A 288358-nucleotide genomic window follows, 5' to 3' on the forward strand; every position below is an offset into this window, starting at 1 on the left:
AACAAGGAGATATGTGTATGAATTTGGAGAGATTGTGTATTTCTTTACTCATCTGCATTTTCTAATTTTTTATTATCTATGGAAAAAATACTATAGAAGTTTAAAAATGGAAAATGCATGATTGGCAAAGAAGCTCTTTTTCTCTCTGTGGGAAGGGGAGGCTGAGCATGATCCTGAAAGATCCTAAATTAATGCAGAATCAGGCAGTAACTGCACCTGCCATGTCACACAGGGACTGTGATTGTCCCCAGTGCCACGTGCTTGATTTCAACTTTGATTAACAGAAAACAGGCTTGGTTGGAGGCAGAGAGAGGAGCCAGGAGGCTACTGCAGTGGGAAAAAGTACTAGCGCTATTAGACCCTGTTGCCATAGAAACAGCACAGCAAAGCTATTTTGTTGTTAACTCCTGAGAGAAAAAGCAGGACCAAAATTAATGTAGTTATAGTACAATTTGGACTGTGGGTATTTAACCTCTCCCTCCCCACCCCCCAACTCCTATGGGTACAGTCAGTGTGTTCCCAGCAGCTGTCACTATGCCCTCTCTCTTCTAATCCAGAAATCATACATTAACAAGTAAGGATGCAGGATTTGGGGATGATCCCTAGAACAGCGCTTTCAAACCATATTAAGCATCCCCTGGGGACTGTGTTAAAATGCTGAGTCTGACTCAAAGGCAGGTCTAGGATGTGCTCCAAGATGCTGCATTTCTAACAAGCTCCCAGATAATGCCAATGCTCTTGGTCCACGGACCACACTTTGAGTAGCAAAACCCTGGTCAAGACGGTTAACCCTTTACAAAGGAGGAAACCAGAACAACCATGCCTTGTCCCTTGTTGTCTCCTCCCTCTGGATCTAGCTTGGGACCTGGGACCCAAGTCAGGAGGGAAAGGAGCAGAAGGCTCAGTACACACTCTATGAATGAACAGACGGATGAAGAGATGAACATTCGATTCATTCACATTTTGACACTGACCATCTTAATTGAAAAGTAAGGGACTTCCCTGGCGGTCCAGTGGTTAAAACTCCACCTTCCAAGGCAGGGAGTGCAGGTTCAATCCCTGGTTGGGGAGCTAAGATCCCATATACCTCTAGGCCAAAAAACCCCAAAACATAAAACAGAAGCAATATTGTAACAAGTTCAATAAAGCCTTTAAAAATGGTCCACATAAAAAAAAACTTTAAAAAATTAGTAAAAAATAAAATAAAATAACCCATACACATGGCAAAACAGTAAACCTTATGAAAAAGCAAATCTTCCTTCATGTCCAAGCTTCTGGTCACCTATTCAACAGATTTTATTTATTTTATTTTATCCTCCCAGAAATTACTGTTAATATATATATTATTTTTTCTTGACGCAAGTGGGAGGATACTACAGGCCAGCACCGCTCATTATCTCATGGATTTTTTTATCTTAAAATATGTATTAGAGATCATTCCATATCTGTACATATGCATGTCGCTTCAGTCATGTCCGAGTTTTTGTGATCCCATGGACTGCAAACTGCCAGGCTACTATTTCCACAGGATTCTCCAGACAAGAATACTGGAGTGGGTTGCCATGCCCTCCTCCAGGGGATCTTCCTGACCCATGGATCAAACCTGAGTCTCCTGCAGCCCCTGCATTGCAGGCAGATTCTTTACTGCTGAGCCACTAGGGAAGCCCATCCATACATATAAGTTTACTTTATTCTTTTAAACAGCCATATAGTGTTCTATTCCAAATATATTTAAACACTGCCCTGTTGCTGGAAATGTCTGACCTTACAAATCTTTTGGCATCCCAACCCATGCTACAATAGACACCCTTGAATATATGTATTTGTGCAAATGTGTATATGAATGTTACCTGCTGGATAAATTCCTAGATGTGGAATAGCTGGGTCAAAGGGTGCATATATTTTTTAGTATGCTAGGTAATGTTTAATTGCCTACCAAATAAGCTGTACCAATTTTACACTCTCACCAACATTTTATAAGAATGTCTAATTCCCTATACTTTTAAATACTATCCTTTTTTATTAACAACCTTATGAATCTGATAAGTGAAAAAAGTTCTTGTTTTCATTTGATTTCAACACATGGAACTGTGCTCAGTATTATGTGGCAGCCTGGATGTGAGGGAAGTTTGGGGGAGAATGGATACGTGTATATGTATGGCTGAGTCCCTTCACTGTTCACCTAAAAGTATCACAATGCTATTGATCAGTTATATCCAATACAACATAAAAAGTTAAAAAAATAGGAATGAGATTGTACATATTTTCACAGTTTCCATGCCATTATATTAACTAGTAAAGTGTTGTTTTATTTGGGAAAGTTAATGATTTTTGTATATCGATTTGGGAATCAGCAACCTCACTGAATCCGCTTACTGCTTCTAGTTGTTTTTTGTTGTTTTTTTTTTTTTTTCAGTTGATTTCTTGGCTTTTCTAGTTACATGACCATAGCATTTGAGAATGATAACAATTTTGTCTCTTCCCTTACAATTTTTATACGCTTCTTTCTTTTCTTACTGGTTCATAAGCTGGAGAAACTACCAGAAAACAGTACTGAGAGTGGGCAGCCTGACTTTAATCATTTTAATGTGTTTCCATCAGGGAATTCCCTGGTAGTCCAGTGGTTAGGACTCTGCTTTCACTACCAGGGCCAGGTTCGATCCCTGGCTGGGGAATTAAGATCCTACATGCTGTGCAATGTAGCCAAACTAAAAAAAAAAAAAAAGGGTTTCCATTATTAAGAATACTGCTAACTTTGGCATGAGATATATTTTCATTTTATTAAGGAAATATCTGTATTGTTAAGAGTTTCCCCAATTCCTATTTCATTAAGTATTTTTTAAAAATCAGAATGAAGCACAAGAAAACACTGAAATATTGAATTATCTTTAACTCATGGAGTAAGCCCCACTTAGTTGTGGTACTGTCTTTCTTTTAACATGCTATTAAAGGAAATGTCTTTCTTTTCATTGTTTCCATTTGGTATTATTTGATTAGGATTTTCTATTGTTCTTCATAAGTTAAGTTCATCTCTATTATTCTTTTTTATGCTTCTTGGGATTTGAAATCTGTATCATTCTGGTTTAAATAAAAATCTGGAGTGTTTCTTTTGTAGTCCTCAAACTTTGCTTGAAAAAGACTTTTTACAAATCATAAATGTCCAGAGATGGAGAATGATTAAATGTCTTTGTCTATAATGCTATGAGGCTATTTGTCTCAGCTGGGAAGACTGGGGAGGAGACGGCCCATTTTGGCAAGTTTCTTACTTTGTTCCCCGACAATCCATTGGCTGGCTTCAGTTCCATTTATAATACTGAGTTGACCAAAAAGTTGGACAATTTCCAAAATTGATTTTATTGGGTTGACCATAAACTATTATGGAAAAACCTGAATGAACTTCTTGGCCAACCCAATATAATCAATTTTAGAAATTTTCACTTTCCTAGAAAATAATCCAGTTTTTTTCACATTTGCTTACATAAATATAAGCAAAGCGTTTTCTTAAAATTTATTTAATTTTTTCCATATCTATGATTACTTTTCCATTCTTATTTCTAAATTTATATGTTGGTGCTTTCTCCTTTTTTGTCTTGTGTACATTAGCTAGTAATCTACTTATTTCAATATATGTATATTTTTTATATTTCAATTTTTCAAGCTCTTGGATTTATGTTCTAGTGTACTATTTTCTGAGACAATAATTAGTCTTCATTATTATAAGTCTTTCATTTCTTCCCCATACATTTGTTTTTTCATTATTTTTCCAACTTCTTAAGTTGTAATAACTAAGTCTCACCCTTTTATGTTTAGGAATGGAGTACCCTGAGAACCGGCTCCCCAGATAGAGGCAATGAATCCACCTGCCAATGCAGAAGACATAACAGACTCAGATTCGATCCCTGGGTTGGGAAGATCCCCTGGAGTAGGAAATGGCAACCCACTCCAATATTCTTGCCTAGAGAATCCTATGGAAGGAGGAGCCTGGCAGGCTACAGTCCATAGGGTTGCACAAGGTTGGACACGACTGAAGTGACTTAGCACACATGCACACACAACCCTTAGAACAACTGTAGCTGTAGCCTCCAGATCAATGCTGTTCAATGCAGTACTTAATAGCTATTTAAATTGTAATTCGTTAAGATGAAATAAAAGGAAAACTTCAGTTCCCAGTGCATGAGGCACATTTTAACTGTTCAGTAGCCACAAGCGGCTAGTGACTCATGTATCAGATGCCCCAGATGTAAAACAATTCCTTCTACTGGACACCAAGGCTGTAGAATGTAATATATACTTGTACAGGTTCAAACACCTCCAGTTGCAAGTGACAAAAACCCAACTCACACTCATGGAAAACCCTAAAGAGAAAACATGAGCTCGGTACCTGCACAGCCTTGAAGTATCGCTGGCTTCAACACAGCTGGACTTACTGCTTCATTTCTCTCCATCTTTTCGTTCTCTTTGTCCTGGCTTCCTCAAATTATATCATCAGGGTTCTTCTGCCTTCTCCCTCTCCCAGTTCTCTTTCTCTCTGTTCAGCGTTTCTCTGCTCATCTTAGCCATGATATATAGCATAACAATGTATTAACAGTGTAGCAGCTAAAGGCTCAAGCTACAAAGTAAGACTTCTTGTACATGAACCCTTGTTCCACCATGAATGTAAGTGACACATTAATGAACCTCTTGGGACTTTCCTGGTGGTCCAGTGGTTAAGACTTTCCCTCTAATGCAGGAGATGTGGGTTTGATTTCTGCCTGGGGAGCTAAGATCATACATGCCTCAGGGCCTAAATATATATATATAAAATAGACACACTACTATAACAAATTCATGCACTACTGTTCAGTTCAGTTCAGTTCAGTCGCTCAGTCATGTCTGACTCTTTGCAACCCCATGAACCACAGCACACCAGGCCTCCCTGTCCATCACCAACTCCCGGAGTTCACCCAAACTCATGTCCATTGAGTCGGTGATGCCATCCAACCATCTCATCCTCTGTCGACCCCTTCTCCTCCTGCCTTCAATCTTTCCCAGTATCAGGGTCTTTTCAAATGAGTCAGCTCTTACCATCAGGTGGCCAAAGTACTGGAGTTTCAGCTTCAACATCAGTCCTTCCAATGAACACCCAGGACTGATCTCCTTTAGGATGGACTGGTTGGATCTCCTTGCAGTCCAAAGGACTCTCAAGAGTCTTCTCCAACACCACAGTTCAAAAGCATCAATTCTTCAGCGCTCAGCTTTCTTTATAGTCCAATTCTCACATCCATACATGACTACTGGAAAAACCATAGCCTTGACTAGATGGACCTTTGTTGACAAAGTAATGTCTCTGCTTTTTAATATGCTGTCTAGGTTGGTCATAACTTTCCTCCCAAGGAGTAAATGTCTTTTAATTTCATGGCTGCAATCACCATCTGCAGTGGTTTTGGAGCCCAAACAAATAAAGTTTCTCACTGTTTCCACTGTTTCCCCATCTATTTGCCATGAAGTGATGGGACCAGATGCTATGACCTTAGTTTTCTGAATGTTGAGCTTTAAGCCAACTTTTTCACTCTCCTCTTTCACTTTCATCAAGATGCTCTTCAGTTCTTCACTTTCTGCCATAAAGGTGGTGTCATCTGCATATCTGAGGTTATTCATATTTCTCCTGGCAATCTTGATTCCAGCTTGTGCTTCTTCCAGCCCAGCGTTTCTCATGATGTACTCTGCATATAAGTTAAATAAGCAGGGTGACAATATACAGCCTTGATGTACTCCTTTTCCTATTTGGAACCAGTCTGTTGTTCATGTCCAGTTCTAACTGTTGCTTCCTGACCCGAACACAGGTTTCTCAAGAGGCAGGTCAGGTGGTCTGGTATTCCCAACTCTTTCAGAATTTTCCACAGTTTATTGTGATCCACACAGTCAAAGGCTTTGGCATAGTCAATAAAGCAGAAATAGATGTTTTTCTGGAACTCTCGTGCTTTTTTGATGATCCAGCGGATGTTGGCAATTTGGTCTCTGATTCCTCTGCCTTTTCTAAAACCAGCTTGAACATCTGGAAGTTCAAGGTTCACGTATTGCTGAAGCCTGGCTTGGAGAATGCACTACTGTCACAAATTCAATAAAGATTTAAAAAAGAAAAGCAATTAGAAATTTAAAAATAAAGTGATACATTGCTTAATCTCTTTATGTCTCCATCCCAATGTGCTCATTTCTCAAATGAGGTCTTAATAAAACCTAGTTCATAGAGTCGTTGCGTGGATTAAATGAGATAAGGCACATCTTACACTTAGCACAGCACCATAGTACACACTCACCAAATACCAGCTGTTGTACGAGTGAATCATCTCTCCGTGTGCTGGGCTGTTTGACCAGTGGCAGCTGCAGGTTCCTATCATCCAAGCCTGGTAGAAAAGAGGGAGGCTTCTCTGTTAGCTGTAAAATCTTAGCTGGGACTCTGCTGGCCCAATCTGGGTCAAATGTCCATCTTTAAAACAATCACTGTGGTCTAAAGAATGGTTGCTCTAGATTGTACAGGCCTGGGTCATGTGCCCCAATTCTGCAGTCAAAATAACATTAGTCACCATGATTAACAATCCCAGTAGGGATTTTTCTGGTGGTCCAGTGGTTAGGACTCCACAGTCTCACTGCCATGGCCCAGGTTCAATACCTGGGCAGGGAACTAGGATCCCACAAGCCATGCAGCTCAGCCAAAAACAAACAAACTAACAAAAACAAATCCTATAAAAAGAACAGAGTTTGAGGCAGAGATAGCTTCCAAAAAAATACCAGATTACTTTTAGCAGAAAAGAAAGTGAAAGTCACTCAGTTGTGTCCGACTCTTTGTGACCCCATGGACTACATAGCCCACAGAATTCTCCAGGCCAGGATACTGAAGTGGGTAGCCATTCCCTTCTCCAGGGGATCTTCCCAACCCAGGCATTGAACCCAGGTCTCCCACACTGCAGGCGGATTCTTTACCAGCTGGGCCACCAGGGAAGCCCAAGAATACTGGAGTCGGAGGCCTATCCCTTCTCCAGTGGATCTTCCTGACCCAGGAATTGAACCGGGGTCTCCTGCATTGCAGGCGGATTCTTTATCATCTGAGCTACCAGGGAAGCCCACCAGGCTCCTCTGTCCATGGAATTCTCCAGGCAAGCATACTGGAGTGGGTTGCCTTTCCCTTCTCCAGGTGATCTTCACGATCCAAGGATTGAACCTGGCTCTCTTGCATTGCAGACTGATTCTTTACCTCTAAGCCACCAGGGAAGCCCTTTAGCAGAAAAAGAATGTGGAAAACTATGCTCAGTCATCAGAAACTCAAGCAGACAGTCTATTACATTCCACCTCAGAATACCCAGCATGTGTACACATATATGTGCACATATACACACATGCCTTCCCAGGCATGTAATCTTTAAATGCCTCCCTAATACAATGCAACTATCTTATGTACATCAAATATATATAAACACCTGTGCATTTCTCTCAGTCACACATGGATGTGGCTCCTAATGGTCACACAACCTACAGACAGGGAACCATCCTAAACAGAGTATACAGTGGTGGAGGAATAGTGGTACATACACGCACACACACACACACACACACACACCTGTTGAGAAAAGGAAAAAGAAAAAAACAAGAAGCACAGTCCTTGGTGGCTCAGTAGTAAAGAATTCACCTACCAATGCAGGGGACACAGGTTCGATCCTTGGTCCAGGAAGATCCAACCTGCCCCAGGGTAGCTAAGCATGTGCCACAGCTACTAAAGCCCATACTCTAGCGCCTGGGAGCCACACTCACTGAGCCCACATGCTGTAGCTACTAAAGCCTGTGCTCCGTAGTAAGAGAAGCCACCACAATGAGAAGCCCGAACACTGCAACTAGTGAGTAGCCCCTGCTTGCTGCAACTAAAGAAAGCCTGTGCGCAGCAACGAAGACCCAGTACAGCCAAAAAAAATTAATTAATTAAAAAAGAAGAAGCTCAGTCTCTAACCAACAGGCCCAGCCACAACCTCTATAGAGGATTACAAGGGCTCCGATGTCTGGCCATGGAGTGAGTTTCTTGGTCTCTCACTATGGGTGCCCCAATTTTGCACACTGAGAAAATCTCTCCTGTCTATTATTCTTATGACATCAGGGGCTGGGGAGAGATTTCCCTTCTGAAGAACACATAGCCCTAGAAGCCTATTTCCTGCTGCACTCCTAGGACTAAGGGGTACTAGGAGTTTCCTTTGGGTTTAAGCCATGATAGATCCACTCCACCAGTGTGAGGGTATTAAATCACACAAACCTCTTTAAAATTCTGATTTGCTGCCAGAAAAAAATTGCTTCCTGGGGTCTCCTTTGAGCTGGAATTCCCACAATAGAAATCCTGCCAAGCTGTGGTCTTTGAATCTGAATCCTTCTCTTTTCACATCTGCCACTTAAAAATAATCTTTCCAGAAAATCTGGACCGATACAATTTTTGGTCAGTAGACTTTAGCTGCATTCTCATGTTGAATCTGAATTTATCCTGAAATTTTTAAAGAACAACTTGATTTAAGTATACTTGGAAATAACACAATGAAAACATTTTCTAAGATATCCAACCTTAACTCTGTCATAATCACATGGAAGCAGAAAAACCCACCCACTCTCCAGAAGTTCAATGGAGAATAAAGATCTACTTTTTGTACAATATGACTGAGAAGCACAACCATAATTATACTGTCAGCCATTCCTGCCACAATAATTCAGTTAGCTGGCACTCCATTTGAAAACCAAATAAAATGTCCTTATATTAAACTTTGGGGTACTCTGTAAAAATGGAGTTCAAACTTCACTCATGAGTATAAGAGACCAATTTTGGGGCTTCACTGGTGGCTCAGTGGTAAAGATTGCCATTGCAGGAGACTCGAGTTCCATCCCTGATCTAGGAAGATCCCACATGCCCTAGAGCAACTGCGCCTGTGCGCTACAACTACCGAGCCTGTGTTCTAGACCACGTGCTACAACTACTGAAGCCTGTGCACTCTAGAGCCCGCGCTCTGCAACGAGAAGGCACTGCAATGAGAAGTTCATGCATCGCTGCTATAGAGTGCAACTAGAAAACAGCCTGAGCAGCAACAAAGACCCAGCATAGCCAAAAAAATAAATAAAATTTTAAAGAGAGAGACCAATTTCCCCACCCACCCTTAATCACATTTGCGTGTCTGTCCAAAACGAAACATGTTCATGAGTACCTAAATTAACCATCTTTCTGTTGGGTGGATCTACTCTCATTTGACAGAGTGGTCTGGCAGTTATCTGGTTCTTTTGATCAGCACAGATAGCCATATTGATCAGGGTTCCTGGCTGCAAGCACAGAGACTGTGCGTAGCTGATGAAACAGCAAAGGAGTTCATTAAAGGGCAGCGCATTGCTCTCTGCCCTGTGGGGAAAGCTGAGCCCAGAGTCAAAGAATCCTAGACCAGGGATGAAAACCACACCACACTACTGTCCTGTTGATGAAGTCTCCCTCATGGCTGCCACCTCCACTGTCCCAGGGGGGCACTCCACTTTGCAGTCACCCCACCTCCAAAAGTCAGACATCTCAGCAGCACCTGCACCGGCAAAACGGCTTCCACCCAGAGCCTCCTCCTCACCTTCCTCTCTTTCGAATTAAAGGCTCAAGTAGATGAGCCCGATAGGGCTTCCCAGGTGGCACTAGTGGTAAAGAATCCGTCTGCCAATGCAGAAGACACAGGAGACATGGTTTCAATCCCTGGATCAGAAAGATCCCCTGCAGAAGGGCATGGCAATCCACTGTGGTATTCTTGCCTGGAGAATCCCATGGACAGAGGAGCCTGGAGGGCTATGGTGAAGCAATTTAGCACACACACATGCAGATGAGCCTGATTAATATATATGAGGTCATGTGCATGTGTCAGACAGCAAGCAAGCCGGGGAAATAAGTTTTCAATGTTCTCCTTTAGGGAAGAAGATGGGACCTGTAAGCCTGGAAATTCTCTGAATGTAGCAACATGGCTCAGAAGATTGGAAGCATCCATAGCATCAGAGAATATGGTCAATGCCCACTACAAACATCCAAATGCCTTTTTAGCCAAGATATACACATATGGAAATTTAATCAGATAACTGCCAAAATTCTGTATCTATTGGAAGGACTGATGCTGAAGCTGAAGCTCCAATACTTTGGCCACCTGATGCAAACAGTCAAGGAAAAGGCCCTGAAGGCAAAAGGAGAAGAGGGAGACAGAGGATGAGATGGTTGGGTGGCATCACTGATTCAATGGACATGAACTTAGGCAAACTCTGGGAGATAGTGAGGAACAAGAAGCCTGGTATGCTGCCGTCCATGGGGTCACAAAGAGTTGGATACAACTTAGCAACTGAACAACAATAAGAGCTATAGAGATCAACTCTAAGAAACCTATAGGGTATCTCATGGATAAAAAAAAATTGAGACCAAGAAATCGCTCTTCCTTCTTCCCCCAATTCTTATTAAGTTGGCTGTAAATAAACCACTACTGAATGGACTCCACGATGAACAGGTTTTTGTTTAGAAGGAGTCTCTGCTCTTTACAAGACAATGAGACATTTCTTCCAGGCAGAGAATTTGCAGAGAATTTGAGACATACTTGGCATTCAGGCCTCCATTTACATTTGGTACGCCAGGTTGGTTATTTTTTTAAATTAATTAATTTGGCTGCATCAGGTCTTGTGGCACACAGAACCTTCACTGTGGTGCATGGGCTCAATAGTTAAGGCACAAGGGCCTAATTGCACTGCAGCATATGGGATCTTGGTTCCACTGCTAGGGACAGAACCCACATCCCCTGCATTGCAAGGCATATTCTTAAGCACTGGACAACCAGGGAAGTCCAGGTTGGTTATTCTTAATGTGGTTGGTCACCTGACTTTGGATCGACCTCTTCTGGTTATAGGGGGGTCCCTTAAAGGCTGCTTTCTTTGTGCCTTCCCCCCACCCCTTATGAATACCAGGAGCTGCAGCTAAATCTCAATTTTTATTCCAGCACTTCATTTGATGAACTGGCTTTTCTTCAGCATATGGACAGGTCTTCCAATGCATTCACCAGGATGATAGCAGGTGACAGATCAAGACTTCTCTCCTTGGGAGTCATAGCCACAACAGAAGCCACGGTAAAAGGGAACACTGTCTTTTGCCCCGTCCCACCCATGACTACTGGCACCTCCCCAGCCCTCCCCTGAAAGTAGATTGTTAGGTTGATAACAGGGAACACTTGTCAATCCTCCTACAGAGACATTATTCAATATGAAAGAACGATGCAATTTGGAAAAGAGTGGGGCTTCATTTGCATACCATGAGCCCTGAAGGTTCTTCTGGAGCATTCTGATCCAAATTTGATAAGTAGGTTGAGCAAGAACAGACCAGATTCTAATTTCTACCTCGCCCTACCTCAATATTGCAAACACAAGATGAGGAGGAACGAAGTCATAGATTTGATCATGTAGATCGGTGGCCTGGGCCACACAAATCTACTTATTTAGTTTTATTTTGCCCTTAAATTACTTTTATTTTTTAAATTAATTTTTCATGGAGTACAGTTGCTTTATTTACAGTGTTAGTTCCTGCTGTGTAGCAAAGTGAATGAGTTATACATATACATATGCAGTGGTGGTTTAGTTGCTAAGTTGTGTCCAATTCTTACAACCCCATGGACTGTAGCCTGCCAGGCTCTCTGTCCATGGGATTTCCCAGGCAAGAATACTGGAGTGGGTTGCCACTTTTCTTCTCCAGGGGATCTTCTCAACCCAGGGATCAAACCTGGGTCTCCTGCATTGCAGGGAGATTCTTTACAACTTGAGCCACACCCTAACTTGAAAACACAGTTAACAAAGGCAGCAATCTCCTGTCTTTCCTCTTTTCATCTCCATATTTTTACCTGATCTGGCGTTTACCTCCATATTATGATATAATAGGTTTTCACCACTATTTCTTAACTGATCAGTTTATTGCATGGCTCAATCTTTGCTATATTAGATGAGGATGTGGCTGTCTGAAACCTCTCCCTTCCCTTCACCTTCCCCCAACATCTTGAGATAATCATAGCACTAGTTGTGTGCAGTTGCACTCAGGTGTGTCCAACTCTCTGTGACCCCATAAACTGCAATCTGCCAGGCTCCTCTGTCTATGAGATTATCCCAGCAAGTATACCGGAGTGGGTTGCCATTTCCTACTTCAACAGCTCCTCTTTTGGTTACTTTTGTAAATGTGAGCAACAAAATAATGCTGTATTTCTTATTTCATCAAGTCCTTTTCCCTTTCCAAGACGAGAGGCACAGTAACCCTTGCTTGTCTTCAGCTATTTCCCCCTCCCTCTATATTTCTATTTTCATTTTAACACTCTTTTCTGGAGCATCCTGTTTGGAAACAAAAATTAAGTTGTCTTTGCTTGTCTGTAGGATGCAACTAAATGCTGACATTCAATAAGCAGTGTCTGTATGCTTGTGGTTCTGGGACAATCATTCACTGCTGAGTGAGAATTACTGCTCATTTTTCACATCTATTTGCTTCTCCTGAAGTTTATAAGTTTATATTATGCTCTATTCTCTATTACCAGTATTTCCATTCCGCCCCCCTCCCCGCTGACAGGCTCCATAATATCACCTATCAAGCCACCCTTTTCCCCAGGAACCTCTTTCACAGAGGAATCTGCACAACCACCTTCTGGCTTTTTCTTCACTGCTTTTCTGGGTCGATTTCCTGTTTCCTGAACCCCAGATTTTTGCTTTCTTTGGTTTACTCCACATTCTCAAATAGCTTTCCTCCCAAAAAACTGGTGGAGAAGGTAATGGTTCAGGGTCCCTGATTGTCTGAAAATATCTTGATCCTATATTCTAATTTCAGTTTGGCTGGCTATACAATTTTAGGTTGAATTTTTTTTCTCAGCCCAAACAAGAAATTACAGGCTGAATGCAGAAGCTCATATGAGACTCCAGCTATTTTCTACCAAATTAGTCATTAAAAAGATTTCCCAAAATGTTATTTTTTATGAAAATGTTATTCCTGTTATTCCATATAATGGGTTTATTATTTTAAATGGATTAATACATTTTTATTGGTGTGTAATTGCTTTACACTGTTGTTTCTGCTATACAACTCAAAGCGAATCAGCTATATGTATATCTGCATCCCCTCCCTCTTGAGCCCCCCTCCCACCTCAGCCCCCACCCCACCCTCTAGATCAAGGCAGAGCGCCGAGTTGAGCTTCCTGTGTTATTCAACACTTTCCCACTAGCTATCTATTTTATTCATGATCGTGTATATATGTCAATGCTACTCTCTCAATTCATCCCACCCTCTCCTTCCTCCTGTGTCCACATGTCCATTCTTTATATCTGTGTCTCTATTCCTGCCCTGAAAATACATTCATCAGTACCATCTTTCCAGATTCCACACAAATGAATAAATATATGATATTTGTTTCTCTTTCTGACTTCCTTCACTCTGTGTGACGAACTCTAGGTCCATCCACATCTCTACAAATGTCCTAGTTTCATTCCTTTTTATGGCTGAGTAATATTCCATTGTATATATGTACAACATCTTCTTTATCCTTAAATGGATTAATACATTTAAAAATTTTAATAATAATTTCCCCTCAAAACTTGGAAGGCAGTGTTCCATTTGTCCAGAATCTAGTGCTGCAAATGAGAAAGCCACTGTGAAAGCCATTGTTTTTCTTAAGATAACATGCATTACTTCTGGAGTTTTCAAGCTCTTCTTAGTGGCTTAATGTTTCAAAACAGCATGGCTAGCTAGTGCCCTTCTTTCCTTGTTTTTACCACTCACTGTTCTCTCCTAATCAAAATATCTGTGCCCTCAGCTCAGGGAAATAATTCTGCATTACTTTTTATTATTTCTGCCTATTTTCTCTGTTCTAGCTTTTCAGAATTTTAATATTTCAGATATTGACCCTCTTCAATTGATTCTCTCATCTTTTTTCTATTTGTCTTTTTATTCAACTTCCTAAAGTATTTCTTCATATTTATCTTCCATCTCTTCTTAGAGATGGAAAAAAGTTCTTTTTGAATTTTATTTTGGCAATGTCATTCTTAATTTCTAAGTGCTTTCTTTTTCCCTAACCATTACTTTTTCATGAGATCCTGTTCTTGGTTAATGAATATATCTTCTAGAGTCTCTACAGATACTAATTCAAGGTGTGTGGGTTTTTTTTTAAGTTCTCTTTGCCCCCTCCCTCCAAATTAATCTATTTTTTTCCAGCATAATTTTTTCTGTTTCTTTGGTCTGTCTCTTTCATGCTGGATGATTTCTTCAAATGCATGATGGTCTCTGTTTTTCCTTCATGTGCAAAGATGAAATAGTAAGAAAGCTGAGAGAGAGTTCTCTGTGCATTCTGGTGGCCTTGTTAGCTTAGGGTAACAAGCAGGGAACCAGCTGGTGATCTACAAGTGTGACTCCTACATGCCAGATGGGATGTTCTTGGCTCAGGGCCAGTTTCTTTAGAGAGAGTCCTCCAGTGTGTTTTCTTTTTTTATGGTAAAAAGTGAGATTTATTGAGTACACTGCAAGGGAGCAGTGGGAGAGACTAAGAGGGGATCTGCTCTCAGGGGAGCTCTCAGAGGAGATAAACTGGGCTTCTTTAATGGCCCATTCTGGTCATGCTTGGGTTAATGTTCCATCCATATGGTGGTTAGGGCTGGGCATGTTGCTGTTCAATCTTCCTGGAATGCTGACTACTTCTGACTGCTGGTAATTTTCCATTAGAGAAGGGTGTGATTGTCTTGTCTTGAAAGGACCTCCCTAGCCTAAGATGGCTGTTCTATTGTTACATTCCACATTTCTCCCCTGAGAGATTGGCAAAGTCAGATCATTGACATCTCATGAGGACATCACTTTGGGCTCCCTTCTGTTGAGAAGGGGTGGTGTGGGATTCCAGTTTGTTAATCAACAATAGAACTATGGGAGTGTGTGAATAGAAATTTTAGGAGGCCTGGACAAGAGTATATTGGTTCCAGAGGTTGGAATCCTTGTTTTGTCATCATTCATAGCTTGATAAAATAAAGTCAGTTTTGTAGCAATTCATTTAAAGTAGCTGGAGATGTTGGTAGACCTGGGTGGACTGTCCTCAAGGGAGAATGGAAAGGGGAAAGGGTTCTCACTGCATGCCTGGAATCAGCCAGGAATCGTTGCCGCTGCTGACTGCACCAGGCGTGGAAGCGAGCAGTCCCAAGGTTAGGGCCAAAGGACACAGCCACCTGAACAGTCAGGGATGGTCGATCGGGGTTCAACCAGGTTTCAGGTCTGCCAAAAGTCGCCTCTGCTAGGGTGTACAATCCCCATCTCCAGGGACCTCAGACCATCAGCAGTGTTGAAGATGAGGAAAGATCATTTCCACAATGTACGTTAGGGTGACAGTGAGTTGAGTCCCATACCAGAGGCCTTCGGGTCCCTCTGAGGAGTAGCCTCGATCAGAGACCTTTAATTGCCCTGAGTCTGTAGGCCAATTGATACCAAAACTCAGCTTCTCTGTGCATCGGTACAGAATCGAATCTCAGAGATAGAAAGAGAAAAAGAATAGCTTTGGGTGAAGTGAAAAAGAATAGCTTTATTACTCTGCCAGACAAAGGGGGACACAGTGGGCTCCTGCCTCAAAAAACTATGTGTCCCAACTTGGAGAAGATAGTGAGAAGTTTTATAGTAATTGTCCAAAGAGGGCAAAATTGGCTTGTGGACATTCTTCTGATGGGTTGGTGGTGAGGTAAGAAGGAGTCAGAATCATCAACCTTCAGGTCTGGGGTCTACATGCTTGTGGGCACCATACCATCACTAATTGTTAACTTCTCCCACCTGGAGGGGTTTCAGTATCTGCAAAACAGCTCAAAGGTATTGTTGTGTGTATCCTTTGATGGGAAACCAGGACCTTGCCCCAAGGCTGCATTACTGTTTCTCTTGACTGCTTCTCCCTGGTCTCGCATTCCCCTCCCTTCCCTGATTAACAACTGCTTGAATCTGCCCCATGGAACTCAGGGAAGGTCATGGAGGCTGAATGAGGGCTGTTCCCTGTAATCCAAGAAATGGCGGGGGGAAGCACAGAGGGGCTTTGTGCTCTGTGTTGGAAGACGGATCAGAAAAGGAAGAGAGAGGAGAGAGATGCCTCCCATGTGCCACCAAAATGCCCTGGAGTGTGGCAATGGGGCTGGCAACGTAAGTGGTAAAAGCATTTGCTGAGTCAGAAGGAAGGGTAGAAAGCGAAATTGATCAGATACACTGCAAAAGAGAAGTGGGTGAGACAAAAGCAGGGGTCTGCCCCTCTGGTGTATTTCTTCTCCCCTGAAGGACAGACTCCTGGGTGTGTGTATACAGTCTGGGGGTGGGAAAAGGAGGATCAGTTCCTGTAAACAAAGATGTTCACCCACTGAAGCTTCACCCTCCCCTCCGCACCCCTGCTCCTCCTCTGCTCCCCGTGAGCTCAGCGTTGACACCTCAGCTCTGAAAAGAGATGATGCCAGGAGGTGGCACTCTTAACAGCTGACCATCCTCATGCAGATTGTCTCCGCTCCATGAAAAATCAAGTCTCTACTTAAAGTAGCTTCTGTTGACGGTATAATGACTTTTATCAAAAGAAAAAAATAGATTCTATTCTGCCCCCTCTCCATCTCATTTTCTTCTCTTTATCCTGTTCCTCCTCCTCCTCGTCCTCCTCCTCATTCCCTCTTTCTTCTCTGAGCCATAAGCTGGCCAAGAGCAACCGTTGGCACTTGCTTCATTCCCTCTCGGGCCTTCAGAGATTGTTAAAAATAATAAACTCCCAGCTATGCTGAGTGTGGCACTTGTGTGCTCACAATCCATCAGGTGGCATCATTTAACACGGCAACAGCTTCATCATAATTACCAAAACCAAGGATTTTATTATACATCGAGTGTGCTCCTGCCATATGGTTCTGAAAGACAAGACATTTCTCAGAAGAAAGACTAGCTCAGGAAATGTGACTGTTTAAAATTCCCCCACAGTATTATAGCTCTTTGAAGTTCCTTTGCTTCTTAACATGAGCTTCTGGCAACTTACTTCTCCTACTTGAGGATACATTTGGAATGCAATCCTTTATGTTCAGAACATTTCAACCTGCTCTCTCCAGTCTCTGGGCAGGCCTGTGACTTGGGGTCTGGGCCACGCTCTGACATTAGTTCATTGCACAACCCAGCTTCTGAAATCTCCTTGCCATTCCTTCTCTGCTTTTTGTCTAAATGTCAACATCTCAGGGAAGCTCCTGGCAGCTCTCAGACAATAAAGAATCTGCCTGCTATGCAGGAGACCCAGGTTCAATCCTTGAGTCAGGAAGATCCCCTGGAGAAGGGAATAGCTACCCACTCCAGTGTTCTTACATGGAGAATCCCATGGACAGAGGAGCCTGGCAGGCTACAGCTGGGTCGCAGAGTTAGACACCACTAAGCAACTAACACTTTCCCTTTCAGGGCAACTCAGTGCTCAATACCTCCCTTAGAAAAAGCCTCATTGGCTTAAGTTCCTGGTCCCATAATGTCACAGCACACCAAGTTTCCCAAAGCTTCAGAAAAGATGCTCCCACCAGGAGACCTCTGGAAAGCTGGCAACTTGAGAAACCTGAAACCCTGAAACCTGAGATTATGTTAGATTAGATTTTGTTCAAAGATTTAATGTAATTCTATTCAGTATGTATAAAAGTCAGAATGGACCAACAGCTCAACATGCAAAGACTCTAGCTGAAATATCTGAGGGGCTTGGAGCCTAGGCAGAAAGCTTGAGCTCAGGAATACAGAAGTCTCTTTGAAAACTTTGGGCTTCCCAAGTGGTTCAGTGGTAAAGAATCCACCTACCAGTACAGGAGACATGGCTTCAATCCCTGGGTCTGGAAGATCACCTGGAAGAGGAAATGGCAACCCACTCCAGCATTCTTGCCTGTCCATGGAGAATCCCATGGACAGAGGAGCTTGGCGGGCTACAGTCCATGGGGGTGCAGAGAGTTGGACATGACTGAGCCACTGAGCATACATGCACACTTTGAAAATATTGAGAAGGCAGTGCTAAATGGTGACCAAAGAAACAAGCAAACACATGCACTGGTCTCCCTTGTGAAGAGTCTACCATGTCCCAAGCACTGCTGGGGGTCCAGGAGCAAACAGGAAGATGAAGCTGCTGCTCTTAAAGACCTTGTATTCCAATAGAGAGAGGTTAGGAACAGAAAGGAAGGAAAGAAGGGAAGGGAAATATCAGCTGGTGATAAAAGAAGCAGAATGGATTCTTGGAATGGCCGAGAGCTTTCTGTTTGGACTTATCCCTGGATCTGTGTCAAGCAGTAGGCTGCTGTAGGTGAACTGAACACAGGTTTTCTGAAGTAACCTCTTTAAGGGACTCAGCCACAATAAACAGAGATGCAGGCTGGTGCTGCAGAACACCAGGGGGTGTCACAGGCAACAATGTGAACAGCACCCCCTGGAGTTGTGACAGGTACCAAATGCTCCCTAACTCAAGTGATGCGTTGTAGGAATAGCATCTCAGGTCTAGGTGGAGCCAGAAATACTAGTGGATTCTTTGTTTCTCTAAAAAGGTAAAAGAGGGACTTCCATGATGGCCCAGTGGTGAAAAGTCCACCTTTCAATACAGGGGACGTGGGTTCGATCCCTGGTCAGGGAACTAAGATTTCCACATGACTCAGGGTAGCTAAGTCTGTGCTGCGTGGCAAGCATTGAGCCTGTGTGCTCTACAGCTCATGCTCACACAACTAGAGAAGCCTGTGCACAGCAACGAAGACCCAGTGCAACCAAAATAAAAGTGTGCACCATTTTTCTACAAAGGCACAAGGAAAGACCCTTCATTATCATCTGGCCCAGAATGCCAGCTCCTCCTGAGGCTGTCGTCGGAGGACCACTTCCAGGGTTGGCTCTAAGCAGATGCCTTGTACTCCCTGGGCAGAGTAAATGAAGGGAAAAAGCTGGATACGGTTTCCTCCTCCTTCTATAATTCCCCAGCACCATCCTCCAGAGCTTTCATCAAAACTTCATAATGATATCCTCCATGAGTGCAGTTTTAAAATGTTTGGTTCTGGTGGGCGTTGGGGAAATACAATTAAAAACAAATCTCCTCCCAACCCAGAAAACCTCTCCACCAAGGTAGCAAAGAAAGGAAACAATTTTATTATTGAATAAGCATGAAACTAGAATGTGATACGCCTCTCAGGCAATCCACTAGGAGATGGCAAAGGCAGAAAGGCATCTCCTGCTTTTATACAGCAGAGAAGATACAACCAATTACAGAGATGGTCTCAAGGTAAACCATGACTAACCCGCAAGTAAGAAGTCTTGGAAGAACCGTTGGTCACACATAATTCATCTTAATTTAAGACGCATTCACTTGGTAGTTGGGATAACCACTCGTGTTAGTTAACTGGCTTCATCCAAAGGAAAAATCAACTTCTTGTACCTTTAGGACTGGAGGCAGTTTTGCAGCTTAGAGGCTCCAGTCCTCCCAGAGAAACAGGCAGATAAAGGCTCCATCTTTCTCAAGGCTGATGATTCAAAGAGATGGTTCCGGGTCCTTGAGAAAGACACTCCTGGTCAAAAAGCTGGCAAGAGGCTTATTTAGCTTTTAAAAAGATTTGCATGCATTTCAAAGAGACAGAGGAATAACTGACAATTACACGTTGATGAAGTCAGTGCCCTAAGAAAAGAGAAGGGGGAAGTCTCCTCCTGTTTTCAACAGAAAGGAGTAAGCCTCTTATTTTTCATTTGTATTTGCCTTTACAAGCACAGAAGGAAGCAGTTGGCAAAACTTTGGTTTAAAATGGTTCTTTTATGTCTCTATATGTGGAATCTTAAAAAAAAAAAAATGTACAAAGCAATTTATCCACAAAACAGAAACAGAATTATAGATGTAACAAATAAACATATGGTTAAGGAGGGGGCATTAAGGGAGGGAGGATAAACTGGAAGATTGGGATTGACATATACACAGTACTATATATAAAATAGATAACTAATAGAGACTTACTGTATAGCACAGGGAACTCTACTCATCACTCTCCAATGGGGCTTCCCTGGCAGAACAATAGCTAAAACTTTGCCTTCCAATGCAGGGGGTGTGGGTTAGATCCCTGGTCAGGGAGCTGAGATCCCACATGCCTCATAGCCCCCAAAAAAATCAAAAAATATAAAACAGAAGCAATGTTGTATTACATTCAAAAAAAGACTCTTAAAACATGCTTTTAAAAAAAAGAGGCAGACGCCGCCACCCCGGAGCCTTCCTTGCCGTCTAGCCATGGTCAACCCCACAGTCTTCGCTATCGACAGCGAGCCCTTGGGCCACGTCTCTTTTGAGCTGTTCGCAGACAAAATTCCAAAGACAGCAGAAAACTTTCATGCTCTGAGCACTGGGGAGAAAGGATTTGGTTATAAAGGTTCCTGCTTTCACAGAATAATTCCGGGATTTATGTGCCAGGGTGGTGACTTCACACGCCATAATGGTACTGGTGGCAAGTCCATCTATGGCGAGAAATTTGATGATGAGAATTTCATCCTGAAGCATACAGGTCCTGGGATCTTGTCCATGGCAAATGCTGGCCCCAGCACAAATGGTTCCCAGTTTTTCATCTGCCCTGCCAAGACTGAGTGGTTGGATGGCAAGTATGTGGTCTTTGGCAAGGTGAAAGAGGGCATGAATATTGTGGAAGCCATGGAGCGCTTTGGGTCCAGGAATGGCAAGACCAGCAAGAAGATCACCATTGCTGACTGTGGACAAATCTAATAAATTTGACTTGTGTTTTACTTAACCACCAGACCATTCCTTCTGTAGCCCAGGAGAGCACCCCTTCACCCCCATCTGCTCGAAATATCCCATAATCTTTGTGCTCTTGCTACAGTTCTTTGGGTTCCATATTTTCCTTATCCCCCTCCAAGTTTAGCTGGATTGCAAAGTTAAATTTATGATTATGAAATAAAAACTAAACAATTATCTGTCAAAAAAAAAAGAAAAAGAAAAAATATTCTGTACTGGCCTATACGGAAAAAGAAGCTAAGAGTGGATATATCTATGTGTATAACTGATTCACTTTGTTGAAAACCTGAAACTAACATAACATTATAAATCATTATACCCTGACAACATTTTTCAAATGATTCTTTTAAGACTAAATTATGAAATGCTTCTAAGGGGGGGAAATCTTAATTTCTTAAAGAAGAATCTCAAGGGGAAAGGAAAGCCACACTCTTGGTGGTGTTAAGTCACTTTATGCAGAACGGTTTGCGCATTTTTAAGCAACTTCGAAAGTCGGTGATGGCACAACAGCAGTTGCCATGGCAGCAAAAGTTGGTGTTATTCTCATCTACTTGATGATGAATCGTCTGGAGCTGCTTCTCAGTACAGGAAGCCATGTTCTGTGTGTGGAGTTGTTAGTTTTTGCACCATCTGATGGGCAGGAATAGGCTGAGCGGACAGTATGGAAGTCAGGGTGGAAACTGGAGCAGACATAGCATAAGATCTGAGCAGCCCTGAGTCAGAAATGAGAGAAGCCTTGGAAAGCAGAAGGCCTTGGTTTCCGTCTCTCCAACCAGCCCTTGCTAAGGACTGGACTTGGGTTGGGATGGGGAGAGTGGTGGCTACACAGAAATGTGGTAATTGTGTTAGGGGTACCACTGACTGAAACTGCCCGCCCCAGCCAGGTGCCATAGTAACCGCTTGCACCAGTTATCTTACAACAGGAGGTCCTGGTAACGAATGAGGAATTGACAAGCTACCACCAACCAGAAGACTTTGGGAAAGAACAAAAGGAGAAAGGAGATACCAGTCCAAATGTCCTCCTAGAATCCTCGCTGAGGAGGAGCCATTACGGCTGAGCGATGCATGTGCCACCAGGAAGGACCCTGAGTTGGCAAGACTGGCCAGAGACAACCCAGAAACTCACCCCATCACCATAAAACCCGAGACTTCGAGCCACATGGCAGAGCAGTCCTCCTGAGTTCCCGCACCTGCTGCTCTCCACCCGGGCGCCCCTTCCCAGTAAAGTCTCTTACTTTGTCAGCAAGTGTCAACAATTCCAAGTCCTTGGACAATTCATTTCTGAATGAAAGGCAAGAGCTCACTCTAGGACCCTGGAAGGGGTCTCCCTTTCTGCAACAATCATTCCAATCCCTCCAATGACTCAGTATTGTGCCCATTTCCCCTGAGGACATGAGGGTTTATGAAGGCGAAAGAGACAGGTCCAAGGTCACAGAATTGGTGGCTGAGTGAGGAACAGAATCCAGGCTCTTGCTCTCATAATGGAAGGAGCTGGCATACTGATGTGAGAGGAAATTCAGAGAAGAAACTTGTTTCCCTGGAGGAGGGAGTGGCTGATCTCAAAGTTAGGAGAAAGAATAGAATCAATATTGTTGGTGATTTTAGGTTCACACTACCTAGAGAGAGAAAGAGATGGATGAAAAACAGGGAGAAAGCCAATGGCATATGTGGGTGCTTCACAAGGATGGGGACTTTGTTGCTTTCATTTATTACTGGCCTTAGAGGAGGGCTGGGCACACAGAAGATCTTCAATAAAAAATGGCTGAATGAACACTAAAGGAATTCTTGCAACAACTGAAGGCTGAAGGAAGAACACGATAGGAGTTTAACCATGTGGATTTAGGGTCTCAGTAAAGACTAAAACATCACATAATAAGAGCTGTGAAGGACTGCCCAAGATTTATCCAAATAGATCATCTTCATGCAAGCTTTGGGAGGAATCCAAGCTAAGATACTTAAGGTCTGATGCATTTATGAAATTAAGCTTGCATTATAAGTCACTTCTATGTTCTTTCCTTTTATTCATAAGAATCTGACTGATGAATGGTTACAACACCAAAACTCAGTATCTTGGGACTTGCCACGTGCTCCAGTGGCTAAGACTCTGAGCTCCCAATGCAGAGGGCTTGGGTTTGATCCCTGGTCAGAGAACTAGATCCCATGTGCTGCAACTAAGAATTCGCATGCCGCAACTGAAAGATCTCATGTGCCACAACTAAGACCTGGCACAGCCAAATAAATAATTAATATTTAAAACCTCAATATCTTCCCAAACTCCTCCCCAGCCCTCGGGCAAGGTGCTGCCATCCACTTTGCGGCTCTATCATTGTTTACCCCGACTTGCCTCTGCAGAGGGACGTTCTCAGTATCATTACATAGAGTGATGATCCTGAAGCCAGGGAAATTAGTGCTAGTTTATTGTTGGCAGATAGTTTTCTGTGGGACTTTGACATTTCTGGCTGTCTTACAAGCTAAGACCTCTCTGCTTGTTCCAGACGATTGTTTTTCAATGATGTCTACAAAGTGAACAGCTTTAGAAGATAGAGATTGTGCTTCTGTCTGGAGCAAAGGGCAGGCATGTTTACTGACCATTAAAAGATGCTCAGGTTCCCTAAGTTCAGGGTTCCTGTCCATAAATGCAGGTGTTCCTTGCTGTTACCTTGAACTTTTTACATCATCCTGTGGAAGCAAAAAAAAAACCCAAAACCAAACAAACAAAAGCCCCCGCTATCTGTTAATACCATGAGTCCCCAAGTCCTTTCTCTGACCCAGGAGATTTGTGTCTTCTGCCACCATCTGTAGAACTCTGACAGGATATCGTAGTAGCTTGCAAGATTTTACTATGAATTTGTGCTTGCTTTAAATGAATACAACAGATTTGATTTATATATATATATATATACTTTTTTTTTTATTCACAGGATATTGCTGATTAGGAAATAATTTGTTTTTAAAGTGATTCTTTGTGGAAATTCCCTGGTGGTCCAGGGGTTAGGACTCAGCATTTTTCATTGCCTGGGTGAGGGATCAGTCCCTGGTCATGACACTAAGATCCCACAAGCTGTATGGCATGAGCAAAAAACTTTTTAAGTAAATAGATTCTTGGTGCTTTCAAAGTCACAATGTTAATGGCTTTTTGAACATTCCCATTATAAAATAAAGATTTTAAGAAATCTAAATTTAGCTTTATAGATGTCTGTGTTTACTGGATTCTTTTTGTACCTAAATTAAAGGCATGTGAACACATACTTCAGTTAGTGAATAAAATGCATGGACATTTGTTTTATCAAGTCTTTAGGGGACATGAACAAAGATGTTTAGTATGTCTGTGCATGCTCTTTGCTCAGTCATGTCTGACTCTTTTTGACTACCAAGGACTGTAGCCTGCCAGGCTCCTCTGTCCATGGAGTTTATCAGACAAGAATGCTGGAGTGTGTTGCCATTTCCCTCTTCACGGAATCTTCCTTACCCAGGGATCCAACCAGCATCTCCTGCATTAACAGGCAGATTCTTTACCTTCTGAGCCACCAAGGAAGCCCCAGTGTTTAATACAGTGTTGTTTCAAGTGACCAAGGATTGGAGGGCAGCAAGGTGTCCATCCCTGGCAGAATTAAAAGGTGGTAGGGGCAGATGAACATCACGGAATGTTCTATATCAGTTACAATCAAAAGATCAGTGGTTCATATAACTACATAAATAGATCTTAGAAACATAGTGCTGAGTGAAAATAAGCAAGAAACAATGGGATTTATAACATAACACCAATAACAACACTTAAAAATACATATCTACTGGGACTTCCTTGGTGGTCCAGTAGTTAAGAATCTGCCTTCCAATGCAGGGGACGCAGGTTCAATCCCTGGTTGGGGAACTAAGACTCCATATTCCATGCAGCAGCTAGAGAAGCCCTCAAGAGATCTCTCAAGTTGCAACTAAGACCCAAAACAGCCAAATACATAAATATTTTAAAAATTGTTCTGTATCTGGTTTAAAAAAGCATATCTACCAAACAGCACACATTTACAGGAACACATACATATAAACCAATACACATTAAATATATTAGAATGGTCTCCTGTGGGGAAGAAGGTAATGAGAGAGGAGAATGGGGATAAAAAGGGAGTAAAAGGAAAAAAAGACTATTTTATAATAATTTTCCCATTTCTTTTTCCTTTATGTGTACTTCGTATTTAAATTGTGCTTTTCCCCCTTCTAAATCAGGAAAAAAGCTTCCCACCCACACTATTCTAGGGAGAGAGATGAATATTCACCATCTAACTTTTGAAATTGACATTTATTTTGTGATTCAAGAAGAAAAGGTGGTGGGAATAAATAACCGGGGAATTTAATCCATAAAACTGGGAAAACAGGTTTTATTAATAAAATCTGAACTGGGTACATTCATCAGTTGGGGGGATTTATTTAGTTGATGATCTTAATTTGGATGGGGGGAGATTATCATTAGTAACTTTGCTCACTTTTATGGGAATTAAGTTTTTTTTTCGTGTACTGTGGGTATACCTTCACCACTGGATGCAAAACCTGTTGCTCAGACATGATACTTGTGTTTGGTGGTGACTTTTGCATGCCAGTAGCAAAGGAACCCGAGTTTCCCTGGTGGCTCAGACCATAAAGAATCCACCTGCAATGCAGGAGACCTGGGTTTGAGCCCCAGATCGGGAAGATCTCCTGGAGAAGGGAATGGCAACCCACTCCAGCATTCTTGCCTGGAGAATCCCGTGGACAGAGGAGCCTGGTGAGCTACAGTCCATAGGGTCACTAAGAGTTGGACATGACTGAGAGACTAACACTTTCACAGTGATGGAACCCATGGAGCAATCCTACAGAACGATGAGCTCCAATACTGTTTTCTGCTTCTCCTGGGATTGACCCTACGATTTCAGCAGCCTCTGTGGCTTTTCTGAGCTGGTTCTAAGACAAGATTGTGAGCAGCACCTGGGTTCAGCTGAGCCTCCTGAAGAGGTGAGGCCTCTAGCTCAGATGGGTTTGGGGAGAGATCTCGAGCTGGCCTATGACTCAGGGCTCCCTGTGGTCTCTTTCTGTCAGGCCCTCAGAATTGGGCATCCCATTCTCGCTCTCTGGTGAGAGGTCAGTAGTCCAGAGTGAGGCAGGGAATTCACCATGCGACAGCTGGAACCCGGGACCATTTGCTGCAATGCTTGTAAACACAAAGAAACTATATTGGACTAAAAATAACTGTGTGCATGAGCAATTGGGGCAGACTCTGGACCTAAAGATACAAAGAGACCAAAAGACCCAACTGCCACTTTTGAAGCATGTATAAAGTCACTTCAGCTGTGTCTGACTCTTTGTGACACCATGGACTGTAGCCCACCAGACTCCTCTGTCTATAGGATTCTCCAGGCAAGAATACTAGAGTGGATTGCCATGCCCACCTCCAGGGGATCTTTAAGACCCAGGGATTGAAGAGCCTGGAGAAAAAGCAGGGTGAGCAAAGCACCTAAGCCACCCCTTTGGCCCAACCTCTGGACCCACCCTTACCCTCACCCCGTAAAAGGAACATCCTTACCAGCCCCTCAGGGAGCAAGCAAAGGAACCTACTATTTGTTCTCACTCCCTTCTGCTGCAGCAGGGACCCCAGCAAAGTCTCCTCTCCTGAATGTTTTGTCTGACCTCTATCAATCTCTACTGATTGGGGAAGGCCAAGAACCCTGGTGGGCAATGACCACAGGGCTTGCTGAGACCTCCTGTGGCATCTCTGGACAGCGCTGCAAGGCCGCACCATCAGACCTGCTGCTAGAAGGCTCAGGGGGCCTTTCAGCAAGAGGATGCCCTTCCAGACGAGATGCACTTACTTCTCAGACTTGCAGTGGTGGTTGCCCTAATGCACCACTTCCTCCAACTAGCAGCTGAGTGTCTCTGGGTAAGCACTCCCTCGACTTACAGAGTCAGTACATTTCAGGAGCTGCAAAGATGCATACGGCAAGTGAGTGTGCAAGGTCTGAAGTGCTAGTTCAGTTACCTATTGAGGTGTAACTCCCCAAAACTTAGTGGCTTCAAACAACAACCATTTTTATTTGCTTGAGGTTCTGAGGATCAAGAATTCAGACAGAGCACAAGTCCTTCTGCTCAAGGACCATCCTGGCATGGGTGACTGGGCTGAACAGGAAGGTCCTAAAAGGCCTCACTCACCTGTCCAGGTGGTTTGTCTCTCTCTCCATGTGTTGGTTTCTTCATCTGATCTCTCTCCAGAGGATGGCTTGGACTTCCATATGGCACTGCAACTGGGTAAGAAAAAGCAGGAGACAAAAGCATTTACTTATTAAGCCTCTGTTTGCATCACGCTTGCTGGTGTCCCATTGGCTAAAGCAAGTCATGGAACCAAGCTCAGAATCAATGTGGGAAGAGACCACACCAGGATATGAGTGCAGTAAGTCCCGTACATAGGAACCTTCAAGTTGCAGGCTTTCAAGGATGCAAACGCACCCGGAGAAAGGACAAAGAGAGACAAGAGGAAGAAGAAGTAGCTGAAGAACTGAAGAGATTCACGACACAGGAAATGGCAAGGGGATTTTCTTTATTTGAGGAGGCACTATTAGCTTTTGAGACACAAGACCCAAATGTGGAATGGTATATGAAGGTTGCAGTAGCTGTTCAGAATGCAATTCAGCACTACCATGTCATCTATGATGAGAAAAAAAAAAGAGCTACGACCTAGACATCACTGAATCATTTTTTCAAGAGGGTAGACAGAATTGTCTCCAATAAGGAACCAGAACCTGTGCCATCAACATCAGTCATGAGTGACACCTCAACTTGTCCTCTGTCGCCTATTGCTGATGACCCTTCAGCTCTACCAACTCCTACCTCCATCAGTAACTCTTCTTGTCTGTTCACTCGATGCCATCCCATGTGCCAGCTGTTATACTATGCTACTTTACTTTTCAAGGATGTACTGTAAGATTAAAAATGTTTTCTTTATTTTCTGTGCTTGATTTTTATGTATTATTTATGTGAAAAATGCAAGGAAATCAAACCAGTCAACCCTAAAGAAAATAATCCCTGAATATTCATTGGAAGGACTGATGCTAAAGCTGAAACACCAATACTTTGACTATCTGGTATGAAAAGCCAACTCATTGGAGAAGACCTTGATGCTAGGAAAGATTGAAGGCAAAAGGAGACGGGAGTAAGAGAGGGTGAGATGGTTGGATGGCATCACTGACTCAACGGACCTGAGTTTGCACAAACTCCAAGAGATACTGGAGGACAGAGGAGCCTGGCATGCTGGAGTCCATGGGGTTGCAGTCAGACATGACTTAGTGACTGAACAATATGTGAAAGATATTATAAACCTATTATAATACAGTACTACATAGCCAAATGTGTTAGTTGGGCACCCAGATTAACTTTGTTGGACTTAGGAACTAATTGGACTTATGAACACGCTCTAGGGCTGGAAACTCTTTGATATTTAGGGGACTTACTATACTAGGAGGCATAGATCTTTGGCAGTCACCAAAGCACCAGTCTACCACAAGGTCTAATCACAGCTCTTACAGCCAGGCAGGACAGCCTACGGGTACAAGCAGAGGGAACTGTTTGTCATTTTAGAAAAGTCTAGAGTTCTATCAGCTGCTAAAGAGCTCAGCCAGGTTGTGGCATGTGGCTCCAGAGTAACCAGCAGTAAGCCCTCTCTAGCCAATAAGAAACCTCTAGAACTGTGAGTGAATGAAGTTGTCCTGAACAAGCCCCAAAAGGAACTCAATCACCAGTTCCATGAGTCTGGGATGGGATCTAGGCAGGAGAGTAGGAAATGGGAGGATGAATATACCAGCTTCCTGGCCCCTTCAGGAGAGCTCCATGTCACCTCCCAGAAGTCCCTGGCAAGACTGAGCTCTGGTTGCCACAATGTCATCTGTTCATTTAATAGTTCCCATCCCTTCCTTGTTTTGCTTCTCCACTTATCTATCAGGGTTTCCACCCAAATAAGCCACTGATGCTCAAACTGGGCCTCAGGATCTGCTTCTGGGGAATTTCAGGTTAAGACATTGAGGGTTGTGGACCACTGTGTGATCTCAAGTCATTTCCAACTGGAAAAGTCTATGATGTGATCAGTGATGTGGAGGTATGGACTTGGTATCAGACAGGCATGGGCATGAGCCCCCGCACCCCTGCTCACCAATTCTGTATAGAGAGCTTCCCTTCTCCAAGATGGCCACCAACAAGGCTTCTCATCCCTGTGTCCACATGCCATTCCTCTCATCAAGAGATGAAGTCTGTTTCTCCTCTCCTTGATTCTAGGCTGGCCCCATGCCTTGCTTTGACCTGGAGGGAGAAAAAAGTGATATTCCAGGACCTCTGAGCCCAGACCTTAAAAAGCCTGTAGCTTCTACTCTTTTGCCCTTTTGGAAGCTACCTGTCATGTAAAAAGCCCTGCCACCCCGCTCGAAAAACTGGCATGGAGAAAGAGGGGCCCAGCCAGTTCCCAGTTATTTCCAGGGGGTGGGTACTGGGAGCTTCTGAGATGTCCAGTTGAAAATGTCAAAAGGACAGTTAAGATATAATTAACACTTCTGTATTTCTCTGAAGAAGAACCAGGGCCATGCCTGGCACTTTGGCTTGGGCAAAAAGCTGCGTTGTGCCATCGGAAGAGCTCACAATTGTAAACGGGCAAGGCTGTACGTGTGTACGGGTACGCGCGCGTGTGTGGTGTGTGGGCTGAGTGTTTGAAACAGGCTGTGCATTTTCCCGTGCCCTCACAGGCTCCCTCCTACAGACCAGGCCTCAGCCACACCTGCCCCCGCGATGCCCAGACTGCGAAGCCATCAAGCCTCCAGCATCGCCAGGACCTCCCTCTGCCAGCAGCTAATGTAACACTTGAGCCCGGCGCGGGAAGCCTTTGGAACCATCCCAGGGTGCTAGCTTCTCCTCTAATGCGATCGTGGCTCTCCTGGAGGATGCCCTTCCCCGAGTCCCATGGAGGGGTCACTGCTCAACCTTGCACATATACCCCCTACCTCAAGGTCTGGAGCTTAGGTCACTATGCTCCGTGGCTTAGCATCCTCTGCTTCATCACACCACCGGGCCCAGGACAGATAACCCGAAGCGGTGAGCCTAAGCCAATCACAGAGTTTCTGGTCTCTTGCTAGTGATTGGTATAGGAGTGAGCATGTGACTCAATTCTGGCCAATGAGATATGAGGGCAGGTCTGCTCAGGAGGGTCTGGGAAAGGATTCTTTGCTCCTTCTGCAAAGGAGACCCTGAAAGCTTTGGCTTATCTTTACTAATAACGGCTGGTGGGCCTGGCTGATTTGTGGAGCTTCTTGCTGCCAGCATCTTGGAATTATGAGGGACAACAATGACTAGAGGAAGCTGAGGCAGAGAGCCAGGAGGAAGCTTGATAATATGATTATATTACTGAGTCCTATTAACCTGGAAGTGAAAGACCTTACCTGCCTCCTGAGAAACCTGTACTCGGGTCAAGAAGCAACACTTAAAACCAGACATGGAACAATGCTAAGTCACTTCAGTGTCCGACTCTTTGTAGCCCTATGGACTCAGAGCCCACCAGGCTCCTCTGTCCATGGGATTCTCCAGGTAAGGATACTGGAGTGGGTTGCCATGCCATTCTCCCAACCCAGGGATGGAACTGGTCTCTTATGTCTCCTGCATTGGCAGGCAAGTTTTTTACCACTGGCATCACCAATCAGTTCCGTTCAATTCTGTCACAAGTCGTGTCCGACTCTTTGCGACCCCATGGACTGCAGCACACCAGGCTTCACTGTCCATCACCAACTCCCAAAACTTGCTCAAATTCATGTCCATCGAGTCGGTGATGTCATACAACCATCTCATCCTCTGTTGTCACCTTCGCCCACCTTCAATGTTTCCCAGCATCGGGGTCTTTTCCAATGAGTCAGTTCTTCTCATCAGGTGACCAAAGTATTGTAGTTTCAGCTCCAGCATCAGTCCTTCCAATGAATATTTAGGACTGATTTCCTTTAGGATTTACTGTATGGATCTCCTTGCAGTCCAAGGGACTCTCAAGGGTCTTCTCCAACACAACAGTTCAAAAGCATCAATTCTTCTGTGCTCAGCTTTCTTTATAGTCCAACTCTCACATCCATATATGACCTACTAGAAAAAATATAGCTTTGACTAGATGGACTTTTGTTGGCAAAGTAATGTCTCCACTTTTTAATATGCTGTCTAGGTTGATCATAGCTTTTCTTCCAAATAGTAATTTCACGGCTGCAGTCACCATCTGCAGTGATTTTGGAGCCCAAAAAATATTCTCTCACTGTTTCCATTATTTCCCCATCTATTTGCCACAATGGACTGGTTCAAATTGGGAAAGAAGTACATCAAGGGTGTATATTGTTACCCTGCTTATTTAACTTTTGCCAGCACAAATATCAACAACTTCAGATATGCAGATAATACCACTCTAAGGGCAGAGAGCAAAGAGGAACTAAAGAGCCTTTGATGAGGGTGAAAGAGGAGAGTGAAAAGGCTGGCTTATAACTCAACATTCAAAAAACTAAGACCATGGCATCCAGTCCCATCACTTCATGGCAAATAGATGGGGAACTAGTGGAAGTGGTGACAGATTTTCCTTGTTAGGCTCTTGAATCACCGCAGATGGTGACTTCAACCATGAAATTAGAAAACACTTGCTCCTTGGAAGGAAAGCTATGACAAACCTAGGCAACATATTAAATAGCAAAGCTATCACTTTGTTGACAAAGGTGTGTACAGCAAAGCTATGGTTTTCCAGCAGTCATGTATGGATGTGACAGTTGTACCATAAAGGAAGGCTGAGCGTTGAAGAATTGACGCTTTTGAACTGGAGAACTGGAGAAGACTCTTGAGAGTCCCTTGAACTGCACGGAGATCCAACCAGTCAATCCTGAAGGAAATCAACCCTGAGTATTCATTGGAAGGACTAATGCTGAAGCTGAAACTCCAATACTTTGGCCACCTGATGCAAGGAGCCAACTCACTGCTAAAGACCCTGATACTGGGAAAGACTGAGGGCAGGAGGAGAAGGAGCAACAGAGAATGAGATGGTTGTATGGCATCAGTGGCTCAATGGACATGAGTTTGAGCAAACTCCGGGAGATGGTGAAGGACGAGGAAGCCTGGCATGCTGCAGTCCATAGGGCTGAAAAGAGTAAGACAAGACTTAGCAAGTGAACAATGAAAAACAACATTAACCTGAAAGCTCTTTTACTTCTGGATGTATAACACGAGGGTGTGCTGTTTGTTTGTTACCTCTAGTCACCCTAGTGAGGCAGCCCTGGGCTTCTTTCCCACCTCCAGGGGCTGCTTCCCTGGAGGCCTCCCCTGTGCACTCAGCCACCTGTGTCAATCCAGAGGCTCAGAGTCCCCCTGGGTGTGCTACTGCCAAAATCTGCTTGCCAGGTTGAATACACACGGCAGAACAGGTGTGGGTTCAGGTTTTGGCATCACCCCTTCCTCACTGTACTGCCCTGACTTGTCTATCATCATCCTCTCTGAGCTTCAGTTTGTCTGTCTATAGAATGGGGGCAACACCTCTCCCACAGGGTTGGTAGGAGAATCAGATGCGAGAGGCTTTATACACTGTCCAGGGTAGGAGACTATGCTCCGCTCCTTCCACCATGATAGCCACAGGTTCTCTGTCATCATTACAGTCCCTATCTTCCTGGAAGTCCCAGAGCCTGACTGTTCCATTGCCCCATGGACATACTGGGGGGCACCGGTGTTTAGAATGGGCACCTCACAGTGCTATGAGATTCCTGCCTAAGCTCGGCTCTCTTGTCCTCTCTGTCCAATTCCGACCTCACAGACCAGTGAGAGTTATCTGTTTGACTCTGTCAACAAGCAAAACAGAAACCCCAATCCAGCGACCCTGGATACAGCTTATCTTTAGAAGACACACATAGTGATGGGCTTGCTTCAAATTCTCTCTAGTAAAGGAAGGCATCTCGGAAGCGAGATGTTGAGTCCCTCCATCCAGGTGTGTGGTGGCAGAAGGAGGCATGATAATAAACTGGGGGGTGGGTGGAATGCCCCCTTTGCCAAGCATAACGCTGTTTGCTAGTCGTACCTCTGCTGCACTCCGGCACATTTTGCTCAGATTAGTAGGAGCCATCATTTAAGAAAAATCTGCTCGGGGACTTCCCTGTTGGTCCAGTGCTTGGGAGTCCCCCTTCCAGTGCAAGACACAGGGGTTCAGTCCCTGGTCAGGGAACTAAGGGCCCACAAAGGGCAGGGCAACTAGGCCCACTCACTGCAACTAGTGAGCCCATACGTTCTAGAAGCACCACAACAAAGACCCTTCGTGCTGCAACTAGGACCTGATGCAGCCAAGGAAATAAACATTTTTTTAAAAGTGCTAGGACGGCACATCCAACACTGCCAGTGCTCAAAGCCACTCTGCGAAGCCGAGATTGTCGTGTTCCTTTTATGGATGAGGAAACAGAAGCTTCAGAGAGGGTTAATAGTTTGTCCAAAGTCACTCAGCTGCAGAGGGCCCGCCCCAAGCTCTGCTCACAACACCGTCCTGTCTCCACCTCAGTCATGGACAGTTCCCATCCCTGCCTCCTGTCCCTGGCCTCCCTGGGTTCTGGCAGGCACAGCTGGTTAAAGTGAAAGTCACTCAGTCATGTCCAACTTTTTGTGACCCCATGGACTGTAGCCTGCCAGGCTCCTCTGTCTATGGAATTCTCCAGGCAAGAATACTGGAGTGTTCTTTCCACTGCCATTCCCTTTTCCAGGGGATCTTCCCAACCTAGAGATCAAACTGGCATCTTCTGCATTGCAGGCAGATTGTTTACTGTCTGAACCACCAGGAAAGCCCAAGAATACTGGAGTGGGTGGCCTATCCCTTCTCCAGGAGATCTTCCCGACCCAGGAATCAAATCAGGGGCTCCTGCAGTATAGGCAGATTCTTTACCAGCTGAGCTACCAAGGGAAGCCCTGACCCCTTTGAGACTCATCGTTGTTAAACAGACTCAGGGAACAATGCGCCAAGTGTTCCCAGGGGACCCTATGTCTGTGTTGACTGAGTCCCCACCTTGATGCCTACTTCTTAGTCTGACCTTTGCCCTGCTAAAAAAAAATCAGAAAGCGTCTGGGACACACAAGCGGAGTCTGCCCCAGGCCAACTGTTGATCTCCATCAGCCAGTCACCGTCCCTCAAGCCTTCTAACTGGCCTGTGCTTCCAATCACACTGCCACAAGGATGGCGTCCAGCACTGGGCCATGGACTGCTCCACTGTTTGGACCCTGGAGCTCAGGCAGCCCTTCTGTCTTGTTTAAAGTCCCAGAATTTTGTTACCAGAAGTCCTCTTGAGAGTATCCTGCCTTTACTGATGTCTCTCTGTTGATATCCAGCCTCCAAGTATAAAGGCAGGAACCATCGCTCTGCAAGAAACGATACTCACCTAGATTGCTGATGGAAGAATGGTTTTTACCCATCTTGCCCACTCCTACACTGCAGAGAGGAGACCTAGGCCCAGAAAGGGGAAGAAGCACAAGGTCTCCTTGACCCAGAGTAAAATCTAGAACCCAAATCAGGTGGCAGCTAATTGATTATCAGGACATCTATTTGTGATTAGCAACTGGAATGGTTTACAGAAATTAATGCTATAAAAATGTGGGGCTAGAGCACTATGGCCAGAATGGGACTATATAGGTTTTTCACTGCCCAAAAAAAGTACCCCTTCTTCAGGCAGACCTAGCTCCTCACAAGGCAAAGGCCCAGCAAGCAGACCAAGGACCAGATTTCAGGTCCTGCTTGCCCTTTCAGCTGAGCATATTTGTGCAGTGAAGCACCTGAACAACTGTACACGGCAGTCCTGCATATAGAACACTGAAGTTATTTGCTTAAGAGTCTGTTTCTTTTACCAGAATGAGGGCTTGAAAGGGGAATTCTGTTTCATTAATCTCTGTATTGGTCCCCCTCTTGGCAAAAAGTCTGGCACACAGGGGCTCATGGAAGCTTGCTGAATTGATGAATGCATGAAAAACAAAAACAAAAATGAGTGGATAAATGATTCACTCTCCCAACTTCACTACTTCCCTTTTTAAATATTCACTTAAGCAACTCGCATCTACTTCTTAGTTAACTTTCTATAAGTTTTAATAGCATTCTCTGTATCAGGTACCCATACAACAGGGAAGCACCAACTTCTACTTGCTGTCCTTCTGACAGGAGTGCTGAGAAGATGGTTGGAAGTAACAACAGTTTTCTTATCTCCTTGGAGAAGGATCCAAGCTATTACTGGATTATTATAGATGAGATCCCCACTGTTCTCCATAAACTCATGTTTTGGAGCTTCTGTCTCCCTGGTTCTGCATTGCTGACTGGCTGAGGTTATTCTGGGCATTTCTTCAAGTGTCACCAGTAACTTAGAACTCACCAGTGACAAGCTGGCAGATTCACTTACAGAATGCAGCTCTTGAAAACGACTAATGATGCTGCGAAGAGACAGGAGGCAGGAACCAGCAGTATTTGGTCTTCGGTTTAAGGCATAAATATCTGAAAATGAGAAATTCCTTGGAGCCAGCCTCCCAGACGGAACATTTAGTACTTGGGTTACATAAAGAGCCACAGAAGTCGAGAGGTCAGGGCACAGATGCAGTAAGGTGGGGATGGGGGTGATGGGCCCCGAGAGGAATGAGCATCGCAGGGGCAGGTGGAGGGGGTTGAGGGCATGACCCAGTTTACTGTGAGTGGTGAGTGCTGAAATTCCTTCCATGCACTATCCTGTAACCCTGCTGAGGTCAGAGCACAGAGCCAGGCACTGCAGGGAGGGGGTGGGGAGGGTGGAGGGGACCTTGAATGTGGCAGAATTTTAAAAATGAGCAAATCAGTGGTACTTTATGACACTGAAGGGTTTCCCTGGTGACTCAGAAGGTAAAGAATCCACCTACAATGCAGGTTCGACACCTGGGTTGGGAAGATTCCCTGGAGAAGGGAATGGCAATCCACCCTAGTATTCTTGCCTGGAGAAACCCATTGACGGAGGATCCTGGCTGACCACAGTCCAAAGGGTCACAGAGTCAGATATGACTGAAGTGACTGAGCACCATGATACTGCAGATTCATTTGAAAGAGAAAGCCTCATAAAGCAGTATGAGAGGAATCTCCTTTCTCCTCTCCTAAGAGCCAGCAGGGCTCTCTTTGAGGTCTGCCCTAGGGCAATAGGGAGAGGCTTTTAATTTTTCAGAGCCAGACTAAGCTCTGGGCATGTACAGATGTGAGAGTTGGAGCATAAAGGAGGCTGAGCACCAAAGAACTGATGCTTTCAAACTGTGATGCTAGAGAAGATTCTTGAGAGTCCCCTGGACAGCAGGGAGATCAAACCAGTCAATCCTAAAGGAAATCAACCCTTAATATTCATTGGAAAGACTGATGGCTGACGCTGAAGTTCCAATACTTTGGCCACCTTATGTCAAGAGCTGACTCATTGGAAAAGACCCTGATGCTGGGAAAGATTGAGGGTAGGAGGGGAAGGGATCAACAAAAGATAAGATGGTTGGATGGTATCACCGACTCAATGGATATGAGTTTCAGCAAATTCTGGGAGATAGTGAAGGACAGGGAAGCCTGCTGTGCTGTTGTCCGTGGGGTTGCAAAGAGTCGGACATGACTGAGTGACTGAACAACAACAACATATTTTGTTAGACTTAAACCTGAGTGTATGGGCTTCCCTGATGGCTCAGTGGGTACAGAATCCGTCAGCAAAGCCGGAGATGCAGGTTTGACCCCTGGGCTGGGAAGATTCCCCTGGAGCAGGAAATGGCAACCCAATCCAGGATTCTTGCCTGGAAAATCCCATGACAGAGGAGCTTGGCAGGCTACAGTCCAAAGTGTCGCAAAGAGTCGGGCACAACTGAGCACAGAGGTGTATATATACATATATATATATATATATATATATATATATATATTTATGTATATATACACCTAAGTGTGACCTGTCTACTCAGCTGGGCTAAGGGATCCTCAGATGGCCTGGATGTGTCTGTGATGGTGTTTCTGGAAGAGATCAGCATTTGAATCAGTAGAGGAAGCAAAGAGCATAGAGTGCCCTCAGAAATGCTGATGGGTATCATCCATCTGTAGAGGTCATGAATACAACGGAAAGGTAGAGGAAAGGTGAATTTGCCCTCTGCCTGAGCTTGGACATCTATCTTCTCTGCCCTTGGACATTGGTTCTTAGGCCTTCAGAATCAGACAGGGTCTTACACTGTTGGCTCCGTTGGTCCTCAGGGTTTGAATTCAGACTAAATTCTACCAGCAGCTTTCTTTGTTCTCCAGACTAATACACTAAGCCTTTCTCTCTCTCTCTCTCTCTCTCTCTCTCTTTTTGGCAATAGTAAATGACACTATTTTTAATCTTGTTTTTCATGTATTATTGCAATTTTATAGAAATGCAATTAATTTTTGCATATTGATCTTGTAACCTGTGACCTTGATGTACTCATTTATTAGTTCTAAGATTTTTTTTTCTCTTTGTAGATTCCATGGGATAGTCCATGAGACCATCAAGTCATCTGCAAATAGGTATAGTTTTATTTTTACCTTTCTGACCTATATCCATTTTATTTCCTTTTCTTGCCTTTGAGCTATGTAGGACTTACAGTACTATATTGTATTGTTCAAGTAAGAATTACTGCCAGTTCTACCACTTCCCTGGTGGTTCAGTGGTTAAGACTTCATCTTCCAATGCAGGGGGTGCAGGTCTGATCCCTGGTTGGGGAGCTAAGATCCCACATACCTCTTGGCAAAAAAAAAAAAAAAAAAAAAGTAGAACAGAAGGAATATTGTAACTAGTTCAATAAAGACTTTTAAAAAATTAATGCCAGTTCTACACAATCTCTTCCAGAAAAGAGAACACTAACTCATTTTCTAAGACCAAAATTACCCTTATACCAAAATCAGACAAATACAGTTAAAAGAATGAAAACTACATGTCTCCTTCATGAATAGGTGCAAAAATTCTTAAATATTAACAACTAATATTCAGCAATATATAAAAATAATAAAGGGTTTCTTCTAGTGATGCAAGGTAGGTTCAGTATTTGAAAGTCAATCAACCATATTAACAACCTATCATATGAATAATCCATCATATTAACATGCTAAGGAGAAAAATCATTAAAAATTCACATTTTAATATCAACCAATACCCCCAAAGCACTCATTTTAATGTATATTTTCCTTTATGACTCGCCCACCTATTGGAGAATGGTCAATAAAGAAACCCAGAGACTTTGATTTTGAGATGTCAGAATCCTTTGACCCACTTAGGTGACCTTGGGGAAGGGTAAACGCTCTGCTAAAGACAAGATGGGTGGTGGGAAGATCCTTACATTCTGGACATAAGAACTCAGTGCCATTTTGGACTTGAGTCCCAGTGTCCATAAAGCTTGGAGGAAATTGTTGGTTCCGAGAAAGAGCACAAAGCTCCCCTTTGCTGCTCAGTGCTCAGAATTGCTGTAATTCAGTCCCCTGCAAGAGAAAGTCCATGCTTTTATTTAGGAAGCCATGTACCAAAATTCACACCAGGAAACATCAATAGAATTGGAAGGGTTTGGACAGTCTGAAGCAAAAGTCTCTTATTTCCCACATGGACCTGCGACCAGTGAACTAGCTGGTTAAAAACTGAGAGGTCCCAAGTCATAGGCAAACATCAACCCACCATGGCTAAGAAAAAACCCCCAGCAGATTCAACCTTCTCTGAAAGATGGCAGATAGCAACCAGTGACCCAGAAAAAAATATGAATGGCCCCAAAGCTCAGACTTTGTTTTGATATGACTCTGGGTTCTGCCCTCAGGTTCATGCACAAAATGGCCTTTTGTGTACCTCTGTCATATCTGTCATCCAGGGCAGACAGAGAATCCCTCTGTGAGCCTCAGAAATCCCATCCCAGGGACCAAGAGTGTTTTGTTTTGTTTTGTTTTTTTTCACAATATGTCACACCCACTGGATGTGAGGGAGGGACACAGCAGGGCAGCAATCAGCACCTGATGCAGAAACTCTGTAGCAACTCTGAAGTTGCTGTGTTTGGATGTGACCTGCCACACACTGGCATGTAAGTCATTCCAGGTAGTCAGTTCCCCTTTCTGAGCCCTCATTTCTTTACCTGTTGAGTAAGGTTGGCAGGAAGAGGGATTCCCCAAGAAAGCCTGCCTCTTCAACAAGGGATGGTTCCAGCTTTTTTAATACTTATTTCTAATTTTTAAAATGTATCTACTTGGCTGTGCCATATCTTAGTCGAGGCATGCAGGATCTAGTTCCCTAACCAGGAATTGAACCTAGGCCCCCTGCATTGGGTGTTCGGAGTCTTAGCTGCTGGACCACTAGGGAAGTCCCCAGGGATGGCTCCAGTTTGAGCCACACAAGGCACATACAGAAGGCAAAGCCATTCCATTCACATCCCTGGTACTGAAACGACTCTGGAAACAGAAGACAAATGTCTACTGTGTTCTAGCCATAACCTTTTAGATTCATTTGTGATAAAGCTCAGTCTATACCAACTTAGACTCTGAAGCTGACCTGGGGATTCATTTTCAGTGCCTCTGGGTCATGAAAAAAAGGCTCCTCCTTCTTGCCCATGTATCCCAGTAATTGTACAAAGTGTAAGGTTTGATATATACACTACTATGTATAAAACAGATAACTTGGGATTCCGTGGTGGTCCAGTGGCTAAGACTCTGTGTTGCTAATGCAACACATTGGTTCAATCCCTGGGTTCAGTCCCTGGTCAAGGAACTAGATCCCACATGCCACAACTAAAAGATCCTGCATGCTGCAACTAAGCTTCAGTGCAGTCAAAATAAATAAAGTATGTTTTAAAAAACAGATGACTAATAAGAACCTACTGTAGAGCACAGGGAATGCTCAATGCTCTATTCAGTGCACTGGGGTGACCTAAATGGGAAGGAAGCCCAAAAAAGAGGGGATATATGTATACGGACAGCTGATTCACTTTGCTGTGCGGCAGAGACTAACGCAACATTGTGAAGCAATAAAAATTAATTTAAAAAATATTTTTTAAAAGTGCAAGATTTGGAAGGGTGGAGACATCCTAAAAACTTATCAGATGATTATCCAATTTGGTCGCCTCAGCTATAATGAGAAATTCCCTCCTTGGTTTTTCTTTCTTTATTTAAAATACAGAAGAGTCTGATGATACTAGATTGATTTTTAGATCCATCTGAATTCCATGTCTTAAAATCCTCTCTTATTTTGGACTCTGCACAAAAAGACCCCCAAAAATCTATATGGAACCTTGGGACAACAATTCTTCATCTAATAACTCAGTATAATCTCTCCTCCAGAACATTCTAGAACAGTGCCACGCAAATAAATAAACTCTCTAAATAGCTGAAGATTTGTCTCTTCTTTTAAACACCACATGGTTTTGACTGAAGCCATCTCTCAAACTTCTTTGCATGTCCCTGTCTTATTTCTTTAGTAGAGTAACTTTTTTATTACAAAAAGTAGAAAATTCAGATTTAAAAAAAAGAATACTGAAGGAAAGTGGAATCAAAATGAGAAGCAGAGCACATATGCCTCTTCCCCTCCCACTCCCCTAAAATGATTCAAAAGATCAGATTAGCTGGGCTTGATTCCAATGAAGGGGGTGGGAAATCTTTGACTTACTGTTCCTATTCCTCCACTGTCCATGGAATTCTCCAGCAAGAATGCTGAAGTGAGTCCACCATTCCCTTCTCCAGGGTATCTTCCTGACCGGGTGGCTCAGACAGTAAAGAAACTGCATGCAATGCAGGAGACTTGATTTCGATTCTTGGGCTGGGAATATCCCCTGTGGAATATTAGAAGGGAATGGCTACCCACTGCAGTATTCTTGCCTAGAGAATTTCATGGATAGAGACAGTTGGCAGGATACAGTCCATGGGGTCTCAAAGAGTGGGACATGGCTGAGCGGCCAGCACTTTCCCATGACTTTTTCACACTTTCCTATTCCTCTGTGGTCATGAGTAAATCCTAGCCCTCTGTATGTCACAAAATTTGTCAAGTTGCTAGATATTTGTCAAACTCCATACACTGTGAACAGAGCATGTATCTTCTTTCCCAGAAGCCTCAGAACAATCACTAAATCAACCACATGCAGGGTATGATGATGAGGGCCAGATTTCAAAATAGTTGGTAAAGCAGTAAGAAACAGAAGTCACTGGGGTAAGAACAGACCAGGGAGGGTGGGAGTAACTGAGAGAGTACCAGTGACGCACACACACTGCCCTGTGTAAACAGATGGTTAGGACAGCACAAGGAGCCCAGCCCTGTGCTCCGTGATGACCTGGGGGGTGGGATGGGAGGCCAGGAAAGGATGTCCAAGAAGGAGGGGGCATACATACATACAACGGATTCACTTTGCTGCACAGCAGAAACTAATACGATATTGTAAGGCAACTATATCACAATTAAAAAAAGATAAGAACAGACAGAACAATAGGACAAAAAGCAGCATCTTGAAATAATCCTAAATGTTGACAAGAATTTGATCCCGATAAAGATGCTACTCCTCATCAGTGGTAGAATTTGGGTTATTCAATCAAGGGTATTGGGACAACTTGCCAGCTCTTTGGGAAAAATTAACAATAAGCAAGACCCCAATCTCACTCTTAATGAATTAAAAGCATAAGTGAAAAAAATAAAATTGAAAAAATGAAGGAGAAAATATGGGCACATATGTTTCAATCTTGAAGGAACTGGCACAAGAGGGCAGGAGATCTAAAATAAGAAACCATAACCAAAAAGATATATTTATCTGCACCCAAATTTTAAAATTTCTTACAACCCAAATAAAGACATATAAAATATATAGTTGTGAATGCATGCTCAGTCACTTCAGTTGTGTCTGACTCTTTGTGACCCCATGGACTATAACCCCCAGTTTCCTCTGTCCATAGGATTCTCCAGGCAAGAATACTGGAGTGTGTTGCCATGCTCTCCTCCAGGGGATCTTCCAGACCCAGGGATCAAACCCACATCTCCTGCATTGCAGGCAGATTCTTACCACTGAGCTACTGGGGAAATCACTACAATATATAGATACATAGCATTAAAGATAGGCAACAAACTGTGGAGATTATTTGCAACACAGATTAAAACTGATGGTTAGTATCAATATCCAGGACTGACAAATAGATGGAGAAATGAATGCTCTCATCTCTGTGGACAGCCATGCCTAGAATAAAAGCTCTCTTTGGAAATCTATTAATAGGTATTAATGCTTCAAATGGATGTTTCATTAACCTAGAAATTTCAGTTTTTCACTTAAGGGAGGGAAATGTATATACAAATATACTAATTGCATCATTATTCCAAAAGCTTAGAGAAGGGCATGGCAATCCACTCCAGTATTCTTGCCTGGAGAATCTCATGGACCGAGGAGCCTGGAGGGTTATAGTCCATGGGGTCACAAAAGAGTCAGACAAGAATGACGTGACTTGGCACAGCACAGCACAGCACAGCATTCCAAAAGCTGTGACTTGAAGATAACCCAAATGCCAAATCATAAAGAATCTGTTGATTAAAATTTGTAGTAATATGTGATTAAAATTTGCAGTAATGTTGAGACAAACCTGGAACCCTTTGCTGCAGTTCTTGCACCTGGACACACCTCTCCTCCAGCAACAAAATACAAAGAAACCGTATGGAACTAAAAATAACTGCATGCATGTGTAGTTGGGGCAAATTCTGGACCAAAAGAGACCAAAAACCCCAACTGCCACTTTTGAGGAGCCTGGAGCAAAAGCAGGATACTGCACATGCCCCCTGTACACAGCACCACCTAAAGGTGGGCAAACCACCTAAGCCACCCCTCCAGCCCAACTCCTGGACACAGCCCTACCCTCACCCCATATAAGGAAACAGCTTGTCCCCCAACCCATGCCAGGGAGCAAGCAAGGGAACCTATTGTTTGTTCTCACTCCCCGCTCTCTCCCACTGCAGCAGGGACCTCGATAAAGCCTGGCCTGAATCACTTGTCTGGCCTCTGATCAATTTCTATTGATTAAGAAGGCCAAGAACCCTAGTCCATAATGATATGAAAATATGTCCTCACATACTGTTAAGTAAAGAGAGATGATAAAACAGCATGTGTTTCAGAATCTCATTTTGGTAAATATGTTAGCAACGAGGAAAGTCAAGGACATTAAATAGAAAAGAAGAAAATCAATGGAGGAGTAATCTCTTTATTTTCTACATTGCCTTAATACTTTACAAAACGCCTGCATTACATTTACAGTCCAACGGTATAATAAGGCTATTTTCACTGGTCAGAAAGTAAAGGTATAAACCCCTCACATCTACATGTGGATCCTGGAGCAAAGCTAACAACCAAGCCCAAAGTTGGAGGAATGATTCCCCATTGGCAAAGCCTCTGTTTCCATAACTTCTCTGACTCAACATATTAAATTCTTCACTTTTTTAGGTGATGTGAAAAGTACATTTTTCTTTCGGAGTATGGTGCCAAAAGACCAAAGTTTCTCTAAATGTTACACCTACACCACACATGCACCTCTCATGTGTACATCACACTACACTTACAACACACACACACACACACCAAAGACTCCCTCTTCCCAGGGCCCAAAGGCAGGTCAGACTCACACAACTCCCAGGTCAACAAATGCCCAAGCTGAGCAGTCTTCTGAAGCCCCACAGAAATCTCCCCATAAAGACTTATTAGGATTTTGCACTAAGCAATGTCCATGTCACTAGCTAGTCATTTCTAAATGCAGATATCAAACCCACCAAAATACTCCTTAATTCTCCTTATTGTTTCCTTATCTGCAGAGACCTCAGCCCAGAGAGCTGGAAGTTGGGAGACCCAGAGAGCAAGTCCTCTGTGATGGGCTGTAGTTGAGCAGTCAGGATCCCCATCACAGCGCCACCCTACGAGATTCTTTGCAAATGTTGCTTCCACTCTCCAGCCTCAGTTTCTCCATCTGTGAAATGGGGTTATTAACCATTGTTCAAAAGCCTTATGGAGAGGATGGAATGAAACAAGGCAAAGCCCAGATGCACTTGTGAGGTCTGGTGGGCATCTTTTCCACCTTCGGGGAAGAGTTGGTCTCTGGCCTGGTAGACAGCATACATCATAGCTAGACATGCCCATCTCTGCCTGCTATGGCAGGAGATGCCTACCTGCTCCCTGGCACCCTCACCCCAACCCAAACTGCAGCTGATGTCTCCTTAAGCAACTCCTCTGAGTGCCTTCCAGTGGTCCTGAACTCTGGCTGGAGACCAGGGGGATGACCAGAGGGCCCCTTCATAGGCTCTGCTCAGGTTTCTGCCAATGGAGATTAGAGAGAAAGCAGTGTGTGTGCAGCTCAGATGGACATAATTAAAATCTTAGGGCTGCTGTCACCTCCTCTCTCCCACATGAATACTTTCAGCCACATCCAACCTTTCAGTGTGGCCTGACCCACAAGGAATTCCTGCAGTTCCCAGCAGGAACTCCAAAACTAGCCACAGGGGGCCATGTGGCCTCCCCAGTGCCAGTTGTGGAGAGCCAGGAGGTTGGGAGGGGATTTTCTTCATCCAAGCTTCAGATTGATGTTTCTCAGCCTTGGCTGTGCATCTGAATCAACTGGGGAGCTTTCCAAGTACTGATGCCCAAGTCCCACACTCAGAGGCTCCAATTTAACCAGCCTGGGGTGCAGTCTGAGCACAGAGATTTAAACAATATCTCCGGAAGCTCTAAGCCCACCAGAGTTGAGGCCCACTGCAGTGCATTCAGCCCTTGTCTTGATTTTCACCTCTTCCCCAGAACCAGAAGATGGTTTTCCTCCTGCCTTCCTAGACAGAAGGAACTCCTGGGCTGGTCTAAGCTCCAGGAAGCAGGAGCTGTGTTTTGTTTATCACCATGTCCCCAGTGGCCCAGCCTCAGCCCTGACACAGACTAGGGGCTCAGTGAACACTGGTGGGATGAGGTGCATGTGACTGAATGAATGAAATGATGAACAAATCCCATCCCTTTCACCTTTTGGGTACCCGAAATTCTCGAAAGTGTGGTCTGCAGACCAGCACCGTCATATCAGCTGGGAGCTTGTTAAAAATGCAGATTCTCAGTCCAAGGCCCAGCCCGATCCCAGGTGGTTCATGGGCAACAACTATATTACTGGTTCTACCATTGATTAGTGGTTCTCCCACTTTGCTGCACATTAAAATCATCAGTGAAAGTATATATCTGCCTGTGGCCTTTTGGGTCCCCAGGTGATGGCTAACTGTCCCCAAGTGATTCCAGTGTGCTGTCCAGGTTTGGAACTCTGGTACCATAGATCTCTCTGGCCACAGCAGCCTCTAAGCAGACCCGATCTTTTTTTTTTTTTTCAATCAGAGTATAGTTGCTTTTGAATGTTGTGTTAGTTCAAAGTTTCAACGTTAGTTTCACTTTGTGGCTGTATCACAAAGTGAATCAGCCATAGGTATATGTATACATATATCCCCTCCTCCCTGAACCTCCTTTCTATCCCCTTCCCATCCCACCCTTCTTGACCATCACAGAGCACCGAGCTGAGCTCCCTGTGCTATGCAGCAGCTTACCTCTAGCTATCTGTTTTACACACGGTATTGTATATATGTCAATTCCAATCTCCCAGTTAATCCCCCCTCCCCTTCCCCCACTGTTTCCACACGTCAAGCAAACCCAATCTTGGCTCTGGCCCACATGAGAGAGGCCCCCTTTTAGGATAAAGGCCAAACCCTCTGCAACACAGCAACCAGTCATTCAACTCTACACAGCCAGTGGGGAGAGACCACCAAGTTCAAATCCTGCCCCTGCCACTTTCTAGCTGAGTGACTCTGAACAAGTCACTCAACCACCCCAGGCCTCCATTTCCCCCTTCTGTACCATGGAGCTGATGAGGGGAGAGGGGAAGGGATGGACACTACTCCTAGAGCTGGGTGACAATTAGATGGCTTAGTCAATCTGAAGCACTTAGAACTGAGGCTGAAGTTTCCTTGGCGTCTGTATCAGGCTTCCTAAGAGAAGAATTTAGAGGAAGAGAGACTGGATTAAGAAACTCACTTCTGGAAACTTTGCTTTCACAAAGAGGGCAGAAGAGAAGTAAAGGTGGTCACAGTGCAGGGACCCTCTTGGGAAAATCGAGACTAAATGAAGAGTTTTAGCCATCACCCTTCTTTGCTTTCATTATTCGTGAAGAAAAATCCTTAGAGAGAGTTCCCAAGCCCAAGCGTGGGAATTGAGAGGCAAGAGTAAGGGTAACTCGGTCAGTTCCTCCCTCAGAATGGTCCCCATCTTAAAAAGGCAGGCTTTCGCCATTGTGCCCAGGACCGGGGCTGTTTCAACTTAGGCACGGTCGAGTATTTCTCCGTGGATTTCCCGGGGCCTTCCCAGAGCTTATTCCCAGGCCCTTCCCTCGCTCCAGACCAGGGTGAGTGGGTGTGGGGGGTGTGTGTGTGTGGTATGTGGATGTGTCTGTGTGTTGCGCGTGCGAAGGAGGGAGGTGGGGTGCCAGCAGATTCTGTACTGAAAAATGGTGCCCTTCCTTCCTTCCTTCCTCCCGAAGGCTGCGCTCTCGCCTGTCCCCGCTGCAAACAGGCCAGGCCGGGCTGGGGGGCGCCGCTCCCGGCCTGAGAGGGGCAGCTGCCCTCTGCGGCAGACGACGGTGCGCGATTCCAGCTCCAGCGCCCCGGCTGCCCGGCGGCCAGCGCGCCCTCCTGGTGCAGCAGGCGGGCGCTGTGACGTTCCCGGATAAATGCCGTGTAACTGTGTAGGCGAATGAGAGCTAAAAATAAGAACGGAAAATCTATCATTAAGGTATCATTGCGCCAGCGCAGCTATTTGAAGGCTCCCATGGTCCCTGGCGCCTGCGTTTGAAGCCCGCCTTCAGGCTTTGGAGGGTATTTGCAGAAAACTGCCAGCAGCGGCTCGCTAGCCAGACCTCGGGGCGCAGGGGTGGCGCCCATAATTATGGCAACACTCAAAATAAATTAAAAATAAATGCTCACTTCCCCCCTCCACATCTCCGCCTGTATTGTCCTCAGGTCGCTGGGGAAGCCACCAGAAGTAGGGTTGGATGCTGAAATGATGTGACCTGGCCGGTTAGGCAAATATTAGAACTGAAAGCTCTTTCAGGTCCATTTCGCCATCCACCTTCCTCCATCCACCTCGGAAAAGAAAAATAAAGTACCAGGAAGGAGCCTTTGGAGGAGAAAATAACAAATGGGACTTAACCCCAGGTCTACAGTGCGCTGCGGCGGGGCGCAAAGACGCCAGCTCCCAGGATGGCGAGCCTCTGGTGTTCCTTGGGTTAAACGAAAATTGATCTGGTTTGTTAACACCCAAAGAGGAGAAGAGGAGATCGGGGGAGGGAGGACAGGATTTGTGTTTGTGCGTGTGCGCGTGTGTCCGGGGAGAAGGAGGAGGCGCCAAGGTGCAGCCTGCGCGCGGCTCTGCGCCTCGGCGGGCTGCGTGCGTGTGTCCCTGTCCGCGCTGCTGAAACGGGCTCTTCGAGGGATCAGCGTCACATGACTCCGCCTGCCCCTCGCCAGCGCGCAGCTCGCCAGTCCCTCCGTTTGCCTGGCGCCGGGGGAGGGTCGGGAGACATCTCCAGGGCCCCGGGGCTCTGCGGAGCTGAGAAGAGGTTCTGGAGGGGAATGGTACATCTGGATTCCAGCAGCCGCGGCTCGGCGCCAGATCCCAGACTGTAGAGATTTTGGCGGGGGAGGGGAGAGCGCGAAGGAGCGAGCGACAGAGAGAGCGCGCAGCGCGCACGGACCGGGGCTGCCGGGTTCCGCGCGGAGAAGATGTAAGCGCGTGGAGTCGAGCTGGTCTCCGAGCACCATGCAGAAGGGGATCCGGCTGAACGATGGCCACGTCGCGTCCCTGGGGCTGCTGGCGCGCAAGGACGGAACGCGCAAAGGCTACCTGAGCAAGCGGAGTTCGGACAACACAAAATGGCAAACCAAGTGGTTCGCGCTGCTGCAAAACCTGCTCTTCTACTTCGAGAGCGACTCGAGCTCGCGGCCCTCAGGGCTCTACCTGCTGGAGGGCTGCGTCTGCGACCGCGCGCCCTCCCCCAAACCTACGCTCTCGGCCAAGGAGCCGCTGGAGAAACAGGTGAGGCCAGCCCCGGGGCTCCGGGCCTTTTGCCGGCCGAAGGCGCCCGAACTTTATTCCCTCTACTTTCAGCGCCCTCGGAGAGATGGGAGGGTTGGCCTGAGCGGGCTGTAACCCGCGGTGGCCAGAGGGGGCCGGGACTGCAGGCAGGGAGCGGGTGTGGGCTGCGGCTGTCCTGCACCCGGCGAGCTCGGCAGGAGGCGGGCACAGAGCGGGCGAGACGCGGAGGTGCGGAGGGAGACGCGGTTTAGAGAGAGCTGGGGTTTCTCGGGACAGACAGAAACAATGAATAGAAGCACATCCAGCCAAAAATGGTGCTCCCACCCCGGAGAGCCCCGGACAAGGTAGCTGAATTTCCCCGCGCTTAGGCCCGGAAAGGGTGAGACCGAGGCGTCCGAGCGCCGCGGCCCCTACCTCACCACGGCGGGAGCGAAGACGAGCCAAGTTAGGGACTGCGCGCAGGGGTCGGTTCGGTGCCATCGACCGGTGGTGAATTCCCAGCCGTCTCCAAGCCCAAGCAACAAACCGAAGGGTTCCGGGGACTCTTCTGACGCGCTGGGGCCGGGTCTGGGGCTGGGGCCGCTGCGGAGGCCGCGGGACAAGTAGGCACATCTCTCACCCCCGCCCCCTGCGCCGCCGCCGCAGTCGCGCCTCTAGCGCTGCCCTGGGGTTTCCGGAGTTGCGAGAATGAAAGTCGAGGCCTGGATGGACCGGGGACCGGGGTGCCTTGGAGGTGAGCCTTTGGCGTGGGGGGATGGAGTAGGACCTGCGGCCGCCGAGCGAGAACCGCAGACAGCCGGAGAGCGATTTTTATGCTTGCTGCGCTCTCCAAGGGCATCCATCCCGATGCCTCGGGAAAGGTAAAGTCAAAGATAGCTGATGCTAAAATGTCACCGCTGCGAGGGACCTGCGATCCGACGGGAACTAACCAGCTGGTTACTGCGTGGTTGAAGAACAGAGGCCAAAAGAGAGAAATTTGCTTGCCCAGTGTCATCCCAGGAGTTAAGGCCACCTTAAGGTTCTGAGAAGAGAACTGAGGGCTTGAAAGCCATTACTGCAGGCAGACTGGCAGCGATTGAATTGAATTAAATAAAAGCATCCTTGAAGTCGCCCTCCTGATGGTCCAAGACAGAGCTCTGAGCTCAGACCCTGCAGCGTGTCTCTCCCTGCCCTGCCCACAGCCCATAGGTGTTGGGAGATGAATTGGGAGGCTGGGAAAGGTGGACAGGAGTATTTGAGGATGGATCTCTGAGAATGATGTGCCTCCTGGCAGATAGGGGCCCTCAGATGGCAAAGTGATGCAAAAAACAGGCAGCTCCTTAAACTCAAGGCAAAAATGGGGCCTGGAAGACTCCCCTAGGAGAGGCAAACCCAGCCTGGGCCAGAGATGCTCTCACAGCCTTGACAACCTGCTCTTTACTGGTCTTCCAGAACAGTACCAACACTTGCCGGCCAAAGTTCACCCATGGCCTAGAGCCCCCACTAGCGCCCATCCTCAACTTCTTATACCAGAGCAGAGCTGAGCTCCCAGGCAGGCAGGGAGAAAGGGCTGATGGAAACTGAGCTGCTATTGGGCTCACAGTGTCTGCTCTCAGCCCCTTGGACCAGGAACAGGCCTGAGATGATTCGCAGCTCTGCAACTTCCTGTCTGTGTGACCTCAGTTAACACACTAAACTTCTCTGAGCCTCTGTTTTGTAATCTACAAAGTGGAGGTAATAACACCTATCTTTTGGGGGTTTTGAGAACACATATAATGTGTATGCAAGGATGCTCACGGTCCATTTTATTTTGATGTTTTAGTTTGAATCTGAATGATACCCACCTGGCCAGGGAGTAGAGGCCTAACATAAAATGTTGAAGCTGAAAGGAACCTCAGAGAGATTGTAGGACGCACTCCTCCCGTTTTACAGACAGGGAACCCTGGAGAGCAGATTGGGAAGAGCATTATCTACCTTATTCAGATTGAGTGGCAGAATTAAGACCTAGAATTCATCCAGTGTCTTAAGAATTCCTAAAAATCCCCTCTTACATTGATTCTAAATCATTCACCTTTGGGTTCAGGTGTTGAATCATGCTAGCAGTGGATTATGGGAGGGATGAGCGCAAAGCCAATTGGCGGTGTCCTCACGTGATCCAAGCCATTTTCCCAGAAGAGCAATGGTCAAGAGATCCTCCAGTATGGTCGTGAGAGTAGCCTTCCTGGCATAGGAGAACAGAAGAGGGTTGAGAATAGTAGGTGGCCATCTGGTACTGCCCAGCTCAGGTGCAGATTTCTGTTAAAGACGTGTGCTTTGTCTTATACACGTCTGTAGATGGTCCATTTGACTCCAGGCCAAATTTGGCTGCTCCTTTGCACTGCATGTATCTATAAAAATTTATAGCTTTTTGTTTTTTAAATCTTTGAGTAAAATTGATGGTGCCAGCAGCAGATCGGTGTTTCTCCTTGAATTGGAGTCCCTGTGGCACCTACAGTGCACCAGCATGAGAGGCCCAGCTCCAAGCCATTCTGTGACTAGATTTGCCTTGCAAACCACAGGAAACCTAGATTCAAAACCAGCTGGGCATGTGGCAGAGAACCCACATGTGAGGGGCCACGAAAGGCTATCAGTTTGACTGGACTGGCAAGTATCTAATGAAGACTCGATTTTAGAAGAATGTCATTTTTATCCAGTGGAGAAGGACATGGCAACCCACTCCAGTACTCTTGCCTGGAAAATCCCATGGACGGAGGGGCCTGATAGGCTACAGTCCATGGGGTCTCGAAGAGTTGGACACGACTGAGCGACTTCACTTTCACATTTCATTTTCATGCATTGGAGCAGGAATTGGCAACCCACTCCAGTATTCTTGCCTGGAGAATCCCAGGGACAGAGGAGCCTGGTGGGCTGCCGTCTATGGGGTTGCACAGAGTCAGACACGACTGATGCGACCTAGCAGCGGCAGCAGCAAGTAGGCAGCATGTCCACCTGGGAGGATCAGGGTTAGTTTCTCTAGAAATAAAAACCAAGTCTTGGCTGGAAACTACCCCAGTGACAGGGATGCATGAGGAATGAAGCACACAGTAGGTGCTCAGGAGGTACTTATGGAGCTGAACTTATTGGTGTGTCCTTGTTAATTCCACACTCCATGTCCTCAATACTGACTGTACAGCAGTCCAGGCCCTGAGCTGTGCCATAGGCCCAGGAAGCTTGGGTGTCATAGTCCCCAGGAAGATGAACACAGATAAAGATGTGCTAGAGCTGTACAGGCTGTGAAGATGCTCAAGTAGGATATGCAGGGGCTCTGGGAGCCCAGGCCACCCTAACATGATGTACTGTCCTCTGGCTGCTTCTGCGCTGGTCTGACTGCCTCTGGTGCAGCCCTAACGTCTTGGAGCCCTGACTTGGGATCCCAAAGCCTCATAAAGTCACAGAGGCTCAGCCATGCTCCCCTGCCAAGCGGCAGTTGCAAGCACTCCCTACACACTGGCCTGAGCCCTGCTTGTTCAGTCCTGACCTCCTCGCCTCTGACCCTATGGCCCACACACTGACGACCAAGAGACTCTGAAAGGAAAATTTGGGTTCAGAAATTGATCCTGAATGTTCTTTTTTTAAGATTTTTTTTTAACGTGGACCATTTTTAAAGTCTTCATTGAATTTGTTCCAATACTGCTTCTGTTTTATGTTTTGGTCCTGTGGCCGCAAGGCACGTGGAAATCTTAGTTCCCCGACCAGGGATCGAATCCATACTCTTTGCATTGGAAGGTGAAGGCTTAACCACTGGACCTCCAGGGAAGTCCCAACCATGGGTGTTGTTGCTCTACTTCGGCATGGAGTCACCCCACACTGGCTTTTTCTACCGTCATTCCCAGCTCTCTGAAACAGAGCTGCCAGCCCCAACTTCTCAGGCATGGACTTGACCAAACCGACCCCAGGACTCCCTTATCACCCCACCAGGGAGGGTCAAAATGTAGACCCCAGGCTCTTCCTGATCCCTTCATCCAGAACCTCATCACTGATATGGGCAGAGGGTCCAGAAGCTGGGGGACCACAGTACCTGTTGTCCACCTGTGGGTGCCTTTCCCTGGAGACCAGATGAAGGCCCTCTCCTGGTCCTCTTTTCTGGGTGGCCTGCTGTCTCCATGTTAAAGACAGCCATAAGTCCATGAGCATTCCTGCTTTGCAGATGAGGAAACAATCTCATCCACACCACCGAGCAAGGTAGTGGCCGAAATGCTCTCTGGCTTTCTCTGCAGCGGCACTGTCTTCACCACAAAGCCTGCCCTCCAATTGCTATAGCTCATCCTGCCTCTTGGCCAATCAGAAAAGCACAAACCTGAATGCAGGGAAATAAGCTTACTCTAAAAGCAACGCCCCTCAGACACAAGGATGTTACACACACACACACACACACACACACACACACACACACACACGTGGGGCCAGCAGCTCAGCCTGCCATACTTGCACCTCTGGAAGGACCAGCAGGGCTGTCCCCTTTTCCGGTTTCAGACCAGGGCTGGGCCAGGAGTTGTGGGACCCCAGGGTTCACTGTGGAGGGGACTCATGTCGCCATCCCAGCCCCCAACTATTTCTAGCACTGACACAAGGTTGAAGAGCCTCAATAATTACACCTTGTGTGTGTGTGTGCACACGTGTATTCAGTTGTGTCCAACTCTTTGCGACCCCATGGATTACAGCCCACCAGGCTTCTCTGTCCATGAGATTTACCAGGCAAGAATCTGGAGTGGGTTGCCATTTCCTCCTCCAGGGAACCTTCCTGACCCAGGATCGAAGCTGAGTCTCCTGCACCTCCAGCACTGGCAGGCGGGTTCTTTACCAGCTCAGCCAGTGGGGAAGGGCTAGTGACACCGTAGTTGGGATGTTTATTTGTGCAGTACACAGTTTGGCTCTCTGTGTCAGGCCGATACCCAGTCCTGTGGATACAGAAAAAAATGAAATTGATTCCGTCTTTAAAGAGCTCACCATGGAGTAAAGCACACCGTAAATGCCAAGTGCCAGAATTCTCCATACTCAGGAGTCCAGACTCTCTTCCCACCCCTGCTTGGGTCAGGAGCTCAGTGTCAGGCTTGATATGTTGGACTCGCTCACATGGTCCCTCCTTGCCCCACACCAGTCCCTGGCCACATGGCAATCCTTGGGACTGAGCTTCTAGAGGATAAACCTGACTATGCTCTAGGTCCTGAGCATGTCACTGTCTTCCATTGCCTTTGGGAAAAAAAATGCAGGTTCTCCAGCATCACCCAGAGCACCCAGCAGGCTCCAGCCTCCGCCTGCCCTGCCAACCCTGCCCCACCCCACCCCCACCTCCTTCCTCACCTGACCCCGCCTCCTCTTCCCCACCTCAAGGCCTCTGCAGAAGCCGCTCCCTATGCCTGGAATGATCACCCCATCCCCAGGTTTAGTGACCAACTTCTCCTCCTTCAAAGACCTCCTTTTAGGTCTTAGCCTAAAAGTCATCTCCTGAGCCCCCCCACCCCCACCCGTGGGAGCTAGAGGAGCCCCAGATCCCCCATCGCAGGCTTGCACAGCCCTCTCTCCTTAATCCACAGGGCTTATCAGGCTAGGCTTATTTGATGTATTTAGCTGGTGGTTTGTGAAGGGTTTTCCTTCTCCCTATAGAATGTAAAGGCTGGAGGGCACGTCTTACATCCAGTCCCTTCCCCTCTTTGTCTTGACAGCCCCGTGAGGTTATCCCTGATAACCATTTTTGAGGTGAAAAAAACTGAGGCTCAGAGATGGTCAGTAACTTGTCCAAGATTACGGAGCGCATACTTGGCAAAGCTAGCCTGTGAACCCAAGTCCGTGCATGTGTGCAGCTGTGTCCAACTCTTTGTGACCCCATGCACTATAGCCCGCCAGGCTCCTCTGTCCATTGGATTTCTCAGGCAAGAATACTGTAGTGGGTTGCTATGCCCTCCTCCAGGGGATCTCGCTGATCAGGAGTTGAACCCAAGTCTCCTGCATTGCAGGTGGATTCTTTACAGCTGAGCCACCGGGGAAGCCCGAATGCAGGTCCGTGTGACTCTAAAACCTGCACTTTCCAACCACAAGCACAGCACAGACACTGGGGCTGAGGGACTGCTTGAGTTTAGCATCCTCTGCCAAGAGAAATGAAGAATGAGAGAGAGAATTAACAGCAAGCAAAAGGATGGTGCTGTCTCTCTGGTGACACCTGGGAAGCAGCTTTTGTTTCTGCTTGGGTGGGAGACTTGCAACCCGAGTCCCTGGAGTTGGGGATAAGCCCCCCAAGGCAGGCATCCATACCCCATGGGCTCTCTGGCATCTGTGGGAGCCTGGAGCCAGTGCCTGCATGCACGGAGCCAAGAACAGGACTCAGCCCCCTGGTGTTTATGCAGGAGAGTCGGTGACGCGTGCATTTAAGGGGGGCCCAGAACACTGCCAACGCCTAGACGCCTCCGGGAGGGCCCCTGTCGTGCTGGGAGCAGCTGTGAGCCTCGGACACCCCCGCTGCCCATCCCCTCCCCAGGTCGGAGAGGAAGGCGCAGCCCCCAAGCACATGGCTTCAACTCCCGGCTCATTCACTGAGGGGTTTGTCCACCCCCAGCAGTGACGTGGAATTGGGTAAAAGCCACATGGACTGACTTTGGATTCTGGCTCTGCCAGCTCCCAGCTTGGGAAGGTCTGCAAGCTCTCTGAGCCTCAGCGTCCCCATCTGTGAGATGGAGTCTGTAACTCAGCCTGCCCCGCCACTTGTTCTGTCTTACTGGGTGCTGTTTGTAAAGCCCTCGCATAGTACAGTTGCTGTTGTTTAGTTGCTCAGTCATGTCTGACTCTTTGTGGCCCCATGGACTTAGCCCACCAGCCTCCTCTGTCTATGGGATTTTTCAGACAAGAGTGCTGGAGTGGGTTGCCATTTCCTTCTGCAGGGTATCTTCCTTATCCAGGGATTGAACCCAGGTCTCCTGCATTGCAGATGGATTCCTTACCACTGTCACCGAGAAGCCCCCCATAGCACAGTAGGTCCAATCAATACGTTATAACTACTGTGGCTTCCCTGGTGGCTCAGACCGTAAAGAATCCGCCTGCAACACAGGAGACCCAGGTTCGATCCCTGGGTTGGGAAGATCGCCTTGCAGAAGGAAATGGCAACCCACTCCAGTATTCCTGCCTGGAGAATCCCATGGACAGAGGAGCCTGGCAGGCTACAGTCCATGGGGTCACAGAGAGTCAGTCACAACGGAGCAACTAACACTTTTGCTTTCATTGTGGCTTCACCTTTCATGGTTATGACAAGGCTCTTCCTCCACAAAGCAAAGACCCAGATCCCCTGTGTCTCTGGAAGGTTTGAAGTGAGCCAACACAGACCCCTGACCCTGGATATAAAGATAGGATGGGAAATCTTAACTGAAAGAACCTATGGGTTTCTGAGAAGGTATGAGTGAGCATGCCCCTGAAAGAGGGAAAGTGGCTGCAGGAGCTTCCTTCATCCATGGTGACCATGCCATCACCCAGCCCTGTGGATTTCACCTCCTAAATCTCTCCCAGACCATCCTCTCTGGTCCCTCTCTTCCTCCAGTGCTCCAGTCCAGGCCACCATCATCCCGTCTGGACTTAGGTGCAGGCCTCCTAACGAGTCTACTAGTCAGCATGGGTGACGTCATGCTGCAATAACAAGCAAGCCCCCAATCTCCAGGAACATAACAGAGGCTTATTTCCTGCTCAGGCTTTAGGTCCCATATGGTTGGCAGGACGGCACTGCTCACTGTGACTGCTCAGGGACACAGCCTGATATAGATTCATCCTGACGCCTGCCTCCACAGTCACCTCCACCGAGGGCAGATATGTGGCCAATCTCTCCCTGGTTCTTAAAGCTTCCCCCCACACCCAGAAGTGGACCACTCTGGCCACAGTTCAGGGTGACAAGGCAGGTCACATGGCTTCAGTTCAAAGGTGGTAGGGACATGCAGACCAACCATGAAAGCCGGGCTCTAGAGGTGTTGGGAGAACCGTCTCCATACATTCACCGCATCCTGCCACGTATGTGCCTCTCTGCAGCCAGAGCACTTTCCAAAACACAGATCTAGTCGTCACACACACACATACACATGAGTAGCTGAGAGAAAAGCAGAAGTGCCATCGTGACGGGTGTAATGACAGGAAGCAGAGATTGTGCCCAGCAATGTGTGCTCACACCTACAGGGCATCTCTTCCCAGCCTGGGGGCATCAGGGAGACTCCACCCAGAAAGGGGCAAGTAGGATGGTGAATGAGGCTTGCAGGGAAGGCAGAGCTGGCCCCTAAAGCCCATGTGCAGGTTACAGAGCACAGTGAGGAGGTGGCACAGGTCTCAATGCTAGAGTGGACTGCTGTCAGCTCCAGGCTGGAGAGATCGAGAAAGGGGAAGGAGAGAGAGAGGAGTAAAACCCATCGGGAGGCAGGAGGTCAGGTCGGAGAAGGCTGTCGAACAGAGCTGTCACAAAGGCCTGAATTTGGGGAGTGTGAGAGCACTGAAGATTCCACCCTCTCTATTATGCGTCACCCTGCACTGTGCCCCTGAAACCATCCCTGGCTCCCACATGCCCTGGGCTGCACAACATCTGGATCTTCCTACCTCCCGGGCTCGGTAGTGAGCCCGTGAAAGCTCCAGGTGGTCTCCATACCTTCTTCTCCAGCCACCACTCAGATAGAGCACCTTTGCAGCTGACGGCTTACAAAGTTCCTTCCATGCCTAGCGTTTCGTGCAACACCAAGGTAACCCTGCTGCTCCTGCAGTTGTACATGGGAAGAGCTCACCCTTGCTCGGAAGAAGCTCAGATAGATGGAGCTCATCTCTCCACAGACACCTGTGTCTATGTCATGCCAGACCCCGAGCCCTCGCTGCTAGTAAACGTCAGGTCTCCTGGTTCTGGTTGTTAAGATCAGAGGGCATCCAGGCCTCTGTTGTTAAATTCAGCAATTTATACTTAAAGACCATGTCTTACTAAACGAGCAAGGCTAATGCAGTTTCTTTCCCCTGAAAAAGAGAGAATTATTTTCAAGAAGATAATTCCCAGTTGAATTTTGATTTATTTTTCAAATTGGAAAATCTAACTAAGACCTTAAAATGAAATTAATTTTAGAAGTGTGAATGAATGAATTTTTAGCCGCTGTAGCTGGCATTCCAAAAACGCGTCTGGAAATTCAGACAGACTTGATTGACTTTTCCTCTGTCAGACTATATGAGTGAAATATAACCAGCTTTGTGGAATTGCCTCTTAGACTCTTACCCAAACTCAAGGAGTTAGTGAAATAGCTTGGAAGCACTAGTCAGACATGCAGCATTCTCTGTGTGCCCATTAACCTTACCCCTAGCCTGCTGCTGCCCGTCTACCCTTTCCCCGGCAGTGGGTCTTCCCTGCCCTCTAGCTACACTGGTTGTCGCCTGGACTCCCGTCACCTCTCTGTCAGATCCTCAGGCTTTGGGGAGCTTGGGGGAAGGACTGGTGTTCTGGATGGAGAGCCCATACAGTGTGGGCACAGGTGAGGAGAGGCAGGCGTGTAATTACATCTGAGAGCTTCCTGGTAGCCTGGGCACAAAGGGAAACCAACCAATTATGGAACACCCATTGCCTCCCAGAAAGTCACAGTGCAGTTCATCCAGTAGAAGCACTTGTATACCCCCAGGGGCTTACATATGGGAGACTGCTGGGGAGTGATGAGGACTTCAGGGGCGGAATCACTGCAGAAACAGAGGTTCACCCCCCATCAGTGGCTCCCACTGGCTCTCAGGGCAGGCTGAGCGTGCTCACTGAAGATCACATTCCTTGAGGCTACAATGCTGAGGTCCAAAAGATAGTGTCCTGATGACTGAACAGTGAAGGGGGCAGCTTGGAGAACCTGGGAAGTGGATGGTCAGTTAGGCACTCTCAAACAGCCACTGCCTTTTATTTTAAAATTTTAGAATTGGTAATATAGACCCATGGTTTGACATTCAGAAGTTACAAAGACGTATACAGTGACACTGCTGCTTCCCACTGCTAACCCTGGCAATCTAGTTCTCCACAGAGGATTTTAATGTTACCAGTTGCTTATGCATTCTTCCAGAGAGATTATACATGCAAATATATGCAAAGGTATATAGATGTATGGCCATATATATGCATGTCTGTATAATTATATAAATGGCAACATACTGCAAGCACTGTTCTACACATTTTCTCAGTATATTGTGGAGACAGTTCTCTATATTGATTGTCTTCATCCTTTTTTACAGCTGCATAGAAGGAATTTTTGCTTTGCTGAAAGAAGGAAAAAATTCCAGTCTGGATAGGTCTGTCTTTCACCTTCTGTCAAAAACTCAGTTAGAAATGACCTATGTACAAAGGTGTTTACTAATTTCAGGTCTGTTTATAAGAAAAAAGACTATAAATTACCCAAATGTCCCTCAAGAGGAGATTAGCTAAACAAACTGCAGCACATCCACACAGTGGAATGCTATGCAGCTATTAAAAAGGTGAGGGCAGCAAATATACTTATAGAGAACTATCTTCACAGTGTAGTCAGAAAAACACATGTAGAATAGTGTTTGCAGTTTGTTACCCTCTGTATAATTATACAGACATGCACATATATGGCCATGTATCTATATATCTTTGTATATATAATCTTTCTAGTGTGGTAACCAGGCCCTAGGAGGACCATGACTTGAGAACTCAGAGGCAGAGGTCAGTGAAATGAGGCCACTCAGAGCAGGGTAGGTGGGAGGGCAGGTAGGGAGAAAGTCATGAAGTGGCTTCCAGACTCCAAGTGGAGTCATGTCAAGTGAAGTGGAGGTTGTGAGTAGGCAGGGTCCTTTCTGGGTTGGTGTGAGAGTACCAGTGGGGCTGGTCAAGGCCAGTACTTCTGTTGAGTCGGACCATTTGGAACACACTGTACCCAGGGACACCCCTCTGTATGCCCCAGACACAAGGGTGGTACAGCCAGGGCAGGGAGGAAGCAGCCTGAAGAGCCATTCACTGTGCTACAGACACTGTGGGGGCAATGTGCAAGCGTCTGAGGGGGCCTGGCCTGAGTCAGCAGGACCTCTTCTGCGAAATCCAGAGAGCAGACGGGCTTCCCCTGGGATCTCAACGGTGAGAGGTGGAAAGGGACCTCAGCTGATGGGGAGCCTGAGTGGGTGGCCCCTTATGGAGGGAGAGGTGGACTTCAGGCAGAGCACTGCACACACACACACACACACACACGCCGATGAGGCCCCTTCAGGTCCACTCTAGCACAGTCGTGTTTGCACTGGGACCTTCGCAGCATCAGGCAGAGAGGGCTGACTGAGGCACAGGGCCAGCTGGGACCATGGCCCAAAGATGGGCCAGGAGGGAGGAGCCAGGGCCCGTGGGGGAGAAGCTGACCGTATCTAACCAGGCCACTGGATGGACCTACCAAGAGGCAGGGTGGGGCTGACCAAGAGTGATGGCCTCCATCCTGCCGCTGACTCCAGCCCACCTCCCTCTTGGAGGAGACAGCGAGCAGAGGCCCAGACAGGACAATGGGTCTGGTTTCTGGCCAAGGAGCATGAATCAGAGGGGATAAGACCAGGGGCAGGGAGACCAGAGGGAATGGTTTACCCAGTTGGGAGATGAGGAACCTTGGAAGCAGGCACAGCGGTGAGGATGGGAGAACGCACAGTGCCAGAGATATCCAAAGCGGAGAACTTGGTGACCCATTGAATATCAGAAATGAGGAAGAAACAGGAGCTGAAGGTGTTGGAAACAACACCCCAAATGGCTGATTCAGAGTAATCCTTTGATCTTAGTACAGCTCTGACGCTTCAGTTTCTAAGCCTCTCCCATGCCTCTTGTGTGTGTACCTGTGCATATGCATTGTTGATTTGAAGAGGGTTAGTTTACAACAACAGAAGTGTATTCCCTCATAGCTCCAGAGGCTAGAGATCTGAGACCAAGATGCCTGCGGGGCCATGGTCCCTTTGCAGTCTTTCCTTTCTTCTGCTGGCTCCTGATGGCTGCCAGCAATCCTTGGTGGTCCTTGATGTGTAGATTCGTCTCTCCAGTCTCTGCCTCCCTCTTCGCGCGACTTCCTTCCCTGTGTGTCTGTCCAGATTTCTCTCTTTTTATTAAAGCCTCTTCTTGTTAATCCAGTATGACTTCATCTTCCCTTGCTTACATCTGTAAAGATCCTATTTTCAAATAAGATCTTTTTTAAAAAAATTTTATTGGAGTAGAGTTGATTTACAATGTTATGTTAGTTTCAGGTGTGCAGCAAAGTGAATCAGCTGTACATATACATATATCCCCTTTTTTAGATTCTTTTCTCATATAGGCCATTACAGAGTATTGAATAGAGTTCTCATTAGTCATCTCTTTTACATAGAGTGGTTAGTATATATCAATCCCAAACTCCCAATTTATCCCTCCCTCACCTTTCCCTGTTGTAACCATAAGTTTGTTTTCTACATCTGTGACTCTATTTCTGTTTTGTCAGTCAGTTCCTTTGTACCATTTTTTTTTACATAACACATATTTGCAAATAAGTTCTTAGTCACAGATTCTGATGGACATGAATGTTAGGAGGGCACAATTTGTACCCAGCATGTATATGCACAAGTGTGTGGTTTTTCTAGTAATTGGTCAATGACTAGTTGTTTTGATGGGGCTTCCCAGGTGGCTCAGTGGTAAAAATTCCTCCTGCCAATGCAGGAAACTCTTCCATGGATCAAGAAGATCCCCTGGAGGAGAAAATGGCAACCCCCTCCAGTATTCCTGCCTGCAAAATCCCATGGACAGAGGAGCCTGGTGGGCTACTGCCCATGGGGTCACAAAGAGTCAGACATGACTGAGTGACTGAGCACACAGCTTGTTTAGACCCATCACTTGGACCTGGCAAATGATTCCAGTGGTTTAAAAACCATTATTGAGCACTTTTATGAACCAGGAGCTTTCACAGCATCATATGTTTTGCACAACCCTGTGAGATTTGTAATATCCTCCCCTTTTTGTGAAAGAGAAAACAGGTCCACAGAAATGAAGAAATATATTGAAGACACCAAGGCTAATCATATATAATAAATTTAAACCCAAGTGACTCCAAAGCCTAGCATGTGCCACAGCTCCAGGGTCCCAGAACACTGGTTTTATGGAATGCTGACAGATCTTCCAAAAAATGAAAAGTGTTCCATGGTGAGATAAGTTCTGGAAGAAGTTCCTTCAGGGACTTCCCTGGTGCTCCAGTGGCTAAGACACTGCACTTCCAATGCAGGGGCCTGGATTTCAATTCCTGGTCAGGGAACCCTATCCCACATGCCACAACTAAGACCTAATGCAGCCAAATAAATAAATATTTTTAAACAACATGCATCATTAAACATATTTAAGAAAAGAAGTCCCTTCATTGCACGACTGCTCAGGGCCTTTGTGAAGTGAGCGGGCCTCCTCTCCCTAAAGAGACATAAGCCTCGTTAATGGAAAGCCGTGGCCCACACCCTTCCAGACAACTCACCCACCTGAGAAGTAAATGCAATGCCACCTGCTTTGTGGTGTTTGCTGTGCATCAATTAATTAATGATCTGGGCTCCCGTGCCGTGGTGACACATGCATTTAGTCACTCATTCAGTAAACAAAGGCCATTCCAAACCCAGGTCAAGGCACAGTGCCAGGCTCTGGGGACATTCTTGGTCAGGAATCATTTGTTTGAAAGGAGCAGGAGCCCATTCAAAGCAGCTTAAGCAAAAAGAACTGCTCTTGGAATGGTTACTGTGGTAATTAATGGAACCCACGGAGCAAACCTGTGTCCGGGTCTCCAAGGCCTGGACCAGAACCATCTCTCTCTGCCCTGTCCTCCCCACCCCCACTCTAGTTCCATGCTCTCCCATCTCCACTTCTCTCTGAGACATTTCTGCCTCCTCCTTTGTTGTTGGTACTTCGAGTTCAACACACACTGCTCATTAATTTGGTCTCTCCCTGTCACTGTTCCAAATAACTGAAAATTCCTGAATGGATGGCGTGTGTCTATGGCTGCTCCAGGACAAGGGGCTCCAGGAGAACATGGGGGGATGAGTAGGGGAAAGAGGTGCTTCTTCTGCAGACACTGCTCCCTGTTAGGGGTTCACAGCACTGGGCGAACACCGGGACCAACAGGAGGGCTTTGAAAAACACCAGTGCCTGAAACCTATCCCCTCCCTGTTCCCTCCTCCCACGTTCTGGTTTAATGTGCCTAAAAACGGCTCGAGCATCCATGTCGGCTTAGGTTCTCAGGTATCTCTGTTGGGAGGCCCAGATCGAGACTCTCTGCTCTACAGCAAGTCCCCTACATACCAACCTTCAAGTTGTAAACTTTCAAAGATGTAAACGTGTGTTCGCATGTCCAGTCACGTGAGTTAGTTCACGTGTCTGGCGTACCTTGTCACATGCGTGCATCCTCTCCAAATGGTTGTGCTTCTGTGCACTTTACTGTCCAGTACTATGTAGAATACAATAGTGCAGTGTCTTTTTTGCAAGCCCAGGATGTCTGAAAGCAAGCGTAAAAGCAGCAGTGATGTGGCTGGTACTACTGTGCTTTTCAAGGTACTGCATTGTTAAGACTAAAACTGTTTAATTTTTGTGTTTGTTTTTTATGTATTGCTAGTAGGAAAAGTATTCTACACCTATTACAGTACAGTACTATGTAGCCAATCATGTCAGTTGGGTATTTAGACTTATTTTGTTGGACTCTGAAGAAATTGAACTTGCGATTGTGCTCTTGGAACAGGACTTGTTGTATATAGGGGACTTACTGTGATAGGAAAGACAGTAAAAAGTCATCACAAGAGGATAATGGCTTTGATGGAGAAGCATAGGGGCTGGCACACCGGACAGCCCAGAGGGAGCAGGAAAGAGATCCGTTAAGGCCTGAGGGTGAGAAGTGCCCGCACCTTGCAGAAAGCACTAGGCTTCGCAGGCTTCCACACTTGTCACTGATTACTACCGTGAGATGGACAGTGTCTCTGGGTTTACAGTGGAGACAAAGAACATAGGCTGAATTCACAAAGGAGAAGTTACTCAGGTAGAGAGTGAAAGGTGGAGAGACCTTGACTTTGCGTGACTGAGACCACGCATGCGTGGTTGACCAGGCGGGTGTCAGTGTCATGCCCACTTGCCAGGAAGCTTCCCAACTGGCTCAGATGGTAAAGAATCTGCCTGCATGCAGGAGACCCAGGTTCAATCCCTGGGTCAGGAAGATCCCCTGGAGAAGGGAATGGCAACCCACTCCAGTATTCTTGCCTGGAGAATCCCATGGGTAAAGGAACCTGGCGGGCCTACAGTCCATGGGGTCGCAGAGTTGGACACAACTGAGTGACTAACACTTTCACTTCCCACTTGCCAGGGGGAGAGGCAGAGGCTGCCCAGAGTCCCTGGTTCTGAGTCGCACAGCCAAGCGTGGACCCCACTGTTGGGACTTCCACCTGCTCCACCTTTTGTAGGGTGACCAGGGGTCCTGGTGTGCTCAGGACTATCTTGGTTTTAGCTCCAGAAGTCTGGTGCTCACAGAAGCGCCTCAGTTCAGTTCAGTTCAGTCACTCAGTCATGTCCAAGTCTTTGTGACCCCATGGACTGCAGCACACCAGACATCCCTGTCCATCACCAACTCCCAGAGCTTACTCAAATTCATGTCCATTGAGTGGGTGATGCCATCCAACCATCTCATCCTCTGTTGCTCTGTTGTCCCCTTCTCCTCCTGCCTTTGATCTTTCCCAGCATCAGAGTCTTTTCCAATGAGTCAGTTCTTTGCATCAGGTGGCCAAAATATTGGAGTTTCAGCTTCAGCATCAGTCCTTCCAATGAATACTCAGGACTGATTTCCTTTAGGATGGACTGGTTGAATCTCCTTATAGTCCAAGGGACTCTCAAGAGTTTTCTCCAACATCACAGTTCAAAAGCATCGATTCTTCAACACTCAACTTTCTTTATAGTCCAACGCTCACATCTATACATGACTACTGGAAAAGCCATAGCTTTGACTAAATGGACCTTTGTTGGCAAAGTAATATCTCTGCTTTTTAGTATGCTGTCTAGGTTGGTCAAAGCTTTTCTTTCAAGGAGCAAGCATCTTTTAATTTCATGGCTGCAGTCACCATCTGCAGTGATTTTGGAGCCCAAGAAAGTAAAGTCTGTCACTGTTTCCATTGTTTCCCCCTGTATTTGCCGTGAAGTGATGGGACTGGGTGCCATGATCTTAGTATTTTTCATGTTGAGTTTTAAGCCAGTTTTTTCACTCTCCTCTTTCACTTTCATCAAGAGGCTGTTTAGTTCCTCTTTACTTTCAGCCATAAGGGTGATGTCATCTGTGTAACTGAAGTTACTGATATTTCTCCCAGCTTGTGCTTTGTCCAGCCCGGCATTTCACATGATGTACTCAGCATATAAGTTAAATAAGCAGGGTGACAATATACAGCCTTGACATACTGCCTTCCCAGTTTGGAACCAGTCTGTTGTTCCATGTCTGGTTCTAACTGTTACTTCTTGACCTGCATACAGATTTCTCAGGAGCCTGGTAAGGTGGTCTGGTATTCCCATCTCTTGAAGAATTTTCCAGTTTGTTGTGACGTATAGTCCCAGGCCAACTGGGATGTTTGGTCACCGCATCTGTCAGTGGTTTCCCCATGTTCTGCACCCTGTGGAGGTGCGGAAGCCCCTCAGCCAGTTGGGATAGACAGGAGTCGAGGGGGAGGCTAAGCAGAACCAGGGTCGCTGGTTCATCCCTAGAAAAGATGGATATTGATAGCGTTTACCCAGAACACCCAGAGACACCCCATCTGCCTTTTGGACTACAAGCCTGTGAGATCCTCAGGCGGTCGCTGGTGATGGAGCACTCTCTGGTTCTCTATGGTAGTTACAGAGCTCCAGGGAGCTGGGTTGGCCAAAACGAGGCCTTGACCCCAGGATCTGGAACCAAAGCAGGCCAGTGGGTCCCCCATTCCTGCCTAAGCCCAGGCCCCTGCTGCAGGTCATAATTCTCTGGCATCTAGAAAGTCTGTCCCCAAACACCCAAACCAACCAGAAAGGAATTTAGGAAGGGGAGAGTGTGTGGGGACCCAAGGACGTGTGTCTGGGCTTCCTGGACAGGGTAGAGAAAGAAAGAGGAGCCCCTAACCCTGGAAGCAGCCAGTCACCAGCCTGAGCAAAAGGAGCCTGAGCAACTCAAGGAAGACAGCCCATATTTGGGCTGGTTCTGCAGCTGGTGATACAGCTGTGGCCAGATGATCTCACTTGCCATGGGGACAGAGGCTGGGAAAAGGGGCAGAGGGACTTAGAGGGGTAGAGAGGAGAGAGGCAGCGAGAGAGATACAGGGGGAAAGGGACAGAGAGGTGCAGAGGTTCGAAAGGAGACAAGAGACAGAGAACAATGGAAATAACAAGATTAGGTGACTTTCCTGGTGGTCCAGTGGTTAAGACTCTGCCCTCCAATGTAGAGGGCGCGGGTTCCATCCCTGGTTAGGAAATTAAGATCCTACATGCCTCATGATGGTTTAGTTGCTAAGTCATGTCTGACTCTTGTGACCCCATGGACTGTAGCCCCCCAGGCTCCTCTGTCCACAGGATTTCCCAGACAAGAATACTGGAGTGGCTTGCCATTTCCTCCTCCAGGGGATTTTCCCAACCCAGGGATTGAACCAGAGTCTCCTGCATCTCTGGCATTGGCAGGCAGGTTCTTTATCACTGAGCCATAGTGCAGCTGAAGAAAAAGAACAAAATCAAAGAACCAGAGAGAAGGGGAGATGGTATTTTTCCTGTTCCAAGAACCAAGAGGTAGGCTCCTTGGAGCAGCCAAGCCAAAGGCAGCCCCACTCCCCACTGAGGATGCAGTGATGGGAAACAGCCTCACCCTGGGTCCTGAGGGTCATCATCAGGGCAGAGCTTCAGGCTCAGGCATACCAGGCCAGCTGCTCAACCTGGCATCCTGTCTCTCGTGCACACACGTGGGCAGCCAAGCCCAAGGGTTGGCATCCAGGGATGGGGGTGGGGTGGGGTGATTGCAACCAGCAGAGGATGGGAGGTCAGTCTTGAACATCCTTTGGGGAGGGACCAGCCTGTTTCTTGCTATGCGGCAGTGCATCTATCCACAAGATGGGCAGTTGTTCTTTTGATGTTGCCCTGAGCTGCTGAAGTGGCTCAGGGCTGGACAGTCATCACATTTTTGCTCCCAAGTCCACGGCAACCCATACAGGCCAAGAAGTCACCTATTTTGGGAACTCCCTTGGTGGTCCAGTGGTTAAGACTCCACACTCCCAATGCAAGGGGCCTAAGTTCCATCCGTCATTCAGGGAACTAGATCCCACATGCCACAGCTAAAAAAAGAAAAAGATACTATGTGCCACAAGGAAGATTTGGCACAGTCAAATAAATAAATTGTTTAGTATCTGGCCTTCTCTGGTTGCTCAGATGGTAAAGAATTTGCCTACAATGCAGGAGACCTAGGTTCGATCACTGGATCGGGAAGAACCCCCTGGAGAAGGGAATGGCAACCCACTTCAGTATTCTTGCCTGGAGAATCCCATGAACAGAGGAGCCTGGTGGGCTACAGTAAACTATAGTCCATGGGCTTACAGAGAGTTGGACACAACTGAACAACTAACACAACAAAGCATCTAAAACATCCTTCTTTCTTAGCATCCTCCTGGAGCCTCTGGCTCACCCGTTCTCTCCGTAGGTGTGGCTTTCGTTCTTTCACGGTGAGCTGCACTTCCTCTCTCAGTCTCTGTGCCCCTGTGTGCTTCTCCTTCTGTCCCTCTGTGCCTCCCTGCAGCTCTCCCTCGTCCTTTGTCCCCATTTCCCTCATCCCCCAAGTCCCGCGTCCAGAAAAGTCTCATTTATTTGGCTGCCTAAAGTCGGGTGGGGTGATGACTCAGAATTGCCAGGTGGAAGTTTTACTTTCCCTCAGTGAACACTTTCTGCTAGTCAGTCAGGCAACGTGGTTGTACAGGCCAGCTCTCAGTGGGGAGGTTTACAAGCACAGAGGGAACACTCCAGTCATCTGAAGCGCTTACATTCCAGCCCGGGGCAGCCCTCAGTCCTGGCTCAGCTGGGCCGTTTCCTGGCTGGTGACCTTGGGCAAACCATGGTGCTTGCCTCTGCTTCCCCAGTTAAGTGGAGGTGATCCATTTCACACCTGGGGTTGAGGTGATAATATGTGCTGAGAACCTGGCCTGATGCCCAAGGCCTCCAATTTCCCCTTTATCTACGGCCAAGCACCACCACCACTCCCAGCTGCCAGCACTGCAGGCCCTTTGGTTTCTGCCCTGAAGATGCTCCGCAAGTTCTCCAGAGCTCACCGTGGCATCCGTAGCCAGCTTCCTAGGAGATGCAGTGGCTCTTGCCTGCTGTTACGGCCGTATGCACATCCCTCCAGCCAGTGGGCCACTTCACCTGCACTTCTAGCCAGTCAGTTATTCAGGGTCTAGGTGCTATCTCTAAGGATGAGAGATGCAGGATGCTTGTGGGAGAAAGGTCCCAGGACCTGAACTGGAACAGTGGCAATGGGGACAGATGCCAGGCCACACAGTAGTGGGATGGACAGAGGGGTAAACTGGCAGCTCACGGTGTAGGGGGTGTGAGGGGCTGGGGAAGGGGCCTCTGGGAGCCCTGTCTCTGGTCTGAGGGACAGAGAACTGAATATTAGCACCTGTCGAAAGCCAGAGGACTCTCCTAGAGACTCCTACGGAGTGAAGTAAGTCAGGAAGAGAAAAACAAATATCGTATCTTAACGCATATATGTGGAATCTAGAAAAATGGTACTAATGAAGCTATTTGCAGGGCAGAAATAGAGAGGTAGATGCAGAGAATGGGCTTATGGACACAGGAGGGGACGGACAGGTTGGGACGAATTGAAAGAGTAGCACTGACATATATACACTGCATGTGTAAGACAGATAGCTAGTGGGAGGCTGCTGCACAGAACAGGGAGCTCAGCCCTGTGCTCTGATGACCTCGAGGGTGGGCTGGGGTGGGGTGGGAGGGCGGCCCAAGAGGGAGGGGACATATGTATACATAAAGCCGATTCATTTTGTTGTACAACAAAAATTAACACAACATTGTAAAGCAACTATATTCTAATATTAAATAAAGTTTTAGATGTTAAAAAAAGAAAATACAAAGCCAGATGTTTCTGAAGGCCAGATTCAAGCTGGGACTGGGGAGGAGAAGGGAGGCGGCTTTCCTGGCTTCCCCTCACAGTCAGCCATCCAGCCGAGGTGAGGTGGCAGGGGGTTACAGTACACAGGGTGTCAGGTAGCCATCTGCTTATCTGTGAAGCAAGACTGCTTAGAAAGAAGATTCTTTTTAAAATTATTTATTATTATTTGGAGGATAAATGCTTTACAATATTGCGTTGGTTTCTGCCATACATCAACATGAATCAGCCATAGGTAAACACATGTCCCCTCCCTCTTGAACCTTTCTCCCACCTCCCACCCCATCCCACCCCTCTAGCTTGTCACAGAGCACCGGTTTCGAGCTTCCTGCGTCATACAGCAAATTCCCACCAACTATCTGTTCTCCATACGGTAATGCATATGTCTCAGTGCTGCTCTCTTCAATTTTTCCCACCCTCTCCTTTCCCTTCTCGTGTCCACAAGTCTGTTCTCTAAGTGTGCGTCTCCACTGCTGACCTGCAGAGAGATTCATTAGTACCATTTTTCTAGATTCCATATATATGTATTAACATACAATATTTGTTTTCCTCTTTCTGTCTTCACTCTGTATAACAGGCTCTAGGTTCATTCACCTCAGTAGAACTGACTTGTGTGTGTGCCTTTTTATGGCTGAGTGATATTCCCTTGTGTACATGTACCACAACTAGAGAGAAGGTTCTGCTGGGAGGGAGGGGCCTCAGCCAAGCCCACCACCTGCTGCAGTTCTGAGTAGCCAGATTCAGGGGCCTCCACCAAGCCCGACTGGCTCCTCCCCAGGGCGAGCAGCTCCGGGTCCCCCCACAGCTCTGGGTGGAAGGAAACTACGCTTGCCCTGGGAATTGGCCAGGGCCACGGATGAGTCCAGCCATCTCTGACTGTACTGAGTTCCCCTGGGAACTCTCTGGGGACCCGGCAGCCCTGCTGAGCCCGTGTGGAGCTGAGAGGGCCTTGTTTTGGAGTTAGGACCCTGAGCCTCCCCTGGCCAGAAGTGCCTTCAGGTAGGGACCTTGCCTCTTCCATCTTTCACCCCAGCATCAAGCCCAAGATCTGAGTGGATGGTAGGTACCCGGGGAAGGTGTTATTCTGGCTCCTTTCCTTTCCAGCTATGTGACCTTGGGCAAGTGGCCTGACTTTTCTGCACCTCACATTTATCTGTGGTCAACAGATCACAAGACCTGTTCCACTTGATGCATTTGGGAATACACAAGATCACAGGGCTCCCAGAGGCCCCTTTCCCAGCCCCTTCTACCCCCTCCACTGGCATTTCATCGTATAGCCAGATCTCTGAACCTGGAGCCTATTAGAGTGAAGTTAAGTCAGGCATGTGTGAGCTGTCGACCCCTGGGGATATGGGGAATGTGCTAGCTTGTCGCCCGCAGCTGCATGTGTCACCCGCTGCCTTCTCCAGGGAGGGGGGAGTGCCCACCGGAGCCTTCCCAATTCAGTTACGTGCGGCTGCAGCTGACATTTCATTCTACAGCCAGATCTGTTTCCTAGGAAACGAGTGAGAGACATTGACTGTGCAGCGCACACGCACATGCACACACACACACCCCCCGGGCTGCCACCAAGAATGACAATGAACAGAAAGACAGTAATGTCAGCGGAAGCAAAAAAATAAGTTTATGCCCTTGTGCTGTTGCTCCCTGCTGCCCGGGCTGCAGGGGAGGGAGGAACAGGGGACAGCACTCCCTGACGCAGGACCACACGGTGGCCTGCAGGGCATCTTCTGAACAGGCAGGTTTGGGGGGGCCCCCTCTGCACCTCGCAGCCTCTCTCCTCCAAGGCCAGACCCAGGTGGCCTCCGCAGGTGGGGTCCCGATTCGTTGCTTGTGCACATTCTCTCTGACTGAGTCTGCTGCCAACTTCCCTCTCCATCCTGAAACTGGCACCCTAGACTCCTGTCTGAAACCAGAAAGACACGGTCCTCCAGGCACACACAGTCTGCATGTCCACGCCTACCCTTGACTCCCTGACACCTGCCCTTTATCCTGCCAATGCCTCCTCCAGTCTCTTACATCCCAGCCTCCTAAGGTGCTCAAGCCGGAGACCTGGGAGTGGTCCTTCCGCTCAGTTCCACCATGTAGGCCTCTCCTCCCGCCCAGCCTCAGCTCTGGCATGCCTTATTCCCACCCCTGGTACATGCTGTGCACTCTAGATATCCATGCTCCCTCCATGTTCTTCCATCGACTGAAGTAAAACCTGGACAAACACCTCATCCTCTAGGAAGGCCTCCTGCTTTTCCTGGGCTGAATCAGTGGGTGACTTTCCCTGGGCCCTTTTTTCTTACCTCCATGAGGGTAATGATCATTGCACTGCATTAATGATAGCAAACATGTGGGCTTACTAGATTTCTGGCGTTCTAACAGCTTAACAGGTATTTGTTCATAGAATGATATTACACGTGTGTCTATTGTTGGCTCTTTGCTGGCCTGGCAGCTTGGAGAGCAGGCCCCCCATGTGACCCAGCTCTAAGTCGGCCACCAGCTCCCAACATAGAGCTGGCTTCTGGTGAGCTCTGCTAGGGTCTGTTTCTTGCTCTAAGGCCAGGACATGGTAGAATACACAGAATGCTTTTGTGGAGTGAATGAAATGAATGCTGCCCTGACTGGGTACCCAGTTCCCAGAGGGGATGCTCTCTTGGTGTGTTTCCTCTGCCTTTCTCCCAGCATACCTGATGGTTTAAAACCGGCTTTTGTGCAGTCTATTGGCAAAGAGGGCTCTGTGGGTTTTGCTTTCTTCTTACAATAACCTAAGCATAGGTTCTGTTACATTGTACAAAGCCTGCCTTAATCAGAGTTTGAAACTGCTAAATAGAATGGCATTCAGATGATCATAGATAATGAGTGCGTGCCTAGCAGATGTGGCAGCAGAGGGTTTTGCAAAGCAGCCAGATGGATGACAGGAGATGCTGCTGATGCCCTGCCCATCACCCTGGTAATCGGGGCTGTCTTCTTTTTCTTTGGGCAGCACTATTTCACGGTTAACTTCAGCCATGAGAACCAGAAAGCCTTGGAGCTGAGGACAGAGGACGCCAAGGACTGTGACGAGTGGGTGGCGGCCATCGCTCACGCCAGGTATGCCTCGGCCACCCCAAGGTCCAGTCGGGAGACTGGGCCCCGTCCTGGGCAAACTCAAACCCCGGGAGGGGAAGACATGGAGAGGGAGCACATGGAGGGGACATGAAGCTGTAAGAAGGACGTCTTGACGGGTCCACCCTTAGAGACCCGGGGCTCTGATGTGCCTCTCCGGGGTGCACAAGGAACCAAGCGCCCCCAGGGGACAGCAGGGTGGCCTCCTGCCTCCAACCAGATGAGCTTCTTTTATTATCCCAGGAGAACTGAGTCCAATTTGATTGAATTATAGGGTTTTATTACAGGACTTCCCAGGTGGCTCAGACGGTAAAGGAGCCACTCACAGTGCTGGAGATCTGGGTTCAATCCCTGGTTTGGGAAGATCCCCTGGAGAAAGGAATGGCTACCCACTCCAGTATTCTTGCCTGGAGAATTCCATGGACAGAGAAGCCCGGTGGGCTATAGACCATGGGGTCACAAAGAGTCAGACACAACTGAGCGACTAAGCACAAGGCTTTATGGTCACCAAAAGCTAAGACTACCTGAGTTCTAACCCGGATGCTGCAGGAATGTGCTGGTCCTGTCTTTTTTCTGGGCCTTGGTCTTCTCTATAGACTGAAATTCTCTGTGCTTGGATCTGCAGATTCTTAGCCAGCTCTTCCCCTCCCTCCCATCCATGTGTGCCCCTCTCTGGAGGGACTCACTGGGCCAGGTGGGGAGAAGAGCAGAAGGAGAGTGCATGCAACAGAGAAAACGGGGGCTTCAAACTGAACGGAGTCTTCCTAGGTTTGGGGGAAATGATGGGCTTGGGGGCTGGGGTGTGGCCCCAGAGCTAACAATCCCCAGCAGGGCTGAGTACTCTCAGGGAGGATGGACACCCAGACTCACCCCTTCAAACAGTAGACCTTTCTGGCTGAGTGGATAATGCTGTGTTTCTGTATCTCCTTTTCTACAAAATGTAAGCTCTTGGGAGCAGGGACCAAAGGCCTTATACAGACAGTTCAGTTCAGTTCAGTTCAGTTGCTCAGTCGTGTCCGACTCTTTGCGACCCCATGAATCACAGCACGCCAGGCCTCCCTGTCCATCACAAACTTCCGGAGTTTACTCAAACTCATGCCCATCGAGTCGATGATGCCATCCAGACATCTCATCCTCTGTCGCCCCCTTCTCCTCCTGCCCCCAATCCCTCCCAGCATCAGGGTCTTTTCCAATGAGTCAACTCTTCGCATGAGGTGGCCAAAGTACTGGAGTTTCAGCTTCAGCATCAGTCCTTCCAATGAACACCCAGGACTGACCTCCTTTAAGATGGACTGGTTGGATCTCCTTGCAGTCCTGGGGACTCTCAAGAGTCTTCTCCAACACCACAGTTCAAAAGCATCAATTTTTCAGCGCTCAACTTTCTTCACAGTCCAACTCTCATATCCATACATGACCACTGGAAAACCATAGCCTTGACCAGACGGACCTTTGTTGGCAAAGTAATGTCTCTGCTTTTTAATAGGCTATCTAGGTTGGTCATAACTTTCCTTACAAGGAGTAAGTGTCTTTTAATTTAAAATAGCTGTGAAAAGAAGAGAAGCGAAAAGCAAAGGAGAAAAGGAAAGATATTCCCATTTGAATGCAGAGTTCCAAAGAATAGCCAGGAGAGATAAGAAAGCCTTCCTCAGGGATCAATGCAAAGAAATAGAGGAAAACAATAGAATGGGAAAGACTAGAGATCTCTTCAAGAAAATTAGAGATACCAAGGGAACATTTCAGGAAAAGATGGGTTCGATAAAGGACAGAAATGGTATGGACCTAACAGAAGCAGAAGATATTAAGAAGAGGTGGCAAGAATACACAAAAGAACTGTACAAAAAAGATCTTCATGACTCAGATAATCACAGTGGTGTGATCACTCACTTAGAGCCAGACATAGTGGAATGTGAAGTCAAGTGGGCCTTAGAAAGCATCACTACGAACAAAGCTAGTGGATGTGATGGAATTCCAGTTGAGCTATTTCACATCCTGAAAGATGATGCTGTTAAAGCGCTGCACTCAATATGCCAGCAAATTTGGAAAACTCAGCAGTGGCCACAGGACTGGAAAAGGTCAGTTTTCATTCCAGTCCCTAAGAAAGGCAATCCCAAAGAATGCTTGAACTACTGCACAATTGCACTCATCTCACACGCTAGTAAAGTAATGCTCAAAAATCTCCAAGCCAGGCTTCAGCAATACGTGAACCGTGAACTTCCAGATGTTCAAGCTGGTTTTAGAAAAGGCAGAGGAACCAGAGATCAAATTGCCAATATCCGCTGGATCATCGAAAAAGCACGAGAGTTCCAGAAAACATCTTTATTGACTACACCAAAGCCTTCGACTGTGTGGATCACAATAAACTGTGGAAAATTCTGAAAGAGATGGGAATACCAGACCACCTGACCTGCCTCTTGAGAAACCTGTATGAAGGTCAAGAAGTAACAGTTAGAACTGGACATGAAACAACAGACTGGTTCCAAATAGGAAAAGGAGTACGTCAAGGCTGTATATTGTCACATTTAACTTATATGCAGAGTACATCATGAGAAACGCTGGGCTGGAAGAAGCACAAGCTGGAATCAAGATTGCCGGGCGAAATATCAATAACCTCAGATATGCAGATGACACCACCCTTATGGCAGAAAGTGAAGAGGAATTAAAAAGCCTCTTGATGAAAGTGAAAGAGGAGAGTGAAAAAGTTGGCTTAAAGCTTAACATTCAGAAAACTAAGATCATGGCATCTGGTCCCATCACCTCATGGGAAATAGATGGGGAGACAGTGGAAACAGTGTCAGACTTTATTTTGGGGGGCTCCAAAATCACTGCAGATGGTGACTGCAGCCATGAAATTAAAAGACACTTACTCCTTGGAAGGAAAGTTATATAGACAAGGGCTCAGCAAATGTTGAGTGCAGGAATGCAAGGATGGATGGACAGAAGTTGGATGTTGAGTGTATGTGTGGGTGGTAAATGATGGATAAGTGGATACATGAATAATAAATGAAAGATGGATAAGTGGTGAAAGTTAAAGTCGCTCACTTTCACTTTCAAAAAGTCATGTCCGACTCTTTGCGTCCCCATGGAATTCTCCAGGCCAGAATACTAGAGTGGGTAGCTGTTCCCTTCTCCAGGGGATTTTCCCAACCCAGGGAATGAACCCAGGTCTCCCACATTGCAGGTGGATTCTTTACCAGCTGAGCCACCAGGGAAGCCCAGATAAGTGTTAGAAGTATACACAAAGGGGACTTCCCTGGTGGTTCGGTGGTTAAGAATCCACCTTGAAATGCAGGGGACATGGGTTCGATCCCCAGTTGGGGATCTAAGATCTCACACACAGAGGGGCAACTAAGCCTACGAGCCAAACTAGAGAGTATGTGTGCCACAATGAAAGATCCTGAATGACCCAACAAAGATTCCTCCTGCCACAACTAAGACCTGATGCAGCCAAAGAAATTAAAAAAAAAAAAAAAAAAGACTGATAGTAGCAAATGTTGGAGAGGGGGTAGGGTAACTATAAATCATACGATGCTGGTGGGAGCATAAAGTGGTTCAACCACTTTGAAAAATTGTTAGGCAGTTCCTTTAAAAGTGAAACATATACCTACTCTGTGACCCGGCAGTTCCACTTCCTAGTATTTATCTCGAGAGAAATAAAAAACATCCACAGAAAGTCTTACATGCAAATTTCTCTTAGCAGCTTTATGCACAATAGCCCCCAAACTAGAAATAGCTGAGGTGTCTATCAACAGGCAGATGTAGGAAAGAACCTTGATGCATCCTTGCAATGGAATACCGCTCAACAATAAAAAGGAACCCACTGCAAATATGTGTAACAAAACAGATAGCCAGGATGTGGAGTAAAAGAGCCAGACACAAGACAGTACATGCTGTCTGATTCTTGTTATCTGAAAGTCTAATAACACAGGCAGAACTAAACTGTGGTGACAGAAATCCAAACAGTAGCTACCTCTGGGGTGTGGATTGATGAGGAGGGGCACAGGGGAATTCTGGGGTGTTGGGGATTTTCTTTATCTCAATCAGGGCATATGCATTTATCCACCTCAATCAAACTGTACATTTACAGTCTGTGCATCCCATTCCCAAATTCCCCTCAAATTTGTTAAACAAATTATGTCTATTAGCATGTTTTAGTTCTCTACTGCAGAGAACTAAATGTTCAGAACAAATGTTCACAAACTTAGTAGCTTAAAACCATACCCATTTCTCGCAGTTCTGTGGTCAGAAGTCTGGACTGAGACTTGGCTGTGGTCTCTGCACAGAGGTCATGGGCTGAAGTCAAGGAGTCAAACTTCTGACCTCGAAGTTCTGGAGATGTCTCTGCTTCCAAGCTCACTCCTATTGTTGGCAAGAGTCAGTTTTTTATAGGACCACATCCCTGCTGGCTGGTGGTCAGGGAAGGCGCTCAGCTCCATCCTGTAGCACAGCAGTCTGGCGTTCTGTGCCATGTGGTCCCCTCCATCCTTGAGCCAACAGTGATTCACCAAATCATTCTCCAGCCCCAAATCTCTGACCACTCCTTCTGTGACAGCCAGAGAAAGCTCTCCATTTTAAGAGGTTCATGTGGGGCCTTCTCTAGTGGTTCAGTGGTTAAGACACCCCCTTCCAGTGCAAGGGATGTGGGTTTGATTCCTGGTTGGGGAGCTAAGATCTGACATGCCTCAGGGCTGCAACTGGGACCCAGTGCAGCCAAATAAATATTGTACAAATTAGATGAATAAATAAAATAAAGGTTCATGTGATTAGGTAAGGCCCACCTAGAGAATCTCCCTATCTTAAGGTCAGCTATGCCAAAGAGTGGGCGTCCCAGGTGACTCACTGGTAAAAAAATCCACCTGCCAGTACAGGAGACATGGGTTCGATCCCTGGGTCGGGAAGATCCCCCGGAGAAGGAAATGGCAACCCACTCCAGTATTCTTGCCTGGAGAATCCCATGGACAGAGGAGCCTGGCAGGCTATAGTCCATGGGGTAGCAAAGGGTCGGACACAACTGAGTAAGCAACACATTCACAGAGGAGCATCGTCTGATCCTTTTCTGAGGGAAAGTTTTATTTTCAAAGCGAATGGGAAGAGAGGTTGGAAGAAGAAAAAGGAGAGACCAGAAGTCCCACACCAATTCTGACTCCTCAACTCTTGCCAAGGCCACGCTGGACTCAGACACAGGCTTTTTTGCTTTGGGCCAGCACACTTAAGAGGAAGATAAAAACTAGCTGCTGAGGCTACAGTTAGGTTGTCTAAGAGATGTGGTCATTTTGACCCATGAGATACTGCAGAGAGACAGTGAGCTGTCCCCGGCTGGTGTCAACCCAGAAGTCATGGCCACCCAGAAGCTCTTCAGGTCAGATGCTATGTGGATGGACAACCGTAGACAGACTGAAGGGCTGAGAGAAGCCAGCAGGGTCCAGTCTGGCACCGAGCGTGCAGGTCTAGATGTGTTTTCAGAGGCATCTTTAATTTGTGGAGCAGGTTGGCTGGCCCTAGGGCTTCCATGGTGGCCTGGCGGGCTACAGTCCGTGGGACCACAAAAAAGTCGGAGACGACTGAGCGACTAACACTTTCACTTTGACACAACATAGTTGAAGGTATGTACAACAAGGTATGTACAAAAATAAGCACATAGTATAGGAACAGGTATAGAGACACAACGTACTCTGCCACTGTATGCATAGTAGTCTAGTATTATGGGATGCCTTTGGGCTATGTGTCTGTACAGCAGTGTATAAAATGTAACGCCAAGTGTGGCTTATGGTCTGGAGCTCAGTAAGGAGAACTGGATGGAAACTGGACAGCCACGTGGAGAGCGCAGACCTGACTCTTCAGGAACTGTGGTGCGATTCCAGCTCCAGCTTCAACGCTCAGTGACTGAGTGTCATTCGGGGGGCAAGTCACTTCCCCTCTCTGGGCCTCAGTTTCTTTGTTTATAAAATGAGACAGTTGGCCTTTCATGATTCCTGAGTGTCCTTCCAGCTCTGAGAATCTGTGAGTCTATAAAGACAGTGCTGCACAGAGGTGCAGATGGGCATAGAGTGTGTCGTACAGAGTCAAGGAAGTCAGAAAGAGAAAAACAAATTTCATATGATATCACTTATATGTGGAATCTGGAAAAATGGTACAGATGAACTTATTTGCAACGCAGAAATAGAGTCACAGATATAGAGAACACACTTACGGACGCCAAAGGGGCAGGAGCGGGGGAGGAATTGGGAGATTGGGATGGACATATATACACTGCTGTGTATGAGACAGATGACTAACGAGAACCTGCCGTATGGCACAGGGAACTCTATTCAGTGCTCAGCGGTGACCTAGAAGGGAAGGAGCTCCAAAGAGGAGGGGATATATGTACACATATAGATGGATCCCTTTGCTTATAGCAGAAACTAACATAACATGGTAAAGCAGTTATACTCCAATAAATCGTGTTTTTAGAACAGGAAACTGGGGGAGGAGGAGGCAAGGGAGGCAGGCAGAGAAGACAGGGGAAGGGGAGAAAGGGAGGCAAAAACAGACCAAACTGTCCTGCCAATAAGACTCCAGATCCCAGTTTTGAATCACCACTAAGAACAAACTGATGAAGGCTCTGAATTTTCACACTGGTGGAGCAAGGAGGAGAGACCAGCAGTGTGAAAATGGACTCCTTCCTGCTCTCGACTGCATCTCCTTTGCAAGTCAAGATAATTAAGCCTCTTGGGAAGTTGGGAAAACATTAACACCTGATACTCTAGTTTAAATTCATTATAAGAGATGTACCAAAGCCTTATTTTAACCAAAGAGTTCTCTCTTGTAGCTTGTCATTTACCTCTAGAAGGGGATGCGGGAGCAAGCATGGAGCTTTGATTTGAGGATCAGGTGTTTTCCTCCAGGTACAGGCTCCAGGTCCTCTACCCACCCTCTGCCCCTGCCACCCCCCTGAGGAGAAGCTGCCAGCTCTTTCCGCCACCCCTCCCTGCCCCTTCAGAGCACTGCTGGGCAGAGCCTCCTTCTCTGACACCACCAAGGGACCAGTCTCCCCTGCCCACCGCCTCCGTCACATAGCCCCTCTCCTAGAGCAAAGCTGTTTCCCTGCCCTCAGCCTCCTGGGATCCTCATCTCCATCCTGGGGGCTTGTAGGGAAGCAATTATTGTCCCATTTTGCCATGAGGGTCTCCCCCATAAGTTCTCTGGGACTTAAAGAACTGTGTGAAGCGGCTTCTGAGTTTGTTACAAAAGCCACTGTCTCTAAGCTGGCTTGCCACTGACCAGCTGCATCCAGGGAACCTGGAAAGTCACATCAGTAGATTCCAGACTGAAGAGTGTCCCCCCAATTTAAGTGGGAGGTCATTGGTGACCCCAGAGAGGCAGCCGCTCCTGTGGGTGCAGTGTCCTACCTGCCCTTTCCCTCTGTCCACAGCTACCGGACCCTGGCCACGGAGCACGAGGCACTGATGCAAAAATACCTGCACCTGCTGCAGATCGTGGAGACTGAGAAGACGGTGGCCAAGCAGCTGCGGCAGCAGATCGAGGACGGGGAGGTGGAGATCGAGCGACTGAAGGCAGAGGTGACCACAACCCCGGGAGCAGAGGAGGCTGGCCAGGGATCCTGGCCTCCAGCCTCACAACCGGGCTCCCCAGGTTCAGGGAGACACAGGGTGGGCAGGAGGGACCCACTCCCAGCCACAGCTGTGCCAGCCCCAAACTTAAAAGGTCGGGTGGTCAGATCTGAGTTCAAAGCCCGCCTCTGCCTCATAACAGCTGCACCTGAAGCAAGTCCCCCAGTCTCTCTGTACCTCTGTCTATGTTGTTGTTTAGTCGCTAAGTCGTGTCCAACTCTTTGCGACCCCATGGACTGCAGTACACCCAGCTTCCTTGTCCTTCACTATCTCCTGGGGTTTGCTCAAACTCATGTCCTTTGAGTCGATGTTGCTATCCAACGATCTCATCCTCTGTCGTCCACTTCTCCTCCTGCCTTCAATCTTTCCCAGCATCAGGATCTTTTCCAATGAGTCAGCTCTTTACATCAGGTGGCCAAAGCATTGGAATTTCAGCTTCAGTATCAGTCCTTCCAATGAATATTCAGGGTTGATTTCCTTTAGGATTGACTGGTTTGATCTCCTTACTGCCCAAGAGACTCTCGAGAGTCTTCTCCAGCACCACAGTTCGAAAGCATCAATTCTTCGGTGCTCAACCTTCTTTCTGAAGAACGGGCTTTTTATCGTTAGCTGACAAGGTTGTGAAGATCAAGTGAGGTCACTGATTGGCAAGCTCCTGGTTACTCTGCTGACAACCACATGGACTAAGGGGGCGGGTGTGGCTCCAGAGTGTGGCTGGTAAGTCCTCAGAGTGTGGGTTGAGGCTCAGCTCCAAGACGGTCCCTTCCTTCTGCCTGCTATGGCCATCTGGAGGCTGGTTAAGTCTTCTAGAACTTCTAGAACTAGTCTTCTAGCGTTGCTAGGTTAAGTCTTCTAGACCTTCACTACTCAAAATGTGATATGGTCCATCAGAAATGCAGAACCTGGGGTCCCACTTAGATATGCCAAGTCAGAACCTGCACTTTAACAGCATCCCAGCAATTCTCCTTTTCCTGAGAGATACTGACTCTCAGCCCTTAGATGCCCCTCGCCAGCTGTTCTTCTCCTCTACACGATGATCTGATCGCCTCACACTGCCTCATCTCACCAGGAGGTCACAATGTGTGTGTTAATAGCTCAGTCATGTCTGACTCTTTGTGACCCTCATGGACTGTAGCCCACCGGGCTTCTCTGTCCATGGGATTCTCCAGGCAAGAATACTGGAGTGGGTTGCCATTCCCTTCTCCAGGGTATCCTCCTGACCCAGGGAACGAACCCCAGTCACCCACATTGTGGGCAGATTCATTACCATCTGAGCCACCAGGGAAGCCCCCCAAAATGCAGGGGCATCAATTCTTCAGAGATCAGCCTTTTTTATTGTCCAGCTCTCACATCCATACATGACTACTGGAAAAAAAAGTCATAGTTTTGACTATATGGACCTTTGTAGGCTACAGTCCATAGGGTCCCATAGAGTCGGACAAGACTGAGTGACTAAGCACACATGCACAGGGAACTAGATCCCACATGTCACTGCTGCTGCTGCTAGGTCACGTCAGTCGTGTCTGACTCTGTGCGGCCCCATAGACTAGACAAGATGAAAAAATTTAAGGAAGGATAAAAAAAGGGAGGAAGAACTGAGCTGTGTGGCAGCTATCTGAAAAGCAAGAACTACAAAGGTCTTTTGTAAAACCTTGGTGGGTAAAAAAGAGGAAAACACCTGGGTTAATTCCACCATAAATAACTGCTCTGACTAAATGCATTCTGGACTAAAGACACTGCCTCTTGAGGAGGGAGCAGGATGGGGCAGAAGCCGATGTACCATGTCTCAAAGTTGGGGTGGCAAGCGGGGTTTTTCTCTAATGGATCAAGGAAGCCAGACCAACGGTGGCGAGTGGGCAGGATCCAGCAGAGACACCTGGCTTTGAGCCTGGTCAGGCAGCCAAAGCTAGACTCTAGCCGGTGAGTTGGGCATGAGCCAAAGTCCCCACCCTGCATGGTCTTCATCAACAAGGGTCAACTGAGCAGACCCTGGATGTCTAGCAAGCAAACCAAGGTCCAAAGCGGAGCCATCTCTAGAAGAGACCTGCCAGGGTTGGAGAAAGGCTGCCTCCGTGGGCTCACCTGACCTTCGCTCCAGGCAGAGATGGGCCACAGCCCAGGACTTGTGTGGGGTCCCAGGCTTGCAACTCCCTCACTAGAGCTTTGCCCCCCAGCCTGGACCTGATGATCCTTGAACAGAGGCTCCAAGGCTTCCAGTGCTACTGTGCATGCAGCATAGCGCCTGACCTAATTGCATCTATTTTTTGCCCTGGTCCCTGCTGAGTGGATGTCCTGGAATGCCTCTTTCTGAGACAAGTGCCAGGTTTAAATACAGGACGGACACACATACACACACACACATATAGCACGCACACACACACATAAAACCCACCATGCTAAAGAAAAAAAAATGGTTCCACGTGCAAAGCTCAAAAGTGGCAAAGAAAGCAGAAGGTGATAATAATCAGGTCGAATGTGGGCATTGACTGGGCATTCCTGCATCTCTCAGCTCTCTAAGAGCCTGCCTGTGCGTCTGTGTGTTCGCATGTGTTCCTCAGCCCTTTAAAATACAGATCAAAGAACCAGCCTTTATTTCACTGTGCAGATGTTCCCAGAGAATCGAAAGAAAAGGTGGGGGGTGGGGGAGAAAGAAGAAAAGCCTGTGTCGGCGCTGAATATATCTCAGTTAGATATTTTCAGCCGCTCTTCAAGCATAGGCCAGGGTAATTTTAGCAACCCGCGAGTGGAGAGCGGGTAACTGTTCCATTTTGCTTTCAGAGTGCTCAATTCGCTCAATTGTGAGAGCCCATTCATTCTGCAGTTCAGCAAGTGGCCTTGAGGGGACAAAGCCACGTGCTCTGAAGAGGAGCAGAGGCTTTGTGGCAGTGTTTGTGGAGTCCCCTGGGCTGTGTGGGGCTCGGTGACTATGGTGTCTTCCTGTGGTTGAGGTTTTTGTCGCCGCTGTGGTTCTGACCCTTCTCTAATTGACTTATTTCTGTCGCCAGTGAATATCTTTCGGGTGCCAGCCCCATGCTAGGCACCCAGAACCCATGAATGAACGAAACGGTGTGGTCCTTCCCCCATAGATACCATAGTTTTGATGGAATACACAGGCAGTATCAGCATTTTCAGGCTTCCCAGGTGGCGCTAGTGGTAAAGAATCCGCCTGCCACTGCAGGAAATCGAGAGACATGGATTCAATCCCTGGGCCAGGAAGATTCCCTGGAGAAGGAAATGGCAACCCACTCCAGTATTCTTGCCTGGAGAATCCTACTGACAGAGGAGCTTGGCGGGCTACAGTCCATAGAGTTGCAAAGGGTCAGACACGACTGAAGCAACTTAGTATGCATGCATGCCAGCATTTTCACGGGAAAGTCCGCAGCCCTGGGAGCCCTGGTGAGGGATCCCCTGCAGAAACTTGCGGACTCTGGGGTGGCATGATGGAGTCCCACCAGGGAGGCTGCACCACTGGCCTGTCCACCTGAGGAGTGCCTGAGGGCCCCCGGCCACAATGTGGCTTAAGGCGCCTCTTCTCCTGGGCGCCACCCTGTTGGCTTTATTCTTGCAGCTGGGCAAACCTGTCTGATCCCAAATCTGGCAAATATAGATTCTTAGATCAGCTCCAACGCCCGTTTAAAGGGCTGTTCCATCTTTCTAGGCCAGCAGTCCCCAGGCTGTGTTCCAAAGAGAGCTCCAAGTCAGAGAAGCCTTTCAGGGTTGTCCCGGGAGGGGACAGCCAAGCCAGCAGCGCTTCCAACTGAAGTCCTGCTGGGGTTCCAGGACAGTTTTGTTTGAAAAGACAAAGGGACTACCCGTGTCCATTGATGGATGAATGGATCGCAAAATAGGGTTTGTACATACAATGGATGTCTTCCCTGCTGGCTCCGCGGTAAAGAATCCGCCTGCCAGTGCTTGAGAACAGTTTGATCCCTGGGTCAGGAAGATCCCCTGGAGAAGGAAATGGCAACCCACTCCAGTATTCTTGCCTAGAAAATCCCATGGACAGAGGAGCCTGGCAGACTACGGTCCATGGACTTGCAAAGAGCTGGACACTACTGAGCAACTAAACAACAATACAGTGGATATTACTCAACCTTACAAAGGAAGGGAAGTGTGACACCTGGTATGACATAGGTGAACCTTACGCTGGTGAAATAAGGCAGACACAGGTAGACAAATACTGTCTGATTCCACTTAGGCAAGGTACCTAGAGACATCAGATTCACAGAAAGTATAATGGTGGGTGCCAGGGGCTGGGGAGTTAGTGTTCAAATGGGGACAGAGTTGGGGAGGATGAGAAAGTTCTGGAGACAGATGGTGCAGATGGTTGCACAGCAGTGTAAATGAACTTGATGCTACTGAGCTGTGCACTTAAAACCGGTTAAAACAGTAAATTTTATGTTATGTCTATTTTACCACAATAGAAATTTGAAGATAAAGGGACTGAAGGTTTAGGAAGTAAGGAAGATGATCACAGATTTGGACCAAAGCTCCCAGATTACAAAGGGATTGCCTGCAGCCCTGAGGGTGCCCCGCCTAGGGTCACTCAGAGTCAGATCCCAGCTGCCCTGGACCCGGGTGGACGGGTACCAGGTCCAGTGCTCACTCACAGATGTCCGGCTTGTAACCTCGGGCAGACAGGAGCTGCAGTACCTCCGTCCTCATGGAGTGCGTGGGAAGGCACTTGCCCACCACGCTGCGCCTGGTGGTGCCTGGAGGGGTGGGACTTCCGCCGCTGCCGCAGCCCCCCCACCCCCAGCAGCTGACCCATGTTTCTATTGCAGATCGCATCTCTGCTCAAGGACAATGAGCGCATCCAGTCCACCCAGACCGTCACCCCCAACGACGAAGACAGTGACATCAAAAAAATCAAGAAGGTCTGTACCGTCCCTCAGGGCTGGCAAAGCTGCCTCGGTCCTCTTTAGAGAGCCCCACGCCCAGCACAGCCCCGTGTCCACAGTGTCCCCCTGCTGTCCCCCTGCCCCCACTGTGTCCTTCCACTTCCACTCCAAAGGCAGAACCAATAGCCCCTCACCTCTGACCGGCACCTCATCGAGCCATTTCTTCGGGCTGTCTCTGTGAGGTAGGGTGGTTCAGCCCATTTGATAGATAAGAAAACCCAGGCCCCAAAAGATGAAAGAGTGGATTGAGCCAGGGCAGGAACCCAGGCTATGAGACTCATAGCTGAGAGCTTTCCTCACGACTCTGGGCAGCCTCAGTGAGACCCCAGGCCGCTCTTCCATCCCCCCAACCTTGCATGCCTGCCCGCACCCCCCCTCACCCCAGCCACTGTCCTGCAAACACTGCCTCTCCCAACTGTACCCTTTGGTGCCCAGCAGAGGTCAGCATGGCAGCTGACCTCTGTGACACACCAGGGTTGGCCCAGCTGGTTTTACTCTGTTGGAGTCCAGGAGGGGTGGACATCTCAGGAGGTACCAGAAAGCTGCCCAGTGGCAGTGATACTGACCAGCACCGTGGGCCACCCTGTGGAGGGGAAGAACATGGTCTGTGTTTGCAGCTGGCCAGACTTGAAGCAAGGGAGCCTGACTCACCCTAAGAAAAACAAGCGAAACCAGAAAACCCTCCTTGTTAAGAGCATAAGAGGACCCCAGCACCATCCAGAACAGAAGCTGCAAACCGGCTTCCCACAGGCCAAGTTCAGCCTCCCAACGTGTTTGGGGTTTTTAGCCCATACGGTGTTTTTTTCCCCCCTTTATAATGTGTCGCCAGTGCTATAAACGCTAAACATTTCACATTAAAAAAAAAAGTCTTTATTTCTGGTTTCTCAGAAATAGAAAAAGCTAACATCCATTACGCACTTTCTATGTGCCAGACACTATTCTAGGAGATGTATGCAGATTAATCTCTTGCGAACTGAGAGCCCTCTGGAGTTTGATTATTATCTGCATTTCACAGATGAGGATAGAGAAGCCCATAAGGGCAAAACGACTTGCTCAGGGCACACAGCCAGGTATTGACAAAGTGACATTTAAACTCCAGTCGCTGAGCTCCAAAGCCCACATCCTCAGTCACTGGGACACACCGTCTCTTGGAAAAGCAGGAGGTCTCGCAGCCCCAGGCCCACCTCCTGCACACAATGTCTGCTGGCTCTAGGCCAGGTGCCTGCCCACCTATGATCCATAGGACCCCCTGGTACCCCATGGACATTGGGACTTGCCACCAGGGGTCTGAACCAAGCCCTACCCACATAGGGATGTGCAGACCTGCCTTCTCTTCCATGGCCCCACTGGACTTCCTGGCCCATTTTGAAAGCCATTCTGGTGGGAACACTTGGTTAAGTCCCAGCTGAAATGCACTGCCCTCCTTTTATTGTCACCCTCCTGGGGCCTCTGAGCAAGCCCCTCCCACTTTATCCAGAGAGGCTTCCTATCTTCAGAGAGAGCTACTGTGACAAGGTCAGACCGTTCCTCCCCAGGGCAGTCGGCCCTGGCCATAGGTCTGCACTCAGAAGGCCACACTTGCTGTTCATGATAAGTGCCCTTTTCAGCTGATAATGTTTTGATGAGCACCTCAACAGGCATCTGCTGGATCCCAGGATCCCCTCTCCAACCCAGCACCATGCAGCACCTTTGTTCCTGGGGCCCTGGTCCCTCCCTGTGCAGCCCCTAAGCTTGCCCACAACTCAGCAGCAGGAATGGTGAGGAGCCTTGATTGGAAGCATACAGATCTTCACACAGTCCTCTGAGTCTGGTAATCAAGGCCCTTCCCAAGTTATCACCAAAATGAGGCCAAGCCAAGCGGCCCAACTCAAGTGACCATGTTCATTTCTCCCCGCGGAGGCAGGGGAGAGCCTCTGGCGGCGGCCAGTGAGGTCCAAGCATGAGATGAATGCATCTGCCATGTTCAGTTCAATGTGATAATCGCCCTCTGACCAGACAAGCTTAAATGGAAACTTCTGGGCTCTCAGACCAGTCATTAGATGAGAAGTGTGAGCTCCACCCAGCACAGCCTGGCAGCTCTCTCTTCTCATGGCCCATCCCATGGTGGGGACTTGGAGCCGCATTTTCCCTCTGTCTGGAGATGCTACCAGAGCAACCTAGGGGACCTGGTTTGAACACAGAGGTCTGGGGTGGGGCCTGGGGTTGGCATTTCTAACAGAATCTCAGGAGATGCAGCATAGGCTGATGGGTGGCTCTCCCACCGGTCTCGGCGCCCAGGTGCAGAGCTTCCTGCGGGGCTGGCTGTGCCGGCGCAAGTGGAAGACCATCATCCAGGACTACATCCGGTCGCCGCACGCGGACAGCATGCGCAAAAGGAACCAGGTGGTGTTCAGCATGCTGGAGGCCGAGGCCGAGTACGTGCAGCAGCTGCACATCCTGGTGAACAACTTCCTGCGCCCGCTGCGGATGGCCGCCAGCTCCAAGAAGCCCCCCATCACGCACGACGACGTCAGCAGCATCTTCCTGAACAGGTGAGCACCTGAACCTCAGTCCCTACCTGCACCCACCCCCACCCCCACCACCACTGCTGCCTCGGAGCGCTTGGCCAAGGTGGGAGGAGGGAGCCTGGCCAGCAATGAACTTGACCACAAGCTCTCCTCTAGTTCCCGCCAAGTGTGGAGGAGGAAACCGAGCCCAGAGAGGAAGGCGGCCACCCAAGGTCTCAGGCCTAGAAGCCAGTGTTCTGACCCTGATGGGCAGGATACAGATAGAGGCCCACAGAGTAGATGTCTGAACTCGTGGGTTCAGCTGGGGCAATGTCGGGAGACGTTTTTGATTGTCAGAACTTGGTGAGGGGGTTAGGAGAAGAGTTTGCAAGTAGCATCTAGTGAGTAGAGGTCAGAGATGATGCTCAACATCCTACAGTGCACAGAGGTCCCCCCCCCCCCACCCCAGCAAAGAATTATTCCACCAGAAATAATCGTGCCAATATCCTGGTGGTCCAGTGGTTAAGACACCAAGCTCCTACTGCAGGGGTGCAGGTTTGATCCCCAGTCAGGGAGCTAAGATCCTATGCACCAGAAAAAAATCAATCAATAAAAATAATCAAGCCAAGGTTGAGAAACCCTGGATTAAATGTTTACTGTATTGAGGGGCGGGTTCATTACCACTGGCACCACGTGAGACGAGTTGAATTACATGTTTACAAATTATCAATCAAGCTACAAAAAACCAAGCGTGTTCCATCCCTCTACCTTAATATCATCATCATAATGATCAAGAAACAGGCCTAAATTTTTAGAATTCTCAGGCTCATTAGAGTTCAGCTCTGTACCATGTTACCCACACACCATATGAAAGTGGTTACTTGTCCCAAATGGTGACCCTGGGCATTTGTGTGGGTTTGACAGTGCCTCAAAGGCTGAGCTGACAGTTGCCCTTCTGCTGTCCACCTCTTTTGAAAAGGAAAGTCTTAAGAAGTGGTTTAAAAGAGCTTTGTGGTAGCCAATAAAATGGAGTAAACTAGGTAAAAGCAACAAACATAAAAACATCAACAGAGTGCTATTTACAAACGATTCTCATCTAGGAATTAAAGTAAATCATATGTGCTTCAGGTTATTCATTCAGCTGCACTTCCTTTAGCATAGTCAATGTTCAGTCACTAGTTCACTAGTTCCAACTGCCTCATCCAGGTATTATGCAGAGATGTTTGGGAGACCCGGGATCACCTCCCCTGGGCCCTGCTCTGCCCCTTTACCTGCCAGGGTGCTGTAGCAAGTTTAAGGACTTGTGTGTTACCCGGGAGGAGATGGGGGAGCCAGTGGACACGGGTCTGATTCTGAGGGGTTGAGCTGAGATGCTGAAGGTGGCTGGGAGAAGGACCAGGCTGACATCATGGATGTGGAGGAGATGTCAGAGTACAGGGACATGGTGGAGGTGGGAGCAGAGGAGAGGAACAGCTTCTAGTCTCAGAAAACCTTGTAGAAACTGAATCACTGGGCCTTACAAAGTTGCTTTATTTTAATGTATTTATTTGGCAGTGCCAGGTCTTAGTTGCAGTATGCGGGATCTTCCTTGTGACATTCAGGCTCCTAGTTGCAGCAAGTGGGCTCTAATTCCCCAACCAGGGATCCAACCCGGGCCCCTGAATTGGGAGTGCAAAGTCTTAGCCACTGGACCAGTTGGGAAGTCCTGAGCGTGACTGCCTTCTTATCATTCACACCTCACTACATGATCCACTGTGTGCATAGGACAGTATAAGGGTCACTGTCTTAAACACTTTGCTTTTTGTGAGCAGAGACCAGCTTAATTGATTTTTTCTTTAAAAAATAGCAGCACTGCACAGCTTCTGTGCATGACTGAATGTTCTGGACTGCCCTCACCTCATTAAGCTTTGCAGGGCCAGCTTCATGCCAGGCTTTCTGAGCACTTGGCCCGAGTGATTTCCAATCCTGGGAGATGCCCCATCAGGCTGGCACCAGAGCTCAGAGAGGTGATGGATGGGATGAGCTCGGGGTTCTGGTGGGCTGTGATTTTAATCCTGTTCCGTTTTACATCAAGGCCTCTGCTTACCCCTGCTGCCCTATTAAATGATGGGCTGGATCTTCGCTTACCCCCATCCTCCTTTTCCCCAATGCGTGCTCATCACACCCTGGGTCTTGGAACACACTGCCCCCACCCACTTCTGCGCTATTGAGAACTTTCTGTTGTGGGTGAGCCCAGACTCCCCTCTTGCTGGCGAAGTGCCTCCCCTCTTTCTGGGTAAGTGCTGTGAATCTCTGGGGTCTCCCTGCCTTGGACCACAGCACAGAGGTCTGTGTGTACCACAGGCCAAGGGCAGAGGCTGCCAGCCCACTCACTAGAAGGCATTTCTACATGTGACTTCCCCCTGGGTTTGCTTTTAGACCAAAATGAATTCAGTGATTCAGCCACACTAGAAACCTGATGCTACTTTGGTGATTTCATTTGCTGGAGCTCCTTAAAAGAAGTCCTTGAGAAGAAAGAGGCCTCTCTCCAGTCTGGCAGATTCCTGGAGGGTGCTACGGAGCTGGGGAGGGGGTTAATTGTGTTTCTACAATAGTGGAGGGTGGAGGGGAGGGGAGGAGCAATCTTGGAAGTAAACACCTGCAGCAGGTTTTGTTTACCCAAGACAATGAGCGCAGAGACTTGGACTGTTTCCCTTTAATAAAAACATTGCCCGGCAACATGTGCTGGGAACCACAGGCATGGCCCCGTGATGAGAGCATCCCGCCCGGGTGACAGATGGTTGGTACCTTGATGCCGCTCTGATTGATCAGCGGTGGCTGGGAGTCCCGGGCTGAGAAGGATGGTGAGGCTCCGTTGGGGAGTATGCTGCCATCCATTCATCATGTCTGCATGGGCTGGGGAGTGAGGAGGGACAGGTAGAGGGCAGGGCAAGTGTGAAGAGGCCTGGTTCTGCCGTCCTCCTCCGGCCCAGCCCTGTAGATCTGAGAACGGCTTGGGTAAGTCACACTCCTTTCTGGGCTCAAGAAGGGGACCAGAAAAAAATGAGTGCTTCTCAAGTAGACAGGTCGCTTCCTCTCCCGCGAATTCTCCCCACCCTACTGTCCTCCCTGTTTTCCTTATGACAACTCTCTCCTACTCTTCCTTTATGTTTTTCTTGGATGTCTCCGACCACCCCATGCCCCTTGTCGCCATTGGCGTCTCTTCCCTGGTTGTGTGCTTCCAGGGCCCCCTTTTGTAGCATTCATCACACTTAAACAATGGTTTCTTTTGTGTAGATTCCTTGCTGCACTCTAAGTGAGCTGTGGGGAGGGATACGGCCGGAGAATACAGTTGCCCTAGCTGTGCACTGCACAATTCAGGGACAGCATTCACATAAACTAGGTCTCAGCAGAGTTCTGTCAAGGACCAGATGGTAAATATTTTAGATCTTGAGGGCCAGAGGGCTCTGTCAGAGGCAGGTGGACTTAGGCAATCCTAATGATTGGTTGAATGAGTGCGGCTATGTTACAGTAAATCTTTACTGATGGATGCTAAAATGGTAATTCTATGTAATTTTTACTTACCATAAAATACATTTTTTATTTTTTTCAACCATTTAAAATTATAAAAGTCCTTCTAAACGTGCAGGCTGTACAAAAACAGAAAGTGGGCCGGCATTCTGAATGGCAAGATTCCATGTCATAAGTATGTCATTTCACCCAAAACATGCTATGAAGTTAATATAATTGCAATTGAAGTTCAGCCTAGCAGAGTGATTTTAAAGTCCATCTGAAGGAATAAATACATGTAAATTGATATTCATGTTCTGAAAAAAGAACAATGAAAGTAACATTTCCTACATTAAATAAAATATATTGTAGGCTTATAAATATATTAAAAGTATCAAAAACAGCCTGACACTATTGCCAGAACAGGCCAATAGACCATCAGAGTAAAATAGAAAGTTCAGAAACAGACATACCCATGTTTGAGAATTTAGTGACAATAAAGTCAGCTTTGAAAAGGAGGGGAAACAGCTGGAGTGTTGGATAAATAAAATGGGGCGCTTGGCTAACTAAACTGAGAGAAAGATTACATTTATATCTTTTATTCACAAGCTACACCAAAGTAAACTGGAGTTAAGTATTTTTTAAATTATTTATTTATTTGTTTGTTTTGGCTGCACTAGGTCTTCGTTGCTGCCTGGGCTTCCTCTAGTTACAGCGAGTGGGGGCTACTCTCTAGCTGTGGTGCTCAGGCTTTCTTGTGGTGGCTTCTGTTGAGGCTCCTGGTCTCTAGAGCACAGGCTCAGTAGTTGTGGCACATGGGTTTAGTTGCTCTGAAGCATGTGGAATCTTTCAGACCAAGGATCTAACCTGTGTCCCCTGCATAGCAGGTAGATTCTTAACCACTGGACCACAAAGGAAGTCCCCTAGTTAAGTAGTTATATGTAAAAAATAAAATTATAGATGAGTGTGTATGCAGTCTAGGAAAAGACATGCTCAAAGCAGAAAAAAAAAAGGAAAGAAAGAAAATGGTACACCTCACGACAAAGTAGAAAAACTTTAAAAGACACTAAACACAAAATCAATGGAAAATACCTGAAAAAAAAAGTCTGCAATGTAGATGTTCGATTGTACACTTAACATGAAGAGTTAGTTTAATAAAACTGAAAATAGTAAATGGACAGGACTTGGCAGTTCTCAAAAGAAGATGTTCAAATGGCCAATGCAAAGGAAAATGGAGGCTTCATCAACTGTATTTTTATAGTCCTGGCTTATGATGTTCCTACTGTGCTACTCTACCAGTCCCTGCCCTGTTGGAATCTAAGAGGGTGGGTTTCCTCCCTGGTGTTTCCGGCAGCCGTATAAGGGGACTCCCTGGGAGTGGGGCCCTGTGTCTTGCTGTCCGTGCTTGGGGTCATTCGTCACCCCCTGGCTCCTCAGGAACCCTTGATAGTCTTTCTACCTCCACCCTCCCCCACCTCAGGGCCCACGTTCACCCCTCTGTGCACTGCCATGCACCCCGGACTCGTCTCATTTGAATTTTCCAAAGACTCTTCCCATGTGGACGACTGAAGCTCTTCAGATTGGCACAGTGCCTATTTATCTGTTCAATAACTAGTTCAGGGGCCATGGACAGGCAGAACCAGCCTGATCACAGGTGCATCTGTTGCAGACTCGCTGCCTGAAAACTGAAGATGACTTCAGCCATCAAAGGGGAACCCTAGTCCAGAAATCATCGTGTCACCACCCCTAGAGGCCTGTTCTCTTGGGACTTTAGGGAAATGATAGTTAATTCATGGTAATGACTGAACCACACTCAGGAATGAGAACTCGGAATGTTTCCACGACTTTGTTGTTCAGTAGCTCAGTTGTGTCCGACTCTTTACGACCCCCATGTACTGCAGCACGCCAGGCTTCCCTACCCTCTACTGTCTCCAGGAACTTGCTCAAACTCATGTCCATGGAGTCAGTGATACCATCTAATCATCTCATCCTCTATCATCCACTTCTACTTTTGCCTTCAATCTTTCCCAGCATCAGGATCTTTTCCAATGATACCTGTTAAAGGCCCCCTGGCCCCAGCCCTTCCCTTCTGAACGTCCTGGGGGTGTGATCAGTACAGACTTTGCCCTGCAGTGCCCAGGCACTGTGTTCTGTTCTCTTACCACCACCACCACCCCACCTCTCAGCTCCCTTCTCCCTTTTCCTCTTGCAGTCTTTCCCTCTTTTCTTTCTCTCTTCACACAGTATGTTTTCTCTGCAGAGTGGGGGTGCTCAGGGCATTCCAAACCCATCTGGGGTCCAGGAGCCCCGTGCCTCTCAGGCCTTCCGTGCACGTGAGGTCCAGGCCCCTCACTGGCCTCCTGTGCCTCGCAGCCCAGGGGCGCCCACCCAGCGCCTTCCACCCTTTGCTCTTGTCCTGAGAATGAGACCTCACGGTGGTGGGGGTTTGCCTTCAGGGCACAGACTGCTGGGAGAACGGACAGCACCCCAAGCTGGAAAACACCAGGGCCTCAGCGACCACCCAGGGCGCTGGGAGAGCCTGGGCGATGGAGCCGAGAGTGTAGCCATGGAGGGGTGGTGATACGGCAGAGAAAGACAGAGAATGTTCCAGGAAGAGGGGAAGACAGGGCCCAGAGCCCCAACTCGTGGGAGCTCACTCTTCCTCTCTGGGCCTCAGTTTCCCTTTCCATGAGTGGAGCGCGCATTAAAAAAAGAATTTTTTGGCTGCACCACAGGTGGGATCTAGTTCCCTGACCAGGGATTGAACCCCGTGCCCCCTGCTTTGGAAGCACAGAGCCTTAACCACTGGACCACCAGGGACAAGTCCCCACACTTCGGCATATTTGATTCTTTTGGCTTCCCCTGTGACCCAAAGCAAGCCCAGACATGCTGGGGAGATCCCCAGGTCTTCAGGGTGTAGGAGCCAGGGTGATGAGCAGGAGCAAGGGAAGAACAGGAGGAGGGGGGCCCTGCAGGATGGAGCAGAAATTGGCCCATCTTGTGGGTTCTCTGCGTTCTCACAGATTGGCTGTTCTCTAGAGCCAGCCACTTGGGGAGCAGTGGGCAGACAAGAGGGTGTGGGAGGGGGGCCATGGCAAATGTGGCTGCCTGGGAAATGTTCTGAGGCCTAATGAGAGTATGTGCACCCCTAGCATTCCAGGTAATGACAAAGCAGGCTCTTTAGAGACTCTGGGTTTCTGTCCTTTCCTCAGTGTTGTTTTTTTTCTCCCTTTTCTAACCTTTACTCAAAAAGGGGCTGGTGGAGAGCTAGCATTTGCTGAGCATCACTCATCTCACTCAGAAGAACCACATTTCACCTCCGTGTTTTCCATGGAAGGACCTGTGGTTCAGAAATGTTAGGCACCTTGCTCAGGGTCACACAGCTGGGAACGGGCAAAAGGCAGCAGATCTGAACCTCCATCTGTGTGGGTCTCAAGCCCTAGCTCCTGTCATGTCCTCACGACATGAGGACTTTTCCTCTGAGTTCTTCAGAGCCCCAGGTTCCTCCAGGATCCCTCAGGAGCACCCTGAGCCAGCAGGGACTCGAGGGAGCTAGGGAGCCAGCAGCCAGAGCACTACCCTTCTCGGCCAGCTTGACTGGCATCTGACTGCATGCTGAGAAGAGCCCTTCTGCACTGTACGCTCTGCCGTCACCATCCTGAAATACACTTCATTTTTTTCTTAATTAATTAATTTCTTTTTCAGCTGTGGTGGGTCTTCTTGCTGTACACAGGCTTTCTCTAGTTGCCATCAGTGGGGGCTACTCTTCATTGAGGGTCACAGGCTTCTCATTGCAGTGGCTTCTCTTGTGCAGCACGGGCTCTGTGGCACGCAGGCTTCAGTAGCTGCGACTCACGGGCTCTAGAGCACAGACTCAGTAGTCGCGGTGCACGGGCTTAGTTGCTCCGTGGCATGTGGGATCTTCCCCGACCTGGGGTCCAGCCAGTGTCCCTTGTGTTGCAAGGTGAATTCTTAACCACCAGGGAAGCCCCATCCTGAAATTCTTAACCATTTTGTTAACAAGGGGCTCGCTTATTTGTTTTGCATTAGGCCCCACAAATTACATAGTCCACCCCACTGAACTGGTTTTCAGGTTAAGTATCACCTGAGAAGATTTCCTTAACTTGCGGGAGGGGACACTTGGAGGGACAGGACGTCCTGGCCTGAGCTTACCCTGTGGTTTTTCTTGCAGTGAGACCATCATGTTTTTGCACCAGATCTTTTACCAAGGCCTGAAGGCCCGCATCTCCAGCTGGCCCACGCTGGTCCTGGGTGAGTAGCAGCCTTGGCAAGGGTCCTCTGCCCCTTCGTCCCCACCCCAACCTGGGAAGTCCATCTACAGTGGCCACCCCCTCCCCCCCCCCCACCCCCAGCTGGTAACACTTTTGTCCTTGCAGAATGTACCAGAAGGGCCCTTTAAAAACTCCCAGGAACCCTCAGAGGGCTCAGAGGAGGAAAGACAAATTGGCAAAAGCTACATTTCTGGGAGGAAGTGATATATTTTTAGTTTATCTGTTTTTCCCTTTTAAAAATAAAATATATGTACCCATTTGAGAAAATTCGAGAATCCAGAAAAGTAGGAAATGGTTAAAAATATCAGCCATAGTTCTGCTTCCCAAAGATAACTACTGTAAACACTTGGGTTTGTTTCCTTCCAATTTTTTTTTCTATGCATAGATCTTGGTGTGTTTTTTTTTCCCATTTTACATAATTGCAAACACACTGAATATAGAATTTGAATCTTACTGTGGGTTTTTTTTTTTACTTAACATTATTGCATAAGCGTTTTCTCAAGCTAAAGCACACTTTTTGATGACTGTGTAGTGCTCCAGGGCCCTGTGAATCTGCCACCATCTATGTAGACGTCTCCCCCTTCTTAGCTCTTAAAGATGTATTGCCTTTTTGCTGTTACTAGAAACAATAATGTCTACACATGAGGTGGTCTCCATATTAGAGAGAAGTTCCCTGAGATAGGTGTCCAGAGGCTGAATGGCTGAAACAAGCGGGGTGGACTCCCCGCTCTGTACCGACCATCACATTTCTCTCCAAGTCCTCACTCCTGAGGGTGATGTATAGGGGTACCTCTCGCTTCTTGTCTCTCCCACCCTGGGTAGCATCTTCTTTCCACCTAATTCAACAGGAAAAGGTGAGTGTTGTGTCACTTCTGCTGTGAAGTCAAGGGAAAAGGCTCAGGAAGGTGAAGGAACTGCTAAGAGAGGAGAGGCTCCCCTGCCCACAGGCCAGGAGACTTCCACGGGGAGTGAGCGCTATTTCTGTTTTTCTCAGGTCAAAGAGACCTGTTTTATCCAAGATCAAAAGAAGAAGCCGGTGACTCAGTGGTAAAGAACAGGCCTGCCAATGCAGGAGACATAAGAGCCGTGATTTGATCCTTGGGTCAGGAAGATCCCCTGGAAGAGGAAATAGCAACCTGCTCCTATATTCTTGCCTAAAAAACTCCATGGACAGAGGAGCCTGGCAGGCTACAGCCCATAGGGTCACAAAGAGTTGGACACGACTTAACGACTAAGCAAACACACACACACATACACTAGAAAGAAGAAAAAGGCTGTACTTTCTGTCCTCATAGGATTGATAAGGTGATCCATTGGGTAGGTGGATGCCTTGCGTGAGAGCTCCCACTTAAGAGTTTGTTACAAGGAAATTTTTTCCTTTTATTGAAGTATAGTTAACTTACAATGTTGTGTTCATTTCAGCTGTACAGCAAAGTGATTCATTTATATCTATATATGTTCTTTTTGTAATATTCTTTTCCATTATGGTTATTACGAGTTATTGAATATAGTTCCTGGTGCTATACACTGGATGTGTGCGTGCTCAGTCATGTCCAACTCTTTGCAACCCCGTGGACTGTAGCCCTCCAGGCTCCTCTGTCTGTGGGATTTTCCCAAGAAGAATACTGGAGTGGGTAGCCATTTCCTCCTCCAGGGGATCTTCCCTACTCAGGGATCAAACCTGCGTCTCCTATGTCTCCTGCCATAGCAGGCAGCTTGTTTACCACTGAGCCACCAGGGAAGCCCTGTGCTATACAGTAGGACCTTCTCATTTATCCGTTCTATATGTAAAAACTTACAAATGCTAAACCCAAGCTCCCACTCCATCCATCCCCCATCCCCCTCCCTCTTGGCAACCACAAATCTGTTCCCTAAGTCTGTGAGTCTGTTTCTGTTTTGTAGAGTTTGTGTCATATTTAGATTCCACATATAAGTGATATCATATGGAGTTTGTCTTTCTCTGTTTGACTTACTTCACTTAGTATAATCATCACTAGCCGCATGGTCTTGCTCTTTAACGGGGTTAGTAAGCAGATGTTTTAGAACAATGGTCCCCAACCTTTTGGGTACCAGGGACTGATTTCATAGAAGACAGTTTTTCCACGGACCAGGGTTAGGGGGATGGTTTCAAGATGTTTCAAGCATAGTACATTTATTGTGCACTTTATTTCTAATCTAACGCTGCTGTTGATCTGACAGGAGGTACTGGCCTGGAGGTGGGGGGACTTCTGTTTTAAAGGCTCCATCCCATCCCATCAAGTGTTGAAGGGCAGGTCTGGGCTTTCAAGAGCTGGAAGGACAGGATGCTAGACACCCAGGAGGTTGAGACTGACGGGCCAGCAGGGGCTGCAGAGCTGGGAGGGGGACAGGGGACCCACATGTGAGGGAACAGAGACTCAGGAAAGCATGTCGTGGGGTGGAAAGCCCTGGAACCAAGGAGTCAGGAAACCTGGTTCCAAGCCAGCTGCTGACTCACCTTGTGGCCTCTGACAGGTCCCAGTCACAGATGGGACACTCTGGGAGGGAAGCCCCCTGGAGGGAGGAGGGCACTGGGGTGATGTAATTACGACAGAGGCCAGGGGCAACCCCACAGGCACTCTGAGACCCAGGTGGCCCCTCAGAGAGGGGCACTGACTGGCCCAAGGGGCTGGTCATCGAGGCAGGGGCCGGCCTTCACACCCCCCTCCTGGACTGTCATGGGCCCAGCTTGTGCAGGGCAGCTTCCTTCAGCAGAGAGCAGTTCCCACGCAGGGAGGACCCAGCTGACAGCCAGGGGAGAAGCACCTGTGTCCTAAAAGGGGCCCAGGGGCCACCCCACAGCACCCTCCACACCTGCTTTCCCTGGCCCTCTAGGTGTCAGACTAGATAGGGCTCCATCTCAAAACCGTCTGGTTCTGATGTGATTGATCCCGGTGCCTGGGGCCTCCCTGTCTCTCCTAGGAGAGGGCAGTGGGGCCAGGGTCAGCTCCGAAGGCAGGGTTTTCTCTGGGCAGGGCTGGGGAAGCCGAGGGCCTGGGGGAGGGCATCGGCCCCTCACCCCACACCTAGGGCGCCCCCGCTGCCCGCTGAGCCCCGCCTCCTTGCAGCCGACCTGTTCGACATCCTGCTGCCCATGCTCAACATCTACCAGGAGTTCGTGCGCAACCACCAGTACAGCCTGCAGATCCTGGCGCACTGCAAGCAGAACCGTGACTTCGACAAGCTACTCAAGCACTATGAGGCCAAGCCCGACTGCGAGGAGAGGACGCTGGAGACCTTCCTCACCTACCCCATGTTCCAGGTGTGCCGCCCCACCTGCCGCCCTGCCAGGGCGCATGCGCACATGGGTGGCTGGGTGGTGGGGCCAGGAGGGGTGCGACCAGCAGAGAGCCAGGCCTGTGGGGCAGGGCAGGGGTGGGGGTGGAGGGGCTCATCCCACCCAAGACCCTGGCTCCAATCTGAGATCGGGAGAGTCTGAGATTGGAAGTGCAATGGGGGTCCTTGGTGCTAAGAACCCTTGTCTCTGCGCCCCCAATCCCTTCCCGGGCTCTGTCTCTCCCCTGTATCATTTCATCGCCACCTCTCTCCTGCCTCACCTCCCCGCCCCCGCAGATCCCCAGATACATCCTGACGCTACACGAGCTCCTGGCACACACCCCTCATGAGCACGTGGAGCGCAACAGCCTGGACTATGCCAAGTCCAAACTGGAAGAGCTGTCCAGGTAAGCCCAGCAGCGGGTCCCCACACCAGGGAATCCAGGTCCCCACATCACGGGGCAGGCCCAGGCTTGAGGGTGCCCCCACTGGGAGTTCGCTGAGCCCAAATGGCCAAAACTCATGTTTCTGGTTAAGATTGCAAGGGATGGGGACCCATAGCCTGTCCCACCTGGAGGCAGAATCCCCACGAGCAGTCTGAGGGGTTTACAGCTCCAGTCCAGGTGGGCACCGGCAAGATGGGATGGGTGGCTTGCTGTCCCTGGCATAGGTGGGGCCCAGCAAGGGCCTGGGTGGTCACTGGGCCCATCTCCAGGACTCGCAGACACTCTCTGCCCATTTCCTCGGTTCTCCAGCATCAATGTGTCAATGCTTGTGGCTTTAGGAGCTCCATGGGGTCCCGAGTGTTGGGCCCTCATGTATCCCAGGCTCTGTTCAGCAGTAGGCAGTGTCCATGAGTGGACAGGCCATGGGTGGGCCATTGTCAGAGGCCGAAGCCCCATAGTCAGGGCCTCCCCTGCTCTCCCTCAGTCCCTGGAGCACAGTCTCTGCCCAGGCAGGAGCAGAGGGACCAGGGAGGAGGGCTGCCACACCCAGGTGGTGGGGAGGGGGGTTCCCCATCTGTGGGGGCGGGGGCGGCATGGAGGGGAGGAGCTTCAGACTCCAGTGTTTCCTGAAAATGGAACCCACCAGAGTTTCTGATGGATGAGGTAAGAGGACAGAGAAAACATAGGAGTCGAAAGGGAGTCTGAGCCTGAGCAGCCTCAAGGATGGCACCGCCACGATGCAAGGTGTAGAAACCGCTGGAGGGGCAGGTTTGAAGGGGTCTTCTTCGCTTCATGGGAGCTCTCTTTGGGGGTGTGTTGGGCCTGAGATGGACGACAGCAGTGGAGATGACAAGGAGGGAGAGTCGGTGTTTGACTCTGGAGTTTAGGGAGGAGAGAACAGGTCATCAGCTCAGACATGGTATTTAAAGTCACCAGCTGGGACTTCCCTGCCGGTCCAGAGATTAAGACTCTGCACTTCCACTGTAGGAGGTGTGGGTTTGATCCCTAGTCAGGGAACTAAGATCCCACATACCACATGGTGCAGCCAGAACTTTTTTTAAAAAGTCACAAGATTGATGAGATCACCAAGGGAGTGAGTTTAAGCAGGAATGAGGTATGAACCAAAGGTTGAGCCCTGGGGCGTCCACCAGCGGAGGCCAAGAGGTGAGGAGGGGCCTTATGGTCAGAGATGGATGGGTCTGCACGGTGTGGGGCTCAGCCACCAGCCCTACTGGAGCCCCGCCCACCACCCAGAGCCCTCAACAGCTTCCCGAGTTCAACGAGTGGAACTTGTTGGGCAGCTGGGCAGAGGGAGGACCAGTATGGCCTGGGGCAGGGCACAGACCTCACAGTGAAGAATTCGGGAGAAGGTGTAAACAGGGTGTGACTGCAGACTAACAGAACCATTGTGGGGTGTGGACCCCAGTTCTCTCAGGCCCCAGGGAGTCAGTACAGTGTACTCTTCCCGGGGAGAAGATGTGGACCCGCCCACCCCCCGTGAGTTCCTGGACCCTGCGGGATGCCCTGTCCCAGTGCAGGCAGGGGGTACAGGAGGCACGTGGGTGCCAGGGAACTTTGCCCAAGACCCCGGTCCCCTCTCCCCCCTGGTGCTGGGTGTACAGACTGCTCTTCCTTTGTCCCCCCGCCCATCACCTACACCTGGTCCTGAGCCCAGCCTGAGCAGCACAGAAGAGGGTTTTCCCATGTGACAGCAGCCCTTTCATCCTCTTCCAACCTTCCCTGGGGCCTGAGGAAAGCTGCAGCTGACTAGAAGCCAGAAGATAACCAGCCCCTCCCTGGCCAGCCTCAGAGCCCTGCACCCCTCACCTCTGGGGGCCTTTGTCCCACTTCCTCTCCTGAACCCCTCACTCCTAGGCTCCAGGATAACCCAGGTCATCACTTCCAGTTCCCCAGGAGCCTCAGGCCCTGGAAATTCCAGGCCGCCTTCCCAGAGTCCCCCAGCTTCCCTAACCTAGGCTCCCCCATCGCAGACTGCAGCCTGGGTCTGCCGTTTACCCTGAGCCACTGCAGTTTACACACGTCTAACAGCCATCCCCAGATGGCTCAGGGGTAAAGAGCCCACCTGCCAGGGCCAGAGACATAGGAGACCTGAGTTCAATCCCGGGGTCCGGAAGACCCCTTGGAGGAAAAAAATGACAACCCACTCCAGTATTCTTGCCTGGAGAATGTCATGGACACAGGATGCTGGCTGGCTATAGTTCACAGGGTCCTAAAGAGTCAGACACAACTTGGCAACTAAACAACAAAGATTTTTTTTTTTTTATGTGGACCATTTTTTTAAGTCTTTATTGAGTTTGTTACACCTTGCTTCTGTTTTATGTTTGGGTTTTTTATGCTGAGTCTTACAGCACCTGGGACCTTAGCTCCCTGACCAGGGATCAAACCTGCTACTCCTGCATTGGATTGTGAAATTTCAGCCATGGGACCGCCAGGGAGTCCACCCCCTCATTTTGAGCACCTCTAGCCTCTTCAACCAATCTCTCACTCTCTGCAAGAGAGTCTGATTGCCTTGGGCTGCTACCAAAAGTGAAGTACTTTTGGAGGCTGGAGGAAGGATGGCTACTTCCATCCACAGAACTACCTGAAAGGTCCCTCCCTGGCCCATGCCCATGTGTTTTCCTGAAGAAGGCTAAGGCCTGGAAAGAGAAGAGCATTGCTGGGAAGGTGGGGGTGGGGTGAATAGAAAACCAAAGCTTCTAAGGCAGAGACCTCATCTCAATGCCCCAGTCTGATAGCCTGCAAAAATGACAAGTTATCGTGTATCACCTTTTTTTAACAATAACATTTTCGCAGCCCTGGGCAGTGGTCACCACCTTTTATTTAAGCACCTGTCATTGCATGAGGTCAGCCCATGCAATGCATTATTTTCCATCCTCACCCCAACAGTTACAGATGGGAAGCTAAGTATTCGAGGGGTTGAGTAATGCGTTCAGCATCAATCACGCTGATTCCCCTGTTCACAGCTCCAGCTCCACCCATGTCATCTCTCATTGTTACAGGGTTTGAATTGGATCATGTCTACAAGAGAACTCTGTTAACCACTGAATATTCGTCAGCTCTCTGAGTGGTCTTACTTGTGGAATTTCAGGCATCAACAAAGAGGAGACTTTGTGCTTTCCTTAGAGTAGGTGGGGTACTTTTCCAGACCTCCTTCCAAAAATATATATATATTCACTACTTTCCTAAGACTTCTGGAAACACATGGACGGTCTTAGCAAAGTTGTTAAGTCACTCCTACCTTTTCCCACCAATGCTATTTTAAAAAGCAGTTATGTACTGCCACCTCATGGAGAGGAGCAGTGTTGCAGCAGTCAGAACCAGAACAGAAATTTGCAAGTGTTCTTAGATGAAGGGGCAAACTGTGTCTTGCTTAAACCTCCTAGTTGTGCTGGAGCCTATAGAAATAAACTGCAGTCAGTCTTTCCTTGAGCCAGCTGGATTTCCAGGTGCTCCAAAAATAAGTCATTCTGGAGCCCAAACATTAAGGAAACAACCATATAAAGAGTGTGCAAGGAGGGAGAAGGAGGTGTGACAAATTGAGATAGTAGCATTGACATATACACACTAGCACATGTAAAATAGCTAGTGGGAAGCTGCTGAATAGCACATGGAGCTTAGCTCAGTGCTCTGTGGTAATCTAGAGGGTGGGTTGGGGCAGTGGGAGGAAGGATCTAGAGGGAAGGGACATATATATGTGTGTATAGCTGATTCAACTGAATGTTACTACTGGAAAAACCATAGCTTTGACTATACAGACCTTTGTCAGCAAAGTGATGTCTTTGCTTTTTTATACACTGTTTAGGTTGGCCATAGCTTTCCTTACAAGGAGCAAGTGTCTTAATTTCATGGCTGCAGTCACTGTCTCCAGTGATTTTGGAGCCCAAGAAAATAGTCTGTCACTGTTTCCACATTTTCCCCTTATATTTGGCATGACTCATTGGAAAAGACCCTGATGCTGAAAAGATTGAGGGCAGGAGAAGGGGGGGGGCAACAGAGGATGAGACAGTTGGAAGGCATCATCAACTCGATGAACATGAGTTTGAGCAAACTCTGGGAGATAGAGGAGAACAGGGAAGCCTGGTGTTCTGCAGTCCATGGGGTCACAAAGAGTCACATACAACTGAGCGACTGAACAACAACAAATAGCTGATTCAGATTATTATATAGCTAAAGCGACTGTACTCCGATTTCAAATTCTAATTAGTCTTTTTAAAAGAACATGCAGAGGGGAGAAACAAACACATTTCCCCGAGGCAGAAGTGAGCTTGGTTTGTTTTCTGGATGGAAATGAGGCCGGTGGTGGGGTAAGAGGCAGGTAATGAACAAAGAATGTCTTCTACACGCCCATCTTCCTCCCAGCTCTGCTTTCTCGCCTCCATGTGGGTCAGACCATCTTCTCAGCCTCCCAGAGCTGTTGGAGACTTACAGGAGCCCGCGCCTGTAAAGTGCACGCACACAGTGGGCTCTCTGTGCGTGTAGGCTCTCTCACCTTTGGTGACCACAGGTTCTACCTGAGAATCCAGGCTCTCTCCCCAGGTCCAGCCAGAGACCCGGCATTGCATCCTCCCTGGGAGGTGGGGGCCGCTGGTCTTTGACTCTTCATCCTCACAGGATAATGCACGATGAAGTCAGTGAGACCGAGAACATCCGGAAAAACCTGGCCATTGAACGCATGATCATTGAAGGCTGCGAGATCCTTCTGGACACCAGCCAAACCTTTGTGAGACAAGGTATGGCCTCTCTACCCTGTGTCCCCCACCCAACCCCAGCCAGGTGGGCCCCCACAGCAGGAGGCAGGCCACACTCAGTGACACCACCAGTTGGCTCGGCTGCCGCGTGCCAAAGCCTGCCGGCATGACTGCGGCGTATTCTGGGCCTGCCGGGGGAAATGTGACAGCTATATGTAGACGGCGGTGTCTATACATATAGATGCTGATATTGTCAGTTTTCACAGTTTCCTTGTCTCTAGATGTAAACACAATTCTTCCCAGATGGCCTTGGTTTGTCTACTGTATACCATCATAAACATCGACATGTCCTTTGAGGGAGAGAATACGGGGTGGAGGATGAGGCCAGGTTCTGACTGACCCCCTGAGTCGTGGGCAGTTGCAGTGTCCAAGGTGGCATTGACAAGGGTCAGTCCCTCTGTCCTGTACTCAGCCTCCTTGGCCTCTTGGGGAGGCCGTGATCACAGTGGTTCTGGGTGCGGTTCCCTCACTCTTGGGCTTCAGCTGACCTTGGGGACACTGCTGAGAGGCTCAGCCCTAGTGAGAAGGGTGGGTGAAGCTCTCTGGAGCCCAAGGGACTGACTTCCAACTTGGGGATGTTAGAGCCACAGTGCCTTTAAGGTCAGCTCATTCAGATTCGACGGCCTGTGGGAAATTCAGTGTCTCCTCTCATGCCCAGAGGTGATGCCTCAGGATGGACCTCCACCTTCCTACCTTCCTTCCTTCCTTCCTTCCTTCCTTCTTTCCTTCCTTCCTTCCTTCCTTCCTTCCTTCCTTCCTTCCTTCCTTCCTTCCTTCCATCTAGTCCTGGAGGTCTCTGACTACATGAAAGGCTGGCCTGAGCAGCTGTCACTGGTCCCCACTGCCCTTGGCCTGAACCCCCTCTACTGGGAGTTTGTTCTGAGCCCCTGTGTCCTTCCCTGGGGTCCACCCTGGGACCTGCTGAGCCCAGAGCCAGCCTAGCCTGTGACCCGCTCCCCTGAGCTGTGCTGTGCCCAAACTGAGGGGCTGGGCTGGACCTGGAGATCAAACAGGGAGCCCAATAAGCCCTTTCTCATTTATTCTGTCTCACTACCTCCGTGAATGCCTGCCCTATTCATGCCAGTCCAGCTCAGATCTCCAGGGATGCCCAGAGAGTAGACCCTGCTCCTCCCTCCAGGGCTGAATGTTCAGGGGAGAGGGGCTCAGGATACAGGGAAGGGGGTCCATGCAGTGATGAATGTGGGCAGGACGCAGAGAGGTGGCCCAGAGCAGGACTAGGGAGAATCAGGGAGGGCTTCCCGAGGAGGTGGCATTGGACTGCAGCAGAACACACTGTTATCAGTTGGCCATGTCAACAGTGACTACATGTGGCAGCAGGGACTTAATGTGTCTTGCTAATCTCTCTGGGCCACAGCCAGCTCCCCACTTCTTCAGTCTCCTGCCACCTCCAGGCCCCAGCCTAGTCCTGCATTCTCACCCTAGGGGCCATGTCCTTCAGCGTTCTTTTGCTTTCTAAGGCCCTGGCCCTGGTTGGGTGGGTTAAAGTTCTGGCATGGAGCTTCTCTCATCATCCCCCGCCCCCCTAAACCCCACCATGCGGCCCCAGGGAAGGGCTGGAGGGGGTGTCTGAGTCACCTGTCTGCTACCAGGAGCCAGGGTCGCCTGGTCCCACTGCCATGGCCACCGGCATCGCCACCCACGTGCAGCTTCAAAGCTGGCTTAGAGGCCCAGGTCATCCTGGGAGATGGACTCAGGGTCTCTCCTCTGTCCACAGGTTCCCTCATCCAGGTGCCCATGTCCGAGAAGGGCAAGATCACCAGGGGGCGCCTGGGGTCCCTGTCCCTGAAGAAGGAGGGCGAGAGGCAGTGCTTCCTGTTTTCTAAGCACCTGATCATCTGCACCAGAGGCTCTGGCGGAAAGCTTCACCTGACTAAGGTAAGGCCGGGGCTGGGGAGCTGCTGGGGCTGGAGGTCGGACACCACAGTGACCTGGGGGTCCTGACCAACACTGACCAGGGCCCAGACAGTGGGCAGGGGTGTCAGAGACACCCCTCAAGTGTACACACACATACACACACACACACACACACTGACTACTCCAACTGGAAGCTTGAAATGAGCGAACCATTTATGGGTTTTCTACTGGAGAAGTCATGGGAAATGGGAAAGTGAGTACAAAGGGGCCCAAAGGTGCCCCCACAGCTGGGAGCCGGGACAGAGGAGCCAGGGGGTTCCGAGAAGCTCTTTCTTAAATTTTTATTTCTTTATTTTTAATTTATTTATTTTTGACTGTGCTGGGTCTTTGTTGTTGAGAACGGGCTTTTCTCTAGTTTTGGCAAGTGGGGGCTGCTCTCTGGTTGCAGTGCCTCGGCTTCTCATTGCAGTGGCTTCTCATTGCAGTGGCTTCTCTTGCTACAGAGCACAGACTCCAGGCCCACAGACTTCAGTAACTGCAGCATATGGGCTCTGCAGTTGCGACTCCTGGGGTCTAGAGCACAGGCTTAGTAGCTGGGGTGCACAGGCTTTGTTGCTCCAAAGCATGTACGATCTTCCTGGACTGGGGATTGAACCCATGTCTCCTGCATTGGTAGGCAGGATTCTTTACCACTGGACTACCAGGAAAGTCCCCAGATAAGCCCTTAAAAGTCCCGTGTGTATATGTGAGGGGCCAGTGGAGGATGGTCACATCTGGCTGAGGCAGAGCAGCACCCAGAGCCTTTTTCTCATTTTCAACCAAAAAGGAGATCAGACAGCACCCATTCCTGATGCCTTTGAGCACTCACCCCACCCCCAGCACCCCAGGCAGAAGCTACTGCTCCCCAACACAGCACATGGCTTATCCCACTGTTGAGAGCTCAGGATTTGATCCCACCTCTTTCTCACACACTGTGTGAGCCCGGACACTTCCCGCGCCGGTCCACACCTCACTTCCTCATCTGCTTTGAAACAAGGGTGGCTGTCCTCACCAGGGGCATGCACAGATGCAGGGAGGTGCCCATAGACCTGCTCTGGGAGGTGTGATGCCCTTGCGTCTGTAGCGACAGCCTCCCCAAACTGTGTTCATCCCCATGAAGGCTCGCTTCAGCAGATTTCAAGTCTGAACACGCTGTGGCCTTGAGAGGCCAGAAGGAGCCCTTAATTAAAGCAGAACATCAGGGAAACCATTCTTCCAGACCCTGGACGCCTGGCCCGTAGCCTCCTGCAGCGCTAATAGATCAAGCAGTGGCTTCGGGGAACCTACTGCTTATGTTAACATGTCGACAAATTAGCTGGTCGGCTGCACAGGGGGAAATTAATTTACAAACATGGAATACTCCAGTTTCAACCAAACTGTGTGTCGAGGAAAGCATTCATTATTTATTAGCTCTGGAGTTTCTTTTGGGAAGATCTCTGTCCAGGCTGGAGGAATGGTTCTTCCAGAAGGTGAGAGTCAGTAGGGGTGCTTTGGACCAGAGACTTGAAGGCAGCTTTTCAGTCTGAAAGCACATGCCTTTGTGTTTGTTCATTTTGTCTTATTTTGGTTTGGAGGGTTGTTTATTTATTTGTTGGAGTTTTAAAAGTCTCTTAGTATACTGGTAAAGATGGAATATGAGCACTACTCAAATTCTAGCCTTGCTACTTACCCGTGGGTGACCTTACTAAGCTCCAGTTTGCGTGCATACTCAGTCACTAAGTCATGTCTAATTCTTTGCAACACTAATGGACTGCAGCATACCAGGCTTCCCTGTCCTTCACTATCTCCTGGAGTCTGCCCAAACTCCTGTCTATTGAGTGGGTGATGCCATCTAACCATCTCATCCTCTGTTGCCCCCTTCTCCTCCTGCCCGCAGTCTTTCCCAACATCAGGGTCTTTTCCTATGAGTTGGCTCTTCGCATCAGGTGTCAAAATATTGGAACTTCAGCTTCAGCATCTGTCCTTCCAATGAATAGTCAGAGTTGATTTCCTTTAGGATTAACTGGTTTGATCTCCTTGCTGTCCAAGGGACTCTCAAGAGTCTTCTCCAGCACCACAGTTTGAAAGCATCAATTCTTTGGCGCTCAGCCTTCTTCATGTCCAACTCTCACATCCCTGCATGACTACTGGAAAAACCATAGTTTTGACTAGATGGACCTTTGTGAGCCTAGGCTGAGGGATTTCAGACTTGTGCAGACTTGGGGCCACCGGGTGATGCCTCGGAGCTGCTGTGAGACAAGAAGTGATGTGCAAGCTCTCCATCCCCAGCCCAACCTCACCCTCCTCCAGGGGAGGCATCTCTGAGCTAGTCCCAATTGAGCCACTTCATTGGGCTTCTTTTTAACATTTAATTTTCTTTTAAGATTTTTTTTTATGTGGACCATTTTTTAAATCTTTACTGAATTTGTGACAGTATTGCTTCTGTCATATGCTAAGTCACCAGTTATGTCCAACTGTTTATGACCCCATGGACTGTAGCCTGCCAGGTTCCTCTGTCCGTGGGGATTCTCCAGGCAAGAATAATAGAGTGGGTTGCCATTTCCTTCTCCAGGGGATCTTCCCAACCCAGGGTTTGAACCTGTGTCTCTTACGTCTCCTGCACTGGTAGGCGGGTTATTTACCACTAGCACCACCTGTGTTTTGGTTTTTTGGCCAAGAGACACATGGGATCTTAGTTCTCCAACCAGGGACTGAACCCATACCCCCTGCATTAGAAGGTGAAGTCTTAACCAATGGACCACCAGAGAAGTCCCTGGGCTCCTTATATGAAGATAAAATTCTTCAACTTAAAAACCAGAATACCCTCTTGGCTATGATGTGCACATATAAGTGCGTGTCTATCGCTTTTAGAGTCCCTCCTCGTACTGACATTGTGGAACTCCGAACCTAGAGCATCTCCCCCCCCCCCTGCCCCCACCCCCGATTCAAGGTGGCCCCGCTCTTTTTCAGAATGGAGTCATATCCCTCATTGACTGCACCTTGCTGGAGGAGCCGGAGAGCACGGAGGAAGAAGGTGAGTGCGAGGCCACCTGCAGGCCAGTGTGTCCTCACACAGATCACACACTCTCACCCCCAGAGGTGGAACCCAGGCTGTGGGAGGAGAGGAGGATGCTGAAGTTCGGGGGTCATTGTCCTGGATCTGGAGAGGCCAGTCTGAGTCTTTAGAGAAGGAGCTCCCTGGCCCAGTGGGTGACCACCTCCACCCCCTTCCTGGTTCCTTCCAAGCTCCTTGGGTCGCTGGGTTTGGGGGTCCTGCAGGTCAGAGAGCACCCCTCCTTAATGCATCCATGTGCTGCATGCACCGTTGCTCACCGGACAGCCAGGAAGATGCCAGGGAGGTGCCAGACCCAGCTCTGTCCTCCAGTGCAAACAGGTGGGGTGTGCAGGGACACACGTGCTCCCACCGGAGGGAGCGTAGGGGACCATCCCCCACAGTGAGGCTGGAGGGACCAGGACCCAGGACGGGAAACAAGACTCGGGGAGAAGGGAGCATGTGAGGGGGGACCTCAGCACACCAGAAGGGCCAGGTAGGGGGGTGGCCAAGTGCCTGGAAAGCCTTGGCATGGGGCTGTCTGTAGATTTGTGTCTCCCAGGGAATTAGAGTTGGGGGATGGGCCTGTTATGTGGGGTTAAGGGGTGGGGTCACTGCTCTCTCTCAATTGGACCCAAGTTGCTCCTCGTCTTTCTGCTTCGTGACTCCCCAGCAGGCTCCGGATCCCTGCCCTGGGGGTACACCGGCTGGATGGGCCATCTCCACCCTTCTCTAGATCAGGACTCCATGGGCGGGGCTGTGTTTTAGGACCTCAGATTCTAGTCCCAGCTTGGTCTCGGGCTCAGGTTTTGCTGGGAGCTGGGAGCCTCATCCACACACTCACATACACACACGCATGCCCTGGTCAGCCCCAGGGAGCTGAGCTCTGCACCCCTCATGACCCTCTACCCAGGGCAGAGCCAAGCAGCCCCCACAAGGCAAGAATAAACCTGTAGTAGTTCACCCGAGGCTCTTATCAGCATGATCGTCTTCAGTCTTGGCCACAGCCGGTCCAGACCCCGGTGGAACTATCAGTCCCCAAGCCCTTTTTCCTCCAAGTCCAGGAAAGGTAGAGACACAGCCCCAAGCACCCCCACTCGACATGCAGACACCCCACTTCCGAGCAGCCGAAACCATCGCATCCCCGGGTCACCACACGGAGCGGGAACCCCTCTCCCCAGCAAGGCACCTTCAGGTTCTCAAGTGTCAGCGCCGGAAGGGTCGGAGAACTCAGAGCCATCACGTCCCACTCTACTTGTGGAAGGACGTCTGAAGCCCAGAGCAGGAAGGACACCCCTGCCACCCCAGGGTCACACAGCCGGCAAGTAGAGCCCAGAGCTGTAGCAGGCCCTCCGCAACACTCAGGCCAGTGAATGTGGAGACACTGGAAGGAGTCCCTGAACTGTGATCTTAGTCTTTCCAAATAAAGAGAGTTCAAGGAGCCCTACAGGTTAAGAGCAGAAATAAAATTACCCAGGATTTACTTTGGCTTTGGGGACCTCTCAGCTGAGATAAATGTCCAGCCCAGCAGCTCAAGGTCTAAGGTTCTCCACCTGGCCCCTGGATCACCTTAGCAGAGCAGGAAGTGAAGTGAAGTGAAAGTCACTCAGTCGAGTCCGACTGTTTGCGACCCCATGGACTATACAGTCCATAGATTTCTCCAGGCCAGAATACTGGAGTGGGTAGCCCTTCCCTTCTCCAGGGGATCTTCCTAACCCAGGGATGGAACCCAGGTCTCTCTCTTTGCAGACAGATTATTTACCAGCTGAGCCACAAGGGAAGCCCAGGATGCAAAGCAGGAGGACCTGGCTTAACCCCTGCCCACCAGGAGGGTGGGGGTGTCTTATGGAAGTCCTGCCTGGGGACCTCAGACCCTCACTGGGGTTAGGAGAGCAGAGTCAACTGGGGAATCCTAAAAGCTATTCCGACATGGAATTAGAGCTGTCCCTGTGTGGCTGGAAGCTACTCTGTACTCCAGGTCTCAGTCTTACCATCTTTGAAATGGGGATTCCTCACCTTAAAAAAGAAAAAAGAGTTCTGACTTAGAATATGAACTTATGGTTTCTGGGAGGAACAGGATTGTTAGGGACTTTGGGAAGGTCATGTACACACTGTTATATTTTAAATGAATAACCAACAAGGACTTCCTATATAGCACAGGGAACTCTGCTCAATGTTATGTGGCAGCCTGGATGGAAGGGGAGTTTGGGGGAGAATGGATATATGTATATAGATGGCTGAGTCCCTTTGCCATTCACCTGAAACTACCACAATATTGTTCATCAGCTATACTCCAATACAAAATAAAAAGCTTGAAGCTTGGGAAAAAATAAAAATACACCAAGGCATGAATCCAGAAAAGACAAAAATATAGTTCTGAAGCTAGCAAGAGGCCTGATGCCCTAGCGATGGCGTGCCTTCACCACCAGGTGAGGCAGGCATGATGCAGTTGTTTTCTAACTCAAAAAAGGCCCACACTCATCCTACTAACTCCGTGTTTTGCAACTGGAAGCCAAAGGGTCTGGCCAAGATGTAGACCACTTGGATTTCAAGATCGGGGTGGAGCCAAAGGATTCACCACCCTTCACGGTCATCCTCGTGGCCTCGTCCAGACAGGAGAAGGCGGCATGGACTAGTGACATCAGCCAGGTGAGTGATATCACCTGTCCCTGAGGGCAGGTGGTCCCTTCCTTCATACCTGCACTGTTAGGAGGAAGGGGCAGCTGCAGGGTCCTAATGGGAAAGACGCAGGTATCAACAGGGACAGCCCCATCCAAGGCTGAGCCCCGCTAGCTGTTTACTCCACCAAGGCCCCTAGGTCTCTGTAGGTGTGGGGGCCCCTTGCATCCAGAACATCCATAGAGCAGGTTTGAGAACCCCAGGTTCCTGGGTTCCCTGTTGGTCCCCTGAGTTTACTACATTCACATCTCTGGTATGAGGCCTGGGAACCTACACATTAGCCCTGCAGTGGGCAGAGGACAGAGGAGGCTGGAGGCCCCACTGAGTTGGCCTTCAGTGAGAGAGACCCCAGATCACTGTGGATCTGATCCTGTCCTTGACGTTGGACCTCAGAAGTCACCCCGAGAATGGCCAGAGTGAGACACTTTCACAAACACCCCAGGGGAGGGGGTGTAGGAATCATTATCCCCATTTTGTAGATAGGGAGACTGAGGCCCAAGTAGGTCAAGTAAAGTCCCAAAAGGTCACTGAGCTGGGGACTTGACTTCTGGCTAGAATCCACAGGATGCTCTGTGTTGACCCTGCCCTTGCCTCGATGGTACTCTTTGACCCTGTGTCAGGCGGGGGCATGTGAACCCTCACTGAGCAGAGCCCCTGCCAGGCCTGTCTCAGCACAGAGACTGAGGCTCTGACCGGGAGCCCTCTCTCTGACTCCAGTGTGTGGATAACATCCGGTGCAACGGGCTGATGATGAACGCCTTTGAGGAAAACTCCAAGGTCACGGTGCCACAGATGATCAAGTAAGTGCCCAAGCCCCATGTGGTCTGGGCTGAGCTCCAGAGACCAAAGGTCACACCGTGACGTCAGGAGGCTCGGGAGATGCCGAGTGTCACCTCTGGGGTGCTCTAGGCATGTGTTTGTTCTGAGTTTATGTCTATTTGGTTGATGGCTTTGATCTAGTTTTTGTAGTTGTTTTTGTGTTGAAAATGTATATTTTTGTATTGTTGTTCAGTCGTCTGACACTTTGCAACTCCATGGACCGCAGCACACCAGGCTTCCCTGTCCTTCACCGTCTCCCCGAGTTTGTTCAAATTCATGTCAGCGATGCCATCCAACTATCTGATCCTCTGTCACCTTCTTCTCCTCCTGCCTTCAATCCTTCACAGCATCAGGGTCTTTTCTAAAGAGTTGGTTCTTCACATCACCTGGCCAAAGTATTGCAGCTTCAGCATCAGTCCTTCCAATGAATATTTAGGGTTGATTTCCTTTCTGATTGACTGGTTTGATCTCCTTGCAGTCCAAAGGACTCTCAAGAGTCTTCTCTAGTGCCACAGTTCAAAAACATCAATTCTTTGGTGCTCAGTCTTCTTTATAGTCCAACTCTCACATTCAATTAGGCTGTTTAAAATAGAATATCAGGAATGACACTTTATGCACTCTTTTTGTTTTTTTAGGAGATGGCTCTTTTAAAAAAAATATTTATTTGTTTATTTGGCTGCACCGGGTCTTAGTTGTGGCATGTAGAGTCTAGTTCCCTGACTAGGGATTGAACCCAGGCCCCCTGCATTGGAAATGAAGAGTCTTAGCCACAGGACCACCAAAGAAGTCCTTTTTTTTTTTTGTAATTTTTATTTTTTCCCCAAACTTCTTAATTTTTTAATTGAAGGAAAATTGCTTCACAATACTGTGTTGGCTTCTGCCTTACATCAAGTTCCCTATTTTTTAAATAGCTATTTTTCTTTGGTTTGAGCACCCCGGGGAGGAGGGACCAGGGGGTGTCCTCCTGCTGAACTCTGCTTCCTGAGCCCCACTGGGCAGTGCAGCCCTGACCTGCACCAGGCCTGCTTCTCCTCCAGCGTCCACTCACCTGACCCCCTCATGGCTCGCCCTACCACGGGTGGCCTGCTGGCCCTCTGACCTCCATCTGAACCTCTGAATCCCCAGCATGCTCTGTCCCCCTTACAGACACCAGGAGCCAGCTGACCCACCCTGGGGATGTTGTCCTGCCCAAAGCAAACATCAGGACCCACTGCCTCTTTGCCTCTTGAAGTACACACCCTGGGGAGCTGCAGACCATTGTGGAGCAAGTGTGTGAAAGGGTACCCCCACCTACCTGGTTTCCACGGCAGGCCTGATGGAGCGAGCGTGCCAGGAGCTAGGGCCTAGCCAAGGCAGTGTGATGTCCATCAGGTGTTCTAAGCATCTGGATGAGTTTATGAAGAGTTCTCCCGACCCCAGTGGGTTTCAGTGTATTCACAGGGTCATGCTACCATCACTGCTAATTCCAAAATATTCCCATCACCCCCAAAAGAAACCTCATGTGTATTAGTAGTCATTCTAGTTCCCCCCTGTTTCTACCCTCTGGCAACCACTAACCTACTTTCTGTGACTGTAGATTTGGCCGTTCTGGACAGTTCATGGAAATGAAATCTTGCAGCATGTGGACTTTTGTGACAGGGTTCTTTCACCTGGCATGTTTTCAGAAGTCATCCATGTTGCAGTGTATATCAGCATTTCATTCCTTTTTATGGCTGAATAATATTCCATTGTATGGACAACCACATTCTGTGTATCCTTTCATCAGTTGATGGACATTTGGGTCGTTTCCACTTTTCCACAATTATGAATAATGTTGCTCTGAATAGCCATGTCCAAATCTGCTTTGTGAACAGATTTTCTTCATAGCTTGTGAACTCGGCAGCACATTATTCATTAATTTATTTATATTTAGTTTTGGCTACACTGGGCCTTCTCTGCTACACTCTGGCTTTTTCTAGTTGCAGCGAGCTGGGGCTACTCTCTAGTTGCGGTGTGCAGGCATCTCATTGCGATGGCTTCTCTGGTTACAAAGCATAGACTCTAGGTATTCAAGGGGTCAGCAGTTGTGGTGCACAGGCTTGGTTGCCCCATGGCATGGGGGATATTCCTGGACTAGGGATCGAACTTGTGTCCCCTGCGTTGGCACACAGATCCTTAACCACTGGACTACCAGGGAAGTGCAAGCACTATATTATTTTTAAGTTTATTGTATTTTATCTAACACTTCTAGGAGTTTCATAATGTCAGGTCATCGGGCATGATTGGGAAAAAGAAGTTGTAGCCCATTCTTTCACAACTTCAGTCTTCCAAAGCTTTCCTTGTTCCCATCATACGCCACTGCATCCTTGATTATTGGTGTGTTGGGGAGACAGTGATGGTTGGGCCGTGGTCCAGCCCTCAGGGAGAGCGTGGCCTGGCTGGGAAGACAGCCATGGACTCAGGCACCTTCAGACCCAAGTCCTTCCTCCATCCCTCCCTCCTCCCTCCTCAGGTCCGACGCTTCCTTGTATTGCGACGACGTGGACATTCGCTTCAGCAAAACCATGAACTCCTGCAAAGTGCTGCAGATCCGGTACGCCAGCGTGGAGCGGCTACTGGAGCGACTGACCGACCTGCGCTTCCTGAGCATCGACTTCCTCAACACCTTCCTGCACTCTTACCGCGTCTTCACCACCGCCGTTGTGGTCCTGGACAAGCTCATCACCATCTACAGGAAGCCCATCAGTGCCATCCCCGCCAGGTGGGCAGGCTCCTCCACACCCCCCACCTGACCCCACCCCCCAACCCCACCTCGGGTTGATCCACAGACCTCCTGGGCCCCGGAGGGAAACTGAGTTCAGCCTCAGGCTAGAACCTAAAGGGCAGATGTGAGCACTGTCCCAGAAACAAGCCTGCCCTCTGCAAAGACATGGGAGAGGGCTGGCCTGCCTGACGCTCCTGCTCGGCCCCAGCTTTCTCCTCCTGCCTCCAAGTTCCAGGGGTGGGGTAGAGTTTGGGGGTCACCGTGTTGTATCCTCCCTAACCTCCTTGAACCCTAGGGCCTGCCCTTCTTCCCACCTTCCCCACTGAGAAAGGAAAAAAAACAGAAAGGGTGGACTCAAGGAAAGAATGGGGGAGGGTGGGAAGAAAGTCCGAGAGAGGGAGAATCTTATCCCTTTTCTGCTTAGACCGCATCTTGCTGTAAAGAGAGGAGATAGCCCCTTTTTGCACACTCAGGGTGGTTCCGCCTGTGGAGGGCAAGCACCCAAGTGGAGTGGAAAGGACACTGGGTTTAGAGTCAGGAGGCATCAGAGGAGTCATTTCCCGTCTCTGAGCCCCAGCTTCCTTGTTCATTAACTGTGTGGACCTGGGTGAGGTCAGAGCATGTAGGTGGCACCAGGCCTGTGCAGGGGACAAAGGGAGCTTTCTTAGAAGCCTACAGGTCAAGGGGACCCACAGAATGTCAGGTCAGCCGCTGCTGTTGACCAGAGGGAGGTGAAGAGGGAGCTTCAGGCAGACCCGCTGCCCCACCAAAGCCCATGCCCGCCCCCCAGAGCAGGACTCCTGGGCCCGTAGAAACCTGGCCACTGGCCATTGAACCACATGGCCCCTCCGGCGTGGCCTCCTCTCAGACCTGCCTGCTCAGAGGACCTGCCCCAGGTGCAGGGATCATGAAGATGAAGGAGCCACCACTGCCCTCTGGTGGGGACCAGAGACAGAGGACTCCCGTGGCCTGGGCAGGCAGTCAGGCTCCACTGGGCTGACCGTCTGTTTTCATCCCCCACCCCACCCACCCCTGCAGGTCACTGGAGCTCTTGTTCGCCAGCGGCCAGAACAACAAGCTCCTGTACGGGGACCCCCCCAAGTCCCCGCGTGCCACCCGCAAGTTCTCCTCACCACCGCCCCTGTCCATCACCAAGACATCATCGCCCAGCCGCCGGCGGAAGCTCTCCCTCAACATCCCCATCATCACAGGCGGCAAGGCCTTGGACCTGGCCGCGCTCAGCTGTAGCTCCAACGGCTACACCAGCATGTACTCGGCCATGTCACCCTTTGGTAAAGCTACTCTGGACCCCAGCAAGCTCTACGTGTCCAGCAGCTTCACCAACAAGATCCCAGATGAGGGTGACACTGCCATCGAGAAGTCCGAAGAGCCATCTGCCCTCAGCAAGCAGAGTGAGTGGATGCCCCCAGGCTCAACGGCCACGGAGGCTGGCCAGCTCCCTTGGGGCAGGAGGGGTAGGCTGAGGGGGCCCAGCCAGATTACGGTGGCCATGCAGAGGCTGGGTGGGAGAGAGGCAGGCAGAGACACTCAGGAAGGTGGCTGACTGTCCCCCCCCCATCATCATGTGTCCCATTGCCCTGATAACCGCTTCCTCCTGCATCCTTGTATCTGTCCATCTCTGCAGCATACATGCCCTAGGCCGGGCCTCGGTCAGGGCCTGCGAGAGAAGAGGGCAGCAGACCTGGCTCCTGCCCCCAGGATTCACAGTGTGGCTGAGAAGCAGGGCTAGACATGGAAATAGGACTCCTGATGCGTGTTCTGTTGGAGGGGTGATCAGGAGACCCTGGGGAGAGTCAGAGAAGGCTTCCTGGAGGGCCTGTCAGATCTAGATGTGTCACATATAGAGGAAGGGAGAACATTCTAGACCAGCGGAATGGAGTGGGAGAGACTAAGGGGCGCGGAAGAGTGTTGTGTGTTCAGGGAACAGCGTGAAGTGCAGCACACACCTGCGACGCTGGATGTGGAGATGACGGCTACAGGTGATGGCGGCCAGGCTGGGCCCTCACTGCTCTCAGAAACCCGACCATTCCAAGATGGTGTCCCTTTGGATGGTTGTCTGTCTCTGTCTGAGGTTAGGTCAGCCCACATCCTGGGTGACACCAGCCTTGCAGTGGTTAGCATACATATGCATGCACGCACACACATGCACACATACTCAACCCTGGGCTGGACAGAAGCCCCCAGCCTTCAAGGAGCAGGCCTTGGAAAAAAATTTGAGATGGTTGGAATTTCTCTCCTCTGAGTTGAGAAGGGGGGAGGCAGGGGAACCTCCAACAGAGGGCATAGCTGGGAAGGGGTGAAGCCCCCAGGACCTCCATACCAGGTGACATTTACTGTGGCGCGTGCAATAAACGGGATGCACATGGCTGAAAGTCAATTACCAAAGTGACAGCCTACCAAAGAGTCCCAGAGGCCATCCTGCAGGAGCAAGGGGCAGAATCCTAGCCAGGAAACACGGCAAGTAAATGTCATTTGGTTTCCGAGGTGGAATCCTAGGCTACAAAGGGGACACTGGGTAGAAACTAAGGAAATCTGAATAAAGCATGGACTTTAGCTGAAAAAAATGACTAGGGACTTCCCTAGAGGTCCAGGGGTTAAGACTCTGTGCTTCCAATGCAGAGGGCCTGGTTTAGATCCCTGGTTGGGAAACTTAGGACCTCGAGTGCCACATGGTGAGGCCAAAAATATTAAAATCTTTTTGAAAAAGTCAACGATTATTTGAGAAATGCCAAATTGTTTCCTTCTTTCCTTCCAGGCTCAGAAGTCTCCATGAGGGAAGAGTCAGACAATGATCAAAACCAGAGTGACGATGGTGACGCTGAGACATCCCCCACCAAATCTCCAACAACACCAAAATCGGTCAAAAGCAAAAACTCCTCAGGTACAGCTCACCAACCCAGAACTGCAAATAGATTCCAGATGTTGTGTGAGATGCGGGTTGGGGAGGGCAGCAGGTCAGGCTGAGGGAGACCAGTGGGTGTCACGCCTTGTGTTCTGTGAGTGACTCAGTGCAGGAACCCGGCTGCACTTCCCAGCCTGGGGGCGACTCTGGGGCTGCAGCGCTGGCTGGGAAATCCTGCTGTTCCTCTCGGCAGTCCCTCCACTGACCTCAGACAACGCTGTGTAACCCACCCCGTCCAGGTGGGCAGGAAGGCCCATCTTTTGGCTTCATTTATGGAAGATCCAGGTTTCCCTGGTGACTCGAGACGGTAAAGAATCCTCCTGCAATGCAAGAGACCTGGGTTCAATCCCTTGGTCAGGAAAGTCCCCTGGAGAAGGGAATGGCTGCCCACTCCAGTATTCCCGCCTGGAGAGAATTCCATGGACAGAGGAGCCTGACAGGTTGCAGTCCACGGGGTCATAAAGAGTCAGACATGACTGAGTGACTCTCACTGACTCCCTCATTGAATTTGTTGCAATATTTCTTCTATATTTGGGTTTTTTGGCCCTGAGGCATGTGGGATCTTAGCTCTCTGACCAAGGATCAAACCAGCACCCCCTGCACTGGACAGTGAAGTCCTAACCAACTGGACCACCAGGGAAGACCCAGAAGGAGCTTCTTGAGCTGCTGCTACACGTCAGGCTCTGTGTTGGCTCTCTAATCACACCTTGCAGAGGGGCCTTCCTGTTTTTCATCTGACGGAAGAGTCTCTGGGAGGTTGTGATGATGCCGGGTCCAAGTCTCAGACTCAAGATCCAGGGGGGCTCTCAGGGGGCCATTTGGGGCTCTGGTTCCCATAAAGCACCTCCCCACACATAACAGGTTGGCGGAGGGGGGGGGTGCTCTGAGGAGCCCAGAGTTGAGGCATGAGCTCATAGAAGCCCCTTGTGTCTCCAGCTGCCTCTTCAAGCCCCTGCTCCCACATACAAAGTGCAGCCTGAACCCCAAACTCCCCGATTTCCCAGGAGACCCAGTAAGTCACAGCGTCACCCACCAGCAGAGAGAGACTGCCAGGACATTGCATGGAAGCAGAACTCACAGACAGCCAAGTTCCAGAAATAAGCCTTGAGTTTTAAAATCAGTCATTTGTTCCTCAGTGCCTAAGGACTAGTACTTTGTCCTAAGAATGGCTACTCTCCAGAGATTTCTCCAAGATGAAGCTTAAGGTTTCTGGAGTGAGATTCTACTAATATCACTACTAAAAAAAAAAAAATGATGATTGTTATTGCATTGATATTCCATGGCATATATGTGTTGTTGTTCAGTCACTAAGTCTTGCCCGACTCTTTGCGACCCATGGACTGTAGCCCACTGGGCTCCTCTGTCCCTGGGATTTCCAAGGCAAGAATATTAGAGTGGGTTACCATTTCCTCCTCCAGGACATCTTCCTGACCCAGGGATCAAACTTGCATCTTCCCGCATTGGCAAGCAGATTCTTCACCACTGAGACACCAGGAAGTCCATGGGCATATATATATATATATATATATATTTTTCACATATATATATATATATATATCTTTTCATATATTTTTTTTTCACACAATACTAAATACTTCCATCTGTGTTAACTCCTTTAATCTTTACATTCACCTTTTGAAGCAGGTATTATCCCGAGATTACATAGACTCAAAGAGGTTAGGTAATTTATCCAAGGCCACACAGCTAGTAAGGGGGGTGAGGACTTGGACTGCAGTGCTCTTTCCACCCCCACAATGATGCCAGGGAGCCCGTCAGTGTGAGTTATCCATGTCAGACTTTGCACAGGTTATGTGTTCATTCCAAATAGGCATAAAGGGTGAGATAATACACGAGGCTGTCCCTGAGTAGGCCTGGGCCCAGCTGGGCCTACAAGGTAAAAGGTTTGGGGCTGCAAAGAGATGCAAGGGGTGGCTGGACTTTCTCCAGAAGCAGGAGAGCTGGTGGGACCTTATCTAAGCAGGAGAAGCAGAAGGAGGCCGACAGGGGCTTTCTCTGAGGCAGCCCTGGGGTGACACAGAGTGGCATGGGTGTGTCCCTCCCTGGGGACCGCAGCAGGAGACCAGTCCCCATGCCTGCCACCTGACCAGCCTGGTTGCAGTGAACACAGCCTGCCTGTCCAGAGGCCTTTCTAGCCTTGAGACCCATGGTTTCCTGAGCCAAGGGCTGGATCAGCAATGGCTAAGGCTTGATCCCCTGCTCCCCACAGAGTTCCCCCTCTTCTCCTACAATAATGGAGTGGTCATGACCTCCTGTCGTGAGCTGGACAGTAACCGCAGCGCCCTGTCAGCAGCCTCTGCCTTCGCAATAGCAACTGCGGGTGCCAACGAGGGCACCCCGAACAAGGAGAAGTACCGGAGGATGTCCTTGGCCAGTGCAGGTACAGGGTTGGCTCACCACCTTGATGACAGCACCACCCCAAGGGCTTGTCCCCCTTCTGATGGAGTGCCTGCTGCCCCAGGCCCTGGCAGTGCTGAGCCTCCTGCCTGGGGGCCCCTTCCTCCCCACCCATCCTCTCTGCGACTTGGCAAACCTTTGCTTGGAGTCAAGCCCACTGCCTGACGGATGCTCGGCCACCCGCTCTGCCTCCCACTTTCATGGTGGAGTAGAGGCCGCCAGAATCCTCCAGCGGCCCCTGAAAGCTGCAGAGGTCCGGGAGAAGCGGGCCTGTATGGACTGTGTCCACAGGAAGTTGAGCCATCTGGACTCCTTGGTCAGAACCTGGGCTGGTTGTCAGATATTGTCTCATACCCCACCTAGAGCACCCCCGTCCTTCCCCCGGCCCCCCCAGATCTGGGGTGTCTTATCCTCACTACCCTCTCCCCTCTCTGTCACCTGTGTGCCAGGCTTCCCCCCCGACCAGAGAAACGGAGACAAGGAATTTGTGATTCGCAGAGCAGCCACCAACCGCGTCCTGAACGTGCTCCGACACTGGGTGTCCAAGCATTCTCAGGTGGGTGGGACCCCCAGGGATGCCCCACAATCCAGGCGAGCTGCTGGGGACCCAAGATCATTGACCCGGGAACCAGCTGCCCTGATATTCTCGGAAGGTCCTGCTCAGATCCCCTACAAGGGGACCTAGGATATTCCAAGGGGACAAGGGGCCTCTGCTCTCCACCTCTGTCTACATCAAGGCTACCTCCCAGGGCCTGGCTTAGGGCTGTAGCAATCAAGGATGCTCCTTGACCTTACAGCGCCTTTTACCTCCAGATCAGTCGGCTCCACTGGTGCCTGGCAGGCAGCTGGGGAAGAGGGAGATGAGGCAGGAAGCCTAAGTGGGCATAGCCTGCATCCTTCTGCCCTGGCCAGGCAGGGACCACCTCAGGGCAGCTGGAACAGTAGCCAGAGCCGCCCTCCTGTCTTCCCTGCAGGACTTTGAGACCAACGACGAGCTCAAATGCAAGGTCATCAGCTTCCTGGAGGAGGTCATGCATGACCCAGAGCTCCTGACCCAGGAGCGGAAGGCTGCGGCCAACATCATCAGGTGGGGGCTGGGGACGGCCTGCTGAATGGGGGTCCTGCCCTCTGCCTGCGCACAGCCAGCCAGAGGCAGGGGGCAAGGGGGAGGAGGGCCCTCCCCAGACCAGAGGAATGTCTCAGGCGGTTGCCCTGGGAGGATCTCGGAGCCCTGGGCAGCCTGGGGGCTGGACAACACCCCTGCAACCAGGATCTGGAGTGGCTTGTCCATGTGTGTCCTCCCCTCCACCTACCCACCTCAGACCTGGAGATAAGACTTGTGCCTGCTTCCGCATCCACACCCACTGCTGATACCCATCTATTCCATGCTGACCTGTGTGATAGCCACTAGTGATGTATGAGTGTTAAATCTAAATTAATTAAATAGGGACTTTTGGAGGTCCAGTGGCTAAGACTGGGTGGCAGGGGGGCGGCCAATGCAGGGGGCCCAAGTTTGATCCCTGGTCGGGGAACTAGATCCCACATGCCAAAACTAAAGATCCCACATGCCTCAACTAAGACCTGGCACAGCCAAATAAATAAAAATAAATATTTAAGATTAAATACAATTTAAACTCTAGTTCCTGAGTCACATGAGCCACAGGGAGCTGGTGCCTCCACAGGGGGCATCTTAAAGAACATTCCCGATTCCACTAAATAGGAAGTAAATCCAAAAAGGGGGGATATGTGTATGCATATAGCAGATTCACAGCAGAAAGTAACACAACTATATCCCGATAAAAATTTTAAAATAAAAAAAAATTCTAAAATACAAAATTTTGTTAAAAGAATATACTGTCATGGAGGAGGGCTTTGTCCAATTGCACTGGCGAGCCTGTCTCCAGGTGCTCCAAGGAATATGGTCGAATTGAATTAAATTGTCCCCAGACCTATCCTTTTTCCTCCTGTGCCAGATTGGGCATCTCCTGGCAGAGGTCAGAGGTCAGGCGGCACATATCCAAGCCCTGCTGGCTGAGTGATGCGCTGTGTGACCTCAGGCAAGTCCTGTCTGTGAACCTCATTTTTCCTCCTCTGTAAAATGGGTTAACAACACCCACTTCCAGGGTTGTGGTGAGGCTGCGGTGAGATCACCTCTGCAGGTCTCAGGGGTGTCAGACGCAGGCCCTGGTCCACCCACCGCCCACCCCTGCTGACTCAGGCTGCCTTCTGGCCCTGCCCAGGTGCCTGGACTCAGGGTTAGGCCTCCTGACCTCACTTCCTGTCCGGCTACAGCTTTCTCTCCCTGCCCGGTGGTCATAGACTTGCATCCACTTTCTGGCCGACAATCCAGTCTCCAGGCTTCCTCCAGCCAGACCATCCAGTTTGCTTTCCTGAGGCCAGGGCTACAGGCCCATAATTCCTGCAGGTTCCACATCCTAGCATCACTTCCAGACCACCCTCTCTGCCATACCCACTGCCTAGACACACACACACACACGTGCACACACAGTCAGCCCCCAGGTCCTCCATGCCCTTCCTCCTCATCCTAGGAGACGTGCAGGACTGTGCTAGACCTTAGGTCTACGGGTCAAGTCAGGTCAGGTGACCCTCAGACGGGGAGCTTGTTTAGACTGCTGCTGAATGCAGGGAGTCAAGTGGGCCCTGGTGTGGATGGTGGACCCAGAGAGCCCCAGCTGTGAGTCTGCTTCCTTGGAGGGAGAGTGTGGGTGGTTCAGGCAGGCCCTATGGCCTCCGGACTGTCCCTCAGCCATGGCCTGGCTCTTTGGCCCCGTCCCCCAGACTCACGATTGCTGTCAGAATGAGGGCTCAGCATTTTGGCCTGACGCAGGAGCTCTGCCCTCATCCCCACCACTGCTCAGGACCCACTGCTCAGGACCACTGCTCAGTCGCTGTGAATGGCCTCCCACCTCTGGGCCTTTGACCACCACCTTGCTGCTTTCCCCTGTTCCCCCTGCCCCATCTGGAAGGCTCCCCAGCACCTCTGGCCTCTCTGATGCTCCAGCCTGCAGCTCCTTCCACTCATTCGTCCCATCACCCCACCGGCCGGTGCATCAGCCACATGCCAAGCCCAGCCCCAGGTACCTGAGCTACAGGAACAAAAGGGACACCAGCCTGCTTTCAGAGGCTCCTGGCAGATTTGGAGGAGTGGACCAGGCACAGGCATGGCCGTTCCCAGCTGGGGAGCCTGGGGCTGAGACCACAGGAAGCCTAGGAGCTGAAGCAGCCCCAGGAGGGGGCCTCACCCATCCAGGAGGGTCAAGGAGCTGAATCATTGAAGACATCAATGACAAGAGAGGGGCAAGGGGGCTCCTGGCCTTGGAAATGCAAAGCAGAGACAGAGGATGGTTGTGTGTGGGGGTGGGGAGGGGACTGCCTGAAGGCAAGGGGTGTCACCAGCTTCTCGGGGCTCATCATTCCCTTTCACCCCCCAGGACTCTGACCCAGGATGACCCGGGTGACAACCAGATCACACTGGAGGAGATCACACAGATGGTGAGCCAGGCCTGCCCTCTTGCTCGCTGGCCAAGTCTGTCCTTCCCTGGCCACCTGGCTCCCAGGATCCCACCCCCAAGACCCCCCAGTGAAGCTCAGTCATCCCCTGTATTGGTTCCTGGAGCTCCCCTAACAAAGAGCCCTGGAATGGGGCACTTAAAACAGCAGAATTTTCATCTCACATAGTTCTGGAGGCCAGAAGTCTGGAATTGAGGTGTTGCTGGGCCCATGCTCCATCTGGAGGTTCCAAGGGAGGGTCTTCCTGGGCCTCTTCCACGTCTGGTGGCCCTGGGCATTCCCTGGCTTGTAAGGATCTCCAGTCTCTGCCTCGGTTGTCACATGGCCATTTCCTCCCCAGCTGTCTCCACGTCCTCTTCCTTCTGTGTGTGTCGGCCCTATGTCCAAATTTCCCCTTCTTAGAAAGATACTGAGATGGTTAGATAGCATCACCGACTCAACGGACATGAACTTGAACAAACTCAGGGAGATAGTGGCGGACTGGGAAGCCTGGTGTGCTACAGTTCATGGGGTCTTAAAGAGTCAGACATGACTGAGCAACTGACCAACAGGAACAACATACTGGATGAGGGCCCCCTCTAGTGACCCCATCGTACCTGAGTACATCTCTGAAGGCCTTGTATCCAGTAAGTTCACGGTCACAGGTCCCACGGTTGAGGACTTCAACTACAGTATGTCCCCTACATACAAACGAGTTCTGTGAGCATGCTCCTAAGTCCAACTTGTTCATGAATCCAACAAAGTCAGCCTAGGTACCCAACTAACACAGTCAGCTATATAGTACTCTAGGTCATAGGTTTATAATACTTTTCACACAAATGATACGTAAGAAACAAATACAAAATTAAAGAAAACCATTTTAATCTTACAGTAGAGTACCCTGAAAAGTACAGTAGTACCAGCTTCCTCACCTCTGCTTTTTCGCTTGCTTCTGGACATCCTGGACTTGAAATAAAGACACTGCACTGCTATCCTCTATATAGGACTGTACAGTAAATACACACAGCACAACCACTTTAGAGGATGCATGCATGTGACAGTGTACACCAGACATGTGAACTAACTCACACGACTGGACCTGCGAACACATGTTCACCTCTTTGAAAGTTCACAGCTTGAAGGTTCATATGTAGAGGACTTACCTTATCTCTTGGGGAGGGAGATTTAACTGATAACAGCAACTCCTCTGTTTTCTTCATCTTCTGCTTTCATCTCTCCCCTGACCAGCCGCCTCTGTCTCTGCTCACCCTGTCCCTGGAAGGAGGAGGGTAAGAAGTCAGGCCTGGTGTGGACAGGCTCCCCAATATGTGCCAGAGTCTTAAGGACTCTTCTCAATAGTGCTGTGGATCTGTATCTTTATCCCCATCTTCCAGATGAGGCAACTGAGGCAGGGGGAGGTGGTAGGTGGCCGGGTCACGGGAGGTGGCCACCTGCCTGGCAGTGAGGGGACCCTGGGCAGAGCTCGAGGCAGGGTTCCATGCGGTGGAAGGGATGATGGTCTGTGTGCTTCCGGGGCCTGGCTGGGCCCCCTCTGGACCCCTGTTGCCCTTCACTGCGACCAAGGAAGCTCAGGGCCACCTTTGACCTCCCCGGAGGTGGAGGCCCACTCGTCAGACTGAGTGATATCCAGCCTGTTCAGAGTAGCCGATGGGAAGACTCAGGCCCCTGAGTCCTGCACCCACTGCTTCCCTCCCGCCCCCGCTCCTGACTCTTAGAGTGGGTTCTCCTGGCCCTGGGGGTGGGGGCAGCCATCTGTGGGGCAGCTGGCGCCCTGCCTGCACCCCAACCTCAAGAGCAGTGCTACAGGGCTGTGCCCCAGGCACCCGCCCAAGGACCCCGGCCAGGACACTCAGGCAGCAGCCACACTGCTCGTGTTTCCCAACAGGGGCCTGACCGGAACGTTCACCCATTAAGAGCCTGAGGGCCCTCATTTCAACTTCATGTGTAGCCAAGTCTCTTCAAGAACAAAGGGCCGGCCGCCCACCCAGCTGCACCCCCAGCTCCCCCCGCAACCCTGACGTGATTCCCAGAATCTGAGGGCCTGCGTGAGGCATGTCCAGTCTGGAGGAGGCCCCAGGGCCCTCCAGAGAGCAGTGGGGCTTCTTGTGACGACGCTCACAGGCCTCTGCTCCAGGCCCTGCCCCTCCTGGGGGCCGGCCAGCTCCTCCTGGGCAGCGCGCCTCCCAACCAGGCCCCTTCCTCAGGTGTCCATGCCCTGGGCACCCACCCCAGCTCACGGCCTCACCCCAGGACAGGCCGGCCTTCAGGGTGGGCTCTGCTGGTTGCCTGTCACCCCTGCTTCAGAGGCTGGGGGCTCCTCCTCATGAGGGTCCTGAGCATCCCAGGTGGCCCATGCCGCTTTCATCCCCACGTCGCCACTGCCTTCCTGAGAACTGTCATTCCTGATGGCATCGTGTCCCCACACCCAGGCTGCTGTATCTGGACTTCTGCCCAGACCGTGCCTGGCCCAGGGCGACTCTGTTGGGGGGAGTACATGGACGCCCACCACCCGCACACACACACACCCCACACATGTACACATACACACCACACACATGTACACAGTACACATGTACACAGTACACACGTACACACCGTGCACACATACACATCACACACGAGTACACACCACACCATGTACACTCCATGCACACACGTACACACCACGCACACACCATGCGCACCTCACACACGTACACACCACACACATGTACACAGTACACACGTACACACCGTGCACACATACACATCACACACGAGTACACATCACACCATGTACACTCCATACACACCATGCACACACACGTACACACCACGCACACACCATGCGCACCTCACACACATGTACACACCACACACATGTACACAGTACACACATAAACACCGTGCACACATACACATCACACACGAGTACACACCACACCATGTACACTCCATACACACACGCGTACACACCATACACACACCATGCGCACCTCACACACATGTACACACCACACACATACACACACAACGTCACACACACCACACACAGGCTGCAGTAGGAGCTCTTTCCTCCACTTGCCCACACTCTGTCCCTGCTCTGAGCCTGTGCCTGCAGCTCCTGAAGCCAGGACTGTGTTTTCTGGTCTTTTTGTCTCACAAGGATCTGCCTGGGCAGTTCTCAATGACAGTTTGCTGAGAAGTAAGTGGGAAGACTCCGTCCAGGATGGAGGCTTGTTCCCCTGACACGGGGTCACCCCCGCATTCCTTGTCATTAGTGCTACTGGCTGGGCCCTCTGGGCGGGGTAGCTAGCTGTCGCCTCCTATACAGCCCAGTCGGCACCCAGGAGCGGAGCAGGGACATCCGTGTTCCTGACTCTCCTCCCATGAGAGCCCAGTTACCCTTTCCGGATCCACCAGACTTTCCCAGAGGCCTCTAGGCTGCAGGCCTCCTCTTGTCTGATCCCAGCCATGGGGACATCACTTCCCTAGAGTGCTTCCTGAAGATTTCCCCAGTCGAGGGCTTGGGGAGTGGTCACCTTTAAACGTGGTGTCCATTGTGGCCCTGGGGCAGGGACTTGTACCCAGGACAAAGGCAAACAGCTGTGTTGTGGACACGGGTCAGAGGTACAGGAGGTTATTGCACCTGTGAGTCCTCCCCTAAGGAAATTTAAAAGGAAGTTCTGTGAAGCAGGTGTGGACAGACAGGACCAGAAGGAAGAAACAGGTTCCAGCCTGAATCAGACAGCCTGGGCTCTGTCCCCATCAACCTGGCTGAGCGCCTTGGGCTCATTAACCTCCAGACACCTTTGTGGTCTCACCTGTGTGTTGACGTAAGGATGATCTCATGAGTGACTAAAGCACAGCACAGGCCTACAGACACACACACACACACACACATGCACACACACAGACGGGGCACAGCAGATGATGGTTCCCAGCTCCCACCGTCCGCTGCTGGACAGTCTCCCAGGGAGGGGGGGCCTCCCCAGTCACGCCTCACCCTCCCACTTAGCAGAATCGAGATGGATGTTCCCTCTAGAAAGGGGCTCCAAAGCCAGAAGGGGCCCCTCGCGGGCCTGACTGGGACCTTGCTCCTCTCAGGCTGAAGGCGTGAAGGCCGAGCCCTTTGAAAACCACTCAGCCCTGGAGATTGCGGAGCAACTGACCCTGCTGGACCACCTCGTCTTCAAGAAGATCCCTTATGAGTGAGTGGGCATGGGTTCCAGCCCCCGCCTTCCTCCTCAGGCACCATCACAACTGAATCCCCCTCCTGAAGCATGTGCGCTAGATTTCCAGAGCTGCATGGTTGATGCTCCACAGAGAGAAGCATAAATGCATGTGCCGGCAGGGATGATGAAGGATTCCTGTCCCTTCCTGTCCCCAGGCTCCCTCCTTCCCTACCAACTGCACCTGTGCATGCACACACACCTGCACACATACACATGCACACATGCGCACACACACACATACACATGGATACGCACACACACAGTTTTCCAGAAGCATCTCTAACTCCGTGCTCCTTTTTTGGCGGTCTAGAAAGAGTATGTGTTCACATGTGTGCACGTATGTACGTGTGAGCAAATTTGTGCACACGCATGTGTATGTGTATGTGTGTATGCATGTGCAGGAATGGACTCTGGGGACAGCTCTGGCCTTTGAAGAAGCCCCAAGGCCTGATCCAAACCTCCTCTGGCCTGTAGTCAGTCACCCCCAGGTAGTCATAACTGTACCACCTACATGATTTATATCACATTTTCTTCATCTTCCCTGTGCCAGAATGGTATCTGTGAACACCGTCTTTACTAAGTACACTGTATCCCTGGCAGTGCACCAAGCCTTGAGGTTGTTTTCAGATTTCACTTTTATACTTAAAGGTGGAGGTCAAAAAGCCTCCTCATAACTAAATATATCTCTGGGTTTCTGACAAGTGTCCTAGAGTTGTTTCCTGAAATTGGAGTCACCGATTCTGAGGTCATAATTCATTGCAGGACTCCGGATCTCTGCCTTCTAGAAAGGTAGCCCCACCGGACACACACAGAGGCCCCCACTGACACGGGTGCTGCCCCCGCTGGTTGTGGAGTGTCAGCCTTTTATAAACCTGCCACATCTCCCAGGCGTAGAGGCAGTAGTTAATGCTCTCTCTTGCCCATGGAACTCTGTCACAGTCACTGTCAAATAAGGAGCTTGCCTGGAGGCCTGGACAGCCTGTGGTCCTGTAAGGTCGCCATTCCCAGAACATGCTGTGGCATGGCTTGTAGGCACCTTTATCCGTCTATCTGGCCCTTTCTGTGGCCTTCTGTCCTTCCTGTTCTGCAGACCAACGTCTGCAATGTGACTTTAAAATGGAGGGTTTTCCCTGTCAGAAGCAAGATCCAAAACCAGACCTGACGTGCTTTCAGCACCAAATCTCAGTTCGGCCTCTACATGACCCTGTAAGAGTATTGTCATTATTCCCATTTCACAGATGAGGAAACTGAGGCTCCAGGGGCTTAGCCAGAGCCACACAGCTGATATGGGGCACAACTAGACCTGACCCCAGGGTCCCCTCCTCTCAAAGGCTCTGCACAAAGTCACTTCCCAGTAATGACCACTTCAAAAAGCAGAGAACTCAGAAGAGAAATCAGTAAGAACAAACCTAACCCCACCCACTCTGGGTTTCTCCCTTACTTCCTACAGGGAGTTCTTCGGACAAGGGTGGATGAAATTGGAAAAGAATGAGAGGACCCCTTATATCATGAAAACCACTAAGCATTTCAATGATGTGAGTATAGGGGTGGGGGGTGCAGTGCCTTTTTCTTCAGGTTTCTCTTTGGTGGGACCCTCAGAACAGGCTATACACCTGCTAGATCCATAGCAGCTGGGTCCTCTCTGAGCCTGTGAATTATATGCAAAATAATTTCTTTCAAAGTTTACACCCATCCCAAAAGATGGGGCTGTCATCGCACTTTAGACATGAAGACACCAAGACTCTGAAAGGTAAATGCCTGAGTTCTCCTGACCTATGTCTGGTAGCTCATGGCCTTCCTCCCCTGCAAAGCCCCAGTCCTGGGGAAAATATCCCTTCCTGATTTCCCCACATCTGCGCTAGTTCCAGCACTTGCAACCACAGGGACCCGTCCACTCCTGGCCTCGTGACAACCTTAAGGGCGTCTGCACTTAGCATCTTCATTCCTTTGCATTTAATCATCAACACAAGAGCCTTTGATGGCTGGAAGTGGGAGCACATGATCCCACTTGTCCTGACTGCCTGGTCAAAGCCACATGACGCCAACCACAGCCAGGGGCGGACCCTCATCCCGGGAGGAAACACAGACAATCCAGGCTTCGGAGCTCGGAGAAGGAGCCCTGTCACGAACACGGCTGCAGAGTGGAAAGCAGCATGTGCGGCAGGAGAGAAGACGTGATGAAGTGGACGGGGCCCTCAGGAAACACACACGAGGCCTGAGTCTGACCACACCTGACTCACAACTCTAACCACAGCAGGAGGCAGCAAAAAAGTCCCTCTTCCCCCCCCCCCACCCTCCCCCACTGTGTGCCCAGGACTCAAGTAAGTAAAGGATGAGACGATGGAGCGAGCATTTATTACATGTTGACCATGTGCCAGGCACTGTGCTCAGGATTTCATCAGCCTCATCTTATTCTCTGTTATGGATGAAGAAACTAAGGTTTGAGGAGGTTAAATTTCATCCCCAGTCATCAGCAGGAGAGCCCACTTTGAACCCACACAATCCACCTCCTGCAGAGGACTGCCATCATCACTACCTGGCGTGTGGCCATCTCTGTTAAAAATTCACCTTTTTTTCAGGTGCACAGAATGGGCACCCCTTTGATGGTGATAATCATGGCCTGAAACTGGCTCTTAATCTCTCCCTAACACAGGGTTTGGTTTGGTTTTGTCTTTGCTGGGTTCCAGCCCTATTGGCCTTAATTCTTTGTCTTACCTTTTAAAACAAATCTTCTTTTAAATTTTTAAAATTTTATTTAATTTGTTTATTTTGGCCTCATTGGGTCTTGGTTGCTGCACCCTGGCTTTCTCTAGTTGGAGTGAGAATGAGGGCTATTCTTTGTAGTGGTGCATAGGCTTCTCTTGTTGCAAAGCACGGGCTCTAGAGCTTGGACTCAGTAGTTGTGGCACATGGCCTTCTTTGCCCAGTGGCATATGGGCTGTTTCCAGACCAGAGATCGAAACTGTGTCCCCTGCATTGGCAGGCAGATTCTCAACCACTGGACCACCAGGGAAGTCTTCTTGGTGTTATTGAATGGTACTGGCTGGGATCTCCAGGATCAGGGCTGAAACTGGTGTGAGTCAAATGAAGTGCTCAGGGACAAATTTAAGGAACTTCTCACCTTCAGGTGCATGCACTTGCACTCTGGGTGCCTCTAGACCTGGCCCCTGGACCACAGTCTTCAACAGAGATGGTGATAAGTGAATCCTGTTCTTGGTTTTCATCTCTATCAGTGTTAGTCACTCAGTTGTGTCCAACTCTTTGCCACCCCATGGACTGTAGCCCATAAGGCTCCTCTGTCCATGGAATTCTCCAGGCAAGAATACTGGAGTGGGTAACCATTCCCTTCTCCAGGTGATCTTCCTGACCCAGGGACTGAACCCAGGTCTGCCACATCGAAGACAGATTCTTTACTATCTGAACCACCTTAAAGAGTGCTTCTAATATTTCCCCATTTAGGATAAAATTTGTTTATCAAGTTAAGGAAATTCTTTTTCTTATTCCTTGTTTGCTAATAATGGTTTTTACCATAAATAAGTATTGCATTTTATCAACATTCTTCTGCATCTATTGAGATGGTCATATGGCTTTTCTCCTTTATTGATGTGATGAATGACAATTATACATTTTTCTCTAATAGTCAACATCCTTGCATTCCATGGACAAATCTAATATATTCATATTATATTAAACAAAAGGATGTGTACTTTTTCCTTCTTTTAAGGTTATCTTTATCTGGTGTTGGTATCAAGATTATACTACCTTCATAGAATAAACTAGCAAGTATTCCTTCATTCTCTCTTCTCTGGAAAATTTGACTAATCTATTCCTTTTTTAAAAAATTACATAACGTGTAAAACTGTTTTGAATTCAGTATTTTCTTTATGGAAAAGAAAATTTCCATTTAATTAAGGCTTATAATATGTGTGCTATTTTGTGCTATCATTCCTTCCTGATTCACTTCAGTAGTTTTCCATTCCTACATCATTTTATAACTCATTCTTATTTATGTACGTCCTTTAGAAATTTTTCTAAAGAAGAATATTTCTGGGTGGTAGAGCCCTATAATTTATATTCATCTATAAGTGTCCTCTTTATTTTTTAATAACAAGTCATGGTTTTTGTACTTTTTATTTTAAAACAATTGTAGACTCAAAGGAAATGCAAAGAAATGTACAGGCAAGGCCAGTATTTCCTGCTGCCCCAGTTCCTTGCAGTTCTAGTTCTCTGATGTTTGAGCTCCAGCTTCCACCACCTCCCCAACCCCTGGCTACTCCAAGTCCAGCCCTCATTTAGTTTGTTTGTGTATGTGTGATTATTTGCTTTGGAGGCAGGATAGAGGAGTCCTTGGATATGTGAACGAGACAAGGGTTGCCCCAAAGTGTGTGTCTTCTCCAAGCTTTAGTTGTATGGTGGGCGATTCCCTCAGACATTCACTCTTATTAACTGTTCTTCCAGATAAACTTTAGAATCACTTTGTCAGACTTTCAAGATAACTCCCATTGCATGTTTTATTGGATTGCATTAAACGTGCTTGTTAGTTTTGAAAAAAGATGTATTTACATTCCCATTTTGAACTCTAATCCTTTTCTTCCTTAATCAATCCTCTTATTACCTTTGACAACCTTATTTTTCATGGAGCATCCTACATAGTTCTCATTAAAGTTTCCAGGTAGGGACTTCCCTGGTGGTCAAGTGGTTAAGACTCCATGCTCCCAAAGCAGGGGGAGCAGGTTCCTGGTCGGGGAACTGAGATCCTACATGCCGTGTGACATGGCCAAAAAATAAATAAAAAACAATAAGAATAATAAAGTAATTAAAAAAAAAGTTTCCAGGTAATTTACAGGTTCCCACTGGTATTTTGAAGGTGATGTCTTTTTCATTGTATTTTCTAAGTGGTGCTGTTGTTCAGTCACTCAGTGGTGTCCAACTCTTTGCAACCCCAAGGACTGCTGCACATCAGGCTTCCCTGACCTCCACTCTCCCAGAGTTTGCTCAAACTCATGTCCATTGAGTCGGTGATACCATCCAAACATCTCATCCTCTACTGGCCCCTTCTCCTTCTGCTGTCAATCTTTTCCCCACATCAGGGTCTTTTCCAGTAAGTCAGTTCTTCACATAAGGTGGCGAAAGTATTGGAGTTTAAGCTTCAGCATCAGTCCTTCCAGTGTCAGTGTTGATTTTCTTTAGGATTGACTGGTTTGATCTCCTTGCTGTCCCAGGGACTCTCAAGAGTCTTCTCCAGCACAATTTGAAAGCATCAGTTCTTCAGCACTCAGCCTTCTTTATGGTCCAACTCTCCTATATGTACATGACTATTGGAAAAACCATAGCTGTGACTATACAGACCTTTGTCCGCAAAGTGATATCTCTGCTTTTTAATATGCTGTCTAGGTTTGTCATAGCTTTATTTACAAAGAGCAAGCCTCTATTAATCTCATGGCTGCAGTCACCATCTGCAGTGATTTTGGGGCCCAATTTGGTATTGCTACTATATTTTTAAAAGTTATTTTTGTATACTGAATCTTTAACCAGCTACCCTGATGAGCTCTGTTGGTTATTCTAGCAGTTTTCCAATTCATTCTTCTGGGAATTTTCAATCATTTCATCTGCAAATAATGGTGATTTATCATCTTTACAGTACTTATTCCCTTTACTTTTTTTCTCTTGTCCTATTGCATGGACTTAAAGATCAGTAACTTGATCGCTTCAGAAATCGTCCGCAACGAGGACATCAACGCGAGGGTGAGCACGATCGAGAAGTGGGTGGCCGTGGCCGACATATGCCGATGCTTACACAACTACAATGCTGTTTTGGAGATCACCTCATCCATGAACCGGAGCGCAATCTTCCGGCTGAAAAAGACTTGGCTTAAAGTCTCTAAGCAGGTACCAGCAGGAAGGTGGGATGGGCTGGGGCTGGGGCAGGGAGACCAGAGACCGCCACCATCCATAGGCGGATGAAGGACAGGGTGAGGGCCAACACTTCAGGTAAACTAGAGAACTCGTCTCCCGTTTCACCTGAGACCAGATATCAGGCCCACAGTGTGGCACTGGCACCTTGGGAGACTTTAATTCCCACTTGAATAGTCAGTACCTCAGAGTGGGACATATGACAGTAATTGTTGCTCCCAACACGCTGCTCCTTGAGTTGGGACAAAGGAGTGGTGACTTTTTGGGGATCTCAGTCCAAACCTGCAGGTTACCAAGATGGTGGTCAGATGATCCTGCAAGTCCTCTCCTCAGACTTTGATTTCACAGCCCTTCTGGCCCTGAGAGAGTTAACTTGTCCCTGTTACCCATTAGACAGTTGCTGATCTTATATATGAACTTAACAGTTATTCACTCAGAACCTGGTTCTGAAAAACCTTAAGGCAGTGTCTTCCTCAGGAGTAAAGCTCTATGCCCTGGGGTCATGAGGAGACAGCTCTTCTGAGAGGAGGCGTTTGGGCCACCTCCTAGGTGCACTGGATGTCTCTGAAAGCTGGACAGGGACCACCAGGGGTCAGGGGATGCCTCCAAAGGCATCAGTAATATAGTGTCTGGTCTTACAGCCAAGGTGAGCTGTGTGGGGCCCAGGGTCTCCAAGGAGCCTGCTTCATCTGGGCCATTCTGAACTGGCATGCTGTGTCCCCTCATGGTTCTGTTCATCACCCGCTCCTCACTACTCTTCTGATGCCAATGACAGCTCATGTTTCCGTGCCCCAGGGAGGCAGCAGGTCCATAAATCCCTCCTCTTTAGATAAACAGCCAGACTCAGGATATCCTGGGACATCTCTGCTGCCCTTCCACTGCCAACCAGTCACTCCAGCTCCAGATGACAGCAGGACTGCAGAGCACCCCTACCATCCACACCTCACCCAGTGAGGCTGGGCCACTTGCTTAGCACACAGGGATGCCGGGCTCAGGACAAAAGCTGGAAGATGCCTCCCTTGCCAGTGGAAGAACAGGGGCTGGCAGTGCAGGAGCTCAGGGAAGCAGGCCACATCTGTTCACCTCATGAACTCTTGGAGTCTGAGGTTGAGCGAGGCTGCCATAGAACCTCCAGGTCACCTAGGCTGTTCAGTCTGTCGAGATTCAAACATGGCTATGGGCAGAGTCCGAGTGACCCATTTCAGGTCAGCATCTTTCTTCTTCTACCCTGTTCCATCAGAATGATGTTATCTTTTCCAGAGGCCCTCTGACCAGGCTTTGTTTTCCCATCCCACTGGGGGTTTGGGAATTTTTTGGCTTCATTCTCTACATCATCTTTGTCATAGAGTTGGGAGGAAATTGCCTAGACCATCCTGAAGTCTTTCTCTTAGGAGAGTGCAACTTGAGGGCAGTTAGATGGCAAGGTGTGTGATCTGGCCTGCCTCCAGGATGTCATTCAAGACATAGTGCCAGCCAGTGTGTGCATGTGCTCAATCGTGTCCGACTCTTTGAGACCCATGGACTATAGCCCACCAGGCTCCTCTGTCCATGGAATTCTTCAGGCAAGAATTCTGGAGTGTGTTGCCATGCCCTCCTCCAAGGGATCTTCCCAACCCAGGGATCAAACCTGCATCTCTTATATCCCCTGCATTGGCAGGTGGGTTCTTTACCACTAGCACCAAAAAAAGGCTGAGCACCATAAAATTGATGTTTTCAAATTGTGGTGCTGGAGAAGACTCTTGAGAGTCCCTTGGACAGCAAGGAGATCAAACCAGTCAATCCTAAAGGAAATCAACCCTGGATATTCATTGGAAGGACTGATGCTGAAGCTGAAGTTCCAATACTTTGGCCACCTGATATGAAGAGCTCACTCATTGGAGAAGTCTCTGATGCTGGGAGAGATTGAGGGCAGGAGAAGGGGACAACAGAGGATGAGATGGCTAGGTAGCATCAACGACCCAATGGACATAAGAAACTCCAGGAGATAGTGTAGGACACAGGAGTCTGGCATGCTGCAGTCCATGGGGTTGCAAAGAGTCAGACACAACTTAGCAACTGAAAAACAATGACAACGAGCATGGTGATGCCTCACCTGGAGCTTTGTGAGTGTGTAACTGCTGTGTCACCCACAATTCTGGACTATCTGAATGAGTATTGCCCCTAAGGAACATCTGGACCCACCCTTCCATCTTCTGTATGTGTGTTGAGTGTGAACTTGCCTATGGATGCATTGAGTATGGAGGCAACAGAGCCCACCAAGTGCTCTGACCCTCAGTCCCCACATCTGGCCTCAGCAGCATCTCATTTCTCTGCAGGTGGAGGGGACAGAAGAGGAAGCGAGGGCACAGCTCTGGAAAGAGGCCAAGTGCAGGAGGGTGGATGGGAGCCTGGGGTGGAGGTTGGCCTGGGCATCTGAGAGCAGCCATCTTGAAAGCAGGATCATCCACCCTTGGCCTGATGGGGCTTCTTCCTTCCTAACATGTGTCTCTTTCATCAGACCCAGAATACATTTTTGCTTTGAGCAGGATTGCTCCAAACTAGGTGACCACATTTCTAATTGACATGGAGGGACCAGCCTGGAGGGACGGTGTGTTTTGCCATTCTCTCTCCTTGAAGAGCAACACTGATCTCTTCTTCCATCCAAATGAAGACTTGGCTTATTGTTTTCTGTGGGTAGGTTTCTCATATAAAAATTAATCCTATGGTGCACGGCAGGTCTCTGGCCTGATTTCTCAACCATGTTCTGGATCTTGAGGCTTGGTGCTAGAAAGGAAGTCACTACTCATCTCATCATTTTATAAATGAGGGCGCTGAGGAGCTCCGAGGTGAGGGACTTTCCCCAGGTCGTGCGGGGGAAGAAGCACAAAGCCAGGCTCAACCCAGGACACGCTCCGCAGCACCCACCTGGACCCTTAAGACAAACACCAACCACCTGAGTGGCTCCACCTACTATGTGGGCGGGGCCTGCCTTGGTTGTTTGGCAGAGAGGACCCTCTGCTGCAGACTTTACTCTGCTCCATCATGGTCTTTTCTTCTTTGATGATAAGTTTATTCACCATCTTTTTTTTTCTTGATTATTAAATTCATGTGCTAAGCTGTTTCACTCCTGTCTGACTCTTTGCAACCCTATAGACTGTAGCCCACCACGCTCCTCTGTCCATGGGACTCTCAGGCAAGAATACTGGAGTGGGTTGCCATGCCCTTCTCCAGAGAATCTTCCCTACCCGGGGATCAAACCTGAGTTTCTTATGTCTCCTGCATTGGCAGGCAGGTTCTTTACCACTAGTGCCACCTGGGAAGCCTGTTAAATTTGGGTGGTGCCCCTAATATATAAAAGTGAAGGTGTGAGGAGATGGTCACATCCTTTGGGTACAGTGATGAGAAAGGTCATGATGGTGAAACATCAGTGATGCCCTGTTCTGGGTCCGGCTGTCTGGAGTTACCCATCACATCCTTCCCAACAACCCAGATCTCAGGACCCCAGCACTTGGACCCTCCTGGCCCCACCCACAGTTTCTGAAAGATGTATGAACATGGGTACACAAAGCAAAGATCTTTGTCTACCTCCTCATGAGTTCAGGATCAAGTTGCTAGACCCAGGAAGTCCCTGAACCCACCTGCCCCATCTCAAGATGGAACAAGGCCCTGGCCCTGGGCCAGAGCCGCAGGCTTTGATCTGTGCTGTGTGCTAGTAAATGCTTCTCATTCCTTCCAGACTAAAGCTTTGATTGACAAGCTCCAAAAGCTTGTGTCATCAGAGGGCAGATTTAAGAATCTGAGAGAAGCTCTGAAAAAGTAAGTTGTGTGTCATTTTGTCACCATTATTTTTTAAATCATAGAACTGCATTGCAGTGGCGTTCGTGTGCCTCACCTGGCCGGAACAGGAGGCCTGTCTGTCTGTCTGTCCATCTGTCTGCCCACAAGACCAACCCCTACACATCCCCAGACCCCCAGGGCAGGTCAGCTTTGTCCTCCATCATCTCCCAAAGAAAACTCATGGTGTTGGGGCATTTCCAGAGAGGACACAGGAATAGTCTTGAGAAGTGTGGTAGGTGTGATGGCAATTATAGAGGTGCCGGATTCCTTGATTCCAAAATGCACATTTTATTTTATATTTTACCATTTCTGATGTCAGACTACATCTCATAGTCAATGCGTTTATTTCATATGATTACATTTCCTTTTTGTACTTGATAATTAGTCATCAAAACAAGAGTGCGTTTTACAGACAACGGCATCTTGGAATCAAACAAATACGATTTTACTAATAATTGACACTTTACAGTTTGCAAAGTTGGTGACTTCCCTGGCCCCGTTAACACTGCCCAGGAGGTGAACCTTCTCAACCTCGGTCCTCTTGTCCTTTTGTTGTTGTTAAGTCGCTCAGGCATGTCTGACTCTTTTTGACCCCGTGGACTCACAGTCTCCTCTCTTCATGAGATTGCCCAGGCAAGAATACTGGGTTTCCATTTCCTTCTCCAGGGCATGTTCCCAACCCAGGTACTAAACCCGCATCTCCTGCATTGGCAGGCAGGTTCTTTTACATTTTTTTCCCCAGTCTTGGGGCATGTGGAATATTAGTTCCCTGACCAGGGATCAAACCACACCACCTGCAGTGGAAGTGTGGAGTCTTAACCACTCAACCGCCAAGGAAGTCCCTAGACCAGGATAGTTTTTGTGGTAAGGGCTGTCCTGTGCATGAAAGAATGCAAACCTGACCTCTACGCATGGGACCAGTGCCCCTGTCCCTCCCACCCCCGCCGAGTTATGAGGACCAGGAAGGTCTCCAGACATGGCCAGATACCCTCAGGGAGGCACAATTGCCCCCACTGAGAACCACATTGTGAGACAAAAATCTCCTGTGATGTTTGTCCAGACAAGGACACTGAGGAGCTAGTGGCTGGCCAGAGGATTGGGGGAAATGGTGACAGAGCCAGGCCTTGACCTAAGCCGGTGCCCTGTGGTTTGCCTGAGAGGCCAGGCCAGCTGTCTTTGGGCAGCAGTGACTTGACCCCTTGTCACATGCCGAGGCTGCACACTCACCTGAAACATGGGTTTGCTGTCACTCTCGTTAGATGCTCACTTGGGGTTCCTCCACTAGTCTCTGCCTCTGTGTTCCTATTGGACACTCGAGCACATGGCCTGTTGGGCTGGCCCTCACCCTTGCTCTCGGTTCCTATGTGGCCACTTGCTGGACCTTCCAGTGCCTGGGAGATCCCAGGGCCTTGGCTCCAATGGAGCCCGGGAGCGCCTCTCCTCCTTTCCAAGAGGGACCCCATGACCACTGCCCACACCAGGCCCGCTAAAGCCCCCAGCACCTGGGGATAGAACCCATCACACCTCCAGCCCCTCTAGTGACTTCAGCACCCCACACCCCCACCCTGCCAGCCCCGTCCACCTTTCTCATTTCTCTCCTGTCATCCCTGGTGTGTCCCTCGTGCCAGCTCTGTGTCCCATCGCCTTGACCATCATCTCCACTTTGTTTGTGTCCTCAGACAGATGTTCCACCCATCTGTGTTGTCCGGCCGTGTCTCCTCCGCCCGGGCTCCGCGAGCCCCCGTGGACTGTGCTTGTGGGGAGCTGCCCCCCGCATTCACCAACCTGTCCGTCCGTCCGTCCGTCCGTCCGTCCGCCCCCAGGTGCTGCTCCATCCTCCTCCTTCACATGGCTTCCTCGCCCAGCGCCGCCACAGCCTCACCGCCTCCGTGGTCCCCATTCTGTCTGCGTCCCCATCCTGACTGTCTCCCCGCTTTCAGGTTCCCGTGGGCTTGTGTAAGTGCCTCTCCTAGACGCCTCTTCACCCAGCCATGCAGGGCACAGGTGGCCTTCAGGCGTTCTGGCCGCTGAGACCTTTATGCAAACCAGGTTCCTGCCTTACGGAGATGCAGGCCAGGCCAGGCAGGGGAAGGACAGGTTGGGACGTGTGTTTATCCCCCTTTAATCCGGAAGCACCGAGATTTATGCATAAAGCAGCAGTATGTGAAGACTTGGGGGTCATCTCACCGGGCGAGGGGCAGAGGTCAGAGGGCATGAGGTGGTGGGTGGGCATAGTTGGTGAGTCGCCCAGACAAGGAGCTCATGATGGGCCTCACCGTGTGGGTCCGTGGGTCCTCAGACCTGTTCTGATGTCCTGGGTGTCCTTTTGAGTCTGTCATCATAATATGCAGCCTTGTGCAGCACCCAGGCTAGCACATGGCCCTTTAGCTTTACCAGCCAAGACTGCACCCCCAAATCCTACCTCCTGTCCCCAGCTACTCTCTTAAATATCTCCTGGGCCACCTACAAGGCTTGCTGTGTGCACCCCATCAGTCCGCTGCCCCAGTGCCCCCACATGGACGTGATCTCCCCCTTCTCCTTCCTCAAACCACACCCTGGTGAAACCCACAAGACTGTCCCCTCCTATCATCCACCAAGTGACCAGAAGCTGCCCACAGCTCCACTCAAAACATTTTGCTGTAAAATTTGGTTACAATCTCTTGAGGGGCCAGTTCCAGCTTTGCCCATCTGTGTAATCTTAACCCAGCAGATGCTTGCTCATTGGCACATCTGTCTTTAGTTTGAATAGTGCCTGTGAAGGGCACGCAGGAGCCAGGCTCTCGCTGCTTCTGTCACAGCCCTTCCCCTCTATTCCCCTAAGTGGAGGATGGGAACAACTCTGGGGGAGCAAGTCTGCTGGCCGACCAGCAGGCCACCCCATGCGACCTCCTGATGGTGTGGACATCCATCTATGTATGTGAATGTGATGGATCCACAGTCCTGGAGTTTCAGGGGCTCCAACAAGAGCAAATATCTGTTTGCATCTTTATTTTCAGCCTGTGGCCACAGAGCGAAGCCCAGTCTCTTGCTCATGAAACTACAGAGCAGGTAGAATCCAGGTGGCAAAAACCAATGTTGGATTCTGAGCCCCACCCCACTCCTAATCCATTACCAAAAAAAATATTTCCCCAAACTCTGAGGACCTGATTTCCCTGCACCACATACCAGAACTGTTGGTCCTGACCCCAGGGATTCCAGCCCAGCCCCTGGTGTCCCTCATCCCCTCGAGAAAGAGAGGAGATTCCAGACTGGATGCTTGTAAGAGAGGGCAGTCCATCCCACAGCCAGGGGTGGGGTTTGGGGACAGAGCAGAGGGTGACCCCTGCTTGTCACCACCCCTTTCCTGGGGTTCAGTGGAGAAACCCATCAGGCAGCTGCATCTTGCTTTCAGTCGCTGGTGCCAGCTCATTTCTTTCATCCCCTTTGACATCATCAGGAATTTCTTGGCAGAAACATCAGGCTTGGGGGCCCCAAACAATCATAGATAAGATCCAGGTGCCAGGAGTCACCAGGTGTTGGCATACATGTCTAGGTGCTGCCTGGGAAACCAGAAGCAGCTTTTAGACTGGGGGGTGGGCACTTTCTTTCTGCTCCCTAGAACGTCAGGTGCAGGCATGTGAGGGCTCTGCCCCCACCCACAACAGCCTTGTTGGCCAGGCCCTGATGCAAGGCAAGTTGGACCCCACCCAACAGGCCAGATGCCCACGTGGAGAGTTCAGAACTAGCCACACGTTGGGTGTTTTGCCCACACAAAGCCCCCACTGTGCTTCCCGGTACACTCAGATGCTCAGCATGGTCTGTGTCCACACAGTACTGCCCTTTGGGGGCCCTCCTCCAGCCTTCTCTGCCCCCACCGCCCCCTACTCTGGCCACTCTGACAACACCATATATTTCCCTCATGGCTCTGGACTCGGGTGGGTGTGTGTGTGTGTGTGTGTGTGGTGTGTGTGTGTGTGTGTGTGTGTGTGTGTGTGTACATGACTGAATGAAGTGTGCTGTTCCCTAAAGCCCCTCACTATGCAGGTGATGAACAAGAACAGAGTCCGGGACTGGCGGTGCCACATGCAAGTGACTAAATTGCCTGCCCATCATCTTTCCACACTTGGATCATAACCCCCCGTAAATCATTCAGGGAAATCACCGAGTGGCCCGAGGACCCCAGATATTTTTTCACTGATCTGGGTGGTCAGGACCCCGTGAGGCATTCAGAAACATCCTGCTTCCTTCAGTCATTCACAGTCAGTGAGCAGTCACTTGGCCTTCCCTCTGCCTCTGTCCGAGATAAGAGGTCCTCCAAGCTCTCCAGGCTGCCTGGTGCCCACCAAGGGCAGGAGGAATAGAGCACCCCCAGAACCCACCAGTCAGCCCTACAGCCCCAGAATGGCTTCTCAGACCTTTGAACTCTTTCTCCATCAGATCCACCAGCCTGTGCTTCAGATTTGGAGTTTGATGGAAAACCAGGCATGTATTGGGTTGGCCAAAAAGATGATTCTGGTTTTTCCATAAGATGTTAAAAACCGGAACAAACTTTTTGGCCCACCCAATAATAATCATGGACTATTAATGGCCGGAAGGACTCAGAGAGGTCTGCCAGTGACAGCATGATTCTTGCTTTTTTTTTTTTTTCCCCTTTTTCACAACCTGCAGGAAAGAAAAAAATAAAATTATATTTGACAGTGTTACCCTGTATACAAATGCATATATACCTAACGGGGACAAAAATGTCTCAAAGCAATTTTAGACCGTGCAATGAACTCAGATATTCCCTGTTCTCTCTTTTTCAAAACTTTTTAAAAAATCTGATCAACACTCACCAAATTGATTTTAACACCCCATGAGTCAAGAGTGACAGTTCAAATAATATTTCTCTTCTCCACTGTTTCTCAAACTCCAAAAATCCACCTCCCTTAAGACTTTGCCATACTCGTGTCAGCTGTATTTGCTTGTACTTAATAGGCTCCTTTAAATTAACTATTTCCCAGAAATAAATATTTAAATTTATTTTCTTTATTTGAAGAAGAAAAACTATCATGACAGCAAATGGGAAACCAGCGTATTTGCCATAAATATATATGGTTACCATAAAAAATAAATACAGTGAAAACAAAACAAAACAATATTATTAAATTCTTACCAGACCCTGATGTATGCCAAGGTTCTGATCCTTAATGAGTCCTGTTAGTGTTTGTTCAAAAAAGAAAAGAAGAGTGAGGGAAATGGCAAGTGTTAGGAAGTGTCAAAACCATGATGCTGATACTCATGATGCTGGGTGGTGGGGGTGAAAATCACATGTTTATCATCATATGAATCGATTTATCTAAACAGTGTCTGAGCATCACCTAAAATCAACTCTCAAATCACCTAGAATTGTCTCAGCTAATATGAGCGCTGTTGTGCAGGGGAGCCTGAGAACCAGAGGGAAAGATTTGGTTCAGGGTCACACAGCTAGCAGACAGGGGGCTGAGACCAGGTTCTGTCCTTGCTCTACCATCCTCCCTGTCTTGACCCCCTCTGGAGAGGCAGAGTTCCCACCAGGAGACAGAGGTGAGATGGGCTAGAAAAGGAGGGTCGCTGCAGCTGTGTGCTGAGCTGAGAGGAGCCTGTAGAGCGTGTGGGGAGTCCCTCGAGGGAGTTGTAAGGAGCTCTGCCGGGGCAGAGTGACCACCGGAGGCATCACAGCATCACCCCCTGACCCAGCACCCCGTCAGAGGCGCCAGGCGGGGCGTGGAGGACCAGTGACTGGAACCCCTGCTTCAGAGCCACAGATCAGAGAGGCCTGGCCCGTCCCCCACAAAGGCTGTCAACCCCCGCCCAGACCACATCCAGGACGGAGGTCTCAGGCAGCAGCGCCTTCTGTGCTGGTAGCTCAGTGCCTGGGGGGGCAGAGGTCCCAGTGGGGCGAGAAACAAAGGCAGAGACATCTCCGGGAGAGAGTGTCTGGGGTAACTGGCGGGAATGGGGGTGGCGCTACAAGGCACCCCCCAGACATGATTCTGGGATGGGGTTGTGATGGAGCGTTTCAGGGGAGAGACAGAAAAGAGAGCCTGGCTGGGGCTGGTGGCCAAGCCCCAGGACTCCATCTGGGAGAGGGAGCAGACAGGTAGAGGGGGACCTTCAGGCTTGGGGTGGGAAGGGATCGTCCACGGAGAAGCCCTAGCTGGCACCATGTCACCCCCACCATCTGGAGGACTGACCCTCTCGCCCAGCTGGTAATTCAGGCCCAAGCGCTACTGTTAACTCTTGGCGAATAGAAACCCCTTTCCGTCCAGCAAAGCGAGCGACCCACAGGGGTGTGTCTGTTCTTGGGAGAGGCGCCAGCGTTTTAAGTGAAAAACCTCTGTCAATGCCGTTTGCTTCAAAGTTGTGACCCGCCCTGTGTCCCTTACCTGGGGATGTACCTCACTGACCTGGCCTTCATCGAAGAGGGTACGCCCAACTACACGGAGGACGGCCTGGTCAACTTCTCCAAGATGAGAATGGTGAGTTCCCCACAGCAGGGGGGGGGCAGGGGCAGGGGGACATCAAAACCCGAGCCCAGGCCCACCAGAGCTCTGCCTCCAGGAGCAGGCCTCCAGGCCTGGCCGACTGGCGGGGAGCCTGAGCCCAGCTCCTCCTGTAAGAAGAGACACCCCCTTAAGTGGCGGTTAGCATTGACCTGCCCTGAGCCAGCTGTACCTCCATCCCCTCCTCTAACGCCTGTAGGCTGAGGAGTGGGTGTTGTCTAACTCACAGGGGAGCAGGCTGAAGCTGGGAGTGATCCAGGACCAGCCCAAGATCACCCCTAAGTAAAGGGCAGAGCCGGATCTGGGGCTCTGTGTGACTCCAAAAGGTGTATCTTTATTCCAAGCCCATCCAGTGTCGTTCAGATAAGCACTTGCTTTTTTTTTTTTAACTTTATTTTATTTATTTTTGACTCTGTTGGGTCTTCATTGCTACACATGGGTTTTCTCTAGTTGCGGTGCACAGGCGTCCCATCGCAGTGGCTTCTCTTGCTGCAGAACACAGGTTCTCAGGCACACGGGCTTCAGTAGTTGCAGCTCATAGCTCTAAGCACAGGCTCAGTAGTTGTGGCACATGGGCATATTTGCCCCAAGGAATGTGGGATCTTTCCAGACCAGGGATCAAACCTGTGTCCCCTGAATTGACAGGCAGATTCTTAACCACTGGACCATAAGGGAAGTCCTAAATAAGCCCTTGCTTTATGTGGCCTCAGCAGAATCATTTCTGCAACACCTCCTAAGCAAGTAGGTTTCCAATTTCCCCAGGGAAATCTAGGACCTGGGAAGGGAGATGAAGACCCCTTTCCAGTAGGGAGCCTTGTTTGTACCCATCCTTCTCCCCTGTTGTCTCCAGCCAGAGAGCCTCTTTTTGTATTGGTTCTATGTCATGGGCTTCCTCCTAAGGTTTTGTTTAATTGGTAAGATTTCTCTATCAAGGGCAAGTTGGCAGCACTGTCCTAGTGGCAGGATGAGGAGACTTTGTGTGGTCTTGCACAGCATGGGCACATGGAAAGTGGCCTTTAGCTGTTGCTGGAGTTGAGGGGAGCTGTTTTAGGATGTTGGATAAGCTGGCACCACTGATCAAGTGATGTTTCTCTCTCAATCACATACTGTAATTTTTGTTGTTGTTCAGTCCTTAAGTCGTGTCTGACTCTTTGTGACCCCATGGACTGCAGCACACCAGGCTTCCCTGTCCTTCACCGTCTCCCAGAGTTCACTCGAACTCAAGCCCATTGAGTCAGTGGTGCTATCTAATCATCTCATCCTCTGCCACCCCCTTCTCTTCCTGCCTTCAATCTTTCCCAGCATCAAGGTCATCAGGATTTTTTTTTTAGCAATAAAATCACTCATTTATTTTCACTACTTAAAGAAAATGATTGGTAATTTTCTCTTAAAGAAAATGATTGGTAATTTTCTCTTACTATATTATCTGTGAGTCTTTAAAATAATTTTCATCATCTTTAGTGTGATCTGGCTGAATATATATTTTACATTTTAAATATACATCTTTTTATTGAAGTATAGTTGATTTACAATACTGTGATAGTTTCAGGTATATGACATAATGATTCAGTGTTTTTATAGATTATATGAATGGATAAAGAAGATGTGGTGGTGGTGGTTTAATCGCTAAGTCGTTTCTGCCTCTTGCGACCCCATGGACTCTAGCCCACCAGGCTCCTCTGTCCATCAAATTTCCAAGAATTCTGGAGTGGGTTGCCATTTCCTTCTCCAAAAGAAGATGTGGTGTGTATATGTATATGTATGTATGTGTACATACATATATATTTATATATATACACACATGCACACACATATGCTGAAATATTATTCAGCCCTAAAAAAGAATGAAGTTCTAAGAGGTACAAAATGTTATGTATAAAATAAGCTATAAGGATATATTGTACAACACAGGGAATGTAACCAGTATTTTATAATAGCAACAAATGGATTATAACTTTTAAAAATTGTAAATCACTGTACTGTGCACCTGTAACTTATATAATAATGTGCATCAGCTATACTTCAATAAATGAATAAATTGAATGAGGTTCTGCCATTTGCAGCAACGTGGATGGACCTCGAGGATATTGTGCTTGGTGAAATAGGTCAGAGAAGGACAGATAGTCCATGTTACCCCTTATAACCTATAGATTTATTGATTCTTACCAAGGATCAGCCTTTGAGGCAGTTGCTAGTATAAGGAAAATCATGATTCTTCAGTAGCATCTCCCAGGAGGTGAATTAAGAGGCTGAGTTGATGGCTATTGATGTCCCTTCTGTTCTGCAGGGGGAGGGGGTCCAGGGGTGGTACTAGGAGCAAATTGTTTCTAAAACTCGCCTTCCTGGGACTTCTCTGGTGGCCCAGTGGCTAAGACTCCATGCTCCCAATGCAAGAGACACAGGTTTGATCCCTGGTCAGGGAACTAGATCCCACATGTAGCAACTAAGACCTGGCTCAGTCAAATAAATAATAAATATTTAAAACTCTCCTTCCTTCCTGCAGATATCTCACATCATCCGAGAGATCCGCCAGTTTCAACAAACTGCCTACAAGATCGAGCACCAAGCAAAGGTGAGCCGGCAGCATTTGCAGTCACTTCTGATTTCTCTTGAGTGCTGTGGCGGCAACCCCCTTCTTCCTGCCTCTTCCCCTCCCCCTCCAAACCCAAGCATTTTCTACCTTGAATTCCCTGGGCCCCACTCTTCCAGGAAGCCCTCCTCCGTGTGTCCTGTCCCCTGACCCACCACGAGTTCCCCCTCCTTCAGACAGAGCTTGTGTTCATCCCATAGCTCCCGTCTAATCTTTACCTGCCACAGGATGGCTTAGAATCATGCCTGATCTCCCTGGAGGCAAGAGAGCCATGTTTACCACATCTTTTCGAAACGCTCACCAGTTTCAAAGTTCACTGCTAGAAAGGGCACCCAGCAGAAAATCCCCCAGCCTCCAAGAAAGTTCCCCTCCCAACGCCAACCGCATCACTCATTCTTTGTGTGTGTTTGCAAGCACAACAAAACTTCTGTTTTACTCTGTTAGCAGGCTATACACACGCACATATTTCTTTGGGGCTTCCCACGTGGCTCAGTGGTAAAGAATCTGCCTGCCAATGCAGGAGACCTAAGAGATTTGGGTTCAATCCCTGGATTGGTAAGATCCCCTGGAGGGGGAAACAGCAACCCAGTCCAGTTTTCTTGCCTGGGAAATCCCATGGACAGAGGAGCCTGGTGGGCTACAGTCCATGAGGTCATAAAGAATCGAACACTACTGAACATGCATCTACTCCTTTGTGATAGACTTGCACTGTCTCCTGCCAGGTTCCATGAACTCACTCTGTCTTATAGCTGATAGCCACAGGGAGAAGAGAAACCTTAATCAAGTGTGCCGCTTTTTCCTTGTCATTCACTCATTCTTTGATTTGGCAGGTGCTTATTGAACACATACCAGGTACCAGGCACTGTATTAGGCCTTTGCCCCCTTCTTAAACTTGCCCTTGAGCTCCAATGTGCAAAACAAATAAATGTTACTGCCCTTTAGACTTGGAGAAGGAAATGACAGCCCACTCCAGTATTCTTGCCTGGGAAATCCCTTGGACAGAAGAGCCTGACGGGCTACAATCCATGGGTTGCAAAGAAAGGGACACAGCTGAAGAGACTTAAGCATACTAAGCATGCCCTTCAGGCTCCTTCTGTTAACAGCTTTGCAGTGGTGGTGTTTGCTGCCAGTCTCAACAGAAGCAACACTCTTAGGGAAACAAATGCTCATGATGGAGAAAACTGACCAGTCTGCTGACTTCCAGTATATTTGGAGAGTTGAGATTTTGTGCTCTATAAAGAACTGTTCATATGAAGCTACTAACTAGATATAAAAGTCTGGTCCTGGGACTTCCATGGTGGTCCAGTGGTTAAGACTCTGCCCTTCTACTTCAGGAGGCATGGGTTCGATCCCTGGTTGGGGTACTAAGATCCCACATGCTACATGGCATGGCCAAGAAATAAAAATAAGTAATTTTTTAAAAGACAGAAAAAAATAAAAGTCTGGTCTATTTCCCATAGCTGTAATATTGCCACGTCTTTATCAGAGTTTGTCTAGACATGAAATCTGAGGTCATCTTCCTGGAGGTGCTGGTTGAGAGCCATTAATCAGACACATAACCTTTTCATTGGTGACTAATGGTTAGCATCCTAGACAGCCAGGTCAGTCCCTCACAGTAGCAGAAGGTCAACTAGCAAAGAAGCTCACAAGGACTTGATTTTTCTCCTGCAGCTATCAGATGGTTCCCAATTACATACTAAGAAATGAAATTGTTTTCTTCCTCCTGATCGAAGTGTCTGTGGAAAAACATGAACCTTCAGCTCCAAACAACTGACAAGTCACTGAACCTTGGAAACGTGAAAGTGTTTAATTGCTCAGTCCTGTCCCACTCTTTCTGACCCCATGGACTGTAGCCGGCCAGACTACTCTGTCCATGGAGTTCTCCAGGCAAGAATACTGGAGTGGGTTGCCATTCTCTTCTCCAGGGGATCTTTCTGACCCAGGGGTGGAACCCAGATCTCCCATGTTGCAGACAGATTCTTTAGCATCTGAGCCACCGCTGAGCCTTGGAGAGATTCTTCATGAAGGGTAGGAGTCTACCTGTGAGATGTGGGTTCTGATCTCTCATTGTACATTTAACACGCAGGAGTCCAGCAAAGCACTTAGGAGTTGCGTGAAGTGGAGCACATGGAGTAAGGAGAATAGTTTAATCCATGTGGTGACTCTTCCTGATTTTCCACTCTGAGATTTTGCCCTGGAGTGAGCCTCGTGAGGGGAAGAACAGGGAGCCTCCTTTCTTACACAGCCTCAGCTTCCGCAGTCGGCTCCTGGGGGATTCTCTCTTATGCTATGTAATCCTGATGTTTAAGAACATTTTTCCAACATATGGAAACACTAAAAGAACTGTCTCTGGAGTTGGAAATGGTAACCCACTCCAGTATTCTTGCCTACAGAATCCCATGGACAGAGGAGCCTGGCGGACTACAGTTCATAGGGTCACAAAGAGTCCGACACAGCTGAAGCAACTGAGCACACATGCACGAAAGAACTGTGAACACCCGTGCATCCACGGCGTAGACGCTACAATCGACATTTTAGATACATAGATATAGATGTGAATGTGAATGTGAAAGCTGCTCATTCACGTCCAGCTCTTTGCGACCCCATGGACTACACAGTCCATGGAATTCTCTAGGTCAGAATACTGGAATGGGTAGCTGTTCCCTACTTCAGGGGATCTTCCCAGGTCTCCCACATTGCAGGCAGATTCTTTACCAGTTAAGCCACCAGGGAAGCCCATAGAGAGAGATGATTATATTTTGAAATATCTATTTATTTGGCTGCACCGGGTCTTTGTTGCACCATGAAGGATCTTTAGCAGCAGCACTTGAATTCTTAGTTGCAGCATGTAGGGATCTAGTTTCCCAACCGGGATGGAACCCTGGCCCCTTGCATTGGGGGCGTGAAGTCTTAGCCACTGGACCACCAGGCAAGTCTCATAGCTATAGACAATTTTTTGATATGAGCCTAAAATATGTCTTCTAACACTCAACCACAGGAATGATGGTCAAGAGTAATTTTGACCATATGTGATTTTGTATTACTATGAAGACAAAAATTTAAGACAATACTAAAAAATAGTATTAAGACACAACAGGGACTTCAATGGTGGTCCAGTGGTTAACAGTCCGCCTTCCAGTGCAGGGGACACGGGTTCAATCCTGGTTGACGAATTAAGATCCCACATGCCTTGCAGTGTGGCCAAAAAATAATAATAATGAAGCAAAATCATAAACATTAAAACATTCATTGTTTTTAATGCATCTTTGCCTCATGTGCAAGCCTGATGCCCCTCTCCCCATGATGCTGCCTGATTCCTGGGAGACACTCAGTGACCACTTAGTATATTATGGAGATCGCATCACCTTGCATTCCTTCTTCTCTTTTCCTTTTCTCAGGTAACGCAGTATTTACTGGACCAATCTTTTGTAATGGATGAAGAAAGCCTCTACGAGTCTTCTCTCCGAATAGAACCAAAACTCCCCACCTGAAGCTGGTACACAGCCCAGATCCAGCCGCTCCCATGGACACGTGCTATATGATACTGTACATAGTCGTTTGGTTTCTCTGGGTTTTCTTCTTTAGTATGTGCTTCTCCAAGAAACAAATCCGTTCTTGTTCTTAGATTACCATAGAACCAGAATATGAATTTCTGCACCGTTTAAGACTTGGTCTGCCCGCCCCACCCCTCGTCTCCTGCAGTGCCTGGTTCTTTTCATCAACCATCCTTTCAGTCTGTCCTTCCCAGCCCGTTACTCTTCTCCAAAGGGAAAACAGACCCCGCGCATACACAACTCTTAGGCACCTGTCCTGCTTCTGTCTGCCCCCAGCCCAGGCCTCTGGGCTGAGTTGGCCAGGCAACATCCTCCGGCATGTTCCATGTAGTTGTGATAACTGGGTGGGGGGTGGGGGGAGGTGGGAGGGGGAACCATACCCCGGAGTCTGGTCATTGACAAATCTTCCTGCTGATGGTGACGCCGATTTCCAGAGCAGCTTTTCCAGCCCAAATCGCAGGTCTCCAAACTCCGCACCTCCCAGTGACCCGGAGGGAAGAGGGTCCTGTCCGCTGAGAACCACGCCCCACGACAGCCTCCGAGGCCACCGCCTCATTCAGGCACCGTGCCACTCCTGGTTCTGGAAATAGCACCAGGGGGCATGACCATCTGTCTCCGTAACCCTGGACAAGGCCCCAGAACTTCCCGAGGAAAACAGAATCACAACACCAAGTCGTGTCGACTTTGCCAAAGGCGGCCAGCATCCACTGCAAGTCAGGAACACGTGAAAAATGTCACTTTTCCTCTTTGAGCCGCCTAATGGTCACGACAAAGCTTACGTTGAGATGCTCCCAGTCTGTATGCCTTGTGAAAAATAGTACCACACTGTAGATTTAGAAACTCAATAACCAAGTGTTTTTATTGCATATACTGTAGTCCTGTCTAAATGCCTTCTAGCAGGAATATAGTACTGTAGTGCTTATTCTGTGAATACTACCATCTATTTTTTACATTGTACAGTATAGAAAACACAGGTCAACTCTGAAGTGGCAGGCATGCTCCACTCCGACAAACAGACAACTTTTGCTGTAAGCAATACCTAGTGGTATGAGAATTCTATTTCAAGTCCTATAATATTTCAACTTACAGCTTGTTTGGAAAACAATTTCCATTTTTGTAAAAATATATGTTTCCTGATTACCTCTTGCTAATAAATCTATTCTATCTCAGGGTGAACGGTGGAATTTTGATGGGTTTCATTTATTCACTCGAGGAATGTTTGATGAACACTTGGTCCTTCTCAGCCTCTGGACTCAGACCAGAGGTCTGGAGTGGTCAGGGCATCCATTCCTGCTTTTGGGGGGAACTCATAATCTGATGTCAAAGAGCATGAATTTGAGCAAACTCTGGGGGATAATGGAAGACAAGGGAAGCCTGTTGTGCTACAATCCATGGGGTTGCAAGGAGTCAAACAAAATTAAGCAACTGAACAACAACAATATAGTCTGATGAGGGAGACTGTTGCAGTTTTCTATTGTAGCAGGAACAAATAACTCCAAAACTTAATGGCTGAAAACAGTTTTGCACAATTCTGTGGGTTGTCTGGGTCCAGCTGGTGGTCCTTGCTTGGGGTCCCTTGTGAGGTGAGGATCTTAGTTCTTTGACCAGAACTGCACCCCCTGCATCGGCTGCTGGGGAAGGAGTGTCTGGAGAGGTGGGTTGTAGTTGTCTCAGGAGTATGGCCATACCAATGGTGGGTGGTGACGCACCCACCAGCCCCCCAAGAATTTATATCTCGCCTCTGGGCATGCGTACCTCAGTAACTATAAGTCTGCCCTGATCCTGACCTCCTAGAGCTCATGACCTGGCTGAAGAGAAGAAACACAAAGCAAATAACCCTCATGTTCCTAACTGCATCTCACATCTCCTCCAGGCTCCTCAAAACAAACTACCTAGAGGGCTTCCCAGGTGGCTCAGTGGTGAAGAATTTGCCTGCCAATGCAGGAGATGCAGGTTCGATCCCTGATCTGGGAAGACCCCATGTGCCATGGGGCAACTAAGCCCATGCACCACAACTACCTGTGCTGTAAAGACTGGTAGCTGCAACTCCCGAAGCCCACGCTCCCTAGAGCCTGTGCTCTGCAACAAGAGAAGCCACTGCAATGAGAAGCCCATGCATCACAGCTGGAGAAATGCCACCGCTCGCAGCAACATAGACTCAGTGCAGCCAAATAAATAAACAAACAAACTACATAGAAACTGCCACCGAGTGCCCTAAGGGCCCCTCACTCTACTGGCCCAACCTGACCTCATCAACTCCCCACTGCCCCGGGTCTCCTTAGCACCCATCCCTGTGGTAGGAGCTAGAAACCCAGAGGTCACCCTGACTCTCACTTTAAAGGGTCACCTGATCTGGGCACTGTTAACCCCTAACTACCTCTCCACACTGGCCACAGCTCTTCATTGCCTCTGCCACTACCTTGGATGAGCAGTTCCCGATTTTTTTATCTAAGGGACCCCTCTATACTCGCAAAAACTATCAAGGACCCCTCCCAGAAAAAGACTATATAAATGGGTTACATCCGTAGGTATAATTGTATTACTGGTTATTTTATTTGAAAAACTTCAGGAAATTTTTAAAATAATTTTTAATTAATTTAAAAATAGCAGTAACACCAGCAATTCCACTTGTGGGTATTTGCCCAAAAGAATTGAAAACAAGATCTCAAAGACATAATGTACACTCATTTTCATAGTAACTTATTCACAATAACTGAAAGGTATAATCAATCCAAGTGTCCATCAACAGATGAATAAACAACCAGTGGTAGACATACAACAGAATGGGACTCAACATTTCAAAAGAAAGAAATTCTAGGACTTCCCTGGTGGTCCAGTGGTTAAGACGCTGAGCTTGCAATGCAGGGGGCTCAGTAAGTTCAATCCCTGGTTGGGGAACTAAGATCCCACATGCCGCGCCATGTGCCCTCCCAAAAATAAAATTAAAAATGAATAAAAGGACACAAACTATTGTTGTAGAATCTGAAGTCACAAAACACACCTCAGAGGACACTCAAGACAATGGAGAACAGTTTATCACACCAGCGGTTGTGATAAGGGAAATCGGTTCCCAACAAGGCCCATGCTGATTTCGGAGGCTTCGGGTTTATACCCTCCACTACATGACTGGTTACACTTTAGTAATTAGTTTTACAACATGCAGGCATGGAAGAATTAACAATTACAACATGCAAGTGCAGACGCTATTATTAATCTGAGACAACCTGACCCTTACTTCCAATCGTTGCTTGCCACCTGTGAGAAGGGACTTTCCTGGTTTTTTTTAATGATGGGTAACAAGGTCCGTCTAGTCAAGGCTATGGTTTTTCCAGTGGTCATGTATGGATGTGAGAGTTGGACTATGAAGAAAGCTGAGCACCGAAAAATTGATGCTTTTGAACTGTGGTGTTGGAAAAGACTCTTGAGAGTCCCTTGGACTGCAAGGAGATCCAACCAGTCCATCCTAAAGATCAGTCCTGGGTGTTCATTGGAAGGACTCATGCTGAAGCTGAAGCTCCAATACTTTGGCCACCTCATGGGAGGAGTTAACTCATTGGAAAAGACCCAGAAGCTGGGAGGGATTGGGGGGCAGGAGGAGAAGGGGACAACAGAAGATGAGATGGCTGGATGGCATCACCGACTCGATGGACATGAGTTTGAGTAAACTCCAGGAGTTGGTGATGGACAGGGAGACCTGGTGTGCTGCAATTCATGGGGTCGCAAAGAGTCAGACACAACTGAGTGATTGAACTGAAGTGAACTGAACTGAACAGGGTTCAGGCCCAGTTCACATCCTGCCTTAAGTCTTCAAGATGGAATCCCTCTTGTCCTCCTCCCAGCAACCCCAACACTACCACTTGGATAAAGCTTGAAGATGTTATGCTAAGTGAAATAAACCAATCACAAAAAGGTAAACACTGTACAATTCCACTTATATGAGGTCCCTAGAGCAGTCAAATTCATAGAGATAGAAAATAGAATGGTGGTTACTAGCATTTGTTGTTGTTGAAATTTTTAAAATTTAAGAAAAGACATTCACTATCTGATAGCTCTCTTCCAGTATTTTTTAACCATTCAGACGTATTTCGTGGGAATATTTATTCACATAATTTTCCTTAATACATTTCTTTCTACACAAGAGTGAGTTTAAAAGTCTCTGTAACATTTTCAATTACAGCAATAACACTTTAATAAATTATAAATTAACAGAATCTTCATGTTTGCTTTAAAAAAATCATTTATCAAATGTTAAATTGCACAAAGGCAAAAACATGGCTCATTCATCCACTTCTGCTCAGCACCAAGCCTGGCATATTGTGACATTCTGCACAGAATGTTTGTTGAATGAATGAACCACATCACTCTTCAGATTATGAACCCTGAACCAGCAACACTAACATTGCCTGGGAATCTGGTAGAAAAGCAGGATTGCCCCACCTCAGACTTCTTGAACCTGAATCTGAGCAAGCTCTCCAAGTGACGTGTGAGCACATGACCATTTTAGAAGCACTGGATTTGACCAAGCACACATCATTCCAGTCCCTGAATATGTCAGCACACTACCTCTCCAATTGCACCACCCTCTATGCCAGTTAGACCAAACTACTGACTGCTCTCATAATCAATTTTTTATTTTTATGTCAGTCAATTCCACTGTTCTTTAAATCTCCTTCTCAGAAGACTTCACCAATTTTCTCCAATCAGGGGCTTCATCTGTACCCATCTCAGGTTGATCTCTGCCTCACGTCAAGGACCTGTGTCACTTCCCTCCTATGAGATTCCACATGGACTAGGTGGTCTGACTCAGCCTGTGTCTCCTGCGGCTCCCAGTACCACACCTAGCCCATGAGAGATGCTCTTGTCAGGTCTGATTCAGAGTGGGGCTGCAAGGAAAAAGAAGTGAAAGGAAAAATAAACTTCATCAAAATTAAAAACTGTTGCACATTGAAGAACATTCTCAAGAAAGTTAAAAGACCACCTACAGAATGAAAGAGAATCTTTCTGCAAATCATATATTGGATAAGAGTTTAGTATCCAGAATATATAAAGAACTCTAACAAACTCAAAAGCAAAAAGACAACAAACCAACTTAAAAAATGGTCAAACCCAGAGGGATCAGGTGGAGAGGGAGGTGGGAGAGGGGATCGGGATGGAGAATACATGTAAATCCATGGCTGATTCATGTCAATGTATGGCAAAAACCACTACAATATTGTAAAGTAATTAGCCTCCAACTAATAAAAATAAATGGAAAAAAATGGTCAAAAATGGGACTTCCCTGGGGTCCAGTGACTAAGACTCCTAATGCAGGCGACCCAGGTTTAATCCCTGGTCAGGACACTAGATCCCACATGCTGTAACTGAGACCTGGCCCAACCAAATAGATAAATAAATAGGTGGGGCGAGGGGTTGTTTTCTGCTTTGAATGGACAAAGAACTTGCATAGACATTTCTCCAAAGAAGATATGCAAATGGCCTATAGGCACATGAAAAGATATTAAACAACATTGGTTATTCAGTTCTGTCAGTCATGTTCAACTCTATGCGACCCCATGAACTGCAGTACACCAGGCTTCCCTGTCCGTCACCTACTCCCAGAGTTTACTCAAATTCATGTCCATCAAGTAGGTGATGCCATCCAACCATCTCATCCTCTGTCATCCCCTTCTCCTGCCTTCAATCTTTCCCAGCATAGAGTCTTTTCCATTGAGTCAGTTCGCATCAGGTGGCCAAAGTATTGGAGCTTCAGCTTCAGCATCAGTCCTTCCAATGAATACTCTACTCAGGACTGATTTCCTTTAGGATGGACTGGTTGGATCTAGTTGCAGTCCAAGGGACTCTCAAGAGTCTTCTCCAACAACACAGTTCAAAAGCATCAGTTCTTCAATGATCAGTTTCTTTATTGTCCAACTCTCACATCCATACATGACTACTGGAAAACCATAGCTTTGACTAGATGGACCTTTGTTGGCAAAGTAAAGTCTCTGCTTTTTAGTATGCTGTCTAGGTTGGTCATAGCTTTTCTTCCTGGGAGCAATAATCTTTTAATTTCATGGCTGCAGATCATGAACTCCTTATTGAAAAATTCAGACTTAAATTGAAAAAAGTATGAAAATCCACTAGACCATTCAGGTATGACCTAAATCAAATCCCTTATGATTATACAGTGGAAGTGACAAATAGATTCAAGGGATTAGATCTGATGCACAGAGTACCTGAAAAACTATGGATGGAGGTTCATGACATTGTACAGACGGCAGTTATTAAAAGCGTCCCCAAGAAAAAGAAATGCAAAAAGGCAAAACGGTTGTCTGAAGAGGCCTTACAAATAGCTGAGAAAAGAAACAATGCGAAAGGCAAAAGAGAAAAGGAAAGATATACGTTGGTCATTGAGTGAGTGAAGGAGTGAAAGTCACTCAGTTGTGTCTGACTCTGCAACCCCATGGACTACATAGTCCATGCAATTCAGCAGGCCAGAATGCTGAAGTGGGTAGCCTTTCCCTTCTCCAGGGGATATTCCCAACCCAGGGATCGAACCCAGGTCTCCAGCATTGCAGGTGGATTCTTTACCAGCTGAGCCACAAGGGAAGCCCACATTGGTCATTAAAGAGATGCCAATCCAAACCACAATGAGATATTATTTGACACCCACTAAGGGGACGACAGAGGATGAGATGGCTGGATGGCATCACCGACTCGATGGACATGAATTTGAATAAACTCCAGGAGTTGGTGATGGACAGAGAGGCATGGCGTGCTGCGATTCATGGGGTCGCAAAGAGTCAGACACGACTGAGCGACTGAACTGAACTCAACTGAAGATGGTGATGATAAAAGACAAAACAAAGACAAAACAGAAAGTAACAATTCTCTGAAAGAGAAATAGGAATCTTCATACATTGTTGGTGGGATGTAAAATGGTGCAGCCACTCAGTCACTGTGGAAAACTGTCTGGCATTTCCTCAAAAAGTTAAACACAGAATCACAATATAATCCACTAATTCCACTCCTAGTGTATACCCAAGAGAAATAAAAATATATGTTCACTCAGAAACTTGTATGTGAATGTTTACAGCAGTATTATTCAAAATAGCCAAAAGGTAAAAAAAAACCCAAATTCCCATCAACAAATAAATGGATAAACAAAACATGGTACACATACCATGGAATATTATTCAGCTTTTAAAAGAAGCAAGATGCTGATGCATTCCATAAGTTGGATGAACTTTGAAAACATTATGCTACATTATAGAATCCAGACACAAAAAATCACAAGGTGCATGATTTATTTCATATAAAATGTTCAGAACAGGCAAATTCATAGAGACAGGAAGTGATTAATGGTTGCCAAGGGGATGGAGGGAGGGAGTGCGGTTACTTAAAGGACAAGGCTGTTCTTTGGCAGAGGGTTTTTTAAAAGTTTTGAAACTAGAAAGAGGTAGTGCTTGCACAATGCTGTGAAGGCACTAAATGCCGCTGAATTCTATACTTTAAAATGGTTAATCCATGGGACTTCCCTGGCCATCCAGTGATTAACGCTCCATGCTTCCACTGCATGGAGCATGGGTTTGATCTGTGTTCATAAAACTACAATCCGCCCCCCCAAAAAAAACTACAATCTCACATGCTGCGCAGTGCAACCAAAAAAAATAAAAATAAATAAAACAGTCAATTCATGTGATGTGAAATTTACCTCAGAAAGAGAGAGGAAGAAGTGACTGTAGTTATTGTTCAGTTTCTCAGTCGTGTCCGACTCTACAAGTCCATGGACTACAGCACACCAGGCCTCCCTGTCCTTCACCATCTCCCAGAATTTGCCCAAGTTCAGTGCTCACTAAAAAGTACTCCTGATGTAAATTATATCAGTTATTGTATCAGAAATTATATCAGTTAATGGGAGAACTCTGAATTGTATGCTTTAAAATGGTGAATTATATATACTACATAGATCTCACTTCATTTGAAAAAAAACAGTAAGAAATAAAACAGGGAAAGGGGCTGGTCAGAGAGAGCTTCTCACTTCTCCCAAGTGTCCCAAACTGGGCCTTGAAAGCCTAGAAACCCCAAGTTTTCTGGCTGAGAGAGAGGGGGGCCTGAGTGTCTCTGATGAGGGGCAGCCTGAGTGATGGCTGAAGAGGTCTGCTGAGATGCCCAGAGAGAGGGCAGGGGCAGGTCAGGGCCTGCCGGGGTCCCTGAGCAGCTGGCCGGGGAGTCATGTAGGGCCTGATGGTGAAGGGGCCCAGCCTGATTCTATTTTCAGTCCATCAGCCCCTTATCAGCACTTATCACACATATGCCGTAACGTATGTTTACTGTGCAATTATTGCCCACACTCAGATCAAGTGACTCCCAGCCCAGGAACAGTCGGGGTCCACTTCTCGTCGCTCGGAGGGGAAGTCAATCCTGCTCGCACAGGACAGGGTCCAGGCAAACTGGCTGCTCCTCTTCCAGATCTAGAGCCTCTCAGCGGCCCCTCCAAGCTTCGTGCCCACCCATAAACTCCCTACACCCGTTCTTCTTACTCCCCAGGGGTCTCATGCAACAATCCTAAAGGAAATCAATCCTGAATATTCATTGGAAGGACTGATGATGAAGCGGAAGCTCCAGTGTTTTGGCCTCCTGATGCAAAGAGCCAATTTATTGGAAAAGACCCAATGCTGAGAAAGGTTAAAGGCAGGAAGAGAAGGGGGCGACAGAGGATGAAATGGTTGGATGGCATTACCGACTCAATGGACATGAGTTTGAGCAAACTCCGGGAGATAGTGAAGGACTGGGAAGCCTGGCGTGCTGCAGTCCATGGGGTCACAGGGAGTCGGACACAACTGAGAGACAACAACGTCTCTCACGGCCATTGGAAGCCTCATCAGGAGAGCAGCATAGAACCTCCAAGCCTCTCTCAGCCAGGACCCGAAGCCCCTCAAATACCACCATTAATGCCACCAGCGTTTTATCATCTGACTCAGAATAAATAACAATGACTACTGCTGCTACCACCTCTGTCCAGCCTGCAGCGTTTCCGGCTCTGCTTCTGAGCATGAACTCCCGGGTGTTTTTAACCTCCATTTCACAGAGGAGGACAAGACACAGGAAACCTGATTTTCAAAATATTTAACTGCCATGAGTTATGGCATGAGTACTGACCACCAAGACTAACGGCCAAGAGGGTGCAAACTGGCTGAAAATCAACCAGTTCTGCAAGGCACCCTCCAAAGTCATACAGGCTAAAGCATCACATTGCAGATACAGATGATGAATTCAGGAGTTGGGGAAGAGAAAGTTCATGCAGAGGCGGGAGGAAGGGGTTGGAGGTTGGGCTGAGTCAGGACAAGGAGCTCAGCTATGGACTGGTGTGAGGAGTGCAGTGGAGCTGGACACTGCAAACAGAATAGGGATATATCCAAGGTCTTAAGGGAAAACAAAGGAGTGCAGACCATGACAATTTGACGTGCTCTGGGCTCCAGTCCCCAAGTGCCAGGGGCAGGAGTGAAGCCAACTGAACAAGGATAAATGTCACCACACAGGAATGGCTTACAGAAAAGTCCAGAAACTGGTGCTCCCTCATAGGGCTAGGACAAGGGTGAAAGAAGTGAGACATACACCCCAGATGCAAAATTTAGGATGTGCGTGCTCAGTCGTTAAGTCTCGTCCGATTCTTACAACCCCACGGACTGTAGCCCATCAGGCTTCTCTGTCTATGGGATTCTCCCGGCAAGGATACTGGAGTGGGTAGCCATTTCCTCCTCCAAAGAATCTTTCTGACCCAAGGATTGAACTTGCATCTCCTGCATTGGCAGGCAGATTCTTTTCCACCGAACAAGCAGGGAAGCCCACAAATTTTAAGCGAATGTCAGAAAACTCAGTCATCAAGATACATAATATTTTAATACAATATTATAAAATAACAGAAATTAATGCAAAAATCTTTGATGAGTAATGTATCACATGTTAATAAAGAAAACAATGACAGGATCAAACCCTGTACTCATTCAGCAGAGCCTTACTGTATTCTCCCAAATCCTCACCATGATGACATATAGCTTCAGGACTTCTCTACCAGCCCTCACACTTTCTTGGATGTGAATGCAGCATCTTTAGGACTTCAACAAGCCAGTGGTGGTTCCTGTGTTCCCTGACTTCTTAGGGGACAAACAATGCCTTCTCAAGCAGCTGGAGGACATTTTTCAGGCCCACTTCTCTGACTCGGGGCAAGGGAAATAACCAAGATGGTCAAACAGGATGTCTCCTTGTCAACAATGGAACTTGGGATAGCTGTTTCTGTGAAAGTGAAAGTGCTCAGTCTTGTTCAGTCATATCTGACTCTTTGTGACCCCATGGACTGTAGCTGGCCAGGCTCCTCTGTCCATGGGCTTCTCCAGAAAAGAATACTGGAATGGGTTGCCATGCCCCATCTGAGCTACCAGGGAAGCCCAGGGATATACATATATATGTATATGTATATGTATATATATATATATATATATATATATATATATATATACCTAATTCTCTTTGCTATACAGTAGAAACTAACAACATTGTAAAGCAACTATACTCCAATAAAGATTAATTTAAACAAATAAATAAATAAAAATATAGAGGCAAACTATTATACATAGGATGGATAAATAACAAGGTCCTACTCTAGAGCACAGGGAATCATATTCAATACCCTGTGATAAGCCATAATGGAAAACAACATGAAAAAGAATGTATAAGTGTGTGTAAGTGAATCACTGGGGCTTCCCTGATAGCTCAGTTGGTAAAGAATCCGCCTGCAGTGCAGGAGACCCTGGTTCGATTCCTGAATTGAGAAGATCCTCTGGAGAAGGGATAGGTTACCCACTCCAGTATTCTTGGGCTTCCCTTGTGGCTCAGCTGGTAAAGAATCTGCCTGCAATGCGGGAGACCTGGGTTTGATCCCTGAGTTGGGAATATCCCCTAGAAAAGGGAAAGGCTACCCACTCTAGTATTCTGGTCTGGAGAATTCCATGGACTATACAAATTTTTATTTGTATATTATATTGCAAAGAGTCAGACACGACTGAGTGACTTTCACTTTCATTAAGTGAATCACTTTGATGTACAGCAGAAATTAACACCATATTGTAAATCAACTATCTACATTCAATAAAAATTTTTAAAAAAACCAATGGATCTAGCAAGAGGTGCAAGTTCATATTACAATCCAACTGAAGTTGCCCTTTGATGCAGAATTATACACTTCCTGCATTCATTACCTTTCTCACTCTACAAATTCTCTGGTCACTCATCTCTATATCCACTGATCCATCCTTCCACTCCTCCATCCATCTACCCACCCATCCATCTATCCATTCATCCACCCACCCATCCATTTATCCTTGTTTCTAACCAAGCATCCATTTAGTCATTCAACCATAAAGCCATTTACGTATATATCCATCCATCTATCCTTTCATCCATTTATGCATCCCTATAGACCATCATCCACCCAAACCACTTAATCAACCCTCTGCTTACCTACTATGCAAAATCAGCATATGGGTGTGAAAAGAGCCCCATCACTTACCAGCACAATTAACTCTTCAAATCTAATTTCTTCATCTAGAAAGTGGGTGTGTGTCTTCTCAAAGAACCTTCATAGTGTTGTTATGAACATGAAAGAACAAGATCCATGTACATGGTAGTTATTATATTATTATGGCAATTATTATTATTGTAAGATGCTAAAGACAGAAAGAAATAAATCTGGTGAGGGGCCCAGTTTTCCAGCCAAGATGTTCACTCTGACAAGTGATTTGGAAAACCAGTTAAAGCCATAAGTAACAGCTATGGAAGGTATAAAATTCTGAGGGGATGAGAGGTGTGACCAGCAGATCTGGTTTAAAGAAAAAGGACAAATGAAGGTGGGCTGAGCAGTGATCCCTAGAACAGTAAGCAGGAGGCAATCTTTTTTTTTTCTTTTGGCCCCACCATGAGACATGCAGGATCTTAATCCCCTGATTAGGGATTGAACCCATGTCCCCTGCCATGGCAGGCAGGTTCTTTGCCACTGAGCCACCTGGGAAGCCCCAGATGCCCACTTTGTGGCGAACTCTGGACTCAGTTGGCCAGGAGTTCAAACCCCAGCACTCTTAGGTATTAGCTGTGGGGCCATAGCTACTTAAGTGCCTCTCTCATCTCATCTCTATCTTAGGAGGGGAAACAGAGAGAATTAAGAAAGTTTATTCACGTAGAGTACGCACACTGAGTCTAACACATCCCTAGAGGAGGTTGTTGAAAAAAATTTACGCAACATGAGAGTTGAAAGTTAAGCTTTATTTGGGTCAAAATGAGGACTGCAGCCTGAGAGAGCACCTCAGAGCTCCTAGAAACTGCTCCAAGGAGGCGGGGAGGGAGCCAGGTTATACAGAAGTTTTGCAACAAAGGGCAGATAATCAGAAGTCAAAAGGAAAGAAAAAATAGATATCCCAAGTTAAGGAATTAAGCGGTTTTCCATGTACGGGGAGATGCAAGAGTCTGGGCTCACTGAAATCATCCTTGATGTGCACCTCAGCTGTCTAGGGCCGGTATCCTGTGTTTGAACATCCTGTTTCCCAGGGCTGCAGTCTGATGGCTTTGAGATGGCACATGTTCTTTCCTTCCTGAGTTTCCCAAGGCTCACCAGCTTACACCAGACTGTGATATCCTTTGTTTACTGATAAGGCAGGAAATATTTCATTTCTCAAGGTAGTGACTCCTGGGTGTGGAGGATGAGACCTGCTGTCCCCTCTCAGCCTGCCCAGCCTCCCAGAAATGCAGCAAGTAGGCACTGGAACCTGAGACCACACACGCCCAGCCCTCTGTCCCCAGAGGCACCAGTCAGCCTGGGCATGTCACCTGCTATACTAGTTTCTGGTTGCTGTGCACAAGATCACCACAAATGTAGGCACTTAAAACAACGCAAATTTATGACCTCACATGTAGAGAAGTCCACATTGTCAACTACAAATTGGCACTTGCCATCCACCTCTACAAGGATTAAATCATGTGTTTCTGCAGCTGCTGACCTTCCACACCCCCGGAAAGGCATTCAGGGTGGAGAGCAGAAATGAGGCACGCTGTACTTGGGGGTGGAGAGTGGAAACTGGCAGGACAGGTCTTTAGATAGTTAATTATTTTCAGGAGCCATTTTGATAAGCTCAATTCTTGTGTCTCCTCATATTTAGAAAAGCAGTAAATTCCTTCATGGTGATATCTGTTCCCCATGACTAGCAGAAAAATATATGCTTGATTGCACATACTCCCCCTTCCCCAAAATCATGTCTATATTGACCTTCCCCCCGCTGCCTCTTTGGAGCAGTTTCTCAGAGCTATCTGAGGTGCTGACTCCCAGACCCCAATTAAGCTTAACTCACAATTCTCATATTGTGCTTTTTTTTTTTTTTAAGTCAACCACGTGACTTTGGCCAGTTCCTCTCCAGGTCTCACACAGCTGAAAGCAACGGATCAGTGAGGCTGCCTTCTTTTCTAGTGGAAGTGGTGGAGATGAATCTGCTTCCAAGTTTATTCAGGTCATTGGCAGAATTCAGCTCCACATGATTGCTGGACCAAGGTCTCCATTTCCTTACTGGTTGTGCACTGGGGTCATTCTCAGCTCCTAGAGGCCAATCACCTTCATTGGCTCATGGCCCCCATCAAAGTCAGCAATGGCAGGGACGGTCTTTCTTTCTTTCTTTTTTCTATAATTTAATTTAAATTTATTTGTTTTTAATGGGAGGATAATTGTTTTACAATATTGTGTTGGCTTCTGCCATACATCAACATGAATCAGTCATAGGTATGTGCATGTCCCCTCCATCTTGAACCTCTCTCCCACCTCCCACCCCTTCCCACTGCTCTAGGTTGTCACTGCTGCTAAGTCGCTTCAGTCATGTCCGACTCTGTGCGACCCCACAGACGGCAGCCCACCAGGCTCCTCTGTCCCTGGGATTCTCCAGGCAAGAACACTGGAGTGGGTTGCCATTTCCTTCTCCACTAGGTTGTCACAGTAGAGTCTTTTTCATGGTTCGAAGTTCTCTGACCTCCCCCTGCCTCCTTCCTCTGACCCTTCTGCTTTCATCTGTTGCTTGAAAGGACCCCCATGATTACATCAGGGCTCTTCAGCTAATCCAGGATAATCTTTCAAAGTCAGCTGATTGGAAGCCTTCATTCCACCTGCAAAGTCCCTTCCCAGCTCTGTGTAGATCATGTTTGATCAAATAACCAAGGCACGGAAACTAGAATTCTGCCTGCCACCCCTGGCTCAGGGCTCTGTTGCCAGCACCAGTCCTCAACCTCCCTCTGTAGGAGCACAGCGAACCAGCACTGCAGAGAAGCCCGAGCAGAGGTGATGCCCAGCCGGAGCCAGAGGAGCCGATGAACTCACCATGCAAGCAGGTGCAGGCAGTGAGGGACAGAGACAGAACCCAAAACTGAGCCCACATCTGGGTGAATCACTATTACAGTGCCATGTCTGAGGCCAGTGTTTCACCTATAACTAAAGTGTACGGATGTGACAGTTGGTCCGTAAAAAGGCTGAGAGCTGAAGAATTGATGCTTTTAAACTGTGGTGCTAGAGAAGATTCTTGAGAATCCCTTGGACAGCAAGGAGATCAAACCAGTCCATCCTAAAGGAAATCAACCCTGATATTCACTGAAAGGACTGATGCTGAAGCTGAAACTCCAATACTTTGGCCACCTGATGCGAAGAGCCAACTCATTGGAAAAGATCCTAATGCTGGGAAGGATTGGGGACAGGAGGAGAAGGGGGCGACAGAGGTTGAGATGGTTGGATGGCATCACCCACTCAATGGACAGGAGTTTGAGCAAACTCCAGGAGGAGTGAAGGACAGGGAAGCCTGGTATGCTGCAGTCCTTGGGATTGCAAAGAATTAGACATGACTTAGTGACTGAACACACACACAAAGTGTAAATCTGTATTTAACCACTGTGGAAGGCAGCACACCTACCCCCATTTCACAGATGAGGAATCTGAAACCTCATGTGAGAGAACTACCAGTTTAGGTCATACAGTGAATGTGTGACAGGACTAGAACCAAACATGACCCTAAAACTGATCAGGCCAGTGCCGTTCGTGTTTCGGGCCTTCCTGAATGATCCACCAAGGAGGGTCACTGGGGACCCGGCACAGGGAACAAGTTTGGGGTCCGAAGTCTAATATTAAGGCCCTCAGCCCTGCCACTCTCTGGGTGGCTTGGATGGACAGAAAGAGGAGCGGTTCCTGCACAGCTGAAGGATAGAACCTTGCAGAGACTGGCCAGGTTTATCCCAAGGCCAGGGGCTTGAATTTCCAAGTGGCAGCAACCATGCAGGGTCATTCCTCAGACAGTTGCCTTAAAGCATACCCAAGGGGAGGCCCAAGGGGCATCCAGACAAGGGCTGATTTATAAACTGATAAAGATCTGCTTTATCTGAAAAGACAGTGTCCTATGGCACTGCTAATCTTCATGCAGATTCAGTGTCCACCCAGAGGCACTGAGCGACCACCATGAGGCCCTGTAAGTGCAAATTCGCGGGCTGTACCCATACAGGTCAAATCCAGGACAGAGGAATCTGCTCCCCCGGGGGGCCGCACAGGCAGAGTCAGGCAGAGATGGAGGTTTCCTCCTGTCTGAGGCGGGGAGAGGGCTCAGGTCTGATGGGCCAGTGCCAACAGGCTCTGCCGCACCAAATGCCTAGGCCTCCAGAAGAGCAGAGTGAGCAATCGTGGTACTGGGAAGCACACTTACTGGCAACATTAGCATCAATGCTTGGAGCCTCAGTTTCCCCATCTGTAAGATGGAAGGGCAACAACCTGCCCCTTGGCAAGGTGATGATGTAAGTGAACAACCTGGCCCCACTGGGTGCTTGACAGGTTGCTGCAGGCAGGTCTAACTGCCCTCTCCTCTCCCTTGAAGCAGTCAATCCCTGAGCACACTGCCTTAATTGGAAATGTTCCTGGACTCTTTTTTTTTTTTCATTTATTATTATTAGTTGGAGGCTAATTACTTCACAACATTGCAGTGGGTTTTGTCATACATTGACATGAATCAGCCATGGAGTTACATGTATTCCCCATCCCAATCCCCCCTCCCACCTCCCTCTCCACCCGATTCCTCTGGGTGTTCCCAGTGCACCAGGCCCGAGTACTTGTCTCATGCATCCCACCTGGGCTGGTGATCTGCTTCACTATAGATAATATACATGCTGTTCTCTCGAAACATCCAACCCTCACCTTCTCCCAGAGTCCAAAAGTCTGTTCTGTACATCTGTGTCTCTTTTTCTGTTTTGCATATAGGGTTATCATTACCATCTTTCTAAATTCCATATATATGTGTTAGTATGCTGTAATGTTCTTTATCTTTCTGGCTTACTTCACTCTGTATAATGGGCTCCAGTTTCATCCATCTCATTAGAACTGATTCAAATGAATTCTTTTTAATGGCTGAGTAATATTCCATTGTGTATATGTACCACAGCTTCCTTATCCATTCATTTGCTGATGGGCATCTAGGTTGCTTCCATGTCCTGGCTATTATAAACAGTGCTGCGATGAACATTGGGGTGCACGTGTCTCTTTCAGATCTGGTTTCCTCAGTGTGTATGCCCAGAAGTGGGATTGCTGGGTCATATGGCAGTTCTATTTCCAGTTTTTCAAGAAACCTCCACACTGTTCTCCATAGTGGCTATACTAGTTTGCATTCCCACCAACAGTGTAAGAGGGTTCCCTTTTCTCCACACCCTCTCCAGCATTTATTGCTTGTAGACTTTTGGATAGCAGCCATCCTGACTGGCATGTAATGGTACCTCATTGTAGTTTTGATTTGCATTTCTCTGACAATGAGTGATGTTGAGCATCTTTTCATGTGTTTGTTAGCCATCTGTATGTCTTCTTTGGAGAAAGGTCTGTTTAGTTCTTTGGCCCATTTTTTGATTGGGTCATTTATTTTTCTGGAATTGAGCTTCAGAAGTTGCTTGTATATTTTTGAGATTAATCCTTTGTCTGTTGCTTCATTTGCTATTATTTTCTCCCAATCTGAGGGCTGTCTTTTCACCTTGCTTATAGTTTTCTTTGTTGTCACACCTGGACTCTTACACATCCTATTCTTGTTTTTTTTTTTTTTTTTTTTCAGATTTGCAGAATAGAGAAAATGGCCCTACAGCTGCTAATATGACTTTCTCAACAGAAAGACTAAAACTCCCTGGGGGAGGGGCTTGCAGGTTTGGAACAAAGTCATAAAAACAGCGGTCAAACTGCTCTAGTTTGAGTTCATCCCAAGTGTGAAGGGCCCATCAGGGTAAGGTGAATAATGAGGGTGGGAGATGGGAGCCCTGGCGTGAGGAGAGGTCGGGATATGGGGAATCTGGGCTGAGGACAGGCACCACCCGGGCCCATCCGGCCAGTCCTGGCAGATAAGCAGATGGGCAGGACCTCTGCAGACTGAGTGGTCCAACTCGCTCTTCCTTGCAGAGGAGAAGAAAGGGGAGTGATGTCCCTGGAGGAGAGGTGGACGATGAGAAGAGGGTAAGAAGGAGGCGACTGAGACCGAGGGAAGTCGAAGGCCACCATCTCTCAGGAGCAAGGGTTCCCGGGTTGTTTGCACCCCCCACCCCTCCCCCGTCCTCCTCCCCCGCTTCCTCTCCTCCTCCCATCCCCTCCCTCCCCCTCCTCCCGCCCCGCCGGCCGCCCGGCCCCGCCCCTCCCGCCGTCCCGAGCACTTTTTGGCCGCCTGCCCCGCTGCCCTCCAAGCCAGTGCGCCGGCCGAGCCGTCACAGCCCGCCGCCATGTGGGCCGTCCTGCCGCTGCTCTGCGCGGGAGCCTGGCTCCTGGGCGCCCCCGCTTGCGGCGCCGCCGAGCTGGCCGTGAGCTCTTTAGGTACGGGGACTCCGGGGACGGGGACGGGGTGCCTGCGGAGAAGAGTCGGCAGGTCGGAAACTCTGGAGAACTTGGGCGGTAGGGACTCCGCGCTTGGGAGGAGCCGGGCAGCGCACGTCCCAGGCCCGAGGCCCTGGGGCTCTGTGGGTCGGGACCGGAGTCCAGGAACGGTGGCCTCTGTGTTGGGTGGGGAATGTAGGCTGGAGAAGGGGGAGGTTTGGAGGGTGAGCGTCTTGCGGGACCCGAGGAGCCGATGGATAGGTGCCCAGGGCCCCCCCCCTTGCTCAGGGGTGCTGAGAGGAAACGCCCCAGTGGCCCCTTCTGCTCTCCACCCCGTACCTGGAGACTCAGAGGACCCGGATCTGCCCCTGCCAGAAGCTAGCAGGGACTTTCCAGCCTTTTCTGGCAGCTCCCAGGGACTGGGCACAGGGGACGTCCCCAGGGGTGCCTTGAGAGCCTGTGGATAGGTTGGACCTGCCTTTTCAAGGAATGACTGTGCAGAGCCATAGCAGATTTAGCCCCTGAAAACTGAGGCTGTTTGTTCCAAGGACCCAAGGTCAAGCCCCAGGGCTCCCCTGTACAGCCTCAGGGCTTCCACTCAGGAAGCTGAGTAGTCCAGCTTCCCGCTGCTCTTAACCTCTTTCTGGTGCTGCAGATCCAGCCACCTCCCCAAGCTAAAGGCTCTCCCGAAGGCCCTCCTACCTTGCCCACTGCCCACCATCCTCAGCCTCAACCCACCACCCACAGTCTCTGACCTTCCAAGACCGCCTGCATCCTCACCCTGAGGACAAAGAATTGTAGCCAAAGAGCAGCCTGGGGATAGGACAAAGATCCCTGAGGCTGAATCTTTTCCACTAGAATCTTGCCTCATTTCTCCAGACCCACTGATACAAGGAAGCCCCCCAGTCTTGCAGACCCGGGAGGACGCCCAGCTCAGTTCTGTCCCAACTTAAAGAAACCCAGTTGCCTGCAAACCAGGGCCGTGTGGCCTGCGTGGAGGAGGAGGGCTGGTGCTGGAAGCCGTTCTTCCAGAGTAGGGTTTGGCATGCTTCTCCTGTGAATGGCCAGATAGTAAATATTTTAGGCTATTTGTGGACCACAGTCTTCTGTATCAGCTGCTTAATTCTGTGCTGAAAGCAACCAAAAGCGGTATGTAAATGAATGAGCCGGTTGTGCTCCCAGAAATTTTTACTTAGACACACTGAAGTTTGAATTCAGATGATTTTAAAGTGCTACACAATGTGGTTTTCAAAAAAATTTTTTTAACGTGAACATTCTTAGCTCATGGACCATACAAAAACAAGTGGCAGGTCAGAGTTTGCTAACCCCTGTTCTAGATAGTACCATGTGCTCCCCGAAACAGCACATAAAGAAAGGATGTGTGCTTTCTTCCAAAAGTCACAATGGACTGAAATGGGTCTGAGTTTAGTGTGCAAGGATCACCAGATGTCCTTCTGGCCCCACCCCAAGACCACCTCTGGCTTTTTCTCCCTCTGACCTCCAACGAAAGAGAAGTAGTGCTGGATTTTCACACCTGTTTGTAGCTTTTGAAACCTCTGCAGGCAAACATTGGTCAGTTGTCCTAAACTCCATCTGTCTCAAGCCCTGGTCCTAAGCTGAGACCTGTCTTCCTCTAAAGCCATCAGGCTTCCCTGGCGGCTCAGATGGTAAGGAGTCTGCTTGCTAATACAAGAGACCTGGACTTGATTCCTGGGTTGGGAAGATCCCCTGGAGAAGGGAATGGCAACCCACTCCAGTATTCTTGCCTGGGAAATCCACAGACACAGGAGCCTGGCAGGCTGCAGTACATGGGGTTGCAAAGAGTCAGACACAACTGAGCAACTTTCACTTCACTTTTTCACTTCTGAAGCCATCAGCTATAATGGCTAACCAAGATTTGCAGTCCTCTAAACCCCACGCAGGGCATATCCTGGAGAAATGTGCATTTCTTTCTCAGGAAAAATGGCTGTCACTTGGTTTCTGGAACAGATCTATGACCCACAGGGGAGAGCTAAATTCCACACAACTGTGATCTTCCAACTGCAGGGTGTGAATTGGTGGCACACATGTGTGTGCTCAGTTGTGTCTAATTCTTTGTGACCCCATGGATGATAGCCCGCCTGGCTACTCTGTCCATGTGATTCTCCAGGCAAAAATACTTGAGTGGGCTGCCAATTTCCTCCTCTAGTGGATCTTTCTGACCCAGAGATCAAGCCTGTGCCTCCTGCATTGGCAGACGGATTCTTTACCACTGCACCACCTGGGAAGCCCGTGGACCAGTAGAGGAACACAGAAAAGTACCAAGTGATACCAGTACAGACAGTAAATCCATTTCCACACCCTTTACTTCCAAGTGTCAGCTGCTGGGGTCCTAGAAATAATGTTTAGTAGTAGAGTGCCATGTGATGTGAGGGTGTAGAAAGGAGTAGGAGGAATTGCGTGACTTTGCTCTAAAACTTGCCTTCTGTTCCCAGAAGCAATAAGCAATCCTGCTTATCTAAGCAGAATTTCTCAACCCTTTGAAAGGGCTGAGACAAAGATCCGATTTAATGCTAACCCATTCAGAAAAACAGGTAATGATCACTCATGAATATATAAATCCATGGGGAGGGCATTGTTAATTAAGTTTAATTTACCTCATTAAGAGATGCCTCTCCAATGCAAGTTTGCTTTTTATGTTTAACAATTACTTTTCATTAGGTGTAATATATTTGACATGTTTTTAATCAGTTGGAGTCTTAATAATGATGATGACTTCATTCAGAATGAACTTTTATAATATCCAGAGATATATGGGTCACCAGGAGTAACAGTAATTTAAATTTATACTTTCTGTGCTTGTCACTGCATAAAAGGATACTAGAGCAATTAAGTATAAACAGATACTCCCTGGGACTTCCATTGTGGTCTAGTGGTTAAGACTCTGCACTTCCAATGCAGGGGGCATGGGTTTGATCCCTGGTCAAGAAACTAGATCCTACATGCCCTGCAATGTAGCCCCCCCAAAATAAATTAAACAGATGCTCCCTTAGGATAAAATTCTGTGAGACGTGGATGGAGATGGGGGTTCAAGGAGAAAAAGAAACTGTATGAAATATTCAGCTCTTATAGAAGGGCTTGTTCATGTTACTGATAGTGGGTATCACGTCATGATGGTATATGGAATTCTTTGGCTAGCATCCTTTGAATACGATGGAACAGTTGTATTTTTAAATGTCATGAATTGCAATAAACTGGAGTACCTCCTTTGCAGCTATTTAAATTTGAAATGCAATTTTACATTTAAAAATGTACAAGGGTGGATATAGGAAGAGTCTACAAACAACTAGGCAGACTGTTTTTGTAAAGTTTTCTTGAAACAGTCACACCCCTTCATTTTCACACGCGAGGATAGTGTTGAGTAGTTATAACAGACTGTAGAGATTGCAAAGTCTATGATGTTTACCATCTGTCCCTTTTAAAAAAATTGCTGACACAGGGTATATAAGGGTTTTTAAAGTATTTATTTGTGTTATCATGAATAACTAGCTCTCTGTTAAATTCAAACCTTTCGTTTTTATTTTATGTATTTATTTTTGGCCTCGCCATGCAGGATGTGGGATTAGTTCCCCAATCAGGGATCAAACCCCCTGCAATGGGACTACAGTCTTAACCACTGGATCAATAGGGACATCCCGGCATATAGGTTTTTAAATTAACTTCTTAAAATATGACACAGAAGAGAACACAAATCATTAAATATGCATTTCAGTGAATTTTCGTCATCTAAACATACTCGTGAAACTGGCATCCAGATGAAGCCACAGAACATTACCAGCACCCCACAAGCCCCCTTTGACTCCTCACTAAGTATTACCATTATCCTGATTTTAATACCATAGGTTAATGGCATGTACTTTTTCAAAATTAATTTGGAGCACAAAAGCAGTAAGAATTTAGTTCCTTTTCAAATTCTGCCATATATACCACCATTTTTGGTGCTTTAAATTTAACCCAGTTTATTAAAATGCGAATCAGTTCTCTTGTGCCCCACTTGGGTATAGACGTGACCACAAGGCACACAGACCTAATTTTTTTTTCTTCTTTTTGCAGAGAAGTTTCACTTTCAGTTATGGATGGTGCAGGTCAGTGTCCAACTTCTTCTTTCTGAAGTTTCTCGTTTCACTGTTTTCTGTTATTAGAACAATCTGTCCTAGATTTGAGACGATGAAGGAGGAATTACCAGCCCCCTTCCCCTGGGTCTTTCTCACATGGGGATGAGTCAAACACTGCAAAAAGATTTGGTTAAGTGAGTTCCTTCCCACAGTGGTTTGGTCCCCAGTGGTGAAGTTGGCTAGCAGCCTTGGAAACCTTCAGATTCATTTACATTTTTTGTATTCAAATCACATTGTGTAGCTGCCTGCAAAATCAATCGAAAAACACTGGTGTGCGTATTTTTGAAAAATGGTGATGTCTGCCATGAACTTGACCTAGTGCCAGTGGCGGCGTCCAGGGCTGACCTAAGCGTGACAGGTCGTTCGCCTGGCCTCCTTGGTCTCCTGACAGACTCTACGGCAGCTGCATAGGCTTCATTCTGACCACAGGCCCCTGGAGGCAGAGGGGTTCCTATATAAACTTCCCCATGCTGTGCAGAGACCCAGGGCAGTGTCCCACCTCTAATACAGTTTTGGCCTGAGAATCATGGCAGGAAGAAGACCTCCATTCCTCCTCTTAAAAGACAAAACCGTTACCCTCTGGTGAGCAGCGTCCTGTTTCCGTGACTTATTGCTGATGTGTTTGTTTCAGCATCAAAAGAAATACAGCTCAGAGGAATACCACCACAGGCTGCAGGTGTTTGCCAGCAACTTGAGGGAGATCAACGCCCACAACGCCAGGAACCACACATTTAAAAGTACGTGGGGACACCTTGCCTCCAAGCCACTTGTCCCTGGGAGGAGGGAGCCGCTCAGATCTGGAAAGAAATGAATGATTACAGGGTCCGCTGGGCTTGGGAGCAGGGCAAGAGGAGAGCAGCCACCCAGGCTCTGAAGCTGGGCTTGGCCAACCTCACATTCCAGCTCTGCTGTTGTTCTCTGAGATTCAAGGGGTTGTAACTTTAGGGTGTCCCTCCAAAGGGTTGTGGTGTTCCTGCCTTCTGAGGGTCCAGCCCAGACACTGAGCCCCTGGGCTGCCGAGGGGAGCAGTGCTTCTGGACTTACGAGCAGCTCCTTAGGACATCTGCCTTCAGTCTGGGTTCGTTTGACTAGAAACACACGCTACATACATTGAGGACTCAGAAGTGACGGCACTGTCGACTAAGTGAGTAACGTGGGCAAAAGCATGAAGTGGAAGGAAACCTCAGTTTGAACCTCTTTCCTGCCTAATATTGGCTGTGTCAACCCTGGGGGGCATTGACAGCTCTGAAGTTTCACTTGACTGTCAAGTGGAGATCATAAGGCACCCCCTGCCAGGTTATGAAGACTGAAGGAGGTAACAGGTGGTGGTTCTGTACCCAGATGTTCACCAGACCTACTAACCGGGCATCTAAAAAATGGGTGCCCAGGCCCCACCCCAGGCCCACTACGTCTGCATCTCTGGGGTGCAGCCCAGACACTGGTACTGTTGCAAAGCTCCCCAGGGAATGCCGAAGCACAGTCAGGCTGACCTTGGTGTAGTAAATTATAGTTGACCCTTGACAGTGTGGGGTTAGAGGCACCGACTGTCTGCACAGTTGAGAATCTGAGTATAACTGATTGTCTGCCCTCCATATATGCATTTCCTCCATATGTGCACTTTCTCTGTATCCACAGTTCTGCATCCCATGTTTACACCAACCCGGGATCATGTTGCACTGTAGTATTTACTATTGGAAAAAAATCCACGTATAAGTGTATCTGCCCAGTTCAAACCATGTTGTTCAAGGGTCAACTGTAAAATCAACTATACCTCAATAAAAAAATAAATTTAAAAAATTGTTTTAAAACAGTTCAACTGTGTCCGTTCCGTTTAAAAATTTAAAGGAGCCAAGTTGAAGGGCCTGTAAATAGGACATGAGGGAACATGCGTTTTCATTATTTTTTCTGTTTCTTTATTAGTGATCTACTGAACACCTCTGTTTTGTTTTGTTTTTTGTTTGATTATTTACTGTTCTGCCTTCTCTTTTTTCAGTGGGACTGAATCAATTTTCAGACATGAGCTTTGCTGAATTAAAACGCAAGTATCTTTGGTCAGAGCCTCAGGTGGGTATTATTCATTGAGACCAAATCTGAGTCTTTTCTGTTTGGCTTTTTTTTTTTTTTTTTTCCGCTGTGCTGAGTCTTTGTTTGCTGAGGGGACTTTCTTAGGTTGCAGCAAGTGGGTGCTACTCTCTGGTTGTGGTTCACAGCCTTCTCCTTGCAGTGACTTCTCTTGTTGCAGGCTCTAAGGTGCGTGGGTTTCAGTAGTTGTGGCACTTGGGCTTAGTTGCTCCGGAGCATGTGGGATCTTCCTGGAAGAGGGATCAAACCTGGGTCCTCTGCGTTGGCAGGCAGATTCTTGACCACTGGACCACGAGAGAAGTCCCAATGAATACTATTTATGCATAAGTCATATCCAAAGTATTGCATGGGATGTACATTACAACTTTTTCATCATTGATCTAAAATTCAACTTTTAACTGGGTGAACTGTATTTTTATTTGCTAAATCTGCCCTCCCTGTCCTAACTGCCCCAACCTGAGCCCCCCAAAGACCTGTCACTTAGCATTTGGAACTCATAGGGTGCAATAGGATGGCTCTGACAACCATAGTCTTTCTCATTCTCTTGTGACTATTTTAATCACATACTTTTCCATCAGAAATGGGTTTTTTCCCCCCTGAAAAAATTGTAATTTGTCATTTCAGAATTGCTCAGCCACCAAAAGTAACTACCTTCGAGGTACTGGTCCCTACCCAACCTCCATGGACTGGCGAAAAAAGGGAAATTTTGTCACACCAGTGAAAAATCAGGTATGCGTGATGGTCCCCAGTTTTTCCTCCAAAACAGCCACATTCTCAGACAGTATGCCAGGAAGAAAAACTCAAGAGAATCCCGAAACACAAAGAGTAATATCCCCCACTCCATTATTTTCATTATCTCTCTAGCTACCTTCCTCCAAAAGGCCAGGAGGTCATTGTTTTTATGGATGTAGTTCCTCTCTGGGCTGAAGTGTACCCCTTCCCTCCCGCTCCACTGCACTGTCTAAAGCTCCCCACTGACCCTAGGTGTTTCCTACAGTCACCCTAAATATCTGTGCCCTTCTGTAACTGGATACAAGACCCCATTCCTACACGTCTTTTCTTCCTGTCCTCCGTCCACTCCACAAGGCACCAGGTCCAGCCCCTCCCTGGCCCTCTGCCTCCCTCAAGGGAGCTGCAGGTGGTCAAGGAACAGCATGGAACCCAGCATTGCAGATGTGCTCTGAAGAGCGCCTCCTGCAGGACACAGCATGCCAGGCAAGGCAAGTGGTGGCACGGTCCTGCGCTGAGAGCTGAGCGCTGGGTGGCTGGCTGGAGGGTCCCACATGCTGCTGGGTCCTGGAGAGTCTGGGCTTGGTGTCCCTGGAAGCGACAGTGCAGTGGCCATCTTCAGAAGCTTTCCCACCTCTTGCTCCCAGGAAACACAGGGTGAAGGTTCCCCTCCTGGTAGCACTTGGCTTTCCACTGAAACTCACCATGAGAAACATTTTCTCTTTTTCCTGAAACCCATGTGATGCAGCCATGATGCCCCCAGGCTCCCTGGATTCCCAGAGTCTGCCTAGTGATCTAGACGGTTCAACCAGAACCAAGAAGCCAAAACGAGCTTCTGCTCCAGCAGAGGGATAGGATGAAGTCAGTCCCCTCCCCCAAGACCCCAAGGTGGCTTTTAAATCATCTAAGAATCCCAGGACAGTTCAAAGCCCAACAGGTATTCGATGTGGAAGCCTGAACCCCCTCACCCTCTGGGCAAGGAAGAAACAGAGGTCTGCCAAGAATGTTCTGGGTCCTCTAATTAGCTAGCTATCAGGCAGGAGAGAGACCGCTGAGCAGAGGGCCTGGAACAAGATAGTCACCCCTGTGGGTGTGTATGTTCTCTCACTGTAGCCACCATATGGTTACAGGTGTGGCGGCAGGATCTGACACTAGCTCAGCAGCCTCACGAGTTTCTTACTTTACAGAGGAGGAGACGCTGAAGGTGCAAAGCAAGTGGGTCTCCGCTCAAGGCCAGGGCTGGCGGCTCAGACCCGCTCTGTCTCTTTCTTCAGTGGCCAAGCCCACCTCCTTGACCAGCCAGAGATACTCTGATCAGGCCCTCCCCTCCCGCTGCCAAGGGAAGGATTTGAGAGGAAGAGACGGGATGGGGGGAGAGTGAAGGCTCTTTCCAGGAGACAGGCGAGGAGGAGTGGACAAGAACAGTGAGGAAAGGATCTTAGGAGACGTTTCAGAAGTAGTCTATGGACGGTTGAGCCAGTGAAGGGCGGAAAAGAGACAAAGATGGGGATGAGAGAAAGATGCTAACAGCAGCTGGTGTTACTGAACCCGTGGGGTAACTGCAGGACTGGGAGGATCTTATCTGCGCTTCTGACAGTTCCGTGGAGCAAGCATGGTAGTTCCTGTTTTACAAGTGATGAAACTGGAGGGTGGAGAGACGCCCCTTGCCCAGCTCACATGGTGGGTGGGGGCATGACTGTGGTCTGAAGTAGGCAGGCAGGCTCCAGCACCTGACTCCTGGCCCCAGTGAGGTGTCAGGAGAGTGCTCAGTGGCCGTGATCATGGTAGAGGATGGGGAGATGGATGGCTGGGGCAGGACACACAGGGTCTATGGTATCTGGGGTGTATACAGTTGGGGTCCTCTAGGAGACAGGTGGTCTGGGTCTGGGCAGAGGTCAGGGCTGAAGTGGGGTCTGGGAAGTTGTTAGTTTAACAGGACTGTGGGTGAGGTTGGAGGGGGAAAGGTGAGAGAGAAGTTTCTGGAAATAGGACTTTAGTGCGTCCTTCTGTTGGGAGCAGTGGGAAGAAGAGAAACCAGCAGGAGATTCAGAACCAGAGGGACTTCCCAGGCAGTCCAGTGGTTAAGACTCTGAACTTCCACTGCAGAGGGCGTGGGTCGATGCCTGGTTGGGGAATTAAGATCCCCTGTGCCTCGTGGTGCAAGGAAAGAAAAAAAGTAGTGGTACATATACACCATGGAATATTACCCAGCCATTAAAAAGAATTCATTTGAATCAGTTCTAATGAGATGGATGAAACTGGAGCCCATTATACAGAGCGAAGTAAGCCAGAAAGATAAAGACCATTACAGTATACTAACACATATATATGGGATTTAGAAAGATGGTAATGATAACCCTATATGCAAAACAGAAAAAGAGACTCAGATGTATAGAACAGACTTGTGGACTCTGGGAGAAGGCGAGGGTGGGATGTTTCAAGAGATCAGCATCGAAACATATATATTATCTAGGGTGAAACAGATCACCAGCCCAGGTTGGGTGCATGAGACAAGTGCTCGGGCCTGGTGCACTGGGAAGACCCAGAGGGATCGGGTGGAGAGGGAGGTGGGAGGGGGGACCGGGATGGGGAATACATGTAAATCCATGGCTAATTCATTTCAATGTATGACAAAAACCACTGCAATGATGTAATTAGCCTCCAACTAATAAAAATAAAAGGAAAAAAAAAAAAAAGTAGGACATGTAGAACAGCACAGAATGGAGTCGGGAGGAACTCCGGCCCTTGCAGGACAGCGGGGGTTGGTCAGCAAGGGGCCAGATGGGGAGTGCACAGCTGCTGTTGCCCCTTTTTTACAAGCCTCAGTCTTCTCATCTGTAACATGGGGAGAAGGATGCCAGCCACTTGGGGCTTGTGAGGATCAGCACGGACAGATGTGAGTTGGGGCTTGGTCCACTGAGGTTCTCAAGAGCCTGAGGGGACCAGGTCATGACTCCCCTTCTCCACTCTCGCCTCCAGGGCGGCTGCGGCAGTTGCTGGACCTTTTCCACCACCGGGGCCCTGGAGTCTGCTGTCGCCATAGCAACGGGGAAGTTGCCCTTCCTGGTGAGTGACCAGCCACGGGGCGGGGTGGAATGTGGGGCAGCCATGAGGTCAGGGTCTCCTCCTGCAGGGGTCATAGCTTGGCTCCGAACCCTGACTTGGTAGGGCAGGCCAGGCCTTCAGGCTTCTTCAGGGCTTTAGATGACAGTGGCCATGTCAGCTGGACTTTGTGTCCAGTCTCACGGACATTTGGTGTGCAAACCTCCCCTGATGGTTTGGAAGGACTGAGGCTCATTCCTGAGTGGGTCTGGGTGTTCCTTGGTCTGGGAACCCAGGGCCTTCAGGAAGAAGAGCCTGCCTGGGAGGCAGCCCTGTAGGAGCTGCACCCCCTCCCAGGCTGGTCATCTTCCGCAGGGGGGAGCAGGGACCTGTGTATTCACCCCCAGAGCCCCCAGAGCAAGGGGTGACTGTCAGACCACGGCGTCCTGCATAGGGAAGCGGGGGAAGAGAGGGCTAGACTGGCAAGGGCCACCAGGGCCCAGGAGTAGGGAAGGCCTGTCCCCTCCCTCCCACATGGCACCATGGGGGCCCACCTACATGCACCCTTCAGGCCCCTCCTCACCCTCTCACATGCTGGCTTGGCTGCCAGGTCATCACTAAGCTTTTCCCCAAAAGGCGCTGGCTCTGGGCTGGCCCCTCGGACACAGAGATGGACCTTGCCCTGGGGGAGTATAACCTGATCCTCCTGACCCAGAGCTGGTGGGGCCGCGCGTGTGGTCGGCTTAGGGGGCCCTGAGGTGGGGGCTCTCCCGGTGAACACATAGCTCACCGGGCATGTGTTCCTTCTCCAGGCTGAGCAGCAGCTGGTGGACTGTGCCCAGAACTTCAACAACCACGGCTGCAAAGGGTATGTCCCAGACCGGGGTGGGGAGGCCTAGAGCCCCTTCTCATTTCCCGGCGTTACTTCTTTTGGGTCTAGGAGGGGCTGAGACTCTGTCCTGGTTGGCCCCGCTTAGAGGATGGTCACCCCACGTACCCGAGGTCCCTCAGCTGGAGTGGGCAGAGCTGTACGCCAGGCCCCGGCCTGTCTGCTCCCAGAATCTGTCCTCTTCCCTGCTGTCACCTGGCTGTCGCCCCTCAGCACATTTGGCCTCATCCACCACCCGGGCCTCTGGGTGAGTGGCCAAAAGAATTCACAGAATGAGAAGCTCATCGTCCTGCAGGAGCAAGACCCACACACAGGTGTCTGGTCGGCTGTCTGCGAATTCTCTAGGGCAGCAGTCCCCAACCTTTGGCACCAGGGGCTGGTTTCATGGAAGACGATTTTCCCATGGACTGGGGGTGTGGGGAGGGAAATGAAGTGGGGATGGTTTCAGGATGATTCAAGTACAGTACATTTATTGTGCTTTTATTTCTAATCTAATGTTAATGATGACAGGAGGTACCGGTCCGTGGCCAGGAGACTGGGCTCCCCTACTCTAAAGCTCTGGCTGCCCCAGTTCGGCAGGCTATGTGAAGGAGCTTTTCTATAGATGAGGTGCCATGTTCAGGCAGAAACACTGTATTTTGCCAGGCCTGCTCTCCTGGCCCATTTATTTATTTATTGAGGTCTAGTTGAACTAGTGTTGTGTTAATTACTGCCATACAGCAAAATGACTCAGTTATACACATCATTGTTGTTCAGTCAGTAAGTCGTGTCCGACTCTTTGCAACCCCATAGTTATACACATATTAAAAGGCAGAGACATCAGTTTGCTGACAAAGGTCCGTATAGCCAAAGCTATGGTTTTTCCAGTAGTCATGTACCAATGTGAGAGTAGGACCATAAAGAAGGCTTAGCACCAAAGAATTGATGCCTTTGAACTGTGGTGCTGGGGAAGACTATTGAGAGTCCCTTGGACAGCAAGGAGATCAAAGCTGTCAATCCTAAAGGAAATCAACCCGAAATACTCATTGGAAGGACTGATGCTAAAGCTGAAACTCCAATACTCTGGCCACCTGATGCGAAGAGCTGATTCATTGGAAAAAACACTGATGCTGGAAAAGACTGAAGGCAGGAGGAGAAGAGGGCAGCGGAGGATGAGATGGTTGGATAGCATCATTGACTCGATGGACATAAGTTTGAACAAACTCCGAGAAATAGTGAAGGGCAGGGAAGCCTAGCATGCTGCAGTCCATGGGGTTACAAAGAGTCAAACATGACTTAGCAACTGAACAGCAACAGTTATATACACATACATACATTATTTTTCATATTCTTTTCCATTATGGTTTATCATAGGATATTGAATATAGTTCCCTGTGCTATACAGTAGGACTTTGTTGTTTATCCATCCTAGATATACCAGTTTGCATCTGCTAACCCAAAACTCCCAGTCTGTCTACCTACCTCCTGGCCTATTCTTCAAACGGGTTGTTAGGGATTGACTCATGGTTCCCAGTGTCTCCAGCCCTCATCTCCTCATGTGCAGTGCTCTAAGACCTTTCCTGTGCACACAGGTATAAAGCCAGGCCCCTCATGTACCCCCAGAGCAGGCTCCCAGCCTTGCCTCCCGCCCCCTCCCAGCAGCCCAGCCCTCTCCCAGGTGAGTCCTGCTTCAGCAGCAGCCAGCACAGAGATCTCCTGCAGGGAACCACGCTCAGGCTCATCCTGGGACTCAGGGCTGAAATCACTACCACAGCCCTCCAGCCCCGCCAGGGCAGACGTCTGGCATGCCCCAGCCCCTGCAGGCCCTACCTCTATCAGGGCCGGTCCCAGGTAGGCACAGCTGTGTGTGCTTCTTGCAGGGGTCTCCCCAGCCAGGCCTTCGAGTACATCCGGTACAACAAGGGCATCATGGGTGAAGACACCTACCCCTACAGGGGCCAGGTAACTCGGGCAGCCTGGGCTCTACTTCTTGGTCTGCAGGGCCCTCCATCTCTGTGCTCCCAGCCTGGGCTCCATCTTCTTGGTCTGCAGGGCGCTCCATCTCTGTTCTCCCAGCCTGGGCTCCATCTTCTTGGTCTGCAGGGCCCCCCTGGGTTCCCCCCATCTTTGTTCTCCTAGCCTGGGCTCCATCTTCTTAGTCTGCAGGGCCCCCATTTCTGTTCTTCTCCCAGCCTCAGGACACACCCCTCCCGTGCACCCTCTTGAAGACTCCTACTCCCTCCTGAATCCTCAGTGCTGTCTCTTCAAGTTCACTCCTTCGCCTCCTCTGATCATCTGAGCTCCAGTGCTCAGCTGTCCTGGGGCCTCTTCGCCCTGTCCATGGCAGCACCATCTCTGCTCATGGCCTGGCCCGCACCTTCTGCTGAGGGTGCACCGGAGTGCCATCTATGGGCTTCTACACTCTGTGTCCGTGCAGACAGTGCTCCTGGGCCCAGGGCCTCCCCTGCTCTCACCTCAGCCCCACCTGTGCACGGCTGGGCACCCTGACTTTCCCCCAAACCCAGGACTCTCCTCTGGTGTTTCCCCTCCCAACAATGGGAGGCACCACCTTTTCCGAAAACCTCTTGGCTACCTGTGTCCCTTTCTCAGGGCAATCCCCCTGCCCAGACCCTCCCCCCACAGAGACCTTCTTGCTTCTGCTCCTTGGTCTGTCCTGTGTCCCTTCCCCACCTCAGCCCTTGGTCCTCCTTCATCCTGGATCCCTGAGGGTGGTCTGTCCTGGGACCACCCTACCCCAGGGGCTGCCAGAGTGGCCTCTCAGACCAAGCTCTGAGTACAATCAGTTCAGAACTCTTCAAAGGCTTCCCAGGGCCTGCAAGATAAACTCCAGAGTCTCCAGCCTGCCTTCCAAGTCCCTCTGCCCAAATCTGTCTGCCCAGTCTTGTCTTCGACTTCACTCTCCCCTTGGAAACCTTCCGCTCCCACCCAACCGCTTGCTACTTCCTAAACTTCAGGTCCTGCATTGTCATCCTGACTGTCTCTCCGTCTCAGAGGGGCTTGCTCTTCCCTGCATGTGTCCTGCCTCTTGGTCATCTTCCCTGGACTGAGACTGGCCTTCCCTCCCCTGCCGTGCAGGCTCTTACTTGGTTCCTTCTCTCGGCAAGCCTCCTTGGACTGGGTCAGGCCCCTTCCTCGTGCTCCCACCAGGGGCCACTCGAGCCCACCTCTGCCAAAGCCAGTACAGTCTCCTCCCACTGGACTGTAATGTCCTCGGGGACAAGGATGCCTCTGATTCTCTCCTAAGTGATCCCCCTCACCCAAGTCCTGGTACCTGTAGCTTTTGCTTTGTCAATGTTATCAAATTGCACGGGGTGGCGAGGGCGGGATGAGCATCCCCAACCTGTATCCCATGACCTTTGCCCCCCGAACAGGACGGTGACTGCAAGTACCAGCCCAGTAAGGCCATTGCTTTTGTCAAGGATGTAGCCAACATCACACTGGTGAGTACAACCCTTCTCTGCGATGGGGAACACGTCCTGATCAGGTGGCAGCCTCCACTGCTGTCAGTTGCCAAGGGGCATGGCATGGCAGCCTTTCTGGGCAGCACATCCCTTTGATTGAAAAGTTCTTGATTATCAATGAATGTCAGTCACCGTGATGGCAACAGGGTGTAAGTTGGAAGGGACAGAGCAGGAGTCGGCGGTCAGGTGCTCTGGTCCTGGCCCAAGTCTGCACAAGTCTTCATTCTTTCTTATTTTAATTTTTGGCTGCACTGGGCCTTCATTGCTGCACACTGGCTTTCTCTCGTTGCAGTGGCTTCTCTTATTGCAGAGCATGGGCTTCAATAGTTGCAGTATGTGGGCTCAGCAGTTGTGGTGCTCGGACTTAGTTTTAGTTGCTCCGTGGCACGTGGGACCATGGACTGAACTTGTGTCCCCTGTGTTAGATGGCGGATTCTTAACTACTGGATGACCAAGGAAGTCCCAATATTAAACACTTTAAATTACAGTCACTCAGAGATTACTTGTACTTAACAGTGAAATGATATATATGAATCTGTGGCTATGAGTCTGGTTCACTTTTTTTTTCCCCAAATTCACATGTTTGGCTGCACTGCGTCTTCATTGCTGCACGCAGGCTTTCTCCAGTTTCAGTGAGTGGGGGCTATTCTTTGTTGTGGTGCACAGGCTTCTCACTGAAGTGGCTTCTCTTGTTATGAAGCACAGGCTCTAGGTACATGAGCTTCAGTACAGAAACTCTGCAGTTGTGTAGTTTGTGCAGCACACAAACTCTGTAGTTGTGGTGCATTGGGCTTAATTGCTCCATGGCATGAGTTATGTTCCTGAACCAGGGATTGAACCCATGTCCCCTGCATTGGCAGATGGATTCTTAACCACTGGGCCACTAGGGAAGTCCCAACAGTAGCTTCCGTCTAATTGAAGTACGTGCCAGGCAGTCGGCACTAGTAGTAAACAGGCAGTTTATGGAGTGTTCACTTCAGTTCAGTTGCTCAGATGTGTCCGACTCTGCCACCCCATAAACTACAGCACGCCAGGCTTCCTTGTCCATCACCAACTCCTGGAGCTTGCTTAAACTCATGTCCTTCGAATCAGTGATGCCATCCAGCCATGTCATCCTCTGTCATCCCCTTCTCCTCCTGCCCTCAATCTTTCCTAGCATCAGGGTCTTTGCCAATGAGTCAGTTCTTCACATCAGGTGGCCAAAGTTTTGGAGTTTCAGCCTCAGCACCCGTCCTTCCAATGGACATTCAGAGTTGATTTCCTTTAGGATTGACTGGTTTGATCTCCTTGCAGTCCAAGGGACTCTCAAGAGCCTTCTCCAACACCACAGTTCAAAAGCATCAATTCTTCAGTGTTCAGCTTTCTTTATAGTCCAACTCTCACATCCCTACATGACTACTGGAAAAACCATAGCTTTGACTAGATGGACCTTTGTTGACAAATTATGTCTCTGGTTTTGAATATGCGTCCAAATTGGTCATAGCTTTTTTCCCAAGGAGCAAGTGTCTTTTAATTTCATGGCTGTAGTCACCATCTGCAGTGACTTTAGAGTCCAAGAAAATAAAGCCTGTCACTATTTCCATTGTTTCCCCATCTATTTGCCATGAAGTGATGGGACCAGATGCCATGATCTTCATTTTTTGAATGTCGAGTTTTAAGCCAGCTTTTTCAGTCTCCTCTTTCACGTTCATCAAGATGCTCTTTAGTTCCTCTTTGCTTTCTGCCATAAGGAGTGTACTAACCACTTAACTTGTGTTATTTCCTGTAGACTCAAGACAACCTTAGGAGATAAGGGTCATTATTGCCTTCATTTTATAGATGAAGAAAGGTTCAGAGTGGTTAAGTAACTTGACCAGGGCTGCAGAACTAGAAGTGTAAGCTGGATTGAAACAGAGGTCATGGCATTCCAGAACCTTTAATTGGGATGTTTCTGACTATGATACATTTATCTTGAGATAACAGCCGGTTTCTCTTAGACACACTTCCCAGGGTCTGACCCACTCTGGCCCATTTGAAGCCCATTAAGAGGTGGATTGGTGGTCAATCCAATCCCTTTTGCCTGGTGCCCAAGAGAAACTTGTCTGTGACACGTGCAGACCCTGAGGAATAGGCCAGCATGGGCATTCAGCCCTCCTTGGCCATGGGAATGGCCAGCCCCATGACGCCCACTGCCTCTTGATGGGCAGGCCTTCCTGGTCTCACCAGCCCTGACAAGGCCTTTGCTGAGCACAGGGAAGGAAGCAGCTTGCTTTCCAGGCAGTCGTTTGCCCTTTGCAGCCAGGTCTCTGCCCCTTCTCCAGGGAGAGAGGACTGAGCAAGGCTGGTACCCCGACCTCTTCAGCCTGCCCCTCCTTCAGCAGAGCCCTGGCCTCAGCTCTTCCTTATTTCAACTCCCCAAGGTCTCTAGCCAGGGCAATGGCCTCCTCAGCTCATGGTAACCCAGTGGTTCCCAGAACAGATGCTTTAAGAAATCCTCCTGCCTTTGACCCACCCCAGAGATGCTAACATTATTGTCTGGGGGGCAGCTTGGGCACTGGGATTTTTTAAAGCCCCCCAGGTAATTCTCAGGGCTTCCCAGGTGGCGCAGTGGTGAAGAATTCGCCTGCCAGTGCGGGAGACTCGGTTTCGAGCCTTGGGTTGGGAAGATCCCCTGAAGGAGGAAATGGTCACCCGCACCAGTGTAGGTCACAGTCCAGGGGGTCGCAGAGAGTCCGACGCCACTGAGAGACTGAGCACAAGCACAGGCGGCTCCAACCATGGCTGTCTGCAGCAAAGCTGCGGCCCCAGGAGGCCCCGGACTTCCTCCCCCTGCCCCACCCGACCCCACGCTGACGGGGCTGAGTCCTTCTCGGGCACACGGTCCTTTGCCAGGTCTTGTTTCTACCACCATCTGAGCCTTATCTGCTCACGGACTTCTAACCCGTGTTCTACCAAAAACAACAATGAAAGCTCCTTAGACTAGATTTGTGGGCGCAGGGGTCCTGGGGATGGGAACAGGGGAGTCCCACTCACCTCTGCACCCCGGGAAGCCTCTGGCACACGGGAGGGCCGTGGCATGTGATCATGAGTGAGTGAGTGAATGAGTCCCCACTGCACCCTGGGCTCAAACCCAAAGGGCGCGGGATTCTCTTGGAGCGAAGCAGGGAGGCCCAGCAAGGTCCAGGGAGGTCATAGGGGAGCCAGGGTTTTGGGGGAGGAGCCGTAAGCAAATAGAAAACACAAAGGAAAAAAAAAAAGAAAAAACAAAGGATCCTGGCCGTTCACGCACAAGAGGGCTGTGCTGTGCTTAATCACTGCCGTGTCTCTTTGCAACCCTGTGGACTGTAGCCCACCAGGCTCCTCTGTCCATGGGATTTTCCAGATAAGAGTACTGGTGTGGGTTGCCAATTCCTCCTCCAGGGAATCTTCCCAACTCAGATCGAACCTGTGTCTCTTTCATCTCCTGCACTGGCAGGCAGGTTTTTTACCACTGCACCACCTGGCAGGGGACCCCACACCAGCCCCAAGTGTCCAGGGCAGGCTCTGCTTATAAGGAAGGGCAGTTCCCCTTTGATGGCAGCTTTTTGGTCTAAAACACCCTTCTCTTCCTTCCTCTGTGCCTCTGTTACCTACTTTGGGGCAAAGGGCCACATTTCTCACGTGGGGTGGAGAAGTGGCAGAGACCAGTGTGTCCACCTGTCTGCCCCTCTGTCCCCAGAACGACGAGGAGGCGATGGTAGAGGCGGTGGCCCTATACAACCCCGTGAGCTTCGCCTTCGAGGTGACTGCTGACTTTATGATGTACAGAAAGGGCATCTACTCCAGGTGAGCAGGACCCCAGCATCCTCAGGGAAGGAGGGGCAGGTGAGCTCCCCATGGCCGGGCCCGGGACTCACTCCGAGCCTAACCATTTCTCCACCCATGCCACGTTTGCTGGCCTATCACATCGCCCTGCAGCCCTGAGGGTCTGGATCCCCAGTCCCCCAGTTGGGGAGGAGAATCACACAGCAGGTCAGGGGCCCCCGTTTGAACCCAGAGCTCCGCCTCACTCAGCAGACAAGCTGCCTTTGGTGATGAACACCCGTGTTCAAAGCTGTGAAGATATGAAACAGGGAAGGGAAAGCAGCTGCTCCCAGATGCCAGAATCCCGTGCTGAAGGGTCATCAAGGAGTTCTGTAGCGTGGGCTTCCTCTCATCCATTCCTCTTGCCTGTTTTACAATGAGAGTGAGTGCAGCCACTTCCGGTCGCTGCCCGGCGTCTCCTCAGTGGCCTCAATTGCAGTCTGGCCAGTCCTAAATGCGAGTGTTCCAGGACTTTCTCCTCTGCTGTCTTCTCACACATGCCTTGAACTCCACGGCCAGCTGTTTGCTGAGTCTCCAAGCCCCCTTCCGCTAGCGGGTCTCTTGAGCATTAGACCCTGAGAGGCAAGGGCCTCCCCACCACATGAAGCTGGCCGGCCCAGAGGGACCTCAGATCCTGCCTGTCTCCTCCCCCTTATCAGAGGCTGCTGCATGATCACTGCTCAGAAACATGTCCTCTCTCCCTGCATCTCTCCTCACCATTGCCTCCTTACTGCTTTGTTCCTGTGCCCCGACTAATGGTCCACCCTTCACCCGGAGCCAGTCAGCTTCTGAACACCCTTCTCGCCACACCACTTCTGCACACACACACACACACACACACACACATACACACACACACCCATTGTCTCACGTCTTAGCTTGGCCCGGGGAGCCTCTAGCATCTGTCCTTTCTCCAAGTTCAAATCCCATCAGAGCCACCCACGTCCTCCCTGTTCCACCCTGCTCCTCTGCCCATGGAATTTCCCAGGCAAGAATACCAGAGCAGGGTGCCATTTTCTACTCCACTGAGCACCCACCTTCCCGGGGAAGCCTTCCTTGCCCCCACATCCTGCCCATTCTGTTCCCACTTGGTCGGGTCTGCTTCCCTTGGGCTCTTGTCAGCCCCCCAGTTGTCACTGTATAGAACCAGCCTCTTTGCCCACCTGCTCCTTGCCAAAGGGAGCTTCCTAAATCCAGGAGCACAGCTGCTGGTGTCCCATACCTTGCCTCAGGCCTGACACGTGTCAACAGCTCAGTTACATATCGGTTGAATGATTGCATGACCACTGCAGCTCATCTGCTTGAAATTCTCAGAATTTCCTCATGAGAACTAGTTCACTATCTTAAATGAGAAGCCTGTATAATTGCCCTAAATACAGAGTAATCGTAAAAATTAAATACAGTGGCAACAAAGCAGTGTCATGTGAAGCTCTAGCTGGACACTGCTGCCCTCAGAAGGTGCAGAGGGGGGCGGCTCACTCCTTATTGGAAAGCATCAGGTGTCAAGGCCCAGCCAGCTCCATGCTACATCTCGCTCCTTTGGGTCAACAGAACCCAAGGGGCTGAAGAGAACACTTCTCCTGCCCTGTGACTAAACCAACGTTAACTCAGCACCTTCAGTGCCTCCCAGTCCCCACTCTGGAAAACATTGCTCTAAATCACTTGTTGGGTGTGACTGAATCATCTTTTATCCTTTCATCCTTTTTTGTCCACGTGGCATGTGGGATCTTAGGTTCCCGATCAGGGATCAAACCCACACCCCTTGCATTGGAAGCACAGCGTCTCAACCACTGGACTACCAGAGAAATCCCACCCTTTCCGTATTTTCAAGCCTTTATTTATTTTCCTTTTCCAGTACTTCCTGTCATAAGACTCCAGATAAAGTAAACCACGCAGTGTTGGCTGTTGGGTACGGAGAAGAGAAAGGGATACCCTACTGGATCGTGAAGAACTCTTGGGGCCCCCAGTGGGGAATGAAGGGGTAAGCAGCTTCTAGGTCCCGTGTGCCGAGAGGGAGATGTTGACTGCCCAGGTCTGGGGGGCCCTCGGTGGGAGGGAGGGTGTGTGTCTCCTCCGTCTCAGTGTGGCTTCCGAGAAGGGGCTGCTCAACGGAGGCTTAGCCCAGGCCAGAAAGGGGGGAATTTGAGGATGTAACCCTCACACCCCCCAAGAACCCTCCAGCAGCCCCTCTCCCATCCCAGACCCCAGATTATGACTGTGTATCCAGGCACAGGAGTCCGTTTAGCTCAGTGGGTTCTGTGACCACCGCTAGGAGACAGTCCACAACACAGGGCCCAGCTGGGATTCAGCCATGTCTAGGAGGCCCTGAGGGAGAAAAACTAGAGGAACGAATTTACCAATGGTAGACAGCCCCTCCTTCTAGAAGGGGATGCAATCAGGTGGCCTGGGGATGTATCTCAATGTGACTTTGTGTCTCTCCAAGTCTCAGACTTGATGTCCTCATCTGAGGAGGGGTCCCCAACATGAGACCAGCTAGGCAAGGCTGAGAACGGGGCCCTCAGGAGATCCTGGAGAGAAGTGAAGCAGGGACAGAATAATGGGAGAGTGGCCAAGTGGTGGCCAAGTCAGAGGTTTCCTGGAGACCAGTAAACCAGCGCTACTCTTTTGTGAATAAATGGGAGGGCCTAGCCCCTGGAGTCAGATCTTGGCCAGGCCTCAGCCCCTCCCTCTGCCCAGGTACTTCCTCATTGAGCGCGGGAAGAACATGTGCGGCCTTGCGGCCTGTGCCTCCTTCCCCATCCCCCTGGTGTGAGCCCCGGCGGCAATGACGGGTCAGTGGAGGAAGCGAGGACCAGGCAGTCGGGGGCCCAAGATCCAGCCCTGGAGGACATGTTGGGAGACCACCCCCAACCCGTGGCCCTGCACTCTGCACCTCACCCCCACGCTAGACCTAGAAACCGAGAGAAAACTGGGAGGTGAATCCTACGGCGCAACAAGCCTGCCCACGTCTTCTGCCACAGAGGTCACCACCAGCCGTGTGCCTTACGTGTGGTTTCTCACTGATCAACCCCTTGTGGACAAGGAGTATTCTTTCTTCCCAGAAGGGCTGTGTTTCACATTGGGGAGAAGCTCCACTGTCTCTTCTGTGGTCTTTAATAAATCTACAGTGGGCACCTCCTGAGCCAGGTCTGTGCTGTGAGCTGGGGTCTGGGTCTGTCTCCAAGCCCAGTCTCCTAAGAGGGAGGCACCCAGGGGTGGCTGGCTCTCTGGCTGGAAGGATGGCATGCAAGGGTGCTGGTGCAGCTGTCTCCCAGGTGGGGGGCCCTGGATGAAAGAGCAGGTTTTGCTTGATGCTTTGAGTATCTGGGGAGGGAGGAGGAAATACGCCAGGCTCTGGCAGAGCGTGACTTCAACCCACAGCATCGGTTAGGAGGCCTTACTCTCCATATGGCTTCCCCATGCTCAGCTTCCTGCTCCCCATTCGCCTGCCCCGCCCCTTGGGATGCCCCTCATGTCCCTCACCAGCCCCTTCCTTCCCCTGACCCTCCTGCCACATCCACCATCCCTTTAGAGAAAGTGTGGTCTCAACCCAACATGTAGCTGTGGAGCCTCTGGCCCCTGGGGAGCAGGGTCTGCAGCATGAGTTGGTGCTGTTGTCCTTCAGGTCACACTTTCCTAACGAGAAAAGCTTTCCAGACTTCCCTGGCGGTTCAGTGGTTAAGACTGCACTCCCAGTGCAGGGTCGTGAGTTCAAGCCCTGGTGGGAGAGTGAAGATCCTGCATGCTGCATGGACAGCGAAAGAAAAAAAGAAAAAAAAAGCTTTCGTGTCATTTACAGCAACTGTATTCATAATTACCCAAATGGGGAAATAACCACATTCATCATCTGACAGAAATGAAGAAAATGTGGTCTGTGCGTATGACGGAATGTTGTTCAAACATAAAAGGGAAGAAGTTCTGATACAGGCTACCACAGGGATAAACTTCAGAAACGCTACACTATGTCAGTGGAAGACCACAGGTTGTGTGATTCTATCCACCTACAATGTCCAAAGCTGGTAAATCCACTTTTATACTTTTAGAGTCAATTTTACGGTATGTGAATTTCTTTTCGGCTGCACCAAATAGCATGTGGGATCTCAGTCCCCCAACCAGGGATTAAACCAGTGCCCCCTGCAGTGGAAGTGCAGAGTTCTAACCACTGAACCACCAACGAAGTCCCTGAATTGTTTCTTCTTAAAAAAAAGCCTGTCTAGGATTGTGTGTTGTCTGGGATTTCCAAGGGAGGCTACCCATGTAGCTAGGCACTGGCTCTGCACCCAAGAAACCAGGCCCTTCAGAGATGAGAGTTCTGCGCTGAGCTGAATGGGCTTATTTAATGAGGAACAGTGAAGGCATTCCACATAAAGGGCAGATGTCAAGAGCTCCGGAGAGGCAGAGAGCACGGCAGGGCAGCTCTGTGTGGAGGCCTCTATGCTGGCAGGGAGTCAAGTCTGGGAGGTGAGAGGAGGGAAACGCCACACCAGTGAATCTGGAAAACCAGGAGAGTGACAGGTTCCTGTATGACCTCCTGTACCCCTGAGAGTCCCTGAGGTTTTACTGGAAGGATATTTGTCTTCACCCACGCCCCCTCCCCAGAACCATATGGCCTAAGCCTGTGGATGACACACTTCACCCTCCCAGCCATGGTGACTGGTCCAGGGAGCAGCACAGGGCTCAAGATGGGTCAGTCAGAAGCAGTGAATGTGGGATTTTGTGGGAAGCATCAAAAAGGCTCTTCTGGTGATCACTTTGTAACATTTAAAAATATTTTATCAGCCTGCTGTATATCTGGAACTAACACAGTGTTAAGTCTAATACAGGTCGATTATGCTTCAAGTTAAAAAACAAGAGGGTTTGGAAACGCATTCTTCCCTAGAGGTGCCAGAATGAATGCAGCCTGCTGAAAACTTATTTCAGTGAGAGTGACCTCCCAAACTGTCAATAACAAATGTGTGTGTGGCGCTTTAAGCCAAAAAAGAAGGGCAGGGGGGAGTGGGGCCTCTTCCCTGGATGACCAAGTTACTAAGACATAACTTACAGCCTCCTGTTTGGCCACTCTGCTGAAATGTGAAAATGCCAAAAAGCCAAAAATAGAGGAAAACAGGATCAAGGGATGAAATATTCCAGAGAAAACAGTTTAAGCATCTGGATCAATGCCTGAAGCCTTTCCAGAGTTCTCAGTTACATAAGCCAATGAACTCTGAGCTAGTTCTGAGTTACAACTATCATTTGCAATTAAAACCACCCTGATGAATGCAGTAGGCTATGTTCAGACAAGTATGTGTGTACTCAAGACCTAGAAACGTCAAGACACATGAACTGTGGAACACCAGGGCCCAAGCTTGCCACCATTAAGTAAACAAGGCCTCTCCCCACAAGAACATGTCTGTTGGTGAGTGAGATAACTCAGGGGGCATTTGTAGGAGCCAGTGTCACATCTGGCCCTTAGTGCTCAGAAGAGGGTTATCTCCACTCATTTTCCCAAGCGTTCAAGTCAGGTCTGGGAACTACATTTACAAGCCCACAGGCTTCCAGCCAAGTCACCTTTTTCGCCTCTCTGAAGATAGCCAAGAACCACCCCGCCAGGTCTCACGTGCAACTGTTGTGAAGGTTTCACCTGTGCAGATCAGTACCTCATGATTAAGCACCTGCTGCAGGCCAGGCTCCGTGCTGGGGCTTCAGTCACCTAACTCCACTCAGTTTCTCCCTCCTTGGCAGACAAGCCTTTCGTAAACTCTCCTCCAACTACCCCACTGAGTGGCCCTTTTCTCGTGTAGGGATGCTGGCTGGTATTAATACAAGGGGGTATGTGAAGGGTAGTACCATCTACTTTCTATGATTCTTGGTATATATATATTTAACATATTAAAGTAACTATTCTAACATGAAGTGATAGAGAATTTGAGTCTAAGCTAGAGACAGAGAACAGATGTTCACTATTATGGGAGAATCCCTTGGCTATGACTGTGAGATTAAGAGCAGCAAGCTATTCCAGATGGGGAAAGGGGTTTGCTGTGTGAGGTTTAGCAGAGACTGAGGTTCAGCAAAGACTGTCTCTCTCTGGATTCCAGGGGGCAGGGTGGACCTGTCTGCACAGGAAACCGGAGGATGAAGTTGGGGGCAACCATGGGGGTAGTCTGGGATGGCCCTGAAGCAGGCACATGGCAGGAAAGACACTGAAGGGGACACCACCACCGCCCCGCGCCCTCCCCTACCCCGGAGAACGGCAGAGACACCCTGGTGGCTGGCCCAGATTAGAATCAACAGGTCCAAGGGAACAGCTGACAGAAGCCCCCAAGGACCCTGGCAGATGTCCTGCTCCAGGGAGGGAAGGTTGAACCAGTGACAGCCAAGGGGCGCAGCTCCAGGGCCCAGAGTGGGGTGACCCCGCAGCCCTACGCATGTGTCCCCAGGCGCAGGCAGGCCAGCGGACTCTCATCAGTGACACTTGTGGTCACCACAGTGAGTGTGCATGCCTCATTTTCTGGTGTCCCAGTCCAGCTTGGGAAGAACTGACCCTTGGAATTCTCTTGACATTCAGGCAATGGGTGATCTAAGAGGAAGGCATTGATGTGAGATTCATAAAGGCTTAAGCATCACTGGAAAAGTAAAGATGAAAGAGCATGTCCCAAGCTGGTAACACAGGTCCTACCAGGAACCTCTGGGGTCCCAGACCAACCTGCCCGTAGGGGCATCTTTGTGTCTCCAGCTCTGGCACCAGGAAAGGTAGGATGATCTGGTCCCTGAATAAAAGCAGAGGGAAGTCTCCTACCCGTGCACATGGTGGAAAGCATGTGGTCTTTCCTGTGTATCCTCACCAAAGGGGTGGGACGGGGTGGGGACAGTGGGGACATCAATACCACCATAATGCCACCACTGCCAGACCCACAGGACGACAAGCTCAGATCAGAGCTACGGCTCTGCCCATGGTTAACTTCATGCTAGAGAACATCAGATAAAGGACACACCAGCCCTCAGGTTTGTCCATCACTCCCAGACCCAACACCCTGAGGCCCACCTCCACCCCAACTCCTCCCGGGGGCAGGAGACATCCCCCCAGGCTCAGCTACCCTCCAGTCTCCAAGGCTGCGTGACGAAGCACAATCCATCTGTTCTTCTGAGGCCATTCACCCATCTTTCATTTCTTCTTCCTCATTTTCAATTCCTACTTTTCTATTTATTCTCAACATTTAAGTGTTGCAACATGAATAAAGCAATACTTAGACTATTTGTTTGGTTTTTTTTTGCACCTTTCCCAAACCAGATTCTCCTGAGAGTGCTGGGACCAGCCCAGCCTGGCAACCCCCCTGCATGGCCATCTGACAACTGACTTATCAAGACCACAGGATGGCAGGGTCCCCTCTGGGCTCATGTGTCCCCTAGGCCCTGGCTCCAGTGAAACTCAAGACATGTCCGTCTGTACGCAGGAAAAGATACAGGAGGACCTGCACCACATGGCTAACAGAAGTTAACTTGGAATGGTTGTGAAGAAGAATCAAAACCGTCAATCTGGGTCAACTTTCCTTCAATAAGGCACATACATCTTTGTAACTAAAGTCCTGGGGCTGTTAACTGCATCCCTCTCCAATTCCAGTGTTGAGCTAAGAAATAAGCAAAGGCATTGTAGGGACTAAGATACAGTATCTGTTTTATTGCTCGATTTCACAGCCAAGGGGGCACTTGACCCACCTGCTTTCCCCCCAGGCTGTGCTACAAACACAAGGGTGCGGGGGTCAGGGCACACAGTGGACCTCAGAGCGACCTGAGCATGATGGAGGGGTCAGTCAGCTGGAGTAATGACCTTCTTGTCACTTTGGACAAATCAAGACAAATATGAAAGCCATGATCATGGGTTATAGGGGAGTGAGGGGGAGGGAGGCACAGCTCTCCTTCCCAAAACTGCCCAAGTGGGTCACACTAGTTGGCAACACCTTTTACTATTCTATGGATAAAGAAGCTTCCCCTTAGAATTGTATTTAAGGAGTTGTGTTTTTTCCCCAAAACTGTTTGGGAAGTTTACATGACCTATATATCTGTCCCCCTCCTGTGAACCCCCTGAAGAGGTCCTGCTCCCTTCTACTTATTCTGAGGGTTTCCCAGAGAAAGACAGAAGGGAGGCTCCCCAGTACTCTTCACTGCATATGAGCATTTAAAACCCTCTTGAGTTCAACCAATTAGCTTAATATTTGGCTCCTAGATCAGTGTGAACTTCATCTGGCTTATCTTTTTCACAAGTAACAGTGCCCTATTTCTGGACAGAGAATATTGTTAACCCTCTCCATCTCCTCCCCCTCCAATTAGTGTATAAGGAAATCTCTAGTCCAGCTTTTCTCACACAGGATCTTGCACGGAGACTTATAAATGCAATTATTTTTACTTTCAAATGATTCAGAGAAATAAAAGTGATTTTCTGTGGAGTGCATGTGTGCACAAAAATGTGACAAAGACACAAGAGGTAAATCTGAGAGGCGAAGAGCACACAAGAAGTACTCACTACTACTATGGCAACTTTCTTGTGGGATTGAATGTTAAGAAAACAAGTTGCGAAAACTTTGAAAACAGATGTGTGAACCCCATGCTGAGCCTGCTGGCAGAGAATCTCCCTGCTCCCCTGGACAATGAAGTCTCCGATGGGTAAAAGAAAACGTGAGGTTACTGTGCAAGTGACAGTTCAAAGCTCAGATGCAGAGGCATTCTGGACACCCACACACACCTCTAACCTGCTTAGGTGACAGGAAAACCTCCAACTAGCAAAGGTGCCAACCTTCTAAGGTTTTCCGACTCACCAGGGGACGCTGAGGGTAAGCACCGAGGGATTCCATGTAGATGGGGCGGGGCTGGGAACCTCGAGGCATCTGTGTTGACAGTGGTGCTTCCAGGCCAATGAGGTGGCCTTGTCAGCAGTCCGGCCTCAGCCTGTTCTTCTTTTGAGCAAAGTCACATCTGCTGAGCCATCTTTTTGCCAAGCCACAAAAAGAGGGAAAAAGATTCCAGAGCGGATTCTGTCCCAGGACAACCAGGGTAAAATGAGAGCTATTCTTCATCGAGGAGGGCATGGCAGCCCTCTCCAGTGCTCTTTTCAGAGAATCCACTGACAGAAGAGTTTGGCAGGCTACAGTCCATGAGGTCAAAGTCAAACATGACTGAACAACTAAGTACAGCATTCTCCTTCATCACAATGACAACTCATCTGTCAACAGTACACAATCACCATCTGGTATGTCAACCTCATCTCTCAGACAAAAACAGACTGAGCCTCAGACAGTGAGTGACAGTCACACAGCTGGGAAAGAATAAAAACAGCTCTGAGCCCAGCTCTCTGCTTCAGAGTCCAGCTTCTGGCCAGTAGATTCTATGGTTTGTAACCATTCCCAAGAATACCTGGGCACTGGGGCAGGATGGAACAGATGTACAGGGGAACAGAAAGGAAATTATGGGATGCTCCTAGAAGCAGAGATGAGATTACTTTAACTTCAAGAACTTCCACAGAACAAAGGTGAGGGAGGTCAAGGAAACACATGTCAAACCCTCTCCAGGAGGTCTGTATTTAAGTTGGGGGAAGGAGCTCAAATTTTAGGCACTGTGAATAATGTTGGTAAACACCTCAAACAATTAGCAAAAGACTAGCTGTCACACAGCTAAAAACTCCCTCAATGCTCAAAATTTACATTCCATGAAAAGTAGAGAAATAGTCATTATAGTCTAACTTTTCAGCCACAACTTAAGAGAGCAGACAACCAAAGCTGCTCTGGCAGATGAAGGCAGATTAACTAAAGACAGATCAGGAAGCCGAACTTCTCATCCCACAGAAAACAAGACAATCACTCGCCTCAAAGAAAAATCACTGAACACGAGCAGACACACACAACATACAAAAGGTTCTGTAATGCATCCACGCAAGTACACTGCTCCTTGAAATTTAAAGAAAAAATTTATTGAAGATCTGAAAAACAATTTCTAAAAGATTAACTTTTCCAGAAAACTGTAGCTACACAATGCATTGCGTCTATCATGTTAAAACGTGCATTAGACACAAATACAAAAACCATGAAACAAGCCACCGTTCTTCAACAATCTGAGCAAAGATAAAATGCCTAAAGAACAACATGGATGGATGACTTGCAAAGGATGGGCTCTTTAAGCACCATAAAAAAAAGGGGGAGCACAAATGGATGAGTGTTCAGTTATATACACTGAATTGAACCTTTGGCACTAGGAATCAGAGCATTCTGTCATGTAGCATTAACACATATTATAAAAGTGCGTAGTGTCAAAGGAATAGAAACCACCAGCGTTCAAAAGCAGCTTTGTCAACGAAGCAATAAACACTCTACAGTTATGTCTCTCTGTTGTCCATCACTGAATACACTGGTAGCAACTTTGAAATGAAAAAAAAGGAAAGAAAAGGAGCTGTAACTCCTTTTATTCTCTCTGTTTAAAATCAAACAGAAAACAAACATCAATTTTGTTATACACGAACATTTCCAAAGTACATTGTTTGTACAAGAGAAGGACTAAGAAACAAAAAGGTGTTTACAGAGATCAAACATGGGTGGGTGCACGTGCCTCACACGGCTTTCCGATGGTACTCAGGGGGAGCCACTTCATAATCACTGGCACTAAACAAAGTTGCAGAGTTCTTTGCCAGGTATCTAAAAACGAAATGTTATCCATTACAAGTATGAAAAAGAATTGTATTTTGATCCTAATCTCTTATCAATTACATACAGAAGCCACACAAAGCACTTTAAAATACATATCACAACCATGTAATTACAGCTCAGATAAATAAGGTTACATACCAGACAATGCATAAAAAAAAAAAAAAAAAGGAAGTCTATAGAGTTACTCCCCTTATTTCAAAGAAGCAAAAACAGGAGTCACTAGAATACCAACCTGAGTGCTTGGCCCACCCTTAACAGGTATCATCACCCTGAAAGAGTTAAGAGCTAGGATGTCTTTAGCTCTTTTGAAATCCATCATACTACAGATTCAGAAGTTGACAAGTAAATCTCAACTTGAAAGTAACACCATAAAAATCAAAGGGCCCTAAAATGTTAAGTAGTAGAGCACTTTTATTTCATAAAGAAATTGGAGGGGAAAAAAAATTAAAAAAAAGAAAAAATATCCATCACTGGTAGATTCACTTTTTTTTGTAGAAAAAAAGAGGAATCATACCAAACTCAATTGCAATCTAATTTTTTTAAACTGACACACCACGGACATCTTTCTTGACCAGTATTTGTAAACGTACCTTATCCATGTAATAAACATGCTTGGAGATCTTTGTGCATATTAAGTATTTCTATAGGACAAGTTTCCAGAAGCCTAACTGCCAGTCATTTAAAACGCTTACATATATTAACATATGCCCTCCAGTAAACTGTAAAAACCAGGATTGCACTTTCCATTTTCCCAAAAATATAAGCCATCCCTAGTTCATCCCCAAAATAACAGGAGACATTTTTAACTATGCTAAACATACACTGTTTTACTTTAGTTCTATTACAGTATCTACAGTGCCAATCTATCAAGAATAATTTGCAGTACACTAAACAAATTCATGTTTTTAATTTCAAGCATTAATTTTTAGACTTACTTTAGGAAATCGTGAAGATAATTCAGTAATAAAGCAAGGCTCTTCTCATCCAGAGGTGTATAGGCCAACATTGCTCCAATTCGTACTATTTTTAAAAAAATGAAGTCAAAGTTACATCCAAGGTAGCATTATGAGCACATACTTTAATTATGTGAGCAAACACAACCATCACTAATTTCCTTAAAGCATATGATTCTAGAAACTGACTTTATATTTTTATATGAACAGAAGTTCAAATGGGAATTAAACAGTCTTTTAGAATGTTATTTTATGTTACCCCTTAATATAAATCAGGATACCAAAGTCCCCAGGAGAGAAAGTAAAACTATTTTCTAAAAGGGGTCATTACCAAACAGTCTCAGGAGATGTGGCGCCCCGTACACCTGGGACATGGGTGCATCAGGGTGGTCCGCAAGGATCTCAGCGTACTGCGGCCTCTCAAATTTGTAGAGCAGTTGAGTGCCCAACATCACATTGAAGTATTCCTTTATCCCAGCCACGACCTCATTGACTGCATACTCCCTGACAAGGGAACAAAAGTATCTACCTTCAGAGCAGGTCACTGAATGAACTGAGAGATGAAGATTCAGTCAATCAACATGAGGGTAAAATGCTAAACCAATGACAATGAACCTCTGCTAAACACAAGAGAGATTTAATAAGAGGTAAGAAATTAATTCGAAGAAACAAACCACTGGTGAGCACACTACAACACACAGGTTAGGGATGGATTTTAGTTTTCACATTTTCAAACAGTTGTATTTTAAATGGTTATATACGTAGTTACTTAGAATAGCTTTTTCAATGTCACCTGGAACATTTACTGACTTGGGCCTTTAATAAATGTTTACCAGCTAAACCTTATGTCTAAGCAATGAAATTCTACCTGGCTAGTTTCTGATGGTATTGTTTTAAAGTACATGTTTCAGATAATTTATTCAGAAATAATGTTTAAAATGTCTTTAGTGTACTTCAAAGATGTATGTATTTTCTTACTTATTATCTGTGTTTCCTCGTGATTTCTTGTAATTTGCATAATCCTCTAGGATGGAATCCACGTTCTTCTTGGCGGGAAGATAGAAGAGCTTTGAAAACAAAAATATACTTGAATACTAACATTCTTTTTCAAAGAGAAAGTACACTGGAAAAGTTTTAATGCACTAAAAGATCACCTAATAGTATTACAATAAAGAAAAGGGCACTGTTCAGCACTTGAAACATGAATCATGTGGCTGAGGAACTAAAAATTTAACAGCCAAATGCAGCTAGTGGCTGCCACACTGGACAGACACACTCACTACGCGTGGAGTACACCTGCACATAAACTCACCTCTGACGCGTTACCAAGTCACCACGTATCATTCTGCCTGAAACACTTAGCTTAATATTCACATAAAGGCTGGGACCCAGTGTTTCATTAAATGTAAAAACTAAAACACAAAAAGCTGCCAAACACAAAGTGGGAGAACGGAGCTAAACCTAGCCATTTAGTTTCAAGAGTCAGATTAAGAATCAAAGTCCACACATTGCACAGCCTATGACTGGTGCCTATCCCACACAGTACCCATTTCTCCCCTATCCCTGGGTGTGCTATTTTAAGAAATTGATTCTTCTGTCCTACAGAGTGCCTCACTCTGGACTTTGGTGGCTGTACCATTGTGACGTTCCATACATACATCACAACGTCTCTCTTTCCTGTACACTTGTAATGAAAACCTAGGAGCTTGATCAGATTCAGGTTCTTTTGGAAATCACTACCTGCCGGTAGTAGTTGTGTGCTTCCTATTTCTACATCCCATCAGCAGCACTGTATGTGACTATATCCCACTTTCAATGATATTAAGCAGGAAACAAAATGGTTCTTTTTTTAATCAATTTTCAGAATGATGTATTCGTGTCCTAGCCACTGCCAACAGTTATCTAAACCTTTATAAAAGTAACTGTAAACGCATGGTCTTTTGTACATGTATCTTGCTTATTCCTCTCCCAGTCCTTTCTGATAATCAAAGTGCTCAGTCTAGTCCCTGAATTAAAATTCCCATCAGTCATACCTTCGATGTCTACGAAAATCTACAGCCTTTTCCTTTAGAAAAAAAATTTTACACTAGCAAGACCATTATCATATAGATTACAATCTATGTAACACCAAGTTACCTGTTTTTGCCGGGTAATTAAGTCCCAGTCATCAACAAGCCACGGCTTCAGTTCTTCAGGAATCTTGACTTTAACTTCAACTCTACTCATAAATGTTTCTTCCTAAACAAAAAGGAGAGTACTAAATAAACACTGTTCTTTCTAGCTGAGGAACAGCTCTAAGAGTTTTCTAAAAGCTTTCCTGAATCTTTAGAGGCACTTGGGATAAATTCTTTACTCAAACGGACAGCTGGAACTGTCACTTGGAAACAGTAAAATGAGTTAAGATCATACAGGTTAACTCCTGGGAGAAAAGAATCTTGATAGTCTACTTGATGCCTTTTCATGTGAAGGCATTTTTTTTTTTAGAACAAATTTCCCTTCTTCTATAAATGGTCTCTCCAACTTGCTGCATTTTAACTTAGTATTTTCAAAATTTAATCAATTCGAATAGCCACATCTCCAATAATGAAGCCCAAACATGACTATCTTAAAGTTACATATTTAATATATAAGATTAAATGTATCTTCTAATTTGTCAGTAACTGCCTAAAAATATCTAATTTTCAGAACATACCAGTGCTTTAACCTCAGCTTCAGAAACGTAAATCGTCAGTTACACTTTTAAAACCTCTCTTCAAATTCATAACTCTGGAGATTACAAATATAATAAATTAGACATTTAATTCACTTATGTAAAAGTTCTAAACTATTATACCCACACACATACACATGAAACTGATAGGCTTTCTTGGCATTTTTTTGTGGGTTTATTAAATCAGTAAATCAATTTAATGTGACCTAGGAAGTCAATTCAATCTTAATACCAAAGAACTATTTAGCCTTATACAAGAGCATAGGGCTTAAAACGAACATTTGATGATGAGTTGGGGTAAAACCTGGAAGGAATACATCTAGTGCAACATATGAAATAAAGATGTATACAAATATATCCTTTATCTTAAAAGGGAGAATATTTTCACCTCACTAATTAAAGCATGCTATAGCAATGCTTCTGAGAGACTTAAAAGTTCTAGGACTATTTTATCCGTGCAATAATAGGACAGACTAAAAATTCTATCATGCTATTATTAACATAAATTTAAGGAAAAACTCACATTCTCAACAGTAGGATCTACTCGAGCCCTTTTCTTTCGAGGAGGCTGAGGTGTTTCACTAGTGCTGCCACCATCTCCATTTCCAGGTGCTGTAAAAATTGAGGGGTAAGGAAGGGAGATTGTTAGCTTAATGAGTAACTCTTTACTCCTTTGACCACATTGAAAAATCATATTCCTACCAAAAGTATACCTCTCATGAATAGCTCTACCAAACATCTAGTTCAGAGCAATATTTAATATTACCATGTATTTTTAAAATATAATTATCTCAGAGTCAGTCATTAAAGAACACAAATACAATAAATGCTTATGTTTCTCCACAGTAGAAAGAATGTCAGTTCTCTATGGCTATGTACCTAACTCTGTAACACTGCTGTGACTCATGAGACCATCAACATAAGATTACTCTAAAACTTCGTAACTTAAAATTTAACAATGAATTCAAAATGCAAGTGTTATAAAGGCAGAATAATTAATTCAAACAGTTAATAAATATACTTACTCTTTTGCTTGTTCTTTTTCGTTTTCCTGAAAGGAAAAAAGAAAAAAGCTAATTGTCGCTATTGTTTCTAGTTTAAATTCCCTTCTACCAGGTTGAGTCCATAGAGAAATACTGCCTTGATGGTAAGATCAGGCAGCGATCTTTGCCTGATCTTATTTCCTGCATATTCTTATTTACTACTCAAGACTTAAGGACTTCTTTACTGATAGCTGGTTCAATCCACATCTCCCTCTAGACAGCAGAAAAATCAAAACCATATCATGAGATCTTCTCCCAGGGTTTTATCATTTATGTCTATTAGTAAGTTTATAGCATGTAAATTATATTAAAGAGAACCTGCTTCGTAAGACTATTAGTTTGACAAACACAAAAAAGCTCCAAAGATTAAAATATTTTCCTCAATTACTTTGGAACCAGCAAAATTTGACATTTGACTTACTATGTTTCACACCAATGCATTATTCCACTCTCACTGGTCAAATTCTGTTTCACTTTAATTCTTTTCGAAGCTACATTACTTTCTTTACAACACTAAACACTCTGCTTACCCACTCAGAACAAAGCTTGTATCTAGACTATTATGTCTAACAGTAATTTATCTCATGGCTATTTATATATGCACCAACAGTAAATTACTAATCCTGACATAATATCTAATTATTTCTAGAGCACAAGGGAAAAAGTTTATAAAGCCCTGATTATAGGTTATGCCTGGAGGGACCATCACATTACACCTGAATGTGTTTGCTTTTCTACAGTTTTAGTATTAATAAATGTTAATTACCTGTGTTTACTTTAAGTTTCCCAAAGATCCAGATCATGGAAGTATGTTACTACTTATTAACAAATAAAGTTATGAATCAATCTCAAATAGTAGTCCTTGCCAAATCAATCAATCATCTTCTTACCAAATCAATTATCTTGCCAAATTCATTAATCCTTGCCTAATTATCTTCTTATCCCAAAAAATAAAACTGCAAACATTTCAAAATGCATAGTTATCTTCAATACTGTCATTTAATTTTTAGGTAGTAAAGTCAGACTAGTCATGGTCTAAAAGCAATAGAATCTAATCTCAAGGAAAAAGATACTGAAAAAAGCAAATCTACCCCTCAAATCTCAAAACTTGTGTCTTGAGAATCCAATGCTAATGCTTGTAAAAGAAAAACACATTATGTGCACACGTTTGTTCTAATCTGAATGATTGTAAGGGACTTCCCTGGTGGTTCAGCTGTTAAGACCCCACACTTCAGTTACACAGGGCAAGAGTGTGATAACCTGATCAGGGAACTAAGATCCCACATGCCACCCAGTAAGGCCAAAAAAGTAAAGATTAAACAAAGGAGGGATTGGTTATGTACTTAATGCCACCCAACTGTACACTTAAAAATGAGTTAAGTGGCAAAAAAAAAAAAAATTGCTAAGGAAAATTAAAGAATCAATATGTAATCAGTATGTAGTTTCAATAACCCAATACCAGTGGGATTCTCATTGGCATTTTTCAAATCACAACAATGTTCCAGTTTCCACTTTCAACAAATTCTAATAGATAGTGTGTATCAAGCATGAATTTCACAGTATGTAAAATTAAAGAGCTTCTTACACTTCAATATTTTTTTGTTGTAGCCCAGCAGTCTTCTTTCCAGGGGCAGCCCCTCGCATCTTCCCCTCTGCATACTGCTCCCTTCAAAAATAATTTCAATGATATATCATCATAAAATATTTATATAGAAAAATAAATTGATAGCTTGATTCCATTTTGAAATTTATATTCAAATTGAAGTTCCAAGGCTATACATATTCTGGTACAAAATTTTTATTAACAAGTTGGACAAAGAGATAACACATTTACAAAAATCAATTCAAGAAAGGAAGAGTAAAAAGGCTACAAAAGGCCTCTCTGATCACTTGAGGTCAAAATCCTAACAGCAGCTGACAGGTACCATGAATCATTTTAAAAGCAGGCAGCCAACATGATTTCTGCTGTGGATTCCATTTCCATAAACTAACTTACAGCCATTTCTCCTCCTATTCAGGTTGCAAACAAACTTACTGATTGGCTTTTTGAAGTTCTCTCTGTTTTTGTAAATTGGTATCCACATACTTGAGTACTCTGCTTTCCGGAACCCATTCATCCCAACTGAAAGAGAAAAGTTAAAATATCATTCAAAAATATTTCATTAGTATACAGACTCTGTTCTACAATTTTTTCTTTTAAATCCAAGAGGCAAGAGTTTGGACTTCTCTGAACTGAACTAAGTTGAAGAACTGGCATTACAAATCCATTCTCAACTAGACTGAAAGTCTAGAGAAAATCTGTTCTATAAAATAGTAATATAAACATTCTCAGAAGCAATACCCCAAATCAAAAGTGCCAGAGTCCAAAAGATTATCCAAATCGTTTGTTTAAAATGGCTTAAGAGTACAGCATATAACAGCACATAACCTAAGAGCCCCTAAGTAATTGTCCTTACAGAATAAAGGCACCTGAAAAACTTAAAAAAAAAAAAAAAAAAAGCACAGGAATCCATAAAATGACTTCTTAAAGCACTAAAACAAAACAAAACAAAAAGAACTAAAACCAGCTGGTTATCTCTGATACAAAATTTCAAAACTCACTGTGCCTTAGTTTCACCTGTATAATGGGGATAAACATCCATCTATCTCACAAGACTGTTACGAGAATTAAATAATAAATATAAAATACTTGAGAGTTTTGATGCATAAAAGATAAAAACACTCAAGCTCCATGAGAAACATACTAGAAGGTCTATAAAACAATACCACCTACATCAACTCACTTAAGACTAAAGTGTTACCATGGTTATCACTCACTCACAAATGAATTTACTCATTTCCAAGGCAAAATCTTCTTGGCTTTCTAAACATCAAAAGGTAGAACCATCCACTCTCTTAAAAATATCTAGTTGCTAAAGCATTCTGGCACTCAGAAAGCTTCAAAACGAGATTTTTTTTAAAAATTATTTTGATATGAAACTTATATTAATTACTATACAGCATATTGATTCTATAATACATTACACACACTCCTTTCATAATTTTTACCATTATGGTTTATCATGAGATATTAAATATAGTTCCCTGTGCTACACAGTAGGATCTTCTGATCTTCTGATGTGGCTTTTTTCCACAAAGAGAAAAAGACAGGACATTTCCTAGGCAGTGCTGAAATTTTTGTGCAAAGTAATTTTTTTCCTCCTGCTGATGGAGCTCCTTTAGTGACACAATTAGATTGTATCCTCTATGTGTATCCTCAATGTGTATTAAATACACATTGTATTTAATGATTTCCCACCTTTGACCTCTTATGCAAGGTAGCCAAAAGAATAATAAATAATAAAAAGCAACCCTCAACATGATTTCCTAGAGAAAACTTTAAAACATGCATTTACCTAGAGGTCAGGAAGGGGTGGTGTACTGAGGGAGCTCCTTCAGGAACAGGAAAAAGGGCTACAATATCCTCATGTGTCTTCAAAGCTTTTTCAGAGCGCCTGGGCCTCACAGCACTTCTGATACAGACAGCATAGTACAAAGTAATCTCAGTAACTAGGTGTAGAATTCTGCTTACGCTTTATTAAGATTTATTTACAAATGGAATATTTAAATGTCTGTGTCAACAAATCGAGTATCTACTGTGCTTTTGAAGAAGTATATATTTACTGAAGTTTAAGACAATTCCAATTTGCAGATTGGGCTTCCATCGTAGTCTTTTCTAAAAGCATGGTATCTTATAAACCATTTTCAAAATTGAGGATCTTATTCCTACTGCTAGTTATATCCGTTCCTATTCTCTCTAAAGGGAGTTAGCAAATTTTTATTTACTAGAAAGTTCCATTTGAGAACCGTGAAAATTCCTTTCCTCATAAAAAATGCATCTAAATAAGAACATTGATCTAAAAACAAAAGTCCATTTCAGAGTTTCTTTTACATGCCAGGCGCTGAAAACAGTTGCTGACCCACAGGAAAATGATGTCTTTTGCTCTGAGGAACATCACTATTGGGGGGGGGGGGGGGGTGGCCAAACATCCAGAAATTCTTCCATACAGCTCACACAAAAGAATTTCAGAACTTTCTAAAGGTAGCTTGTCATTAATTCCCAAAGTCACAATGATCCATGGCATTAACTTACACGGCACTAAATAAAAAACATTCTGTACAGATTTAAAGGCCCCTCTAAATAGTTATTAAAGATCAGCATTACAAATTATATATTTATCTACATACCAAGACAACTACAAAAAACACATCCTCTACAAAGACACAAAAAACCATGTAGTCTATCATTTATTTGTTACTAGGTAATATAACAAAAGAAAAAACATTTTCAGGCAATATTATCAAAAAATACAAGCTTTTTATGTATTTCCATAATTTTAAGTTGGAAATGTCATTTAAAACCCAGTCTTGAAGCTGCACACATCTACAAGGAATTTAATAGAAAATACTATACATGAAAAAGTTAAACACAAAAGTTGTGTCTACAGCTATTAAGATGTAATCCTAAATTATCTTAAAGTGTACCTGGGGATGGGGCACAGATCTAGTCCATGAATCTGCTATTTGTTTTTCTTTTATTTCCTTTAAAGTTCCCATTCATGATATGCATAAATATTTGCTTTCCTATACAGAATTAAGATTTTCATGATATCTAATACACTCTCAACTTTACCAGGATATTTTTACATAAAACCTAAGTGTAATGAAAGACACAGTTTCAACATTTTTTTTTTAAAGGGAAGGGAAAGCTGTAAAATAATGGAGATCTAGAAGACAAACGTTCCTGGATATTTGAATCAATTTAGTATTAATCCCGAAACCCCATTTAAAATCAGAGGCAAGTTTATTTCTGTTAAGACCGAAGGGATTAAAAGCTCACAGGGTCACTTTGAGTTACTATATTACCATCACTACTAGGAATATTTTAATTATTAACTGGAAGAAAAACCAACTTATTGAATGTGCTTCTATACACTTTAGATTTCCACTTTTCTACAGTTATACTAACGGAAAAAAGACAAAGATCTGATGCTATTTCTTAGCTAGAACTATCTTGTGAAAAAATCTTCTAACTAATAAAATTAACTGAGTTGGTCACTGGCTAAGGGACGGTGTGAAAGAACAGTCAGTAAACGTCAAAAAACCTTCCAAAACAAGAGTGTGCATCAAATCAGATGGCATGGCCGAGCTGGCGTAAAGCTTTAAAAAAAAAAACCTCGAGAACTACTCTTTTTGGCAGTGCTATCTTTGAAGGACAAATCACCATTAGTAAAATTAAAAACCTCTCAGACTAAATACTACAAGCTATTCAATTACAAGCACCAAAAATGAGTCAATTATCAGATGTGGTATTTGTGAGATCCAAGAAGAAATACCCATCACTGACAGAGCTCCACAGGCTGAATATTCTAGAATGTGTTCAGTCTGCAACCACTGTTCATCCCCAGCAACATCAATACATCACTGCTTTTATTTAAAAAAAAAAGCTCTTCAGAGTAGAAAACTGGGTTCTGTAATTACATTTCTGTACCTGTGTTAAACCATATGCTAAAAGTGAACTACATGAATTCACTGTTAGTATATAATTATGCTTTCAAAGTTCAAAACATGATTTGGTCAATACATCCAATCAAATAAAGCAATTTTTAAATCTTTTCTCCCTTCCATAGTAGAAAAATACTAGTTTTGAGTGTAACTGCTTGAAATACCATTTGTAGTCACTAAGTCTGTGTTATAAGAAAAAAAACTCAAGCTATCCTAAAACGTACCAAAGCTAGAAAATAGTCCGGCTAATGAATATTAGACGTTATACCAGAACACAAGAAATAGGCCACAGAATGTAAAACAAAATGGCAGTAAAGCCTAATTTCTATTATATTTCAACATATTACAAACAGTTCACCTTTGCCCCAATATGTACTTACAGTAAAACTGTACAAGAATTAAAAAGCACAGGCTTCTATCAGTTTATGACACAAAGCCAACTTGTTAATTATAAATAAAAATTGCTTTAAAAAAAATCTAATACTCACTTTTTATTCCAACCACTGTAATGGATGAAGTATTTGACCTGTTTATCCTTTATGGCAACTTTTACACACTGAAATAAAAAAGAAACAAGTGTATTTAGAAATAATGAAGAAAAAAAAAAAAAAGACTACCTGGGTAATTTTGAACTATCCAACACTGAAACTGTTTGGTGGCCAAAAAAAACCTGATGAGACTCTTGAACACTATTTAAGCCTTTAGACTAGTATTCAAAGTCACACTGCCAAACAGTTAAAAGTCATTTGTTGGGAGTTAGTCCAACAAATCTAAAGAACCATAAGCACTGAAGGTGACCCTAAACCTTAAATCGGTGGGCTAGATAGGCTATCCAAGAATAGCTAATGAAAGCTGTAGTTGTGCTTTCTCAAAGTTCGGCTAGTCAAAAGCTACATTTGGATAAACAAATTCAGCTCAAGAAAAACATTTACACCACATTATTTTAAAAGCTCATTAGTTTACACAAGGCAATAAACTATTCTGCTGCAGATTATCAGCAACTGAGTGACAGATGAAAAACATTTTTTTTTTTTTTTTTAAACATCTTGTCTTCTTGTGTACTAAGTCACTTCAGTTGTGTCCAACTCTTCGCAACCCTGTGGATCACAGCCCGCCAGGCTCCTGTCTGTGGGATTCTCCATGGAGGAGTACTGGAGTGGGTTGGCATGCCCTTCTCCAGGGGGGTCTTCTCAACCCAGGGATTGAACCTGTACCTCTTATGTCTCCTGCATTGGTAGGCAGCTTCTTTACTACTAGTGCCACCTGGGAAGCCCCGTGTTGTTCTTAAAAGCAGCCAAACAAATTAAAACTGATTAGTGGAAGTCATTAACCATGAAAAGGTGCTGACTATCTGGTTTTGGATTTTAAAAAATTTTATCAAAGGCAAACCAAGAGAACCACAATAGTTTAAGTTACTCCAACTGCCATTTGAAATTGTTCCCTGGTGTGTTTTTGCTGCCAGAGCAGAAAAAGCTGCCAGTTTAGGAGAGCCTGCTAGAAACTAGTTAACAACAGAAACAACATTCAGCAACAGAAATGATCACTAGGACTTAAAACACATTTATAAACTGTATTGGTATTATCCATTAAGATATATGTACACATATATGAAGTTCTTGACCATCTCAGAAATCCAATTTCAGTCATTTTAGAACTTTAAAAACATACACCTATTATGTATTCAAAATAAGTAAAATGGTTAGCAACACTGACACTTTACAACTGTTAAAGACTTTTTCACAGACAAAAAGTATTCACCAAGAACATACATAGAAAGTGCCTTTACCATTTATTTTTTTAAAAACAATTGTCAAAAATAGTTGACACAGCTTAAACATTTGTGCTAAGTTAACAGAAACAAGACACTAAAAACATTAATGCATCATCCAATTTATCTTTGTTTAAATGTAAAATTAGTTGTTTATAACCTCAGTGCAACACTGATACACAGAAAAGGAATGCCCCAAGATTCAAACTTTGCCAGACAAAACTAACAAAGTTAAATGTACTCATTTGAAATGTTAGCTTTACCCTCAACATAATTTTACTCAGTACTTAACTCAGCATATTATATTTGCCAATAAAATTGACTTTGGCAGTATTTTCTCATAAGTCATTAACTAACAATGCTATTTTGTTTCCATAGTCAAACCTCTACCTTTCTGTTCACTTTCCAACTACTTGCCTTTAGCAGATCGGTAACACGAATGGCAGGAATGCTTTATGTGAACCGCTGAAGAAGCAGTGAAACGATAAAAAAGATGAGGAACTATGAACCTGAAAATCTATGAAAAAAGTACCTCTCACTAAAGCTACCCATCACTGAAACCTAATTATCAAACCAGTAGTTTCAACTATCAAACCAGTAGTTTCAACTAACTTCTTAAAAGAAAACAGGTTTTGTACCTTTGCTTCATACAGAAGAGGCCCATGAAAGCACAGCACTCTCTCACCTGTAAAAGGAAAAAACAGGGAAAAAGCACTGCGTTAGTTATGATTTCTCTTCATATATAAGAATATTCACATCTGGGAGAGCCGTCACCCTTGTACTATGGTGTTTCTCAAAAAACTAACAAGCAAGTGGATAAGGGAATGCATACATCAACACTTCAGATGGAATTTCAAGACAAAAAAAAACACCTCGGCATTTGATGGAAACAAAAACAATTAGGATATCAATCTGTTTAAATCACCAAATCATCTATCACCTAAGCAAATAAAACCTACTATAGCTATCTACCGACAGGGTTGATATATTTTTCAATGTACATCTGAGATTTAAAGAAATTTTAAGTTTAGGACCTTCTGCTCTACCTATTCTATGCTTCCAACCCGTCAAAGGAAAGGGCCCAAGCTGAGGAAATATTAACACAAAAGCACAGATGAAACACATAAATTCTTGTGCAGTGGCCCACTGTGAGGAACCACTGCCTGATGCTAAGTCTATGCCGAACTTAAGTGGAGACCAGAAACAGGAGACCAGTGACTTCTGTCAAAGTCAGGAATAAGAACAGAAACAGGTATGATGAGAAGGACAGCTAAGCCAAAGTAGAAAGTTTAAACTTGACTTCCAGCATGGTGGAAGTATTATCCAGAAAAGGAAATGGAGAGGGGGTTTCAGATCAATTCTGGAGTAAGTTACAGTAGCTACAGGATACCCAAACTGGAGCCATCTAGTAAGCAGTTGAGTACATATGTCTGGAGCTCAAGAGAAAGCTGGGCTGGAGCCACTGCTGAATACTATGGACAAGAATGAGACCACAGGGACAGAGGAGGGTGGAGTCTACTCTGAAGCACCAAAGATGGGAGACCTGTGTGCCTAATTTTAGTCTTTCTTCAAAGGCACCTTGAAAATAGTCTTACCAGTGTCTCCCTCCTTTTGGTAGCTGCCACCAAAGACAACCACACTGAGGCTAAGGCCCTTTGACCTCCATTCTAGCTACCTGTCCCTAATAGCCCGCTGAAATATACAGTAAGTTGAGGAGCATGACCCAGCAAAACAAGTGCCTAATTTCTCCTGCAAGTGGAAAGACTGCTAATTGGGGAAGGAGCAAACCACTGTCTCACTTTTTTTGAACTTCCTCATCCTTAATCCTTAATAGTATTCAAAATGCAAAGCTAATTTTGCCCAATGCTCTCAAATTCAAAGGTGATGAGATTCCAATTCCTCATCCTCTCATTGGTTTTCTTACTAGGAACACTACTCAAATTCCAGCATGAGCCACTCTCCTGACAATCCAAAAGGTCTCCCCCTCCCCTCCCCTTCCCTCCCCCTACCACACAGGTTAGATGCCCAATAGTTTTACTTTTTGCTTTAACATTTCAAGTGGAAGATCAAGTGCAGTGCAGAACAATCACTGTGCTGAAAAAAAGGTTGTAACATATGTTGCACAATTATTTAACAGGAGAAATTTTCAAGTTTAAAAGAATCAGGGAAAAAACTTTACCATCATTCATATTTTTACCATCACAGAAGCTCAATTCTTCTGCAGTGTTTTAATATAATTCTGCTAGTTTCAACAGAATATTCCTTTTTCCTTACAAGATATTCTCTTCTAAATAACTCAGTCCTGTCCAACTCTTTGCAACCCCAGCCCACCAGGCTCCTCTGTCTATGGAGATTTTCCAGACAAGAACACTGGAGTGGAGCTTTTCCTTCTCCAGGGGAGCGTACCCACGCAGAGAACCCTTAGCTCTCCCCGTCTCCTGCACTGGCAGATGGATTCTCTATCACTAGGGTCACCTGGGAAGCCCCAAAATAATAATAATTTCTTAAAAGATGTTTATACAACTCAACTTTGACACAGGAATAGAAAACATGTCTGCAAAGTGTAAAGACTCTTAGGTAGCTTTCAAAACCATAGAAGTACATTGGCTCCTTTTGTTGTTCAGTCGCTCGGTCATGTCCGACTCTGCAACCACAAGGACTGCAGCACCGCCAGGCTTACCTGTTCACTACCTCCCAGAGTTTGCGCAAATTCATGTCCACTGAAGTCTGTGATGCTACCTAACCATCTCATCCTCTGCCGCCCTCTTCTCCAATTCACTGCTACAGCAGCATATGGACTCTCCTTCACTCTACCATCCCCTCCAGTTTAGAACTAAAGCACTTCCTCCAGAAAGCCATCCTTAAGTGTCCCAAGTCTGTGTCATTTTCCTTTGATGTCCTACAGTGAGGATTAATTTTTTTGTGCAATGGACCCTTCAGTCTGGTTAAGTCTTTGGGCCTTTTCTCAGAATTTTTCTACAAACATGTAAAACTACTACAAAAGAAACGAACTATACTGAGACAGATAAAGACATTTAAAACGTGTGTCTTGGTATTATATGAGCTCCTTAATTGATACAATAAACATTTAGCTGCTTATTCAGGGAACTACACCACAATTCTGAAACAACGGAAAGAATACATTACATCTGAATGTATCTTCTGTAACTTTAATTACAGCTACTACTACTGTGGGAGAGTCTTGTTTTGCTTTTCTGTGGGGGAGGAAATCTACTATCATAACTGAACTATTAATTTTAGTTAGAAAATAGAAAAAAAAATTTTTCCTGTCCAAGTACAAGGGGTGTTCTGAATTATAAACACCCTAGATCAAGAATCGTTGCTCTAAAACATCTGGTTTAAAAAAAGCAATCCAAGCAATCCACAGTCATCTTCAAAGAGCTTCTCGGGGTGAGAGAAAGCAGGTATTAAAAGCCAGTTACAGGGAAAACACCCGCGGCAATCTTTTAAATATTCCATACTGTTACAATAGGCTTGGGTTTTGTGTGTATGACTCAAACTAATTCTAACGCACATCAAAGTTTGAACATCCCTACAATTTTTTGCAGACGTCTCGACATCCATGGTATCTAACACGTACAACCACAATAATGTGAATGAGTATTTTAAAGTGTTCTTGCTTGCCTTACATAATTTTATGTCCACTTTAGTTTACTGTTAAGCCTCCACTATATAAATTAATAGATGTGGTAACTGGAAATTACAGAGCTGTCTTCCTCTGGAAATCAGGCTCTCTACAGCCAGCCTACACATTGATCAGAGACAATAAAAACTCAAGTTTCAAATCACTGTTAATCAATTATTACAATTAACCAAACCACTGCCGTACTTAAAAGGCTGACATCAAAGCAACGGGACTTCATAAATGAGGACGTAACACCGCATTAAGGCAGTTTTAATTACGGCTTTACAAGCCACCGCGCAGCCAAAGCACGTTCACGTTCCCATAGGACACCGACACCGCTTTTCCGAGAGCAAAGGGATGCCTTCGGGCGACACAAAGCCGACCCGGACGCTCGCACTTTTTTCTCATCCCCACCCATCTCCCCGGGGCCAGCGCCGAAAAACCGGTTCCAGATCGGCGGCGGGGGAAGAAGGGGGCGCTCCTCTGCCCTAAAGCGGCGTTTGCGGCCGCGAGCCGGGGACCCAGGCGCCGGCTGCCACGATGAGCCCGCCATCTTGCAGCAGCCATCTTACAACGCAGTTCTCCCGCCCCGAGACGCGAAGCCAACCCCCTCCTGCCGCTGCTCTGCGGCTCCACCGCGAGCTACTCGCTCGCGGCTCGATGGTCGCCACGGAGTGCCAACCCTCGGACGCCCACGCGGACGGGGAAGCCCCGCACGGCGCCTGAAACGGCGGCCGCCGCCGCCGCCTCCCCTCCCCCACGCCACATCACTTCCCCTAACGGCCGCCATGGCGCGCCCGCCGCCTCCCTACAATAGGCTACTTTCTCCGCGCCCTCTTCCTCTCAACAACAAACAGCACTAAAGCTGTGCCATGCGGCAACGGCTCCCTCTCGCACTCTAATGCCTGCCTAATGCTTTCGCCTCTCAAAGTGCTTTTATCCTCACGACGCACAGAAAAACCTCGCCGCAATGCGCTTTCTCCGCACAAAGCCCTGCCCGCCGCCTCCTCGGGGCACGGCCCTCACCATCCCCGGCCCCCAAATCTGAACCGCCCCGAGACCACCTCCCTCTCCGGGCCGTTAGACGCTTTGTCCCCAGGGGGTGAGACTCACCCTCCTGGAATTTAGGCTTCGGGTCCTGCTTCGGCGCCATTTATAAAAGATTCACCGCCGCCGCCTCCTCCTTCTCCCACCACCCCTGACTACCACCCCCTACTCTCTACCCCACCCAGCTCCGCGTCAGACGCGCCGTCAGGCACCGCCAACTCTACATCCTGGGCCCGATTTGCCAGCGTCCGCAGACCGCCCAGCACCGCGACCCGCGCAACTGCCTCTCCAGCCAACGGCTGCCCGGCGCGCACGCGCCCCTGCGCCCGCGCCGCCCCGGGGCACGGCGGGATTGGTAGTTCCGAGGCGCTGGAGGCTCCGAGGGGCGGGGGCGTGGCGTTGGCCTCCTCCCCTCCCCCACCCCTAACACCCTGCCCCACCCCCATCCCTGGGGGCGGCAGCGTTTTTACTTCCTAGATTTGATTTTACGTTTTTCTCGGAGCGAGGGAGTGCAGGGCTTTGCCTAGCCCACACAAAAGAAGGGGAAAGGCCTAGTTGCGGAGGTCCATGGGCAATATAGGGCCGCAACGATATAGGCTTGGGAATGGCCAGAGCGAAATGGCGGCCTCTGAAGCCCCTTTTCAGTAGCATCTTGTGCAGTTTCGGAGGAGGCAATGGCACCCCACTCCAGTACTCTTGCCTGGAGAATCCCAGGGACGGGGGAGCCTGGTGGGCTGCCGTCTATGGAGTCGCACAGAGTCGGACGCGACTGAAGCGACTTAGCAGCAGCAGCTTGAGCAGTTTCTGCACAGGGAAGCTTCAGGGCCAGCAATCTTGGCCAGAAAGGGTCATGGAGTCTGCGTCTGGATGTTTCCTCGTTCAGCAAGCTCACTAAGTTTGGTGGGACTGACGGCCATCTGTGGGGTCCTGGGCCTAAATGGGACGAAGCGGGCAACACCGGGCAGGCTGAGAGGTCGACCTCTGGCTTTTAGAGATGCTGGAGCTCGACTCGCCGCCGAAAGAGGCGACCGTGAATAACACTACACCGTAGCGAAGTCGGGGTTCTGCACCTGCCCTACTTGTTCCATTTTTTGTTACCTAGTTGTTATTAGGGCACAGTTAGTTGCTGTTACTGAATATACACAAGTCCGCCTGCAACGCAGGAGACGCGGAAGGCCCAGGTTCGATCCCTGAGTCGGGCAGATACCCTGGAGAAGGAAATGGCAACACACCCCAGTATTCTTGCCTGGAGAATTCCAAGGACAGAGGAGCCTGGTGGGCTCCAGGCCATGGGGTCCCAAAGACTGAAAGACTGAGCACTGACTATTGAATATACACATGATTTAAAGGAATTTTCTCCCGTCGTTCACCTGTTCAAAAAGTCTGTAGTTTGCTTAACTGCAGAGACCACCTTCCCATCAGTTTCCTGTGAGAATTGCACAGACAGGCTGAATGGTGAACTGGTGCTCTACACACGGTTAAGAAGGATACATCCCAAAGTCCTTACCTTGGCGTTTGAAGTCCTTGCACAAACAGCCCCCAACCGTCCCTCCAGGCTTTATACTTGTCCCCACACCTTGCTAAATTCTGCCCCACATCCCCGTGAATAGGCTGCGCACCCCATGGGTTCCAGACCCCTCTCCATTTATCTGACTCCAGTTTCTCCTTCAACCTTCCCTTAACACAGCCCCTTCCCTAACTGCAGAAACCCACAAAGAAACCTCACTCCATTTGTCTGTACAGCATCTTCTCTGCACTACTCCTGAAAATAACGAAGAAAGGGGCAGGGGCCTCCTGCCGACCCCACCACCACACCAAAACTCTGAAGTACACGTCTTGTTTTAACGTTTTGAATACAAAATATTTTTAAGTTATTCAATGATTCAAAACACTTTTAATATAAAAATGAGGACAGTGAGACTTGTCCTGGGTCTGTGCTTCCAGTGCAGGGGAGCCAGGCTGCATCTCTAGTCAAGGAAATAAGATCCTGCAAGCTGCCCTAGGTAACCAAAAAACAAACAAAAAGCAGAAAAACAAAACAAGGCTTTGGACTGGTCAGCTATTGCTCTAGGCTCCAGGCTCTTCTGTTCATGGAATTTTCCAGGTAGGAATACTGGAGTGGGTTGCCATTCCGTGCTCCAAGGGATCTGCCTCTTACAGGGCTTGAACTCAAGTCTCCTGTATTACAGGTAGATTCTTTACCATCTGACCAGGGAAGCCCTATGTTCTATACTTATCTGCAAAATATACCTCGTTGGCTTAAAAATCAGGTACTATGCTTGAAGCTTTAAAAAAAATGAAGTGAAGATAGAAAAAAGACCTTTCCCACCTCAGTCCCTCATCTGTTCCTACCTCCAACAAAAGTACAACTATTAAAAGTTGTTTAGTATCCTAGCACCCTCATTGCCTTCTTTCTCCATATCTTTTAAAGTTAATTTTTTTGCCTTTATGTTTGTGTTTTAATTATACAAATAATATTTACTATTTAAGTCTTCCAGATGCAACAATTCAGAGACATAAAATACAGGGCAAAATTTGAGGAACCTTTTATTTTTCCTCATTTTCCTCCCCATCATTTTGCAGGGACATTTTTCTAATTGTTTTTTTCTGTTTACCATAAATGGACTGTATATATTGTTCTGTGTCTTCCTCTTTTTTAATTTCATAATATGGCTAGGAAGTTACTGAAATTATATGTGCCCATCTCACATTTTTAATTGTGATGTAGTATAAGTAGACCATATTTATCCAACATTTGTTCTGTTGCTTTTAGTTTTTTCACTGTTAGAAACATATGCCTTTCAACCTAAATCTTTGTGCCCATTGTTTTTACACTTTTACAACCCTAGATGTAGGGTCCTAAACTTACATTTAATGAATAAATAATAAAAAATGAATTTAAACTTGTCGAAGTCTTCATCAACTTACATTTCAAACAACAATTTAAGAGAGGACCTGATTCCCCACATATTTGCCAAACATGATAGTATCTGTCTCTCAAAACTTGTTTTAGTATAAGAGGAAGTCATGTGCACAGGAAGCCAGACACCAAAGACAATATACTTCAACGAAGGTGTTAGAAGTTTGGATAGTGGTTAGCTGGGTTGGAAGGGGGAACGGACTAGAAAAGAGCATTAGGGAATTTCAGGGTGCTGGAAATGTTCTATGACCTTAATCTGGTGTGGTTCCATGGGTGTTTACATATGTAAAGTTTTTCAAGTTGTACACTCACTAGTAATGCGCTTTAACACCACACCTATCAGTTCAGTTCAGTCGCTGTCATGTCCGACTCTTTGCGACCCCATGAACCGCAGCATGCCAGGCCTCCCTGTCCATCACCAACTCCCGGAGTCCACCCAAACCCATGTCCATCGAGTCAGTGATGCCATCCAACCATCTCATCCTCTGATGTCCCCTTCTCCTCCTGCCCTCAATCTTTCCCAGCATCAGGGTCTTTTCAAATGAGTCAGCTCTTCACATCAGGTGGCCAAAGTATTGGAGTTTCAGCTTCAACATCAGTCCTTCCAGTGAACACCCAGGACTGATCTCCTTTAGGATGGACTGGTTGGATCTCCTTACAGTCCAAGGGATGCTCAAGAGTCTTCTCCAACACCACACTTCAAAAGCATCAATTCTTTGGTGCTCAGCTTTCTTTATAGTCCAACTTTCACATCCATACATGACTACTGGAAAAACCATAGCCTTGACTAGATGGACCTTTGTTGACAAAGTAATGTCTCTACTTTTTAATATGCTGTCTAGGTTGGTCATAACTTTCCTTCCAAGGAGTAAGTGTCTTTTAATTTCATGGCTGCAATCACCATCTGCAGTGATTTTGGAGCCCAGAAAAATAAAGTCAGCCACGGTTTCCACTGTTTCCCCATCTATTTCCCATGAAGTGATGGGACTGGATGCCATGATCTTAGTTTTCTAAATGTTGAGCTTTAAGCCAACTTTTTCACTCTCCTCTTTCACTTTCATCAAGAGGCTCTTTAGTTCTTCTTCACTTTCTGCCATAAGGGTGGTGGCATCTGCATATCTGTGGTTATTGATATTTCTCCCAGCAATCTTGATTCCAGCTGTGCTTCCTCCAGCCCAGCGTTTCTCATGATGTACTCTGCATAGAAGTTAAATAAGCAGGGTGACAATATATAGCCTTGACGTACTCCTTTTCCTATTTGGAACCAGTCTGTTTTTCCATGTCCAGTTCTAACTGTTGCTTCCTGACCTGCATACAGATTTCTCAAGCGGCAGGTCAGGTGGTCTGGTGTTCCCATCTCTTAAAGAATTTTCCACAATTTATTGTGATCCACACAGTCAAAGACTTTGGCATAGTTAATAAAGCAGAAATAGATGTGTTTCTGGAACTCTCTTGCTTTTTTGATGATCCAGCGGATGTTGGCAATTTGATCTCTGGTTCCTCTGCCTTTTCTAAAACCAGCTTGAACATCTGGAAGGTCACGGTTCACGTATTGCTGAAGCCTGGCTTGGAGAATTTTGAGCATTACTTTACTAGCGTGTGAGATGAGTGCAATTGTGCAGTAGTTTGAACATTCTTTGCATTGCCTTTCTTTGAGATTGGAATGAAAGACCTTTTCCAGTCCTGTGGCCACCGCTGAGTTTTCCAAATTTGCTGACATACTGAGTGCAGCACTTTCACAATATCATCTTTCAGGTTTTGAACTAGCTCAACTGCAATTCCATCACCTCCACTAGCTTTGTTCGTAGTGATGCTTCCTAAGGCCCACTTGACTTCACATTCCAGGATGTCTGGCTCTAGGGCAGTGTGAGTGATCACACCATCGTGATTATCTGGGTCATGAAGATCTTTTTTGTACAGTTCTTCTGTGTATTCTTGCTACCTCTTCCTAATATCTTCTGCTTCTGTTAGGTCCATACCATTTCTGTCCTTTATTGAACTCATCTTTGCATGAAATATTCCCTTGGTATGTGACAGAATGTTGTCCACTGGAGAAGGGAACGGCAAGCCACTTCAGTATTCTTGCCTTGAGAACCCCATGAACCATATTAAAAGGCAAAAAGATAGGATATTGAAAGAACTGCCCAGGTCGGTAGGTGCCCAGTATGCTACTGGAGATCACTGGAGAAATACTTCCAGAAAGAATGAAGGGATGGAGACAAAGCAAAAACAACACCCAGTTGTGGATGGGACTGGTGATAGAAGCAAGGTTCAATGTTGTAAAGAGCAATATTGTATAGGAACCTGGAATGTTAGGTCCACGAATCAAGGCGAATTGGAAGTGGTCAAACAGGGGATGGCAAGAGTGAATGTCAACATTCCAGGAATCAGCGAACTAAGATGAACAAGATATTACATATCATTTTAATTCAACAACTGTGCATATTTCCCATATTTGCTTTATATATGTGTGTGTGTGTGTGTGTGTGTGTGTGTGTGTGTTTTGTGGTGTGTGTGTGTGTGTGCGTATAAAGACATCAGGACCTATTACGCCTGATTTCTTCGGTGTGTACTTCTGAAATAGAAAGGCATTGTCTGTATACCACAATACCATTATCACACCCAACCCAATTAACCATAATTCCCTAAAATTAGGTAATTCTTGTTTCGTATTTCCTCACCTGTTCCTAAAAATTTTTGTTTCTTGTTACTTGTTTTTTTTTTTTCCCAGAACAGGATCTATTAAATGACAATGTGTTGCATTTGGCTGTTAAATTTCTTAAATCTTTTAATCGAGACAGAAAGTTCTTAATGTAGGTGTCCATGGATACCATCAAAAGGTCCATGAACTTGGATGGGAAAAAAAATTACATTTTACTGTCATCAAATTCAAGGTGAAATTTAGCATTTCCTTTCATTATAAATAAAGGTAACAAACCATGATAAAATCAGCACCTGTGGTTTTCTCACAATAAAAATGTTTTTTTCATTATCACTTTAGCTCTTGCCTATATCTCAGAGATATTATTTACAGTCACCATTGCTTTGAAATCACTAAAGTTATTAGATCTTGCCTGTGCATGCTGAGTCCTGTTCAACTCTTTTCAACCCCTACAGCCCTTCAGGCTCCTCTATCCATGCAATTTCTCAGGCAAGAATACTGGAGTTGGTTGCCATTTCCTCTTCCAGGGAATCTTCCCAACCCAGGGATGGAACCAGAGTCTCCTGCTTGGCAGGCGAATTCTTTATCACTGAGCTACCTGGGAAGCTGAAGTTGATGACAACTACTTAATGTAAGGTATCCTAAAATAAATTTAAAATAAAAATCACCTCCCCAGTAGAACACTGACTGCATTTGCTTCCTGGGGCTACCATAACAATACTACATGCTGGATGGCTTAAACAACACACGTATTGTCTCACAGTTCTGGAGGATAGAAGTTCAAGAGCCAGGTGTTGGTAGGGTTGCTTCTTTCAGGAGGCCCTGAGGGAGAATCTGTTCCAGCATTTTCCCTCAGCTTTTTTATTTTTAAAAAAATATTTATTTAGTTATTTTTGTTGTGCTGGATCTTAATTGTGGCATGAAGAATCCTTAGTTGCAGCATTTGGCATTTAGTTCCCCAGCCAGGAATGGAACCCCGGGCCCCCTGCATTGGGAACTCAGAGTCTTAGCTACTGGGCCACCAGGGAAGTTCCAGTTTTTGTGTTTTTTTGCTAACAATCTTTATCATGTCTTGGTTTATAAACTCATCACCCTGATCTCTGCCTTCATTGCATATAGTACTCTCCTTTGTGTCCAAACATGCATTTCTAGGGGCATGCCTGTGTCCTTATTTCCCTCTTTTATAAAGACACCAGTCATATTGGATTAAGTGTACATTCTGCTCTGATATGCCTTCATCTTACTACATCTGCAACAACTCTATTGCCAAATGAGGTCACATTCTGAACTATTAGGGGTTAGGACTTCAATGAATGAATATCAGGAGAACACAAATTCAATCCGTATCACTGATCTTCAATTTAAAATGGATGTCTATTTAAAAGTAATATATTATCTTAATTGACTTCTCATCACTTTACCAATTTGTTTTTTCTCTGACAGAGTTTGCCTTTTGAAAAATTGTACCTTACTTCCCATCACCTAGAGATGAAGGATTCTTTTGTAATAATAGGAGTATTTAGGGATCTTCATTTTCAATTGCAAAATTTTCCATGTGTTTCTTTCGAAGTCTGAAATTGTATCTTGAACAGCTGATAATAGCATATGATAATTGTGGAGAATGTTTGATAATTACTGGGAATGACAGAAAATATTTCAGATAAGAAAAGAATTTATAGTTCTGAACATAAAAACATAGTTTTGCCCTAAGAAATTGAGTTATTTCAGGAAAACATATGGAGGAAAAGATAATTACTTGCTTTGCAAGCGTGCTCAGTTGTGTTTGACTCTGCGACACCATGGACAGTAACGCACCAGGTTCCTCAGTCCATGGAATTTTCCAGGCAAGAATACTGGAGTGGTTTCCCATTTCCTACTCCATGGGATCTTCCTGACCCAGGAATAATACCCAAGTCTCTTGGGTCTCCTGCATTGGCAGACAGATTCTTTACCACTGAGAGACCTGGGAAGCATGCTTTGAGATTTTTTTTTTTTTAAATTGAAGTCTCAGTTCAGTTCAGTTCAGTCACTCAGTCATGTCCAACTCTTTGTGACCCCATGAACCACAGCACGCCAGGCCTCCCTGTCCAACACCAACTCCTGGAGTTCATCCAAACTCATGTCCATTGAGTCGGTGATGCCATTCAACCATCTCATCCTCTGTCATCCCCTTCTCCTTCTGCCCTCAATCTTTCCCAGCATCAGGGTCTTTTCAAATAAGTCATCTCTTCACATCAGATGGCCAAATTATTAGAGTTTCAGCTTCAACATCAGTCCCTCCAATGAACACCCAGGACTGATCTCCTTTAGGATGGACTGGTTGGATCTCCTTGCAGTCCAAGGGACGCTCAAGAGTCTTCTCCAACACCACAGTTCAAAAGCATCAATTCTTTGGTGCTCAGCTTTCTTTATAGTCCAATTCTCACATCCACACATGACCACTGGAAAAACCATAGCCTTGACTAGACGGACCTTTGTTAACAAAGTAATGTCTCTGCTTTTTAACATGCTGTCTAGGTTGGTCATAACTTTCCTTCCAAGGAGTACGCGTCTTTTAATTTCATGGCTGTAATCATCATCTGCAGTGATTTTGGAGCCCCCCAAAATAGTCTCTCACTGTTTCCACTGTTTCCCCATCTATTTGCCTAGTTGATTTATAATGTATTAGTTTCTGCTCTACAGCAATTCAGTTATACATATATATATATATATATATTCTTTCTTATGTTCTTTTCCATATGGTTCATCACAGGATATTAAATAAGATATGCTTTGAGATTCTAGTATTGCTGCTGGAAATATGTTCGGTTTGGGTTAAAAACTTAGGGGAAAAAAAAGAATTAAGGAAGCCCTGTGTCTGTTCTTAATAGCTCCCTGATTAATCACTGAAACAATGAAATAATCTCACAGTGATTTAAACAGCCTATAATAGTCACTATCCCTTCCCAAAGGCATAAAGTAAATTGATTTACTTAGAGGAATTCAAGGATATGAAATAAATATGCATAGTATAAACCCTGTGAGTTAGAGTTGGTCTCTGAACTAATTTTCAGTATTGAGAACATAATAGTTAAAATTGTGCGTTTCAAACATTTTGACAAAGATCACTTCAGAAATATTTATGAACCCTTTCAATTTCATTAATCTTTCATGTCTTCCGTCTCCTAATCTTCGGCATTCCGCTGCCCTTGGAATAGACTACTCCATAACAAATATTTTCCTACACAGATAATCTTTAACTGTGTATTTATCATATGAAATTGTTTACTAGCTTCATTGTTTCCTGTTTTAACTTGTTCAGTTGTAATAGTTTTTAATGCACTGAATTGTGTGAAAATAAAAAACTCTGGACTGAGGTCAGTTATATGTTGAGTTGTTTGAAAATAAGATCCTCTGGATTGAGATCAATTATTATGAAGGATGAGAACTGATAGTGAATTTGAAAAGTTTGGGAGAACAACCACCCAACATGGGACTCAAACCCTCAACCCTGGGATTAAGAGTTCAGCACTCTACCAACTGAGCTAGCCAAGAAGCTAAAAATGGTCCTTTTTCTATGTCTTTTCTAAGTAATAAGATCAGTTTAACTTGTTCCAAGACTTATATTTTGCATTTAACTTTTTACTCATAATTTTTTTGGTCAAGTTTTTACTACTCTCAGAATTGTGTTTCATTTCTGATTCTGTGCACATAAATGTTCATTGTTTAATAATGTATTTTTTAAAAAGTAATGTATGTAAGCAGTCCTCTAGTGGTCAGTGGTGAAGCGGACTGATACACGCAATTCTGAACTACTGCCAGGAGAACTGATCTTTTCTACTTTCTAGAAAAGATCAGAATACAAAACACAGCTGTAGAGCTGGCTGGCCTCTCTAGGCCCTGAGTGGCTTTGTGGTTTCCAGCATTTTTCTGTGGCAGGAGGATGGTTCCATGAAGCCATGCCTCATTGTTCACATACAAGAAGATTATTAAAAATGATAAACTGGGAGACTGTGATTGACATGTATACACTACTATATATAAAATACACGACTAATGAGGACCTTTTGCACAGCACAGAGAGCTCTATTCAATGCTCTGTGGTGACTTAAATGGGAGAGGAGAACTCTAAAAAAGAGAAGATACACATATGCATATGGGGGCTTGCTTGGTGGCTCAGTGGTAAGGAACCTGCCTGCCAATGCAGAAGATGTGAGTTCCTGGGTTGGAAGATCTCCTGGAAGAGGAAATGGCAACCCATTCCAGTATTCTTGCCTGGGAAATCCCATGGACAGAGGAGCCTGACAGATACAGTCCAAGGAGTCACAAAGAGTTGGACAGGACTTAGTGACTAAAACCACCTCGTATATACGTATAGCTGCTTCACTTTGCTGACAGTGGAAACTAACATAACATTGTATAGCAACTGTACTCCAATAAAAAATAACTTTTAAAAAAGGCATTGCTATAATCCAGTATTTAGGGGAAAACAAATAGAAGTATCAAACATTAAAAAAAAAAAGCTAATGCAATCTCAGAAATAAATTGAATTAATTTTGATGGTTGCTCACACATAGAGCTATTAATAAAAGGTAAAGCCATTTATCCTATAGTATGTGAGCACCTCTGTGTGGGAAGAGACCATTATTCCAAACCTCTCTCCACTAAAATAAAAAAAATTAGACAAATTTATTCTGCTTTTTCAGTAGGAACTATAGTTTCCAGTAATCAAACAGACCCAGTTGATGAGGGAATGTTCTAAACTTTATAGGGTGGAGGGGTGGGAGGAAATGTAGTACTAGAAAAAGCATAAATTGGCAAATCCCAGGATTATCCATTGAGGTTAAACTCTTTGGCAACTTTCAATAAGGATTACACAGGGTCAAAGCAACACTACACAGGTCACTTCCTAGACCAGGATCCCCAACCTCTGGGATCTTATGCCAGATGATCTGAGTTGAGCCGATGCGATGAGGATAGAAATAAAGTGCATAGTAAATGGTAATGCACTTGAATCATCCCAAAACCATCCCCCTGACCCCTGACTGTGGAAAAATTTTCTTCCACAAAACCAGTTCCTGATGCCAAAAAGGTTGGGGGTCACTATCCTAGATGCAAGGGGTCACTCTAACTGTACAGTGAAGAGATCAGGCTGTCACCACCATACTGAGGAATTAGAGTTTTGCCAATGGTTTACTAATCTTCAACAAGATTGTGTCTTTAGTGGTGATATAACAAAGTACACAAGCTCAACGGTAATTATTTATGCTAGCCAAAAAATGTTTTACGTGGATCCATCAACGATTAGATATTAATTCCAGCTTACAGGAAATAAAGAGAGATGAGAAACCAAATGAACAACAGCACAAAGAAGCAACAGGACAAAAATCAGAAAGTGGGAAATTCCGCAGGACAACAAACCAGGTGTCTTCAACAAGTAAGTACTTTATTTTCTAAAACTATCTTCTAAGTTAAGAGAGAGAGAGCGGCTATAGTAATCAGATGCAATAGGTGATCTTGGATTGGATACTGTTCTGTATTGTCTATGTGTTTCCTTTGTTTAAATTATGATAAAATAAAACAAAATTTACCATTTTAACCATTTTTAAGTGCATAGTTCAGGGGCATTAGTATATTCACATTGTTGTGCAACTATCACCACCTTCCAACTCAACTCCAGAACTATTTCATCTTCCCAAATTGTTAAACATTAAATGGCTTCCCTGGTGGCTCAGACGGTAAAGCATCTGCCTGCAATGCGGGAGACCCGGGTTTGATCCCCGGGTCGGGAAGATCCCCTGGAAAAGGAAATGGCAACTCACTCCAGGATTCTTGCCTGGAGAATTCCATGGACAGAGTAGTCTGGGAGGCTACAGTCCATGGGGTCAAAAAGAGTTTGACAGGACAGGACTGAGAGACTAAAACCACCACCACCATCACCCGTTAAACAACTCCTTGTTCCCCCTCTGCCCATGACCACCACCATTCTACTTTTTTAATATTTATTCATTTATTTGTCTGCACCAGGGGCTTCCCTGGTGGCTCAGCAATAAAGAATCCACCTGCAATGCAAGAAACCCGGACTTGATCCCTGGATCTGGAAGATCTGCTGGAGAAGGAAATGGCAACCCACTCCAGTATTCTTGCCTGGAGAATCCCATGGACAGAGAAGTCTGGTGGGCTACATTCCATGGGATCCCAATGAGTCGGGCATGACTGAGCAAGTAAAACCACCACCACCTATCTGGCTGTTCCAGGTCTTAGTCAAGGAATGAAGATCTTCCATCTTTGTTTCCAGCATGTTTCTGACCAGGGGTCAGACCCTGGCCCCCTGTGTTGGCAGTATGTACTCTTAGCCGCTGGACCACCAGGGAAGTTCCCTGCTTCCACCTTTGACTCCTGTGAATCCTGCTGCTCTGAATGTGGTGTACAGATATCCGGTCAATTCCCTGCTTTCAGTTCCTTTGGGTGTCTGTCCAGAAACAGAATTGCTGGATCACATGGTAATTCTCTGTGTAATCTTTGGAGGAAGTTCCTTTGGAACTTTCCCCTCTATGGTAAGTCACCTCCACAGTGCTGGGCTCTGTCTCTTCTTCTACAAAATATGAGATGGAGGGAAAGACAAGATGAGAGTGAAGAAGGGGAGGCTGAGGCTGAGATGGGATGGGTGGGAAAATGGATAAGCAGAATGGGGTCAATGCTCACAGTGGAATATGACACAGCCACAGAAAGGAGTGAGACTCTGACACGGGCTACAACGTGGATGCTCTTTGAACACACAGTGCTTAGTGAGAGAAGCGGACACAGAAGGATGCACTGTCTTAGTCTGATTGGGCAGCCATAGCAAAATAGAAGGCTGAGGGCTTCAGCGACAGAAATGCATTTCCTACCGCTCTGGAGGCCAGACGTCTGAGAGGAGACTGTCTGGATGGTCAGGTTCTGGTGAAGTTCTGTTCTTGGTGGGGTGAAGAAGGAATTCACAGGACCTGGACGCCGTCTCAGGCCTGTCCGTGCAGGTCATGTGCAGCCACGTCTCCAGTGGACTCTGAGCTCTGTGCTTAGTGCCTATGGGAATGACAATGGAAGGATAAGACCCCCTCTGGGCAGGGGAATCTTGAAGATCACATCCAGGCTACTCATTGCCTAAGAGGAAACATACCGTAATCACCCCTGCCTCCAGACAGGTCATAAATTTTTTTCCGTATCTATCGGGATGTAATCACAGGTTAACCAATTATTAACTGGTTGGAACGTGACCACGGGCTTATTGATTATTAACTGTTTGAACACATAACACGTGAATGATGGGATTATTGTAGTTGTATTTACCCTTCCTTTGTTTATGTAAGTTTCAAGGAATTTGGGGTGATGGGTTTGGACACGTACACATGGGGTATAAAAGATTTTCACAAATGTTGGTCGGGGCCCTTGGCTAAGAGGAGACTGCCTTGGGCCCGCTGGTGTAATAAACTGCACTCCGCTATCTGCATCGTCCTTCTGAGTGAGTTTGTTTCCCGGAACGCGTGGCTATAACAGGGGCTGGGGTCTTCACTACATGTTCACATGGAGGAAGGGCTGAGGGGGCTCCTTGGGAGTCTCTTTTATAAGAGCATTAATCACATCCATGGGGTCTCTACTCTTATGACCTCATCACCTCCTCAAGTCTCCCCCTCCTCCCACCATCACCTTGGGTTAGGTTTCACCAAGTGAATTTTGGAGGGACACCAACATTCAGCCCAGAATAACCACAAACTATATGATTCCATTTACAAGAAACATCCAGAACAGGCAAACCCAGAGAAGTGGGTGAGTGGTTCTAGGCAGTAGGGAAGGGGAAGGGCAATGGGAGGGTCTCAATAAACCCTGCATTTTAGGATATTCAGAAATAAGCCAGTTCTGACTCCATGTTGGAACTGTTTCTTTGACTTGCTCTCTGTTAATTTTGTTACTGTAATCACACATAATGGCCCGCCTCAGAGAATCCTGTCCCTCTGCTTGACTGTTAAAACAAAGTGCCTTTGTTCAGAAGACAGTAACACATCCCATGCCTGAGGCTTCCTGTTGTTCTATAAGATATGATTAATGGCCATTTTAGTTTGTCTCCTTACCTCCTCCATCTTTAATTCAGGAAAGAACCTGGCATCCAGACCCTGACAAAACGGTTATTTGGAGACATTAATTGGCTATCTTCTTTGTCAGCCAGCCCTCAGAATGCAGTCCTTGCCTCCACACCTGGTGTCATGCAGGGAGCAAAGCAAGCTTGGACTTCTGTGTGTCCACACTGGAGGGACCCCTGACCTTGCTCTTGATCTCTGCCCTCAGCTGATTTTAATCTGCATCCTAAGCAGCTCTATGCCAAAAGGTAAAAAGTAAGGTAAAAAGTTTATTGAAAAGAAAACTACCAACCGGTGAGCTCAGTGAAAGAGGCAGGCCTTTGAACATTTAAATCCTTTATAAGGGGGTAGTTCTCATGGTCTTTGCCTTGAGAACTCAGGCCAATCATCTTGCTTTGTTCCCCCCACCCATTTGTCTGTACAGCACCTGACTCTATGCTAAATACATCCCCTATCTCGTGTTTACTCTTATAACACCCTTCCCCTTGTAGTTACACCTCAGAAAGCAGACCACCGAACTGCCAGACTCAATTAGTGTGTTACTGACGCGAGTTTATGACTGTCTTTGAAACAATGCAAGAGGGAGAAATCAAGATCCTGTCACCTTTGTTCCTCATCACTGACTCCTGAATGCGAGCCCTCAGCTTATATAAGCCTCTAAACTCCTCATGGGGGACGCGGGGCACAGTTCTTGAAGCTCGAGCCTACTGTGTTCCCATCTCCGCCAACTGAGAATTACAGCCACTTTCTATTTCCTCCAAACTCTGTCCATAAATTTTATTTGGCTTCACCAGACAGAGAAAACCAGGATTTTGGCCAGCAGCAATTCTGGTTCTTAGCCATTGTCAATCATGCTGCCCTGAAAAGAAGGGTGCGCGGGTCATTGTGAATTCTGATTTTCTTTGGGTCTAAGTCCAGACGTGGGATTGTCGGATCACATGGTTTCTGGATGTTTAGTTTATAAGGAACCTCCTTGCTGCTTTTTATCATTCCTGCACCCGTTTACATCCGTACCAAGAGTGTAGGAGTGTTCCCTTTTGCCTCCATGCCTTGCTAGTCGGATTCTCTGTAGATGTTTTAGATGGTGGCCATTCTGACCTGTGTGAGGGATTTCTCATGGTGGTTTTGATTTGCCTGGGCTTAGTGAGCAGAGTACTTTTCCTGGTGTTTTTTGATCTTGTCCAGCACGAGTACAGTTTGCCTCTTGAAATTCTCTTCTTGAAAGTTGGCCCTGTTTGAGTTCCTTTCCGATGATTTACCCCAAGACATGACTGAAGGGCAGGTGTCATTTACAGACCTCCAGGCCTTGGGAATATTAAGAGCCTAACAGCACCCATTTTACCATCTGAGCTACCAGGGAAGTCCCAACAGCACCCATTTTAAAGTTGTTCTGGAAAGCAGTCCTGAGGAAACAGCATTACTTCCTGCACAACTCTGGTCCTCAGGCAATGAGTCTTATGGAAAACTCTGCTCCTGGATCGTCAACTAAGGAGAATGTGCCAGAAGAAATACCCAAGGCTCTCAAGCCTCCTTTCTCCTCCCCCTTACCCTTTATTCCCAGAACACATTCCAGTTTTTGGAATACCACTCTGCAAAGGGTGCTATCATCTGTCAGTGGGGCAGCCCTGAGGACAGAGGCTGGAGTTGGGAAATCCAGCCTAGGGGACGCATGGTGCCCAGGGGACCTTGCAGCGTTTCCGGCCCAGAGGCTCCACCATTTTTGGGGTGAAATAGGTGTGGTTTCTCTGCAGGTAGGCCCACCTGGATCTGGAGATTGGGTGCTTATGCAGATAGCAACAGGCCCTCCAGGTCCATCGTAGGGAGCACATGTCCTGCCACATGCCCCCACCTCTCTGCCCCGAGACCCTCCGGTCTTGAGACCGAAGCCTGCTCAGGCTCCAGGGATGTGACACCAGGCCAGGTCATATGGTGTGCGGGCAAGAGTCAGCATTCTTTATTTCTTTTCTTTTTTATGTTTTTATTCCCTAATTTGAATTGGAATATATAGCTGAATGACAAGGTTGTGGGTTCTTTTTTTCTTCCATTTTGGATCTATAGCAACTAGATTCACTTACACATAGTTGTACATATGTTCTTTTCCATGTTCTTGTCCAGCGTGGGATATTACAGAGTGTTGAATAGGATTCCTAAGTTCCACAGTAGTTCCTGGTGGCTTCTTTTTATAACATTAGCCTCCCTATGTTAGACTGAAACAGCTCTTTTCTCCCTGATCCACACCTTTATTTCCTGGGGACCACAGTTTCTTTTCTGCCTGTGAGACTGACTCTCTTTGGTAAAGAAGTTCATTTGTACCCATTTTTAGATTTCAGCTAGAAGTAATATATGCTAATATGTCTCCGTGTGTCCCTCACTTCAGTTAGTGTGGTCATCTCTACTTTCTTCTCTAAGGCTGGACATAGCATTGTGCTCTGCTTCTTTATGGCTGAGTGACGTTGCTTCCTGTCTATATACCCTATCTTCCTTATCTGTTCATCGGTCCTTCTGCACCTAGGTTGCTCCGTGTCTTTGCCCAGGCATATGATTGCTAGCTCTGAAGGTACTTCTACTATTTTGTTTTTTAAGAACCTCCATACTATTCTCCCTAGCGGATCTCCACTATACATTTCCAACCACAGTGCGGGAGAATTCGCTTCTCTCCTCACTGCCTCTAGCATTTATTTTTGTACAAACTTTGAGATGGCCATTCTGACCTGTGTGAGGTTGGACTTTGCTTTGTGTTTGTGTAAGAATTAGTGATGCTGAGCGTGTTCTCATGTGCCTAATCACAGTCTGTATGTCTTCCTCTAAGAAATACCCATTTCTATGTTTGGCCCATTTGTGTCTTGGGTTGTTTGTGTTTTTGATATTGAGTTGTATGAGCTGTCTGTATGTTTTAGAGATGAATTCCTTGTGGGTATCTTCATTTGCAAACGTTTCTTCCCATTCTGGGTTGTGATTGTCTTTCATTTAGGGTTTCCTTTGCTGTACAAATGTTTTATGGTTAATTAGGTCCCATTTTCTTACTTTTAGTTTATTTTTCATTAATCTAAGAAGTGTATCCATAAAGACCTTGCTGTTTTTTATGTCTATATGTGTCCTGCCTATGTTTTCCTTAAGCTTTCACAGTATCCATCCTCACATTTAGATCTTTATATTCTTTGGAGTTTATTTTGTGTACGGTGTTAGGGAGTAGTCTAACCTCATTTTCTTTGCCTCAATAACCATCACACCATCCTTCACAGTGTCTGTGACCGATTTATATTCCCAGCTTTAGGGGAGGAACTCTCCCTTTTCTCCACACCTTCACCGGCAGTTATTGTTTGTAGAGTTTCTTGAGAATGGCCCCTCTAACTGGTGTGAGGTGATAACTTGCTGTGGTTTCAATTTGCATTTCTAATATTTAACAATGTTGACATCTTTTCATGACATTCTTTTTAAAGGGTCAAAAATTTGATATTGTGTGAAAAATGACAGAATGATCTCATTTCATTTTCAAGGCAAACCATTCAACATCACAGTAATCCAAGTCTATGTCCCAACCACTGATGCCAAAGAAGCTAAGTGGAACGGTTCTGTGAAGACCTACAAGACTTTCTAGAACTAACAGCAGAAAAAAGAGGTCCTTTTCATCATAGGGGATTGGAATGAAAAAGTCAGAAGTCAAGAAATACCTGGAGTAACAGGCAAGTTTGACCTTGAAGTACAAAATGAGGCAGGGCAAAGGCTAACAGAGTTTTGTTAAGTGAACACACTGGTCATAGCAAACATCCTCTTCCAACAACACAAGAGACGGTTCTACACATGGACATCACCAGATGGTCAATATCGAATCAGATTAATTATATTCTTTGCAGTTGAAGATGGAGAAACTCTACACAGTCAACAAAAACAAGACCATGAGCTCCTTATTGCCAAATTCAGATTTAAATTGGAGAAAGTAGGGAAAACCACTAGACAATTTAGGTATGACCTAAATCAAATCCCTTATGATTATACAGTGGAAGTGACAAATAGATGCAAGGGATTAGAGCTGATAGAGTGCCTGAAGAACTATGCATGGAGGTTCGTAACATTGTATAGGAGGCCGTGATCAAAACCATCCCCAAGGAAAAAGAAATGCAACAAACATGGTTGTCTGAGGAGGCCTTACAAATGGCTGAGAAAAGAAGAGAAGCGAAAGGCAAAGGAGAAAGGGTAAGATACACTTAACTGAATGCAGAGTTCCAGGGAATAGCAAGGAGAGATAAAAAGGTCTTCATTAGTGAACAATGCAAAGAAATAGAGGAAAACAAAAGAATGGGAAAGCCTAAAGATCTCTTTCAGAAACTTGGAGATGCCAAGGGAACATTTTATGCAAAGATGGGCACAATAAAGGAAAGAAATGTCAAGGACCTAACAGAAGCATAAGATATTAAGAAGAGGTGGCAAGAATACACAGAACTATACAAAAAAGTTCTGAACGACGTAGATAACTGTGATGGCATTGCCACTCACCTAGTCCCAGACATCCTGGAGTGTGAAGTCAAGTGGGCCTTAGGAAGGATTATTATGAACAAAACTAGTGGAGATGATGGAATTGCAGCTAAGCCATTTCGAATTCTAAAAGATGATGCTGTTAAAACGCTGCACTCAATATACCAGTAAATTTGGAAATCTCAGCAGTGGCCACAGGAGTGAAACATGTCTGCTTCATTCCAATCCCAAAAACAGGCATTGCCAAAGAAAGTTCAAACTACTGCACAATTGCACTCATCTCACACACTAGCAAAGAAATGCTCAAAATCCTTCAAGCTAGGCTTCAACAGTATGTGAACCGAGAACTTCCAGATGTACAAGCTGGATTTAGAAAAGGCAAAGGAACTAGAGATTGCCAACATTCATTGGATCATAGAGAAAATAAGGGAATTCCAGAAGAGCATCTACTTCTGCTTCATTGATAGCACTAAAGCCTTTGACTGTGTGGATCAAAACAAATTGTGAAAAATTCTTAAATAGATCGGAATACCAGATTTATGCCTCCTGAGAAGCCTGTATGCAGGTCAAAAGCAACAGTTAGAACTGGACATGGAATAATGGACTGGTTCCAAATTGGGAAATGAGTACTTCAAGGCTGTATATTGTCACTCTGCTTTATTTAATTTATGTGCAGAGTACATCATGTGAAGGGCTGGGCTGGATGAATCACAAGCTGGAATCAAGATTGCCAGGAGAAATGTCAACAACCTCACATATGTAGATGATACCACTCTAAAGGCAGATAGTAAAGAGGAACTAAAGAGCTTCCTGATGAGGGTAAATGAGGAGAGTGAAAAAGTTGGCTTAAAACTCAACATTCAAAAAACTAAAATCGTGGCATCTAGTCCCATAACTTCCTGGCAAATAAATGGGGAAAAAATGAAAACAGTGATGGACTTTATTTTCTTGGGCTCCAAAATCACTGCAGATGATGACTGCAGCCATAAAATTAAGACACTTGCTCCTTGGAAGACAAGCTATGACAAATGTTTCTTCAGCCATTCAGTCATTTCTGACTCTTTGTGAACTCATGGACTGCAGTATGCCAGGCTTTCCTTTCCTTCACTATCTCCCAGTTTGCTCAAACTCATGTCCATTGAGTCAGTGATGCCATCCAACCATCTAATCCTCTGTCGTCCCCTTCTCTTCCTGCCCTCATTCTTTCCCAGCATCAGGGTCTTTTCCATTGAGTCGGCTCTTGGATCAGGTGGCCAAAATATTGGAGCTTTGTTTTCAGCATCAGACCTTCCAATGAATATACAGGGTTGATTTCCTTTAATATTGACTGGTTTGATCTCTTTGCAGTCTAAAGAACTCTCAAGAGTCTTTTCTAGCACCACAATTAGAAAGCATCAATTCTTCACTGCTCAACCTTCTTTTTGGTCCAACTCTCACATCCATACATGACTCCTGGAAAAACAAGAAGCTTTTACTCTCACATATGGGATATCAAATTTGTCATCACACATTTTCTGCTATTTTTAGACTCTTGGTTCATACTCCATGTAACCATGTAGTGTGGTAATTAAATACAATTAGAAACTAAGCTTTATTTTAAGGATGTGGTTTGCCTACCAGCAGCATAGGAATGTTCCATTTTCTGCAGCCCCTGTTACTTTGGTATGACATCTCAAAACTCAGAAACTCTTACTTGTTGTTATGATTATCAATTTCATTTTAGTTCAGTTTGAACAGAGAAGCAAAAAAATGAGGGGGCCAAGTTTTTAAGGTCTCTTTAGGGAGAGAAAGGAATCTGTTAGAAGACAAAGTACATGTAGCTTGTGGGCTCTTTGAGTCACTCATTGCTTGAGGGAATTTCTTTGTCTTTTTTTCAAGTGTGATCTTTCAATCATATAATAACAAATAACAGAATTAGAAGAAACTAATTTGAAATGATGGCTTGCTTCTACCCAGAAAATCTGAACACAAAGGAACCAATGTGAACCACAAAGATCAGGGTGCCAAGATTTTATGAATATTTTAGGTTTGCAAATAATAACTAGTATGCTTGTTTTTTCAAGAGTGTATTTTTACTCTGATAAATAATAAACCTTTCCAGAAGGCTGTCAGTGTGGCTCCTGCTGGAAGCCTGGGATGCTGGAATCAGGCCACTTCCTGTTGGTCATTACAGGACACTGGGCTGCACTCTAAGAATATCTTGGCTCTCCCCAGGATCTGGACCATCACGGGGCCACAGAAATTGGTACCAGTTTTGTTTTGCCTGTTGAAATGTTTAATGACAAAGGTTCTTTCAATTCCTGATGTGGGTGAAGTGTGGAGCCCAGTGATGAGTTCTTTAAGAAATGTACATCCGAGTTCCCACACGAGGGTGAGCCCCATGTCCAACAATGAGAGACCCTGCATGTGTGTGGCCTATGCCTCGTTGGAGAGCATTTTTCAGCTAGTTTAAACCTGACCAAGTTCTGTCTACATGGCAGATATAGACCTCTCTGAGTCCTGTCTAGGGGTTCCCTTGTTGCTCAGATGGTAAAAAATCTGCTTGCAATGCATGAGACCCGGGTTCGATCGCTGGGTTGGGAGGTTCCCCTGGAGAAGTGAATGGCTACCTACTACCAATATTCTTGCCTGGGAAATTCCATGCACAGAGGAGCCTGGCAGGCTACAGTCCATGGGGTCACAAGTGTCAGACATGATAACACTTTCATTTCACTTTTCAAGTCCTGTCTACACTGATTATGTTTAACAAGACTGTGTGCTTTGTGCAATGAGAACATTTAGACCTGACCGTGTTCTGTGTTCACCAGGACATAGAGACCTGGGTAAGAGACCTGGCCTGGTCTCTGTCCTGGAAAACTCTGTGCCTGCATCTGATGTCCGTGCTCAGATGTCTGGGGTCTGGGGCTGAGGTGGGCTTCTCTGGGTAATCATGCTCTCCTCTGAGTGGGGTTCCATGGCCCTCCCAGGGGTCAGCGCTGCGGTAGGGTTCGTAGTCTTTCCCCTGCCAGGTTCACCTCCCTGGGGCTCCTGGAGGCTCCTCAGGTGGGCTACCTGGTAATTACTCCAATTTTCCAGCACATTCAGGTTGAGTAGGGAGGCAGGTTCACCTGGTGAATTGCTTCCAGGGCACAGGGATCCTGCAAAAAGTCATTGGGCAGCAGGTGAGGTTGCTGCTCTGGTCTCTTTCAAGTTGACTCTCTCCTCCGAAGAGAACAGAGCTGCCCCTCGTCTCTCAGCCCAGCTCTCCTGTTTTCTCAGCACCTCAGCGGGACAGAAAGACAGAGCCTGCCAGAACCAAGGTAGTGTGCTCACCTCTAGCGTGAGCTTTCAAACCAGCAAAAATCACACAGAACCACAGTGAAAACAGTAGGGGCCTGACTTCTCAGGGACAATTGAGGGGAGAGGAGATGGACCCTATACTTCTTTCTAGGGTCCCAGGGGTCCCAGAGACCTGGCTTGTTTATACACTGGGGGCCCATTGACCACAGCCATGGTGTCCTAACCGAGGGGATGTGTGACCGAGGGGATATCATGAGTCTTACCCCATCTGCATGGGTCAGGATTGTGGGTACAAGGAGACCACACACACAAAAATAAGAAAAAAGGAAGAATACATGAGAGCGTCATTTGTGTTTAGGAATTCATACTTTATGGTATTCACTTTATCCAGGCATATGCCTGTTTGCCTCTTTACCGCCGGGAGGTTCACCCTTCCTGGGGACTTCTCAGGTGGCTGCTGCTAAGTCGCTTCAGTCGTGTCCGACTCTGTGCGACCCCATAGACGGCAGCCCACCAGGCTCCCCCATCCCTGGGATTCTCCAGGCAAGAACACTGGAATGGGTTGCCATTTCCTTCTCCAGCGCATGAAAGTGAGAAGTGAAAGTGAAGTCGCTCAGTCATGTCTGACTCTTAGGGATCCCATGGACTGCAGCCCACCAGGCTCCTCTGTCCATGGGATTTTCCAGGCAAGAGTACTGGAGTGGGGTGCCATTGCCTTCTCCTCTCATGTGGCTACCTGGTAATTATTCCAGTTTACCAGGACGAGCATGGCGGGAAGGGAGGCAGGTTCACCTGGTTAGTTGATTGCAGGGCACATGGATCAGGCAAAAGCCAGTGGGCAACAGGTGAGGTTGCTGCTGTGATTTCCTTCCAGTCGACCATCCCTACTCAGCAGGAAGCAGACCCGGCCCTCATCTTCCAGCCCTGTGTCTGGTGTGTTTTCTCAACAGTGGAACAAAAAAGAACCAAGCCTGCCAGAACCAAGGTAGTGTGTTCAACATTATCATGACAGCTGTAAAAAGAGTTAATATCACACAGAACCAAAGGGAAAAGAGAAGGACTTCTCTGGGACAAGTGTGGGGAGAGGAGACCGACCCTGCCTCTTTCTACCATCCCAGGGGGTTACAGGAACCCACTCGCTTCCACCTTAGGGGCCCAAGCAGCAGAGACCTGGTGTCCTAACCAAGGGTCGTGTGACCCCAGGTCTGGGGATTGTGTGGGTCTCACCCCATCCACATGGGTCAGGTTCCTGTACCCGGAGACCCCATATCTGCTCTTTACCTGCAGTGTGTCCTGTCCCCTTGGAGCTTCCCAACATCTGAATTGAGGGTGTTGCCCTGATTAACCTGTGTTCCTTTTTCTTCCCTTCACCTTGTCGCATTCATATGGGGTCAGGCACCTTTGGGTGGGTTGCTTCTCTGTGTTCTTCTGAGTGAAAACCTTTCATGGTGTCATTAGTATCATAGCATATCCCATATGTAATCATAGGGGTCACCACCTGGTGTCCCCTAAACCAAACTCGGGTAATTTAATTTGTAATTTGTTATTTTATATTGGAGCAGAGTTGATTTCTGGTGTTTTGTTTTAGGTATATATATTTAGGTATATCTATTTAGGTATATAGACTTGCAGGAGACATGGATTCGATCCCTGGGTCGGGAAGGTTCCCTGGAGAAGGAAATGGCAACCCACTCCAGTATTCTTGCCTGGGAAATCCCATGTTCAGAGGAGCGTGGCAGGTAAGCACAAGTGGTCAAGTTGTAGTTACAGAAAATGTCCACACGGTGGCAGCAGTTTTCATTCCCAGCTCTGGGACAACTAGAATTTTTTTTTTTTTTTTTTCATGTTTTAAAATAATTTTTATTTATGTCTTTACTTGCTGTCCTGGGTCTTCGTTGGTGCCTGGGCCTTTCTCTAGTTGCATTGAGCGGGGGGCTCCTCTCTAGTTGCGGTGCACAGGATTCTCACTGTGGAGGCTTCTCTTGCTGCTGAGCACAGGCCCTAGGACTTCAGTCGTCGTGGCTTCCAGGCTCTGGAGCGGAGGCTCAGTGCTGCTCAGTCACTCAGTCGTGTCTGACCCTTTGCGAATCCAAGGACTGTAGCCTGCCAGGCTCCTCTGTCCATGGGATTTCCCAGGCAGAAATACTGGAGTTGGGTGCCGTTTCCTTTTCCATCAGGCTCAATAGTGGCACATTTTTAACGAGTAGTGGTACAAACACTTCTAACCACAACATCATTCTTCTGTGTTCCTACAGTATCTTATGCATACTAATTACCATGCTATACTAAAATCCTATTTAAATGTCTGTCCTCTCCCCTTCTGGACTGGAAGATCTCAGTGGACAAGGCCTACGCCCAACTTAATCTTACACCCCCAGCACCTGGCTTATGTTTAGACGTTCAAGTGAACTGAACACATCCCAGTTAACTGTTTTGTAAATTTGAGGGGAAGGTATGAGATTCTGGGAAACTTGCTATTTTGGCCTCCATTCTGAACTTGGGTACAGAAAGACAGTAAACAGTCTGAGGCAGATAGGGACACTAAGGTAAAAATGTGTCCCTGGAAGCAAGGTCATCCTAATACCACAGTCCTATTAACTTTACTATACTGTTGGAGTTTGATGAGTAGGCTCTAAGAGTCTCCTTCAATCATTTTACAATGACCTTTGCTGAAACAACAATAACACAAATAAGATAGTGAAATTACTGGTGGAGATATAGTGCAATATTATGCTCATGTGGTTCCTTTTGAAGCATTCACAACTCCACAATAACTCTTTAAAAGAAGCAGACACAACAGAATTTTCACAGAGTAAAGGGGTTAAATTTAAGGAATCTACTGATAGAGTAACTAAAGAGTCAGAAGATGAGAATTCTGGTCTCCATTCTCTCACTAACTTCTTATTTGACCTTAGGCAAACCATTCCATTTCTCTGGGCTTAGAAGAAAGACTTAGAAGTTCTAGATCCTAGTTCTCGGTAAACTTGAACAAGCCACTTTGCCTCTTCAGATCCACATTTCCCTCATTTATAAAATAATCTGATGATATAACAGCTCTAACAACCTAGGATTCTAAGCTATAGGCTACTGTTGCTATGAACAATGAAATTCTATGGAATCGGTATGTTTGTATTAGAAACAGGATGTATTGATAAAACATTTGGCAGAGAGAAGCCTCAGACCTCACTTGAGCTTCCCACCCCAAGTTTCAATTCAAATATTTCTCTCGAACTACACATAAGCACTGGTCCAGGCTACTGTACTTTGAATTCCCCTATTCTTAATGAAATGCCCAAAGACTGACCAGAGAGGAATGGAAACACGTGCTTCCCAGACCATACATCAAGCTGGTCTCATGATGGTCTCCATCTTTTCTACTGGAGCACTTTGCTTATGCCATCCACTGTCTGGACTGAGCCAACTTGTCTCTTTTGATTTAAATTCTTTACAGCTCAGTTCAAATCTCACTATTTCTCTTCTAGCCCACATCCATCTCTCCCTCTTTCAAACATCCACAATACAACACACTGTTGTGGTAGAGATTAAATGATATTTGTAAAGAACATGGCACCACACATGACATATAGCAGTGGCTCAAAAAAGGATAGTAGTTGGTGCTTTACCACACTTTAGCACTAATCACATAACCTTTAATTCGGTGCATCCTAAATTTAATGTGCTTGTGAATCACCTGGAGATCTTATTCAAATGCAAATTATGATTCTGTAGGCGTCAAGTGGGACCTGATAATCTGTAGTTCAAAAAGCTCCTGCTTAAGAAGGGTTCTGTGCCCATCAGTCTTCAGACAAGTTCATTGCCTAACCATTGTCTATTTGTGCCTTTTAATTAATATTGCTGTGTATTAAAGAATAAGCAAGTCCTAATGCCCAAAGTATATTAAAAGTAGAGGTTGTGTGTGTGTGTGTGTGTGTGTATGTATATGTATATATAATGCATGTGTGTGAGTGTGTGTGTTAGTCGCTCAGTCGTGCACAACTCTGCAACTCCAGAGACTGTAGACTGCAAGGCTTCTCTGTCCATGGGATTCTCTAGGCAAGAATACTGGAGTGGGTTGCCATTTCCTTCTCCAGACAACTAGAATCTAAGAAAGACTTGGCTTCCTAGGCTGTGAACTGGAGTGGAATGTGCCTGAGCAAACCCCCAAGGGCTTGTGTCTCACTACTTTTCCCTCTAAAGCTTCACCCTTTTCCTCCAGACTCATCCCAACCGGGGCCACAGCACCCTGCTGAGGTGCTAGGAGGCTGCACTCTCAAGAAGGAGGCTTAAACTGGGAACCCCAACCCCAGGAGAACTGAAAGCTAGGTGGCATTTCCAAGGTCCTTGAGGCCAGACCGTTGTCACAACATCCTTTGGGTGCGCTAGGGACTATGGGCCCTGTCAGAGCAAACCAGAGGTACAAGCTTAAGCGGGGCTCAATTAAGAGCACCCTGTCTGATGGTTTCAACTCCACCCCAGTCCAGCCTCTGGACTGAAGCCTGCTCACGCTGCAGTGATGGGATAGCAGCCTGGGTCAGGAAAGTCAGCAGGAATAAATTAGGCAAGGCTTTTCTTTTTATTCTTTAATTTCATGCCTGTGGTATGCTTGAGTATAGTGGTTGTGCAGTATTGCGCCTGTTGTCAGTATCCCGCGACCTGATTGAGCGATGACATGTATGTAAAGCATATGTCTCTTTTTCAGATTCATCTGCTGTAGAAGTTATTGCAGAAAGTGGAGCAAAGTTCCCTGGGCTGAGCATCATGTCCTTGCAGAGTATCTGTTACATATACAGATTTCTATGGATATGGTAGAGATACAGATCTCTGTGGAAGGAACAAAGAAAGGAAGAGGATAATCATTGTGGATTATCTACTAACATACACGTTTTTGTGTCTTCCTAATTCATCCCTGTCCCTTTGGCTTTATTTATTTATTTTTTGGAGTTCTTTGTGTTTGAATTCCCTGAGGCTCTTTTTATGTTGTAATTGAATTCCTTTACGTCTCTTTTTTTCTTTTACTTGAAGGGACATCACGTGCTAGTCTTCCTCTGTCTGGCTGACTTCACTTAGTGTTTGATTCTCCAAGATCTATCTCTGTGACTACCAGCAGCATAATTTCATGATTTCAGTAGTAGCTTTCATTCCTGAGTAATAGTTCATTTTCTGTATGTACTACATTGTTTTTAAGCTTTAATCTGAAGGTGGGCATTTTGCTGGGTCTGTGTTCAGGCTGTTTTAACTAGTGCTCAAGTGAACATTGGGGTGCATGCAACTTCTTGTAATATGGTTTTCCTGGGATATAGCCCCAGGTGTGGGAATGTCAGATGGTAGGTTTAGCTTGCATTTACTGTTTGTAGACTTGTGAGCTTGCATTTACTGTTTGTAGACTTGTGAGGATGGTCAGTCTGGTAAGATTTGATTTCTCCTTGTCATTTTGGCATTCCCCCTGTAATATTAGAGATGCTCAGCATCTTGTCCTGTGACAGTAAGTTTTTGTTTTTCTCTCCTTCATGGTTGTGAGGAAAATTTACCAGTTTAGTTGATTTTTTTGTTTATATTTTTTTCTGCAATATTCTCCCCAGGACCTTTCCTGAAGGCAGCTGTCATTAACAGCCCCTGAATTCTGTTGATGGTCAAGTTGTAGTTATAGAAAATGTCCACAAGGAGGCAGCACTTTTTCCACACCCAAATCATTCTTCAGGCAACCACAGCCTAAGGAAGAGCTGGCTTCCTAGGCTGTGAATTAGTGTGAAGTGTGCCTGAGCAAACATCCAAGGGCTTAGTCTCAATACTTCTTCCCCCTAAAGCTTCACCCCTTTCCTGCAGACTAATCTCAGCCTGGACCATAGCACCCTGATGAGGTGCCTAGGAGGCTGCACTCTCAGGAAGGAGGCTTGAGCTGGGGACCCCAGCACCAGAAGATGTGGAAGCTGGGTGACTTTTTCAAGGTCATCTAGGCCAAAGCGTCAGGACACCATCGATTGTGTGTCCTGGGGACTGTGGTCCCTGCCAGATCAAACCAGAAAGTACAAATTTAAGAGGGGCCGTAGTGAAGAGCAAGAGCTTCCCTGGTGGCTCAGGTGGTAAAGAGTCTACCTGCAATGCGGGAGGCCCAGGTCCAATCCCTGGGTCCGGAAGAGCCCCTGGAGAAGGAAATGGCTACCCACTCCAGTATTCTTGCCTGGAGAATCCCATGGACAGAAGAGCCTGATATGCTACAGTCCCACCACAGTCCAGCCATGAAAACAGCCTGCTGAGGCTCCAGGAATGGGATGGAAGCCCAAATCAGGTGAATGGTTCATATCTGAGGACAAGATTGCTGGATGCATCTAATATTCATATAGAGGTCAATGGACATGAGTTTGAGCAAGCTCTTGGAGATGGTGAAGGACAGGGAAGCCTAGCATGCTGCAGTCCATGGGATTGCAGAGTCAGGCATGACTGAGCAACTGAACAACAATATATCCTATATGAACACATGAGTGCAAACTTAATGAATGAAAATACAATTTTCTATATTTCATGTATGAAAATTTGTGCATATTTCATGTCTAAAAATATAATGTTCTTTATTGTATGAAAGTATGCATGAATTTTCATATATAAAAAGATGGGTACATATTTCATGGATGAAAAATAGAATTTTCAATATTTCATATATGAAGAAATAGGTGCATATTTTATGAATGAAAATATAGTTTTCTATAATTTAAATATGAAATCATGGGTGCATATTTCATGGCTCAAAATGAAATTTTCAAAGTTTTATATATGAAAACATGGGTGTATATTTCTTGTATGAAATAGGATTTTCTGTATTTCATATATAAATCATGGCTGCATATTTCATATATGAAAATAGAATTTTCTGTATTTCACATATAAATCGTGGGTGCATATTTCAAGGATGAAAATAGAACTTTTGAATGTCATATATGAAAACATGAGTGTATTTCATGGATGAAAATGGAATTTTTAATATTTTATATATGAAAACATGGATGTATATTTTATGAATGAATATAGAATTTTCTATATTACATATATGAAAACATGGGTGCATATTTCATATATGAAAATAGAATTTTTGATATTTCATATATGACATGGGTGCATATTCATATATGAACATAGAATTTTCCATATTTCTCATATGAAAATATGGGAACATGTCATACATAGAAATAGAATTTTCTATATTTCATAGATGAAAATATATATGCATATTTCATAAGTGAAAACATTTTTCACATTTCAGAGAAAAATATGTGTGTATTTCATATATGAAAAGAGAATTTTCTGTATTTTACAGATGAAAATATATGTACATATTTCATATATGAATAGAGCATTTTCTATATCTCATAAGTGAAAATATAGGTGCATATTTCATATGTGAGAGAGAATTTTCTATATTTCATAAATGAAAAGTTAGGTGCAAATTTTATATATGAAACTAGAATTTTCTATATATCATAGTTGAAAATGCAGTTGAATATTTCATATATGAAAATAGAATTTTCTACATTTCATTTGGATAATATAAGCCCAGCTGTGATAATGTCAGATCCTAGGCTTAGTGTCTTTTATTCAGCAGACATTGTCCTTTATTGTGGTTGTTGCCAGTGTACGTTCCTACCAACCGTGTAGGAGGTTTCCCTTTACTCCAAACTCACTCCTGCATTTATTGTTTGTAGACTCTAGTGTGGCCATTCTGACTGGTGGGATTTGATTTCTCCTTGTCATTTTGATTGGCATTCCTCCTGTAACGATTAGGGATGCTGAGCATCCTGTCCTAGGTGGAGGTATGGGGTTTGTTGGGTATTTTTACCCTCTAAGTGTGTGAGGAAAATACACCTGTGGCAGCTGACTTCCTGAAAGTCATTTGTGTTTGGAATTTATCTTGTAATACCTGCTGCAGGATATTTCCTGAGGGCAGCTGTCATGAGCAGCCACCCAGCCCTTGTGAATTAGAGGAGCCGGTAAGCACTCGTGGTCAGTTGTAGTTACAGGAAATGTCCACAAGGCGGCAGCACTTTTTGATGCCCACCTCTGGTTCTTGGGGCAAGCAGAGGCTTCGGGAAAGTCGGCTTCCGGGCTGTGAAACAGAGTGGAATGTGCCTGAGCAACCACTGAAGGGCCTGTGTCTCACTGCTTTTTCCTCACACACACACCCTTCTTGATAGCATCACTTTTTCCACCTTAGCCCTTCTTGAAAGCTTTTTTTGAACATTCGGAGTGTGACCATATACTGACTGTTGCCAATGTATCTTTCAGCCAACAGCTTAGGGGATTCCTTTTCTTCCATTCTGGCGCCTGTATTTACAGTTTGCCGAATTTTAGCAACAGCCATTGTGATTGGTGGGATTTGATTTCCCATTATCATTTTGATTGGCATTCCTGCTGTCATTAAGGACGCTGAGCATCTTGTCTTGTGGCGGACATTTGATTTTGTTTTTTAGTTTTTTTTTTTCTTTAAAGGATGTGAGGACAGTTTACCTTTGGCAGTTGATTCCCTGAGAGTTGGCTGGTTTTGAAATATATTTCTCCAATACCTGCCCCACGGCATTTCCTGAGGGCAGCTGACAATTAACTGAATCACGAGTCCCTGTGAATTGAGGTGTCTGTGTGCACTGGTGATCAAGTTGTAGTTACAGAAAATGTCCACAAGGTGGCAGCACTTTTGCCTGCCCAACATTGGTTCCTGGGGCAGCCAGATCCTTAGGGCCAGTTGGCTTCCTGGGGTGTGAAATAGAGGGGAGTGTGCCTGAGCAAGAAGGAAAGGGCTTGAGACTCACTACTTTCCCCCTAAAGCCTCACACAAGCATCCTGTCCAGACTAATGTCTTCCGGGTCCAGAGCACACTGCTGAGGGCATTTAGGTGCCTAGGAGGCTGCCCTCTCAGGAAAGAAGCTTATGCTGGGAACCCCAGTGCCAGGAGAGGTAGAAGCTAGCTGAATTTTGCCTTCAAATTCCTTGAGGCCTTCATGCCATGTGGGACTCTGATCCCCTCCAGAACGTAACAGATACACTAGGTCACTTTAGTTGTGTCCAACTCCTTGCAACCTCATGGACTGTAGCCTGCCAGGCTTCTGTCCGTGGGATTCTCCAGGCAAGAATACTGGAGTGAGTTGCCATTTCCTTCTCCAGAACGTAGCAGATAGTAGTCCTTTAAAAAACGTTCAATGAAGGGCACTGTGCCAGGTTGTGTCAACCCCTCCCCAGTCTAGCAGTTGGACCCCAGCCTGCTCAACCTTCAAGGATGGGATTGCATCCCAAGTGAGGGAGGTAGATAAGAGAGCAGGCACTCCTTTTCTTTAACCTCTTGCTGATGCTTCTTTGCAGAATAGTTGATTTTCAGTGTTGTGATTGTTGCCAGTGTTCAGGTGCCTGATTCAGTATTACATATCTATGGGGTATCTCTGTTTTTTGGTTTTTTTTTTTTTTTTTTTTTTTTGACCTTTGCCATAGCAGTTCAAGCGAAGTGCTGAGCATCAGGTCCTTGGGGAATGTCTATCTCAGATACACTTCTGTGATACCAAGAAGAAAGGGAGTAGGTCATTTCTGTGAATTATCTCTTAGAGAAAATGATTTCTTTGTATAAATTAGAGATACGTATTTCTGTGTATATGTAATAGGAAGGAAGAGAATAATCCTTGTGGATTATCTATTACAAATATAGATTTCTTGTCTATGTAGGTTTCTACCTCCTAATTTATTCCAGGCCCTTCAATTTTTTTTTGTTTTTGGAACCCTTTATTTGACTTGGAATACTCAGAGTCCTTCTTTGGCTTGCCTGATGAACTATGGATGAAGGTTTGTGACATTGTACCTGAGACAGGGATCAAGACCATACCCATGGAAAGAAATGCAAAAAGGCAAAATGGTTGTTTGAGGAGGCCTTACAAATAGCTGTGAAGAGAAGCAAAAAGCAAAGGAGAAAAGGAAAGATATTCCCATTTGAATGCAGAGTTCCAAAGAATAGCAAGGAGAGATAAGAAAGCCTTCCTTAGCAATCAATGCAAAGAAATAGAGGAAAACAACAGAATAGAAAAGATGAGAGATCTCTTCAAGAAAATGAGAGATACCAAGGGAACATTTCAGGCAAAGATGGGTTCAATAAAGGACAGAAATGGTATGGACCTAACAGAAACAGAAGATATTAAGAAGAGGTGGCAAGAATACACAGAACTGTACAAAAAAGATCTTCACGACCAGATAATCATGATGGTGTGAGATCACTCACCTAGAGCCAGAAATCCTGGAATGTGAAGTCAGGTGGGTCTTAGAAAGCATCACTATGAACAAAGCTAATGGAGGTGATGGAATTCCAGTTGAGCTATTTCAAATACTGAAAGATGATGCTGTGAAAGTGCTACACTCAATGTGTCAGCAACTTTGGAAAACTCAACAGTGGCCACAGGACTGGAAAAGGTCAGTTTTCATTCCAATCCCAAAGAAATGCTCGAACTACTGCACAATTGCACTCATCTCCCACACTAGTAAAGTAATGCTCAAAATTCTCCAAGCCAGGCTTCAGCAATCTGTGAACTGAGAACTTCCAGATGTTCAAGCTGGTTTTAGAAAAGGCAGAGGAACCAGAGATCAAATTGCCAACATCCGCTGGATCATTGAAAAAGCGAGAGAGTTCCAGAAAAACATCTATTTCTGCTTTATTGACTATGCCAAAGTCTTTGACTGTGTGGATCACAATAAATTGTGGAAAATTCTGAAAGAGATGGGAATACCAGACCACCTGACCTGCCTCTTGAGAAACCTATATGCAGGTCAGGAAGCAACAGTTAGAACTGGACATGGAACAACAGACTGGTTCCAAATAGGAAAAGGAGTATGCCAAGGCTGTATATTGTGACCATGCTTATAACTTACATGCAGAGTACATCATGAGAAATGCTGGGCTGGAATAAGCACAAGCTGGAATCAAGATTGCCCAGAGAAATATGAATAACCTCAGATATGCAGATGACACTACCCTTATGGCAGAAAGTGAAGAGGAACTAAAAAGCCTCTTGATGAAAGTGAAAGAGGAGAGTGAAAAAGTTGGCTTAAAGCTCAACATTCAGAAAACTAAGATCATGGCATCCAGTCCCATCACCTCATGGGAAATAGGTGGGTAAACAGTGGAAACAGTGTCAGACTTTATTTTTCTTGGCTCCAAAATCACTGCAGATGGTGACTGCAGCCATGAAATTAAAAGATGCTTACTCCTTGGAAGGAAAGTTATGACCAACCTAGACAGCATATTAAAAACCAGAGGCATTACTTTGCCAACAAAGGTCCATCTAGTCAAGGCTATGGTTTTTCCAGTGGTCATGTATGGATGTGAGAGTTGGACTGTGAAGAACGCTGAGCACTGAAAAATTGATGCTTTTGAACTGTGGTGTTGAAGAAGACTCTTGAGAGTCTCTTGGACTGCAAGGAGATAAGTCCTGGGTGTTAATTGGAACGACTGATCCTGAAGCTGAAACTCCAATACTTTGGCCACTTCATGCGAAGAGTTGACTCATTGGAAAAGACCCTGATGCTGGGAGGGATTGGGGGCAGGAGGAGAAGGGGACGACAGAGGATGAGATGGCTGGATGGCATCACCGACTCGATGTGCCTGAGTTTGAGTAAACTCCGGGAGTTGGTGATGGACAGGGAGGCCTGGCGTGCTGCAATTCATGGGGTCACAAATAGTCGAACACGACTGAGCAACTGAACTGAACTGATGTCTATTTTTATTTTTCCTGGCAAGTATATCACATACCATAGATTTCCTCTGTCTGCCTGACTTCCCTTAGGGCATTATCCTTTAAGGTCCGTCCCTGTGGCTCCCAGTGTCATCATTCCCTAATTTCAGTGGTGATTTTTTTTTCCAGTGGTGATTTTTAATGAGTGAGAAATAATCTGCCATATATATGTACACTTCTTGTTTAAGCTTTAACTTCTTGGAGATTTTGGTGACTGTGTGTCTCAGCTACTGGTAGTCGTGCTAGAGGTTTGTTGGGGTGCTTGTGCCTTTTGATCGATGGCCTTCTCAGGATACAGGCTAAAGTGGGGGAATGTCTGATCCTCGGCTTAGGACTTGATCGATTTTTTCAGGCATTCGGAGATTGACCATGATACTGGCTACTGCCAATGTATATTCCCACCTAGAGCTAAGGGCAATTCTTTGTTCTCCAGACTCCATCCCATATTTATTGTTGCAAATTTGTGACATTGGCCATTGTGAGTGTGGGATTTGATTTCCCATCATCTTTTCGATTGGCATTTCTACAGCAATTAGGAATGCTAAGCATCTTGTTTGGTGGGGGAGGTTTGTGTTTGTGTTCTTTTTTTTTTCCTTAAAGAGTGTGAGGACAATTTAGCTTTGGGAATTGGCTTCCTGAAAGTCGGCTGTGTTTGGAATGTATTTCTCCGGCGCCAGCCGTAGGACGTTTCCTGATGGCAGCTGTCATTCAGAGAATCCCAGGCGTGGGGAATTGAGGTGCCTGTGAGCAATGATCAAGTTGTAGTTCCAAGAAATGTCCACAAGGCGGCAGCACTTTCCAGGCTCAGCTTGGTGTCTGAGGGCAACCAGAGCCTTAGGGCAAGTTTGCTTCCTGGGCTGTGAAATGGAGAGGAATGTGCCTGAGCAAACCGGAAGGAGCTTGAGTCTCACTACTGTCAGGGAATGTTTAGCGGAAGGATTCCTACGCGCTGTTTCTCATAAATCCTCTGTTCCTTATCAGCTTCTGCTAGAAGCCAGTAGACCTGCAAGCAGCTCTGGGGACTGAGGTCATTGTGTGAGACGGGCTTGGGTCTCCTTTAGTAAACATTCTCTTTACGACAAAACTGCTTAGTCTCGCCCCCTTTTTCTTGAGATATGGATTGTCTCCTGACCTTGTGAACATTATTATCCTTTGTTCCCTTGGTAACGGTTACTGTACATTTGGTTTTCTAATCTTTATCATTATCGAAAGAAATTTCTTGTACTACAGCCTATATATACTCACAGAAAAATCATTAAAGCACCTTTGCTCCATCAGAGCTTCCGTCCCCGCGTCTGTCTTTTCTTTCTTTCTTCTGCCCCTCCCTGCCTCCCCCTCTCTCTTTCACTTTCTTATCATCGACTCCGGACCGCCAGGTCCCGGTCCATTAAAGGACCCCGACACACTGCTTTTCCCCTAAAGCATCACACAAACGCGGGGTCCAGACTAATCCCTTCAGGGTCCACAGTTCACTGCTGAGGGTGCTAGGAGGCTGCACTCTCAGGAAGGAGGCTTGGACTCGGATCCCCAGCACCAGGGGAGGTTGAGGCTAGCTGAATTTTGCCTTGAAATTCCTCGGGCCCTTGATGCCAGGCGGGACTCTTGTCCTAGCCAGACAGAGCACACAGTAGACCTTTCAGAATTGTTCAGTGAAGGTTCCCTGCCAGGCTGTGTCCACCCCCCTGAGTTCAGCAGTGGGACCCAGCCTGCTCAGCCTCTAGGGATGGGACAGCATCCCACGTCAGGGAGGTTGGACATGATATAGTAGGCACTGCTTTCTTTCCCTTTTCTTTAACATTTTGCCAATACTACCTTGCAGCAAAGACTATTTGCTTTTTGCCTTTAGGGTGGTGTCATCTGCATATCTGAGGTTGTAGATATTTCTCCCAGCATCTTGATTCCAGCTTGTATTTCATTCACCTGGCATTTCACTTGATGTATTCTGCATGTAAGTTAAATAAGTGGAATCACAATATAACGTCTTGACGTACTCCTTTCCCAATTTTGAACTAGTCCGTTGTGCCTGTCTGGTTCTAACTATTGTTTCTTGACCTACATACAGGCTCCTCTGGAGGCAGATAAGGTGGTTTGGTATTCCTCTCTAAGAATTTTCCACAGTTTGTTGTGACCCACACTATTAAGGCTTTAATTCTTTGAAAATTTTTAATTTTATGATGTAAAAACAGATACCTTTATGTGTGACATATATACCTTTATTTTTATATATGAGATATATATCTATATTGGCATATAAGGGATATATACTAATATTTTCACATAATACACATGTACCTATATTGCCATATATGAAATAAATACATCTATCTTCATATATGAAATATATATTGAATACTAAATGAAATAGCAAAATGAAAATGGGAAATTTTAAAAAAAAGATTCCATCAAGATACTGATTTTAATGAGATTTTTTAAAATCCCATTAAGTAGTTTCACTCTTTTAAGTTATGCTGTACAAAGAATTTATCAGTGAAGTCAAGGCAATTAATCTAATTTTTTTTTTTTACTTAAGATGCTTCTGTCAATGTTCTCTGACAAAACATTTTATTTTCATTAGTTTTGATACCTACATAGTGATTTCAGTTCGCAGTGCTCTATAAGTAGGAATCATTTGGCAATCTTCTTGGAGAAGGAAATGGCAACCCATTCTGGTGTTCTTGACTGGAGAATCCCATGGACAGAGGAGGAGTCTGGTGGACTGCTGTCCATGGGAGTCTCACAGAGTTGGACACAACTGAAGCGCCTTAGCATGCATGCATGCATTGGAGAAGGAAATGGCAACCCACTCCGGTGTTCTTGCCTGGAGAATCCCAGGGACGGGGGAGCCTGGTGGGCTGCCGTCTATGGGGTCACACAGAGTCGGACACGACTGAAGTGACTTAGCAGCAGCAGCAGCAGCAATCTTCTAGTTTCAAGTTAGTCTTTTGTACGTATTAAGATGTAAGAGAGTGTACTTGAGTTAGAAGGATTATCTGAAGTCTCGAAAAGCATTACTCAAAAGGCACAGTAATGATTTTCATTATGGTTCCTGGTCTGGTATTTGCAAAACTTCTAAATCAGAAGTTCTGGAACGGCCACCTGACAATTTTAGTTAATAAACCCTCCAGGTGAATCTGAGGCACTGAAGCAAACTGAAGTTTGAGAACTATTGCCCTGGAAGGGTTGGCAAAACTCATATTTTACTAAGCCCAAGTTGTACGAATTATAAGTTATAGTTAAATTTTCATATCATTATGAGTTATAGTAAAATTTTCATTCTTTTGGTTACAGAACAATTGCAAATGAGTGTACTCTGCAAACATATATGTATATTTTCATATATGAAATATATACCTGTGTTTTCATATATAAAATATATACCTAGGATTTCATATTTAAAATACATACCTAGGTTTTCATATATGAAATATATATCTAATTAGCTATAAAGGCAATTAACATAATGGCATTTGCAGCAATATAATCCTAGAGATTACCATAGTAAGTGATGCAAGTCAGAAAGACAAAGAGCAATACCATATAATATCACTTATATGTGAAATCTAAAGTATGACACCAATGAACTTATCTATGAAATGGAAACAGACTCACAGACATAGAGTACTAGTGTTTACCAGTGGGGATAGGATGGTAGAAGGGGCAAGATAGGTGCAGGGGATTAAGAGATAGAAATGACTATGTATAAAATCAATAAGCCGTAAGGATATATTGTATAGCACAAAGAAATATAGCCTTTATTTGTAATACTTTTAAATGGAGTATAATCTATAAAAATATTGAATCATTATTTTGTATATCCCAAAATAGTATTGTAAGTAAACTACACCTTAAAAATTGTTGATGGCTATCTACAAAAACAAGGAATAAAAATAAGTGAAATAAAAATGGGAAATTTTAAAAAATAGAAGATTCTATCAAATAATGGATTTAGATGAGAATTTTGAGAATCACATAAAACAGCTTAACTCTTATACTTTTTGCTTTCCAAGAACCTATTAGTCAAGACTAGCCAATTAATCCACCTCACACTAAACCTTACCCAGCTAAGGGCACTAAGCCCATTTTGTCACCAAGATTTTCCAAGATGACTCTGGTTGGCAAAAGTTTCTTTAATTTGACGTCTCTTGTCACTGAAATTTGCTCAATTGTGTCCAACTCTTTGCAACCCCATGGATTATATACAGTTCACGGAATTCTCCAGGCCAGAATACTGGAGTAGGTAGCCTTTCCTTTCTCCAGAGGATCTTCCCAACCCAGGGATCGAACCCACGTCTCCTGCATTGCAGGCGGATTCTTTACCAGCTGAGCCACAAGGGAAGCCCCTTCTTGTAACTGACTGTGGCTATTTCAGGAACAACATTGTTCTGGTAGCAATATCATGTGGTCCCACGGGTCCTAAGACCACATTACAGAGGGTTTTCTTTTTTTCTTTTAGTTTTCATTAAAAAGCTTTATCAAAATCTCCCTCTGCCCTTCAAAACAAGGGTTTTCTTTTTGAATGAGCAACTTAAAAAAGAGTTGTGCTGCACTTCATCTTGTCGATGTTAAATTCTCATGGAGAATAAGTCATTTGTGAAGCTGTTAGCCCCCCCAAAGCCTTCTATTCTCCCCTTAAAGTGCACCTGTCTTGCATTATTAGGAATTTGGGAACTGCAATGAAGAGATTACTGTGTTGAAGGAGCTGGAAAGTGGCCCATTTGGAGCAGTCCATCTGTGCAGGTGGAAGGGGCAGTGTGATGTTCTGTTAAAGTGACCAGGGAGCGCCCCATGTCAGATGAATTCTTCGGGGAGGCCCAGACCGTCACGTAAGTTTCTTCTGGGGAATCGTGGTTTAGCCCTCACCATGAGAGGATGTTGATGGTAACAGGTCTGTCTGTAACATCCGTAAGGCCTGAATCAAAAGTCCACATATCACAGAATATATAATGGAATGTTACTCCGTTGTAAAAATGAAATAATGCCATTTCAGCAACATGGATGGATGTAGAGATTAGCTCATTAAGTGAAGACACAACACACACAAACAAGGCCCTCCTGTATAGCAGAGGGAACTATATTCAATATTTGTAATAGCCTAATAATCTGAGAGCATGTATGTAGGTGCGTTTTATATATATGTGTTATATATGTTTATATATAATAAATATAATATATATTATATACAATACACATGTAATTTATCTAACTGAATCCCGTTGGTATACACCTGGAACTAATACAACATGTAACAACTATTCTTCATTAAAATGCACCAGTTTTCGACAGAAAAAAAAGAGTCCACATATCATTGATACAAATATTTGAAGTTTAAATCAATTTAAAACATCATTACACAAATGCACATCTTTATAACTGCTTAAAGATGCATAACCGAGCTCATTACCTTGAGTAACATGATAATGCATGTCCCTATAGTTAGACTAGGAAGAAAATAAATATGTAATAAATCGTTATCTGTGAAAAAATTGAGATGTCAAACCTAATTTATTTTACACATCTGAAAATTAAAGATTCATCCTGAATGCTCCTCATTGTTAATTATTTAAGAAATACAAATCAAAACTTCAATGAGGTACCGCCTCAAACTGGTCATAATGGCCATCGTTTAAAACTCTCCAAATAACAAGTGCCGCAGAGGGTGTGGGGAAAAGGGAGCCCTCCCACACTGTTGCTGGGAATGCAAATTGGTGCAATCACTGTAGTGAAGAGTATGGCAATTCCTCAAAAAAACTAAGAGTTACCATGTTATCCAGCAATCACACTTCAAGCCATACATCCAGACAAGGCTATAATTCAAAAAGATACATGCTGTAGTCTAAAAGAATTTGTGCACACCAGCTGTGGATCTGACTGGAAACCTTTACTCTTACAACTGAGATATCAAATTTGCTTTTACATGTTGTCTTGCTATATTTAGACTCTTGGTTCATACTCCATGTAAGGACATATTGTCATAATTAAATCCAAATTGAATGTTAGCTTTATTTTTCAGATGTGCTTTCCCTCCAGCAGCCTAGGAGCATTCCCTTTTCTCCAGGTCCTGTTTCCCTGGTGTGACATTTCAAACCTCAAAAACTGTTACTTGTTGATACGAATATCAATTTCAATCTAGCTCAGTTTGACTAGAGAAGCAAAAAATCAGGGGGTCTATGTTTTCTGTTTTCTTCATGGAGAAAAACTGTGAGAAGAAAAAGTACCTGCAGCTTGTGTGCTCGTTGAGTCACTGTTGGCAGGAATTTTCTTTTATTTCTTTTTAAGTGTGACCTTTTATTCATGTAATAACAAATAACAGAATTAGAAGAAAGTAGTTTGAAGTGATCCTTGCTCCTACCTAGAAAATCAAAGGAAACAATGGAAATCTCAAAGATCAAAGTGCCAAGTTTTAAAAATATTTTAAGTTTGCAAATAATGACTAGTATGCTTGCAATTTCAACAATATATTTTTATTCTGATAAAAAATATCCTTTTCCAGAAGGCTTCCAGTGTGGTCACCTCCTGCTGGAAGCCTGGGATGCTGGAATCAGGCCACTTCCTGTCTGTCTTCACAGGACACTGGGCTGCACTCAGAAATTCCTGGATCTCCCCTGGATCCTGATCATCACGTGGCCACAGAAACTGGTAATGTTATTGTTTTGTCTGTTGAAAGTTTAATGAAACAGATCCTTTCAGTTTCCTGATGTGGGTGAAGTGTGGAGCCCAGTGATGATTTCTTCTTCAAGAAATGTACATCCTAGTTCCCACACGAGGGTGAGCCCCCTGTCCAACGATGAGAGACCCTGCATGTGAGTGACCTGTGCCTCCTGGGAGACTGGCTCTAAACTTGTCTGAACCTGACCAAGTTCTGTCTACGTGGTAGACTTAGACCTAAGTCCTGTCCACATTGATGCTGTTTAGACGAGACCGTGTGTTTTCTGCAATGAGAACATTTAGACCTGACCTTGTACTCTGTGCACTAGGACATGGAGACCGGGGTAGAGACCTGGCCTGGCCTCTGTCCGTGCCTGCGTCTGAATGCCCGTGCTCAGATGTCTGGGGTCTGGGGCTGAGGTGGGCTTCTCTGGGTAACCGTGCTCTCCTCTGAGTGGGGTTCCATGGCCCTCCCGGGGGTCAGCGCTGCGGTAGGGCTCCTAGTCTGTCCCCTGCCAGGTTCACCTTCCTGAGGCTCCTGGAGACTCCTCAGGTGGGCTACCTGGTAATTATCCAATTTTCCAGCACATTCGGGTTGAGTAGGGAGGCAGGTTCACCTGGTGAATTGATTCCAGGGCACAGGGATCCGGCAAAAAGTCAATGGGCAGCAGGTGAGGTTGCTGCTCTGGTCTCCTTCCAGTCGATTCTCTCCTCTGAAGAGAACAGAGCTGCCCCGCGTCTCTCAGCCCAGCTCTCCTGTTTTCTCAGCACCTCAGCAGGACAAGAAAGGCAGAGCCTGCCAGAACCAAGGTATTGTGCTCACCTCTAGCATGAGCTTTCAAACCAGCAAAAATCACACAACCAAAGTGAAAACAGGAGGGGCCTGACTTCTCAGGGACTATTGTGGGGAGAGGAGATCGATTCTACATTTCATTCTAGGGTCCCCAGAGGTCCCAGGGTCCTGGCTTGTTCACACATTAGGGGCCGGTTGACCACAACCATGGTGTCCTGACCGAGAGGATGTGTGACCCCAGTTGGGGGGTCTGGGGACTGTGTGAGTCTCACCCCGTCTACATGGGTCAGGATCATGTGTGCAGGGAGACCACAAACAAAGATAAGAAAAAGGGACGAATAATGAGAGCTTCACTTGTGTTTAGGAATTCATATTTCACGGTATTCGCTTTATACAGGCCTGGGCCTGTTTGCCTCTTTACCCCTGTGAGGTTCACCCTCCCTGGGGCTCCTGGAGGTTCCTCAGGTGTCTACCTGCTAATTATTCCATTTTCCAGCATGAGCATGGTGGGAAGGGAGGCAGGTTCACCTGGTGAATTGATTGCAGGGCACACGGATCAGGCAAAAAGCCAATGGGCAGCAGGTGAGGTTGTTGCCGTGATCTCCTTCCAGTCGACCATCCCTCCTCAGCAGAGACCAGACCTGCCCCTCGTCTCCCAGCCTTGCGTCTGGAGTGTTTTCTCAACACCTCAGTGGAACAAGAAAGGACCGAGCCTGCCAGAACCAAGGTAGTGTGTTCAACATTATTATGACAGCTGTAAAAACTGTTAATATCACACAGACCCAAAGGGAGGAGACGAGGACTTCTCAGCACAAGTGTGGGGAGAGGAGACCAACCCTACACCTCTTTGTACCATGCCAGGGGATACAGGAACCCACTCATTTCCACCTCAGGAGCCCAACCAGCAAAGACTGGGGTCCTAACCAAGGGTCGTGGGACCCCCAGGTCCTGGGGAGATGGTGTCACCTTGGAGAGTGTGGAAGTATGTCCCCAGGTGCAGGGTCTGGGGATTGTGCGGGTCTCACCCCATCCACGTGGGTCACATATCTGCCCTTTACCTGCAGTGTGTCCCTCTGGGATTCCCAACATCTGAATTGAGGGTTGCCCTGATTATCCTGTGGTCCTTGTTCTTCTTTCACCTTGTCGCGTTCACATGAGCTCAGGCACCTTTGAGTGGGTTGCTACCCTTTGTTCTGAGTGAAAACCTTTGGAGGTGTCATATTAATATCATAGCATATCCCTTATCTAATTCATAGAGATACCTCTGTCTGGTTTTCCCTTCACCTAGCTCAGGTAGTTTAATTTGTGATTTAATTTTTATTTTATATTGGAGTAGAGTTGATTTCCATTGTTTTGTTTTTATATGTACAGGAACTTGATTCGATTTTACATATGTGTATGAAGGAAGCGGCAACCCACTCCAGTATTCTTGCCTGGAAAATTCCATGAACAGAGGAGCCTGGTGGGTTACAGTCCATGGGGTCACAAAGAGTCGGACACTACTGAGCGACTTACTTTCTTTCTAGGGAAAGGGAGAGAGCAAACTAGCCAAGATGGTGTGCTCAGGCGCTCTCACCCCACAGCCTCTTGCTCTGGGCTCCACGTTTTGTAAATAGTGATTATGTAACAGCTGAGATCACTTATAACACTGGCCATATGCCTCACGAGGTACTCGCCTGGCCATGAGATACTTTTGTTCTGTGAGCATGTGTAACTCCATCTGGAAAGCCCTTGCGGTTATACTAGGTTATGCTATGGCTGTTGCGTCCACCAGGAGAGAATAAATGTGTCTGCAGTTTCTACAGCCCCTCGTGTCTTCTTGCAGCCCCCCTCTCGTGCCTTGCCTACCATGGGCTCAATGAACGGTGTTCAACGAACAGAGATACAGTGAGACTGTTGGCACTGTGAGCAGGATCAGCAGGACACTAGAGGTATATCTACTCTTTTTCCATTTTTTTCTCATATAGGTTATTACAGTTTTTTTTTCAGTAGAGTTCCTGATTGTATTCAGTAAGTCCTATTTGATTATCAACTTGATAAATATTAGTGTGTATATGTTAATCTGAAACTCTTGATTTACCCCTCACTTCTAGCTCTCTTTTGATCATAATTTGGTTTTCTCAGTCTGTGAGTCTGTTTCTGTTTTGTCCATTAGCTCATCTGTATGAACTTACAGATTCCACTTGTATATGATATGCTGTTTGTCTCCTTGGCTCTGACTTACCTCACTTAGCATGAAAATTCTTCAGACCATCCACGCTGCAAATGTCATCATTTCTTCTCTTTTATGGCCGAGTAGTATTCAACTGTATGGTTGTATCACGTAGTCTTCATTTTTCTTCAGTGGACATTTTGGTGGGTTCTATGTCTCGGCTACTGTAAATAGTGCTACTCTGAAAATCAAGGGGCACGTGTCATTTCGAATGATGAATTTCTGCAGATCTAAGCCTGGGAGTGGGATTGCAGGGTCATATGATAGCTCTCTGTTTAGTGTTTTAAGGAACCTCCGTGCTGTTTTCTACAGTGGTTTCACCATTTACTCTCCCACCGAGACTGTAGGAGGATTCCCTTTTCTGTACATCCTCTGCAGTATTTATTCTTTGTAGATCTTTTCAATGATGGCCACGTGACCAGTGTGTGGTGATACCTCATTGCAGTTTTGATTGGCATTGATTTGATAATTATTGATGTGGAGTATCGTTCCATGTGCTTGCATTATTTTACACCTTGTGAGTACAGTTTACTTCTTGAAACTGGCTTTTTGAAAGGTGGCTCTGTTTGGAATTCCTCCCCAATGATTTACTGCATGACATTTCTTGAGTCAGGTGTCATCTACAGCCTTGTTGGACTTCTGACTATTAAGAGACCTTCAGCATCTGTTTCATGGTGTGTCTATTAATCTGATCCAGCTAATTGCTCCCTGCCTCCTCTCAACTTTCTTTTTTGGTACCCATGAGATTCTTTTCTAAGTATATGAGGCTGTTTGTCTTGTAAAAAGTTCATTTTTATCCATTTTGATTCCACCAAAATGATATCCTATGATAACTGTCTTTCCTGTTTCACTTACTTCACTTAGTATGATCACCTTGAGTTTTCTTCCCTAAAATGGCATTATTTCATCCTGTTAATTTCTGAGTAATATTACATTGTATATATGCACCCCATCTTCTGTATCCATCCATCTGTCCTTCCACATTAAGTTGCTTTCTTATCTTGGTTAATGTACCTAGTGCTGCCATGATCGTTTGGTTGCAGTTATTTTTCAAAATTTTGATTTTCTCCAGATCTGCATCTAGGCATGAGATTGCTGGGTCACTTCATACTTCTATGTTTTGTTTTTTAAAGAACCTCCATAAGGTTCTCCCTAGTGGATGTACCCATTTACATTTCCCTGACACTTTGGCAGGGTTTTCTTCTTTCCACACCTTCTGCAAATTTTATTGTAGATTTTTTGAGATGGCTATTCTGATTTATGTGAGGTGATACCTCATTGGAAAATTGATTTGCCTTTCTCTAAGAACTAGTGAGGCTGAGCATTTTTCTTGTGCTTTATGGCCATTTCTATGCCTTCTTTGGAGAAATGTGCATTTAGATCTTTGGCAATTTTTTATTGGATTGTTTGTTTTTTTGATACTGTGATGCACAAATTCTTTGTATGTGTAGGAGATAAATTCCCTGTGGGTATCTTCGTTTGCAGAAAAACATCTACCTTTTGCTTTATTGACTACATTCCAGTTTCCTGAGACTAGTTCCAGAAAAACATTTACTTCTGCTTCATTGACTATGCCAAAACCTTTGACTGTGTGGATCACAAAAAACTGTGGAAAATTCTTCAAGCGATGGGAATCCCAGACCAACTGACCTGCCTCCTGAGAAATCTGTATGCAGGTCAAGAAGCAACAGTTAGAACTGGACATAGAACTACAGACTAGTTCCAAATCGGAAAAGGAGTACATCAAGGCTTTATATTATCACCCTGCTTATTTAACTTACATGCAGAGTACATCATGTGAAATGCTGGGCTGGAGGAAGCACAAGCTGTAATCAAGATTGCTGGGAGAAATATCAGATATGCAGATGACACCACCCTTATGGCAGAAAGCGAAGAAGAACTAAAGAGCCTCTTGATGAAAGTGAAAGAGGAGAGTGAAAAAGTTGGCTTAAAACTCAACATTCAGAAAACTAAGATTGTGGCATTCAATTCCATCACTTCATAGCAAATAGATGGGGAAACAATGGAAACAGTGACAGACTTTATTTTAGGGGGCTCCAAAATCACTGCAGATGGTGACTGCAGCCATGAAATTAAAAGACGCTTACTCCTTGGAAGAAAAGCTATGACCTACCTAGACAGAGTATTAAAAAATAGAGACATTAATTTGCTAGCAAAAGTCTGTCTAGTCAAAGCTATGGTTTTTCCAGTAGTCATGTATGGTTGCAAGAGTTGGACTATAAAGAAAGCTGAGCACCAAAGAATTTATGTTTTTGAAGTGTGGTGTTGGAGAAGACTCTTGAGAGTCCTTTGGACTGCAAGGAGATCCAACCAGTCAATCCTAAAGAAAACCAGTCCGAATATTCATTGGAAGAACTGATGCTGAAGCTAAAACTCTAATACTTTGGCCACCTGTTGCAAAGAACTGACTCTTTGGAAAAGACCCTGATACTGGCAAAGATTGAAGGCAGGAGGAGAAGGGGACGACAGAGGATGAGGTGATTGGATTGCATCACTGACTCAATGGACATGAGTCTGAGCAAGCTCCAGGAGTTGGTGAAGGACAGGGAAGCCTGGCGAACTGCAGTCCATGAGGTCGCAAAGAGTTGGACACGACTGAGCTACTGAACTGATTGATCTTTGTTTGCTAGAATTTTTTCCATTCTGAGGATTGTCTTTTTCTATCACTGGTGGTATCATTTGCTGTGCAAATGCTTTTAACATTTATTAGGTCCCACTTGTTTATTTTTTTTTTCCATTTATTTTTATTAGTTGGAGGTTAATTACTTTACAACATTGTAGTGGTTTTTGCCGTACATTGACATGAATCAGCCATGGATTTACATGTATTCTCCCCATTTGTTTGTTTTTGTTTATTTGTCCTGATTCTAAGCGGTAGATGAAAAAAGAACTTGTTCCATTTTATGTCAAAGTGTATTCTGCTTTTTTCCTTAAGAGTTTCATAGTATCTGTCCTTTTATTTAGACCTTTAATCTATTTGCAGTTTATTTTTGTGTATGGTGTTAGGGAGTCATCTAATTGCATTCTCGTTTTCATTGCAGAGGAATCTGCCCAGTGTCTTCCACAGCGGCTGCTTCCAATTTCAATTCCCTTCATCAGTGTAGGAGGGATCCCTTTGCTCTACACCCTCGCCAGCAGTTTTTGTTTGTAGAGTTTCTGCCTGTGGCCATTCTGACCTGTGCGAGGTGATACCTCATTGAAGTTTTGATTTGCATTTCTCTCACATTTGGTGATGTTGACATCTATTCATGTGTTTCTTTTTTAAACAGTGTCAGTTCAACTTACTTGATGAAACTGGCTTCTTGAATGCCTGCCGTATTTTGGATATTTTCCTATGACCTTGCCTAGGACATTTCTTGAGGGGGGGTTGTAAGGTATAGTTCGGGCTGAGGCAGAAAAGGAAAGACGACCTCAACAGAAGTAGGTTGCCTTTATTCAGGCAAGGAGGGGCGATAGTCGGCCTAACGACCAGGCTGAGCGCCAAGAGGGATCAGGGAGGCTCCATATTTATAGGGAGGTTTGTGGAAGTGATAAGGGAAACGTTAATCAGGTGGGATGTTTTGGGTATTTTTTAGTTGAGATGGCATTTGAAGTTGGGCAAGGGGTAATAAGTCTTCTGGGCAGGTATAGGGGGTGGAAGGTTTCTGGAGAGGGGGTGATAAGTCCCAGACAGATGTAACTGGCCTGGAGCATCAGCACAGGACCTAAAGTTCTGTTTTGTTTTCTCCAAAGTTAGATGATTCAGCAAGGGCCTTTTCTTTCCCAGGCCCAAAAGACTCCTTCAGGGGTGTCTTACACTTACAGTCCTGCAGACACTTTGAATATTAAGTGCCCATGAGCAATGGTTTCAAAGTTGGTATGAGAAATGGCCACAAGGTGGTAGCATGCCTTTATGCCCAACTCCGTTTACTGGGGGAACCAGAGCCTTGGGGAAATTCCTGTTCCTGGATTATCAGTCAGGGAGGAAAGTGCCAAAAGAAACACCCAAGGCTTCTGTTCCATTCCTTCTTCCTTCCTCACCCCTGTCCCCTGGACACATCCCAGTTGCTGTAATGCCACTCTAGAGAGGGTGCTTTTGTCCATAGGTGGGGTGACCCTAAGGAAGGAGGCTGGAGGTGGGCACCCCAACACCAGGAGACATGGAGCCCATGTCTTTTCAAAACTCTTCCATCCCAGAGGCTCCACATCCTTTGGGTTCAATAGGTATAGTTTCACTGCATCTGGAGCTTGTGGGCTGATGCAGAGGGGGGGCAGGCTCACCAGGTCCACGCGGCAGGGCTCACTGGCTGGCACACCCTCCCCAGCTCCGTCAGCCCCATGACAGTCCATCCTTGGGAACCAAGTCTGCCCAGGCTTCAGGGATGTGACTGCAGCCCAGGTCACCAAGGCCTGAGGGGAATAGAGCTGACATTCACTCTTTGTAATTCGTATTTTGTATTGGTACGTAGGTGACTTACAGTGTTGTAGGGTCTGTCTGTCTGTTTTTGTCTTACGTGGACAGCAACATGGTTCACTTATGCATAGACGGGTACATGTCCTTTCTCGGGCTCTCTTCCCATATTGTTTATTATGCAGTGTTGAGTAGGGGTCCTCGTTGCTTACTTATAGAGTAGTGTGTGAATGTGTGAATGTTGGTCTCCATCAGCTCACTTCTCTCTGCCCACCACCTTTCCCTTTTGGTAACTATAAGGTGCTTTGCTATATTGTGAGGCGTTTCTGTTTGTTAAAGAAGTTCATTTGTATCCATTGTTAGAATTCAGCACTAAGTGATATCATATGATATTTGTCTTTGCCTCATGCCTGGAGAATCCCAGGGATGGAGGAGCCTGGTGGGCTGCCGTCTATGGGGTCGCACAGAGTTGGGCACGACTGAAGTGACTTAGCAGCAGCAGCATGTCACTTAGTATGATCGTCTCTACTTCCTTCCTTGTTGCTGGACATGGCATGATGTCCCCCGTAGTGTGATGAGTAACATGGTACTGTGTGCGTACCCCCTCTTGTTTATCCATTCATCCGTCCTCATCCTTGTAGGTTGCTTCTATGTCTTGGCAGCAAGCAGCTGTCTTTAAAATAATGGTTTTCTCCGAGTTTATACCAGAGAATGGGATTGCCAGGTCCCGCGGTACTTCTTAGTTTTTAATGAACCTTTCTTCTTTTCTCCTTCATGCATTTACTGACTTTCGTTCCCACCAACAGGGAGAAGGGTTCTTTTTCTTCCATACCCTCTCCAGCATTTATTGTTGTCGATTTTTTGATGCTGACCATTCTGACCATAGTGAGGCGATACCACATTGTACCTCTGACTCACAGTTCTCTAATACTTATGGGTGCTTACCGGGGTCTAGCCCCAGCAGGATCCAGGGGAACCCTCAGGATGAATGGCATCGGTGAGAGAGAGACACGTAGGACCGGCCTTGATAAGGCCAAGTCTGCTAGGGAGAGAGAGAGAGAGAAAGAGACCAGACCAGGAATATGCAGCAGAGTCTGGCAGTTGCTTTATTTTCACCGTAGCCTTTATACCCTGAGTTGGTACATTTCTAAGGGGCAGATAAGCACACAGGCTTAGTTTAACATTACATCAGCTTGTCCTTCACGAAACCAGGTGTGCTCTGTATATTTTGTTTATGAGAGTCTTTTCCCATAGATGTTTTGTACATTATCTTCTGGCCTTGAGCTCAGCAGAAAACAGAAAAGTGGCAGTCTCATGGTACAGCAGGTTGTAACATAATAGAAATACAATCCTGTTGACATAAAAGACAGTCTTTTTGCAGAAATTCTCAGCTAAATTTATCTAAAAATTTGACACACAAAGACTCTGCGGCTCTGGAGAGGCAGCCCCTGTTTAGCACTCCTGGATAAAATTAACAATTATCTTATTGTTTTTACACTAGGGCTAACTCTTATTTTACTAGATCTCCAACTATATTAACAATAGTTTTCACTGCACAACCTCAGCACATTAACATCAATCAAACGTTGATGTAATAACCACTTTTAAAACAATATTTTTTTGTATTCTCTAATAGGGCTTCCTCACTCCCCAAAGGGCTCTGTGCCTATTAGGGCCTTTTTTAAGGTTAATCTCTATGTATAATATCTTTTGGCTATCAGGCCTGTTGACAATTTATGGCTTGTACCTGGTGCAACTTTAAGCAACTTCAGTAGCCAACCCTGTCTTTTTTGTGGTTAATCTATTTTCTTTCTATTAGGTGTCATCTCCAAGGGAACTAGATAGGATTACATTTTTTATAGAACAGAAATGCAAAGGATTGCAAAAACAGCAGATATGGCACAAAGCAGGCTCTTAGTCTAAAAGTTAATTACCTGCAAGAAGTCACCAGCTAATCTCTGTCTAAACTATTTTTTATTAGGCACATTTGTGGCTATAATATTTGTGGAGCTTTTCTCGCCCTGCGGAGGGACCTATGCTTAATAGTTTCTTTTGTTAGCGTACTGTGCTTAGGATGTTTAGAATAATCATGAGCATTTTGTGCAATGAGATCACACATTTATCAAACAAGCCAGAATGCCAGCAAAATGTTTGAATGGAAGCATTTCCTTCATCTCTGGCCCCTTCGTAGGGTACCAGCGTCCAGGAGATTTATTAATTAGGGTTTTAAGTTGGTCCTCATTCAGTGAAAGAGGAGCAGGAGCGCTCTCGGCAGGCAACACAAGAATCCGCAGCAGGGCGAACAAGAACAGCAGCAGAAAAAGGGGGGAGGATACAGGGTGGGGTAGAGGCTGAGGCCAACCTGGAGGGTCCCTTATCCTAGACGGCCTTGCCTGTCAGGTTCTTTCCTCGTGACCTCGTCATGGATGGGGTCCCGGATGGCCTTGCCTGCCCGGTATTTTCTTCATGACCTCGTCACGGGACCTCCCATAATGGCTCCTGACAGATGCTCAGCATCTTTTCATGTGCTTCATGGCCACCTCTATGTCTTCTTTGGGAAAATGTCCAGTTAAATCTTGTGCCCCTATTTCATTGGGTTTTTTCATTGATGTTGAGGTGCATAAACTGGTTGTACATCTTGTAGGTAAATTCCTTGTGAGTGTCTTTGTTTGCAAATATTATTTCCATTATGAGGTTTGTCTGTTGTATTTCTGGTGTCCTCTGTTGTGCCAAAACTTTTAAGGAGAATTAGGTTCCATTTATTTATTTTGGTTTTACTTTTCATGATTCTAAGAGGTGGGTCAAAAAAGGACTTGCTGCATTTTTTTGTCAAAATGTGTTCTGCTCTTTTCCTCGAGAGTTTCGCTGTGTCCGCCCTTTTCTTTAGGTCTTTAATTTGGAGTGTACTTTTGTGTATGCATCAGGGAGTATTGTAGTTGCATTCTCATTATCACTTCTTATAAAACCTGCACACCATTCTCCAGTCACTTTTACTAATTTACCTTTTCATGAAAAGTGTAGGACGGTTCCCTTTCCCCCACACTTTCTCTAGCATTTATTGTTCGTCGACTTTTGGACAATGATGCTTGTGAACCATGTGAAGAAATACCTCATTATAATTTTGATTTGCATTTTTCTAATATTTAGTGATCTGACATCTTTTCGTGTGATTTTTTTAAAAACGGTGTGAGTTTAAAAAATAAAATAAAATAAAAAAATAAAAACGGCGTGAGTTAAACCACCACCTGAAATTGACCACTTAAATGCCTGCCTTGTTTTGAATTCTTTTTCGATGATAACTCCTAGGACATTCCTTGAGGACATGTGTTTCTTTACTTACAGCCCCCTTGATCCTTGTAAATATTAAATAACCAGCACCACTGCTTCCCATGGTTTGTTACAGAAAAAGGCCACAAAGGAGCAGCACTTCTTTATGCCTCATTCTTCTTTTTTTCCCCTTAATTTCTTATTATTTTGTGTTGGAAGATAGTTGCAGAATTCCCCATCTTCTGTATCCTTTCATCTGCCCTACTACAATTAGCTTACTTCTTTGTCTTGGCTAGTGGGACCAAGATCTAGGGCTACCCTTGTCTTTTTTTTTTTTTTTTTACCCTTGTCTTTTAAATTTTAGATTTCTCCTGAACTTTTCCCCCGGGTTTGCTGGGTCCTAAGTTACTTCTTTGTTATTTTTCAAGTGAACCTCCTCCTGTTCCTCCTATTGTATGTACCTATGACATTGGGAAGGACAGTGCAGGAGGGTTCTCAGGTCTCCACACCCTCTCCAGCACTTATTGTTTGTAGAGTGTGATGTGATACCTAGCTGTAGTTTAGATTTGCATTTCTCTAATATTTACTGATGTTGACATCTTTCCTTGTGATTTTTTAAAGGGTGTGAACTAAACTTACCTCTAGAAATTGGCTTCATAAATGCCTGCCTCGTTTTGAATTCTTTTTCTATGACGACTTCTAAGACATCTTCGAGGGCATGTGTTTTTTGCTTCCAGCCCCTGGATCCTTGTGAATATTAAATATCCCGCAGCACAGTTCTTCATGGTGTTGTTACAGATAATGGCCACAAGGTGGCAGCACTTCATACCACACACTTCGTTCTATTTTTTTTCCTGTAATTTCCTTGTTACTTTACATTGGAATAGAGTGGGTTTCTGATCTTGTGTGTTTCCGGTGTACAGGATCCCGATTCAGTTCTATATAGATGTTTATCTACTCTCTTTTGGGTTCTTTTTCGCATTTAGGTGATTAGAGTGTATTCAGTTAACCTCCCTCTGCATTTTAGTAGTTACCGTGGATCATCTTTTTTATATGTATCCACGTGTACATGTTAATTCCAAACTCTTAATTTATCCGGCCTATATCTGGAGGTTGGGGTCTCTGCAGGGGGCAAGAGGCACTCCAGGTCCATTTTGTAGGCACACTGCCTGCTACATGCTCCCAGCTCCCTCAGTCCCAGGACACTCCATGCCAGGAACCCAAGGCAATGAGGCTCCAGGGATGTGACACCAGCCCATGTCATTGTGGCCTGAGGGGAGTAGACATTTTCTTTAAATGTTTTTATCCTATAATTTGACTTGCATTATATTGGTGAATTATTTTCTTGTGGGACCTTTGTTTTTTCTTTTTCAATCTAATGCAACTTGATCCACTTTTCCATAGATGCATATATGTTGTTTGGAGGGGTATTTTCCCATGTGGGTTATTACAGAGTTGCATAAGTTTCCTTGTGTTGCACAGTGGGTCATGGTGACTTATTTTACAAATAGCAGTGTGCATATGTTGATCTGCAGCAGCTCATTTCTCCCTGACCCACATCGTTCTTTCTTGCTTACTAGAAATTTCTTCCCAAAGTCTGAGAGGTTGTGTTTCTTTGGGAAAGAAGTTCATTTGTATGCATTTTTAGATTACACCTAGAAGTGATATCTTACGATACTGCCTCTCCCTGTCTCCTTTACTTCATTTGGAATGATCATCTCTACTTTCTTTTCTATGGCTGGACTTGGCATTATTTTCTACTTCTTTATGGTTGAGAAATATTACATTTTGTAAATGCACCCCAACTGTATCCATTCATCTGTATTTTCCACAATTAGCTTGCTTCTCAGACTTGGCTATTGTACCTTGTGGGGCCAAGATTGCAGGGGTACCCCTGTCTTTCAGAGTTTGGAATTACTCCAGATGTATGCCCAGGCATGGGATTGCTGGGTCCTAAAGTACTTCTATGTTATTTTTTAAATGAACCTTCATATGTTCTCCCTACTGTATGTACCTAGGTACATTGTGATCAACACTGTAGGGGGGTTCTCTTGTTTCCACATCTTTTCTAGCATTTATTCCTTTTTAAAAAATAGTTTTACTTATTTATCTTTGGTTGCACTGGGTCTTGGTTGCTGAGTGCAGGCTTTCTCTGTCTGCAGCAAGCGGGGGCTGCTGTCTATAGTTTCACTGGGCAGGCTTCTCATTGCAGAACGTGAGCTCTAGAGCTCCAGGCTTCAGTAGTTGCATCGTGAGGGATCAGTAGTTGTGGATCAAGGGCTCTAGGGCACAGGCTCAACAGTTGTGGCACATGGGCTTATTTTGCCCCATGTACGTGGCATCTTCCCAGACCAGGGATCGAATTCATGTCCCCAGCATTGGCAGGCTCATTCACCGGACCGCCAATGAAGTCCCAGAATTTATTCCTTAAGATGGTTTGGGATGGCCATTCTGACCAATGTGAGTGCTTAGCTCATAGGACTTTGATTTGCATTTTTCTAATAATTAGTGATGCTGAGCACATTTTCACGTGCCCAAGTGCAATCTGTAGGCCTTCCTTGGATAAATATCCATTTTGATCTTTGGTTCATTTCTTTCCTGGATTGTACTTATTTTTGATATTGAGTTGCTCGAGCTGTTTCTGTGTTTTAGAGAGGAATCCCTGGTGGGTATCTTTCTTTGCAAATATTTTTTCCTATTTTGAGGGTTTTCCTCTCTCGTTTGGGGTTTCCTTTGGCACACAAATGCTTTTATGGCCTTTGGCACACAAATGCTTTTATGGTTAATTTGGTCCCATTTTCTGATTTGTGATTTATTTTCCACTATTTTAAGAGGTGGATCCACAAAGAGTTTGCTGTATGTATGTCAAATCATATTCTGTTTATATTTTTTCCTCAATAATTTCATAGTATCCATCTTTGCATTTAGGTATTTATATTATTGGGGGTTTATTTTCTGTAGAGTGTTAAGGAGTTTTCTAATTTCATTCTCCTCATGGTTGAAGCAACACTCACAGAGCCTTCATAATGGCTGTTACCAATCTGCATCTCAAGCATGGGTGGAAGAGTGTTTCCTTTGTCTCCACACCCTCTCCAGCAGTTATTATTTGTGCAGATTTTGGCAATAGTTATTCTGACCAGTGTAATGTGATATCTGGGTGTAGCGTATATTTGCTTTTCTTTAATGTTTAGCAATGTTGACATTGTTTCATAAGATTTTTTTTAAAGGGTGTGACTTAAACTTACATCTTAAAATAGGCTTTTTTAATGCCTGCCTTGTTTTGGATTCTTTTTCAGTGATAACCCCTAGGACATTTCCTGTGGGCAACTGTTTTTTACTACCCACTTGGATCCTTGCGAATATTAAATGCCCAGCAGCACAACTCTTCTGGAGAAGGCAATGGCACCCCACTCCAGTCCTCTTGCCTGGAAAATCCCATGGATGGAGGAGCCTGGTAGGCTGCAGTCCATGGGGTCACTAGGAGTCGGACACGACTGAGCGACTTCACTTTCACTTTTCACTTTCATGCATTGGAGAAGGAAATGGCAACCCACTCCAGTGTTCTTGCCTGGAGAATCCCAGGGATGCGGGAGCCTGGTGGGCTGCCATCTATGGGGTCGCACAGAGTCGGACACGACTGACGCGACTTAGCAGCAGCAGCACAAGTCTTCATGGGCTTCCCTCATAGCTCAGTTGGTTAAGAATCCACCTGCTATGCAGGAGGCCCCGGTTCGATTCCTGGGTCGGGAAGATGCTCTGGAAGGGATAGGCCACCCTCTCCGGTATTCTTGGGCTTCCCTTGTGGCTCAACTGGTAAAGAATTCGCCTGCAGTGCGGGACACCTGGGTTCGATGCCTGGGTTGGGAAAATCCCTTGGAGAAGGGGAAGGCAACCCACTCCAGTATTCTGGCCTGGAGAATTCCATGGACTGTATAGTCTGTGGGGTCGCAAGGACGGACTGAGAGACTTTTGCTTTCACAACTCTTCATACCTCTTCATAGTGTTGTTACCGAAAATGGCCACACGGTGGCAGCACTTCATGGCGCACTCTTCTCTGGCACCCTCTAATTTCCTTGTTATTTCCTATTGGAATAGAATGGATTTCTGATATTGTGTATGTTTCAGGTGTATAGGAACTCGATTTAGTTATACATAGACATTTATCTATTTAGCGTTCTTTTCTGCATATAGGTGATTACAGTGTGTTCAATAAACTTCTCTGTGCTATTTATTAGGTACTTTTTATTAACTGATGTATATTAATGTGTATATGTTAATTCCAGTCTTTTAATTTATGCCGAATGTACCTGGAGGTTGCGGGCTCTCCAGATGGTTCCCAACCAGGTCCTTTTATAAGGTCCTTTTTGGAGGCACACTGCCAGCTACATGTTCCCAGCTCCCTCAGCCCCAGAACACTCCAGCCTTGGGAACCAAACCAGTCAGGGTCCAGGGATGTCACACCAGCCCGGGTCAGTATGTCCTGAGGAGAACAGAGTCAGAATGTATTTTTTGTTCTTTTGGTTTTCATCCCATCATTTGAACTGGAGTATACAGTGAAGTACAATCTTGTGGGTGGTTTGTTTTTTCCGTTTCTTTCTACTACAACTTGTTTCACTTCCACATAGATGTATATATGATTTGTTGGGATGTTTTCTTTATAGGTTATTGCAGAGCATGAAGTAAGTTTCCTTGTGTTACACGGTGGGTCCTTCCTGGTCATTATTTTATCAATAGTAGTGTGCATATATTAGTCTGAAGCAGCTCATTCCTCCATGTGCCACATCTTTATATCTTGCTGACCAGTAGTTTCTTTTCTAAGTCTGCGAGGCTGTGTCTCAGGCAATAAGCTCATTTGTATCCATCTTCAGTTTATACCTGGAAGTGATATCATAGGATACTTGTCTGTCCTTATCTCCCTTACTGCACTTGGGATGATTCTCCCTATTTTCTTCCTGAAGCTGGACTTGGCATTATCTCTTACTTATTCATGGTTGGAAATACTGCATTATGTACATGGGCCCCTTCCTCTGTTTCCATCCATAATGAGCTTGCTTCCCTGTCTTGGCTGTTGTACCTGCTGCTGCTAAGTCGCTTCAGTCGTGTCCGACTTAGTGCGACCCCATAGGCGGCAGCCCACGAGGCTCCCCCTAGTGGGGCAAAAATCATAGGGTTACCCGTCTCTATTAACATTTTCATTGTCGTAACCTGGGTGCCTGGACCCCAACCCAGTTCAGACATCAGACCCACGCCTGCTCAGGCTCCAGGAATGGGAGAGCAGCCCAAGTCAGGGAGGTCGGAGGGAGTCAAGTAGCCATTGCTTTTCTGTCCCTTTCGTTTCTTTACTCTCACGCCGATGCTCTTTTGACGTATAGCCGACTTGCACTTTTGTGCTTCTCCGTGTCCAGCCAACTGATTAAATTAGGAAACATACCTAAGGCATACTTGTATTCTTTTTTCTTCTTCTTTTTTTATTCTTTTGACATAGTATATTGAACAAGGTTGAGTAAAGTTCTCTGTGCTGAACATCAGGTCCTTGTGGAATATCTATTACAGAGACAGATTTCTATGTATATTGGGAAAAATATTTCTGAGACTCTGTGCGTGGAAGGAAGTCAGGAGATAATCTTTGCGGATTATCTAAATCAGATATACATTTGTGTTTGAATCTCAGAGTCTCTCTTTGTGCTGTAAAAATTACTTCCCCTGTATCTTTCTTTTATTTTGCCTAGAAAGGATATCATCTGCTATTTTCTTCACTGTTGCTGACTTCACTTAGCATATGATCCTTGAAGGTCCATCCTTGTGGGAAAAATTAGCATAATTTTATAATTTTAGTGGTTTTTTATGTCTGAGTAATAGCCCATTGTATATATGTACCACATTTCTTTAAGATTCTATCTGTATATGGACTACTTCTTGGGTCTGTCTCTTGACTATTGGAAGTAGCACTGCAGTGAATGTTGGGGTTCATGTGTGTGTCATTTTGAATGATGTGTTTTCACAATATAGGCCAGCTGTTGGTGTTAAAATCTTAGGTTTAACTCTCTTGAAATTTTTTGTTCTGGCCTGTGGAGGCTGTCCCTTCAAGGGGCTGTTTCCAGTGTCTATTCCCACGGAAGCCTGTAGGGATAATCCATCATATCCCAGCTCTCTCCCCCATGAACTGTTTGCAGACCAGATAGCATTTCTATCAGATGGGATATGATTTCTTCTTGTCATTTTGATTGGCATTTCTCCTGTAATAATTAGGGATGCTGAGCAACTTGTCCTGTGGACATTTGCGGGTTTTTTTTTTTTTTTTTCCCCTTTAAAGGGTGTGAGGAAAATTTACCTGTTGTCGTTGGCTTCATGAAAGTTGGCTGTTTCTGGAATTTATTTCTGCAAAACTTGCTGCAGGACCTTTCCTGAGGGCAGTTGTCGGTAACAGCCCTCCAGGTCTTGTGAATTGGAGTGGAGATGCCGGTCAGCGCCAGTGGTCAAGTTGCGGTTACAGGAAATGACCACAAGGCGGCAGCAAGTCTTCATACACAACTCAGGTAGAAGCAACCAGAGTTTTAGGAGTAGTTGGCTTCCTGGGCTGTGAATTAGAGTGGAATGTGCTTGAGCAAACACCCAAGGGCTTAAATATCACTACTTCTTCTCCCAAAGCTTTACCCCTCCCCTCCAGACTCAGGCCTACCTGGGGCACCGCTCCCTGCTGAGGCGCCTAAGAGGCTGCGCTCTCAGGAAGGAGCCCTCAGCTGGGGTCCCAGCGCCAGGGCCCTGGATACCTGGTGACTTTACCCTGGTCCTCGAGGTCAGAGGGTTGGGCCACCATCGTTGGGATGCACTAGGGATTCTGGTCCCAGCCAGATAAAACCAGACAGTATAGGTTTAAGAGGAGTCTCAATGCAGGACACCCTGCGAGGCTGTGTTGGCCCCACCCTAGTCCAGCTCTGGGACTCAAGCCTATTCAGGTTCCAGGGGTCAGCGAGCATCCCAAGTCAGGGAGGTTGGTGGGAATAAACTAGGCATTACTTTTCTTTCCTTTAATCTCAAGCCAATGGTACGTTGAAGTCTAGCTGATTTGCAGTTTTGTGCTTGTCTGCTGTGTATAATGGACTAGTTATGATGTATACATGTAGCATGTTTGTACTTAACTTTTTTTTTTTGCCATAGAGGTTATTGAACAAGGTGGAGTAAATTTCTCAGTGATCAAATCTTTGTGGAATATTTATTAGAGATACAGATTTATTTTTTATATATGCAAGAAATGAGATAGTCCTTTTTTTTTAAGGTTTCAAGTATACTTTATTTCTTCAAACATGCCATATTTTAATGGGTACATAGTACTTGGCATAAATTATGAGTTGATTTTGAAACAATTCATATTAAACCAGCTGGGATGATTACTATCCTCTCCATTCCTTTGGGGTGACTCTGCCAACAGGCAATGGGTTCCACTCTATTCCAGTTTGTGTTGCCGTATATACCCATACAGCAACACAGAAAGTGGCTCCACTAGCTAATACGGCATTACCATATTTGTCATGGAAATCAGGTGCCTGCTTCTGGTGGATCTGCCTTGCCACTGCTTGCTGAATGGTTTGAACTCTCAGACCACTTAGTGCATTTTTGACCAAGGGAAACATCCTGAGGTTGAACACAAAACGGCTGCAACTACAGCTGCTGGCCTCTAGCAATTCGTCGTCTACTACCCTGGCAGACTCCTGAAAAACAAAAATGGAGATAGTCCTTTTGGATTATCTATTACAGCTACAGATTTCTATGTAAGAGACACATATTTCTTTGTATATGTGCTTGGAGGGAAAGAAGAAAGAAAAGTAAGAAGAAGACAGGAGATAATCCTTATGAATTACCTAGTAAATATTTCTGTGGGTATGGTAGAGATACAGATTTCAGTGCATACGTGGAAGGAAGGAAGGAAAGAGAACTCTTGTGGATTATGTATTACAGATACTGATTTCTGTGTACACATTAGTACTGACCTCCTAATTCATACCTGGCCCTTCCCCCCCTTTTTTTTTCCCAAAAGCTTTGTGTTTGAATCTTAGGGTCTCCTGTTGTGTGGTAAATTGCTTCCCCTGTATGTCTTATTTCTGTGGAGAAGGGACATATTTTGCTATGTTTTTTCTATGTTGCTAACTACACTAAATATATGATCCTCTAACATCCAACCTTGTTTGGATCAATGGCATAATTTCATAATTTCATGGCAGTTTTTCATGTTTGAGTAAGAGCCTAAGGTATATATGTACCACATTTCTTTAAGATTTAATCTTTCAATTGAACGTTTCTTTGGTCTGTCTCGGCTGTTGGGAGTAGCACTGCAGTAAACGTTGGGATGCATGTGTCATTTGAATGATGGTTTTTTTTGTAATATAGGCTCAAGTGTGGGTATTGAAATCCTAGACTTAGTGCTTTTGAAATTTTTCATTGTTGCCTGTGGAGGCTGTCTTTTCTAGGGGCTGTTGCCAGCGTCCATTCCCACAGAACATGTCGGGGTGTTCCATCATCTCCTGGCTCTCTCCCCCATTTACTGTTTGCATACAGTCAGAGTGGCCATTCTGTCAGATGGTAATTGATCACTTCTTGTCATTTATGATTGGGATTCCTATGGTAATCATAGGTTGAGTGTCTTGTCCTGGGCGATTTGGGTCTTTTATATTTTTTTCCTTAAAGGATGTGAGGCACATTTTCTCTGTTCCAGTTGGCTTCATGACAGTCGGTTGTGTTTGGAATTTATTTCTACAATACTGGCCGCAGGGCTTTTCCTGAGGGCATCTGTCATTGAGAGCGCCACGGGTCTTATGAATTGGAGGTGCTGGGAAGCAATCATGGCCAACATGTAGTTACAGAAACTGTCCACAAGGGGGCAGCACTTATTCATGCTCAACTGTGATTCCACGTGCAACCAGAGCCTTGGGGAAAGTGGGCTTCCTGGGCTCCGAATTAGAGTGGACTGTGCCTGAGCAAACTCCCAAGGGCCTAAGTCTCACCATTTCTTCCCCAAAAGCTCCAACGCCCCCCCCGCCAGACTCATCCCAGCCTGGGGCACGGCTCCCTGCTGCGGGGCCAAGGAGGCTGCTCTCTCAGGAGGAAGGCTTCAGCTGGGGACGCCAGCACAAAGGGCCCTGAATACTTGGTGACTTCACCTTGGTCCCCTAGGCTTGAGGGTCAGACCACCATCCTTTGGATGCACTCCGGATTCTGGTCACAGCCAGGGAAAATCAGGCAAAACAAGTTTAAGAGATGCCTCATGAAGGGCACTCTGCTGGTCCCAGTCCAGCCATGGGACTCAGCACCACCCAGGTTCCAGGGATCGAATACTATCCCAAATTATGGAGGTCAGTGGGAGTAAACTAGGCTTTACTTTTCATTCCCGTTATTTTCTTTACTCTCATGGCGATGCTATTTTGAAGTATAGTTGGTTTGCCTTTGGGGCTTGTCAATAGTGTACAACAGATTGATTCAGTTATGACATACACATACAGCATACTTATACTTTTTTGTATTCTTTTGCTATAGAGGTTATTGAACAAGGTCGAGTAAAGTTCTCAGTACTGAACATCAGATCCCTGTGGGACATTTATTAGAGGTATAGATCTTGTGGATTATCTATTACAGATACAGATTTCTATGTATATGTTAGAGATAAATGTTTCTGCCTATATGTGTATGGTAGGAAGGAAAGAAGGCAGGATATAAACCTTGTAGATTACCTAGAACAGATACATATTTCTGTGGGTATGTTAGAAATACAGAATTTAGTGCCTATGTAGAAGGAAAGAAGGAAGGATTATCTATTACAACTACAGGTTTCTGTCTGTTAGTACTGACCTCCTGATTCATCCCTGGCCCATTCCTTTTTTTTAAATTCTTTGTATCTGAATCTCAGAGTCTCTTTTTATATCGTAAAATACTTCCTGTGGATCTCTCTCTCTCTTTTTTTTTTTTTTTTTTTTTTTTGCCTATAAGGGACAGGATCTGCTATTTTCTTCCTCTGTTGCTGACTTTCTTAGTTCATGATCCTCCAAGGTTCCTCCTTGTGGGAACCATTGGGATAATTTCATGGGGTTTTTTCAAGTCTGAGTAATAGCCCATTGTATATATGTACCATATTTCTTCAAGATTTGATCTGTCAGTGGAACATTTCTTTGGTCTGTATCTTGGCTATTGGAAGTAGCACTGCAGTGAATGTTGGGGTGCATGTGTCATTTGAATGACGGTTTTTTGTAACATAGGCCCAGGTGTGGATATTAAAAGCCTAGGCTTAGCTTTCTTGAAATTTTTCATTGTTGCCTGTGGAGGCTGTCCTTTCTAGAGCCTGTTACCAATATCCACTCCCGTGGAGGGTGAAGGGGGACTCCATCATCTCTCAGCTCTCTCCCCCATTTACAGTTTGCATACAGTTAGGATAACCATTCTCTCAGATGGAATTTGATTGCTTGTTGTCATTTTGATTGGTATTCCTCCTGTAATAAATAGGGATGTTGAGTATCTTGTCCCTTGACCATTTGGTGTTCTTTCCTTTTGTTTCTTTAAAGGGTGTGAGGAAAACTTACCTGTCACAGTTGGCTTCTTGAAAGTCAGTTGTGTTTGGAATTTATGTCTGCAATACCTACGTAGGGCCTTTTCTGGCGGCAGCTAGCATTAACAGCCCCTTGCGCCTTGTGAATTAGAGATGCCACTGGTCAAGTTGTAGTTATAGAAAATGTCCACAAGGCGGCAGTACTTCTTCATGTCCAACTCTGGTTCCGTGTGCAACCAGAGTCAGGGAAAGACGCTTCCTGGACGGTGAATTAGAGTGGAAGATGCCTCAGAAAACACCCAAGGGCCTGTGTCTCACTACTTCTTCCCCCTGAAGCTTCACCCCTCCCCTCCAGACTCATACTTATCTGGGGCACCGCTCCCTGCTGAGGTGCCTAGGAGACTGCACGCTCCGGAAGGAGGCTTGAACTGGGGATCCCAGCACCAATAGACCTGAAGTCTAGGTTACTTTTCCAGGGTTTGAGGCCAGATGGTCGACCATACTTTGGGTGTACTAGGAACTATGGTCCCAATCAGAGCAAACCAGACAGTATTCAGTTAAGGACACCCTGCCCAGCTGTCTGACACCGCTCCAGGGCCGTCAGGGTTCCAAGGCTGCTCAGACTTCAGGGAGGTGGGGGGAAATTAACTAGGCATTGCTTTTCTTTCCTCTTCTTTAATCTGATGATAATACTATATGGGAATAGAGTTGATTTGCCATTTTTGCTTGTCATCAGTATACAACCACCTGATTCTGTTATGACATGTGATTATATACAACATATCTGTTCTTTTTTGGGTTGTTTTGCCCTAGAGGTTATTGCAGAATTTCAAGCAAAGTTCCCTGTGCTGACCATCAGGCTTTTGTGGAGTTATCTGTTAGATATACAAATTTCTGTGTAAATGTGCCAAGAATGAAGGAAGGGGATAATCCTTGTAAATTGTCTATTACAGATATAGATTTCTGTGTATATGTTAGAGATGCAGATTTTGTGTTTATGTGGGAGGGAGGAGATACTCCTTGTGGATTATCTATTGAAGATACTGGTTTATGTGTATATGAGGAAGGAAGAAAATAATCTTTGTGGATTTTTCTATTACAGATACAGATTTCTGTGTATATGTTAGAGATATTGATTTCTTTGTATATGTGGAAGGAAGGAGGGTAGGTAGGAGATAGTCCTTGTGGATTATCTATTAAAGGTACATATTCCTGTGTATATGTTAGTCGCGAATTTCTAATTCATCCCTGGCCTTCACTTTTTTTTGCAGAGGGGGACTTTGTGTTTGAATTCCCAGAGTCTCTTTTTGTGTTGTAAGTTAGTTGCTTTGCAACTCTTTTTTTCATCTTGCATAGAAGGGAGACAGGATACTATTGTCTTTCCTTGACTGGCTGACTTGGTTGGTGTAAGATTCTTCAGGGTCCATCCCTGTGGCACCCGGGGGCGCAGTTCCATAATTTCAGTGACAGTGTTTCATGGTCCATTGTGTGCATGTGCTGCGTCTTTAGCTTCAGTCTGTCAGTGCACATTTTCCTGGGTCTGTGTTTTGCTGTTGTAAGTAGGGCTGCAGTGAATGTTGGGGTGCATGTGTCTTTTTGAATGGTGGTTTTTTAGATATAAGCCCACTTAGGGGTATGTCAGATTCTAGGCTTAGTTTTTCTGAAGATCTTTTCCTAGCATGCGGAGGCTGTACTTTCTAGGGCTGTTGGCAGTCTCCATTCCCACTGACTGTGTTGGGTAGGTTCCATCACTACCCAGCTCTCTCCTGCATGTATTGTGGCAGACTTGTGGGGATGGTGATTCTGATAGGTTGGATTTGATTTCTCGTTGTCATTTTGACTGGCATTTCTCCTGTAATAATTAGGGATGCTGAGCATATTGTCCTATGGTAGTTTGGATTTTTTCTCCTTAAGGGTGTGAGGGAAATTTACCTTTTGCCATTGGCTTCTTTAAAGTTGGTTGTGCTTGCAATTTATTTCTGCAATATCTGCTGCAGGACCTTTCCTGAGGGTGTGCATGTCTGTGTGCTAAGTCGCTTCAGTCATGTCCGACTCTCTGACGCTATGAACCATAGCCCAGCAGGCGACTCTGTCCATGGGATTCTCCAGGCAAGAATGCTGGAGTGGGTTGCCATGCCCTCCTCCAGGGATCTTCCTGACCCAGGGATTGAACCAGTGTCTTTATGTCTCCTGCACCGGCAGGCAGTTCTTTACCACTAGCGACGCCACCTGGGAAGCCCCAGTAGAATTTTTAAAAGTCATTAACAATTCACCTAGTCATACAGAAAGAGGTTAAGCTGTATCACCAGGGCAAACTGTTAAACCTCAGATGGAATGGTCACACTGAGGCCTGAGATGTGGAAGGGTCAGCAGACATGGTGGTCTCACCACGTGCCCCCTTGGCTGTGACTGTATTTGCTCAAGGAACAGCTTTTACTGGATGGTGGACCTTGGTCCCACCACAAGCTTCCCTTTGAAGGGAGCAGTGCACATCTTTAAAACTGCTCAAAGATGCAAAACTGAGCTCATCGCCTTGAGTAACATGATAATGCATGTTGCTATAGTTAGACTAAGAAGAAAGGAAATAGCTAAATATTTCATAAATTCTTATCTGTGAAAAAATTGCCAAGTTGAGATGTCAAACCTAATTTATTTTACACATCTGAAAATTAAAGATTCATCCTGAATGCTCTTCATTGTTAATTGTCAGAGCAATGCAAATCAAAACTTCAGTGAGGTACCACCTCAAACTGGTCATAATGGCCATCGTTTAAAACTCTCCAAATAACAAGTGTTGCAGAGGGTATGGAGAAAAGGGAGCCCTCCCACACTGTTGCTGGGAATGTAAATTGGTGCAGTCACTGTAGAGAACAGTATGGTGGCTTCACAAAAAAATAAAAATAGCATATGATCCAGCAGTCCCACCCCTAGCCACACATCCATTCAAAGCTATAATTTGAAAAGACACATGAAGTGTGTGCATGCCAGCTGCAGATCTGACAAGAAGCCTCAGTCTCACGTCTGAGATGTCAGATTTGTTCTCACATGTTGTCTGCTATATTTAGACTCCATGTAACCACATGCTGTCATAATTAAATCCAGTTTGAATTTTAGCCTTATTTTTCGGATGCGGTTTCTCTCCAGCAGCTTAGGAACATTCCCTTTTCTCCAGGTCCTGGTGGGACATTTCAAACCTCAAAAACTGTTACTTGTTGATACAAATGTCAATTTCATTCTAGCTCAGTTTGAACAGAGAAGCAAAAAAAAAAAAAAAAAAAAAAAAAATCAGTTGGCCTATGTTGTCTGTTTTCTTCATGGAGAAAAATGCAACTGTTGGAAGAAAAAATATCTGCATCTTATGTGCTCCAGGGTCACTAATCTTTTGCAGGAATTTTATTTTCAAGTGTGATCCTTTACTCATATAATAACAAATAACAGAATTAGAAGAAAATAATTTGAAACAATGGCTTGCTTCTACCTAGAAAATCCGAGCCAAAGGAACCAATGGAAACTGTAAAATCATGGTTCAAAGCTTTTAAGAATATTTTAGATTTGCAAATAACTAGGATGCTTGGAATTATAACAGTACATTTTAATTTTGATAAAGAATGTACTTTTTCAAAAGGTTTCCAGTGTGGCCGTCTCCTGCTAGAAGCCCGGGATGGTGGAATCAGGCTACTTCCTGTCTGTCTTCACAGGACACTGGGCTGCACTCTAAGAAGTTCTTGGATCTCCCCTGGATTCTGACCATTATGTGACCAGAGAAATTGGTAACATTGCTGTTTCATCTGTTGAAAGTTTAATGACACAGATTCTTTCAGTTTCTTGATGTGGGTTAAGTGTGGAGCCCAGTGATGCTTTCTTCTTCAAGAAATGTGCATCCTAGTTCCCACCCGAGGGTGAGCCCCGGTCCAATGCTGAGAGACCCTGCATGTGTGTGACCTGTGCCTCCTGGGAGACCAGACTAGACTAGACTAGACTAGTTTGAACCTGACCAAGTTCCATCTGCATGGTAGATTTAGACTCCAAATCCTATCTGCACTGATTATGTTTAGATGAGACCGTGTGCTTTCTGCAGTGAGAACATTTAGACCTGACCGTGTTCTGTGTGCGCTAGGACATGGAGACCGGGGTAGAGACCTGGCCTGGCCTTTGTCCTAGAAAACTCCATGTCTGCATCTGAACGTCAGTGCTCAGATGTCTGGGGTCTGGGGCTGAGGTGGGCTTCTCTGGGTAACCGTGCTCTTCTCTGGGGTTCCATGGCCCTCCCGGGGTCAGTGCTGCGGTAGGGCTCCTAGTCTGTCCCCTGCCAGGGTCACCTTCCCTGGGGCTCCTGGAGGCTCCTCAGGTGGGCTACCTGGTGATTACTCCAATTTTCCAGCACATTCAGGCTGAGTAGGGAGGCAGGTTCCCCTGGTGAATTGGTTCCAGGGCACAGGGATCGGGCATAAAGTCAATGGGCAGCAGGTGAGGTTGCTGCTCTGGTCTCCTTCCAGTCGACTCTCTCCTCCGAAGAGGACAGAGCTGCCCCGCGTCTCTCAGCCCAGCTCTCCTGTTTTCTCAGCACCTCAGCGGGACAAGAAAGACGGAGCCTGCCAGAACCAAGGTAGTGTGTTCACCTCTAGCGTGAGCTTCCAAACCAGGAAAAACCACACAGAACCAAAGTGAAAACAGGAGGGGCCTGACTTCTCAGGGACAATTGAGGGGAGAGGAGATAGACCCTACACTTCTTTCCAGGGCCCCTGGAAGACTCAGGGACCTGGCTTGTTTACACATTGGGGGTCCACTGACCACAGCCATGGTTTCCTTGTCCTGACTGAGGGGATGTGTGACCCCAGGTGAGGGTCTGGGTGAGCCTCACCCCATCTACCTGGGTCAGGATCATGTGTATGGGGAGACCACACACACACAAAGCTAAGAAAAAGGGAAGAATACATGAGAGGTTCTCTCGTGTTTAGGAATTCATGCTTCACAGTATGCACTTTATACAGGCCTGTGCCCGTTTGCCTCTTTACCCCTCGAGGTTCACCCTCCCTGAGGCTCCTGGAGACTCCTCAGGTGTCTCTACCTGGTAGTTAATCCAATTCACCAGCAGGAGCATTGCTGGAAGGGAGGCAGTTTCACCTGGTGAATCGATTGCAGGGCACACAGATCAGGCAAAAAGCCAAAGGGCAGCAGGTGACATTGCTGCTGTGATTTCCTTCCAGTCGACCATCCCTACTCAGTAGAAACCAGACCTGCCCCTTGTCTCCCAGCCCTGTGCCTGGTGTGTTTTCTCAACACCTCAGTGGAACAAGAAAGGACCAAGCCTGCCAGAACCAAGGTAGTGTGTTCAACATTATCATGACAGCTGTAGAAACAGTTATTATCACACAGAACCAAAAGGTAAAGAGGACGACTTCTCTGGGACAAGTGTGGGGAGCGGAGACTGACCCTACACTTCTTTCTACCGTGCCAAGAGGTTACAGGAACCCACTTGTTTTCACTTTAGGGGCCCAAGCAGCAGAGACAGCGTGTCCTAACCAAGGGTCATGGGGGCCCTGTTGCTGGGTCTGGGGATGGTGTGGGTCTCACCCCCTCCACAAGGGTCAGGCATCTGTACCTGGAATCCCCATATCTGCTCTTTGCCTGCAGTGTGTCTTGTTCTCTCTGAGATATCTGACGTCTGAATTGAGGGTGTTGCCCTGATTAACCTGTGGTCCTTTTTCTTCTCTTCACCTTGTTGCATTCACATGAGGTCAGGCACCTTTGAGTGGGTTGCTGCTCTGCATTCTGGAGAATGAAAAGCTTTGGAGGTGTTGCATTAATATCATAGCATATCACGTCTAATTCATAGGGTCACGGCTGTCTGGTTTCCCCTTCACCAAGCTCAGGTAATTTAATTTTTATTTTATAATGGGGTAGGGTTGATTTCCATTGTTTTGTTGGTTTTAGGTGTACAGGAATTTGATTCAATTTTACAAAGACATATATCTATTTTTTCACTTTTTTTCTCATATAGGTTGTTACAAATTGTTCAGTAGAGTTCACTGTTCTATTCAGTAGATTCTATTTATCAGTTTGATAGCTGCCATGTGTATATTTTAATCTGAAACTCTTAATATATCCCCACTTTTAACTTTCTTTTGATAATCATAATTTGGCTTTCTCAATCTGTGAGTCCATTTCTGTTTTGTAAATGAGTTCACTGGTATATGAATTTATAGATTCTAATTGTCTGTGGTGTCTTACAATATTTGTTTTTTTCTCTCTGGCTTACCTCATTTAGAATGACAGTTTCTCAGTCCATCCATGCTGCTGCCAATATGATTATTTTTCCTATTTTATGGCTAAGTAGTATTGCACCGTGTTGATGCATCATGAGGTCTTCATTTTTCTGTCAATGGACGTTTTGGTGGGTTCCATGGCTACTGTAAATAGTGCTACCCTGAAAATCAAGGGGCACATGTAATTTCAAATGATGAATTTCTTCACATCTAAGCTTGGGAGTGGGATTGCAGGATCATATGGTACCTCTATGTTTAGTGTTTCAAGGAACCTCCATGCTTTTTCCATAGTGGCTTCACAATTTACATTCCCACAGAGACTGTAGGATGATTCCCTTTTCTGTACATCCTCTGCAGTATTTATTCTTTGCACAGCTTTTTGATGATGGCCACTGTGACCAGTGTGGGGTGATACTTCATTGTAATTTTGATTTGCATTGTGTCGGGAGCCGCCGGGATGCACCCAGTCCGTGACAAGGTCATGGGACGAGAGAAGAACCTGCAAGGCAGCTCTTCCCCTCGAGGTTGTCCCAGGGGCCCGGTATGTCCCTTTCTTCCATCTCTCTTACTGTTGTTGGGCTTTCTATTAATGTTTGGAAATGATAATATATAGTAATAAGGCCTCGCTGGAAAAGTCCAAGGCTTTTTGGAAATGCTCAAGATTGCTCTGGCTCAGGACACGACCATAAACATCAAGTCATAAAAGGCCACAGATATAGTTTGGCTGCTTGTTTAAAAGATTATAATGTTCTAGAATAGAAAAGTAGAGGTGTTTAGATTTAGAAGTAGATATACTGCTTTAGTTTACTTGCTCCTTGGTTGAAAGGGTTTTCACTATTGCTATTTCCTTGCTGCTATTTGTTCATTGTTTCCCTTTCTTTAAACACATGGATATTACGGGTATTTTTGTAAAATTAGAAAATGGGGTATATAGGATTTTAATAGAAGATTTATATTAACCAGCTTTACTGCCATTATCTTACTATTAATAGAGGTGTTTTGCTGCTTTAGAGGTGTTTTTGCTGTTTAATAGGTAATCGTTATAAATTGAGATTTTGTGGTTTCAGGTAAATAAAAATATCAGGTTTTTCACATGGTACTATTTTCAGAAATGTCAAACATGTTACTGTGACCCTTCCCATGTATTGTTTTATTGTCCAAAGAATTTACACTATACCTGAGATTTGTGGAACATTGTTTTTGTTAGAGTGAGAATGTTAGGCCATTGAGGCAAGAAGACTATGTACAGGACATTTAAGTATAAACCCTGTAATCGGAAATGTTCTAGATGAATGGGGAAAAAATATTGACGGAAGCACAAACCAATATCTGATGTAATATGTGGTGACTTAAGGGGGAGGTAACATTCTATAAAAACTGAGCTATCCTAAAAAAAAAAAAAAAAGCTACCTCTTCTACGCAACCATCTGTGTCTGTCTGTCTTCTTCCTCGCCGATGCCACTCATCCCTTGGGTATTCCTGGTCCTGACGGGGCTGGACCACGGCAGCATTGATTTAATAATTTTTAATGTGGAATATCTTTCCATGTGCTTTTATTATTTTACACCTTGTAAGTACAATTTACCTCTTGAATCTGGCTTGCTGAAACTGGGACCTGTTTGAAATTCTTTTCTGATGATTTACCCCAGGACATTTCTTGAGGGCAGGTGTCATTTACAGCCCTGTTGGACTTTTGACTATTAACAGCATATCAGCACCTGTTTTATGGTGTATCTATTAATCTGAACCAGCTAATGGCTCTCTGCCCCCCCCCAACTTTCTTTTCTGGTAACCATAATTTTCTTTTTTAAGTCTCCAAGACTGATTACCCATTTTTAGATTCCACCACAAATGACATCCTGTGACAGCTGTCTTTCTCTGTCTCACTTCATTTAGTACGATCATCTCAGGTTTCTTCCCTACAACTGGAAATGGCATTATTTCATCCTTCTTTGTTTATGAGTATTATTGCATTGTGTATATGTACCCCATCTTCTGTATCTATTTGTCAGGCGAGTGTGTGCTCCTCGGTTCGGCCTCGTCACAACAAAGATTTGGAGGGACGGACATTAAAGCCCTCGGCGTGTCACAGCTCTTGGGTCTTGAACGGACCATGTTACAGCTCTTAGACAAATCAGTGTTACAGCTCCATGTTACAGCTCTATTTTATTTAGATATTAGCAGGAACATCCATCCTCAAGGTGTGAGGGAGTGTCGACCCAAAGACGCAAAGATAACGCCCCAGCGCGCGGGAGAGAGAGAGAGACCCTTTGGCTCCTCTTTTTATATGTTTTCCCACCTCACCCCCACCCCCCGGGCCTGCCCTAGGTAAATTGGGTTAGCCAGGAGTGTTGTTTGTTCTACCTGAGGTCCTCACTCCGGTCCTTGGACATTCCTTTGTTCTATTTTCACGGGCTTTTCCCTTCCTTATCTTTTAGCCACCGCTATTCTGGACTCCTTTTCCCTATTCTAATTGCCTAACACATTCATCTGTCCTTGTACATTTAAGTTGCTTCGTTGTGTTTGCTATTGTACCTAGTGCTGCCATGATCGTTAGGGTGCAGGTATGTTTTAGAATTTTTGTTTTCTTCTGGATCTATCCCTAGGTCTGGGATTTCTGGGTAACTTGGTACTTTTAGTTTTTTAGAGAACCTCAATAATGTTCTCCCTAGTGAATGTACCCATTTATGTTCCCACCCACATTTATAGAGGGCTTTCTTCTCTCCACACCTTCTGCAGAATTTATTGCTGTGGATTATTTGAGTTGGTCTTTCTGATCGTTGTGAGCTGATACCTCATTGGACCATTGATTTGCCTTTCTCTAAGAACTAATAAACCACGGCACAATTGCACTCATCTCACATGCTAGCAAAGTAATGCTCAAAATTCTCCAAGTCAGGTTTCAACGATAAGTGAACCGTGAACTTCCAGATGTTCAGGTTGGATTTAGAAAAGGCAGTGGAACCAGAGATCAAATTGCCAACATGGGTTGGATCATTGAAAAAGCAAGAGAGTTCCAGAAAAACATCTACTTCTGCTTTACTGACTATGCCAAAGCCTTTGACTGTGTGGATCACAACAAACTGTGGAGAATTCTTCAAGAGATGGGAATCCCAGACCACCTGACCTGCCTCCTGAGAAATCTGTATGCAGGTCAAGAAGCAACAGTTAGAACTGAACATGGAGCAACAGACTGGTTCCAAATCAGGAAACGAGTACGTCAAGGCTGTATATCATCACCCTGCTTATTTCACTTATATGCAGAGTACATCATGCGAAATGCCAGGCTGGATGAAGCACAAGCTGGAATCAAGATTGCTGGGAGAAATATCAATAACCTCAGATATGCAGGTGACACCACCCTTATGCAGAAAGCGAAGAGGAATTAAAGAGCCTCTTGATAAAAGTGAAAGAGAAAAGTAAAAAAGTTGGCTTAAAACTCAACACTCAGAAAACTAAGAGCATGGCATCCAGCTCCATCACTTCATGGCAAATAGATGGGTAAAAAATGGAAACAGTGACTAACTTTATTTTGGGGGGGGCTTCAAAATCACTACAGATGGTGATTACAGCCATGAAATTAAAAGAAGCTTGCTCCTTGGAAGAAAAGCTATGACCAACCTAGACAGCATATTAAAAAGCAGAGACATTACTTTGCCAACAAAGGTGCATCTAGTCAAGGCTATCGTTTCTCCATTAGTCATGTATGGATGTGAGAGTTGGACTATAAAGTAAGCTGAGCACCAAAGAATTGATGCGTTTGAACTGTGGTGTTGGAAAAGACTCTTGAGAGTCTCTTGGACTGCAAGGAAATCCAACCAGTCCATCCTAAAAGAAATCAGTGCTGAATATTCATTGGAAGGACTGATGCTGAAGCTGAAACTCCAATACTTTGACCACCTGATGAGAAGAACTGACTCATTTGAAAAGACCCTGATACTGGGAAAGGTTGAAGGCAGGAGAAGAAGGGGACGACAAAGGACGAGATGGTTGGATGGCATCACCGACTCAATGGGCATGAGTTTGAGTAAGCTCTGGGAGTTGGTAATGGACAGGGAAGCCTCGTGTGCTTCTGTTGTACCCGGATCGCGGAATCCCACCAAACACCACAGGAGCCGCGGATCGATGCAAAAACAGTGAGGAACTTTATTACAAGCTCGAGCAGGGACTCTCATCACACAACGGCGAAGGAGCGCCCCGTGAAAGCGGCGAATCATTTTTATACTGTATAGCAGGGGAAGCAGAAAGGGAAGGTTAAGGGGATTGGTTAATTCTTCAACTAAGGGTGTCTTGTTAGCTACTGATTAGTGGGTTAGAGTAAGGGAGGAGGGACTTTCCTGTCCTCCCCTGATTGGCTCGTTGAGTTTCTTTGTCTTAAAATTGTTTTCTCTCCTCGGGAGGGTGTTTTACTCAAAATGGCGGTGCTATCCTAAAATGGAGTCGTTTGGGTTTCACATTTCACATTTCTCCCTCTTCTAGTTCCTATGGAAGGCCCAGTCATGGGTCTTCTACAGAGTCAACTATATCATCTGTGGAGACGGTCGAATATTGAGATCTGAGTAACATTAGGTGGACAGTATTAAATCTATCTTTTACAAAGGACATAATTTAATATACAGGGACCTACAGTTAAGATTAATAACAGTAGAATGAGGAGTCCTAATAGAGAAGAAATCAGGGTGGTCAACCAAGGGGAGGTGTTAAACCAAGACTTGAACCATGATTGTTGATTTTCTTTTTTGTGTTTTCGCCTATTTAGGCCTTCTCTGACTTTCTGTAGAGATTTCTGTACTACTCCTGAATGGTCAATATAAAAACAGCATTCTTCTCCTAGGGCTGCACATAGTCCTCCTTGTTGTAAGAATAGCAAATCTAAACCTCTTCTATTTTGTAACACTACCTCAGCCAGAGAACTTAAGGATTCTTGGAGGTGGGAAATGGATTTTTTCAAGCTGTTCAATATCTTCATCTATGGCAGCCCTCAGTTGGTTATACTGCTTATCTTGGAGTGTTAAGGCTGCAATTCCACTTCCAGTTCCTATAGCCCCCAATCCCAACAGGACAGTTAAAGTGAGGGCAGTGACTGGTTCTCTTTTTACCCTATACTGATCTGGTGTCTCTAACCTTGGTTGCAGTTCTTCTTCTGAATAATAGTTTAGCCGGGGGATTAGATGGACTAGGACACAGAAATCTTGAGACGTTTTTAGTGCCGCCTGATGGGCACACGGGGTTAGTCCTGCAGAGCAAGCCCACCATCCATTTTTTGGTGGGATGATCCACTGGTGGGTGGAATTAATGAGGTTGGTCATAGGGACTGTGTGATTACATAGGTGTTGATAAGTCTCAGGAATGGCCCCTATGCAGGTGCCTATACCCTCAATGGAGCCTACTGTCAGGCGACCCTTACTAGGTTGTTGCTGCCATCTACAGGCTGAGATATCGGCAGCCACATTGAATCCTGAAGAAAAAGCAACTGCCTCATAGTAAGGAGGCCTTATATTATAGCAGAGCCAGCAACCATTTGCTAAGTCCGGGCGAGAGGCATTAAGGGTAAGATATGCTGAAGAGATCATCTTTATAAGGAGGTCTGTAGGTGGAGACATGTCGGCTATGGGAGGAGTGTGTGGAGTAGGCCCAGTATCCTGACTTTGCTTCTGGGAGGGAGGTTTTGGGGTTACCACCTGGGAGGAAGGTTTTGGGGCTATCACCTGGTTTGGTCCCAAAGCTACCTTGGGGGTCAAGTAGAGTGGTCCCATCTTTAAGTTCAAATCGGACTCCATTGTCAAACCCAGTCTTATAAAGACGTAGGCCCCAGGCTCAGCCTACATCCCACCTGGTAAACTTTTTCCCTTTATCTGTGAACTTAATCTGTAATGGAAAACATTGTCCAGGTTTAGACGATATTCCCTGAGACCTGCATTTTGGGGTATTCTGGGGTAATTTTATCTGAATGAGGTCATTGCCAGGATTGATGGCCCAAAGACTGTTCCCAAGGTTTCGCATCCCCAAGCGGCGCAATAAAAAGAGTCAACTCCCCCACATTTTTCAATTTGGTTCCGATCCCTTCCTCCCCCTGGGCAGACATAGACAGGCACTTGTTCTAAATACTGTGGGCCCTTACCCTCACAGTTATGGGTGAATAAGCTGTAGGAGCCATGAGCAAAAGAGTTGGTCAGTTGGCTGGGACCATGGAAGCCGTTATTGTCGGCCAGGACGCACAAATCAAAGGTCAATACGGGCCACCATGTCCCTTTGGGGGCTACATTTGAACTCGAATTAAGTATTTCTCCAGTCTCAGGGTTGTAGACTATCCAGGTCATGTTGACCGGATGATGAGGATTGGCTGAGGTAATCCCCTGGAAGGCTGCCCAGAGTACAAAGTACCTTAAGAGGGAGATGCTTCTTTGGGGCGTTTCCAGAGTTTTAGCTTGAGTGGATTGTCCGGATGTTTGGAGACTCTCCATTGTGGCAGAACCTCGTGGAGGTCGGTGAAAGGATCAGCAGGCCTCGCATGCGAGAAGTGGACCCATGTTGAGATACCATCTACCTTGAGGGCCGTTAGTGTGACCAGGATGACAGAGTAGGGTCCTTTCCAGCGTGGTTCAAGGGTGCCTGAGTGGTGTCTCCGCACATAGACCCAATCTCCTGGCCGAAAACGATGCAGTTCAGGCAGTAGCTTGGTGTGAGGTATAGGGCTTCTAGCCGTTTCCAAATGTCTTTGTGCACCCATTGCAGGAGTTGGAGGGAGGAAAATAGAGCATCAACAGGTAAGTCAGCTATTAAGTCAGTCTTTAAACTAGGTACAATAGGGGGAGGTCTCCCGAACATAATTTCAAAGGGGGTTAACCCCAACATGTAAGGTGAGTTCCGCACCCGGAACAAGGCAAAGGGGAGGAGCGCCACCCAGTCCCCGCCAGTCTCTAGGGTTAATTTGGTCAAGGTCTCTTTTAAAGTTCTGTTCATTCTTTCTACTTGCCCTGAACTCTGGGGTCGATAGGCACAATGTAATTTCCAATTTGTCCCCAGAACCGCCGCCAGTCCCTGACTTACCTTGTAGACAAAGGTGGGACCGTTATCGTAACCTACCTGTGCAGGGACTCTGAACCGTGGCAGGATCTCCTCTAAGAGTTTTTTTGTTACTACCTGGGCTGTCTCCTTTTTTGTTGGGTAGGCCTCTACCCATCCAGAAAAAGTATCTATGAAGACTAGCAGGTATCTATATCCGTATCGTCCTGGTTTTACCTCAGTAAAGTCTACTTCCCAGTAGGCTCCAGGGCGTGTTCCCCTTTCTCTGGCTCCTTTAGTTGCTCCTGAAGTCTTGGTTGGGTTTGTTAGCAGGCAAGCCTTACAGTCTGAGGCAATTTTTTCTATTTTCACCCGGTAGTCTTTGATGACAATCTTTGCAGTTCTGACGAGATCCTGCATTTTTTTCGCCCCTAAATGGGTTGCATTATGAATTTTCCTGAGCAGTTCTGTCCCCAGTTGTTCAGGTAGGATAGGCGCTGACTTAGTGTCTTTCCACCAACCATTTTTAAATTGTGTCATAGGTAAGGAGTTAATCCATTTTATATCTGTTTCACTGTATTCGGGGTTATCGGGTAGAGTCATGGTCCCTGGATCAGGGAGTCGAACTGCCAAAACCGGGGTAACAGATGCTAGAGCAGCTTCCTTGGCCGAAAGATCAGCCAGTCGATTGCCCCTTGCCACGGAGGAGTCGCCTCTTTGGTGGCCTGGGCAGTGGACTATGGCCAGTTTCTTGGGCAGCCAAAGGGCTTGTAGAAGCTCAAGAATTGTCTCTTTATTTTTTATAGTCTTTCCTTCAGCCGTCAGGAGTCCTCTCTCTATATAGATGGCCCCGTGTATGTGCGCTGTGGCAAAGGCGTATCTGCTGTCAGTATAAACGGTCAGTTTTTTTTTCTCTACCTCTTTTGAGTGCTTCAGTCAATGCTATAAGTTCGGCTTTTTGGGCCGAAGTCCCATGGGCCAAAGGGGCAGCCCATATGACTTCTGTCTCAGTGGTCACAGCCGCACCCGCATACCTTTGTCCATTTTGTATGAAGCTGCTCCCATCCGTGTACCAAGTCAGTTCAGCATCCGGAAGGGGGACGTCTTTCAGATCAGCTCAGATCCCACATACCTGAGCCAGGATGTCAGCACAGTCATGTAGTGGAGCGTCCAGGTCTGGATCCAGCAGGAGTGAGGCTGGGTTCAAAGTAGTTGGCAGCTGAAAAATGATCTTGGTAGGGTTTAGTAGTAGTCCCTGGTAATGGGTCAGTCTAGCATAACTGATCCATCGATCTGGAGGGTGTCTCATTATACCCTCTATGGCATGTGCGGTTGTTATTTGCAGTTCTTGTCCCAGGGTTAATTTGCCAGCGTCTTTTACTAACAAGGCCACAGCAGCCACCATACGCAAGCAGGGGGGCCATCCACTAGCCACTGGGTCCAGTTTTTTTGAAAGATATGCCACTGGTCTTTTCCAAGGTCCCACTTTCTGGAGTAACACCCCTTTGGCTACCCCTCTGCTCTCATCTACATAGAGAAGGAAGGGCTTAGTGACGTCAGGCAGACCTAGGGCAGGGGCTGACAGGAGGGCTGCCTTA

At 46.5% G+C, this 288358-nt stretch overlaps 3 protein-coding genes, 1 long non-coding RNA gene and 2 pseudogenes across 9 annotated transcripts; 3 read left to right on the top strand and 3 right to left on the bottom strand.

Annotated features, from left to right (window-relative positions):
- The first annotated feature begins 20264 nt into the window (after positions 1–20264).
- Positions 20265–20775, top strand: LOC110141659 (peptidyl-prolyl cis-trans isomerase A pseudogene; annotated as a pseudogene).
- A 6184-nt stretch (positions 20776–26959) lies between these two features.
- Positions 26960–35579, bottom strand: LOC110141661 (uncharacterized). 2 transcript variants are annotated; one of them, XR_011491654.1, is made up of 3 exons: positions 35174–35579; positions 28945–29090; positions 26960–27046 (listed from the first exon to the last, which is right to left on the bottom strand). It is a non-coding gene; the product is annotated as an uncharacterized lncRNA (long non-coding RNA). The 2 variants fall into 2 exon arrangements; XR_011491653.1 differs by lacking the exon at positions 35174–35579 and adding an exon at positions 29783–29978.
- Positions 35580–47167: 11588 nt separating this feature from the next.
- On the top strand, positions 47168–150197 carry RASGRF1 (Ras protein specific guanine nucleotide releasing factor 1). The gene is made up of 27 exons (XM_070478259.1): positions 47168–47882; positions 70971–71077; positions 78501–78648; positions 83484–83576; positions 85878–86131; positions 93768–93847; positions 96954–97147; positions 97459–97568; positions 102240–102358; positions 104112–104272; positions 107240–107303; positions 109834–109970; positions 110718–110800; positions 113311–113559; positions 114601–114974; positions 116339–116464; positions 118713–118883; positions 119350–119456; positions 119875–119987; positions 122353–122413; positions 126518–126621; positions 128096–128180; positions 132337–132534; positions 136274–136353; positions 142736–142853; positions 145381–145449; positions 148866–150197. Exons 1-27 carry the CDS (start codon positions 47607–47609, stop codon positions 148956–148958), a joined length of 3774 nt encoding a protein of 1257 aa, XP_070334360.1. The 5' UTR covers positions 47168–47606; the 3' UTR covers positions 148959–150197.
- Positions 150198–166780: 16583 nt separating this feature from the next.
- On the top strand, positions 166781–192712 carry CTSH (cathepsin H). 3 transcript variants are annotated; one of them, XM_070478261.1, is made up of 12 exons: positions 166781–166896; positions 170989–171020; positions 171682–171787; positions 173044–173114; positions 173757–173861; positions 176841–176927; positions 177716–177771; positions 179652–179733; positions 181164–181232; positions 184951–185057; positions 186931–187056; positions 188701–192306. In XM_070478261.1, exons 1-12 carry the CDS (start codon positions 166806–166808, stop codon positions 188924–188926), a joined length of 1158 nt encoding a protein of 385 aa, XP_070334362.1. In that variant the 5' UTR covers positions 166781–166805; the 3' UTR covers positions 188927–192306. The 3 variants fall into 3 exon arrangements, with proteins under 3 accessions (XP_070334362.1, XP_070334364.1, XP_070334363.1); XM_070478263.1 differs by lacking the exon at positions 188701–192306 and adding an exon at positions 192343–192712 and having other exon boundaries at positions 166784–166896; XM_070478262.1 differs by lacking the exon at positions 188701–192306 and adding an exon at positions 187773–188209 and having other exon boundaries at positions 166786–166896.
- A 2772-nt stretch (positions 192713–195484) lies between these two features.
- MORF4L1 (mortality factor 4 like 1) lies at positions 195485–212703 on the bottom strand. Of its 3 annotated transcripts, none has more exons than XM_070478264.1 (13): positions 212520–212703; positions 208399–208445; positions 206481–206548; positions 203844–203957; positions 202484–202570; positions 202034–202114; positions 200431–200456; positions 199929–200017; positions 198832–198933; positions 197674–197762; positions 197027–197199; positions 196678–196762; positions 195485–195730 (listed from the first exon to the last, which is right to left on the bottom strand). In XM_070478264.1, the coding sequence occupies exons 1-13, from the start codon at positions 212557–212559 to the stop codon at positions 195646–195648; spliced, it is 1086 nt and encodes a 361-aa protein (XP_070334365.1). In that variant the 5' UTR covers positions 212560–212703; the 3' UTR covers positions 195485–195645. The 3 variants fall into 3 exon arrangements, with proteins under 3 accessions (XP_070334365.1, XP_020756274.1, XP_020756276.1); XM_020900615.2 differs by having other exon boundaries at positions 203844–203960; XM_020900617.2 differs by lacking the exon at positions 203844–203957 and having other exon boundaries at positions 212520–212685.
- A 57592-nt stretch (positions 212704–270295) lies between these two features.
- On the bottom strand, positions 270296–270671 carry LOC110150650 (cytochrome c oxidase subunit 7B, mitochondrial pseudogene; annotated as a pseudogene).
- Between the last annotated feature and the right edge of the window lie 17687 nt (positions 270672–288358).

This window comes from Odocoileus virginianus, chromosome 16, assembly GCF_023699985.2.
Source record: "Odocoileus virginianus isolate 20LAN1187 ecotype Illinois chromosome 16, Ovbor_1.2, whole genome shotgun sequence".
In the NCBI taxonomy this organism is placed as follows: Eukaryota; Metazoa; Chordata; class Mammalia; order Artiodactyla; family Cervidae; genus Odocoileus; species Odocoileus virginianus.

Excerpts from the sequence above, each read along its gene's own strand:
- RASGRF1 (XM_070478259.1), top strand. The coding sequence starts at position 47,607 with ATGCAGAAGGGGATCCGGCTGAACGATGGCCACGTCGCGTCCCTGGGG. Across the intron at positions 107,304-109,833 it reads GGAGAGCACGGAGGAAGAAG|CCAAAGGGTCTGGCCAAGAT; the intron begins GTGAGTGCGAGG and ends TGCAACTGGAAG. Across the intron at positions 132,535-136,273 it reads GGCTTAAAGTCTCTAAGCAG|ACTAAAGCTTTGATTGACAA; the intron begins GTACCAGCAGGA and ends CATTCCTTCCAG.
- CTSH (XM_070478261.1), top strand. The coding sequence starts at position 166,806 with ATGTGGGCCGTCCTGCCGCTGCTCTGCGCGGGAGCCTGGCTCCTGGGC. Across the intron at positions 171,788-173,043 it reads CAGGAACCACACATTTAAAA|TGGGACTGAATCAATTTTCA; the intron begins GTACGTGGGGAC and ends CTCTTTTTTCAG. Across the intron at positions 181,233-184,950 it reads ATGTAGCCAACATCACACTG|AACGACGAGGAGGCGATGGT; the intron begins GTGAGTACAACC and ends CTCTGTCCCCAG.
- MORF4L1 (XM_020900615.2), bottom strand. The coding sequence starts at position 212,559 with ATGGCGCCGAAGCAGGACCCGAAGCCTAAATTCCAGGAGG. Across the intron at positions 206,549-208,398 it reads CTCTTCTGTATGAAGCAAAG|TGTGTAAAAGTTGCCATAAA; the intron begins GTACAAAACCTG and ends TTTTTATTTCAG. Across the intron at positions 197,200-197,673 it reads CGAGGAAACACAGATAATAA|GGAGTATGCAGTCAATGAGG; the intron begins GTAAGAAAATAC and ends TTCCCTTGTCAG.